Source organism: Lissotriton helveticus, chromosome 1_1 (genome assembly GCF_964261635.1).
Source record: "Lissotriton helveticus chromosome 1_1, aLisHel1.1, whole genome shotgun sequence".
NCBI lineage: Eukaryota > Metazoa > Chordata > Amphibia > Caudata > Salamandridae > Lissotriton > Lissotriton helveticus.
In genome coordinates, this window is record NC_136057.1 from 126,296,653 (window position 1) to 126,565,721 (window position 269,069).

At 46.6% G+C, this 269,069-nt stretch overlaps 1 protein-coding gene across 1 annotated transcript; it reads left to right on the forward strand.

Moving 5' to 3' along the window:
- Positions 1 to 10,841: 10,841 nt before the first annotated feature.
- LOC144759805 (uncharacterized) lies at positions 10,842 to 134,170 on the forward strand. Its single transcript, XM_078646502.1, is given in 6 exon segments — positions 10,842 to 10,951; positions 69,012 to 69,580; positions 69,671 to 71,065; positions 132,531 to 132,903; positions 133,324 to 133,874; positions 133,953 to 134,170. Coding segments are annotated over 5 exon segments (3,075 nt in total). The 5' UTR covers positions 10,842 to 10,951; positions 69,012 to 69,042.
- Positions 134,171 to 269,069: the final 134,899 nt, after the last annotated feature.

Below are 269,069 nucleotides of genomic sequence, written 5' to 3' on the forward strand. Positions count from 1 at the left end.
TTGATCAGGAAACAAAGGCTCCGGCTGTTGAGTTTGCCGAAGCCTCAAACGCGGAGGAACAGCAGCTTGTAGGATGTTGTTGTACTCTCGCTCCGATGACGCCCAGGCAACGTTAGCGTCACTGAAGGGTACGAAGCATGGGACTTTCATTGTCTCCCAGGCTCTCCTTGACCCACTGGTCGTATGGCAGTGGCTGAGGCACTCGTTTGCAGTGTGTCGCGTTTACCCAATTCTTTCTCCCTGCCACTTTCACCGCAGACCTGGCAGCCAACAACACTTGCTGGGGCGCTTTCCACCTCGGCTCCAGGTTCTTGGTCCTCTGGAAGTTGCGGATGCAGACCCAATCACCTGGCTGGATGGTGTGGCCAGGGCCCTCGGGTTTGGGTGGCAGAATGTCCTCTACCTGACGATGAATAAGACGCAGGTTAGTGGTCAATTCATGTAAATAATCAATCAACAATGGATATTCGATATAAGATTATTTCTCTGGGTTGGGCACTCCCCAAACATTAGCTGGTCGACCAAATACGATTTCATAAGGAGCTAGTCCGGTGCGGAATGTGCCGTGGCTCTAGTGGATAAATGGGCAAGAGGCAGGGCGTCCGGCCAAGGCAGTCCTGTGTCAGCCTGTATTTTAGCCAATTTCAATGTCCTATTGTGGCGCTCAACCAAACCTGCTGACTGGGGGTGATTGGCCGCATGGAACTTCTGTTTGATCCCCATCCCTACACACACTTTCTTCATTATTAGTGGCTTCCGTAGTTGCTCCAGATAATTCTGGGCATTCCGAATCTGGGAAAGAATTCCTTCAACAAGATCTTAGCAGTGCTGATTGCAGTGTTGTCCTTAAGGGGGTATGCCTCAATCCACTTACTAAAGGCACACACAACTACCAGGACATATCGGAGATTGTTGCATCTTTCTATCTGTATGTAATCTATTTGGAGCACTTCGAAGGGGTAAGATAGGGGTGCAAAATTCCGAGCAGGTGTTGGTGTGCCTTTTCCCGGGTTATGCATCAAACAAATCAGGCAATTCCTGACTAACCTCTCAGCATATTTTGGGATGTGTTTGTTTTGCCATACTGGAGCTAGCAATTTGCAAATACCTTTTGTACTAATGTGAGCTGGGCCATGAGTCATAGTGACCACTGGCAAAACATAGGCATCGGGTAACAACCATCGCTGTTGTTCAGACAGATACGTCTAACAGCCATTCTCATCTAATAGGCCTGTTTGCTCTTCCCAGAGAGCCTTTTCCTCTCTAGTTGCCTCCGCCTGTATTTCCTTTCCATTTTCAAGAGTGTCCTCATGCATCCCTCCCTCCGGTACCCAATTTGAGGGGCCAGCTACATACATACGGGTGGAGACATCTTTGGCTGTTTCCTTTGCAGTCTGGTCAGAAAATGCATTACCTCTTCCTATGTCATCTGTTACTTTCTTGTGGGCGCTACATTTAACCACAGCTATCTTCAAAGGAAGAGTTAATGCTCCTAACTGCCTGCTGACCAGATGACCATGTTGTATCTTAGTACAGTGAGAGGTTAAAAATCCCCTCTCAGCCCACAGTCGCCCAAAATTATGGGCCATTCCGAAAGCATACTGGCTGTCAGTGTAGATGTTGACTGCCATCCCCGCACTCAAGTCACACGCTCTTATCAGCGCCACTAACTCAGCGGCCTCTGCTGATTGGTAAGGTATCCTCTCACTCTCCACCACTGTCTGTAACGTGGTGATAGCATAGGCGGTAGTTGTGCTACCATCAAGAAGTTTGAAACAAGAACCATCCACATACAGGGTACCATCAGGATCGGTGAGGGGAGTGTCAGTCAAGTCCACACAGCCTTTAGTCTCTTCCTCCGTCCGGAGGACACAATCATGCAGATCAGAACTAGTGTCACCATCAACAAAGGGTAACAATGTGGCTGGATTCAGTGTAGTGCAGCGGCGGATGGTGATATGACTGGCGAAGAGAGCCAACTCATATCCGGAAAAACGTGCACTAGTAAGGTGTTGAGTTTTTGTTCTATTCAATAAAGTATCAACTGCATGAGGAACCATAACTGTAAGTGCAGTGTCAGGAACCAGACCAGCAGATTGGCAAATGGATATGGCAGCTGCGGCTGCTGCTCTCAAGCAACTGGGTAAGGGACAAGGGATCTAGAACTGCAGAAAAATATGCACAGGGGCGTTGTCTGTCACCGAAACGCTGTGTTAACTCTGACAATGCGCAACCATCACGCTCATGTACGAAAAGAGTGAAGGGCTTCTGATAAGTAGGGGTGTCTAGCACCGGGGCCGAACACAAGGCGGTTTTCAGTTCTGCAAATGCACGCTGGCACTCATTTGTCCAAGGAAGCGGGTGAGGAACATCTTTAAGTGTGAGGGCCAACAAAGGTTTAATGAGTAGAGAAAAATTGGGTATCCATTGGTGGCAGTAGGAGGTGATACCAATGAAAGCACGGACCTCTTCTGCGTTTTTGGTGGGGGTATTTTATTGATAGTCTGTATTCGTTCAGGGGTGAGGTGGCGGCCCTCCTTCGACAGGAGATGACCTAAGTAGGTAACCTCATGTTGACAATATTGCAGCTTGGAGAGGGAAACTTTGTGATTGAACTGTGCCAAATGCAGGAGCAATTTCATCGTAGCTTCCCTACATAACGCCTCGGTGTCTGCCACTATGAGCAAATCATCAACGTACTGGAGTAATGCGGTACCTTGAGGTAGGGACAGGGAATCAAGTTGGACCTTGAGGGCCTGACTATAAATGGAAGGGTTCTCTGTATATCCTTGTGGAGCTCTACAGACCCGGAAACTACGACCTGCCAATGAGAATCCGAAAATATCCCTATTTTGTGAATCAATGGGTATATTAAAGAAGGCATTCTTCAAATCAATGACAGAAAAGAAAAGAAACATGATGATGGGGGGACCATAGTGAGTAAGGCAGTGATATCTGAGACCACAGGAAACTGGGGAACTACTATTTTATTTACATCACGTAAATCAATGACAAAATGATAAACAGGGGGCTTGGAAGGGTCAGTGCATTTGAGGACAGGCTGTTACACACATTGCCTCTTGTCTCTTCAACCATGCCCTCATTAACAAGTTCAGAAATGATCTGGAGTAATGCCCTCTCCCCTTCCTTGGGTATTTTGTATTGGGGAAGTCGGGGAAGGCGAGCATTTTATTTTAGGGTAACAGAAAAGGGGGGTATGGACAAAAGGCAGACATCAGTATCACCTTGGGCCCAAAGGGTAGGAGGGACATCTTGAACTTCCTGGGGAAGGGGACCTGAGGAGGCTAAATATACTTGGCGTGTGGTAGGGGGACCCATAGTGATGTAAACACCATCAGGAGAACAGTATATGGTGACATGTAATCTTTTCTATAGATCTAAAACCAACAAGTTTTCGCCACATGTGGAAGTCAAAACCAAAGGGGAATCAACCGTGTAGGGTCCTATCATTAGTTCCAGTGGTTGTGAGACGGATCTAAACACTGGGGTACCAGACAACCCCACAGAAATGTTACTTGCGCCAGACAAGGGGGCCCCAGGGACTTTAGACCTAGGAATAGAACTTTTGGTTGCACCAGTGTCGACCAAGAATGGTTCCGTTGAACCCAGTGTTGTAACATGAACATACGGTCCCTTCTGGTCAACAGGAATAGGCACGGGTCCCTTTCCTTGTCCTTGGCAATCCTAGTGGGACAGAAACCCAGTCCCTTCTTCGTGCTCATAATCCTTAGTAAAATAATTGTGATCTTCATAATTGGCTGTATCAAATCTATTCTCGTGCATGAGGGGTCGCCTGTCCTGGGACTGCGTTATAAGTCCGCCTCGTCCTCGTCCTCTCTGGGGCCGTTGCCCTGTGAAGCCGTCAGCAGGAGCAGAGTGGTTCCGGACCAACAAGGGACACTCATCATGCCAATGACCGTCCTGGCGACAATAAGCACACTGATTGGGCCCCAGCGGTGGGCAAGGAGTCACGGGGGCAGGTTTCTGAATCATTCATTGAAACTTCGGGGCACCCCTGTTTTGAGTCTGCCTGTTGGAGTAATACCTTTGTTTTCAGATCTTTAGATCTGTTTTGTCTCGCTCTTCGTTCTCCCTATTCTCATAATACTGGGTCATTGTCAAAATGCCAGACGGGGTGGAATTGGGCCAGGCACTTTCTGACATTTTGAGCTTAGTCCCAAGTTCTGCTAACAAATTGGACACAAATGTATCCACAAACAGTCACTGTACCCCCTGTGAAGTCCTATCCTGTCCACTATAGTCGGTGAACGTGCTTTCAAATCGTGTGAAAAAGCCTGAGACACTTTCATCTTTCTTTTGCCTGCAAGCAGCTAATGTATCCCAATTAATATGGTGAGGTGTCAACATCGTTTTCATGGCGGTAAGTATCTGGGCCGGAAGGACCAAGATCATGGGATCAGGTTTCTCACTGCCAGTTCGAGTTCTGTCGGCCTCCTCAAGTTGTTGCCAAGTGTGGCCACATTCTGCCTGATCATTATGACGTATTCTAGACCATACTTCAGTCGGTACTACCTGTCCCATTAACATATCGATATCTGCTAAAGTCATCACGCAAGACTGGAGGGTCTGAGTCAATTCCTTGTAATAACCCGCTGGATTTTTACGTGGGTCAGGCAATTGGCTTTTAAGCTGGAGGACATCAGACCTTTTCCAAGGGACATGGACCCACATTTTCCTAAAACCCGCCGGTATGTCAGGCTGGTCACCCACGACAGCAACGCGGTCCCTCCAAACAGGCTGTACCTCCCTCATTGGAAAACCCTTATTCAGCATGAAACCAGATAAAGAGTCCCTATAGGCTACTAACGTGATCAAATCGCAGAATAGTGCGGGCCCCTGAATGTCCCCCTTCGCAACCTTATTGGGAAAGTCAGACAGACCTGGGGGTGGATCTGATTCTACAAAATCTTCCCAAATTTGGATCAGTATGTCACACATATCACAAAAAAGTGTCAATCTTTTGGAGGTGCGTCCACTGATCCATGGTCATCCATATATCCTGAGCGGTGTGCATAGTGCCATTTTCCATCCACATACGAGCCTGTTGACCCATAGCGAGTTGTTCCTGTGTATTACCTATCTGTCTGCCAAAGTACGTCGTCTGGGAGTGGGTGGTCTATGCGGAGTTACATAAGGGATATAATCACAGACCACTGACCAAGCATTTGCCAATAGCCCTGCATTGGGGGAAGGTGTCGCATGACTGTCAACAAGAAACGGATTTGTTGTGACAGGAGTTAAAGGCACATTGAGTTGGACAGGCACAGGATCAGTGGAAGGAGCATCAAGGGAAGGGAAAGGGTGGACCTGCAAAGGTACAGTGGCCTGAACAGTCAGGGCATTGAGAACGAGTGGCTGAGGTATCGGACAAACCAGGGCATGGGCAGGGGCAACAACTGGAGCGGCACGAGGGCCATTTGTGCGGGATCAAGGGCTGTATACATGGCGGGAGCATAAGGTGGAGGGGTGTCCAACATGGAGGACATGAGAGGGTCATCCTCCTTGCCCTGGGCCTTTTCGGAGACCTTCTTGGTAACGTAACATCTGTCTGCCTTCATTCGATGTAATCTATCAAGTATCACTATACCCTCTTCTATTTTCTGATCATCATGATTCTGGGCCTTCTGAATCACACTCATACTCATTGTTTTAGCTTCGCTCTTTTTGAGTTTGATTTCCTTCTGCTTGGACTCCTTACGCCAAACCCGAAAGGAATCAAACATCGCAGGTCTAACTTTTCTCTGAAACTATTTCTCCTCCAGATTGTCTAATACAGGAGTTTCAAAACTACCGTGCATTGGCCATAGCATTACCCTTTGTATACTTATGCCAGAGTGAGGAAAACACGATTGGGCCAATACCATGTTTAGCATAGACTTCCAAGGGAGGAATCGGACAAGATTCCTCCAATGCGGAGTCCTGTGCACAAACAACAACAACACCATTTCTGAAACGTACTAAATCCAGGCATCTCTAGACGCGTATCCTGGTTCCAAACATCAACGGGTACAATCGAACATTTCCACATATAACTGTACTTACCCCTTGGCTTCGGCATTTGCAAAAGTCGAACAATCCCCAAAACCAAATACAATTCACCAGAGAAGTGGGTCACTCCCACTCTTACCTGAGGGTTAATCGTCCCTCGCACGGCAAGTGTCACAAAGTTCTTGGTCTCCCAAAATTAGGAACCGGAACTGGGGCGTGATGTGATGTGATTTGGTATTTATAAAGCGTGTTACCACTCCGAGGAGCATCTTGGCGCTGTGACTTCCTAAGTCAAGCAGAAGATCATAACTAGACTGTCCGAGAGATGGAAGAGGATCATTTTAGGGTTTTACATACTGAGTCTGGCAGTGAGTAGATCCATGTTTTTAGCTGTTTCCTAAAACTTGATTCTGTGTTGGCTGCACGGAGATGATGAGGTATTTTGTTCCATGCTTTTGCGCCAATCACAGGTAGGGATTTGCCTCCCTTGGTCGTAAGCCTGAACTCGCGGATGATAAGCAAGTCAGTCGGGGCTGCAGTCGGATAGGCCATAGGAGGGAGGAATCACGCAATCGGAGACCTTGGGCCCACAAGGACAATTTTCAGTCGATGTAGTGGCGCGCCTCCCTTGAAATTCAATCACGGACCCCACACGAACACCAGGCTCGATGACGACCACCGAAGACACCCCACTTGGGCGCCAATTGTAGAACCGGCTTTTGGAGACCCCTCCCCACTGGAGGGTCAAAGCCAGCGGTGCAGGGGACACCTAGAATCTTCAGGTTCACGTTCCTTACTCATACATTACCAAAGAGACCAGGACAACTTAGCGGTGGAGGAAAGTATGTTACTTTATTAGCTTGAGCTAAGGACAGGGTCCTATAATGGTACAAAGATAATTCTACGGAGACTGCTGCTTCACGCCGCAGCGCACACACAATTATAGCACTAGCCACATCCTTTACACATCCAATCAGAATACAAGTTCCTTATCAGTCTCAGGTGGAGTAATCGTGGCCAGGGAGCATCTGTCTCCCACCAGATCCTGCTAGACAGATTACTTTCTATTGGCATTAGGGGCTTTGCCTTTGAATGGTTGAAGGACTTCCTCAAGGACAGAACTCAAACAGTTAATTTTGGACCCTTAAAATCTAATACCACAATGGTAACTAAAGGGGTTCCTCAGGGCTCTTGTCTCAGCCCGACCCTATTTAATGTGTACATCGCCCCCCTAGCGTCACTCCTCAGGAATATGGGTTTTAACCCAATTTCCTAGGCAGATGATACACAACTTCTTCTGTCTTTTGACAAAAATAACCCCAACATCCAAGATATATTTGCTAATGGAATGAAGGCGATCTCTTCCTGGATGAGCTGCAATTTTTTTCAGCTCAATACAGGCAAAACGGAAATCATGCTCTTCAAAGATGCCACGTATTGCTGGGTCCCCAGGTGGAGGCCTGAAGAACTCGGCGCAGTCCCTACGCCCAAGCCAGTAGTTAAAAACCTTGGTGTTCTCCTTAATAACAACTTGAACATGGATGAACACATAGGCGCCACTAAACGAACATGCTTTCATGCTCTTAGCCTGTTGCGCAAAGTTTTCAATTTTCTTCCCTCTTCCACACGAAAGACTCTTATCCATGCACTAGTACTTAGCCGCCTGGACTTAAGCAATGCTTTGCTGATTTCCGCAAAGGAATCTGCTCTCCAGAGCCTGCAGGTTGTGCAAAACACGGCGGCCCGTCTGGTTACGAGTTCCCCGTATCGTACCCCCTCGCTTCCTCTCCTACGTAAACTTCATTGGCTTCCCATTCGTAAAAGAATACACTTTAAAATCTGTTGTATAGTATTCAAATGCTTAAACCAACTGGGACCAGCCTATCTCGCCAATAAACTGTCCAAATATACCCCCTCACGTACTCTTCGTTCGGAAGGGAAAGGTCTTCTTGTTATTCCCCGCATTAAACAAACCAGAATGGGAGGCAGATCCTTTTTCTATCTTGCCCCCAAATTCTGGAACGATCTTCCCCTGGACATTCGCTCTTCCCCCAACTATTTGATTTTCAGGAAAAAACTAAAAACCTTCCTGTTCTAATTTGGGTCTACCTTCCTACTATCCACTACCTCCCTCTCCGTATCGTCCTAGTGCGGAGATACCCCATTTAGGGTGATTCAGGTGCTCTCTAAATGACATAAATAAAAAAATAAAAATTGCACAATGTACAAAGCCTCTGGCTTCCGTGCTCAGATGGCGTGGTCAAGGAGCACAGCAGCTGGTTGTGGGAGGCTGAATTACAGACAGTTCACAGGATGGGGGAGGGCTAAGCAAGTTCTAACAGGGACACAGAAAACAATCCTTCACCAGGTTGCCGAGAGCATGGCAACACAAAATGGAGTCTCAGCGGCCATTTTAAGCACAGTTCAACAGAGAGTGGGGTCAAAGAAATGAGGTCTGGGGTCAAAGGCATGAGGTCAGGGGTCACAGGAATGAGGTCAGGGGTCAGCACTCATAGATTTGCTACAGGATTAATCAGTCTTTTCTTTAAACTCAGCAGGAGGGGCTGACAGTCTCCTCCCTGAGCAGACATTCACAGACCCTCTCCTCCCCCTGGGGTCTGAGGTCTGTGAGGGTCTGAAAATGAGGATAAGTGCACAGACCCTCAGTGGCCCCTCCCCATGCAGGAGGCACAGACCCTCAGGGGCCCCTCCTTGCTGCAGGAGGCTGGGCTGGACAGACAGACCCTCAGGGGGCCCTCTCCCCCCTGCAGGAGGCACAGACCCTCAGGGGACCCCTCTCTCCCCTGCAGGAGTCACAGACCCTCAGGGGCCCCTCTCACCCCTGCAGAAGTGGCCCCTCTCCGCTGCAGGAGGCTGGGCTGGACAGACAGACCCTCAGGGGCCTTTTTTCCCCCTGCAGGAGACACAGACCCTCAGGGGACCCCTCTCTCTCCTGCAGGAGGCACAGACCCTCGGGGGCCCTACTCACCCCTGCAGAAGGCACAGACCCTCAGGGGCTCTTCTCTCCCCTGCAGGAGGCATAGACCCTCAGGGTCTCCTCTCTCCCCTGCAGGAGGCACAGACCCTCAGGGGCCCCTCTCCCTCCTGCAAGAGGCACTGACCCTCAGGGGCCCTCTCCCCCTGTAGAAGGCACAAACCCTCAGGGGCCCCTCCCCCCCTGCAGGAGGCACAGACCCTCAGGGGCCCCTCACCCTGCAGGAGGCACAGGCCCACAGGGGTCCCACCCCCCTGCAGGAGGCACAGACCCTCAGGGGCCCCTCTCCCCCCTGCAGGAGGCACAGACCCTCAGGAGCCCCTCTCCCTGCAGGAGGCACAGACCCTCAGGGGCCCCTACCCCTGCATGAGGCACAGACCCTCAGGGGCCCCTCTCCCCTACAGGAGGCACAGACCCTCAGGGGCCCCTCCCCCTGCAGGAGGCACAGACCTTCAGGGGCTCCACCCCCCTGCAGGAGGCACAGACTCTCAGGGGCCCCTCCCCCCTGCAGGAGGCTGAGACTTGACAGGACTCACTGCTGGTACAGGGCCCGATTCACAGAATGAACTTAAGACTCAATCCTAAACTTACTACTATTTTGGTATTCACAGAATGAACTTACTACTTTTGGTATTCACAGAAGTTAGGATTTTGTCTTAAGTTTGTCTTAAAACAGACTTAAGACAGACTTAAGACAGACTTAAGACAAAATCCCAACTTCTATGAATACCAAAAGTAGTAAATTCATTCTGCGAATACCAAAATAGTAGTAAGGTTAGGATTGAGTCTTAAATTCATTCTGTGAATCGGGCCCACTGACTCTGCCCCCGCTGACCCGGACACGATCACACTGACAGGAAGAGAGGAGCTCTCAGCTGGGCCTCTGCTGCAAGTGCTGACTCTGCCACAAATGACCCCACACTATCACACCCACAGACCTGAGGAGAGCTCATTTGTCGCTGCCGCTGCTGACCCGGAAGTGAAACTCTTGATGTGCGGACTCTGTCTTTATTACTCTCTGTTATATCCTAGCTATGTTGTAGTTTGTATCATCCATCTCTCCATCAACGGAACCCTGTAATGATGAGGTAACATGGATTATATTTTAGCTATGTTGTAGTTTGTATCTTCCATCTCTCCACCAGTGGAACCCTGTAAGGATGATGTAACATGGATTACGTTTTAGCTATGTTGTAGTTTGTATCATCCTTCTCTCCACCAGTGGAACCCTGTAAGGATGAAGAATATGGATTATATCTTTGCTATGTTGTAGTTTGTATCATCCATCTCTCCACCAGTGGAACCCGGTAAGGATGATGTCACATGGATTATATTTGAGCTATGTTGTAGTTTGTATCATCCTTCTCTCCACCAGTGGAACCCTGTAAGGATGAAGAATATGGATTATATCTTTGCTATGTTGTAGTTTGTATCATCCATCTCTCCACCAGTGGATCCCTGTAAGGATGATGTAACATGGATTACGTTTTAGCTAAGTTGCAGTTTGTATCATCCATCTCTCCTCCAGTGGAACCCTGTGAGGATGATGTCACATGGATTATAATTGAGCTATGTTGTAGTTTGTATCATCCATCTCTCCTCCAGTGGAACCCTGTAAGGATGATGTCACATGGATTATATTTTAGCTATGTTGTAGGTTGTATCATCCATCTCTCCACCAGCGGAACCCTGTAAGGATGATGTCACATGGAATGTTGTTCTATGAAAACCACAGTTGAAGAAGGTCTGAGCGCCTTGCTGACTGCTCCCTCTGGGGCTGTATTACTGATGTACTCTTGATCTACAATAAATTCTCTTGAAACATCTCAACAAGCCTGGAGTGATTACTACACTCTCACAGGCCAGGGAGAGGCAGCACGTGCTGACCCGGAAGTGAAACTGTTCAATTTCTTACAGCAGAGGAAGGTGAGGAGAGGAGGACCCGAGGGAGGGGGGAACAAAGGAGGGGGGCAGAGGGGGGAGAAGCAGAGGTGGAGGGTGGTAGAGGGGGGAGGAGGGGCCAGTGGGGGGGGGAGGGGGCAGAGGGGAGGGGCAGAGGAGGAGGAGTAGAGAGAAGAGGGGGCGAGGAGGGGGAGGGGGGACAGAGGAAGTGGGAGGAGGGGGCAGAGGGGGGAGGGGCAGAGGTGGAGGGATGAAGGAGGCAGAGGAGGGCAGATGAAGGTGAGGAGAGGAGGGCCCGAGGGAGGGAGGAACAGAGGAGGGGGGCAGATGAGGGGTGAGGAGGGGAGAAGGAGGGCAGACGAGAGGGGAGGAGGAGGGTAGATGAGGGGGGTAGATTAGGGAGGAGGAGGAGGGCTGAGGAGGGGGAGGAAGAGGGCAGAGGAGGGGGGAGGAGGGGCAAAGGAGGGGGGAGGAGGGGCCAGGGTAGAGGGGGCAGGAGGGACCCAGGGCAGAGTGGGGAGGAGGGACCCGGGGCAGAGGGGGGAGAGGGTAGGCTGGGGCAGATGAGGGAGGAGGGGCCAGTGCAGAAGAGGGGGGAGGAGCCGGAGTAGTGGGGGGAGGGGGAGGAGGGCCCTGGGCAGTAGAAAAGGGAGGAAGGGCTGGGGTAGAGGAGGAGTAACAGAGGAGGGAGGAGGGGGATCTGGGGCAGAAGAGGGGGGAGGGGCTGGGGTAGAGGACGGGGAGGAGGGGCTGAGGCAGAGGAAAAGGGGAAGTAGTAAGGATAAGACTTAGGAGGGGGGCGAGAGGCAGTAGATGGGGAGGCAAGGGGCAGAGGAGGGGGGAAGCGGGGGAGGAGGGGGGTGAGAGGCATATGATGGGGGGTGTGGGGCAGAGGAAGGGGAAGAGGGGGAGGAGGGGGTTGAGGGGTAGAGAAGGGAGGAGGAGGGTCTGTGGCAGAGGAGGGGGTGGGGGACTGGAGCAGAGGAAGGGGAGGAGGTGGCTGGAGCAGAGGAGGGGAGAGGAGGGGCTGAACAGAGGAGAGGGAGTGCCCGGTGTAGAGGAGGGGGGCCTGTGTAGAGGAGGAGGGAGGGGCCAGGGCAGAAGAGGGGGAGGGGCTGGGGCAGAAGAGGGGGGAAGTTAGAGGGTGAGACTTAGGAGGGGCCTACCAGAGGAGGGGGGCGAGGGGCAGCTGAGGGGGTTAAGGGGCAGAGCTGGGGGAAGAGGGGGAGGTGGGGGGTGAGGGGCAGAGGATGGGGGAGGGGGTGCTGGGGCAGAGAAGGAGGAGGGGGGCCAGAGCAGAGAGGGGAGGAGGGGCTGAACAGAGGAGGGTCTGGTGCAGAGAAGTAGAGGGGCTTTTGCAAAGGAGGGGGAGGGGCCGGGGCAGAAGAGGGGGAGGGGCCAGTGCAAAATATGGGTAGGAGGTGCCAGGGCAGAGGGAAGAGGAGGGGCCAGGGCAGAGGGAGGAGGAGGGTCCAGGGCAGAGGGGAAAGGAGGGCCCTGGGCAGAGGGGGGAGAAGGGGCCCTGGGCAGAGGGGGGAGGAGGGGTCTTGGGCAGAGGGGGGAGGAGGGGCCCAGGCAGAGGGGGAGGAGGGGCCCAGGGCAGAACGGGGAAGGAGGGCCCGGGGCAGAGGGGGAGGAGGGCCTGGGGCAGAGGGGGGAGGGGCCCAGGGCAAAGAGGGGAGGGGCCCAGGGCAGGGGAGGAGGAGGGGCCAGGGAGGAGGGCCCTGGGCAGAGAGGGGAGGAGGGGCCTGGGCAGAGGAGGGAGGAGGACCCGTGCAAAGGGGAAGAGGCCCTGGGCCGAGTATGAGGGAGAGGCCTGGGTAGAGGGGAGGGCCCAGGGCAGAGTAGGTGTGAGGGGGGCTTGGGCAGAGGGATGAGGAGGGCCCGGGGCAGAGGTGGGGGGAGGTGGGGCCAGAGGCAGAGGAAGGAGGAGGGGGAGGGCCTAGTTGGCATGATATAAAACTAAAAAACAAAAACCAGTGGGGGCAGAGAGTTCAGCAGCAAAGCAGGGGCAGCACCAGGGGGTCCTGCCTCCTGCAGTCCTTGTTTGCAGAAGTGGTAACACTGCATGGTGCAGCACATGAGCTCATACAGATGTGAAGTGCATATGACTTGGGGTCAGATGCAGGGGGCAGCACTAAATGCTCACACAGTCGTACGAACCCACAGCGGGGTAAGTTAGGCGTTGGATGTAGTATGCATGCACGAGCATCTCACACTCATCGTGCAATCTATGAAGTGTGAATGCAGTTCATGTAGTGCCCGCTCTCATAGTATCCCTCTCTGAAGGGGTATTTACTGAGGGGTTATCGGCCCTTGGAGTATCTTGGGGGTCAAAGGCTCTCTGTCCCCCTCCTGCTGCCCCTCCCTCCATTCATTTAGGGGTGTCTCACCCAAGGCTCACAGGCGGAGGCAGAACATGCATCAGGGGGGCCACAGTCTTATCCAGACCAGCCCTGTGAACCGTCGGGTCAACCAGCACTCTACAGTTTTACCACACCAGGCGAGGACTAGCCAGCTCATTACTCCAGGCACTTCCCTCCCGCCTTCAAAGTTTTATCTGCTCTGGACATAGCTCATCTCCTCCACTCGCCTCTATCTCCGCTGCTCCAGGATGTGGCTTGGATGATTCACCATGGTCCCAGTAGGTTCACCCACCTCTGTATGCGGAAGGCCTGCACTACCATGATAAGGTTGGGATCTGGCATGCTTCTCTTTCGGTTCCCCCGGGTGCTTCTCTTTCAGTTCCCCTGGGTGCTTCTCTTTCAGTTCCCCCGGGTGCTTGTCTTTCGGTTCCCCCGGCTGCTTCTCTTTCAGTTCCCCAGGGTGCTGCTCTTTCTATTCAGCAAGAGCCAGGATCATAGAAGACTTGTGGGTGGGAGACTGAGCCTTGCCACTGTCTGCAGATGTCTCATGCCATGGGTCAACTATCCTGCAGTCGTGGTGGGACGGACCCCAATCCCAGACTATGCTTCAGTCCTTCGGCTTTTTGCATTTGTCACCCCGAGTGGGACAGGAATGCTCAGACGTGAGTCCCGTGCTCTCCACACCACTGGAGTCAAGCTATCCTGGCTGAAGACGGCTGATAGCCAGAAACGGGTCCTCGGAAGCTTGTTTCCAGTCCAGGGAAGGCATGGCTTGGCAGTTCCGGCTGGACTGTTCCCATGAGGCACAGGGCCAGACTGATTTGCATATAGCCATGTCTGACCTGGGGTGGCAGAGTGGGCTAAAGAACGGTGATGGATCAAACCCAGATCTTTTGACTGGGTGTGAGTGTTTGATTGGTTCTGATGCTCCGTCCATCACCACCCCCTTTTGTACCGCTTTGGCCGCCATAAGTGTGGCAGGGTATGCTCAGACGTGAGTCCCTTGCTCACTTTGCCACTGGATTCAAGCAAGCCGGGCTGAAGACGGCTGGAATGCCAGAAACCGGTCCTCGGAAGCTTGTTTCTGGTCCAGGGAAGGCATGGCTTGGCAGTTTCTGGCTGGACTGTTCCCATGAGGCACAGGGTCAGACTGATTTGCATATAACCATGTTTGAACTGGGGTGGCAGAGTGGGCTAAAGAACGGTGATGGATCAAACCCAGATCTTTTGACTGGGTGTGAGTGTTTGATTGGTTCTGATGCTCCGTTCATCACCATCCCCTTTTGTACCGCTTTGGCTGCCATAAGTGTGGCAGGGTATGCTCAGACGTGAGTCCCTTGCTCACTTTGCCACTGGATTCAAGCAAGTTGGGCTGAAGACGGCTGGAATGCCAGAAACCGGTCCTCGGAAGCTTGTTTCTGGTCCAGGGAAGGCATGGCTTGGCAGTTCGGGCTGGACTGTTCCCATGGGGCACAGGGTCAGACTGATTTGCATATAGCCATGTCTGAACTGGGGTGGCAGAGTTGGCTAAAGAACGGTGATGGATCAAACCCAGATCTTTTGACTGGGTGTGAGTGTTTGATTGGTTCTGATGCTCCGTCCATCACCACCCCCTTTTGTACCTCATTAGCCAGGGTCAGTTGCTCTTTATGTGCAAAGCTGCATGTTTTCCCACAGACCAAGCTAAGGTGGCCTTTGTTATTTCATATCTCGGGGGTTACGCTGCTAATTGGACCATACCTTTGATAGAGAGAGATGACCCTCTGTTATGTGACTACCGTGCATTTAGAAGAGAACTTAGAAAGTTATTTCTCAGACACACATTCACGCACTCAGCTGACATGGAATTATTGAACCTAAAACAGGGGACCAAAGATTTAACCACTTATATTTCCACATTCCACAGGTTAGTGGCGGAGGCAGGGTGGCCCGAGGAAAAACGAAGTGCCTTATTCTATAAAGGGTTGAGAGATTACATAAAGGATGTCTTAGCACAGGTAGTAGATCCCCCTGAAACATGCTCTGCGCTAATCGAGTTGGTCGTCAAATTAGACCACAGAATAAGCAAGCGTAAAAGACAGAGGGGCAAATCAGAAAATAGTTGGATAACCTATTGTGAAAAGAAACCTGAGTCAGTAAAGGTAGCAGATGAGAAGAAACCTATGCAGATAGGAATCCTAAGGGGACCCTTGAGTAATGAAGAAATAGAGAGAAGAAGAGACAACAAGTTGTGCTGTATTGTGGAAAACAAGGCCATTTCCTTAGAGAATGTCCTGTAAAACCCTGACAAACCAGGAAGTCGGAAAACTAGAAAGTCCTATGAGACGAGGGCTTCGGGTAACTCTGGGTTGATTGTCTCATCTTTAGATCTACTAGCGAGTCAGGCATGTCACTTCTTTGTTTCCTCTCAATTGTCCTGGGAACAGCAGGCACTTGAAGTTAGAGTCATGATAGATTCGGGTGCCTCAGGCAATTTTATGGATGATCAATGGGCCAAAAAATATAATATCAACCGAGTGCCCAAAACAGTTTGGGAAGAAGTCACTACAATAGATGGTAGCACCTTAAAGTCAGGTCCCATCACTGATGCTACCAGTCCTCTGCAATTAACTATAAGGTAGAAGCATCTAGAAACCTTGGAATTTGATTTTATACAATCCGCTCAATTCCCGGTCATACTAGGATTACCCTGGTTATGGTTACACAACCCCCTTATTGATTGGAAAAAATGACACTTGAATTGAAGCCTAATTTCTGTAGGAATTTACTGAATGTAGTAGTGTTTTTGTGTTGCCTTACTTATAAAGAACCTAAATAAATATATTGATTTCAGATATGATATAAAAGTTCTGAATTGAAATACCACGTTTTCTGATGTTCTTTGGAGTTAGTGTACATATATATGACATGTGATAAAAAGACTCAATGAGATAAAATAATACCTCAAGGCGCAATTTTTCTATGAATATAATTTCTGTAGTAAGCATGTTTTTTGTTCATCAGATGGGATTATGGATCAAGTTATTCTTGCTACCTTGCTACCTCTGATGAAGGATCTTTGCCCCTTGTTTATCAAGATCTTCGGTCCATATTTGATGCGGAAGAAGCCACTAGCCTTCCCCCACATAAAATCTACGACGGTAGAATAGACTTACAGGCAGGGGCACGTATTCCTTGCAGCAGGGTGTATTCTCTGACCGAGAAAGAGAATGTCTACCTACGAGAATATTTGGGTAACATGTTAAAGATAGGGTGTATTCGCCCTTCTAGGTCCCCTGCTTCCTCTTCTCTTTTTTTTATACCGAAGAGAGAGGGAGGCCTTATATGTTGTATTGATTATAAGGTGCTTAATTCCATCACCAATTAGAATAGGTACCCTTTGCTATTGATTTCCTCCCTCCTTACTCGAGTAAAGAATGCACAGGTGTTCACCAAATAGGATCTTCGTGGGACATATCACCGTGTGCGCATCAAGGAGGGAGATAAATGGAAAACAACCTTTTGCACCAAATATGGGTTATACAAATATCTAGTAATTCCCTTTGGGCTATGTAATGCCCCTTAAGCTTTTCAGTTTTTTATAAACGAGGTTCTGAAGGACATGTTGGATGAATATGTCGTAGCTTACATCGATGATTTATTGATCTACTCCTCGTCCATGCAAGAACATGTGGTACATGTAAGAAACGTGCTTACACGCCTAAAAGACCATAAACTTTACTGCAAACTAGAGAAATGTCCGTTTCACACACAACAAGTCACCGTTCTAGGATTCATCATTTCCCCCCAGGGTCTCAGTATGGATCCTCAAAAGGTAGCAGCCATCAATCGTTGGCAGGCTCCAAAGAATGTAAAGGAAACACAGAGCTTTCTTGGGTTTACCAATTTCTACAGGAGTTTTATCTACAATTTCTCTGATCTCCCATCACTAAATTGTTGCGAAAGGGAAACACTTTTCTCTGGAAACCTGAGGCAGAAGAAACCTTTTGTAAACTCAAAGAAGCATTCGCACAAGCCCCCATATTAAGACATCCAAACCCCACTTATCCTTTTGTGGTAGAGGCTGAGGCTTCTCAAGTGGCAGTGAGGGGCGGGGGTCCTTTCTCAGACAGACCCTATCACAGGTGTTTTACATCCAGGGAATTCTTTTCACAAAAGCTAACCCCAGCCGAGATTAATTACATCATAAGGGACAAAGAATATTTAGCAATAAAAGGGATTTTTGAGGAGTGGAGGCAGTATCTATTAGGTGCCAATCATACGATCACAGTGTTAAGGGGCCATCGGAACCTGCAGCTCGTAAAATCTGCAAGAGCACTGTCCATGAGACAATTAAGATGGACCCAGTTTTTTAGTGAATATGATTTCAAAATTCAGTTTCAAGCAGGGAGAAAAGAACGGAAAGGCCGACTCCTTTTCTCGTTTAGGATATGGTCCAGTGGAAGTCTTGGAAGAATCACCCCCTATCATAGTCAGGGAAAAGATAATAGGAGCCGTGTGTTCTGAGGAAGACTTATTAACTAAAATAAAGGAAGCACAGCAATCCATCGACATGGGAGAAATAGTAGGCACCCGGGAGAGTACCAGGGTACATGTGTACATTTATGTGCCAGGAGGGGTAGTTCTCCCAACTCAGGAGTTACAAGTACAGGCCATGGAGTGGTGTCACACACTCGCAGGGCACCCACGCTACAAGAAGACACTTGAAACTATAAGGAGATATTTCTGGTAGCCTACTATGGGAAAAGACACCAAACACTATATACAAACATGCTATGTCTGCGCGCAGGGAAAGGCTTCTCATCAAAACCCTTTAGGGCTCTTGCAACCTTTACCCATACCCCCATGTCCCTGGCACACGGTATCTTTATATTTGATTGTTAAATTGCCACAAACATCGAAAGGCCATACTACTCTTTTGGTGGTAGTGGATATATTCACAAAGATAGCTCTTTTTGTCCCTTTGACAGGTCTCCCGACGTCACAGATATTGGCCTCAGTGTTTTTGCAACAAGTGGTTCGGTTACATGGACTTCCATCAGTTCTAGTTTCAGATAGGGGGGCTCAATTCATTTCCAAATTCTGGAAGGGTTTATATGCTTTGCTACAGATAGATGTAAGGTTGTCCTCCAGTCACCACCCCAGACCACACCCAGAGCAAGGAGAGCATGTAAATATATCCAAGAGCCCGGTAAGTACCCCGAGTTCAAACCAAAAAGAAGGTGGAATAGTAACCCACAGCACGTGTCTTAGAGCGGCGTCTAGCTAAACTCCTTTGATAATAGATGACAGCTTCCATTTACCAAGAATTTGAATTCGCTTGGGCGTATGGCAGTTGGACCATTCATTGTATTGCTCTGTCATCTTTCAAATAATACACATATCTTTGCCCTGACGAAGTCTGTTGGCATATAAGCCGGACAAAACACGTGTTGCCAAGATCTTTTGGCTTTTCATTTGCTGAAGAATTTTTCTATGGATTGTGGCAAGAATCTTCAAATTGGTTACCCTGTGGCTGGAAAGAACTGCAAATTGATTTAACATGAAGAAATCATGAAATTGGAACAATAAAAAGAAGAAAATAAACTTTTTTTTTTTTAAAACACATTTTTATTGATTTTGTGCAAACTTCATACATTCACGCTCCATATGTATCTCTATCATCATGATGTACAGTAATGCAGCGTCTTTAACATTCCCAACCAACAAAGCCCTATCTGCTATTTCCCACCTCCCTCACTACCCCCACCCCCCCATGTCAGTGTGCCTCTACTGCTCCTCCTGTGGCATGTCATAAACCTTCTGGAAGCAGCGGGTGACTTCCCCAAAACATTTCCAGTCGCGGTTCCACAGCTAAATGGGAGTCCAGGCGCTGTTCAGATCAGTGTATGTTACCCATTCCGTTCTTGATCGTATTTGACACATGCAATCCATCCTCGCTCGCTGCTGGCCATGCGGCCTAGCGCCCCGCCTCTTCAGCCAGTGCCGCCGCGCTCTCTACCCCCGTTGTCCCCTCCTGGCTCGCCAGCGCGCCGGCCTCACCATCCTCATAAACTTCTGAAAGAGACTGTAGATCCGTCATTAGCGCGCTCCATGCCCTGGCCGCATCTAGCGCTTTATCGTTAGCGGTGCGCCTAGCTAATTGTAATCTAAGAGACCCTTCACTAGTAGCCCATTGCAGGAAGCACCCCCGCCATCTCAGGAAGCTAGGCCCCCCCCTAGATTTCCAATGCAGTGTGAGTTCTCTCTTGGCCAGTATTAACCCCAGGTCGAAAAATTTGCTGGTAATCTTCGTGGTTGGAGTATGCGGTAACCAGAGTAAGAGGCAAGTCCCCATGTCTGTGTCGATCTGGCGTCCCGTAACTGCATTCAAGCAAGACAGAACTTCAGTCCAGTAAGTGCCAAGCCCCGCGCACGACCAGAACATGTGCCCAAAGTCAGCACCCACCGTAGCGCAGCGAGGACATACCGAATGCGCGCCTCCAAAGACCCGTTGGATTTTGGCCGGCGTCCAATACACCCTATGTAGAGTGAAGTACTGAACCAGTTGGAACCTAACATTGCACGTGCCCTTCCAGGCCCTACGTACAAGCTGAGGCCAGGTCGTCTCTGGTATCTGCCGACCGAGGTCACCCTCCCAGCGCTCCCGCAGCTTGTCTAGGGGAGGAGGTCCATCTAGCGCCAGTCTCCGGTATAGGCAGGTGATGGCCTTATAAGTGCCAGCTGCCATCACGACGTACTGGCAGCCCAGCGACATGGGAGGCTCTACCAGCCCCATCCTCCAGCGCTTCTGAATCCCAGTCACTAGAGCCGCATGGAGCAAGAAGTCACCCCTCGGGAGATCGAAGGCCTCTTGCAGGTCATGAAACGACAACAGGGCACCATCCCTATACAAATCCCCTATCATGTGGACCCCACGATCCTCCCAGGTGGCTAGTGCCGACCAGTCCCCACCATGTGGGAGGGCTGTACACATGCCCAAGGGGATCTCCGGCGCATATGGAATGTGACATCCTGCCTGCTTGTGGCTACGAAGCCAGCACTGGCGAAGGGTGCGCTCCTCCAGAGTCAACTGATCCAACCGAAGCCCTTGTTGGAGCACGATGAAGGACAGGACATGGCGCTGCATAATCTGACCCTGCGGGCCGTCCGGGCCTCTAAACTCCCGCGCCACAGCTTGCGTGAGCCACTGTAGCTGCGCTGCCAGATAATACCACTCAAAATCCGGTACCGCCAGGCCGCCTTCTTCCCGGGACCTAAGCAAGGTATTCAAAGCTACACGTCTCCTGCCAGAGCCCCAGATAAACCCTATCACCATTGACCGCAACGTCCGGAAAAAGGAGATCGGGATCCACACCGGCAGCGTGCGAAAAAAATAAAGCAGGCGCGGAAGGACCACCATCTTCAGCAGCGCTATCCGCGCGGCCACAGACAGCGGAAGAGTGCGCCAAAACCCCATACTGCCTCTGATGCCCCTCAGGGCTCTGCCCACATTCCCCTCATGTAGGAGCGAGTGGGTATGATAAATGTGGACTCCGAGGTATGGCAGGCAATCTGGTTCCCAGCGCAATCCCTCAAGCTCCACAGGCTGGACACAGCGGAGGGTCAAGGGAAATAGACAGGTCTTAGACCAGTTAACACGGAGCCCCGACAAGTCCCCGAACTCTTGGAGCAAGGCCCGTGCACCCTGCCCCAACGCTTCCACATCGGCCAAAAACAGCAGGAGGTCGTCGGCATACAAGCAAATATAATGCGAAACGCCGCGCAGTGAAACCCCCTCATAGTACCGACCTTGTCGGGCCCGTGCTGCTAGGGGTTCAATCACCAAGGCGAAGAGGAGCGGGGATAAAGAGCAACCCTGTCGGGTGCCTCTTTCCACCGAGCATGCCGCAGATATTGAGCGGCCCGTACGGACCCTAGCAGTAGTGGACTCATACAACAACCGCGTCCAGCGGACGAAACCATCCCCTAACCCGAACCGAAGAAGCACGCAGAACAAATATGGCCACTCCACACTATCGAACGCCTTTTGGCAATAGTCATTCCCAATAGGTGATTGGGGGAAGTTGTGGATCTCTCTTCGGTTCCGTGGCGCTTCCCCAGAAACTAAGGTGAGAACCTGACAGGGTGTTGCCGTAGTCCAGGCGGCTAGTAACGAGTGCTTGAGTGATAGTGCGTCTGGTGCTGATTGGGAGACATTTGATGATCTTTCAGAGCATGCAAAGAGTGAAGTAGCAAGTGGAGGAGACTGTGTTGATGTGGTTTCTTTTGGTGAGTTTGTCCAGGAGGATGTAGATGTTCCGGGCATGGTCTGTAGGAGTGGGAGAGGGTCCTAGTTCAGCAAACCACCAAGAGTCGATGTTCCCGAAGATCAGTTCTTCTGTTTTTTCTGTATTCAACATGAGCAGTTGTTTTGCATTCAGTTGGTGACGCTTGTTCAAACTAGCTTATGAAACTATAACTTACAGTTCATTGAGATATTAAGGGTTCATAGAACCCCGGGCAACACATATTTGGGGCTCCCTATTAGGAATACATTTGAATTTATGACCACTTTTAGGCTCAATTGAAGTCCCTATGATGCCAAAAAAAGATTGAATCGTGTTAAACCTTCCGAACCCGGGGCCAGCAAAAGCATCTAAAAGCCCAAGCTGGCTACAGTCCACCAGCCAAGTACTATCAAAAGAAGCTTGAGCAAACATTGATAAAGTTATTTCTTTTTGAGTTTGGGTCTAGATCTTTTACTTGCAAAAACATTTCATGTGGATATCCAGACAGCGTGTTATTCCTATTTCAGGGAAACCTGCTACGTGTAGCGGACTAGTGCATAATATTACAATAAAAAGACATATGCATATAACACTTGAAATTGTAGCTTAAGTTGCTAAAAATATGTTACTGTAAATATAGCTCTTTCACCATTGGCATTTCTGCTACAGCAAAGAAAAATAAAAGCACTCCTCTGAGTATTTTCACAGTCCCATCTAATAACTTTCTCTTTTTTTCTCATCCCGTGCCTTGTCCATCTCAACTTCTATATATGTGTGAAACTCTCCAGCTAGACAGTTACCTGTGACCCTCCTGAGTAAGAGAATGGGAGCGGCCAGGATACAGGAGATGCACTGAGACTGAAAGAGAAGAGTAGAGCGAGAGACATGAGGTGGAAGGGAGAGACCGAAATAATGTAGAAAGATATGTGAGGTGAAGAGGAAAAGAATATAGAAAAATGTGAGATAGCCGGATGGAAAGATGAAAAGTGGTAGATAGAGGAAGATGTGAAAGAGAGGTAGAGTTTAGAGTGAGGGAGGGATAAGGTAATGTAGAGAGGCAGAAGAGGACAGTTTTCCCAGGGGGAGGTGAAGAGAGAGAGGTAATGTAGATTAAAGGTGAATTAGAGCGAGGTAAAAGCAGCAAGAGGTGGACGATGCACGATAGAGTGTGCACAGTGAGAAGAGGTAGAGCATAACATTTCAGGTAACGAGAGTAAAGAGGGGTGAAGTGTAGAAAGAGGAATCTGCTGTAGAGCGAAACGAGGAATTTGAAAACATATATGAACTAGAGAAAGAGAGGTGATGTTAATATGGAGATATCGAGTTGTGGGAAAATTAAAGAGGAAGAGACAGGCAGAGTGATCGGTACAGATAAACTTTGAGAGAGATAGTTGAGATGGAGGGGGTGAGGTAAAATGGAAAAGGAGGTCCAAAGAATTATGTGTGTTTGAGTGAAGGAGTGAGTGAGGGAGAGAGAAAGAGAGTTAAATCTAAAATGTATTCAGTGAGTGAGGGGATGGATGGGGCAGAGAGAGTTGAAGCAGAGAGAAATGAGCTAGAAAGGAGAGGAGAATGGTGAGGCACAGAAAGGGATGAGAGAGAAGGGGAGAGAGATTAGGTAAAAGGACGTGAAGTGAGGATGGAGGTGAGGTATAGCTAGAGATGAGTTTGTCTGAGAAGTGAAATGGAAGGAGGAGGGATACAGGGATGTAATAGAGAAACCAAATAAGTGTGGTACAGAGATAGGGATGAGGTAGAGAGATTTGTGTAAGGGAGCGGGGATTAAGAGTGATAGATATAGATGTAGGTACAGAGACTAAAGAGAGGCAAGGGCATGAGAGAGCGGTCTACTAAGATGGAGCAGAGTGAGGTATATTGGATGAGAGGTGAGGTAGACGAGGCTGAGGTAAAGAGATAAGAGATAGACAGGGTGGAGGTACATGGAGAAGTAGAGATAGGTTAAGCGGCACGGTTTGGTGAAGTACGGAGAGAGTGATAAAACATACTCATTTCACTGTAATTGTCACCAGCTGACGGAGAATGTGATGGTTAAGACTAGGCAGACCACGCATGCACAAGAGAATGTGAGGCTTGAGGTTGGGCAGACCACGCATGCACAAGAGAATGTGAGGGGTAAGTCTGGGCGGACCATGCATGCACAAGAGAATGTGAGGGTTAAGTCTGGGCAGACCACGCATGCACAAGAGATTGTGAGGGTTGAGGCTGGGCAGATCAAGCATGCACAGTAGAATATGAGGGTTGAGACAGGGCAGACCACGCATGCACAAGAGAATGTGAGGGTCGAGGCTGAGCACACCAAGTGTGCACAAGAGGAGGTGAGGGTTGAGGCTGGGCAGACCACACATGCACAGTAAGGAGCAGAGATATATCATTTTTAGTGCAACTCAGTGCAGCAGTTAGGTGCAGCGCTGTGATGTGCGAGGGGGAGAAAGCAGCGCTGAGCCATATTTATGAAATACAGCACGCTGCTGCTCACTACCCCGGCACAAGTACACAGTCTACCTAGTGCCACGCAAAACCTTTACACCATAGGCCAGAGGTGTGTGTGCTGTCTAGCATAGGATTAGTACTGGAAACACACTTACAGTACTGTTGCTAGGAGTCATGGAATGTTATGTAATGATGTCAAGAATGTTATGTTTAGAGCTGAGGCAGTTTATTCCTGGTTGTTGAACTGAAGACATCCTTCCTGTGGATGTGAAGAACCGGGTTATTTAAGACCCAGCGGCATCAGGGGACATGCCCAAAGTCTCCAAGTTCACCTGTCTTCTAAACACAGAGACACGGAATCTTCTTGGTGACGTCAAAAGATCGAATTTATTGGCTGCAACCAGAAACAGAGGTCCACAAAGTACAATGGCTGTATATTCGTAGGAGACTGCTCAATTTTTACAAAGCAAGCCATCCTTTCTATGCCAAAAATCACATTCCAGACAAATACCTTACATTTACGAACTGTCCAATCATATGTGTCCAAATCAGAGGTATCGCATGACGGTAAAACACACTTTTCAGTTGCCCAGCCCACGATTAATCATTGGTCGAACCCAACATTCTTCATCAGGCAGGTCGATCGAAAACCCATCATAAAAACGGGCACCTCCTCATCGTAAAACGGGTCATAAAGAAAGAAGCAGAGACAGGTGTGAGCAAGATAAGACATAGTTGTGTGCAATAAAGGGTTTATGATGTCCTGTGCCTTTATCCTCAATCTCGATCGGCTACTGGGAAAGGAACTGGCCTAACAAGTTTGGCTTCAGGCAAGAGGATCGTTCGCTCGGGTCATTCAGAAGTCAGCTACAGTGTACGTGTTGCTAAAGACTCGTGTGGCCGAAGTCATCGGCCTATGTGAGGGCAACCACAAAATGGCTGCCGTATACAAAATGGAACCCGAGGGTTCAGAACGAATCCCTAAATACATAGTGAATCCATCGGTGTAATGTGACGAAAACACTCATGCTTGCCGTACTAACTGGTTACGGTTCGCTAATACCAAATCCGTAGCGAAATGATGACCATTATGAAACGGGTACAGGATTCACGGAACCTCAGACCCTCCTTTTGCCCTTACTTAGGCAATTACCTACACTCACGTTAATCTGAGTCCAGGTCTATATTCATTAGATCATCAAGATGTTGCTGAAGCATAATCCTATTGCTTAGTACCTCTTTTGGGACAGGGCTCCTTGCACACGTAGTAGCACAGAGGCCACATATAGCAGGAGCACAGTGCACACAAAGACAGAACAGAAACAGAATCGCTAAAGCCATCCCAATGACCATCAGAATCTTCCATCCCCAGGTGGATAACAGTTCCCAGAACCATCCCATTAACGACCAATCTCCTTTATCCACGTGTATAGAATCGGAGATCTTATGTAACTTGGAAATGGCCTGATATACTGTCGGAGCATTGTCTGGAATGAAAACACAGCAGCTCGATTGGATCACTTTACATACCCCACCTCGATCTGCAAGTACGACATCTAACGCAACTCTATTCCGGAGTGTCATAAGACGATCCGACTGGAGCTCAGAAGTCAAGTTACTAAGGGCACCGGCAGTTTCAACTACGGTGGACTCAACCACTCACGTTAGTTGCCGTATGTTCCTGCTGTTAGCCATCGGTCCCCAAAACGGCAGAAAACCCTTCACGAAATCTCCAAATTCTTGTCCTGCAGTATCTTCCTTACTGAAGACACCTCTAACAATTCTCGTCTTGTGGTAATCTGCCGCTGCTGTATAGGTGGGAGGCAACAGAAACGATACAAAACATGTGCCCGAGAAGTCAGGGGGCAACCATGTGTATGCCCTATCGTAACAGACCCTTAGCTGCTAGAAACGGTGGGGAAGTCTGGGACGCAAAAACATACGTCTCTGCGCAGATACTCTTCCTTAACTGAGCTCTCGGATTCTTGCCATTACCTTGTAGACAAAGATGACCCTGATGGGGTACGATCCAAATCGGAGAGGATCTTTTCGCTCGCTGGTTCTCACTCAGACTAACTCCATATCCAGTCACGTTCCATCCAATATACGCTAGTGTCTCTTCTCTCGGGATTGTCTCATAGGAGCTAAATCCTCTAATCATATCGACTATTCCCTTAACAAGAGCACTATTCTTTGAATTGTCCTTTATAGAACGTAGGGGGTAAACCTCACGAGCATAGATGAACATCGTTCTGTATGCCCACACAGAACCATTGTAGCTGAATGGCAGGACCAGGTAAGGAATACCTTTATCGGTAGTATGCGGCATAAGGCCACACACCCAACAGTTAGTCGTGTTCACTACCAGTTGGTGTTGGTGTAGGAGCTGAACAAAGGAGTTATTTACGAATTCCAATCTTCTAATGGATTCATGTTCAGGCAGAGGATGAAAAGAATGTGAAGAAACAGTAGAAGAAGGTATAGGTTGTGTGGTGGGTGCAAACGTCACTTGAAAAGAGAATACAATATATCCCATTAAAAACATCATTAAACTAAGTAACATAAAAAGACACAATATTAAAAAACATTGCCTGCTCATAATTTTACACATTTTGCTTTTAAAATTAGTTTCCTTAACATGTCTCTCCATCTTGAAAAACTCCATCCTCTAACCGTGCCGTTCGCGGCGGTTGGGTGTTCCGTGCTAAGGAATGCACCTGTCAGTCCAGGGAACGCCCTAGGACCAACCAGAACCGTCGACCTTGTGTCTTCGGCTTGCAGTCCAAAGACTTGACACCGCGACCCTACAGCTGAACCCGGATGGCGGTTCGAAAAACAAAAATCGGTCAAAACAGTTTCTCAGATGGGAGAGCCGAGTTTCAAAAATAGCGAAAGGAAAATTTGATCATTTTATTTGTCCCATGACTCTTGGTCGCAAATTATAACGGCCTTTTTCAGGCAATGTCTGGTCGCGAAACAGTAGTTCAGGCTCATTAGTGTCCAATCAAACTGACGGTGGCACAGCTTCTTGTAGAATATCGTCGCTTTCTCGCTCAGAACTTGTCCCAATTAAATGTGCATCGCTAAAAGGCAGAAAACGAGGTACAGTGTCAGTCTCCGAATCAGGAATGCCCTCCTGGACCCACGTCGTGCGGCAGAGGCAAAGGGACCCTCTTACAGTGTACGCCGTGGATCCAGTTCTTTTTCCCTTGTACTCGTACTGCAGATCGTGTTGATAGGAGCACCAAGTAGGGACCAATCCAGCGAGGCTGATGGTTCTTTGTCCGCTGGAAGTTCTTGACTAGCACCAACAAGCCAGGATCGATGACATGTCCTGGATCGTCAGAAGCCTGAGGCAATGTATCATGAACCTGTTGGTGTAAGACACACAATTTAGCCGTCAAATTATACAGATAATCAAGCAATACAGGGTGTTCAATCTCCCTAAATTTTGTCGGCCTCGGCACTCCCCATATGTTTGCCGGGCGACCAAAAATTATTTCATAGGGACTAAGTCCCACTCGAGAATGTACAGTCATTCTAGTTGACAAAAGTGCTAATGGCAATGCGTCAGGCCATTTAAGACCAGAGCTCGCCTGTATCTTGGCAAGTTTTAACTTAAGAGTGCCATTGTAACACTCTACTAGTCCAGCTGATGGTGGGTGATTTGCAGCGTGGAATTTCTGTCATATCCCTAGCCCCTCACACACTCTCTTCATCACTTGACCCACAAATTCACTCCCATTGTCACTCCAGACCATTCTCGGCAACCCATATCTAGGGAAGAACTCCTTAATAAGGGCTTTGGCTGTGGAGAAGGCAGTGTTATCTTTTAGGGGATATGCTTCTACCCATCTCGAGAAGGCACAAACAACCACAAGTACGTATTTCAGGTTGTTGCATCTCTCCATGTGAATGAAATCTAATTGCAAAACCTCAAACGGATATGTCGGGGATGCAAAATGACCAGCTGGAGTTGGGGTTCCCTTACCCGGATTGTACATCAGGCAAACCATACAATTCTTGACCACATTCTCTGCACACTTAGAAATTCCAGCATTCTGCCATACTGGAGCCAACAACATACAAATCCCTTTCACACTGATGTGAGCCATTCCATGAGCCATCGTAACCACTGCAAGCACGTACGCATCGGGTAACAACCATCGCTGATGCTCTGACAACTCAACCCAACAACCACTCGCATCCAATTTACCCGTACTTTCTCTCCATAAGCTCAATTCTCTCTCTGTAGCTTCAGCTTGGATAGACTTCACATTTTCTATCGTATCTTCACACATTCCAACATCACCAATCCATCTTGCAGGGCCAGCAACATACATTCGACTCATCACATCCCTTGCCACATCTTTTGCAACTTCATCGGCAAACGCATTACCGCGACCAACATCATCGGTACCCTTCTTGTGTGCACTGCATTTCACAATCGCAACTTGCAACGGCAAGGTAAGTGACTCAAGAAGTTCGTTCACCAACTGACCATTCTGAATCTTCGTCCCATGAGACGTGAGGAACCCACGTTCCTTCCACAAACGTCCAAAACTATGAGCCACACCAAACGCATACTGGCTGTCGGTGTATATGGTCACTTTCTTTCCTTTCGATAACGCACACGCTCTCGTAAGTGCAATCAACTCTGCTGCTTGAGCTGAATTATGCGGGATACGTTCAGCTTCAACAATCGTATGCAAAGTCGTAACAGCATATGCCGCAGTCGTATCACCATTCGGAAGCTTGAAGCATGAACCATCCACCCATAAGGTACCTTCACACTTTGCAAGAGGAGTGTCCTTAAGATCTACTCTCCCTTTCGTTTCCTCTTCTGTCCTGAGAAAACAATCATGCTGTTCGGAAACATCTGTTTCTACTGAAATCGGCAATAACGTAGCTGGATTCAACGTATTGCATCTCTTCATGTGCACATGACACGCTAAAAGTGTCAACTCGTAACCTGACAATCGAACACTAGTTAAGTGCTGTGTCTTGGTCCTGTTCAACAAGGTATCCACAGCATGTGGCACCATTACAATCAACATATTATTCATGACCAAACCAGCAGACTGTCGAATGGAAACAGCTGCTGCCGCTGCAGCTCTCAAGCAACTTGGTAATGCCCTAGCTACCGGATTCAAAGTCGATGAGAAATACGCGCATGGACGTTGCTTGTCCCCAAAAGATTGCGTCAACACTGACAACACACATCCCTCTCTCTCGTGGACGTACAGCGTAAAAGTCTTACTGTAGTTGGCGGTACCCAACACAGGAGCCGAACATAATGCATTGCGCAATTCGGAAAAACTCTTCTGACAATCATCAGACCACGGGAGGGGATTTGGTGTATCTTTGTACGTTAATGCCACCAGATGTTTGGCCAGCAAAGAAAAATTCGGTACCCATTGTCTGCAGTATGACGTGATACCCAAGAAAGCACGTACGTCTCTCTGTGTAATTGGCACACTCATTTTCGCAATCGCCAGAATTCGTTCTGGGGTCAATATTCTTCCCTCCTTCGATAAGAGATGACCTAAGTAGGTCACTTCTTGTCGACAATACTGTAACTTCGAAAGAGATACCTTGTGATGGAAGTCAGACAAATGGCGCAACAACAACAAAGTGGCTTCCTTACAAAGCTCCTCCGTATCGGCAGTGACTAACAAATCGTCAACGTACTGGAGAAGAGCAGCACCATCAGGTAAAGCAATCGTATCAAGCTGTGTTTTTAAGGCCTGACTATAGATGGAAGGACTCTCGCAGTAGCCTTGAGGAGCTCTCTTAAACCGGAAGCTTCGGCCTCCTAAAGAGAAGCCAAAGATGTCCCTACTCTCCTCGGCAATCGGGATGCTGAAGAAAGCATTCTTCAAATCAATCACCGAAAACCACGTGGCCGAAGCTGGAATCATGGTCAATAAGGCAGTGATATCTGGAACGACAGGAAACTGTGGCACAACTATCTTATTCACCTCGCGGAGGTCGTTCACGAACCTGTAAACAGGTGGCTGGGAAGAGTCAGTGCGTTTCAAGACAGGCAAAACAGGGCTGTTGCAAACGTTACCTCTTGTTTCCTCAATTACGTCTTTCTCAATTAGATCATGGATAATCGCTAACAACGCTCTTTCACCATCACTGGAGATCCTATATTGAGGAATGCGTGGCATTTTAACGTTTGCTTTCAGCGTCACAACATACGGCGGTATCTCCAAGAGACCCACATCATTAGGACCAGTAGCCCAAATAGTATCAGGAAGAGAAGATAATTCTGTCGGAAGTTGATCTCTCGATAAATACATAGGTGAGACCACTTTCTTACCCAATGTAAGTTGTACTCCCGAAGGAGAACAATACAATGTCGCATACAATCTTTTCTACAGATCCAATCCCAACAAGTTCTAACCACAACCTGTCGTCAGAATAAGGGGTGCTTCGAGTTCACGAGGTCCAACAGAAAGAGACAAAGGATTAGAAATCGGGTTTCTAACTGGGGCGCCAGAAAAACCTACTGAAACATTCGTTAAGCCAGACAAAGGTGCGCGAGGGAGTCTAGAGTGCATAATAGAACTCTTCGTAGCACCAGTATCCAACAGAAAAGGCTCTGACACACCTGATGTAATCACCTCAACATAGGGTCCACTCTGATCTACTGGAACTGAAACAACTCCCTATCTCTGTCCATGGCTGTCCTAGCAATCACTACCATCCATATTCTCACCTTCGACGTAGTAGTCATCAGCATAGTACTGAGTCGTTCTACCAGACGCGTTGTTCTGCTGATCGAAACAATTAATTGAATTCTGCTGAGGGAAGGAACGCGCGTTCTGGGGAAAACCTCCACGTCCCCTACCTCTAGAAGTTTGCGGAACACCTCGACCTCTTGCGCCAGAAACATCATTCATACAATACAGGGCAACTATGTTTAAAATGACCCTCTTCTTTGCAATATGCACATTGATTAGGGCCTACAAGAAAACGCGGTTGAGAAGGCTCAAACCGTGGCGAGTTTCGCTGAAACTGCTGAGGTTGCTGATAATCACGATTGTTATTACGAGGCGGGTACGCTTGCTGTAAAAGAACCTTCGTCTTCAACTCTTTAGTCTTCTTGTCTGCTCTATCTTTCTCATCCTTATCCCTATTTTCGTAATATTGTTCAGTAGCCAAAATCTGTGCTGACGAGGAAACGGCCCAAGAACTTTCTGAATCCTTTAACTTAGTACATAATTCAGGTAGTAAATTATGCACAAACTTATCCGTTGACCACCCTCGGTACTCATGTCTTGACCACTATGGTCAATAAACGTTTCTTCAAACCTAGTGAAGAAATCGAATACGGTTTCATCCTTCTTCTGCTTACACGCAGACAATTTGTCCCAATTTACTCTCATAGCAGGCATTAAGGTTTTCATGTAAGTAATGATCCAGGAAGTTCTGCAACTACAGGCTCAGGTTTTGCACCACCCACTTGTCGCGTATCCGCAGCTCTAATATTAGCCCATGTGTCACCTAACTCCTGTGCATGATCAGTATGATGCGGGACCACATTACCAAACAATATGTCTATATCCGCTAAATTCATGATGCATGAGTCTGCAGTCTGTGATAATTCCTTATAATACCCTGCAGGATTTTTACGGGGGTCAGGTAAAGTCTGCTTAAGGGCCTAAACTTCAGCTCGTTTCCACGGTACATGCACCCAAACACGTTGAAAATTAGCTGGTACGGCAGCAATGTTATTAGGGCATCGGCTGCGACAGCGTCCTTCCACACAGGAGGAACTTCTCTCATCGGGTACTGCTTCACTTTCCTCCTAACAGAAGGGTCAGGCTCAAACAACGACCGAGAGGGAGACTCATTCCTGAGCGAAAGCAGTGTCGCTACCGCTCTTTCAACATCAGGGCCCACAATCGTGCCTTTCGCAAACTCGGATAGTACATTGTACAACTCAGACGGAGTCATTTCCAGATCACTATCTTCCCATTCCTCACGAAGGGACGTGCACATCTTATCGAAGACATATCTCTGCTTCGGCGCTTCCCATTGACGGAAGACATTCATAACAGACTCTACATTGTATCTTAAAGGATGAGTGACCCATTTGTACGCTAAATGATCCAATACTTCCCTCTCTTGGGAATCAGGCAGTTGACTACGCAACTGTTTATGCTCTGAAATGGGGGTCGTACTAAATGACCCAAAGAAAGGAGACAAGAGAGTAGTGACAGTATCAGTCATCCTCTGTCGAACAGAAGGAGAAGTTGACAGGAGATAAAGCGGACTGAGAAAAAGTCAACGTAAGAGCAGTAGCAGAGGAGGCAGCAAGAACAGGTGAAAAAGTTGTAGGAATTAAAGGCGGAGCAGGTAGCAAAGTCGGCGGCCCTTGAGAAGGCTGCACCAGAGGAATAGGAGCCAACTGAAGAGGAGCTGGCAGCTGTGCAATAGCGTGAGGCAAAACAGCCGGTGGTGGTGCAACTAAAGGTTGCGGAGGTGCTGTAGCATTCTGAGCATAAGGGGGTGGCGAATTCAACAAATGCGACATCATCGCATCTTGCTGAAGAGGCGGAAAAACTGGATAGCATTTATCTATCGCCATCTTACGTTGCCTGTGCAACTGCTCACTCTCTTGTTCTTCTTCATTATCTTTAAACTTCATAGCAGCTTGCATTATCGACATACCCTTTTCTCTTTTATTCTTCTTCGCTAATTTAATTTCTTTCTGTTTGGCTTCCTTTCGCCATAGGCGGAAAGAGTCAAACATCGCCGGCCGGGCTTTCTTCTTAAAAAGTCTAACTTCTAGATTATCTAAAACTTCCGTGTCAAAACTACCATATTGGGGCCATTTAAGGACACCATCTTTCCTGGTGTAACGAATCCATACTTCATTATATGTGATGGGGCCCACGCCATGTTTCACATAGAGCTCATAGGTTGGAGTTCCAATCGGAGGAACCGGACACGAGTCCTCCAATCGGGAATCCCTATTACGACCACAACAAAACATGCTTCCAAGTCTGCTGAGACCAGGCATCTTCACTCTCTAGTCTAGCTTCAAACTTCAAGGGAGTATCGAATACAATAGTCTCGTGAATACACAAGTCCCTCGGCTTTGGAGCTTGCAAGTTCCAAATCAAAGATCGTCGAGAGTTCCAAATCAAAGATCCCAAGGGATACCCAAAAACAAAAATTAAGGACTGGGAGACGCTCCACTCATACTTAACTGAAGTATCGATGACGTCGCCAGAAGATCCGTCTATCGTCTCGCTCTACAAATCATCAAAGGCTCCAAGACAGGGCGACAGTCAGGGCAGCAGTCCTTTGTAGCCGTCGGAAAGCGGGAAACCTCGCAGCAAAGACTTTCGGACCACGGCGACATACATGGGTCGATGAAGTGGCAGGCCTTCCTCCAGAATTTCCACACGAAGCTCCTCACAATCTTCAGGCTTGGACCGGTATCGCTGAAGTCGCCCCACGTTGGGCGCCAAATGAAGAACCGGGTTATTTAAGACCCAGCGGCGTCAGGGGACACGCCCAAAGTCTCTGAGTTCACCTGTCTTCTAAACACAGACACACGGAATCTTCTTGGTGACGTCAAAAGATCGAATTTATTGGCTGCAACCAGAAACAGAGGTCCACGAAGTACAATGGCTGTATATTCGTAGGAGACTGCTCAATTTTTACAAAGCAAGCCATCCTTTTTATGCCAAAAATCACATTCCAGACAAATACCTTACATTTACGAACTGTCCAATCACATGTGTTCAAATCAGAGGTATCGCATGACGGTAAAACCCACTTTTCAGTTGCCCAGCCCACGATTAATCATTGGTCGAACCCAACATTCTTCATCAGGCAGGTCGATCGAAAACCCATCATAAAAACGGGCACCTCCTCATCGTAAAACGGGTCATAAAGAAAGAAGCAGAGACAGGTGTGAGCAAGATAAGACATAGTTGTGTGCAATAAAGGGTTTATGATGTCCTGTGCCTTGATCCTCAATCTCGATGGGCTACTGAGAAAGGAACTGGCCTAACAAGTTTGGCTTCAGGCAAGAGGGTCGTTCGCTCGGGTCATTCAGAAGTCAGCTACAGTGTACGTGTTGCTAAAGACTCGTGTGGCCGAAGTCATCGGCCTATGTGAGGGCAACCACAAAATGGCTGCCGTATACAAAATGGAACCCGAGGGTTCAGAACGAATCCCTAAATACATAGTGAATCCATCGGTGTAATGTGACGAAAACACTCATGCTTGCCGTACTAACTGGTTACGGTTCGCTATTACCAAATTCGTAGCGAAATGATGAACTTTATGAAACGGGTACAGGATTCACAGAACCTCAGATGAGATTCTTTCTCCTCAATAAATCTGCTTCAAGCCTTCACTGCTTCCTTGATTCTTACACTTGGCGACAGAGGATGGGATTGGATGGAAGAATCTCAATACTACACCTGGATTAATCGCTTTCTAATGAAGAAAGAACTTTGAAACTCGTTTTGAATACAAGCGTGTTAAAGGTACTATAATTTTTAATTAGCTGGGATTTTTCCCTGACATTTCTGGATGAAGCTCTCTTTCTAACAGCCTTGAGATAAACTATACAGACTGAAACGTGATCCGGACTTCTGACAACAATTTTTAAAAATGTATTTAAATGAATACTAACTGGAGTATGCAACGTTATCTACAAGGGATCCTGGCAAAGTTACTCTCTCTGGTAACTTTATGGCCCTGTAATCATCGCTTTGTATACGGGTGTTTTAAGGAAATTAATCTGTGACTTTTCATCGTGTCAGTTCATTATTTCACCGGAAAATAGAGCATGTAACGTGAACTGTAGCAGCAGCTCTATTAGGTGAAACTTGGCACTTTTAAAGGAAAAGGTCTTCAAATATCGTGAACTTATTAATCTCAATGTAGAAGTACGGAGAGTGCATTTTTCAAACTTACCGCGCTCGAGCGTTTTCCTCGCGGATAAGTCAGAGCACTCTCCACCTGTCGACTGAGATTCCATGACAGGCAGCGTCATCCACTACAACAGGACAAGCAACATCTTCAAACGTCACAAGGAAGCATTGGATTTTGGGATTACGCCGCGTTAAGCGTCATCACTTTTTGACGCTAACGTGGCGGTCATCTTAGGTGTGGGAATATTTTTTGTTTACGCTGATTCTTTGTGTCAACTATTTGACAGTTTATCAGGTAATACAAAGTAAGGTTTGTTGTTTTTGGGAAGCGTTTCTCCTGCGTGTCGCTACAGTGACATGCACACTGGACAGGCTCGTTTTTAATATAAAAGGTACGTTGGAAACAATTTGGTGACATTATCATCGCATGTCACAACAGTGATACGCACACTGGTGAAAAACATTTTCCACGTTTTTATTGCGTGTTACAGTGACACGCACACTTGAAAGAACAATTTTGGGGGCCTTTTCATCGCGTGTTACAACAATGACACGCACACTGGAGACTGCACATTTTTATTTGTGTATGACAGTAACACGTACGCTTTTTCTATATTCTATTCTTCAAGTGAAACTTAATTTAGCTATAGTGAGATGTTATTGAAGATATGCCTCTTGTAAGTCTTTATTTTCTGTACTTAGATTTATAACATACCTGCAGAAATCTCAATTATTGATTGCTCATGTATGTTTCTGCTTAGGTTAGGTGTATTTACATTTACCTAAAGAGGAGTGTGTACATTTGAATTTTGCGTTTTACTACCATTCCCAACAAGATGCAAAACGTAACGGCTCATCCATTTTTTCTGTCTTCTCCTGGAGATCCCCCATCAAATGGCAGAAATGGAGGAAGATTTTTGAAAGATATGCAAGAGTTTGCGGATCTTCATTAAGTGCAGAAAGGAAGACAGCGTTGTTGTTACATTGTTTGGGCTCTTGAAGGCAAGGAAGTTTTTGATCATCTTCCTGACCTTGATGGCCATAATTTAAATGAATATGAAATCTGGATAAGCATTACCTTCCAAAGGTTAGTACCATATTGGAGAGGTATCATTTTGGTCGGAGAACGCAATTAGAAGAAGAGAGTATTGAGAACTACATAACTTCCCTGAGAAAACTAGCATCGACATGTAAGTTTGGGATGTCCATAGATGAAAGGATAAGAGATCAATTTATGCTGGGGTGCAATATTGAACATGTTAGAGAGGAATTGTGGCATAAAGATGAACCCTCCCTAGATGATGTTATTACGATTGCAAAAAGAATAGAACACTCTATAAAATGCATAGAAGTCATTAAGAAGAATGGTGAAAACAAAGAGAAAAGTTCTGTACATACTATAAAAAATGTGCAAAAAGACAATACTAGTCCAAAAGAGGTTAATAGTGAGGTTCCATCTAACAAAAGTTATTCTAGTGGGAAGCCACAAGGCAATTTGACTTTTCACAAGTAAGGTGTTTTCGTTGTGGGAAAATGGGTCACTTTGCCAACAACAGGTTGTGTCCGGGTTGGAAGGCGACTTGTAATAAATGTAAAAGATAGGGGCATTTTTCAGTCGTTTGCAAAGGAAAAAACTACAAGGGAAAGGTTAATAAGATATTTTATGATTTTGATGAGACATGTGGAAATTCTGATGAGGTTGATTGTGGACAGATTTTGGTACAGGCCATACACAGTCATGCAGGTAGAAACTGCCCCACTGATGAAATTTTGGTTGATGGGAAACCCATACAGGTACTCTTCGACTCTGGTGAAAAAAATCACCATTGTTGCAAAAGATTTTTATCTTAAAGAATTGAGAAATATAACTAAGGTGTTTCACCCTGATATCCGACCATTTGCATATGGTGGGGTACCAATTAAACTTGTTGGTTACTTCTGGGGCCTTATTGACTATAAGGGTAGATTAACCAGTACAAAAATTTACATATCTCAGAAGGGCGATAGCATACTAAGTTGGTTTGATCAAAGGGATCTAGGGGTAATGTTAGATCCAAACTCATCTCCGCCTATTATATTGAAGGAACCTTTTATATCTAAGTCCAAAACCATCTCTGCTGGTGACCAAGACTCGAACAAAAATGTTGGGGACTTATTAAAGGAAAAATTACCAAAGGTTTTTTCTGAGAAATTGGGTTGTTTAAGAAATGATATACATCACATTTGTTTGAAGAATGATGCTAAACCTGTTTGCTGTAAGGTTCGCAATGTTCCTGTGGCCGTTGGAGAACAGGTCAAGGATGAATTTGAACATCTTGACCGTTCTGACTCGATCGGAAGCGGTCGCTCCCCACGCTCCCTCCTCTCACCCTGGTATCGTAGCGCTTTGTTTATCTCTGCTGACATTGTAGCGCTTTGTTTATCTCTGCTGACATTGTAGCGCTTTGTTTATCTCTGCTGACATTGTAGCGCTTGATTGCTCCTAGTACATTCGTATCGCATTTTCTGTGCCCTGCTCGCATTCATTTATTGTGGCTGCTTGTGGTTTGCCTCAGCGCTTTCAGTGCATGACCCATATCGCTCCTGTGCAACACGTGGCGCTTTCATGTAAACTCGCATTGCCTGGTAGCTGTAACTGTGCCTGATTGTACCGGAGCCCACATCTGCGCTATTTCCCTATCTGTGCCCCAGTCTCGTCCTGCTTTTGCTTCGGTTTGCGGCCATTTTGTTGTTGTTTTGTTCCTATCAGCCCGCCCCTCCACCCCGCTCCCGCCTCCCAGCTGACCCGCCCTCGCCCCTCCCCCCCTCTACCACCCACATATGACAGATACCTACGCGTGCAGCGGTCACGCGCAGCGGTCGCACCCCAGTCGCGCCGAAGGTGCGCCAAAGGTAAGCCCGTCTATGCCCGTCCGTGCCTGGACCACGCCCAGCGCCTGTCCCCCTGGCCCCCGCCGCACCCAACCCACTAGAGTTATGTTATGTTATGTTATGTTAAAATAAGTTTATATAGCGCACGGCTACTCTAAAAGAGTGTCCCGGCGCTTTCCACAGGCAGCTCAATGTAGAATAACATAACAAGGAAAAACAGATACAAGAAACAGAAAAGACACACCAGAAAGAAACTAGAGATTAAAAAGCCAAGTCTTCAGGCCCTTACTAAACTGAAGCAGATTGGGGGTGCTGCGTAGCGCCAGTGGAAGAGAATTCCGCAACTGGGGTGCCTTGCAGCTGAAGGAGCGGCCCCCAGTGCGGGCCTTCCTCACACGCGGAACCACGGCAGTAAAAAGAGATTCGGACCGTAGTGAGCGGGCTGGGCGATAGAAGGCCAACCTACGCCTTAGGTACCCGGCCCCTGAGCCAAACAATGCTTTGTGCATCAGCGTCAGGGATTTAAACATAATCCGCTTCCGGATGGGCAACCAGTGAAGCGTTTGCAGCAGCCCAGAAGCTCGTGCTCGCCTATGCAGGCCAAAGATGGCACGGGCAGCAGAGTTTTGTGCCACCTGCAGGCGCTGGACTAGGTAGTCAGGGAGGCCAAGAAAGAGGGCGTTGGCATAATCCAACCTGGATCCAATAAGCGCCTGCATGGTAATCCGCCTATGCTCCGCAGAAAGCAGTGGAAGGAACTTGCGGAGCATCTTCAAAATGCCGAAACAGGTGCCGGCCAAACCAAGGACATGAGCTCTCAGCGAAAGCTTGTTGTCCAGTTTATAGTCACATATGATGCTGCAACTCTCCTCGCCCTCAACCCCGGACGCACACCACAATGCTGCGAAGCCACCCCAGGACGTACCCACGGCCCATTCGCCTGCCTCTCCTGCAAGTTCAACTGCTTCAGGACCCTCACCAAATCCCCTTCCTCCGTACACAGCTCCGTTTCTAACCACCTGAAGTGCATCCTACTTAACACCCGCTCGGTCCACAGACACGCAACTGAACTCTGGGACCTACTCGACACTGCGTCACCGGACATCGCCTTCCTTGCAGAAACATGGATGAACACATCATCAGCACCCGACATCGCCATAGCCATACCGGATGATTACAAGATTATCCGAAAAGACCGCACCAATCAAACAGGAGGAGGCATCGCCATCATCCATAGGAACACCATCAAAATCACGACCAGCTCCGACGATAATCTTACAACCGCCGAACATCTCCACTTTCAGATCCACACCGACCCTAGGACCACACTTAGAGGCACCCTCATCTACAGGCCTCCAGGTACCCGCACTCAATTCAGCGATGACATCACAGACTTCGTCAGCCCACATGCCCTCGCCTCCGAGAACTACATTTTGTTAGGAGACCTCAACTACCACCTTGAAAACAAACACGACAGCAACACCTCCACCCTTCTGGACAACCTTGCCAATCTCGGACTCAAACAACTTGTGGACACCCCCACCCATATAGCCGGACACACGCTCGACCCTATCTTCACCTCCAGCAAGCACATTTCCTTCGATCGCACCACAGCTCTCCACTGGACGGACCACAGCTGTGTTCACTTCAGCTACAAAACCACCCTGACCCACAACCGCCCACAACCTATTCCTCTGAGAAACCGGAACAAAATCACCTCCGACCAACTCCTCACATCACTCAACCAAAACCCTCCCACCCTCTCATTGGACCCAAACCAAGCAGCCACCAATCTCAAGCAATGGATCACCAACAGTGCTGACGAATTTGCACCCCTGAAAAAGCACCAGATCAAATCAGCTAGCAAAAAGGCTCCCTGGTTCAATGATGACCTTAAAAAATCCAAGAAGCTATGCCGCACCCTGGAGAAAACATGGAGAAAAAACCCAACCACCGACAACATGGCCACCCTTAAGGCAGCCACCCGCAAACACCACCAACTGATTCGATCCGCCAAGAAATCAGCATTCAAGGATCGTCTCGACAACAACACTCACAACAGCAAGGAACTTTTCAACATCGTCAAAGAATTCACCAACCCCACCGCAGCATCTAACGACATCACTCCCTCCCAAGACCTCTGCGATGCGTTATCCTCCTTCTTCTACAACAAAATTGCCGACATCCACAACAGCTTCGAGAATACTCCCAGCGATCAACCCTCCCCACCCCCCTCAGATCCTACTCCGCCAACTAATAACCTTAGCGCCTGGAACCCAATCACTACTGAAGACACCATCCGCCTAATGAACTCAATCCACTCTGGCTCGCCAACCGATCCCTGCCCCCACCACATCTTCAACAAAGCTAACTCCATCATCGCACCCCATGTCTGTGATGTCATCAACTGTTCGTTCAACTCTGCCACCTTCCCAGAAAGCTGGAAACACGCCGAACTCAGCGCCCTCTTGAAGAAACCCACAGCAGACCCCTCTGAACTTAAAAACTACCGACCCATATCCCTCCTCCCATTCCCGGCCAAAGTCATTGAGAAAGCCGTCAACAGCCAGCTCGCCGCCTTCCTTGAATTCAACAACTCCCTCGATCCCTCTCAGTCCGGATTTCGAGCCAAACACAGCACCGAAACCGCCCTCATTGCAGCAACAGACGACATCCGAACACTACTGGATAACGGAGAAACAGCGGCCCTCATTCTACTCGACCTCTCGGCCGCTTTCGACACAGTCTGCCACAGCACCCTTATACAACGCCTCAGTAACATCGGCATATAAGGAAAAGCCTTGGACTGGATCACCTCGTTCCTAGCTGGGAGAACTCAGAGAGTCCGACTTCCCCCTTTCAACTCAGAGGCCACTGAAGTCATCTGTGGAGTACCACAAGGATCATCACTCAGTCCCACCCTCTTCAACGTTTACATGAGCCCACTCGCATCCATCGCGTGCCAACACAACCTCAACATCATCTCTTACGCCGACGACACCCAATTAATCCTTTCCCTCACCAAAGACCCTAATACCGCCAAAACCAATCTTCACGAAGGCATGAAAGAAGTAGCCGAATGGATGAAACATAGCCGCCTAAAACTCAACTCAGACAAAACGGAGGTGCTCATCCTAGGATCTTCCCCCTCTGCCTGGGACGACTCTTGGTGGCCTTCCACTCTGGGCACAGCACCCACACCCACAGACAATGCACGTAACCTTGGCTTCATCCTAGACTCCTCTCTCTCGATGTCCAGACAAGTCAACGCAGTCTCATCCTCCTACTTCAATGTACTTCGCATTCTCAAAAAGATCTTCCGCTGGATCCCCCTCGAGACAAGAAAGACTATCACCCACGCACTGGTCATGAGTCGTCTGGATTATGGTAACACACTATACGCCGGAATCACAGCAAAATTACAGAAAAAACTCCAACGCATCCAAAACGCATCAGCGAGACTCATATTGGACATCCCTCGCCAAGATCACATCACCGGACACCTAAAAGACCTCCACTGGCTTCCCGTCAACAAAAGAATTACATTCCATCTTCTCACCCACGCACACAAGGCCCTCTACAATCTAGGACCCGAATGCCTCAACACTCGTCTGTCCTTCTACAAACCCACCCGCCAACTAAGATCGTCCAATCAAGCCCTCGCCGCAGTCCCGCGCATCCGAAAATCCACCATGGGTGGCAGATCCTTCTCCTTCCTTGCTGCCAAGACCTGGAACTCACTCCCCACTCACCTCCGCCTTACTCAAAACCACATCTCCTTCAGAAAAGAACTTAAAACCTGGCTATTCGACAAATAATGAACCCCTTCCCCAAGCGCCTTGAGACCCTCTGGGTGAGTAGTGCGCTATATAAATGCCCGAACTTGAACTTGAACTTATCTTGTCAAAGATGGTATTATTGAAGAGGTTGAGGCGACTCAATCGCTTGCTCCGATTGTAGCCGCCAAGAAATCGGATGGGTCCCTCGGCCTATGTGTGGATCTTAGAGAATTGAATAAGAATGTGGTGGTTGATAGCTACCCTTTGCCTAAAATTGCTGACATGTCGATGTTATTGAAAGGGGCTACAATTTGTAGCATAATTGATTTAAAATCTGCTTACCACCAGATTAGATTAGATGAGGAGTCTGACAATTTGACGGCCTTCGTTACTCCATTTGGGACTCTCCGTTTGGAAAAAGACTCCCATTTGGGTTTGTTTCAACCCCTTCTGTTTTTCAAAGGGCTTTAGAGAAGGTGTTGAAGGGGCTGAACGAAGTCAGGATTTATCAAGATGATATCTTAATCTTTGGATGTGATGATAAGGAGCACGATGCACGACTTTTTGATGTTTTGAATGAATTGAGTGAATTTAGTTTGACAGTTAAAATTGAGAAATGTAAGTTTAAAAGAGGATCAATAGATTATTTGGATCACACCGTTTCAGAAGGAGGAATTTTACCAAAAGAAAGTTTGGTTGCTGCCATACTAAGGATGACTTCTCCCACCAACAAGGAAGAATTAATTAGTTTTTTAGGTATCGCTGAATATTATAGTAAATTTATAGACAGTTTTGCGTCTTTGTGTGTTAATATGAGAGCCTTACTGAGGAAAGGGTACGAGTTTGTCTGGGATAACAAATGCGAAGATGAATTTCGTCTTCTTAAAGAAAGGTTGAATTGTGCACCGAAATTGAGTAGTTTTGACCCAGAAAGAAAATCTATTATAATAACCGATGCCAGCCTTAAAGGGTTAGGGGCTGTACTTGTACAGAATATACATGGTAAAGAAGAGGTCATTTTATTTTTATTCAGGAGTTTAAGAGGTGCTGAGGTAAGGTATTCAGATGTAGAAAGAGAAGACCTTGCTGTATTTTGGTCCATAAGAAAGCTGAAGAATCGGTTGTGGGGAAGCGCATTTGAAATAAGGACTGATCACAAACCGCTGTGTGAAATCTTGAAAAATAAAGGAATTGAAGCAGTTGCAAGCAGAATCACTAGGTGGGTTGTAGGTTTGCAAGATTACAATTTTGAGGTGAAGTATTTGCCATGTGTTGAAAACAAAGTTGCAGATGCTTTGTCATGTCTCGTACCCAAAGATGAGTTTTCTCAAGAGGAGGATGTTGAAGATGATGAAGAGATGGTATGTGCCATAGAAGAGAATGTGATTGACAAAGATAAATGGATAAGGGCACTACAAGACGATTCTGACTTGATAGAGATTATGGGCCCGATGTAGGTAAATCTAATTTACCACTTCTAAAATACCGAATCATACCGATTCGGTATTTTAGAAGTGGTAAATTAGAGGGGGGGAGATGTAAGTATTTCAGAATCTGTAAATACCGAATATGTAGGATTCGGTATTTACCGATTCTGTAAATACCGAATTGGTATCCCCCATTGATTCCTATGGGCCTTGAAGCCCATAGGAATCAATGGGGAATACCGAATCGGTATTTACCTGTTCGGTAATTACCGATTCCTGCAAGGGTGCAGGGGGTGTCACTTTGACACCCTCTAGCACCCCAAATACAGGCATGTGTGCCATGTGACACACAGACATGCACACCTGGATTCGGTATTTTACCACCCAATATGATTGGGTGGTAAAATACCGATTCCTAAAGGCCTGTGGGACTCAGAAGAGTCCCACCTACATCTGGAATGTACCGAATCGGTAAAAATACCGATTCGGTATTTTACAGATTCTGTAAATTTACCGATTTGGTAAATTTACAGAATCTGTAAAATCTGGCCCCCTACATCTCAAGATGCCAAATACCGGTTGGAAACGGCAGAAATCGGCCGTTTCTGACCAGTATTTGCCACCTACATTGGGCCCTTTGAGTCTTATTAATACAGGTTTGAGAAATGTTGGCATGTTAAGGATCAAGTTTCAGAACATGACGGTTTACTTGTTAGAGGCACAAGATTAGTTCCACCAAGTTCAATTAGAGATTAACTTATTTCCCTGGCACCCATGTGTCATCTAGGAATTTCAAAAATGAAAGAGACATTGAGGATGCATTACTGGTGGCCAAACATGGATATGCAGGTTGAGCGGAGGGTAAGAGATTGCAGGGATTGCACTTTAAGTGAAGGAGTGGCAAAACCCAAGGTTCAGCCAATGATTATACGAGATCGTCCGGATGGAGCTTGGAAAGAATTAGGTTTAGACATTCTTGGGCCAATATTCTCGTCTGGAACTGAATGTTATGTTTTTGTATTAGTTGATTTTTTTCCAAGATGGCCGGTTATTGCCATCACTCGAGGTATAGAAACTAAGCATGTGGTAATGTTCTTAGAAAAATGATTTGCTAGAGAAGGAATTCCTAATATTCTTCCCACGGATAATGGGGTTCAATTAGTTTAAAAAAAAATGGAAGCATTTTTGGCTAGTCATGGTGTAAAACATAAGAGGTCTTCATTGTACCACCCAGAAACCAATGGCAAGGTTGAGAGGTTCAACCAGGTTCTCAAAGAGACAATAAGGATGGCTAAGTCTTCAGGTTTGGATTGGCATACTGAAATCTTAAAAAAAGTTAAGGTATACAGGTTCTCTCCACATGCCATCACCAATCGTACACCATTTGAACTTTTCAGGGGAAGGTGTGCAAATACCATTGTGGCACCACCTTGGGTCAATGAAATGCAACCTAATTTGTTTTCTGACAATGAGAATTGCAATTGGAAACTAGCTGAATCAGATAAAATTTAGTCCAGGAAAAGAGTTTATGACTTAAAAAAGAATGTTAAAAAAACTTCTGTTAAAGTAGGTGATTGGGTTCTCACAAAGAATCCATGTAAAAACAACAACATTTATCTACAACGTTTCTCAAACCTATTCAAGTCATCAAGATTTTCAATAATGCTATCAAGACTGCAGACCATCGCATTTGGAATTTGAATAGGGTGGTGGTGGTTAGGAATGCTTTGTTTCTACTCAACCTCAAAATACTCAAAAAATGGTATTGTTGTTCCACAAAATGTTTGAAAAGGTACTGTTGCTCCACAAAATATTCAGAAATCTTCAAGAGTCTCTCATGCACCTGCTTACTTAAAAGACTTTGTGAAATAGTTTTTTTGTGTATTTTATCTCCTTTTGTTCAACTTTATTTTGTAAAGAAGGGGGATGTGTGGCATCTTGGTTTCTGCTGCTAGGAGTCTTGGAATGTTATGTAATGATGTCAAGAATGTTATGTTTAAAGTTGAGGCAGTTTATTCCTGGTTGTTGAACTGAAGACATCCTTCCTGTGGGTGAGATTATTTCTCCTCAATAAATCCACTTCAAGACTTCACTGCTTCCTTTGATTCTTACAAGTACAAAATCCTATACATAGAGTAATCCTTCTACACTTCACAGGTTCTGTTTGTGCTTTGAAGTGCAGGGCAGGTTGTGTTTGTGCTGTAAAGTGCTGCACATGTTGTGTTTGAACTTCGAAGTGCAGTGCACATGCAATGCGTGGAGTGTTTGAAGAAGTGACAACGTTTCTCCGTGTTATCACCTACTTCAATGGCTTTTTAACATAAAATTACATACCCTCAGTACTCTCACAATGCGATATTTAAGCCTTGTACATTTTCCATATTTCCGCGTGTCGCTAATATATGAAGTATCGCTCTTGTGACTTCCCGAAGAAGCCCATGTTCTGGTGTGAACATGGGCTTCTATGGGAATTCTCTACGGCGTATTATCAAGGCCATTATCGCCGCTTTAGCGGCAGTTTTATGCTGCTAAAGGGGCAATTATGTTAATGCTGTGCTTGATAATATGCCCCCCTTTTCTTAACTGAAACCTGGTTGTCAGAGGAATCTACTCCAGATCTTCAGAAGCCATACCCGAAGATGACCAAAAGAGAACGAGCTCAGAGAATGGAGTTGTGATATCAGCAATTATTCACCAGTGGATCCACACATCTCTTTTACAAATTACTCAAAGTTCAAAGTTCAAAAAGTACATTATTCGGTTAAAAAGACAATAACCATAAAAGCAACAAATAAGATTCCATTTACAGTGAATAATAAAACAGTTTTTGTCTAAGGAGAAGGAGACACAATTTTTCCCTAAAAGGAAAATTAAAATTCATCCATACAGATCGATTTTCGTAGTTTAAAAACATGTTTAAAAAATTCTGATAGTGATGCAACAATGAAAACAGTGTCCATTCTTTGTAATTCAAAAAAACGCTGGGCAACATCTATTTAAATTAATCTCTTTGAGGATAGGGACAATAAATTTCCTTCGAGGCAAAGTGTAAAATTACAAAAAAAATAAAACATGAATATCAGATTGCAGGGACAATTCATCACATGGGCACATACACAATTCATTCGACCAAGAGTTCATTTCTGGGAAGGTCAGTAACCTAAAAACAATATTAAGTCTAAAACGTGTAAGGAGAAATCTATCATAATTAGACATGAAAGGCTTAGGTATGGCTGTAATTTATCTCCGGTTAATATCAGCTGATGTGAGCAAACCGTCTTTTTCTTTGTTTCCTCTAACAATCTTTTTTCCCTCAGGTGTTCCATACACAGTTTTTTCAGCAATTTTCTGGATATGTGTACCATTGTAGGTGGGTCCTCATAGTATTGTAGACAGTCAATTTCTGTCAAAAAAGTTTTAACATAATTTAACCACTTAAGACCATTAACATTTCCAAGTTTTAACACATCCTGGAGGATGGCACGATTTACTACACACTCATTTATAGTCCATACCCTATACCCTCAATAGATTATTTGGATCACACCGTTTCAGAAGGAGGAATTTTAACAAAAGAAAGTTTGGTTGCTGCCATACTAAAGATGACTTCTCCCACCAACAAGGAAGAATTAATTAGTTTTTTAGGTATCACTGAATATTATAGTAAATTTATAGACAGTTTTGCGTCTTTGTGTGTTAATATGAGAGCCTTACTGAGGAAATGGTACGAGTTTGTCTGGGATAACAAATGCGAAGATGAATTTCGTCTTCTTAAAGAAAGGTTGAATTGTGCACCGAAATTGAGTAGTTTTGACCCAGAAAGAAAATCTATTATAATAACCGATGCCAGCCTTAAAGGGTTAGGGGCTGTACTTGTACAGAATATACATGGTAAAGAAGAGGTAATTTTATTTTTATTCAGGAGTTTAAGAGGTGCTGAGGTAAGGTATTCAGATGTAGAAAGAGAAGACCTTGCTGTATTTTGGTCCATAAGAAAGCTGAAGAATCGGTTGTGGGGAAGCGCATTTGAAATAAGGACTGATCACAAACCGCTGTGTGAAATCTTGAAAAATAAAGGAATTGAAGCAGTTTCAAGCAGAATCACTAGGTGGGTTGTAGGTTTGCAAGATTACAATTTTGAGGTGAAGTATTTGCCATGTGTTGAAAACAAAGTTGCAGATGCTTTGTCATGTCTCGTACCCAAAGATGAGTTTTCTCAAGAGGAGGATGTTGAAGATGATGAAGAGATGGTATGTGCCATAGAAGAGAATGTGATTGACAAAGATAAATGGATAAGGGCACTACAAGACGATTCTGACTTGATAGAGATTATGGGCCCGATGTAGGTAAATCTAATTTACCACTTCTAAAATACCGAATCATACCGATTCGGTATTTTAGAAGTGGTAAATTAGAGGGGGGGAGATGTAAGTATTTCAGAATCTGTAAATACCGAATATGTAAGATTCGGTATTTAGCGATTCTGTAAATACCGAATCGGTATCCCCCATTGATTCCTATGGGCCTTGAAGCCCATAGGAATCAATGGGGAATACCGAATCGGTATTTACCTGTTCGGTAATTACCGATTCCTGCAAGGGTGCAGGGGGTGTCACTTTGACACCCTCTAGCACCCCAAATACAGGCATGTGTGCCATGTGACACACAGACATGCACACCTGGATTCGGTATTTTACCACCCAATAGGATTGGGTGGTAAAATACCGACTCCTACTAAAGGCCTGTGGGACTCAGAAGAGTCCCACCTACATCTGGAATGTACCGAATCGGTAAAAATACAGATTCGGTATTTTACAGATTCTGTAAATTTACCGATTTGGTAAATTTACAGAATCTGTAAAATCTGGCCCCCTACATCTCAAGATGCCAAATACCGGTTGGAAACGGCCGAAATCGGCCGTTTCTGACCAGTATTTGCCACCTACATTGGGCCCTTTGAGTCTTATTAATACAGGTTTGAGAAATGTTGGCATGTTAAGGATCAAGTTTCAGAACATGACGGTTTACTTGTTAGAGGCACAAGATTAGTTCCACCAAGTTCAATTAGAGATGAACTTATTTCCCTGGCACCCATGTGTCATCTAGGAATTTCAAAAATGAAAGAGACATTGAGGATGCATTACTGGTGGCCAAACATGGATATGCAGGTTGAGCGGAGGGTAAGAGATTGCAGGGATTGCACTTTAAGTGAAGGAGTGGCAAAACCCAAGGTTCAGCCAATGATTATACGAGATCGTCCGGATGGAGCTTGGAAAGAATTAGGTTTAGACATTCTTGGGCCAATATTCTCGTCTGGAACTGAATGTTATGTTTTTGTATTAGTTGATTTTTTTCCAAGATGGCCGGTTATTGCCATCACTCGAGGTATAGAAACTAAGCATGTGGTAATGTTCTTAGAAAAATGATTTGCTAGAGAAGGAATTCCTAATATTCTTCCCACGGATAATGGGGTTCAATTAGTTTAAAAAAAAATGGAAGCATTTTTGGCTAGTCATGGTGTAAAACATAAGAGGTCTTCATTGTACCACCCAGAAACCAATGGCAAGGTTGAGAGGTTCAACCAGGTTCTCAAAGAGACAATAAGGATGGCTAAGTCTTCAGGTTTGGATTGGCATACTGAAATCTTAAAAAAAGTTAAGGTATACAGGCTCTCTCCACATGCCATCACCAATCGTACACCATTTGAACTTTTCAGGGGAAGGTGTGCAAATACCATTGTGGCACCACCTTGGGTCAATGAAATGCAACCTAATTTGTTTTCTGACAATGAGAATTGCAATTGGAAACTAGCTGAATCAGATAAAATTTAGTCCAGGAAAAGAGTTTATGACTTAAAAAAGAATGTTAAAAAAACTTCTGTTAAAGTAGGTGATTGGGTTCTCACAAAGAATCCATGTAAAAACAACAACATTTATCTACAACGTTTCTCAAACCTATTCAAGTCATCAAGATTTTCAATAATGCTATCAAGACTGCAGACCATCGCATTTGGAATTTGAATAGGGTGGTGGTGGTTAGGAATGCTTTGTTTCTACTCAACCTCAAAATACTCAAAAAATGGTATTGTTGTTCCACAAAATGTTTGAAAAGGTACTGTTGCTCCACAAAATATTCAGAAATCTTCAAGAGTCTCTCATGCACCTGCTTACTTAAAAGACTTTGTGAAATAGTTTTTTTGTGTATTTTATCTCCTTTTGTTCAACTTTATTTTGTAAAGAAGGGGGATGTGTGGCATCTTGGTTTCTGCTGCTAGGAGTCTTGGAATGTTATGTAATGATGTCAAGAATGTTATGTTTAAAGTTGAGGCAGTTTATTCCTGGTTGTTGAACTGAAGACATCCTTCCTGTGGGTGAGATTATTTCTCCTCAATAAATCCACTTCAAGACTTCACTGCTTCCTTTGATTCTTACAAGTACAAAATCCTATACATAGAGTAATCCTTCTACACTTCACAGGTTCTGTTTGTGCTTTGAAGTGCAGGGCAGGTTGTGTTTGTGCTGTAAAGTGCTGCACATGTTGTGTTTGAACTTCGAAGTGCAGTGCACATGCAATGCGTGGAGTGTTTGAAGAAGTGACAACGTTTCTCCGTGTTATCACCTACTTCAATGGCTTTTTAACATAAAATTACATACCCTCAGTACTCTCACAATGCGATATTTAAGCCTTGTACATTTTCCATATTTCCGCGTGTCGCTAATATATGAAGTATCGCTCTTGTGACTTCCCGAAGAAGCCCATGTTCTGGTGTGAACATGGGCTTCTATGGGAATTCTCTACGGCGTATTATCAAGGCCATTATCGCCGCTTTAGCGGCAGTTTTATGCTGCTAAAGGGGCAATTATGTTAATGCTGTGCTTGATAATATGCCCCCCTTTTCTTAACTGAAACCTGGTTGTCAGAGGAATCTACTCCAGATCTTCAGAAGCCATACCCGAAGATGACCAAAAGAGAACGAGCTCAGAGAATGGAGGTGTGATATCAGCAATTATTCACCAGTGGATCCACACATCTCTTTTACAAATTACTCAAAGTTCAAAGTTCAAAAAGTACTTTATTCGGTTAAAAAGACAATAACCATAAAAGCAACAAATAAGATTCCATTTACAGTGAATAATAAAACAGTTTTTGTCTAAGGAGAAGGAGACACAATTTTTCCCTAAAAGGACAATTAAAATTCATCCATACAGATCGATTTTCGTAGTTTAAAAACATGTTTAAAAAATTCTGATAGTGATGCAACAATGAAAACAGTGTCCATTCTTTGTAATTCAAAAAACGCTGGGCAACATCTATTTAAATTAATCTCTTTGAGGATAGGGACAATAAATTTCCTTCGAGGCAAAGTGTAAAATTACAAAAAAAATAAAACATGAATATCAGATTGCAGGGACAATTCATCACATGGGCACATACACAATTCATTCGACCAAGAGTTCATTTCTGGGAAGGTCAGTAACCTAAAAACAATATTAAGTCTAAAACGTGTAAGGAGAAATCTATCATAATTAGACATGAAAGGCTTAGGTATGGCTGTAATTTATCTCCGGTTAATATCAGCTGATGTGAGCAAACCGTCTTTTTCTTTGTTTCCTCTAACAATCTTTTTTCCCTCAGGTGTTCCATACACAGTTTTTTCAGCAATTTTCTGGATATGTGTACCATTGTAGGTGGGTCCTCATAGTATTGTAGACAGTCAATTTCTGTCAAAAAAGTTTTAACATAATTTAACCACTTAAGACCATTAACATTTCCAAGTTTTAACACATCCTGGAGGATGGCACGATTTACTACACACTCATTTATAGTCCATACCCTGTGCCACAGGAGAATGGGCTGGGTTCTAATTATATCTGAGATATACGGCTGCCCCAGCTCTGCGTGACAGATAAGGGTCGCAATACTTTCGGGTATGGACAGAATATACTGCATAAACTTGTTTTCAACTAGTTGAATTGATTTTATGTTGGCATACCCCCAGAGTCCCGATCCATACAAAACCACTGATAAACATGTTGCATTATAAATAGTTAAAATTTCCCTTATCGGTTTCTTTCCCAGTTTTTTTATAAAACTCTTTAAGGCCATTGTTGTCTTCGAGAACAAGAGAGTTCTTGCCTTTACCGCACTTGTCCAGGATCCAGTCTCATGAAACAGGATGCCTAGGTACGGAAAGGTGGACTTATTTTCTAAGGAAGCGTTATTTATGAACATCGTTTTCATTTGCTTCTTTGTTCGTGTTCCGCAGTTCATGGAAAAGGTTTTGCTACAGTTGATTTTCAAATCCAAACTGAGCGTGAACTTTTTAAAGGATGTTATCAGGTTTTGCAGGGCCATGGGGCTACGAGCCATTAAAACAGCGTCGTCTGCATACAAGAGTGCAGGGATAGATCTTTTACCAACCATGGGCATATCCCTGCACTCTTGTAGGAGACGAGGCTCCAGGCCATTTATATAGATCAGGAATAAAAAAGGCACCAGGACGAACCCCTGGCGTACTCCACGCCCTATCCCAAATGATCTACTACATTCCCCCCCTTTTCCATAGCGGACAGTAGCAGTGGCCCCTGAATACAATTCCCTCAGGAAGCGAATGATCGGTTCTTCCACGCCCAGCCTTAGCAGCAGTTCCCATAATTTATTGTGAGACACACAGTCAAAAGCCGATGTGAGATCGACAAACGTGAAATATAAACGCTCCCTTTTTATCGTTATGTACTTCTGCTGAACAATAAATAAATTTAGGCCCTGCTCAATGGTTCCTATGCCCTTTTGGAATCCGAATTGTAGATCACTTATTACTCCATTATCCTCTGCCCAGTTTTGTAATTTAGTTAAAATAACTCTACCAAGGATCTTTATAGATGAGTCGAGTAGGGATATTGGCCTATAACATGCACAATTTTGCCTATCTCCCTTCTTGTAGATAGGAACAATGATCGATGTAAACCATGATGGACTCAGACCCCTCACTAATGCTGCGTTAAAAAGCTGTACCAGCATGGGGCCCCAGATGTCACTATTGGCTTTATACAGATCTGCTGGGATCCCATCTGGACCTGCCGCCTTTCTACCCTTTGTAGCTTTCAGACTCATTAAAACTTCGGGCAGAGTTACCACCAGTTTTTGTGCATCGTCCCCTTTCTCGTGCATTAGATTGAGTCCTATTTCGGGAGTTTCCTCTAGGCACATGTAGAGAGTGGAGAAATGTGCGACCCAGTCATCTTTATTAATCGCAATTTCCATGCGGGCTTTGGTATTATCATAAAGGAAGTGGGCATTTACCGCCCTCTAAAAAGCAGATGTATCTTTTGATTGTGAAGCTGCACATAGTTCTTCCCAAGCCACCCTCTTTATGGCATTCTTCCTGTTGATCAATGCCAAATTGTAGCGTTTCCGTAGGTCTCTTATTAAAGAGGGGTCCCGGGGCACCCGGTCAATGGCGTGTTTAAGCTCAGTGAGGGCCTTGGTGCATGCCTTATCAAACCATCTTCTACTATTCTTGGGCCCATTCCTTGACTCCACCCTCAGACTCTCTTTAATAGTGGATGGTATAAAATTAAAATGTTCTATTATGTGTTCACTCTTGGAGTCTTCATCTAGGCAAATTCTGAAGCTATCTGTATAGGTATTCACCAGCTTAGCTAGGAATTCCTCCGGAACCACCTTACTCCACTTGAGTGTGTACCCATTTTGCCTCCCCAGCGTCACGTCCGAGGCTGCCTGGATAGGGGGCTGGTCATTTTGCCATACCACAAATGGGATATCAATCTCAAGTATTTGTGGGAGATGATCACTCATTGGTGAGTCAAGAATCTTAAAGCTACTTATCCTATGGGCATAACTATTTGAGCAGATACTAAAATCAATAGTGGTCAATGCTCCCCTGCCAATAAAGGTCGGGGCAAATGGTGTTGGTCGATGGTCCATTTCATTTGCGTATCCCAAATCATAATTAAATAATGTCTCATTTAACAGATCCCCGATTAAAGTATGATCAAAATGTGTGAGGTTAGGGGGCGTGGCCAAGGCGGCGAGCATGGCGGACGCAGCTTGAGTGAGCTCCGTCCCGCCTATACACTATCCGCGCCATTTATCCTGCATATCCCCGGCCTGCGGACTCCCAGACCAGACGCTTGGCTGCCGGTGGCGGAGGGGCGGCTCCGGTGGTGATTTGGGCTCATTCCGTGCACATACTCCGACGCAGTGAACCGGACGAGGTGGGGCCTGCGCGACGCCCAGCAGCCGGGACCTCGAGTTTCGAGAGGCCCGGCCGGAAGTGAGGCGGCGGCGGGGTCGGTCGCGAGGCCTGTACCGGCTCCCCGGACCTACGGATCTCCGCTTGGGGCCGGAGGGCCCGAGAGATCCGCGGACATTGCGGAGTCACCCTGGAGCTGAGACACTGGCTGCGGTGAGGTGAGCCGGCGGGGGGAGGCGAGCGCCACAAAAGAGGGGGAAAGCACTCTTCGCCACAGGCCGAACCCACTCGGCAGCCGAGTCGGGCTGCGGGGGCCGGGGGTCCCCGGAGTGCTAGGGGGCTCTTGCCTTCGCCCCTGCTCCCGGGGACACCTCCTTACTAGCGGACTTACCCCCCTCTCTACCCTCCCCCCCCTGGTGGTGACCTACGCGACGGAGCTTGTGGAAGCCGGACAGTGGGCCTGCCCGGACTGGAGTGGGCTACTGCCGGGGGCCGAAGGCGAGCTGTGGCTGGATAGGGGTCGCCCTCTGACGGCCGGACTTCCCCCCCTGTTGGCCGGGGCTCTAGACGATCCTGTGGCGCAGGGCCTCCTTGGGGGTCTCCTATCCCTGGCCTTGCGAACTGAGATGGGGGCATACCTCAGTGGCTGATGCAGAGGGGAGGTGGTGCTCTGCAGGGAGAAGACTCCACGAACAGATTCGCCGACATCCTTGGACACGTGCCTACTTTTCCTCTCAGATCAAGACGCGACCGGGAGCGGCTCACGGGGGTCCCTGGCCGAGAGGGGGGCTACCAGTAGCCGGAGGATACTTGGACGCCGGGCCCGCTCCTCATCATGACGCGAGGCGGCAACAGTGGAGGTGCTACGAAGCAGGGCCCCATAGATAAGTTTACGGGACCGAGTGGTGGAGCAGGAGCGTCCGGGGGCCAGCCCGGCCCAGGCCCTGGCCCGGACAATGCGGCCCTGATGGCGGCGATCACGCAATCAAGGGACATGCTGGACGCAAAAATTGGGGCTGTTGGGGCCGATGTCACGCTACTTCGCCAGGACCTACGAAATGCAGTGGCCAGAATCACGGAAACTGAAACCAGAATCACGGAGGTGGAGGATGATGTGGTCGTTCTTAAGAAGAAGGTGGCCACTCTGGAGGGGCTACAGAAGAACATGGCACTCAGGGTCGAGGACGCGGAAGGACGGGCCAGACGAAATAACCTGCGATTCGTGGGTTTGCCGGAGGATTGCGAGAAAGGCAACATGGAGGCATTCCTGACAAAATGGCTGGAGGGGTGGCTCCCCCCGGACTCCCTCTCAAGATGCTTCATTATTGAACGGGCGCACCGTGCGCTTCTCCCGAAACCACCGTTGGGAGCTCGCCCCCGCCCGGTCATCGCCAAACTACTTAACTACCATGACCGCGACACTATCCTCCGTCAGGCGCGAGCTAAGGAACCCCTGATGTACGAGAACCACAGAGTCCTGATCTTCCCAGATTACACAAAACTGGTGCAGCAACAGCGACAATCCTTCACTGCAGCGAAGGCTCGGCTACGAGAACTTAAAATCCAATACGCCCTGCTCTATCCGGCCCGCCTGCGTGTAGTGTTTCAGTCCAAGACACAGTTCTTCAACACGCCGGAGGAGGTCTTTGAATGGACAGATGAGACAGTCAGAGTGAAGGTGCATACACCCCCGAGGCGCAACTCCGAGCCCTCCTCAGCGACGAGAACCTCGAGGACTCCCAGGAGATCGCGTAGCAGAAGCAACTGGAGGGCACGCTCTCAGAAGAACCGGCCTCCCACGGATGGCGTGTCGGGAGGCGACGATGCAGCGGAGGCCCCGGCTCCGGATCCATGATGATACTTAACGACTTAAAGCTCCCTAATGGATGCCACCACATGCTTTACTGCACGACAGCGGTGTGGGACGAGCTGTGGGTCGGGGGATGCCCATAAGTGGGCGGTCATCACCCCGAGAACTAAAGTAGTTAATCGGGTTACGGGTTAGTTGAAGTTGGGTGGGTGGTTGGTGGGGATCCATTGGCATAGACGGTTGGGGGTCTCCCGTTGGGGGCTGAAGACTGTCTCTACCGCGACAGATACTTCAATGTTACTGAGGTATAGGGTGGGGGGGAGGGCGGGTGGACAAAGTTGGGGACGTGGGGGGGATTGGGGAGTTGGTGGGGGTTCAGAGGATCAGGGGGCGGGGTGGGGGAGGGGGTTTGTGGGAGATGGGATGGTTGTTTTCGGCACAGTATATTTTCAAGGCTGGTTGCTAGCACTGGAGTTTGGATGGCCCCGAGGGCTCAGGTCTTTGATCTATACACCTATTGATGGCGGGTGGTACACAGGAGACTAGTCCCACACGGGCGTTGTTTCGAGTGGTGAGCTGGAACGTCCGTGGATGCTTGACAAAATAAAGAGGGGTGCAGTACTGCGGTTAGGGAAGAGAGAAAGGGCGGATGTGCTCTTCTTACAAGAAACTCACCTTCTGGGCAATAAAACACTTAGCTTACAACGATATGGCTATCACCAAGCGTTCCACGCAGGCGTTGTGAGGGGGTCACGGGGAGTGGCGATTCTGATACATCATCGACTAGCTTACACACATGAGACACAGTGGGTGGATGCTCAAGGAAGGTTTATATTTATTAAAGGAATGGTGGGAGATGAGCCGATGGTCTTTGGCAGTGTGTATGCCCCACCCCCGCTGCAAGAAGCACTCATTGAGAAGTTGTTTGATGTCTGGGCCGACATACCTAGTGTGATGTCTATAGTGGGCGGAGATTGGAACGATGTCATGGATGGACACAAGGATAGATATAGATCGGATGGGGGGACTATTTCACACGTTCCCACTAAATTGAATGGTATGGTGCGAGGGATGGGGTGGATTGATGCATGGCGGTATCATCATCCGCATAGCCGAGAATTTACCTACGTCTCAGCAGTGCACAAATCCTTCTCCAGACTTGATTGCTTGTTTGTTCCTAATGGCTGGATGGGGAGGGTTGCTTCTTCATCTATACTCCCGCGTGGCCTGTCGGATCACTCTCCAGTCGCAGTTGATGTATTTCTTGGTAAGACACGACAGCCATTTCGGTGGCGTTTGTCTACATGGCAGCTACAACAGGACGACTACAGGTCACACATGCGCGAAGCCATCTCTCTGTACTGGGACTGCAATGATCAGCCCGACAGGGACGCTATAACCCTCTGGGAAGCCTTGAAACCTGTGCTCCGGGGGGGTAGACATCGCTTGGTGCGCGGCGGCATGCCAGGCCCGCAGGGGAGAGATAGAGGAGACTGCGCGGCGGGTTCGAGACCTTGAGGGAGAGAGTACTGCCGAAGGGTCTGTGGATACCGTTGAGCGGTTGTTACTGATGCAGCAGACGTACAACTCCCTCCTAATGGATGAGGCACGCCAGCTGTGGCTGGCTACACGGAGTAGGATTTATCAGTGGGGGGACAAATCCAGCTCTATGCTATACAGACTCTGTCAGGGAACTTTTCATGCGCAGACCCTGCCGGGACTTCGCGATGAGGCGGGAGAGCCTATGACGGCCCCGGTGGAACTGGCGGCCAGTTTCGCCCGATACTATGAAGCCCAGTACGCCCCGCGAGAAACTATCCCTGAGGCAGACGTGGATAAATTCCTAGCTGATCTCCCGCCACGGGCCCTCTCAGATGAGGACCGTGACCTACTAGACCACCCACTGTCCTTGGAAGAATTGACCGCGGCACTCGGGGAACTGAATACTGGTAAGGCCCCGGGGCCTAATGGGTTCCCGTGTGAATTCCTTAAGGCATTTCATGTTCAACTGGGGGCGCGATATAGACAGGCGCTGGAGGAGGCCAGAGACTGTGGTCACCTGCCGGCTGACTGGCGCCACGCCGAGATTGTAGTCTTCTGTAAACCGGGAAGGCCCCCGGAACAGCATGCGTCGTACCGACCGATTTCGCTCCTGAATGTTGAAGCGAAAATACTGGCGAAAGCCCTGGCCAATCGCCTTCTCCCGTATATTACAGACCTGGTACACCCGGATCAGGCCGGCTTTATGCCCCATAGGGCGACAAGGCACAATATCCGGCGCACACAGATGGTGATAGAGGCGGCCAGAGCCGCGGGGATCCCGACAGCGCTTCTCCTGGCTGACATCGATAGAGCCTTCGACTCAGTCAGCTGGGTCTATCTTCGTGCGCTTCTGACCCATCTGAATTTTGGGCCTCGATTCCTCTCGTATCTGCACCTACTATACACGGACCTGACGGCCTCGGTGAGGATAGCGGGAGCCATCTCGGCCCCCTTCCCCATAGGCCTGGGCACCCGACAGGGTTGCCCCTTATCGCCATACTTATTCGCCCTGGCCATGGAGCCGCTGGCGGCATGGGTGAGAATTGACGCGCAGATGCGGGGACTTGAGTGGGTGCGGGGACCGTCTGATCGTATTGCACTGTATGCGGACGATGTCCTTTTCTTCCTCACAGACATTAATAGATCTGGACCCAGAGTTCTAGAAATAATGCGAGTATTTGGGGAGGTCTCTGGCCTGCACTTAAATACACGGAAATCCACGCTGTGGGTGCTGGGAGAGCACGGACGACTTGGGCCCTGGGCATCGACGCTACAGGAAGCAGCGGGAGGCATCAAATATCTTGGTGTATTCCTTACGGACGTTCCGGGAATAGCCTGGACCCGTAATGTGGTGCCGGTCTGGGATCACGTACGGTCCGACATGAAGGTCTGGTCCAGGATGCCCCTAAACATATATGGCCGCTCTGCCATTTTTAAGATGGTAGCTCTCCCGCGCCTTTTATACCAACTACAAAATCATCCATGCCCAATTGCGCCGCACTGGTTTAGGCAAGTGAACTCTGCACTGAGCCAGTTTCTCTGGGCTGGTGGGGCGGTCAGAGTGGCGCTCCGCACCTGTTTCCTTTCCACGTATTGCGGGGGCCTGGCGACTTCGGACATCCTATCATACTACCAGGCTTCCCATCTTCTCATACTAAATGACTGGTGGTATGGAGACCGGGGCGACCCGGCCTATGCCCTTGAAAGATACCTGATGGACCCGGACACGCCCCATACCATCCTTTATTCGGCAGGCAAACGGAAAAAACTCCCAATGGTTACTCAAGTGGTTTTCCGAGTATGGCGTGGAGCCCTACGCCGCATGGGTTGGTGGAATGTCTTAACAAAAGAAATGCCCCTGTGGCACAATGGACGTCTACCGGAGCTCGCGGCTCTTCAGGGGTTCTGGGGCTGGGACGACATAGGCATCTCGACGCTGGGCCATGTTATGCAAGGCACGACCCTTAAATCGTTCCAGGTTCTGCGGGATGAATACGATATGCCGCAGACCCAATTTTATAAATATTTACAGTTCCGCCATGCTCTGTCCCCCTCGTTAATAGGATTGGACAAGCTGCCCGAATTTAGTCCTGTTGAAGCCAAGGTATTTATGGGGGAACTGGGGGACAAGAAAATCTCCAATATATATCAAACTCTGGTCACGCACTGCTCTGCCCCACTAGATAAGTTACGCAAGGTGTGGGAGGAAGATATTGGTGCCTTAGACGAGGATGACTGGAGGGAGGCCTTAGAGGCGCCACGAGGGGCGGCTGTTGCGGTGGGATTGAGATTTATTCAGTTTAAATATTTGCATCGTGCATTCTACACCAGAGAACGGCTGTGGCGAGCTGGCCTGATTGCCTCCCCTGAGTGTCTGAGATGTGGTAGCACGGTTGGAACGTTCTTACATACAGTGTGGTCATGTGTGCGGCTGACGCGGTTCTGGTCGGGTGTGTGGGACTGCCTGTCCGAGGTGCTGGGCTGGGACCTCCCCCGCTCCCCGAAACTGGGCCTCCTTCACGTAATGGAACAGGTGGGAGGGAATATTTACAAACGCCATCTACTACTCCTGGGCCTTACAGTGGCCAAAAGAGATGTGGCTCGTGCCTGGAAAGACCCCAGGGCTCCTGTACTGGAGGTGTGGAAGAGAGGGTTGGACTTTACCATGGGGCTGGAACGTCCGGTCTTTGAAGCCAGGGGTTGCCCCCGAAAACACTTTAAAATATGGAAGCGTTGGGCTGAATATAGAGGGCTCTGGCTGGAACCGCCAGTGCAACGGGACTCCGATGTGGACCATTTACCGATTGACTCTGGGTGAAGGGGCCAATGCACTGATTGCGCCTCCAAGAACTAATGCTTTGAATCATACGAACACTGTGCCGGGGGGGGGGATCCGGGAGGGGAGGGCCAGGGTGGGAATAGGGGGAGGGGAGTTGGTGGGAATCCTTTCATTCGAAAATGTTGATTGCACTGCTACTGTTTATTGATTGTCTTCTTGCTCACTAGACCCCTGATACATAGGGGACGGTGACCTGATTGTATGCTATTTCAACGAAATTAAATTTGTTCTGAAAAAAAAAATGTGTGAGGTTAATGTCCTGCTCTAACATTGAGCCACAAATGCCTTTTTGGCCCTTTTTACAAAGTGGACAGTTAAAATCCCCCCCCCACACAAAATCATTACTTCCTTCTCCTTACTATCTATTTCACATTGTAAATCGTTACTTAACATTTTCATAATATCCTGGATCGCACTACTTGGGATATTATTATAAAAATTTATGATAATAACACTAGCTCCCCTCCTAGTATCTATCACCATTTTATGATAAAAACTACATTTGGAGTAGAAACGTACCCTCTCATATGTTAAACAATTTGAGAGGTACGTGATTAAACCACCCTTAGGTCTCCCATATGCTCCACCCACTGCCGGCGTAGAGTACGTTTTATAGCCGTTTAGATGTTTAGGATCAATGGTCCAAGTTTCTTGCAAGGCCAAGATGTCAAGACTATCTATAACAGTTTCCCAAGAGGGATTAGTAATTTTCTGTTTTAAGCCTGCCACGTTCCAAAACATCAGGCTACAGATTTCTTTATTCACAGCCACTGCTGCCTCATCCATGACGGCATGTCCCATTTCCTTCCCATGTTTTTCAGATGTAGTTTTACCTTGGGTTCTTGTGGACACAGAGATCTGATTACTCTTACTCTTAAGACCTACTCCCTTTTTGCATATATTAGTCTACCCCACCAAAATTTTTGTCAAATTTATGATTTAATTGTCATGTAGGGCCCTCTTATCACTTGAGCTTCTTACAGTCATATCAGGCATTTCCTGTAGTAAGCTACTATCAGATGGATTTGAGGGAATGAATAAAAAAGGGGAAGACTGGAGGGCCTCTTCACGCTCTGGGCGTCAGTCGACAGCCTCCATTTTGCTAAACCGATTGTAGCAGGGGATAAAGGGAGGAGTAAACTGTGGGCCCAACCATTCTCCACAGTGCTGACGGCCACCATGATAGGTTCTCCCAGCCCTTCGTTGTATTAGAGTCCATCCATCTTCTCCACCCCCTCCCCAGCTATTTTGGTTGGAATCCCTATACATTTCATGCCCCCTCCCTCCCCTGGTGTAGTTGGAGTCCCTAGTCCAGCTCCATCTGTTGTCTGGTTGCTCTACTAGCATATAGAAGTAGGACAGGGGTCTAGCCACAATCGTTGATCCATGGTTTCTAGATACCACCAAGCAGATATGATCCACTGTTCGAGGGTCTTCAAAGGTTACAACCACACAATCCCCCTGAGATCTTTTTATATTGTAACCCACCCAGGGAACCCTCTGAGCCATTAAGATGTTACTAGTTATTGCTGGTGGTAAAGGATGATTGGAGTTTAACCAATGGAGCACCTTATTTCTAAGTGCCCAAAAGGGTTCCGTAATTTGAGAAGCCAATTCTGGAACCCCAGTCAAGACCACCACGTAGGGGCATGCTTCTGGTGGTAAGTTGATGCTGCTACGTTTTTTGGTCTTGTCTTGTTGAGCTTTGTCGGGATTATGAGTGGGTACATTGGGGCCAACTGGTTTATTTGTGATTGCCTCGATTGCCAGAGTGGATTTGGCACTGGCTTTACTTGCTTCAGAGCAAGTGGGGTTTGGCAAGGGGGTTTTAGATACTGTTTTTTTCCCTTCCGCTAAACATTTATTAAGTGTCTAGGGTTTATTAGCCGGTAAAGTTGCATGGACTGCTCTTTTTACCTGGCTAGTGTACTGTGCTTTTATGTCCTTCTGCAGTTCATGGAGTTGGGTTTCTATCCCATGAAGCCTCTCTTCTAGGGGAATGAGTAGGGATTTAATTAATATCGCCAAGTACATATTAGAGGATCTTCCCTTTCTGCTCTTGTACCTGTGCTATTAGGTGTGGTACTATTGGAAAAGATGTCAGCTAATGTGTCATCTAGGATGGTGTCATCTAAAATGGTCATGGGCATGGTTTGAGGACCAACCTCTTCTTTCCCTGACTCATCCCCAAGAATTTCCCTCGCTGCCTCTTTACTACTATCATCACTAATATCCCCCGCATTGGCTGCTTTTACCTTCTTGGCAGTGGAGTTGTTTTTGTTAATCCGCCTATTTTTAGGGATTGCCCCCTCCCTTTTCCCTCTCTTTTGACTGTTGCTACTCTCAACCTGGGTATCTAATTGTACTGCAGTCATAATATTTCCCGAAGGTGCCAAAGCCTGAGGATCATAAGAGATCAAATCTTGAAGAGCAGGCTGGGTACAGGCGGTATTATGGACCTCCACGTGTGTCTGCAAGGAAATAGATTTACTTAAGGTGTTTTCAGGGCTACGTGCCGCGGCAATGTGGCCCATGGATGACCTCTTAGCAAACGCTAGATCTTGAGATACCCTTCTCTCCATGAGCACAATTCCTTGATCTATCAATGAATTAGTGCGTACTATGAAATCGTCAAGTGTTCCCGTCAACTTTGTCCCTCCTGCCGCAGCCTTACTTCTAGTTTCGCGTGTCATTTTTGTGAGCTGTGGATGTCAGGGTTCACAAAAAATAAGAACGCTATATTCTAATAAGGCTATTTTTGGAGCATGTAGAAAATAGGTGAGGTAGGCAGAGGCTATATTCAATCAAAATGATATGCTCCAAATATGTGCAATTAGCTGGTGCCGACTAAAAAAACCTCGATGGGATCCACAGTTCAAGGGTGACGATTATACTCTTAGACAATGTCAAGGACTCCCAAGGAAAAGGGTAAAAATACACTACGAAAAAGGAGGGTTGCTTACAGTTCCGTAGTCCTCAGACGAGTTAACAACCAGGGTCTCTGGCCCAGCCCAGTCTTCTCGGGCCTCTGAGGGCCTAAGAGGGCCCGCCATTTGCCCGGGCTTCGCCCCCGGCTCACTCCGCGCTCGCTCACGCGAGGCGGGGGTCAGGCTGAGTTTATAGTGCCTCCAGGCGCTTAGATGAAGTTTTCCGGTCTGCGCCGCCGCAGGGGGTGATGGGGTGACGAGTCCTCCGCTCGGCGACCGCGGCGATGACAAATGCGGTAGCGGGAGGACTCGTGAAGCACAGCAGCTGTCCACAAAGACGGGGTTAGCAGGGTAGCCTCAGGGCAATGTCCAACAAGGTTTTAGAGCGTAGCACGGTCTGCCGGGGTCAGGCTGAGTTTATAGCGCATCCAGGTGCTTAGATGATGTTTTCCGGTCCGCGCCGCCGCAGGGGGTGATGGGGTGACGAGTCCTCCGCTCGGCGACCGCAGCGATGACAAATGCGGTAGCGGGAGGACTCGTGAAGCACAGCAGCTGGCCACAAAGACGGGGTGAGCAGGGTAGCCTTAGGGCAATGTCCAACAAGGTTTTAGAGCGTAGCACCCTCTGCCCGGGTCAGACTGAGTTTATAGCGCATCCAGGCGCTTAGATGATGTTTTCCGGTCCGCGCCGCCGCAGGGGGTGATGGGGTGACGAGTCCTCCGCTCGGCGACCGCAGCGATGACAAATGCGGTAGCAGGAGGACTCGTGAAGCACAGCAGCTGGCCACAAAGACGGGGTGAGCAGGGTAGCCTCAGGGCAATGTCCAACAAGGTTTTAGAGCGTAGATCTGCTTCCCTTCCTCAATTTTGGAATTGATGACTTCAACTCGGACTCTAACGATAATGAATTTGCTGAGTTAATGACGTTGAATTTACACCAACACATTACATGATCTGTGTTTCCTGGTCGGTTTAGGGGTAAGCATCGCTGCCCTGCCTGTGGCTGGTCCCCTACCTTTGGACCCTCCCCCGTCCAACGGTTAGTCGAGGGTCGGGTGAACCATCTGTGTCTACTGTTGAACACGCGATCCTTAGGTAGGCATGCCCTTGACGTTTACGATCTTTTGGTCAGGGAGAAACCTCTTTGCCTTCTTCTGACCGAAACCTGGTTGGGGGAGTCGTCCAACCCGGACATCTTGGCGGCTATCCCTCCGGAGTACAACATCTTCCGACAGGATAGAGCCAAGGGAAGAGGTGGCGGAGTGGCGGTGGTGGTCAAGAAAAGCGTCCCGTGTTCTATCCTCCCTACGGAGACGATAGCAGGTTCTGAGTCCCTTGCCTTTGCCATCAGGCTGTCCCCCCATCAAGCCCTGAAGGGCCTGCTGGTTTATAGGCCCCCTGGGTCGGTGGGCTCTTTCTGTGAGGACCTCCAGGAGGTCCTATCCAGACTGGCCTTGTCTGCTCAGCATTGTCTACTGGCGGGTGATTTTAATTTCCATCTGGACACTGTGGGGGACACGAACTCAACTAAATTGTTTGATATTACCACTCCTTTGGGTCTCGCGCCTGCGCTGTCGGGCTCCACACATGTGCAGGGCATACATTAGATCAGGTGTTTTCCTCTGTTCCCCTGGTGGATATAGAACTGCTCCCGGTACTCTGGTCAGATCATAGACTGGCCAGATTTTTCATTCAAGGGAGCGATCTGCTTTCTGGCAGCGCTCCGATTCATGCTGGAGCTGCTTCGCGGGGGCTACATAGAGTTACACCCGATCTGCTAGAGCAGGCATTCGTTGACCATCCTTGCCCCATCGTGGGTGACTTGGACCTGGACACTGAGACTTTGCAAGCGTGGCTGTTAGAGAGGTTGGACGACCTGGCCCCTGCAAGAGCTTTTCGATCAGGGGGTGAGCGGCAGTCTGCGCCGTGGTTTACGGGGGCGTTGCGTATTGAACGCAGCTTGTGCAAGGTGGCGGAGAGGGCGTGGCGCTCTCAGTATGACGCGGAGGCCAGACTCACTTATAGGCTGGCGGTTAAAGCGTACCATCGTAACATTCTGTGCGCAAAAAAAGAGTATCTCGCCAGGAGGATCGAGGCGGCCGCCAACTCCTGCAAGGAGATTTTTACCGTGGTCAGGGAGTTCACAGCCCCCAGGTCTAATCTTCAGCAAGCAGTTTCATCTGAGACCTGGGTCAGCGACCTGGCTAGGTTTTTCACAGATAAAATCAGAACGATCCAGGCCTCCTTCTCCGCAGAGTCTGTGGATGGGGCTGTTGGCATCGTGGGGGGACGTGCTCCATCGGCTACGCCAGAGGTACTTCTGGCTGAGTTTCCGCCGGTCTCCCCAGATGCTTCCCTTGCACTTCTGGCCACGCTCAAGTCTGGGTCGCCAATCGATCCCTGCCCGGCCAAATTTTTGGCCAGGATGGCGCCATTGATGAACCCCTTTGTGAATCCTCTCCTGAATTCATCTTTGAGAGAGGGCCGTCTCCCTCTGTCCTGGAAAAGGGCGATGGTGATCCCCCTCCTCAAAAAACCGGGATTGGATCCCGGGGTTCCGGCTAATTACCGGCCAATCTCTCTTCTGCCGGCTCTTGCGAAGCTCACGGAGAAGTACGTGCATGGCGTGCTCTCGGGTTTCCTCGAGTCAAATGATCTCCTGCATCCCTCGCAATCCGGCTTTCGGCCTAATCTGAGCACGGAGACGGCACTCCTTGAGGTGTCAGAGATCATCCGCGAGACTCTGGACGCAGGGGGGAAGGCTGTGCTGGTCATGTTGGACTTGTCGGCGGCCTTCGACACCGTCCCCCACGAGGCTTTACTCACCAGATTCTATGACATCGGTCTGAGGGGGACAGTGCTCAAATGGTTTACATCGTTTTTGGAGGACCGTCGAAAAACGGTCTGGGCTTCCTCGAGCTCCGCTGAGATGCCGCCACTGGGAGTCGGGGTCCCACAGGGCTCTGTGTTGAGCCCGACCCTTTTTAACATCTTTATGACCCCTCTGGCGGCACTCGTGGAGACTTCGGGGGCCCAGATCGTGTCCTATGCGGACGACACGCAGCTTCTCTTCACCTGCAGGAAAGATCAGTCATTTGACGGGGAGAGCATCCAGGGATGTCTGAAGAGGGTCTTTGACTGGTTTCAGCAGAATGGTCTTAAGGCTAACTCTAGTAAATCTGAGGTTCTGCTATTTGGGTGTGCTTCGGAACCGGAATGGCGTGACTGGTGGCCGGTTGATATGTGCCCCCCCGCCCAGCCATCTGTGGCTGCCAAAAATCTGGGTGTCAAGGTCGATAATGACCTCACGTTCAGATCGCACATTCTTGGTCTGACGGGCACCTGTTTTGGCATCCTCAAGATGCTCCGGAAGTTCCTACCCCTGCTTACAGAGGAGCACAGGAAGATCATTGTCCAAGCTCTCATAGGATCTAGACTGGACTACGCGAATGCTCTTTATTTAGGCCTTCCGGAGTATCTGATCCAAAGGCTGCAAGTGGCGCAGAACTCTGCGGCTCGCGCCATATACGGCCTTCATAGGCGGGCAAGAACATCTGGGGTGCTATAGTCACTTCACTGGCTCCCTATCCGAAAGCGGATAATGTTTAAACCGCTTACGCTGGTGCATAAGGCACTTTCTGGCTCCGGCGCTAAGTATCTGCAGCGCAGACTGGCCTTCTACCGTCCGGCCCGCTCCCTGCGGTCGGAATCTTTGTTCATGGCCGTGGTGGCCCGTGTGAGGAAGGCTCGCATCGGGGGTCGTTCTTTCAGCTTTAAGGCCCCCCAGCTGTGGAACTCTTTGCCCCTCGCTTTACGCAGCATTCCTAGTTTGCTCCTGTTCAGGAAAAACCTGAAGACCTGGCTTTTTAATCTTTAGGCTGTTTCTTTTACTTCACTCTTTCTTCTCTGTTTGCTGACTGTTATGTTTTTTAACTGCTGAGTCGCCCTCTGAAAGCGCCGGGACACTCTTGTTGAGTAGCCGTGCGCTATATAAATAAAACCTTAACATAACATAACATAACATAACATGCTCAGGTCACATAAAACAAAATCCCTTAGATCTGATCTGGCTGTATAATTTGAAACGACCCAATATAATCGTCCTTCCTTGCATATGGTCCAATCATTATTAGATCAATTTTTGTATTCCAGTAGATTTTTCTAACTTCATCCACAAGCAGGAAATTAAAACCATATGCAAATGGTGAAAAACACCTCCCCCCTCTTACCATCAATTGAAGACATTCTCTCCGCACCAGACCAGTGCCCTGGTACAAGCCACGGTTAAAGGAGTTGAAACCTGCATTGCGTCAACACTAGTGGGAAAGGGATGATGAAGAGAGCAAAATCAAATTTAAAGTGGAACTTGCAGAATATAAAGGCAAAAACGCACATGCAAAGCCATTTTAATAGGCAAATGATAAAAATAGTTTTTTGATATCCTGAATGATTTGTCACCCCCAGATGAAATGAAAAATTCCCTGACTCCTATCGAGGCATTCTTTGACAATTTAAATAATTAACAAAAAAATCTTTAAAGATAGTATAAACAATTACAGCAGCAGTACATCTGAAGTTGAGTCTGAAAAGAACTCTAATCTTCTTATCCTTGTTTGAAGAAATAAACAAGCTTCATGAATTTATGATCAAGGTAAAATCCGGGTCATAAACTGACCCTTGCCCTCCAGCATTCATAGAATCTCTGACCTCATCAATCAATCAATCAGCATTTATAAGGTGCACTCCAAGGATATTTGGGCGCTGAAGGTGTTGCGTCTCCGTTGAAAAGCCAGGTCTTGAGCAGTCCCCTGCAGAGCGTTTTCGTCAATTCAGCTGCTCAAGCTGTCGCTCCAAGCGCGTTTCAAAATGCTGTAGAGCTCAAGTCACTGAAAAACCAGGGAGAAGTCCTGGATATAACCAAGAATTATAGGCCAATACCTCTGCTCCCTTAACCTGCAAAAACTATCTTCAAGAGGTTCCAGGCTTTATAACTATACCTACTCTCAGTTGTTAATTTGTGTGGGCAGAATGTCTGTCTCACCACTCCAGTTTCAAAATATGATTCAATTTAATGATTACTTGATGAGGTTGAATCAGCTAAAACTGAATACTGACAAGACTGAGATTGTAATTCTAAAGAATAAGACCAATCTTTGGAACCAACATTGCTCTCCAACAAAAATGAGATTGTTACCGGAGCCTAACCCACAGCTAAAAGCCTCTGAGTGATAATCAATAGCAATCTTAGCAAGACCCAGCTGCTGGAGCAGTAGGATCTAAATACATATTTGTGCTGAAACTGCTTCAGAAACTAACTCCACTCCTCCCACTTTAGACGAGAAAATCAATAGCGGTGGCCGCAGTCCTATCTAGATCGCATTATGCCAACCGAGTATATGTAAGAATACCCAATATCACCATTCATAGCCTACAAGTTATTCACAGCGACGCATCTTGTCTACTACATCATCTTCTGAGGTGGGCAAGCGCCACACCTATTTTGAAATAACAAACCCACTAAGACCCTCTGCCTCAGCCCTAAAGGGGTGAGGGGTCCAGCCCCTCACTTCATTGTAAACCAGGTGAAAATTTATATACCCGAACAAAACCAGAGATCGACTTTACTTTCTATTCCAAAATTACAGAAGATCAGATCAGTTGGAAGCAGCTTTGTGGAACAAGCTGCTTCCATTCGGATCTCTCTCCCAGCGAAATCCATTTTGAATCTAACTTCAAGTGTTGTCCCAGAAATCTGACAACCCACAAGCCTATTCATGCTAGATTCTTCCCTGGTCTGATTGATTGTCTCCTCTTTTATGTATTTCTGATTCAGTTACAAGAAACCCCAGTTTGAGCATGCTCTCTATATATGCAATGACATAACAATCAAGTAGATCCTGTAGAGGTTTGATATGTTGGTGTGTGCTTCAGTCACTGAACCGAATATTGCAAAAGAGAGGTGTACAGTGTGGAGAAGTGTGGCTCAATGGTTAGAGCGGCAGACCCTGATGCAGAAGTCTAGCCCGGGATCAGGGTTCAATTCCCCGCCTCGACGGGTCTTGGGCTCAAAAATTTCCACGGACCTGATAATTCTCACCTCGGTGCCTATTCCAATCATGGAGTCCCACTCTGCAACTCTGGGCAATAGCTTGCTTAATCTCCACAACGGCCCCCACAACGCTAAGGATGCCTGGCCTCCACCTTGGGGGTGCCCAGGAGTGGACACCTCACAGGGAAAGCCAGGATGGGTTCCACAGCGGTATTCGTGCAAGCGCCTTGAGACCCTTGCGGGTGAGTAGTGCGCTATACAAGTATCAATTTACAATTTACAATTTACAGTGCAAGTGAAAATGATAGCGCAGTCTTGTCTTCTAGGGTATTATAAACATTTCATTGCTGCAAGGCTGTTCTAGTATTCAGTTTTTTTCATAAAAGTGTGCAATTTGAGCAGACCAAGGAACAGACATAGTGTTGGAACCGCATTTCAAATCAGTGCCTTTCATAATATATGTGCTATGTTATGGATATTGTTAAATTTTAATGATTGCATATTTTTCTGGTGTTAAAAATTCGCAATTTCCTCTGATCACACTGGGGTTGGTGAGAGAAGAAGGAGTATTTTGACCTAGTAGTCCTGTGATAACGTGTTGTCTTTTCTCTTTTTCTTTCCTCTGCAGACACTTGAGACTTGAAAATCAGAGTACCAGAATGGGCAGAAGACGGGCTCCAGGAAAGAAAGTGGAAGTGCAGTGTTCACGTGAATCCGTAAGAGCCACAGTCCCATTTTTACCTCTCCATGACGTCTCAACTTCAAGATCCCAAAATGATGCTCAGAGGGACCAGGACCTGGAACCGCTTTTGGAGGACCTGCCCCACATTATCCTTTTATCCATGCTGGAGGAGTTGGAAGCCAAACTGGATAACTTGCTGAATACTGTGGAGGGCGTACCTTCTAGAGTTGCTGGGATGATTAAGAAAATCTGGATAGAAAAGGATCAAGGTTACCTAGATAATGGTGGATTGGGTTTGGAGGTTGTCTGTCCGGTGAGCATTAGAAATTGTGCTGTTAGCCGGTCTCCTGCGACACCTCAGCCTGATAGGCCAGGTGGACCAAGCTTATGTCTTCAGCCGGTGTTCTCTGATAGGCAGGCACCAAAGCAGGACTGTACGCTCTCTTCTCCAACCAATGTTCAAGTGCGTCCAGAGGAGCCAAATCTTTGTCTACAGCCAATGTTTCTACATCGATGTGACCCAGAGCAGGACCAGTTCGTGCAACCTGGGTTTCCAGGTGTACACGAGTGGAAGCGAGACCAGTGCATGCAACCTGGGTTTCCAGATGTACACGAGTCGCAGCAGGATGAGTGCATGCAACCTGGGTTTCCAGATGTACACGAGTCGCAGCAGGACGAATACATGTATCCTGGGTTTCCAGATGTACACGAGTCGCAGCATGACCAGTGCATGCAACCTGGGTTTCCAGATGTACACGAGTCGAAGTTAGACCGGTGCATGCAACCTGGGTTTCCAGATGTACATGAGTCGCAGCAGGATGAGTGCATGCAACCTGGGTTTCCAGATGTACACGAGTCGCAGCATGACCAGTGCATGCAACCTGAGTTTCCAGATGTACATGAGTCGAAGCAAGACCGGTGCATGCAACCTGGGTTTCCAGATGTACACAAGTCAAAGCGAGACCTGTGCATGCAAACTGGGTTTCCAGATGGAAATGGATTACAGCAGTATTGTACTGTATCCAGGTGCCCTCAGACAGATCCTCCAGGCAGATCACTGGAGGCAAAGCTGTGTCTTCACTCAGAATTTGTTGATGGGCAGGCACCAGAGCAAGACCATAGCATACAGTCAGCGTTCCCAAAAAAGAGGGAACCAGATGGGCACCTGAAGCAAGAACCATCCCCATTGTCTACTAATAGCTGGGACCAGCAACAGAACCTCTGCCCACACCCACTATTTCCTGATGGACACAAACCACAGCAAAACCACTATGTACAACCCGTGCTACCAAATGGGAATGGACAGGATGATCCCTTGGAGAAAGAATTGATGTGTTTTGATTTCCTAGATCCCCAGGAGAACCGCAGCCTACAACCTGTGTCACCTGATGGGATGTCATCAGACAAACACATAAAGTTTGTCCTGTTATCCTTTGATGAGTTGGGGTCACAACAAACCCAATGCCTACAGCAACACCTATGCTTGAAGCAGGAACTTCCTTATGCGCCGGATCCAAACGTGAACTACGAGCTAGAATCTATGCGCCCTGAAGCACAGGAACCAGAGCAGAAAGACAAGCTAGAACAGGCATGTGCAGATGCACCGGGTTCAGATCAGAACAACACGGTGGAACCACTGCACACTGCTGCACTGGATCGAGAGAGAGAATCGGTGCTTCCTGAAGCACAAAAAACAGATCAGAACAACACGGTGGAACCCCTACACCCAGAGGAGCAGGATTCAAATCAGAACTACAAGCTAGAACCAGCCTGTACTGAGGCACAGCGTTCAGATCAGAGTAACAAGCTACTGAACCCTGAATCACAGGATCAACATCAGAACTGCAAGCCCGAACTGCTCTGTCCTGAGGAGCGGGGTCAGCCTGTGCCCCCATCATGCCTGGAACTGGACACAATTACTGCAGATGAAGATGCCCCCTCAGACTCAATGGAGACAGGACCAACACAGTCACATTTATTGCCGTCCAAAGCCACCCCAGGTACGTGTTTCGCTCTACATGGACACGCGGAGTGTAACCTCTTGAGAATGCATATGGGCAGATTTTACAAAGTCTCCAAGGTGATCATTTGGGTTTGGGTGGAACCCCCTGAGCGATACTGACCCCCCGAGTACACTGGGTGCAGATGTGTCCCTGCACCCTTCTCTGGTTCCACACAGGACTGCATCCTTCCTGTGCAGAAACAGGCCTGGTTATGGGACTCTGCATGAGACAAGTAGGCCAGCAGCTCTCATTCTTCCTTGTCCGTCCCTATTCCAAGCTGAGGAACTGGAAATAGCGCTATTCATGGGAGGAATTACTGCCCAGAATCACACATAATAGTCGAATGCAAGTGATGTGGTGTTCATTGAGAATAGCCGACATGTGCAATCTAGAGAGGGAACTGTTTCCTGTTGCACAGTTACATTGGGTAAGATACAGTCGTCTCCAGTTCCTGATATAAAAATCCTAGTCTGTATTCTGCCTCGACAGCAGGGCCGACCAGGGATGTTGCGGCCACTGCGGGGTTCTCCAGGAGTGCACACCTCCTCATGGTAGACAGATACACAAAGTGATTTGTTATGTGTCACTTGTGAGTTCACCCTCCCAACCTCTAGCTCAGTAAAGAGTTAAGTGTTTTATGGGCAGACAAAAGTAGCCATGATCTCCCTACAGCAGCATCCTACCTTTAGCAAACTCTTTAATTATGAAAATGTCATTGCATCATCAAACGTAACATGCTGAGTTAGGGTTTGCACACCCGTAGTGCGAGTAACGGATTGTGGTTCTAACCATAACTTACAAATTTCAGGAGTTGTTCGGGTTTTAGTTTTAACCATATATACACTTTACCCTTGTTTTTAAGTGAATTTCAGATTTTTTTAAAGACCCATTAAGGTGTTTTAACAAAGCCATCTACAACGGCACTTTAACCAAAATTAGTGAAAATATATCACCTTCTAAGGATATTGCAAGTCAACAAGGTGTTCCATAACCATATAGAGGAACGAGGAAGGCAGAGTTACTTTATAAGGTTATGGAACTCTGAGGTGACCACAATAATCTTAATATATGCACCAGGTGGTTATTTATCACGTATAATACATGGTCACACCATCACCGTTCCCACAAACCTTGGTGCTTAGCTCCTACATATAATAATAATAATAATAATCTTTCTTTATTCGGTTGATCACAGGGAAAACCATAAAAGAAACAATCAACAAATTCAATGATATACATAAAAAAAAGACATTTCAAATGACATTTAAAATTTGATGACAACAAGAAGGATATGTTTTTAAAGGAGTGAAAAAAGGTTTGCTTTAAAAGTTATAAGTTTTTTCAGTGCATGTTGCTAAAGGTTCTTTCTGTGATTCATGATACATTTAAAAAAATTTAGGACTAGGTAGCAAATTTCTTCAGACTCTAGAGATTGCAGTCGATAGAAGGCCGGTCGGCACTGTCTGAGGCCCCACCGCCTGCATATCGGGAGAATCCAACGTTTTCTGTGAGGGTGATAAAACTTGCAAAACAAGAAAGCGTGGATATTCGATTGGATTGAGTTCCCGTCGCAGGGGCATGGGGGCATGTTTTTTTCCCAAACTTTATTTGTGGGAAAAGCTACCAGTCTATAAAAAAGATTCAATCTGAACCTAGTCAGTAACATCCTCTCGTAAGTTTTACTCTGTAGGGTAAGGTAGGGTTGGATACCAAAGGTTTGCTGGATTATATTTGCATGAATTACTGAAGGTTTAGCGGCGTCAGTTGACAGTCTTAATGTTTCCAAGTGTCGCAGGGCAAGTTCCGTAAGTTCCTTTTTTGGAAGGCAGACAATCGACTCTGGTTGGAGAAAGTAATTTTCAAGCCCAAGGTCAGTGAAAAAGTTTTTGATGTAGCGGAGCCACTTCAGTCTAGAAGAGTGGTCGAGTGACATTGTATCGGCCACTATCGACTGAGATAATGTGTTTACATCCGAAACCCAGATGTGCCTCCACAGGAGTAAAGGCTGGATTTTGATAAGATCCTGAAGATACGGTATTCCCAGTTCCATATGTGAGGCGTAGATTGATGTGCCTTTCGGGGTCGCTAGAAGAAATCTTATGAATTCATTTTCGATTTTCTGCAAGGGTTCAATATTTGTGTGACCCCAGACTCCTGCTCCATAAAGAGCAATGGCCTGGCACTTGGCTTTGTAAATTCTCAGCAATTCTGCTGGACGTCTCCTTCCCAGTTTTCGCGAAAAAGACTGCAAGGCCGCTGTCGAACGTTTAAAAAGGTGGCATCTGGTGTCCACTGCTGGTTTCCATGATAGCTTATCGTCTATCATCACCCCCAGATATGGATATTGTGTAGTAGTCTCAAGAGGTTGCTTGTCAAGGAAGATATTTTTTGTGCCTTTCTTCACCCCCCGTGATCATTACAAACGTTTTTTTTACGTTCACCTTGAGGTCCAGGGAGTTCATGAAGGAGGTGTATCTGTTGAGTGAGAGCTGAAGTTCGCGGGGAGTTCGGGCCAAGATGACAGCGTCATCCGCGTAGAGGAGTGCTGGGATCGATCTCTGTTTCAGTTTTGGGAGGTCCTGGGCCCCCCTCAACATCTCTTCTTCCAGGCCGTTGGTATAAAGCGAGAAGAGGAAGGGGGCCAGAACACAACCCTGCCTAACTCCTCGCTCCACGCCGAACGGCGCCGTCAACTCGCCATTTTTTCCAAAGCGAACTCTCGCCGAGGCTCCGGAATAGAGCTCTCTTAAAAGATCCAACAAAGCAGGGTCTATCTCCATTTTTCTTAAGACTGTCCATAATTTGGAGTGTGAGACGCAATCGAAAGCGGCAGACAAGTCCACATAGACCATGTATACCATGGATTTCTTGGCATGCATGTATTTGGCCATTATGAGACTTAGATTAAGTGCCTGCTCTACTGTTCCGAGACCTGCTCTGAAACCGAACTGCAGATCTGAGATAATTTCTTTTTCCTCACACCACAGTTGGAGTCTCTCCAGCATGACCCTTCCCACCACTTTGCCGAGGGAGTCCAGGAGAGAAATAGGTCGATAACATTTTACATCCTGGCGGTCCCCTTTCTTAAAAATGGGGACCATAATTGATCTGGTCCAGGAGTCTAGAATTCCTTCACTGGCTGCAGCAACACAGACTCTTGTTAAGATAGGTGCCCAAAGATCCTGATTGAATTTGAAAAGGTCGACAGGAACGCCATCGGGACCCGGGGCTTTTCCTGTCTTACTTCTTTCCAGGGCCACCAAGATTTCTGAAATACCAAAAGATATTGGAATAGGATATTGTACCTCATTGGAGAGGTTCGGTGATTGTTCTGTGGTTCCTTGATTTTTGAATATATTACCGAAATGGGCGATCCAAGTTCCCTCATCTATAGCTACCTCTATCTTGGGGGAGTTGTTCGCTGAGAGGTATGGGGATCTCACCGTTCTCCAGAAATCCTTGCTGCATTTTGATAAGGAACTCCTGTCAAGATCTTTCCACAGTTTCTCTTTCAATTTTTGGCATCTAAGAGTACGGTCTCTTCTATACTGTCTTCTTAGAAGCTGAATGAGACCGACGTCTCTTGGTTTTTTACGAAGAGCAGATTTTAGGTTGGTTAAGGCCTTTGTGCAGTTGTGATCGAACCAACCTTTTTTCGCTGGAAGCTTATTTGTAGTTTTTCCCGTAAGCAACTCCTTAGCTACTGCCAGGATTTCTCCAAAATTTGACAGGACCTCTGCATGGTTTAGTGTCGGGTCCAGGCAATTGATAATGTTCGGGTATGATTGGTTGACTATTTTTTTTGTAAGTTTTTGAGGGTCAATCTTTTCCCACTTTATGGTGTATCCATTTTGTTTTCCTAATTGCAATCGTTCTTGAGAGAGGGCTTTTGCTATGTTAGTGACCTTTGATTTACGCTCTGAACAATAGAGTTCTAGCTTTAGTGCGTAGTGATCGCTTAGTATGTTTGTCATTACTTGAAAACCTGCAACCTTTGTAGCGAGGCCTTGAGACAGCAGGATATAATCCACTGTTGTCTGGTGGCCTCTGCCCACATAGGTTGCATCGAATTGGGGTTCCCTCGCCTTTGGGGAATTAGCGATCATTAAATCAAACTCTGAGAGAATGTTATTCATAGTATTGCCGGAATTGTTGTGGGCAAAGTGAGCTAATGGAGGTTCTTGTTCATCCACGAGCCCACAACGTTTGGGGACTGCCATTGAGCATGGATGGAGGTTGAAATCCCCTCCCCAGAGTAAATGGATCGTTTTAGAATTGGTCTCCCTCTGTAGTAGGGATCGCAGTCTCTCCTGCATGTTTTCAACGAAAATTAAAAAGTCATGTTCCGTTAAGTTGTTATATGAATTTACGAGAACTATAGTATCTTCGTTTGCGAAGGAGAGAAATAATATCTGGCAATTAGAGTCAGTAAAGAATTTGGTCATTTTTAGGCGAGATAAGGTGTTAGCTATATAGATTGTAAGTCCTCCTTTGGGTCTACCCATTGCACTGCGGCTAGCTGGGGAAGAATAGGTTTTATACCCTAGCAAATGGAGCTCTGAGGTTGTCCAGGTCTCTTGAAGGCAGATAATTTTGCCTTGTTCGAGAAAGTTCACTGCTAAAGGGTCGTCGATCTTAGAGCGTAGACCCGCCACGTTCCAGAATAGGAAGGGTATTATCTGGTGATTATCTTTTGGGATTAAAGTTTGTTTGATCATCTCAGGATTGTTGGTTAGGAGAGGGGAGTGAGGGAGGTTAGGAATAGTGTGATCGATGTCCCTTGGTGGTCAATCTACCATTTCCAGGGGACTGAATCGATTTACTAGTGGGATGTTGTGCCAAGGGTCCCATCTGGGCGGTTCTCTACGAGTCACCCTCTGCTGGTATCCCCATTCTCCCCAGTTTGGACCCTGGTGGCGTGGGTTTACTACGTGCCATGGATTCTCCTGCTCTCGGAGACGAGGGGGGCCATATTGCCTATTCTCGTATGCTAGAGGTTGGCGCTGGGGTCGATCAGCCCAGGGATAAACAGGGTCCTCAAAGAAGTTACTGTTTGAGGGTTGGAAGATAGGGTAAAAAAAAGAGAGTGGTTTTATACTAATTCCTCCATTAACATTGGGTTGATCCCAGGAGATGATGTATTCAGCTACCCAGGGGTCCTCGAAAGTTATTATAATACAGTCCCCTGGAAACTGTTTTTTACCTTTCCCCACCCATGGGGTCCTGCGTAGGGAGGAGATCCTTCCATGGCAATTTGTTGGCATGGGCCGATTTGCCTGTAGCCAATGATGGACTTTATTTTTTAGGGACCATGGAGGTTCTGCCGTATTAGGCGCTACTTCAGGTACACCAATCATGACTGCAACGTAAGGGGCGGCCTCGGGGGGGAGCTCAGAGTGAGCTCTGATTTCTCCAGGCCCTCTTAAGGTGTTTCTTTGAGTTGGTTGGAAAGTAGAATTGTGTGCCGGGATCTTGGGAGGTGCGGTTTTTCTTGGTGCTGGTTGTGAGGAGAGATTAGTAGATGCCACATTATTAGCTTGTTTTGTTATAGTTGGAACTGTGGGGGTGGAAATTGAAGTAGTTAAAGGGAGCGTGATGGGGAGTGTTGGGGTAGGGGGTAATGTTATTTGCGTGGTTACCTGTGGTGCAATGGTTTGCGGAATTGTGGGTTTTGCAGTGAGAGTCACGGGGTTTGAAAGGGAGTTTAGAAAAGGGTTGGTGCCTCCTTTCTTTTGTTGAGAATGCCCCTGATTGTGTTGTGATGGGGAGGTAAGCTTCGAAATCTGGGATTCTATCTTTGCTAGTTTTTGTTCTACCGGTAGTAGAAGTTGTTTAAAAAGATCAGCTAGCTTACTTAGGAAAACAGAATTGTAATTTTCTTCCAGGCCCTTATCTACAGAGGGTTGAGTTGGTGAGACAAGTGATATGGGAGTGGCACCTTCCAATTGATCGCTATGTACTATTGCGGTGAGGAGTTGTTGCTGTAATGGTGGTGGTAGAATAAGTGGGGGGAGAGTTTTCAGTATGGCAGGGTTTGATAAGGTGGATTTATTTTTACTAATTGCTCCTTCCCTCCTTCCTCTTTCTTGAGTGTCCTCCGAAGGTAATATTTGAGTGGGAGATTGGGGGGGGAGCTCGGGAGTTTTTTCCAGGTCGGAGCCTAAAGGGGAGTCTGCGAGCTCGGATACAGATAAGTCTACGTTGTTAGGTAGGCTACGTCTCCCCTCGGTCGTAATCCCTGGTACTATTTTATTAATGGTCGACACAGGAGTTCTTGCTTGAGCTAGATTTCCCAGAGAGGATCTTTTTGCAAATTCTAGATCTAATGAGACTCTATTTTCCATGAGGGAAATACTTTGGTCGATGAAGGAATTAGCTTTAGTAATAAAATCGTCCATAGGGCCCAGTATATTTCCAACACTCCCTGGTGCTACGGTCTTCTTTCCTCTTGTGACTACCATCGTGTAAGGGTGGAAGTCAGTATACTGTTTCCCGGGTCGGTAGTAATTAATAAGATATGATAAAAGAATGAGAAATACAGTAAATACTTGCAAGGGAAGTGGCCCAGTCCAGTCCCTCCGGTCCTCGAACGGCCTCAAACGGCCCGCTCTTTGCCCGGTCTTCGCCCCGAGCTGCGACCCGCGCGCGTCCCGCGAGGCGCGTTCCGGGGGTCGGGCTAAGTGGAGTGGCCAATTGTGGGGGCGTGGCACTGGGATGGGGCGCGGCTCTCGCGGGAAGAGGACCAGCTGGAGATGGTGTATGCTGGTCCTCGCAGTCCCGGGGCCGGCGCCTCACCCTCCTCTGCGGCCACGAGGTGTCTTCAAAAGTCCCAGCCGGTCCAGCAGTAGAACGAGGGGATGATCAGCGACTCCAGTCGCGCTGACACAGCAAAACAGGGAAACAGAGCCGGGCAGTCAATTCACGAGTGGCACCCGCGAAGCGGGTGCCGCGAGAAGTTAAGGGCTTGGCTGGAGGCGTGGCACTGGGAGGGGGCGCGGCTCTCGCGGGAAGAGGACCAGCTGGAGATGGTGTATGCTGGTCCTCGCAGTCCCGGGGCCGGCGCCTCACCCTCCTCTGCGGCCACGAGGTGTCTTCAAAAGTCCCAGCCGGTCCAGCAGTAGAACGAGGGGATGATCAGCGACTCCAGTCGCGCTGACACAGCAAAACAGGGAAACAGAGCCGGGCAGTCAATTCACGAGTGGCACCCGCAAAGCGGGTGCCGCGAGAAGTTAAGGGCTTGGCTGGAGGCGTGGCACTGGGAGGGGGCGCGGCTCTCGCGGGAAGAGGACCAGCTGGAGATGGTGTATGCTGGTCCTCGCAGTCCCGGGGCCGGCGCCTCACCCTCCTCTGCGGCCACGAGGTGTCTTCAAAAGTCCCAGCCGGTCCAGCAGTAGAACGAGGGGATGATCAGCGACTCCAGTCGCGCTGACACAGCAAAACAGGGAAACAGAGCCGGGCAGTCAATTCACGAGTGGCACCCGCAAAGCGGGTGCCGCGAGAAGTTAAGGGCTTGGCTGGAGGCGTGGCACTGGGAGGGGGCGCGGCTCTCGCGGGAAGAGGACCAGCTGGAGATGGTGTATGCTGGTCCTCGCAGTCCCGGGGCCGGCGCCTCACCCTCCTCTGCGGCCACGAGGTGTCTTCAAAAGTCCCAGCCGGTCCAGCAGTAGAACGAGGGGATGATCAGCGACTCCAGTCGCGCTGACACAGCAAAACAGGGAAACAGAGCCGGGCAGTCAATTCACGAGTGGCACCCGCGAAGCGGGTGCCGCGAGAAGTTAAGGGCTTGGCTGGAGGCGTGGCACAGGGAGGGGGCGCGGCTCTCGCGGGAAGAGGACCAGCTGGAGATGGTGTATGCTGGTCCTCGCAGTCCCGGGGCCGGCGCCTCACCCTCCTCTGCGGCCACGAGGTGTCTTCAAAAGTCTCAGCCGGTCCAGCAGTAGAACGAGGGGATGATCAGCGACTCCAGTCGCGCTGACACAGCAAAACAGGGAAACAGAGCCGGGCAGTCAATTCACGAGTGGCTCCTACATATGCAGCAGCTAACATGTTTGCAAACATGAAGAATGAACATAAAACCTCTTGTGCAAAAGTAAACATAAAAAAACTGTTAGATATTTGTTGCAAAAAGATATTAGAAACAGTTCAATAAAAGTCCATTTAAAAAAGCTGCAGCAGCTCGGAACGTGTAGAAACATGCAGGAAGATTCCACCCTTCCTTTATCTAACGAAACTAATAAACATATTCTCTCTGCTTCTCATAGTAAGCTCGTAACATACAGCAGAAGTAATAAAAGCAAAGTTCTGTTTCTTGCTTTAAACAGCTGCTTTAATTATGCTTTGTGACTTGTCCTTCTTTTCACATCAGCTGCTGGCTCTGGCAGCAGGCATTGTGCCCTCAGGACTCAACTGTAATAACATATAAAAGCTGAGTACTGACATATTTTTTTCATAATCACTGACTTGGAGCGTCACAAATTCCTGATTATAAAGAAATTTGAGACTGCCATTTATTGGATTGGATGAGTGAGCTTTTTCGCCCATTCATTTCGGATACGTAAACCCAAAGTTGGGTCTGCGGACCTGAAGCTCTCTGATTGGCTAGCTACACCTCGAACCATTACATAATGAAGAGACTTGTTCCCTGCATCCTGTAAGAATACTAAAGAAGCCATAAAGAGCTGTGGTGCCATCCTGGGGTAGAGTGGAATGGAGTAGATTGGAGTCAAGTGGGGTAGATTGAATTTGGGTAGATTTGGGTGGAGTGGAGTAGATTGAGGTGGAGTAGGATGGATTGGGTGGAATGGAGTGGGATAGATTGGGAAAGAGTAGGGTGGAATGAGGTAGATTGAAATAGAGTGGGGAAGACTGGAGTGGAGTAGATTAGAGTGAAGTACATTGGGGTAGGTCGGATTGCGGTACATTGGACTGGAGTGTAGTGTAGTTCCTATATTCCCAATAGGCCCTGCGCATTGGAATAATATCTTCAGCAGTATAGACGTAGGACAGAGGTTAACTAGGTCTTCTACTGACTATATTAGACTTACGTTTTGTGTGCCAGCTAGCTCAGAGTTCACTAGAAACTTTCTCGAATAGGCAAGGAGGAGTTTAACCTCCCTGAATAGACAAGAAGGGATTTAGTTTCTGACAACCATAGAACATGACAACTTTGCTCTCCCTGATTAAGAGTATATCTCTAGAGTCGTGTGAGAACAAAAGACAACTATTTTACTCAGTCAATAGGTGCATACTTAGTTTCACCAGATTGTAGAGAAAAGAAGAGACGGGCGTTTTCAATAAAAGGTGTTATTTATTGATCAGTCTCTTTTCTCATACAAGAGAAATGAATCGCTACAATTGCAATACTTAGGGTTAAGTAAAATGCATATAGTAAAAGCAGGATTATGAAATAATACTGTAAAAGCATGGATATGGTTTCTTAGCCATATGATACTTTAAAATGGATAAAATAGATACATACATATATACATTTACTAATCGTACTCAACTGGTGCTTCTAACTACGCCTACCCTGGTGTACCTTACCTAAGCCTAATACGTGGGAGGGAGTAAGTAAGTAGCAGTTTAAGTTAAGTTTGTTTTGCCAAGAATCTGACTCAAGAATTCTCTGTAAGGGTTTAGTCAGTTCAGTACCTGGGATTTAGAAGGCTGGAGGGCTCGTATCTCTTTCTCAGGACTCGGTATCCCAGTCACCCGCAAAGGTGGGCTGGAAACGCCGGAGGCTGGATTTCTCGGCAAGAGAAAAGACAGCGTCTTTCTCAGCGCGTCAAAAGGGGGAGGGGCAGCGCCCGTGGGCTCTCGCATCAGCTGGGCTCTCCGGCAAGTAGTCGCTGCTCCAGGTTCATCACCACCGTGTGTTTGCTTAGGGCAACGTTGGTATATTTATACCTGAGAGGTGCTGGGTTTGACGTAAGGATGGACATAAGACGTCAATAAAGATGTCACTAAGAACTGGTCGTTCTTACAGTGCTTCTCAGGAGTTCTCGGACGAAATCAAAACATAGCAGGCGGGGATTTCCCAGGTTGCTCGAGGCTTGGATTTGTTTAAGAACTCGTGTGCTTTCTAGGGGGCTGGAGGAATAGTGCTTGCTTAATGTGACAGCATGCGCTATGACTAATTTATTAAACGGTTTCTGTGCCGTTGTAGGGATATTATTGATTTATAACCGGACAAGGGCAAAGAATAGGAATATCTATACAGGTACCTAGATAAACATACTACACCCACTCCACGCATTCATGTCCATAGTTACTAACCTAAGCAATAGTAAACATATCCAATAGTGCATGTGTATACCGAACCACCCCAAAATAAATGTTTTGCATTTGAAAATGGCATATGCGAAATACACGAAAAAATGAGTATAAGTACAGTATTTCAAGCATAGTAATCATTCAGTAAATAAGATGCATACATCAGCGGAATGATTTTGCGAAATTACACATGAAATGGCTCTTAATACAGAAAAAAAGTTCGAGACCACTTCATCACATATAAATACTGTTATTTGTAAATATGCTAGAGGCTGAGGTAATATTTTTATCTCTAGAGTTCCTAAAAATAGAAGCTCCGTTCTCTAAGAATAGTTCTACTTTAAGCAGAAGATGAGTGCCAAAAAAAAAGGTAAATATTTTGGAATCGGGAAAAAGTTTTCATTTTCAAGGGAAGAAAAAAGTTCCAAATAGTCCCAGTAGCTTTTGTTTTTCAAAGCTGAAGGCCAAATTCAGAGTTCAGGGAACGCTGTGTGCTCGTTTTGCTCAAAGTTATTCTTTTTGTTCGGGGGAAAACATAATTTCAGACAGACTTTCAAAAAAACTGTTTACCGCCTCAGGTGAAAGTTCGACCAAGTTAGAGAATGTCGCTACATGCAGTCGTGCGCATGATCGCTTTCAATGATGTTTCGATCAGCATTGCTTACAGAAGGTCGTTACTGGTTGATGCTGCTCTCATCTTGTACTTCACTACCCTTCAATCGTAGTGGTGAAGTCTCCACGAATGCCGTCATCAGGATAGGTAACCTCTGGGGACAACACGATGCATGAGCCTTTACTGGACCCAACAAAGTATCTGTATCCAATGGTACTTCTGATTGTAGTGAAAGACAGGTGTCCAACACGCATTCTTCGCCGCACAGCATACATCTTAACACAGGTAAGATACAATTCTGCCAGGTGGGTCTGAATGAAAGAAACCAGGTCATATTCAGATCTCTTAGCCGGGCTAATCCAAGGACTTTAGTTATGCGGTCCCGATAGCGTATAGCTAGGATCGTTTCTTCCATTGTTGCTGGAGTCTTGTCTGTGGCATGGCTTGCCATAACGAAGCAGGAGTGTCAAAAATAAAATGCCTGCAACAAGTCCCAACAGGAGTGGAAGGCTGCCAAAGACCGAATGGACAAAGTTAGGAAAAATTCCCAGGACTGCTTTAAAGGGTGTCAATAGTCCCGAAAAAATTGGCTTAAATACACTCGCGATACCATTCGAATCAGAAATGTTTAAGATTTCGTTCAGCATTTCTGCGAAGTGTAGGGGGCAATTTGTTGATAATAATGCATGTATCTCTGTCGTTGTCCTTGCAACTTGGAGATCATACGTTTCTTTCGATGACGTCAAGGGCACAGGCGTCTGTAGAAGCACAGACTTCATTCTGCTCAAAGTATCAATTCGAATAGAAGAGATATTCAAAGTGGGCCAAATTTTTCCCTCCCTGTCTGGAGTGTCGTTTGGATATAATACTTGCATACAACAAGTGACCATGGAACTCACGCTTACCAGATAAGCTTTTCCTGGCACCAAGCCACAACATCTGTGATCCACAATTAGAATGTAGCTCCCGTTAGAAAGCCGTCTAAAGAATGGTTCTATTCGAGCTGCAGGTGTGCCAAACTGGTGACATGAAAGGTTATTTGAAGTCCCCTCACAGGCCCCATGTAAATTTATACCCTGACACAGAAGTATACCACTTAGTGATTTTTCACAATTATTACCACTAAGAAATACACTCTGTCCTTTTTCACTATAACATGTGTGTGTGTAAGGTAATTTCCATGTTGACTTAATGTATCCTTTACCCAACCTTTCATACTGGCCTGCCTGTATATACTTTTGGCAGTATCGAAATCGGAAAGTTGTTATCGGAATAGTTATGATTCCGTGTATAATCCATTCAATGACAGGTCGTTCTGACATTGTCAATGGTAATCTCTCAAGTTTTTCAATGCTCAGAATTGTATATTCCGCTCCCTTTTGTGCCAAGCTGATTTGTGTATCAGTAAGGTTAAAGATAGTGAATAATGACGTTGTGTTGATTAAACGCCAAGGCACGTAGCCTGAACGCAGATTTTGTAATGTCCAGCCAAGCTGTACAATAGACCGCAATTGAGACTGACCATGTTGTAGCATTAGTAAGTCTTGTTCTATAATATCGATTGCAGATGATACAATACTGTCCAGTGAATATATTCTGGAAGACAGAGTCATTAACCCATTGTCCACAACAGAAAGTGATTTTTCCAAATTAACACGGTCAATTTCCCGTATTTTCTCTGCTGTCTCGTTGTAAGTTGCATATATAGAGGCCGCTATGAATCGTTTTTGACGCTGTTTGCGTGGTCCCATAATGAAATCACGCAAGTCAGCACCTTCTTTAAGTAAAGTCAAGTGTTGCTTAATTTCAGCCAGTGTGGATGTCTGTAGCCATTCGAGGCAGAGTTTTCCTACACTGTATGTTGTTACAATCCCTGGATGTTGTCTCTGGGAGTATCTAGGGTCTGGCCTGGTCAATTTGAACCCCTGTATTTTGTTCAGGAATCTATCTTGACAGTTATTTGTGTCTGTGGGCCAGATCAACCATTTTTTCCAATCAGGATGTGTTCTGTTTTGGTTTAAAATATGGGATACGTCTATCTCAACATCTGTAGTGCTATTACTTTCATGTGTTGGCTTTGGAATAGACGGTTTGTTTAAGTCTTTAATTTTGGCTAGGCCAAGACAGGTTGTCTGTTGAATTGTGTCATTCAAGAATATAATTTGTTCTGGGATCATGCAGGCTCTAAATAATGATTCTATACCTTGGACCTGCCAATCTTTTGTACCCCAGATGGTTTTCGTTTCAATATTATTGTTCCAGAAATCAAAACCGAATGTATTCATTTTTTCAAAAAAAATTTCTGAACAGATTAATTTTGTGTTCGTCAGCATAGTTTTCATTCCTGTCTTATTTAACAGTTTGAAATAAAATGTTTCTGCATCGCTTGTGTTAAACCCTGAGAAGTATGAACATTTTTCATAAAATGTTTTCGAACTGCCTTTTGGTGGAGTTGCACAATGTTCCCATTGATTATAATTAAAAACATTTCTAGGTTGAGCAGATTTATGCAAATAATGGTTAGCATAGTGGTTGTAACAGTAGATCTGGTCATAATTAGATGAACCCTGTAAATAATCATGTTCTGTAAATTTAGCTGACATAACTAGGTCTGACATCATATCATTAATACTTTCAAAGTCCCAATCATCAGAGAATGTGCTCGGTTTTACAAAGTCACTTAATGAAACCTTAAATTGATGAGGATACTTCAAGAGCTCGACCGGACCATATATGTCATAATCAGTTTTGTCCCATGCTACCCCACCGGGTATCGGATTGGCTGTGAAGTTTATTGAAGAAAGTTCTCTTTTCTCGATGTGTGAAGACTTGTGTGGCTTTAGGACCAAGTTGATTTTCTGACTTGCTGTGTCCATTGTAACATATTTTCCCTCAATGAAATGTCCCAAGCATAGTACCATGATGAGCCAAAGTATGAGGACAAATACACCTTGTGCCACCCAAAATTCAATCCATGGAGAAATCAGATAGGTTTCTTGTAGTTGATGAAAGAGTTTCTTTGCCTTGTCTTTAAAAGTCTTTGATGTTGTCGGCTGTTCCTCAGGTTCGCTCGGATCCTCAGAAAAGTCATCGAAGTTGATGAAGTAGCCTGATGCAGTTCTGTCAATTGTTTCAATTGCTTCTGGATTTCTTTTTGCTTTTGGAATTTTCTTTGATTCATTAGCATAGTCTGTGGCTACATCATTGTAGACTGGTGTTTCTTGATGCATTATTGCGATTTGGGTTTCAAGAGGCTTAAGTTCCATGGCTTTGTTGCATAGTCCTTGTTGATTCACTGTAGGTTTATCAAATGTGATTAGTCTCTCAGGTTGAACCTCTTGATTTGTAGCAAACTTTGGTGTTCTGCTACTTCTTGGGAGTCCACTTGGCCTACTACTTATTATTGGCCACATGATTGTGGTTTAACCAGGTCGATGGATACAACTCGGTTCTCCTTTTTACCAGCAAGGGGCGGTAGTACAACTGATCTTGTCCCGTTGACAGCTAAGACAGGTACTGTTTTTCTGTAAGAAGGCCCAAATTCCTTCTTCACCGCGATTTTCTCTCTGACCAGATCCCCGATCTTTGGAATCCAGACAGGCCTTGCTGGGACATGTGGTTTCTGTTCAGTGGCTGTTGGCTGTTGTTTCAACTTTATGTTGCTCAGGTCTTTTCTTTTTTCGTTTAAGTCCTGTAAAAAAGCCAAACGATCTTTGATATCAAAGCATTTTCCTTTCACCACTGAAGTTTGACTATCGAGGTCCTGGATTAGCATTCTAGTCCCGAACAATAGTGCGTACCGACTGAGACCTTTTAGAGAATTTCTTGGCAGATTAATAAGACTACGTTGGACACTTATTAAATGTTTGGCCCACCCAGCCCCCGAACCTAATACCTTTGCCGTTATAGATTGCTCTATGCCTCGGTTTTTTCTTTACAACATCCCGTTTCCCTCAGGAAGGAAGTGATAAGAGTCCCGCAATGCAATGCCCATGCTGGCCATGGCCCCCACATAAGCTCGAGAGCTCAAAAGCAGGACACTGGTCAGAATGTAGCATGCCAATTGCGTATATGCCGCTATAGACTCGCAAATCTTTTTATAACAGTTCAGACGTCAGCCGAAAGCTGGGGTCTACATTTTAAGTGAAGCTAGTCTCTATATGTTAATATGACGCATTATTCCTACTGGGTTTTGCATATAGATAGCATTGTCCTATCTAAGCGAAGGGCCATGGCAATACACCGGCCGGTTCGCCACTGCGATCTCTGTTGCAGTCTGGGCAGTTTATTGCAAATTTGTGATGTTGCAGGCTCATTCCTGGCCACTAGTATATTGATTGTAATTCTTCCAGAGATTCCTTAATCTTAAGGTGTCTAAGACCCTCACCCATATGTGCGTCTGCTATTAACAAGACTCTCCTGTTCGTGTTTGGAATTACCCTATCCCCCACTCCAGGGATTTGAGCAAAAGGAACGGAGTTTGCATCGATTATGTATGTATAATTGAGTGGATAGTTGATGGGTAGCGCTGCGCAGTCGCCTTTTGATGACGTTTTCACCGCCAGCATTGTTTCCCCGTCAATGAATTTTTCGGAACGCTTTTTTGTAGCTACGGAAGCCGGTTTTGTGGCTTCCGCTGTGGCTGTCTCAGCCAATGAATTCCCTGCAACGTGAACGCCATCACGCTGATGACTCAGTGAATGTATCACGAGAGTCTTTGGTAGTTCTTTTTGTAAAAGAACTACTTGTTCCCAAAGCGATTTTTGCTTGATTGTGGCACCTGTGTCATCTTTGTAACCGTTTTGAACCCATTTCTGCAAATCGTTATTGTATGATTTGACGCAGTAATGCGAATCGCACACTATTAGTGTCCGGAATTCACGATCGGCATTATCTAGCGCCATTTTTAACGCTATTATTTCAGTTTGTTGTTCTGAATTATTTTCCACTGAGTGTGATTTTGTTACCAGAGGTCTCAATTTACCTCCGCGCCACACGTTTTTTACAATCTCGCATGTGGCGTTATATGCTTGCTTTCCCCAAACTGAGGGTTGTGCATGTCCGTCTGTATATATTACACAGGCGTACTGTTTTATGGGCAAAATGTCGATTGGCAGAGGATATTCTCTTTCATATTCTACATTTTTTAATTTTTTCATGTTCGGGTCAAAATAGTATTTTACTTTGTCTGTAGCAAGAGAATTTTCCCATTGTATCCATTTTGGATTTAATGCCACGTTAGTTAAGTTACATGGGCTTGTTAATGCCTCAAAAGCTGATTCTGCTGTTAACACAGTAATCCGTCTGCCTTGGGCCTGGGCTCTTTCTTTTGCTATAGCTGTTTGAACCGCATGTACAATGTTTTCCTTTATACTGAATGTTTTTCAGCTTCTGTTTACAAATGTGATTTGTATGTTACCGTTTCTCCCTCATTAGAGGTTAGGTATGTGAACCCGCATCTTCCTGGGATGACTCGAATCACAAGGTTGCGTGTGTTATCGCGTGTTTGCAGTTTTGTTTTAGCTAACATGTCTGTTTGCAATGATCTCAAAATTTCTGTGTATTTTTGAGTCCAATTTATTGATTTAAAATCTGGTTTTATTAGTTCATAGAGAGATTTAACCCTCTCTGCGTAATTTAGAATGTAATGTAGCAGGGTTTCTGTACTCACACAGAACTGTGCACAGAGGAGTGGAACCTCGGCAAATTAGGGTGTCCCAAAACTTACCTTAGCAACCAACTCACCCCTTACCGAGCTAGCTACAGTGTCTCATTGGACATATCAAACTCCCAATGTTTAGACAAACCAGAACATGAACTTACAGTACCTCAGGGTACGTGGGACTCATGAACACTCTTTCGTTATATTATCATTACAAACCAGAACATGGAGTAAAGAAGACACATGTGCATTTGAAATGTTTATTTACTAATGCCGTCTTCTCAGGCGCAGTATCTTAGATAATACAAGTATACTTATTATCAGTATCAAAATTACCAGCATAGTTACTAAGACATAAAAAGCGAATGGTGACAGCATGTTAACATGCTGTAATGAATAAGAGTTAACAACACTTATATCTCACCCTCCCTAACACATATATTATATTATTAGCTAAGAAGGTCTCTTTGGGTTGTTTTAGGGCGGGCCCATACCTTAGTGTCCTAGCATGAAGGAATCACATCAGCATACACCAGCTCTCTCTGCATGTGCACCGCATCAAGTGTGTTAACAATTCTCGTGCAAAGCAATATCAATCCCGCCTCAAGCCCAAGTTGGCAAAGGCTGCACTTGTGTTATGACTATGAAGGCGTGGAGATCAGACCTCATAACAATTCCATATCGTGTTGCTCCTGAAACTTCAGCACTCTCCGTGCAGACATGGTTTAACAAACAAAACTGATATCAGAGCAATAACATATTATTCTCACATACACCACGGCAAACCACTAGGTTGAAAGCTAAGTCAACAATTAAGGGTCGTGTGCAGAAGTTGCAAGAAAGGAAAAATGGCGTTTAAATCTCAAATGTACCTATGCTAACTTAACACGATATAAGGATATATAGGAGCTATACAACACCCCCCCATGATCCGAGAACGGACTAAATAAGATAACAGAAGTGCCATCACATGAGAGCAGAATCCAATTATAAACGAGCATGAATAAAAATTCAATTATAAAAACTAATGCTAAAAAATAGCCCACAAGTATAATGTGGCTCAAGCCAATAGGCAAGAAAAAAAATGTCTTGACTAAAAGTCAATAAAATCAAGGAAATGCTATCAATCAGCATGTCAATTTGAGGCAGTGTCTATGATAAGACTGTATATGAAAAGTAAGCTGCAACAGCCTCCAGGAGGAAGTCACTGTCCTCATCCGAAAACAGTTCAGCCATCCAATTTAAAAGATGAAAGGAACATACGTGATCTTCCAGCACCGGATCCTCTATAACCATCAGAGGACAGCTCGGTGGGTTTTCAAGAAAACTTTGTTCCAAGAAATTTTGCGCTGCCGACAACACATCCCAGGGACCCATTAGTCCATGTGCCACCGCCAAGGCCATAATCCTTTCGTCAGAACAAACCAACTCGTGAGCAATGATAGGACTCATCAGTTGATCAAAATCGACGTCAGAAGATATTGGTCCGCAGAGACACAAATCAATGGCCCAAAGGAAATCACAGGTCAGGCAGCGAAATACAGGCTGGACACAGGTGAAATAGGAGAACCGAAAAGATAATCCAAACGCCGTGCTTAGAGTCGCCAACGGCAGTGTGCCATAATAATCAAGCATGCGGTTGCGAAACCGCGTCAGTAGCAGCTGTGCGTGGTCTTGCACAGGAAGGGCATCCATATTTAAAAAGGCAGAAAACCACCAATGCGCCAGCCGCTAATGCAAGTAAAAACGGGAACCCTCCAAATAAGGACGAAAAAATAGAATGGAAGAAGGCAGGGATGACTCCAAAAATCTTCTCAAAGGAAGTCACGAGACCACCGCTAACAACTTTAAAAAAATGCGCTAGGCCCGTTGTGGAGGATGCGTTAAAGATAGAACGGACCATGGCTCCGAAATGCAAAGGCAAATCAGTGTTTAAAAGAGCCTGAACCTCCGTACGGGTGTTAGCAATGTGAAGCACGAAAGTTTCACGGGCCGAGCTCAAGGCCACCTCTTTCTGGGACAATAGAGCTCTTATTCTAGCCATGCCGCTGAATTCTGCTCCCAAGGTCGGTATCTGTGGCCAAATGGAAGACTCCCTATGTTCACGTGTGGGAGGATAAAGAACATTTCTGCAGCAAATAACTCGCTCACTAACTGTTACTATGAAAGCTATACCTTTAATTAAACCACAACAGTTTTCATTATTGAGCATTAAATAACTACCATTCTCTAACAATTTAAACGTGGGGATGATAGCAGGAACTGGCGAGCCCTGTAAAACGCAAGCCATATTCGGTCGGTCCTTGTTACATGAACCGTGTAACTGTATGTGTCTGCAAATTAAAGAATGATCTGGCGTCTCAGTACACTCATCCCCTGTTAGATAAACTTCTTGTTCATCCTTGAAACATCTGTATGTGTATGGGAGTGACCAGACCTCATGAAGAAAACCGCTACCTAAGGGTTCAAAACGACCTATTGGCACATATTTCATACAATTTGAAAACTTATATAAAGCAAAAGGCAGTGTTATTAAACCGTGGATAAGCCACGTAGCAGTAGTGGCTTCTGCCACAGAAAAAGGTAAAGATTCCAACCTTTCAATATGGAGCATAGAAAAGGAAGCATCACGCATTGAAAGCAAGCGTTGTTTATCTGTCAAATTAAACGGTGAAAATAAAGAGGAAACGTTCATGTATCCCCAGGGAACTTTACCCATTTTCAGAGTCTGAAGTGTCCACGCAAACTGCATGATTGACCGTAATTGATTTTGACCATGGTATAATACTGACACTTCATCATGCACAATATCAACAACAGACGACACAATATTATCTAATGTGTAAATTCTAGAGGAAAGCACGTTAATGCTATTGTCAACAACTGCAAGCACTTTCTCAAGATTCGCCTGATCAATAGCCCTAAGGCGTGAAGCAGCCTCAATCTGTGAGAGTTTCCAAATTTCATTGTAAACCCCATATAACCACCGTTTCGACCTGCCACTAGCTGGGCCCTTAATGAAATCATTCAAATCCACGTCTGCATTCAGTTTGGAAAGGTGATACTTAACCGCAGGTAAAGTTGAATGTTTCAGCCAAGCTTGACACAACTTGCCCACAGAGTAAGAGGTGACAGTATGACTCAAATCAAACCGGGGATCAGATCTAACAGTCTTAAAACCGTCAGTTATATTTAAAAATCTTTTTTGGCAAGAATCAGCACTACGGTGCCAAAGCAGCCAACCCTTGGGATTCATACTGGAAATGTTAAAGGAGGAATTAAGAAGCAGAGCCTGTATATCTTTAATGGACAATCGAGTAAAATTACTCCAATCCTCATATTCCTCCAACTCCGGGAAAGACGGGGTGTTTAACCTTTTAGATGTAGCCAATCCAAAGCATGTGGTCTGGGAAATGGTTTCATTTAAAAACAACATATGATTCGGGATGAGACATGCACGGTGCAAAGCCTCAGTGCCTCGTACCTGCCAGGCCCTTGAACCCCAAACCGATTTAAGGTCTATTGTTTCCTTCCATAACTCATAGCCCCCAGTAACTAATTGACCTAGGAAGGCCTTCGAATACAACAATTTTGTATCGGTAAGTCTAACCTTGGACAGTGGCTGTTTGTGAAATTTAAAATAAAAGGACTCGGGATTGGACTGGTTAAAGTCAGTGAAATAAGTATACTTTTTAAGAAACGTTTCTGAACTCCCTTGTGTAGGAGCTGGGCAATGTTCCCACTGAGTAAAATTAACAGCATCCCTTCGGGAAGATGTTTTGTGTAAGAAGTGATTGCCATAATGTTGGTAACAGAACAATTCACCATAATTAGCAGATTCTAAATATAAATCCTCAGCATCAAAAGCAGCATAGTATTTCAAATCAGAAAACAAACTTTCCACAGCATTAACATCCCAATCATCAGAACGAATGTTTTGTTTCACCACATCCCCCATATTAACTCTTAGTACATTAGGAACATTAACGACTTCCGTTGGGCCATGAATCTGAAAACGAACTGCATCCCACGCGATTCCATCCAGAATAGGCCATGCCGTGATGTTAACCAAAGTCAAGTCTCTCTTTAATCTGTGTGTAGAATGTGAAGAGGAAAGTGGGGCCAATGTTCCATTTAAATGAGTAATGCAAGTTCTCTCCTCGACATAGTGTCCATTCATAATCCGAAAAAAATAAAACACAAAACCAATTGACATAAAAAGGTAAACCGAAAAAAGGACCAGCCAAATGTATATCCAAGGAGGAATCAAAAAATGTTTTTTAAACAGGCTAGCATATACCGCAATTTGAGAGGGTTTTTTCGAGGCAAGGGAAGCAGAGTCAAATGAAAATCTGGATTCCGTGGCTAAACGAGCTTGCAGGTCAGGCATGGACAAATCAGTGGGGTATGTATAGTCTGTCTCATCAAGGTTAGTTCCTGGTAAATTATTCAATAATGGACTGGAAACAGCAGGTAATTTGATGGCCACCTCAGGTTCATTATTAGAAGCAGTGGGCATAATTGAATTTCTCACAATGGAAGGACAGGAAACAGCTGGTGTCATGCTAAGAAGAATCGGCCACTCTGTGTATCTTGACATTGTCAATAGAAATAAACCTGTTTTCCTTACGACCTGGAAGTGGTGGTAAAATGACTGTTCTTGTGCCCTTCACTCCAAGCACTGGGACTGGAGCTCGATAGGAGGGACCAAACTCTTTCTTGTTGTCGATCTTCTCCCGAACCAGTTCTCCAACTTGGGGTAGCCAGCCAACTACCGGGATCTGCAACGCATCATCCGATGTGGAGGGCAAATGTTCCTTTGCAAGACTGTCTCTGGTCTTTTGTAGATTCTGTAAAACATTGCAATGTTCATCTGCGTCAAAGGAAGTGGCGCGAACCACAGAGTCTAGACCGTCAAGGTCAGGGACGTACATCTTGATGCCAAAGAGCATTTCGTATGGGGTCCGCCCACCCAGAGACCTTCTAGGGAGATTATTAAGAGCACGCTGCACGCCATAGAGGTGAGCCAGCCAGTTTCTGCCAGTGCCTATAACTCGGGCTGTCAAAGATTGCTTTAAATCACGGTTCATTCGTTCAACTACACTATTACCCTCAGGTCTGTAGGGTGACGAAAACTTGACTTGGACCCCCATCGAAGTCATGGCATCCTTATACGCCTTAGAGGCGAAAGCCGGACCCTGATCCGAATGGAAGGTACCACAGGCAAAAATCCCTATAAAGATACGCAAATCTCTAATGACAGTCCGTGAATCAGCGCTGCGATGTGGCCATACCCACACAAAGCGTGTGCATGAGTCAACTGCTACTAAGATGTACTTATACGCAGTATCAGATGAAAAAGGACCGCAGTGATCTAAATAAACACAGCCTAGTGGTTTATTAGAAATGTACAACTGAGTCTGTGGCGGACGCGTAGCAGTTGAAGGTTTAATCTGCTGGCATATGTCACAAAGAAGGACATAATCACGCGTCTGTTTGTACAGTCCCCGCCACCAGAAACGTTGTTGTAGTTGCGTTACAGTGGCTGAGACGCCCGCATGCGCAGACGCCACACCTTCATGAGCCGCTGTAATCAAGTCTGTTCTGCGATCCAAGTTGGGAATCAGCCGTTCCCCAACATCAGGAATTGTCACAAAAGGAACCTTTTCGGGACTTAAGTGGTATTTATACTTCGAAGGGAATCCCGCAGGATGTTTACTTCCCTTCTCAGAGGCAGCAATCGCTGCCAAGATGTCGCTATCAATCTTGGTTTTAGACCTAGTAACTGCTGCAACTAAGTATGTAGATACTGCTGATTTCGCTGCTTCATCAGCAAGCGAGTTGCCAACAGCGTGAACTCCTACGCGCTGATGACCGAGAGTATGAATCACATAAACGAGTGGCAACATAGCCTTAAGCTCTGCCACTCGAACCCAGATCATTTTATGTTTTATTGTGCTACCCTTGGAATCATGAAAATCATTTTGAATCCAAAAGAACAAGTTTTCATTGTAAGACTGGACACAGTAGTAAGAATCACTCACAATTAGAGTAGTAACACTTGGATCTGCGTACTCCAAAGCTAGTAAGAGAGCACGAAGCTCTGCCAATTGTGCGGTGCAATCGCCCAGGGGCAACGTGTGCACTTCCCTGGAAACGAATTCATCATTCAACATAGCACCGACTACAATGGCGCATGCGGAAACGTAGGCATGTTTAGAGCCATGCGCAACCTGCGCCGACCCATCAGTGTAAATGATGCAATGGAAGTCCTCCAAAGGTCGCATAGCCAGAGGAGCAGGATGAACGAATTCATACTGCAAGTACTCCTGCGACCGTAAGGAAGCGTCAAAAATAAACATGACATCCGTGGATGACAATGACGCTGCCCACTGAATCCACCGAGGGTGCAAAGCCTTGGAATTCGGTACACTGGCTTTCGTGACTGCCTCCAAGTGAGGACAGGGTGTTACCACTAGCATGCGTTTCCCCTGAGACAGTGCTCGTTCCTTTAGAATAGCCATCTGTACAGCAGTTAAAACCTTTTCTACTGTGGGAAACCGCATCTCAGCCGAAGTGTACAAGTGTGACTTGTAAGCAATAGGTACTGTGTCACCTTCATTAAAAGTGAGGTATGTGAAACCCACCGTCCCAGGAATTATTCTTATTACCAGGTTGGTGTGGTTATCACGAGTCAGTAAATATTTAGAAGCGAGCAGATCAGCCTGCAAGGATTGCAAAATGGCTGAATGCTCAGGCAGCCAGCATGATTTTGAGAAAGTTGGTTGTATCAAAGCATACAGAGGCTTGATACGCTGGGCATAATCCGGAATGTAAGTTCTGCCGAAATCCAAAAAGCCCAGTAAAGACTGTAATTTTTTAAGAGTTGTTGGAGCGCGCAATTGTGCGCACTTCTCTAAGAAGTGAGGAGCCAAACCTCTACCTTCATTGTTGAGCTCATAGCCCAAAAACAACACTGTGTGTTCTGCAATGTGCGATTTTGCAAAATTAAATTTGTAACCCATGTCTGCAAAGGTACAAATTATGGAATTCACTCGACACAGATGCATCCAAATTTCGTCGTCTGTGAGATAAATATCATCCACATAAGAACATGCATCCGGATCGATTCCCTCCAATAGTGTAACTATTCTGGAGGTGAAGACCCCAGGACTATTTTTGTAGCCCATTGGGAGTCGCCGGAAGCATTTTTGCACCCCAGCGGACGTAAAACTTGTCCATTGGGAGCTAAAGCCATCCAGTCTGTGGGCATAAAAACCATTGGAAATGTCAAGCGTTGTCTTGAAACGCTTACGCACTAGACTATCCACTAGGGCAGAGCCGTGAGTATTCTGTACTGCACAGTTACGGCAATGCGAGTTCAAATGCCGGTAATCCAATACCAAACGATATGATCCATCAGGTTTGGTCACAGTAAAAAGGGGATTATTCATTGGTGACACACACGTTTCAATAACTCCCTGATATTCCAATTGTTCAAGGATTTCTGCGACGGCCGCTTTAGCTTCACGCCGTATGGGATATTGAGGCTGAGGCTGCGGCTCAGACCGCAAAGGAATTTCGTGGCATGGGGACAATTTGTCCCAACCACATTGGTTGCGGTAGAGAGCCGGTGCAAGAGCCCGAGCCCACTCTTCTGCAAAATGCTGCGCATGCTCAGTCGAGACAGTGTGCGCGAAACTGGGAAGGATTACCTCCTCCTCTCGCGGCGCTGCGAGCACAAAAGGTGGGGGCCAGTCAGCCTCGGAAAGCAAAATGTCGTACGTAGACGAAAGGTTCTCTCAAAACACCCCTCTGACAGTACGCTGTATGTCACCTTCAATTAACAGGACAATTTCAAAAAGTCTTTCAGGGGGAGCTAATCTCGTATCAGCTGTTTCTATTACAACAAACACTTCAGTCGCTGTCACCCTCAGTAGTGGACGGAGCGCCTCTCTGACTATGGTAATCTCCGCCGCGCTGTCCAGCAAGGTCAGAGCCCACGTCAGATTCCGAAGCCGCGTTCTCACTATCTGTGGCATATCTATGCGCTGTTAAGGCCGCGACTTTCTTCTTCGCAAACTGCGGACGCTTAGGCGTAGAATCCTCCTGCTTCACTGCGCCGTCCGTCTGGCGGGACTGACCACGTCCTTGCTGGCCACCACGTCCACGTCCACCCCCTCCTCCACCACCGGTCTTCTGGGCCGATGTTTCCTGAAAGGAACGAGGAGAGCGTTGATCAGAACCCTGAAAACGATCAGGTGATTTAATCATCGCGCGATCGCGCAAATCATAAACTCTGTCTGCCGGCGCAGGAGCTTGTATAGCAGGAACAGAATCCTGACTTTGCCTAGTCCGCTTCCCCTGTGTCTGTTTTTTAGGCCAATTCTGTTTTTTGGACTTGGGCTGGACATCTGTCACTGCAGATTGTCCCTGAGGTTGTTTTTTATCCTTCACTGGAAAATATTTCAGACCTCTACTTGTGCGGCCAATTGTCTTATATGCGGCCACCACAATCTTTGCTAACTGGCGGGGTTTGTCGGCATCGGGCAGAGCAGCCAAAGCATTCGACACCTGAAAGTTAACTGCATCTCCTTTAACATTGGAGAGAATGAGATCACTTACAATCTCAAATGAACCACACAGGCGCATACCCAATTCAACCGCTGCCTCCGGACCGTGATCATTCTGAACACGTCTAATGATTTCAGGCAGGGCATTCATAGACGGTGTGCCGAAGCACCTCGTATAAACTGCCGCAAAAGTTTTTCCCCAGCTTTCACAGTCAACAAGTTCAGGAGTTATATCCTTCGGTAGAGTAATCGTTAACATTCGATGTTTATCAGCAGGAGTAGAATTCGGAAAAACCGCCTCCAGTTGATCAAACTTCTCTGCTAGCCAGAATGGGAAGTCATCGTTGTCAACTGGACGCGCACCAAAAACCGAATTAACCATCACTGGATTGAGACGCATTCCGCCTCGTTCCATGGGAGCGGCCGCACCCCCCTGGGGACCACCAGGAAGATGTCGACCGATGTATTGCACTAAAGCACGAATCACGGAAATGGAAACAACATGTAGCCTGCGAATTTCTGCTAGGGTACAAGCCCCGTGATTCGGGTGCGGGGTAAAGCCACCCAACGCAGGCCAATTTGTACCTGGAATTGAGAGTGGACCTAACCTCGCAGCGGACAAAGAGTGGGGGAGGGCGCCATCAAACCAAACTCGATGCTGCCAATGATCAATAGGTATTTCCAATGCCCTGTACGGCGTATATTCAGCCGGGACATCCGAGGCGGTGTAGGAGTGGAACAAACCAGAATTAGCGTCCACAGCCGGAAACGTAACCCAAGAGTAAAACAACTCGTAAGGAAACGCCGGATCTGCACATACCACGAAAATCACAGCCATCCCATCTACCGGGACCTGGTACGTCTGAAGATGATTGCGTACCGCTACGCGACTATGCTGCGCAATAGCCACCGCCGCCATGACAGTACTGGAAACAAGAAAACACAAAGAATACTTTGTAGCACAACTGGGTAGTAATTCAAAGAAACCGTTTAAGAAAGAATCAAGCTTGAATAAAGACCTATTTCAAAAAATAGGTAGGTTTCACCGACACCCCGTTTTCCGGAAACGGATGTGAAGGGGTTAAGGCATGAACGATAAACTACTCGAGTGTCATGATATAAGACCACCGAAACCGTTGGGCGCCATGTAGCAGGGTTTCTGTACTCACACAGAACTGTGCACAGAGGAGTGGAACCTCGGCAAATTAGGGTGTCCCAAAACTTACCTTAGCAACCAACTCACCCCTTACCGAGCTAGCTACAGTGTCTCATTGGACATATCAAACTCCCAATGTTTAGACAAACCAGAACATGAACTTACAGTACCTCAGGGTACGTGGGACTCATGAACACTCTTTCGTTATATTATCATTACAAACCAGAACATGGAGTAAAGAAGACACATGTGCATTTGAAATGTTTATTTACTAATGCCGTCTTCTCAGGCGCAGTATCTTAGATAATACAAGTATACTTATTATCAGTATCAAAATTACCAGCATAGTTACTAAGACATAAAAAGCGAATGGTGACAGCATGTTAACATGCTGTAATGAATAAGAGTTAACAACACTTATATCTCACCCTCCCTAACACATATATTATATTATTAGCTAAGAAGGTCTCTTTGGGTTGTTTTAGGGCGGGCCCATACCTTAGTGTCCTAGCATGAAGGAATCACATCAGCATACACCAGCTCTCTCTGCATGTGCACCGCATCAAGTGTGTTAACAATTCTAGTGCAAAGCAATATCAATCCCGCCTCAAGCCCAAGTTGGCAAAGGCTGCACTTGTGTTATGACTATGAAGGCGTGGAGATCAGACCTCATAACAATTCCATATCGTGTTGCTCCTGAAACTTCAGCACTCTCCGTGCAGACATGGTTTAACAAACAAAACTGATATCAGAGCAATAACATATTATTCTCACATACACCACGGCAAACCACTAGGTTGAAAGCTAAGTCAACAATTAAGGGTCGTGTGCAGAAGTTGCAAGAAAGGAAAAATGGCGTTTAAATCTCAAATGTACCTATGCTAACTTAACACGATATAAGGATATATAGGAGCTATACAACAGTAAGTTCTTCCGCAATTCAGGAAACCTAGAATTGATTGTAAGTTTTTCAGCGTTCTTGGTGCTTGGATTACAGCACATTTCTCTAAGAAATTGTCAGCCAGGCTTTTGCCTTCACTTGATAATTCATATCCTAAAAACAGGACAGTTAGATGGGCAATTCTTGACTTTTTGAAGTTGAATTTGTAACCCTCTGCTGCGAACCCAAGTATTATGGTGTTCACTCTTTTCAAGTGAGTATCCAAGTCATCATCTGTTAGATAGATGTCATCGACATAAGATAATGCCTCTTCATCATACATTTGTAGTAACTCTGTTACTCTTGCTGAGAATAATCCTGGGCTGTTCTTGAACCCCTGTGGCAAACGACAGAAATTTTCTGCGAGCCATTTATTGAGAAAGCGGTCAAATATCTGCTTTCAGGTGCTATATTTTGACAAAAGAATCCATTAGAGATGTCTAATGTTGTTTTGTATTTTTTGCGCACAATGTTATTCATTAGTGCTGCACTGTGTGAGTTTTGTACTGCAAAGGTTTTGCAACATGAGTTTAGATGTCTGTAGTCCAAAACTAGACGATATGAATCGTCTGGTTTGGAGACAGGAAACAAAGGATTGTTCATTTGTGAGGTGCAAGTTTCAATCACCCCCCTGGTATTCAAGTTGATCTAAGATCTCCCTGACCTGTTTTTTAGCTTCTTGCTTAATTGGGTACTGCCTCTGTGCAGTTGGTTGTGATTTTAACTGGATTTTGTGAGGAGGAGAGTCCTCATCCCATCCAACATGATTCTTATATAATGCAGGAGCCTGGGCTACTGCCCACTTTCTGCTAGTGTATATTTTTTATGAATTGGAATGTGATTTGAGAAGGCAGGCATAATCATTTCTTCGCCATGAGGGCACTCCCTGACAAACTCCGGTGGCCAGTCTTTTTCAGCTAAAAGGATGTCATAGCCTTTGAAGAGGTTATCCCAAAATAGACCCCTTATTTTCCTAGTCTTATCTCCCTCTATACGTAATGTTATTTCGTACATTTTATGAGGTTTGCTAACTCTGCTAACTCTGGTATCTGCAGTTTCCACCTGAATGTATTCATTCGTGTCCACTGTCTCCAGATGATTCATCAGGATCTTGCAAGCTATTGTGGAAAAGTAAATTCTGCCATGTTCTGTGTCCCTACGTGTCATCCATCATATGTTATGTGTGCATGATTAAATATGCATATGTATTCCCTATGTTCGATTCAAGACGCAATTATAGTTGTGTCCACCTCTAGTATGCCAGTTTCCAGTTCTCGTGAATACTACGAATATCAGGCCTATGTAAAGCTACGTTGCCACGTCTCTCAGTGTGCACGTTATTTCATTATAAAGTCCCCGTTTCTAGGCCTCAAAAGGGCCTGGACACCAGATTCAGCTCCTGTCTCCTGAAGCCTCGCTGAGGAGCGATACAGCCCCCACCTGTATCCTCGACCCTTCACTTACTTCCTGCCTCGCAGTGCCCGGTTCACCCTGGCTCTGCCTCTGAGTCTGCCAAGAGTATGTTATAGTTCCAGTTATCAGTTCAGTCCTCCTTCTCTGCATTCCTAAGCTACTGAATCGCATCGATAGTTTCCGTCATTGTCTAGCCTTCACGTCTCCACGTTAGAGAAATACTGCATTTAATGGTCATTTAATATTCTTCATCACGCACTACATGTAGAATAATGCATGGTCCAGTCTTAGAATCAAGTTAGCCTTTCCCCTCCTGACTTCTAGTTTATATCAACATGTTCTCTAAACATCAGATACTAGATACTGCTTAAGTACATGTCGCCCTGACTCTCCAGACTTCAGTCTCTGCTCCTAGCACAGAGTTCATAGCCCCCAGCTTCTCCTAGTGATACGTCATTGCCAGTTTGCGCGCACCACCAGGTTAGAGGTCCCGGCTCCTTAGGTAGCCCCCTCCATGTTTCCGCCCCATTCATGACATATTCTGTTACGTTTGCATCACATGTCTATGTATACGCCCTGTTACACCCACTTTCACCCTTATCTTTCGCGACTGCTACGCGTCACACCCTTTGCTCCCCCCACTGCTCCGCCTATCATATGTACTGTAATGCAACTGTTTTACTATATATGCTTGTGTATTGTTATTAAATGCGAGCGCGCTCATCCCAGATCCAGCCCCGGCAGCTGCTGGGCCCTGCCATCCTATTCCTATGCAGGTTGTCCTGTTCCTGTCCTTTATGCTGTAATAAACCTGCGAAACTCCTACTACCTCGAATCTTGACTCTTATTTATTGAGCTATCTGTTATTCATTTATACATTCAAAAATAGGGTATTATTTATTTATTTACCACATAATGGCGCCCGAACAGGGACTTGCCCTTTCCCCACGCGCCGGTGAAGCCACGCCGGCCCCCTGACCCTCTGCAGCCGTGACGGAACCATACCGTGCACGTGCAGATATTTCTGCTTCAAGTATCCCTCAGGCCCACGGAGGAGACGGAGGAGGCGGTCCAGCATCCAGACGAGGCGGTGGAGGAATGCGGCGAGTCCCGACCAGAGCCCAAGCCAAGAGTCCAAGGTCCGAGGTATCCGGAGGTCCACCCGTAACTTAAGTCCGAAGTTCGTTGTCCGTCGTCGAAGCAGTCCAGTCCAGTCCGAGGCCTTCCGTTCTTGCTGCCCGGTGAGTACCATTACTGGGGTAGTATCTAGACAGGGTCAATCTAATTGACTCTGGTCCGTGGGTTGGTGGTACCCAGACACACAAACGAAGTGTCCACTTCGGTGGATGCGGGTCCTGACGTGTCTCTTTATGAGACCGGTAAGTTTCGTACTGTTTCAGCAGTGCATCTAGTTTCTGTTCCAGTCAGTTCTGTTCTCGAGAAAATTCATATAAAGTCATATATTCTGTGTTCCGTATTCCAGGTAGTATTCTGTTCGAACTGTTATTTCTAAATGTTTTTCATGTATTTTAATATCGTGGTATGAATGGGGAATAAGTATCGTGTTCATTGTGTATTGTATTGTGTCTAGATTACAGTCCAGTCATGCCCTTGTTTTCAAAATTACGTCAGTTAAAAACTAGAAAGGGTTTGTTAGAGGAAGCAGTTCCAGTCCCGCCTAGGGACAGTCCAGGTCATTTTATGTATCAGAAGCATGGCATAAGTTCCATACTATATCTAGATTTATGGGTAGAGTATACAAAACAGTTAGAAGAAAAGTATAGATGGCCCGTATCGGGTACATGGGATGCCGAGTGCATCATGCGAGTAGAAGAGGCATTATGGAAAAAGAAAGCCAGACAATCACAGAAAGATGCCATCGAGCTATGGCGTAAAGAAGCTCATAAAAGAACCGAAAAAGAAATCAGAAAGTCAGAATTAAGTAGAGAATCCTCGGAACGAGCACAAGAAAAAGAACTAATCGAGATAGGTGAACAAGTCAAAGCCGAACAGTCAGACAGACAGAGAAATGCCCTCATTAAGGGTATGTATCCTCTTCTTGCCGAGGGCTTGCCAAAAGCGACCCCGGAGGCATCCAGTAATTTTCCGCCACCACTAGTTCCGATCAAGTTACGTCACAAACCAACCGCAGCTGATATTTTCATCTCGTCCTATTTGGACGACACAGTCCCAGAATATGCAAATCCTGTTCCCGCTCCACCAGTCCCTGTAAATCAGGCACTTCCCGTTCCTCCAGACACCGGGGCACCCTTTGCAGCACCTGCTACGGTCCCCCCGGTCCAGCCCGCCATACAAGTCCAGCCCGCATTCCAATTTCCCACCCTGCCAGGACGAAAAGCATCAGTTGATGATTCTAGTCTAGGGGCCGCAGGAGGAGGTCCTCCTCGAACCCCGCCGCCACATAAGCGTTTAACGGCAGCCGAATTACATATGCAAGCGTCACAACGTACGCCCAGACTGTCTGTTGCAGAAATAAGAAAATCCCTTGCCGAATGCTGCTATGACCCAGTCCCAGGCGAAGATGATATGGTTTTATATTCATTACGCGTAAGAAATGTGGCCGAGTATCTAGTCACCCTACCAGATATGAAGGAAGATCTAGACAGAATATATCGTTTCATCCGTACAGGGGAAGATCCAGAAAGTATTAGTGATGTCATGTCCCAAAGGAAAGCTGAGACCCAGCTCATGATATTAAAGTTTCTGATTAATTGTCTAATAAGAGAACAAGATTACCCGTCCAAAAATCAGGCCGAAATGAAAGCCCTGATGAAGTGGAGTAATAGTATAGCCGAGGGTAAGCACAAGACTATCGGTGCTATGGAGAGTATGTACAAGAAAATCCGTAAAGAAATAATAAAGTTACACGAACAACGTAAAGCAGCACAAGTAAACGAGAAAGAAAGTAACTCTGATACTGAAGAGTTAGACGACGAGAATTCCGCCAGAATAGCGTATGTAGGACAACCTAGATTTCCAGATCGCCATTTACGTCTAGAACCCAAGTCTACGTTCCATCATCCAGTACCAGACCAAGGTTCTCTAGAACAAGTATTTCAAGCTACCGATCACATTCTGAAATCACGAATCGGTTACAGTGAGTTAAGTACTATGCATGAACAAGAACTAGCCCGATCAGCAGTCCGATGGATTACTGATTCTACCACTTTTCCAGACGAAATAGTGGCACAAATGTTTCTGAAAATGCCCCCAGCCGAGCAACGACTGGTGGGTATGTATATGATTCAGCACCTCATTACTCTGTATGAGGGTCAACATTCTGATCCAGGTCCGTTACATGATATCCTGAACGAGTTACTCCAGTATAGATGGAGAGGTCTAGGTACCGATTTAATTAGTGTCATTCTAGAACAGCGCCACAAATATAGAACGTTTCTGAACCCGCATTTTGTTCATGTCTCACCCCCAGAAAGTAAACCATTTTACATAGACAGACAGAATCCGTTACGAGAAGTCCACCCAGTTAGAGGAACGGGTGGCGAAATGCAGCGAGTGTTTGTATACACTCCGATCACAAAGATGGAACTTCTGGAGATGAAGAAATTAATTCCCTGTCATGATAAAGATCCAGCAGGGTTCCATAGAGAATTAAAAGACATGCTCCGTATGGGAGAATACACGTATCCAGATATAATTAAAATGTTAAAGGTTCTGTTGCCCGCAGGGGTGTATGAAAAGCTCAAGGAAAAAGACTGGGAGGTGGGAGAGAAAAAGATCGATTGGGCAGTTCTAGAAGCTGAAGATAAGATACGAGTACCAGGTACCGGTCTTGGAGCGAAATGTAAAGAATTACCTGAATTATTGATTCAAGTTTTACCCAGATTATTAACAACTAAAAAGGAAGACTGGGATGCAATCTCAGCCTGTAAACAGAAACAAGACGAAGATATTAGTGATTTTTATTCTAGATTCGAGAAATGTTTTAGCATCAACAGTGGCCTCAAGACAAGTAGTGAGTCATACCCTCACCTTTTTGTTACTAAATTAGTCGAGAATTCAAGTTCACCAATTAAAAATCGAGTTCTGAAAGTCGAAAGTACCTGGCAAGCTAATACCCCGTCCCAGATGTTGCAGATGCTCCAATACCACCAGAATAGAATCAGAGAAGAGCAAGAACATGAAAGAAAACGTATGAAAGACACGAAAATGAAAGTACTAGTTGCACAATCTGTTCCTCAAGACAGTCAGAAGAGGGGTCCGAATCAAGCCAGTCATCCTGCAGCTCCCGTTAAAGGGAATTGCAATTATTGTAAACAGCCAGGTCATTTTATAAACGAGTGTGCAGTTCTGAAACACAACATAGCTACTGGTAAGACTAAAGAAAGACCACGTCCGCCTAGACAAGAACAAGTTTCACAGACTCCTCAGTTACAGAATGCACCACAGACAGTTACAGCACCGCAGCCTATCGCTGCAACACAGCATGTCACACAGCAGATGTACCAGTATGCACAGTCTGAGTATCCAGAGTACCAACAGTATTCATGAAACAGCCTAGAGAGGGAGGTAGGCTTGCCTCTCATCGAGATACCTGTAGATCAAGAAGGTCCCTATGTTCATAGTCAAGTATTAGGGAAAGACAGAAAGTTTTTGATTGATACAGGGGCAAGTAGGACCACAATTAGTCACGCCGAAGTTCCAGGGGCTCCGCTCTCAGGCTCAAGAAATGTTTCCCTTGGATTTTCAGGAAAGCCTATCGTAAATGAGATCTCAAAGCCAGTTTCTCTAGAAGTAGGTCCATTGTCCCGTACTACTGATCTGTTACTTACTAAGTCATGTCCAGAAAACCTATTAGGCATTAAAACACTGAAAGAGTTAGGTGCAGTTATATGCTGTTCCCCAGAGGGAATACGATTGTTCCTACGTGACTTTAAGGGTCACTATGTATTAAGAGATTTTGATTCAAGACTGTCTAATGTTCCACAGCACTTATGGGCGCAAGGTCCAACTGATGTAGGTTACATGCAAATCACACCCTATCGTGTGACTCTCAAGCCAGGTGTAGTGTTACCACGAATCAGACAGTACAGATTGCCACCCGAGGCTGTAGCAGCCTTATCCAAAATTATTGACGAGCTTATTGCTCAAGGAGTGGTTGTAGAAACTGACTCCAATGTATGTAATTCTCCGATCATTCCAGTCATGAAACGTACTGATCCAAATGCACCCCCAGTATATCGATTAGTGATTGACCTACGAGAGCTTAATAAGTGTATTATTCCTCAGTACCCAGTTGTCCCAGACATCTCTTCCCTATTAACAGCCATTGATTCCGAAGCCACGTTCTTTACTGTAATCGACCTCAAGAACGCGTTTTTTAGTGTTCCCATTCATCCAGACAGCCAGTTCCTTTTCGGATTTTGTTTAAATGGAAGGAGCTATATGTTCACACGAGCTCCTCAAGGTTTCACAGAAAGTCCTAGTATTTACAGTCAAGCACTTAAGAGACAACTAGACAACATTCACATGCCAACTGACACTGCCCTGCTCCAGTATGTCGATGATCTACTGATCACAGCCCGTTCTGAACGTGCTTGCGAGCAAGCATCCCTTACAGTCTTGTATTTCCTAGCCGAGATGGGGCACAAGGTGTCCCCTTCGAAGCTTCAATTCTGTGTCCAGCAAGTGGTCTACTTAGGACACTTACTGTCCAAGAGGGGTAGGCAGTTGACACCAGACCGTATCCAGTTAATAGCGAGTCTTCCTCAGCCCAAGACCCAGAAGGAGGTACGTGCTTTTATTGGCCTTACTTCTTATTGCAGACAATGGATTCCTCAGTATGCATTTCTAGCCAAACCACTGATACAGTTAACGACACAGGAGGCAGCCGTATCGACTGTTCTCCCTTGGACATCTGAACATACACTTAGTTTCAATGAGTTAAAGAAAGCTTTATGCCAAGCTCCAGTTCTAGCGACACCGAACTACAGTAAGCCTTTTACACTTTTCGTCACTGAACGCGAAGGTACAGCATTATCTGTTCTCACACAAGATCAAGCAGGACAATACAAGCCCTGTGCTTATTTTTCGAGCACATTAGATCCTGTAGCCCAGGCTCTGCCTGCATGCCTCAAGTCAGTTGCAGCCACAGCACTAGCTATCAGGCAAAGTGATTCCATAGTCTTAGGACATTTCCTGACAGTACAGGTTCCACACTCTGTGGAAGTTCTTTTGAACCGAACACAAACTCAGCACTTGACAATTGCACGTTTAACAGGTTATGAATTGACATTATTCCAGCCACACATAGAAATCAGACGCTGCAACATCCTTAATCCTGCTACACTGTTACCATCAGTTAATTCAAATCCAGCCACACATGATTGCGTGGAAGTAGTTAACATTACGACAAAGCCAAGACAAGATCTGACAGATACTCCGTTACCAGATCCCGACCTGACACTTTATGTGGATGGTTCATGCATGAGAACTAGTACAGGAGAACTAGTCGCCGCGTATGCAGTGACTACTGACACTGAAGTTATTGAGACACACCGTATTGACACCCTGTCCGCTCAAGCAGCAGAGCTAGTTGCTCTGACACAAGCCTGCATACACGCCAAGAACTTGAAAGTTAATGTCTACACGGATTCACGTTACGCATTTGGAGTCGTACACGACTTCTGAGTGCTCTGGCAGGAGAGAGGTTTCATGACTTCTCATGGAACCAAGATTCAGCATGGTCTCCTTATTCAAGCTCTGTTAGATGCCATACATTTACCGACATCTATCGCTATCATGAAGTGCAAAGCACATACGAAAGTTACTGACATTATTTCCCAAGGTAATGATCTAGCAGATCGCACAGCCAAGCTTACAGCACAGACTCTAGACATTCCAGTTAATCAGACACATACTCCAGATCCGACTACATGTATGACAGTTAAGGACCCTACTCAAGATGTCATAGACATACAGTTACATGCTACTCCCGAAGAAATTAAGAAATGGTCCGAACAAGGAGGGGTCCAGACAGATCAAGGATGGTTAACGAAGGGTAGAGCCACATGGTTTCTCCCCGACTCTATGGTTCAAGTCATTATTAATACCGCACATAGTCCAGCACATTTAGGAGAAAAAGCTATGTTAGACAGTATCCAGAATATTTGGTTCAACAAACATTTACGAGCTGCAGCCAAGCAGAAAGTCCTTACCTGTATGATATGTTGTCAGTTTAATCCAGGTAAAAGTGTCCCGGTGGAACAAGGTGGATTCCAGCCCCCTGACCACCCTTTTGAAGTCCTCCAGATGGATTATATTCAGATGGAGCGATGTCGAGGTTTCAAGTATGTCCTTGTAGTTGTATGCGCTTTGTCCAGGTGGACAGAAGCATATCCAGTCCCAGATTACACAGCCGCGACCACTGCCAAGCAGTTGGTTCGTGAGTTCTTCCCCCGTTATGGACTCCCTAGAGTCGTATATTCTGATAACGGTCAGCCATTCTCATCTGAACTCATGAAGCACGTTTCCCTGTTGTTAGGGTACCAGTGGAAGTTTCATTGTGTACGCCATCCTGAAGCAGCCGGTCTCGTAGAGAGACATAATCAGACTCTGAAAATCCGTATCGCCAAAGTATGCAAAGAAAAAGGTGTGGACTGGCTAGTAGCTCTGCCAGTCGCTTTATTTTATATGCGCATGGTCGCACATTCCAGATCAGGTCTGTCCCCGTATGAGGTCGTTTTCGGCCGCCCCCCTAACATGTGGGGTACTCCTAGACCCCGAAGTATTACCGATGTTTCAAGTAATATGCTGACAGATTACCTAGCTTCCTTGATGTCTGCCCTCAACTCATGTCGTTCACAGGTTGCCGCCGCATTTCCAGACAATACCGAGGTGGCACCGCATGAAATCGTTCCAGGATCCATGGTGTTGGTGAGGAATTTTGACAGATCAAGTCCGCTGGAGCCTCGCTGGAAGGAGCCCCGACAGGTCCTCCTCACCACCCGTACAGCCGTGAAGTTGGAAGGTCGCAAAGGCTGGGTGCACCTTTCTCATATAAAAAAGTTTTATGGACTGAAACCCGTCTTAAAGAACATTTCCCAGGATTTGAAGGATTGCCAAAGCACCATTTTTAAGGACTGTCCCGCAAAAGACAATGTTACTACACCCCCCCTGTTAGAGAAAACTCCGCAACAGGAGTATAAGTTAAAACTCCGGTCTAGTAAAATAAGTCAGTCAGTTTGATTGTCTAAGTCCTCCCCTAGGTGAAACGGTTAGACTGTTTCTGACATGTATAAAATAGACCCCCATAGTGAGAGAGTCAGTCAAAACTCAATTCGATGTATCGTTTTTCTAAGTTTCATATTATTTCTCAGCATTATGATTTCCTGCACCAGTTATGCATTTTACCTGTATCTTCCAGTTCCTCATGTAAATATGTCTTCTAATGCTACTGTAGAGCACATGTTTAGTGACCTACCTCCCCATGAACTCTCTTACCGCCTCGCTATGCGAAACAATTCCTTTATCCGCATGTTACATTACTCACACCAGACCAGCAATGCCACTAATTGTTGGGTGTGTGGTCGACTCCCCCCTTTCCAGACACCGAAGGGAGTTCTGCCACTTTTTCCTTATCCATTTTCACATAATGGTTCGTGTGGAGCATGGTCCACGTTAACGTCATCCTCAACAGATATGTCTTTTCTTAACAGTACATGTTTCCCAGACAAGCAAGGTCTCCCCCACAGAACAGGTTTAGATCTAGAAAATGAAGTGTATAATTTAGGTAACTATTCTTCGAATTTCATGGTCCTGAATGTTCAGTCTGATACTACCCCAGACTTACCTGCTATTTCAGTATTACCAGTCAAAGGCGAATTATGTGTCCGAAATTATGGTTCTGTACATGTAGGACATAGTGATTGTACTACTATTGTCAAGTATAGTGACAGTGGGAAATCTATTTTCAAAGTTTCACGTCATTCTTATTTTATTTGTGGTCAAACTGCATATGTTCGTCTGCCCCTCGATTGGGAGGGAACCTGTTACATTGCCTTCCTACTGCCACCTGTTTTCCTAGCCCCATCTGATTATCACAGAAACACACATCTAGTACACATTAGACATAGAAGGGAGTCCCCAATTGTCGATTATACTGAAACTGCTCTAGAACAGTATACAGATTTCAATAGAGGTTTCTTCTTCTTTATAGGACCTATCCAGAATAGTAAGCTAATCCGTAGGTTAACAAGAACCCTCGAAGCTGTAGTAAATGAGACTGCCTCTGCTCTAGGTAACTTAACCGAAGAGCAATCTGCTATGAGATTTGTCGTTTTACAGAATCGTCTCGTCCTTGACGTCATACTGGCCGATAGGGGCGGGGCCTGTAGAGTCATCGGATCTAGTTGCTGCATTTTCATTCCAAATAACGCACCGTCTGTTTATTCAGCTATAACCAGACTCCATAAAATTGCCCATCTGATACACCAAGATCCAGGCACCTGGACATGGTCCGGTTGGTTCTGGAATATAATTTCCGCATGGGGATGGAAAATATTGTCCTTCCTAGGTATTGCAGTAGCGATCATATTCAGCTGCTGTCTCTGTATACAATGTGGCCCTGCGATTTGCGGCATTTGTGCTACCTCTTGTATTCCTAATCCCAAACCCCGTTCTAAATCCCGTTCCAGGATAATTCGAGACGAGCAAATGATACTGTATGAAATGATAGATGGTATCATGAATATTGATGTTTCCTGATGGAAACGTAGTGACAAGGAGGGAATGTGGAAAAGTAAATTCTGCCATGTTCTGTGTCCCTACGTGTCATCCATCATATGTTATGTGTGCATGATTAAATATGCATATGTATTCCCTATGTTCGATTCAAGACGCAATTATAGTTGTGTCCACCTCTAGTATGCCAGTTTCCAGTTCTCGTGAATACTACGAATATCAGGCCTATGTAAAGCTACGTTGCCACGTCTCTCAGTGTGCACGTTATTTCATTATAAAGTCCCCGTTTCTAGGCCTCAAAAGGGCCTGGACACCAGATTCAGCTCCTGTCTCCTGAAGCCTCGCTGAGGAGCGATACAGCCCCCACCTGTATCCTCGACCCTTCACTTACTTCCTGCCTCGCAGTGCCCGGTTCACCCTGGCTCTGCCTCTGAGTCTGCCAAGAGTATGTTATAGTTCCAGTTATCAGTTCAGTCCTCCTTCTCTGCATTCCTAAGCTACTGAATCGCATCGATAGTTTCCGTCATTGTCTAGCCTTCACGTCTCCACGTTAGAGAAATACTGCATTTAATGGTCATTTAATATTCTTCATCACGCACTACATGTAGAATAATGCATGGTCCAGTCTTAGAATCAAGTTAGCCTTTCCCCTCCTGACTTCTAGTTTATATCAACATGTTCTCTAAACATCAGATACTAGATACTGCTTAAGTACATGTCGCCCTGACTCTCCAGACTTCAGTCTCTGCTCCTAGCACAGAGTTCATAGCCCCCAGCTTCTCCTAGTGATACGTCATTGCCAGTTTGCGCGCACCACCAGGTTAGAGGTCCCGGCTCCTTAGGTAGCCCCCTCCATGTTTCCGCCCCATTCATGACATATTCTGTTACGTTTGCATCACATGTCTATGTATACGCCCTGTTACACCCACTTTCACCCTTATCTTTCGCGACTGCTACGCGTCACACCCTTTGCTCCCCCCACTGCTCCGCCTATCATATGTACTGTAATGCAACTGTTTTACTATATATGCTTGTGTATTGTTATTAAATGCGAGCGCGCTCATCCCAGATCCAGCCCCGGCAGCTGCTGGGCCCTGCCATCCTATTCCTATGCAGGTTGTCCTGTTCCTGTCCTTTATGCTGTAATAAACCTGCGAAACTCCTACTACCTCGAATCTTGACTCTTATTTATTGAGCTATCTGTTATTCATTTATACATTCAAAAATAGGGTATTATTTATTTATTTACCACACTATGCTCACTTCTGCTGCGCTGTCTAGCATTGTCTGAGCCCACTCTCCGTTTTTCAGCTGTGTCCTCAGTATCTTCGGCATGTTTGATTACTTTAATACTGGCTACCTTCTTCTTTGGAAATTGTAACTTTTTACTTTGATGATCAGGTTCCTTGTCTTTGGACTTGACGTGCTCTTCCCTGTGTTCTGACCGTCCTCCTCTTTCCGATTTCTGCGAGGAAGTCTGAAAAGATCGAGAGGGACGTGTATCAATATCTTGATATCTATCAGGTTTCTTTAAATTATCCCTATTTCTAAGGTTGTATCTTTTCTCAGAGGGCTCCCTCTGGGGAGACTTGTGTCCTTGGTCCGGAGATCTTTCTCTCCGCCGAGGAGACCTTCCTCTGGACTGGAATCTTTTTTCTTTGGGAGTGGATTGTTTATTTCCATCCCAGCTCTTTTTTGGAGTGTTTAGATTATTTTTAATAAATACCTTTTCAGGATTTTCAGTTAGTTGGGGTTTCACTGGTTTCCCACCCAAACTATCTCTTCCTTGTTCTTCATAGGATTTTTCTATGATTCTGGCAAGTTCAAATGGTTGTTCTGCTATATCTGTTTCTTTCAACTTCTGGAGGAAAGTTATATCCTCAGTTGCAAATTGAACCAAGTCTCTATATGCCTGTGTTAATTCTTTTATTTTAACTAAGAGTTCTTCGCTTGACATTTTATTAATGTCAGGATGTGGTGTGTAGCTGGCTAGTACCGGTAATGTTGCTCCTGGTCTACCTAGTGGACCGAGCCTGGTGATGTGATTATTATGTTTTAGGGCGCCTTTAAACCAGAGCAGATGCTCTTGGTATTTTAATGGTATTTCCACCTCCTCGAAAGGAGTGTACTCATCCGGAGGTTCCTCTATTTTGTAATAGTGGAAGTCGTGTGTGACAGCGTTTGCTGCTGGAAAGTTTATCCATGAATAGAATACCTCTGTCTGCCGATATTCGTGTGCCTCAATTACGAATATGACTGTACCACCTCTTGGTGTTAGTCCATTTTCTATGAGTTTAAGAGTTATAGTTTTTCTTATGTTGACCGGGATGAGTATTGCATCCGGGTCAGTCTGCAGGAGACTTGTGTCATCCGCTAGGAGTTGAGCTGCTATTCTAGCTGCCTCCCTTTCTCCTTCGCTGTCTGACATTTTACTGACTGGAAGTTTTTTTTTGTTGCAGATCAGGTTTCAAGGAAACAAAGATTAGGTGCACAATATTTTGGAACACTGTATCCTTCAACGTTGAATAAACCAAAAACTATACATAGGAATCTCTTCCTACTAAGTTCCGGCGGATTTTAACCTTTTACCCACTCCAGACGTCTTTGGAGTAATTACGGGAAAAAAGGGTCTGTGTGAAAAAGCACGACTGAGTTACTCTAATGCCTTGCGTTAGATTTATCGCCTTACCAAACCGTTGGGCGCCATGTAGTGTAGTTCCTATATTCCCAATAGGCTCTGCGCATTGGAATAATAGCTTCAGCAGTATAGACGTAGGACAGAGGTTAACTAGGTCTTCTACTGACTATATTAGACTTAAGTTTTGTGTGCCAGCTAGCTCAGAGTTCACTAGAAACTTTCTCGAATAGGCAAGGAGGAGTTTAACCTCCCTGGATAGACAAGAAGGGATTTAGTTTCTGACAACCATAGAACATGACAACTTTGCTCTCCCTGATTAAGAGTATATCTCTAGAGTCGTGTGAAAACAAAAGACAACTATTTTACTCAGTCAATACGTGCATACTTAGTTTCACCAGATTGTAGAGAAAAGAAGAGACGGGCGTTTTCAATAAAAGGTGTTATTTATTGATCAGTCTCTTTTCTCATACAAGAGAAATGAATCGCTACAATTGCAATACTTAGGGTTAAGTAAAATGCATATAGTAAAAGCAGGATTATGAAATAATACTGTAAAAGCATGGATATGGTTTCTTAGCCTTATGACACTTTAAAATGGATAAAATAGATACATACATATATACATTGACTAATCGTACTCAACTGGTGCTTCTAACTACGCCTACCCTGGTGTACCTGACCTAAGCCTAATACGTGGGAGGGAGTAAGTAAGTAGCAGTTTAAGTTAAGTTTGTTTTGCCAAGAATCTGACTCAAGAATTCTCTGTAAGGGTTTAGTCAGTTCAGTACCTGGGATTTAGAAGGCTGGAGGGCTGGTATCTCTTTCTCAGGACTCGGTATCCCAGTCACCTGCAAAGGTGGGCTGGAAACGCCGGAGGCTGGATTTCTCGGCAAGAGAAAAGACAGCGTCTTTCTCAGCGCGTCAAAAGGGGAGGGGCAGCGTCCGTGGGCTCTCGCATCAGCTGGGCTCTCCGGCAAGTAGTCGCTGCTCCAGGTTCATCACCACCGTGTGTTTGCTTAGGGCAACGTTGGTATATTTATACCTGAGAGGTGCTGGGTTTGACGTAAGGATGGACATAAGACGTCAATAAAGATGTCACTAAGAACTGGTCGTTCTTACAGTGCTTCTCAGGAGTTCTCGGACGAAATCAAAACATAGCAGGCGGGGATTTCCCAGGTTGCTCGAGGCTTGGATTTGTTTAAGAACTCAGTGTGCTTTCTAGGGGGCTGGAGGAATAGTGCTTGCTTAATGTGACAGCATGCGCTATGACTAATTTATGAAACGGTTTCTGTGCCGTTGTAGGGATATTATTGATTTATAACCGGACAAGGGCAAAGAATAGGAATATCGATACAGGTACCTAGATAAACATACTACAGGAGTAGAATGGAGTGGAGTTATATAGAGTGGTGTAGGGTAGATTTGGCTGGGGTGGGGTAGAGTGTGATAGAATTGATTGGAGTAGATTTGAATGGGGTAGATTGGATGGGTTGGATTGGGATAGGTAAGTTTGGGGTGGAGTGGGGTAGGGTAGATTGGAGTAGGGTGTAGTCAATTAGATTCGACTGGAATGAGGTAGGTTTGGGTAGAGTGGGGTGGAATGGAATTGGATAGATTGGAGTGGAGTGTTGTGGGGTAGATGAGGGTAGAGTGGAATGGGGTAGATTGGGTGGATTGTAGTGGGGTGGATAGGATGGAGTGAGGTAGATTGGATGGAGTGGAGAGGGATAGATTGGGTGGACTGGGGTAGATCACAGTGGGGTGCAGTAGATTGTGGTAGATTTGAGTTGGGTAGATTGTGGTAGTTTGGAGTGGGTAGATTGTGGTATGAGTGTAGATGAGTTGGATAGATTGCAGTGGGGTAAATTGAAATGGAGTTGGGTAAATTGGATTGAAGTGGAGTGAGGTAGATTGGGGTGAAGTCAGTTAGATTGGAGTAGATTAGAGTTGGGGGAAATTGAAGTGGAGTGGGGTAGACTGGGTATATTGGAGCAGAGTGGGGTAAATCTGAGTGGAGTGCGGTAGATTGGGGTAGAGTGGGGAAGATTGGAGTGTGGTGGGGTTGACTGGGTTAGATTGAGTGTGGTAGGGTAGATTGGAGAGGGGTAGTTTGGAGTGGGATGGGGTAGATTGAGTTAGAGTAGGATGAATTAGAGTGGGATGGGTTGGGGTACATTGGAGTGGAGTGGGATATATTGCAGTGGAGTGGGGTAGATTGGAGTGGGTTAAGTGGTATTGAGTAGAGGAGCGTGCATTGGGTGTTGCTTGTTTCGTGGAGTGAGTGGCATAAATTGGAGTGGAGTGTAGTGGGATGGATTGGAGCACTTTGGAGTGGTGTGGGATAGATTGGAGTAGAGTGGGGTGGATTGGAGTGGGCTAAGTGGTGTGGAGTAGAGGAGCGTGGAGTGGAGTGTTGTTTCATGGAGTGAGTGGCATAGATTGGAGTGGAGTGGTGTCGAGTTGAGTGGTGTAGTGTGGAGTATACTTGGTGTGGTAGCGCACTGCCATTACAAACAACACATTTGCAATTGAAATGATCATTACATTTACACCGAAATATGGTTTTACTGCACATAAATGAAAATGTTTGCAAATGTCATCCCCTAGTGTATTAATGTGTTTCAATCATATTCAAATAATTTTCTCCACACTTCAGTAATACAATAAAAATGTGCTTCATTTGTACTAATTCTGGTATATTCTGAAACATCCGCACAGTTCTTTTTTTTAGGTCTTGCCACAGCAGCGCTTAACTTTGTGGGCTTACTGCCCACCCATTGCTTTTTATTTGTTTCTTCCAATCTCCTTTAAACAGCCTTGCTTCCAAATGTTCGTAGATTGTTCCCTCCCATGGAGCACCGTCCCGTTACTTGTATACTTGCAATGGTCCCATATTATCAACTGCTTTAGGTACTTTTTCTTTTTTCTTTGCCTAAGAGCACTTCATATGATCACTTTTTTCACTCGCTCCAAGCTTTTTTTTGTAAACGGCTGTAATTCTTGTTCATATCTCGTCACATTTGCTGTTCATTCACAGACCGAGATCAAATGTCAGATTTTTTATTTTTTTTTATTTTTTTTGTCCTCATATATGCCACCAGATTTTATATGCTCTAGATGGGTCTCGCTGTTGCCTCTTATACTGACATTTTCGAGTCCGCCCTGGAGACAGTATCATAGCAAACAGGGATGTCCCAGAGGTAGGTTGTTTTCCTTATCCAACTCCCCCTAGCCGATGATGGGAAGCTTTAAGCCAGGAGGAGGACAGGACCGACACAACCTCTGGCATAATCATCGGACCATTTACTTGTTTGACCAGACCTCAAGTTTAGACCAGACATTCTCGTTACTTCCAACCATGTCCATCTTACATACTTCCATTATATATTTTAAACATTCTGCAAATCTGGGGGGAGCTGTTGACTTCCACTCCTTGCAAATTTGTCTCCTAGCAATAACTACTACATAAAAAATAAACTGAGTATCCAAACTATTAATGTTATAGTCTTTCAGCAAACCGAAAAATACAAGTCTAGGTGAACATGTAATGGTTGTTGACAATACCTCACCTAAAAAACCTACTATCGCTCTCCAATAGTCCTGAATTACCGGACACTCCAAAAAGATATGGACATCATCTGCTGCATTATAGTTACATCGGGGACAGTAATAATTATTTTGCGTTATCTTGTGCAGTTTGGCCGGTGTCCAATATACTCTATAGACTGTAAATAAGTGGTTACGTCTTAAATTGGCTGGTTTGATTAGCCTCCGGGAAAGGGAAAAGGAATCTGACCATATTTTGCTACCTTCTTCGGAAAGTTCCGCTATACTGTTTTCCCATAAATTTATCACCTCAGAGTGTAGTTTGTTCTCTTCATCCTTGATTATCAACTTATACCAGAACGATACTTCTTTTATCCATTTCCCCCCTCTACAAATTTCATCAAGAATAGCTGGATCTTTTTCACACTGCAGATTCTGACTTGACCACCAAGCAGATAGTTGGTAATATTTAAACCTAGTCAGATGTCCATTTGTGAGTTGTGTTAAAGAGTTCCAATCCATTAGGCCTGAATCTACCCATAGATCTCCCCACTTTTGTAGTCCTGCTATTATCAGGGGTTGTGAGAGCTGATCTTGGAGACATAGGGGCGTTCCCAGGGAATCCCAAATTGGAGTGTATGTATGATAATAAGGAATATTAAAAACCTTCCGAATAAACCCCCAGTTTTTAAGTGCAGTCTGAAGTATCTTAAGGCGAATTTAAAAAAAAAAATTCTGGTCTCCAAACTTGAATAAGAAATAATCGTGGTCATAAGGTAGATCATATAGTAGAGCCTGAAACAAGCGGCCCTGTGATGATGCGTCTAACGTATTCGCAAGTAGCCTGAAGTTTTTAAAGTGAAAGGCATAACAATATGATAGTAAGTCTGGAAGGGCTAAACCTCCGATTTTTAAACCTCTTCTCAATTTTTTCCAGGCTATCCTAGATGACTTACAGGCCCATATAAATGATCCAATCTTACCATGGAGAATATTAATATCTTTCAAAGAAAATGATAAAGGGATACAATTAAATAGAAAAGTCAATTTGGGAAGGATAGTCATTTTGATGAGGTTAACTCGGCCATAGATATTTAGTGGCAGATTCCCCCATCTTGTTAAAGTTTTATTAATGTCTTTGACCACCATCTGCCAACTGAGTAATGGTATGTTCTTTAATTCTTGAGTTAAATAAATTCCCAAGTATCGCATTTTTTGTTTCACACCCTGTATAGGTATGTTGTTATTCCAGCCCATTATCTCTGTTTTCTCCTTATTAATCTGGTAGCCTGATAGTTTTCCGAATTCTTCTGATAGATAAAATTGCCTGGGTATTGCTACTGAATGTTTAGAAGTATACAAGAGGAGGTCATCTGCAACCAGGGCAGTTTTTAATGACATATTACCAAGCTTGAAAGGTTGAATTATATTGTCGTCTCTAATTCCACAGACAAAAGGCTCCATGTAGACATCAAACAAAAGAGGAGATAAAGGGCAACCCTGTCTAGTGCCTCGAGATACGTCAAACCAATCAGATAATATTCCATTTACCAAAACTTTTGCTTTTGGGTTATGATACAAAGATTTGACACCCTTAATGAAAGTTAGAGGGAACCCAAATGCCATCATTGTAGCCCATAAATACTTCCAGTTGACCTGATCAAAGGCCTTAGCCGCGTCTATCGCTACCACGGCCAACGGGAGGTCTTTATCGTTAGCATAATCTATAGCCCCTATCACTTGGAATGTTAATTCGTTTAGCTGTCTCCCTGGAATAAAACCTCTTTGATCAGGATGGATTATAGATTTTATAATCTTCGATAGTCTGGTAGCTAAGATTCCGGAGTAGATTTTCATATCTGTATTTAAAAGTGAAATTGGTCTGTACGACTCTATTCTCTTAGGGTCTTTATTAGGTTTTACTATGAGCGTTATAGTGGCTTCGGCCCAAGAAGGGGGAACAGAGTAGCCATGGATTAATAAGAGGTTAAAAAATGCGCTAAGTGTAGGTAATAGCTGATCTTTATAGTCCATGTAGATCTCAACGGGCAGCCCATCTGAGCCTGCAGCTTTTCCCCGTTTCATTTTCTTTAGTTGGTTTAATATTTCCCCTTCTGTTATCTCACTTTCCAGGTATGTTTTATCCAATTCTGAAATTTGAGGTAAATTTTTCAATAGCAACCAGGTTTCTATATCATCCCCATTGGGGTCTTTATCTTCCGTGTAGAGGCTTCTCATGAAGCACCTTGCTTCCTCTCTAATTTCGGCATCTGCCTCTATCAGGACTCCTGTCTGTCTTTGTAATAAGGCTTTAATACTGTTCCTCGTTCTCTCTTCTCTAGATTTCCAGGCTAGGAGGGCTCCACATTTTTCTCCATATTCAAAATTCTTTAATCTACTGGTGTCCCACTTTTCTTTAGGAATATTCTCGTCCCAGACTTTAAGCATGAGTTGTAGCTCAGTAAGTTCCTTCTCTATCAAATGAACCCTCTTGGAGTTGGTTAAGATTGCATTTTGTAACTCAAGATCTTTTCTTGTTATTGCCGCCAGGTCTTCCTTTCTTTTTATTTTCATACTCTTTCTTTTATAGATCATTAAAGAGCCTAAAACCCCTCTCAGAAAGGCCTTATAGGCCTCCCACACTACCTGGGGGTGGAGGTGCCTGAGTTTATTATAAAAAATTCTGCAGTTTTATCTTTAACTTCTCTTTTTACTTGGTCGTCTAATAAGAGTGATCTTTCCAGGGTCCATCTTATTTTTAAAGGACATAAATTCAAAACAATTACCATTTCCAGTACTGCATGATCTGACATCCCTACCGGTGTGAAGGAAAGGTAATTGATATCTTTGAGGAAATACTGATCAACTAAGAAGTGGTCAATCCTAGAATAGTTCTTATACTTCTTGCTATAGAAAGTAAACCCTGGTAAAGTTCTGTATTTTTTCCTCCATACATCTAGAAGACTGAAGTCCTTCATTATAGCATCTAAGGTGGCGAGTGATTTTGAGGGAGCATGATATTTAGCTTTAGAGGTTCTATCTAGCTTCTGGTCAAAGACCAGATTAAAATCGCCTCCCAAAATTACCGGGCCAGTTGACCCTAGTAATGCTGTCGCTAGCTTAGATAATGGGCCCGGGTTATCATCATTCGGACCGTAGTACACAGCCAGTGTATACGGGATGTTTTGAATATGTATTACTGCTATCAACCAGAGATCAAATGTCAGATGATGTTTCCCCTAAAAAGTCTGTTCCTTCTCTGACTTCAAAGTAAGAGAGCCAGTTCCTCACCGTCTCACTCATCGCTGCTTGCCTCTTCTTGCTTGTTATTTATAAAAGCAAATTACTTCATTTTCTTGCCTTCACCACCTCCCCTTCACATAATGGTGGCAGCCGTTTCAACTAAAGTGCTCATGGCTACTGCTGCGGAACAGAAACTTCACTGTCGACTGTAAAGTTGGCACCTAAGGTAATGGAAGGATAACTTGGGGTGGCGGGGACATTGGCTTGTACAGAGGGTTGTGACATTGAAGCATCTTCAGGCAGCTCTCAGCAGCAGCATCATGACACGACCCTGCCACATCTGTACAACGTCTCCGGGCCAAAAGCAGTATAGGATAATAGCTGTATATTCTGTAACCAGTCTGTTTGCTACGTACAATCCACTGTACTAAATGATATGAGGTATTCTTAGTACATGTATTTCTAAAATGTCACATGTTGTAATATTTAGGACACATACTATTGTAATGCAAGTTGATCTCTAGTAATGTTTAGGACATGTATTATTTGTAAAGTAGAAATGCTTTCCACTTAAAATTGAATATATATACTTGGTAGTTTGTTTTAAGGACTAATCAAACCAAATGTCAGAAGTACAATGCTATAGAATTGTGAAGCACTCTGATACCCAGTTGGGTCATGTTCGCACTATATAAAACACTGAATGAATAAATAAATAACACACCTGAGTGCGGGGAGACCCCCCCACACCTTGTGCCTGCTGTGAAGGAGGTGTGTGAGGGCTGTAAAATTACCTTCAAGCCCTGCAAGGCCAGTGCATTCGATGCTGCCTGCGTGGTGGCCATATTCAAGCAGAAAACTATCAGAACATCACAGGCATATACACCCAATACCGTGAAAGTCCGAAAGCCCGTAGGCTGATTTGGAAATCATTGGGCGCTTTGCTAATGGTATCTTGAGGAAAATAGTCAAGTCAAGTATGGCGCGATCAAACTACTTTTCAAAAATAACATGCTCACACTAGGGAAAGACTTCTCAGGCTCTGATTGTGACCTGGGATTTCCTGCAACAGAGAGCAACCGTATCTAGCTTCTTCTCGGACTAATAGTCCCCTTTCCCGGCATTCAGAAAAAAAATGTAATCTTAGCATTTTTAGGTGCAGCACCTAAGGAGCTTATTAACGGCACAGTAATAACTCTCCGTACCAAGCATTCTATTTTCATGAATCATATCCACCACATTTGATTGAAATTCAAAGGGTAGGCCTCAGTAACGTGTCAATCTTGGTAACCCGGCAAAATGCAGTAGGATATTTCTTTTTTGACTGATGGTGTGGGACACTGCTGGAAGTAATTTCCAAAGTCAGTGGGTCCGTAAAATGCAAGACCAGTTGGCTTTGCCAGTGTTTGTTTTTTGTTGTGTGCTAGAAAACAAATCTTACCCCTTCTTCTCTTTTATGGATATTGGCCAAGAAGGGTGTGGTACACGGACCTACTCCACCTCTCCTCTCACCCGCCGCTCCGTCTGCCTCTCAGGGTAGATCTCCTCTCTCAGATGGAGGAGCAGGTTCTACACTCCCACCTCCAGACATTACACCTTCATGCCTGGAGATTGAACGGGGCAACCTGATTTCCTTTTCTCTCCCTCACAATGTGGTGGATGTCATTCTTTCGGCCAGGCGTGACTCCACCAAATCCATCTATTCGTATAGATGGTCAAAATCTGTTGTTTGGTGTAGGGAGAAGGCTATTGACCCTTTGAGGGCTCATCTGTCCAATATTTTGCAGTTTGCTCTTTCTTTGGCGCGCAGCAAGGATTTGCTGTTGCCATAGTCAAAGGTTACCTTTCGGCGTTGTCGGCATTTCTCTATTTGCCGGATCAGCCGTCTCTTTTTAAATCTCCAGTGGTTTTGAGGTTTCTGAAGGGCCTCGCTAATAAGTTCCCTCCTTCTCCATTTATCGTGCCTCAATGGGACTTAAATCTTGTCTTAACATTCTTGATGGGTTCTCCCTTCGAACCCTTACACAAGTGTCCTGTGAGGCTTTTGTCTTTCAAGACGGTCTTCTTAGTTGCGATCACCTCGGCAAGGAGGGTGAGTGAGCTTCAAGCTCTTAATTCTAAGCCCCCATTCCAGACCATTCATGCTGATCGAATGGTTCTTAGGACCAGGGCGGCTTTTCTGCCTAAGGTGGTAACTCCCTTCCATCTAGGACAGTCCATTACCCTTCCTACCTTCTATCCTCCCCCTCACCCTTCCAAGGAGGAAGAGAGACTGCACCGTCTGGACCCTAAGAGGGTGGTGTCTTTTTATCTGGACAGAACAAAAGACTTTCGGATGGACGACCAGCTGTTTGTTGGTTTTGCTGGCTGTCGGAAGGGTAGAGCGGTCCACAAGCGCACACTTTCCAGGTGAATAATTCTGTGCATCAAGATCGGCTACTCTCTGGCGGGTAAGGACCCTCCTGAGGGTATAAGAGCTCACTCTACCAGGGCAAAGTCTGCTACTTCTGCATTGTCTAGAGGTGTACCTGTTGAGGACATTTGCAGAGCCGCGACTTGGGCCTCCCTCCACACTTTCGCGAAGCATTACTGCTTAGATTCTGAAGTGAGGAGGGACGGCCACTTCGCGCGCTCTGTCCTCTAAGATTTCTTGGTGTAGCAGGGTGGACACCCTCCTCCGGGAGTGGGGACTGCTGTGGGACTCTATTCACAAGGTGAGGAATCCACTGGCAGATGTATCTATCAGAAGAACACGTTACTTACCTTCGGTAACGCTTTTTCTGGTAGATACAGTATCTGCCTGTGGATTCCTCACTGACCCACCCGCCTCCCCGTTGTCCACTCTGCTATACCTGGGTTTATGCATTCTTATGTATATTTATGTTTATTTTTGTATATATATTGTTTTTTTTATACCTTTGCTACCCACTATGTGTGCAGTTCTGATTTGTATGTACTATGTACATTGTATATATGTATTTTTGCTGTCATTGGTCCGTCCGGGTGCCTCGAAGGCACGGAAAAAAGGGCGGAACTGATGTAATCACGCCGACGTAGGCCTAATAAGGAGTCGGTGGCATCAGACGAAGTCGCGCGCGATGCCGCGTTCCTATGACGTCGTCCACGCCGGTGTGCTAAGAAGAATTTTCCGAACGTTGCTGACGCAAGGGGGGTATTCACAAGGTGAGGAACCACAGGCAGATTCTGTACCTACCAGAAAAAGCGTTACCGAAGGTAAGTAACTTGTTCGTTTGGGTTTTTTGCTATGGCTGCTGCGATGCAAATTGCATGAAGTCTTTGGTTTTCTTCCAAAACTCTTCCCGTTGTTGTGCTGTTACAACACAGATCTAAATGGGCCAACGGACATGAAATGTTTATCGGACTCCCGTGACAATATGTACTAGCTCTCTGAGACGAAGTGCAGGCCATTTTTTGGTATATACACGTGATTTTATGGCATTTGGTTTTGGCTTAATCTCCGTAATGTGGGGGGTTGTATTTGGGTCACCTAAGGGGAGAGGAGCAGGCCCTGCTGCAGCGCGAGGGAATCCCGGCATGTGGGATTCCCCCCTGAGATCCTTATTGAAGCTGGAGCCAACCCGCATATGCTGCCGGCAGGTGCCCACCCCACAATCATATTTGCTGAAAGAGGGGGTGCCCACCCCGCATTGCCGCTGTTTCCACGTATTAGTACTTTTTAACAAAAACAAAGCGGGAGCCCACCCCGCCGGTTCTGGCCCCCGTGTGAGGCTGCCGTCGAGAACACAGTGGATCTACAAGAGTGGCCGCCGCGTCAACCCGGAAGCCAGGCAGAGCGGCCTGGTTGTGGGCGGGGTGCTCCGCAAGAAGCCGGCAGCAGTGCTACTGTGGAAAAAGGAGAAAGGAAGCGGTCGGGAGCCTACCCCGCGCTCCTTGGACCAAAAGAAGAGAGAGACCACCCGACCAGGTGAGGAGGGGGCCAGGGGTAGGAGAGAGACGAGGCAAGTTGTCGGTGCCTGCCCCCACCCACCGGGACCCAGAGAAATCTGCCAGTGCGCCACCAGTGAGTGAGGGGGGGCTGAATGCACCGCTGTGTTGGTGCCGCTCAATGCACATTGTAGGTGCTTGTGGCATTTTCTCAGCTGCGCGCTTAAGCGGGCAACTGCAACGTTTTGGGCCCTTCTCCAGGTTAATCTCCAACGAGAGGCCCGTGCTCTACCCCGTGTTGGCAAGATTTTGTTTCAGTTGCCCCGCGTGACAGTGGGCAACTGTAACATTTGGGGCAGAGTTTATTTTCAGAGTCCCAGGATGGGACTCTCATGTGCACAGTGCCCGTCCTCATTGTTTTGGGCGCCAGAGGCACAGTGAGTGCCAGGACTGCCGGTGCATTCTCACAGCTGCCCTGCGAAGCGCAGGCAGCTGCAACGTTTGGGTCCATTTCTTTTGTTAGACTCCCAGTGGGGGACAGAGGGAGCCAGTGCCCATCTTTTTGGATTTCACAGCTGCCCAGCAAGTAGAGGGCAGCTGCCATGTTTAGGCCAGCATTCCTTTGAAGGCATCTCTGAATGAGGTAGGAGTGAGATGCACTCCTCTGCCCAGCGCAATTGCTCACTGTGAATTACTGGTTGTTTCATTACTTGTGTTTTACTTACCTGATGGTTATGACCAGGGCCTGATTGGCCTAGTCCTGTATATAATCCCCTGTGAATATTGCCTTTTGCCAGTTGGCACAGTGTATATAATGTGATTATGTTTCGAATGTGTTTATGACAATACAAAGGCTATTTTTTATATAACCTTGTGTGGAGTTCCTTTTGTGGTGTGCCTAGGGTGTTGCTGCTGTGTGTGTGTGTGTGTTGCGCAAACGCTTTACACATTGCCTCTGGGATAAGCCTGACTGCTTGTGCCAAGCTACCAAGGGGGTGAGCAGGGTTTATCTTTGGCGTGTAACTCCCTTGCCCTGACTAGAGTGATGGTCTCTGCCTGGCTTTGGCGCAAGCTTTAGCCAACCAGAGATCCCATTTCTAACATTGGTGGTCAGGGATGAGGATAGGACTTGCGTTTGTGCAGTACCACAGCGACAACTGGTTGCACAACAACCCCTGCATTTAGATAATCACATGTTTGGGGATTATTGTTTCTGAGTTTTATTTGATTTCTTCTCCTAAAAGTGTCATTTTTGAATTACGGACTCCTGTTGCAGCTCTTGCACCTAGGTCTCCTGTGTTGCACGTGTCTCTGAGCGTCCTGCCAAAATGGAGTCTGCCTTTAATTTCTATGGTCTGTTTAGATACAGTATGTGGGGTTGGTGGAGTTCTGTGAGGAGAGAGACATAGCAGTGAGTGGGTCAGACACCACGTCAAAATTCGGGAAAACCTCATCCAATGGCAAAAGGATGGATGGGAACGTGAGCACAATAAGGAGATGAGGCCCTGACAGCAAGCCAAGAGGATGGTGGGTCTGAGGGGGGCCCTGTGGAGTCTGAAGGGGAGGAAGAAAATAACAGGACAGGGACGCTAGTAGATAGTGAGGACCCCATAGATAGGGAGTCTCTATCTGGGTCCAGTGTCGGGGCAGTGCCCCATCTCTTTCCCTATCCCCAGAGGTGTAGGTAGATAGGAGGAAGAAAGGGAGCATCAGCTGGCTTTGGAGAAGCTCAGGTTAGAGCATGCCAAGGAGATAGCGCAGCAGAGGGTGGAGGAGAAAATGCTAGAGACCGAAAGGGTCTTAGCGTAGGAGAAAATGGCACAGGCTGAGAGAGCTTTGCCAGGGAGAAATTATCTCTGGAGGGTAGATTATCCCCTGAGTGCAGTTGTGGTTTTCTGGATTCACCAGTGAGGGTGGGGTCCAGTGGTGGCAGAAATATGGAGTCCAGTGCAGGAAGTCCCATTCCCAGTTCCCAAAGTATGGAACCTTGTTCCCAAGAAGAGGAGTACAGGTTGAAGTTCAGTGGCAGTAAGAAACTGTCTCACCAGTCTTGGGGGGAGTTTGCAGATGAATGTTATGTTGCACTGGTTAATTGGGTGACGGTTAACCCGAAATATGATTTTGAGGGACTGATCAATATGGTTATCAAAGAGCACATGCTCAGTCGTTGTTTGCCGGGTTGTGCAACACCTGTTGGAGTGTGAGTCCTTTAATCCTCGGGAACTTGCACAGGAGGCAGACTTCTGGGAGAGTGCCTGAAGTTCTGCCAAGGCATTGGAGAGTGATTCCAAAAGTATTGGCTTGGGTATCTTCCCATCCTGTGTGGGGGAAGAGGTTCTGAGTAGCCCAGTTAGGTTGTGGAGGGAAGGCACAGCCCTATTCAGGTCCCAGGTGCAACTCCTCCCTCCCATCTGCATGCAGATCTCTCTATTCATTACTGGGCTGACTCACCCTGTCTCCTGGGGCCACCCACACCATCCAGCCCCTGTCACTCACAAGCCAGACATGCATTTCACCTCAGGCAGGCAGACACAAAGCAATGCCAACTTCTAAAAGTGGTATTTCTCCACCAGTCACCATAAATCTGTGCACACCATTGCTGAGTTTCCATAGTGCTGCTGATATGGGACTGATATCAGTGAACAACACTATGAATGCTCATCATGAAATTGTAAGTCAATTTCCTTCATTATTTCATGGGTCGGAAAAAGTCAAACAATGAAAGTAAGGTTACACATAAATGAGAATTTTCATCAAAGACACAGACGAGTTGTGTTTCACTTGCAAGAAGGTGTTGAAAAGGAACTTCATTTTTTACTTATACATGGCATCATTGAACGCTCCATTGGTCCGACATCATGGCTTCCTCCCATTGTAACAGTGCCTAAAAGAGACAGGGAAGGAGCTGTACGCATAAGTGTTGACATGCGTCAGGCCAACTAGACAACTGAGCGAGAGAAACCTCACAGTCCGCACATTGCTGATATAATGACTCAATTAAATGGCGCAAAGTTCTTCTCTCGACTCAACCTAAATAAAGGATCTTACCAATAGGAACTTGAAGAACAATCCAGATACGTTGCAACCTTTTCTACGCATATTGGTTTGTTTTGCTACAAGTGATTGAATTTTGGTATATCCTCTGCTGCAGAACTTTTCCAAGACGTCATTTGACTTATCATATAGCTTTAGTAAATGCATTTAACTATAGTGATATATTGGTATTGTGGGGCTGCAGAGAAAGAACATTACAAAGCTCTCATGCAAGTATGTCATTTGCTGAATGATGCAGCCTTAACTTTGAATGCTGACAAATGTGAATTCCACAAGAAAAACTTGACATTCTTCAGCCATGTCTTTGGTGATGGGGGTATGAAACCTGATCCAGCTAGAGTACAAGCATTGTCTACTGCAAATCCACCACAAGGCATTTCTATCTCACGATCATTTCTTGGAACAGTCAATTACTGTTCTAAATACATACAAGACTTTGCTATGGTCATTGCACCAGAACTAACCAAAAAGAATGTGTCTCTTCAATGGGCACGTGAGTGTGAGAAGGACGTCCAAAAAATCAAGCAAGCCATTAAGAACACCATTGAAATGCCCTACTTTGATACCAAACTCCATACAGAGGTTGCAGTTGATGCTAGCCCTGTAGGGTTAGGCGCAGTCTTTGCACAGCACAACGGACCGCCAAATGTCCGGAGACATATCGTGGTAAGAGCCTGTCACAAACTGAACGTGCTTACTCGCACCCTGAAAAAGAATGTTTGGCAGTGGTTCGGGCTTGTGAATAATTTCCATGTAAAGCCCTTCACATTAGTGGCTGATCACCAAGCATTATTGATGGTATTTGGCAATCCCACAGCAAAAATGCCTCCTAGAATTGAGCGTTGGGGTTTGAGGTGACAAGAATTACAACTAAACGATTCTTCATCGTCCAGGGAAAGATCAGAAACCGGCTGATTATACCCTGGTACCCCATCTAAGACAGTGGAGGATTACATCAAATTTATTGTGAAATCGCGGACACCAACTACCATGTCTTTAGAGCAAATTGTCACTGCCACAAGCCAAGGTAGTGGCATGTCAAGATTAAAAGTTGTGGAACCAGTATTCTAGACCTCTCACTAATGACAGCGAGTATATGAAGTTCAGAAATGTAAGAAATGAACTTTCAGTAACGCAGGAAGGCCTCATTTTGCAAGGTACACAATTTGTTATTCACCAAAGTCTCTGACAACAAGTAGTCGAATTTGCCCAAGAAGGAGATCGAAGAATAGTTGCCTCTGAGAGAGCTCTCCGTGATCGAGTCTGGTTTCTGTATCTTGACAAAAGGGTCAAAAAAGAATTGAAGACTTGTCACATATGCAACTATCTTTCATCTCAAGTTAGTCAGCAACCTTTGATTATGTCAGAATTGCCACATCATGCTTGGGGGAGAATTGCTATTGATTTTTTATGGCCCTCTGGATAATGGACATTATCTTCTAGTTATTGTTGATCAGTACTCCCATTTTTCATTGGTTGAAGACCTTTCATCCACTACATATGAGCAGAGTTATTCAAAAACTAGATGGCATCTTTGCGACATGACTTGTACCTGCAATCTTAAAATCTGACAACGACCCACCTTTTAATAGTCAAGAATTCAAAAGCGTTCTAAATCACCTCAATATAAAGCATCAAAACACTCCCCTTTGCCCCCAGGCCAATGGTCTGGTAGACGCCTCATGAGTACTCTAAAGAAAGCTGTTCAGCATTCTGCAATGGGAAAGCTCAACCTCGAAGATGTTTTGAACACTATTCTTTGAGGTTAGCATTTGACCCCTTCACTCAACCACAGAGGAAACCCCTGCAACTATCATGTTGGGAAGAGCCATGACAACCAAGCTTTCCCAATGGGAGGGGCTGGGTGTGACAGGGGACACATCTGCATTCATCTGCATGCTGATAGTATTCTTGGCTGGTAGAGAGGTGATTCACACTTACATTTGAATTTGTTGTGTCCTGCCCTCACTCAAAGGGCTGATTTACCCCCTAGTGATCGTCTGGAGCCAGGAATGGGCTGCAAGGGACTGTTGCACACTTCTGAGGGTTCATTTGAAGTCACCCGTTCATCAAAGACATGTTTGAGTATATGTAAGGGAGCTCTGATCCCATGTTTTTAGACGCTGCTTGGGACTTGTAGCCAGACACTGGTGGCTCTACAATCTGCTCATTGCCATGAGGACTGCTGTGCTGCCAGGAGCAACAACCATTTCGACTAACTGCCTTGTTGTGTTGACCTGCTGCAGCTGGGCTGCAAGAGGGACTACCAATTTGCAACCTAACTGTATGTTGCCTGGCACCTCCTTTTGTGCCCCGAAGTGCTCTCCAATGGCTTGTTTGCTTGCCCCCTGTTCTCTCGAGATCTCAGGGCCATCAAATACCTTGTTGCCTCTTTTCTCCAAGACTTCTGCTGGGTGAGCCCATTTTACAAGGACTAGCATGTCGCCATTGCTCCCTTCTGCACCAAGGTAAAACTTTGTGCATTACAGGACAGTGCACCATGGGACTACACTCCCCTGGCGCTCTGACCAGGGGAGTGCCTTTGTGCATTCGAGGGAGGTGTTCCACGTTTTACAAACCAGCATGTGGTGAGCGTATTTTCTCTAGCGTGAACAGCGTTGTTTCGCCTGGAGGCATTACCAGAGAAACAAACACGTCCTTGACCCAGGTGCTCACTGCAGCTGAATTGTATTGTGAACCTCACCCCCGGAGTCTGGCAAGATATCGCCACCATCAGATGCCCCCAAGAATAAACTAGTTTGGCCCCTCTGGTCGTGAGACTCGAGGAACAGCCCCCTGAAGACTTGTACTGCTCTAAGATGGTACAGTGCAGCGTCTAAGGCTGCAGAGCTACAGGAGCTGCACAAGGCCTTCAAGGCAGGACTTTCGATGACACGTTGTTCTGTAACATGTGGCGAGCCAGCATTTTGAGGCTCATTCCAGCCAGCCTCGCCCTCTGGTTTTAACGCGTATACTGCACGAAGCTCTCAACGTCGGGTCCCACTCCTGAGACATGACAACATTGTTAGCAAGTTACAGATGCCCTGAGGACAGTGACCCTGCACCCACAAAGGTACTGTGAGGCGGGTTGGGTCCAGAAGAGTGGTAAAGCCGCCCTGCTCCCCTTCACAAGTGGCTTGGTTTCCCTTGGGCAAAGAGACGCGATTCAAGCGGCTCCAGCAGGCTCCACACTCGCAAGAGCGTGAGGAGCATTTCTTGTTCAGCATTGTCTCTGCTCCAGAGATGACCTCAAGAATGGCGCAGGGCTGTCCATAGAGGAGAACTGCTGGAAGACTCAAGCTCAATTACTGTTTAGCGTTTAGTAGGTGCTCCTGCGCCGTACGTTTGGTTTCTAAATGCTAGCACTTCAACCACGTTCACTACAGTTACCATATGAAGTGTAATCGGAGTGCAGGTGCGCAGTGACCTATGTTTTCATAGTAGTTTAGAATTTATTTTTATATAATCCTTCATGGATTCTCTTTTGTGGTTTACTCACTGTGTTGCTGCGCGAGTGTGTTGCACAAATGCTCTGCACATTGCCTCTTTAAACTAGCCTGACTGCACCAGACTACCAGAGGGTGAGCGCAGATTATCTCGGGTGTGTGTCTGGCTTACCCTGACTAGAGTGGTGGATTCTGCCTGGCTTTGGTGCCTACCCTAGCCAACCAGAAAGCCCATGTCCAACAGTGGTTCTTGTGAATTGTTGGAGTTGGCCCTCTTGGCAGGGTCATCCCTAAACTTTTTGCCTTCCTCCAATACTCTCTCTAACCTGTTTTTGTTGGTTTAATGACTCTGGGCACTTTTCCACTGCTGACCAGTGCTAAAGTGCATATGCTCTCCCTGTGCAAAATGTATATGTGATTGATTTCCATAATTGGTTCATTGGATTTACTGTCAGTCCCCAGTAAAGTGCACCAGGAGTGCCGGGGCTTGTAAATGCCAATACTGCTAGTGGGCCTGCAGCACTGGTTGCGCCACCCACAGAAGTAGCCTTTTAAAATGTGTCTAGGGTCTGCCACTGCAGAACCTGCGTGCAGTCTGGTACTGTCATGCTGGCTGGGCAAGTGCACACACTTGCCAGCCCCCAAACCTTCCCTTAACTTCATATTAGTCTCCCCTATGGTAGACCCAAGGGCAGGGTGCATTGTAAGTGTAAGGTAGGACATGCTCTGGTGTGTGTGGCATGTCCTAATAGTGAATTACAGCCAAATTTGTTTTTCACTATTGTAAGGCTACCTGTTCTCTTAGGCCAGATGGACTGCTGGAATTATTACACTCTATAATCCCAGCAGGCTCAGGGAACATGGTAGAAAATAAAGTTTATTATGCCTGAACTCAGAATAATAAAATACTTCTTTTAGTAAAGTTTATTTTAATATCCTGTGTTTGCAAATGCTACTTTTAGAAAGTTAGCATTTGCTTGCCTAACCATTTCAGCCCGCCTCTGCTTGGATGTGTATCTGACTGTCTGGGTTATGTGAGTGACAGGGCTGGGGGATGACAGGTGGTGAATGCAAGGATTATACCTTAGTGGGAAGTGGGAGTGCCCCTTGACTCTGAATAGGGCTGTGCTCTGCCACCACAATGCTGGCTCCGCCCCCTGGGGAGCGACTGATGACTCAGCCGGCACCTGGCCCAGGAAGGGCGAAGCACCGTCATCAAGGTACTCCTGGCTGCCCCTGTCCACACAATGCTGGCTCCACCTCCTGTGGAGCGTCTGATGTGCCTGCCCCTCACACTGAAAGCAGAAACCAGAGTACACCCAACAAGTGCTCAGAGACTGAAAGAAGTTATGCAGAGGCCCCCCTGGCCCGTAAGAACAAAGAAAACTCTGTATAAAAGTAGGAGCCCTGCTCCTTGTCAATCAGAATCCTGGTTCCCACAAAGAACCTCTGCCCAACTAGAAGGAGAAGAAGACACTGGAAGGACTGGCCTGCTGCTTGCCTTGCTGAGGAAGGAGAGGAAAAGACTTGCTAAAAAGACTTTACAGACTTGTGCTAGAAACTTTCTCCAAGGGCTTGATTGAGCTTGCCCCCAGAACGGAACCCCAGGACCAGTGGGTTCCTTGTGTCTTCGCTCGTCTTCACTTTCGAGTAGTGTGTGCCTCCCGCCGGAGCTGAGTCTGCGCCCTCATCGCCCCCTCCAAGGGCTGTGGCAATCGGGAGCTCTCCTGCCCTTCACCCGTGAGAGCCTCGCTCTAATTAGAGTCGCTCTCTGCCCCCGGATCAGGCTGCCTGCTCCTCTGCCCCCGCCTGCCACTGGAGCGCGCTGAAGCGCTCATTCGCCCCTCCCGCCGGAATTCCTCGGTGGCCAGTGATCCCCACCGAGACAGCCGCCCATACGAGAGCGTACCTTGCTGTCCTGCTTCACCCCCTGAGACCCTTCACAGGCCGCGCCGCCCCCTTTGGGAGACCTCAGGACCGTCCGTACTGCCGGTCATGGGCCGTGCCTACCTGTGGGCACAAACACGCTGAAACAAAAGATCTGAAGTACAGCCAGAACCGAGTCGCACTGTCCATGGACGACTCGCCCCCAACAAAAAAACTGCAATCTGAAAGTACGGCGCTAGCACCACAGGCTCGGGGCCCGCAACGTTTTATTTCCCGTCATCAAGCTGAGCGCGTCGGATTGCCTGAGGAGGAAGCCTACGCTCCCACGAGAGTGCTTACTGGTGAGTGGGGGTCGAGCGCTTTACCTCCGTCCCCCAACTTGTGCCCCTAGCCCTCTGACAGGTGCCCAGGACGCTGAAATCCCCCCCGCAGTACAAGCCGCACAAGCTGGGTACGGCTCGTATCATTGTGTTGCATATGGTTGAAGCTGTACGTTGCGTACCCCGTCTCACGCGAGATGCGTGAGTGTTGGTAGGGTCCCGGTTTACGCTTCTCACGTGAGATGCGTGAGACTTAGTAGGGTGCCGTGAATTCTCACGTTTGAGGTGCCCGGAAGCGCTACAAAGTGCCCAGAAGGCCTAAGACTGGCCTGAAGTCCTAGAAACTGCCCCAGAAGTATTTTTAACGGACTGCCAACCTTGCCAAGAAAAAACTGCGGCATTATCCTTTCTGATCAAGCAATCAGAGACTAAAAGAACTATTCTAAAGTATAGTGGAACAAGGGGAACCATTGTTTTTGAACCAGAACTAAGAAGTGAAGCTTGCCTATTTACAACCTGTGGCCCAATGCCTAAAATCGTTATATTTGGTCTTGTGATAGGTCTTGTCTGCACATTAATATATATTTTTACATAAAGGAACGTATTTTTATATATTCACAGCCTGGTGTCCATTTGTGGGGGGATTGGTACATTTTACTGTGTGTGTTATTACAAATGCTCAACTCAGTTACGCCTGAAGAATAGCCTTGGCTGCTCACGCCACGCACCTAGAGGGTGAGCAAGGGTAATTCTAAGGGGTCATCCTTCGCCCTGACTTAGAGGAGAGGGTCCCAGCTTGTCACAAGTGAATACTTGCGCCAACCAGAGACCCCCAATTCTAACATGAATCACTTGATGTCCCAGCATGCTCCTGCTGCAGGACCAAGTCAACGCACTTTATGTAGGAGGACTAGCCACCATTTGTGTCTCAAAGGGAAGTGTGACTATTCTTCTTAGAACATACATTTTTCTCTGAATTGTAACTGTTCACTTACTGTTCACAAAGTATTCAATGCAGCTTTTTCAAGAAATATTTTCTTCATGTAATTTTCAATGTTTTTTCTATTTTGCAGAACAACAATCACATCTAGAAAGTATGAATGCGAAAGAAAGCCATAAAGGTTCCGGAGGCAAGATGAATTTTACTCAAAATATCTACTTAAGAAAACGGCACAGAATGCACATGAGGGAGAGACGCTTTGCTTGTAATGTGTGTGAGAAAGGATTTATCAATGAGACACTTCTTGTGAGGCACAAAAAAGGACACACCAGCGTCAGACCATATCAATGCGAAACATGTAAAAAGTGTTTCACTCAAAAGGCAACTTTTTTACAGCATCAAAAAACACACACTGGAGAGCGGCCGTATCACTGCACAGTGTGTTCCAAGCGGTTTGCTAATAAGAAAGGCCGTGTACGGCATCAACGCGTACACACAGGAGAGAGGCCTCATCAAAGCGTAAACACAGGAGAGAGGCCCCATCAAAGCATACACACAGGAGAGAGGCCTCATCAAAGCGTACACACAGGAGAGAGACCTCATCAAAGCATACACACAGGAGAGAGGCCTCATCAAAGCATACACACAGGAGAGAGGCCTCATCAAAGCGTACACACAGGAGAGAGGCCCCATCAAAGCATACACACAGGAGAGAGGCCTCATCAAAGCGTACACAAGGGAGAGAGGCCTCATCAAAGTATACACACAGGAGAGAGGCCCCATCAAAGCGTACACACAGGAGAGAGGCCTCATCAAAGCGTACACACAGGAGAGAGACCTCATCAAAGCGTACACACAGGAGAGAGGCCTCATCAAAGCGTACACAAGGGAGAGAGGCCTCATCAAAGTGTACACACAGAAGAGAGGCCTTATCACTGTACTGTCTGTGCCAAGAGCTTCACTCGAAAGAAAATCCTTCTTCAGCATCAACGCATACACACAGGAGAAAAGCCTTATTGCTGCACCATGTGTGAGAAGAGCTTCAATAAAAAGGCAAATCTACTAAGGCACCAACTAATACACACCGGAAAGAGACCTTATCACTGCAATGTGTGTTCAAAGCGTTTTTCTTGTAAGGCAACCCTTGTTCGGCATCAAAGTGTACACACAGGAGAGAGGCCTCATCACTGCACTGTGTGTTCCAAAACCTTTTCCCGGAAGGCACACCTTATACTGCATCAAACAACTCACACAGGAGATAGACCTTATCACTGCACTGTGTGTTCAAAGCGCTTTTCCCAGAACGGAGACCTTGTACGGCATCAAAGCGTACACACAGGAGAGAGACTTCATCTTTGCACTGTGTGTTCAAAGCGCTTTTCTCGTAAAGCAACACTTGTACAGCATCAAAGTGTACATACATGAGAGAAACCTTTTCACTGCACTGTGTGCGAGAAGAGCTTAAATCAAAAGTCAAGTCTCGCGACACCAAACACACTGGAGAGAAACCTTATCACTGCAAAGTGTTTTCCAAGCGCTATTCTCAGAAAGAAAGGCCATGTACGGCATCAAAGTGCACATACAGGAAAGAGGCCTTTTCACTGCACTGTGTGTGAGAAGAGCTTAACTCAAAAGGCACATCTTCAACAGCCCCAAATAATACACACTAAACTGAACCCTATCACTGCACAGTTTATCCCAGGAACTTCACTCAAAACGAAAGTTTCTACAACACCAATTAATAAAAATAAGATAGATCCATTTTCACTGTAACAATCTTTTGTCCTGCTTACCACAAAAGTAAGTTTTACTGGAATGTTGTAACTTAGCAAGGGCTTATAGTCAAAAATGCCTAATGGCCAGTGTTCCCTGTAGGGTACGTGCATTTAGTGTAATAACCCTGAGTGCGCAAACTCCGTTTCGAAGCGCATACACTTCACACATCACTGAGGCACCATTTGCAGCTCTTGCTTTTAAAAAGCAAGCAGCGTGGAAAAAAAGATCTCTTGCGTGAAGGAGCACAGAGAGCAGATCTTGGGCCTAGCAACATACCACTGTTGAAGAGGGGAGAACGTTGCAGCATGCCTCTTAAACTGCAGTGTATCGGATTTCCGAGGGTCACAAGTTGTGCAGCATGTTTCTTCTTCGCATGCTGTTTGCTGCACTAGTTTCGGAGAGAGGCTGCAGGGCTTTACAGGCAGCTGTGGCTCTCTGGGTGTGTTCGCGCCTCGCAGATGAATTTATTTTAAAAGGCCATGCACTAATTAGCATTGTTCGGTATTTAAGGGCATGAGGTACGGCATACTGATGTTTAAGTCGCAGCTAAAGGTGTGTTCAAAAGGCTCAGTGCATAATGGTTTGTCTGTACTAAACTTATTTAGAGAAGTCATTTCTGACCCTGCCGCAAGCATGCTAAGGCATATGTGCCCCCAGTGAGGCAGCATCATTAAGATGTGTCATTTCCCTGGCCTAGACCTTGGCTCTGTAATTGCAGCTCTGGTCACCTGTGAAGCGTGATTGCAAGCAGCCATACAAGAATGTAAGGAGATATGATCGGTAACCAATCACATCCTTGTGTTACTTCTTTATAAATCTGCTGAGTCTTTCTCACTGCTAGTTGATTCTATTGTACCAACCAAATATAGGATTAATTTACCACCTCTCTCACACCATTACATGAGGGCACAGCCGCAACACTCTCACACCGTCTTACAAAACACACACTAAACTATTACTTACACGTCACAACAACTTTTAGCTCACAGCTAGGGCTCTCAGCACAGCCCCCTATTCAGAGATGCCAAAGTCCCAACAAACCGAAGCCCGTAGCCCCTCTGCAGCGCACAGAGGTACTCGCCTCTCAGAACGGACTGGCTTTCGTCTTCAGCCCTGGTCCTGCTCGCTCTTTGTGGTGCGTGATTACCGTTGGAGCTGCAGAAAGAAACAATTGGCTCTTTTAACTTCCCATCATACCTTTTACTACATATGTTAAAGAGTTAGTAGTTGAATTGTGTTTATTGCAGATGTATGTAGACATCTTTTCCTAAATGAATCCTGCTGTATCTTGCATTGCAATGGGTTCAAGTCAGCATTCTGTGCATTTAAGATCCCCTCCTATAGGGCTCACATTTATTTTTTGGTCACTCTGTAAGCTCTACAGCGCTCAGGCTTCGGTAGTGAAGAGTGCTGCCGCAACCAACTGCAAAGCAGCTAACCCACTGAGCAGCCCCTTATCTATGAGTGCCGCCAGGTATAACTTGATTTACCTCTTGTAAGGAGTAAGTACTGTGTCCAGACTGATTTTTTACTTTCTTTTTTTCATCCCAGCCCTTTTTTGCTTACCTCATTTGAAGAATGCAAAATACAAAAAGACTTAGGGGAGGATGTACTAGCATCAGGAATACCGATTTCCTATTTGCCATTCTCTATGAGTCGCAATTTTGAAATCGGAATTCCTAATGTATGAAACTCTTTTGAGTTTCATTAGCGATTGCTAGCGAGTGACAAATAGACCTTCCTCATGCATATTAGTGAGGTAGGTCGCAATTTGAGACCCATTAGGAATCACAGCCATCACAGCGATGGCAGCCTGCTGAGGTAAGCAGACCACAATGTCTATGATTATTTTTTAATAAAGCAGTCTGTTTATTTTTTTTATGCAGCCCGTTTTCCTTAAAGGATAATGGGATGCATTTAAAAAGAAAAAAAATAAGCTTTTTCGTTTAATTTTTTAAGAGTAGACAGTGGGGTCCGAGGGACAGCCGTCTGCCCTTAAAAATATTTGTTTTCCATTCTTCAAAGGACCCCTACCTATTTGCAAATGGCTTACCACCTCCTGCAGGGAGTCAGTAAAACTTGACCTTAATTCGGTCGCAAAACTTTCATACAGCCGATTCAGATTCAGTAATTGGAAGAAATGCCGTAAACACGCCCCTTTTAAATACCAAATCGCAAACACCAATTGCAAGTAGGTAGCGTTTTACTGAATCACAATTTGTATTTGGTACATTTGTAAAAGCCTTTTTGCGGTTGGACGTTTCCGACTGCAAAAATGCTTTGTACAAGTGGCCCCTAATGATTTACTCCCCTAGCAGGAGAACTAGCCAATAGGGCACTAAACTAATGGTGCAGCGCCAGCTTTGCACGTGTGCAGCAACAGCGGTGGCATGAGCACCGGCACTTAGTTTTTAAAAAAAAACAAATTAATCACTGCAAGCATTCATTTATTTGTGCTCCTCATTTGCAGATATCTCTTTCAGTCTTAGGCTTGGAGATAATATTTTGTTTGAAGTCCATGTTCGTGTTTTCCCACCGGACGGCAAATCCTCCTGCTGTTCTTGGTCCATTCATCACACACTCCTGCTGGTGCGTGCTGACTCTTCATGCTTCCGTGCACTTTACCATTGGTGCAGCAGGTGCAGTGGCACGGGGCCCAGGGCTATGAGGGGCCCGTTGACCCTGTAAATTACTGTATATTAGCAGCCCAACAACAGTCAAATTGGTGATATCCTTTGCTTGCACCTGAGCTCATGGCATCCTGGTCTTTCCACAAACATGCATAAACCCGAGCTGGGGATCACTGCTAGCGCTGATGGAGGGCTGTACGCTTTGGAAGGAGAGTCGATCTCTCAGGACCATGCTCAGATAAAATGATCATTATTACGAGTCTCTGCACTGCCGACGCCTGAGCAGCAGGAACCCTTCATCTACCTCTTCTTGGTTCATGCGGGCTTCATTCTGCCTAAAATAAGGTTCCCGTATGTTTCATTTAACAACACAGTTTGCTTCCTTAATGCAGCGGCCAAGTTAGCTTTTAGTGGGATGAACAGCACATAGGATTATACCTGCAAGCGTTTTGGAAATACAAACAGACACATACACATCAACACTTTTAAGAATATCCACACCTTATGTCCATTATACTCCACTCCGCGGGTTGTATAGCATTCCGCATCATAGGGAGGGGACGCCTTCACAAAAGAAGGGTCGAGGACGTGTTGCATCTTAAAAGGCTTCAAGCCTGTGCTCTGCGTGCTGCAGATGTCCGCAGTGGATGCCTTAACCATCTGCGCTACCTTACATGCTTACTAAGACACAGGAAAAACTGTGTATGTATGTCAATTGTAACTGAGGATCAACAGACGTTTTGGTTTAGAGGATCGCCGAAACCTTTTTGTTTAGTAGCTACAAGCACTTTCTTTCTGTGGCACTTTGCATTTCATGTTCACTGTGCTGCAGGTCACCATTACCAACCCAACGAATACAAAATGCAATTGAGAATTGGTTGCAGGTTGCAGGTTGCAGGCTCCACTCATCCTCCACCGTTCCACAAGCAGGTAGTTTGGATCTTCCATTCATTTAAGGCAATTCCTGAAATATCAGAAATAGCTGTATAGTCCAGAAAAATGTTTCACACTCTCAGGGGATTCCTTTCTTTTCGTGTCCAACTCCTCTCTGCTGTTTTTTTTAAATTCTTTTTTATTAACATTTTAAAGATCACACATGCACATTTGACCACCTCGTAGTCCCACTTCATAACATAGTTCTTGTATGATACAGAAAGTAGTACAAAGCATTCAGTGGTAAGTGGCGCTCTTCAGTATACCTTTCTGCTGCTGACAGTCATTTGATAGACCTCTCCCCACACATCTGCCCCAGAGGACCTGTCGTCCGTACATTCTTCAACTGCATACATTCTTAGTCTTTTGCAGGGGTCTGGTGTTACCGCAGCCCCATTCCATAGCCCACCATGCTGCACCCTGCAATCCTCTTTTAGTATCCTGTGTCCAGCATCGCCCCTCTGCGTGCCCTTCCTCATCGGCATTTTGCAATTTTCCACTAAGTATGCCTTATAAAGGGCCCAGTAGTCCCTAGGGTAGTTCTGCACAGACTGAAGATCATTAGAAGTGTCCAACTACTCATTACAGTATGCCATGTCCAAGTGCCGATCCCCCAATTTTGGGGCAGGGCCCCTTGCTCAGAGCATCGCTACTCTGTGCTTAGCTAATAGTAGTCCAATAACTACTAGCTTCCTGACCGATTTTCCTAGGTCCTTATCGTATCACAATAAAGTTAGCATTGGTTCCATCTGTATAGTGAGGCTGTTCTAACCGTCAATGCCTGGAAAACTCCCTCCCAGAATTGAAATATCGCTGGACAGTACCAAGCAGCATGTATAAACCCTTCTTCCTGCTCACTGCATCGCAGGCAGTTTGCAGATTCCCGTAGGCCATATCGTACAATCTTTCCAGCGTATAATACACACGGTTTATGTACTAAAGTGTATCAACTGGTGTCCCCATTTACAGATCCTTCCTTAGTTCTAGCGCAGCAGGACTTCCCTACCATTTCTTCTATGGGCCGACCCAAGTCTCTCGGCTAGGCCGATCTTGCTTTAGTCACACGCTCGCAATTGCAGACGGCTCCAGCTGGGAACTGCGAAGCCCAGAAGGCAGTGGGCACACCGGAGGAAAGCTTGCCCCTCCCCCTAGCCACCGGGGGCTACATAGACCTCTCGCGTCTCCCGCTCTGCAGGAGACGCTCGCGACTGCAGAAGACTCCAGCTGGGAACTGCGAGGCCCAGAAGGCAGTGGGCGCACCGTAGGACTGCTTGCCCCTCCCCCTAGCCACCGGGGGCTACATAGACCTCTCGCGTCTCTCGCTCTGCGGGAGACGCTCGCGACTGCAGATGGCTCCAGCTGGGAACTGCGAGGCCCAGAAGGCAGTGGGCACACCGGAGGACAGCTTGCCCCTCCCCCTAGCCACCAGGGGCTACATAGACCTCTTGCGTCTCCCGCTCTGTAGGAGACGCTCGCGACTGCAGAAGACTCCAGCTGGGAACTGCGAGGCCCAGAAGGCAGTGGGCGCACTGTAGGACTGCTTGCCCCTCCCCCTAGCCACCGGGGGCTACATAGACCTCTCGCGTCTCTCGCTCTGCGGGAGACGCTCGCGACTGCAGAAGGCTCCAGCTGGGAACTGCGAGGCCCAGAAGGCAGTGGGCACGCCGGAGGACAGCTTGCCCCTCCCCCTAGCCACCAGGGGCTACATAGACCTCTCGCGTCTCCCGCTCCGCGGGAGACGCTCGTGACTGCAGAAGGCTCCAGCTGGGAACTGCGAGGCCCAGAAGGCAGTGGGCGCACCGTAGGACTGCTTGCCCCTCCCCCTAGCCACCGGGGGCTACATAGACCTCTCGCGTCTCTCGCTCTGCGGGAGACGCTCGCGACTGCAGATGGCTCCAGCTGGGAACTGCGAGGCCCAGAAGGCAGTGGGCACACCGGAGGACAGCTTGCCCCTCCCCCTAGCCACCAGGGGCTACATAGACCTCTTGCGTCTCCCGCTCTGTAGGAGACGCTCGCGACTGCAGAAGACTCCAGCTGGGAACTGCGAGGCCCAGAAGGCAGTGGGCGCACCGTAGGACTGCTTGCCCCTCCCCCTAGCCACCGGGGGCTACATAGACCTCTCGCGTCTCTCGCTCTGCGGGAGACGCTCGCAACTGCAGAAGGCTCCAGCTGGGAACTGCGAGGCCCAGAAGGCAGTGGGCACACCGGAGGACAGCTTGCCCCTCCCCCTAGCCACCAGGGGCTACATAGACCTCTCACGTCTCCTGCTCCGCGGGAGACGCTCGTGACTGCAGAAGGCTCCAGCTGGGAACTGCGAGGCCCAGAAGGCAGTGGGCGCACTGTAGGACTGCTTGCCCCTCCCCCTAGCCACCAGGGGCTACATAGACCTCTCGCGTCTCTCGCTCTGCGGGAGACGCTCGCGACTGCAGAAGGCTCCAGCTGGGAACTGCGAGGCCCAGAAGGCAGTGGGCACACCGGAGGACAGCTTGCCCCTCCCCCTAGCCACCGGGGGCTATATAGACCTCTCGCGGCTTCCGCTCGCGGGAAACGCTTGCGACTGCAGAAGGCTCCAGCTGGGAACTGCGAGGCCCAGAAAGCAGTGGGCACACCGGTGGACAGCTTGCCCCTCCCCCTAGCCATCAGAACGACATAAGTGTCTGGACCCTCCCGCTGCACGGGACGCGCGCGGGCGGGTGCCGGGCTAAGCCCGGGCAAAGGGCGGGCCGTCGGGGGCCAGAGGAGGCTGGGCTGGGCCACCCCCATTGTTATCGCCTCAAGAAGGTACAGTTGACATTGTACGAGTGCCTTAATAGCACGAGAACCTAAGTAATGGGGAAGAGAAAATGTATGGAGGGAGGGGGTGAGGGCCCAAGTGTACTGACAAAGAGGAAGAAGTCAAAAAAGTCTAAGAAAGTAACAACGCATGCAGGGGGGAACTGTGTTATGGACCGTATTGACGAGCTAATTGAGGAATGTGGAGCACTACTTACAACCAACCACCTCCCTAATCAGAAGCCAGAAAGTGGATGTAAGAGCCCCGTGCAAGTACTAAGGGGGGATTAAACAAGGCCCAGTAGTGGTCCCTGACATGTTCCTAGGGAGAAAACAAGGTGACAGAGTTCTAGATCAAGGGAATGCTGAGGGGGAAATGAGATCAGTAATTCTGGTATAGAACATAGAGCAATATGCCCCCTTGTGGTTGATCCAATTATTAATTTGTAAAAATAGCTTTTCAGCCCTAGCAAATACTGATAGCTGTAGTTCTACGATTGATGGTGAAGTGGCCCAACCCAGTACATGTGAGATTGTTGTTCCCCAAGGAGCTAGTGAATCAACACTGGGGGGACTTCTTGACTTTCTTGTTCCCACTAAGGAAGACAGCACTGCCCTGACCATTGTGGTCAAACAATTATGTAAACTGGTTGAGGGCATGCAGGTTAAGATCGAAAGCCTTACCGCTTCAGTAAATAAAACCATATTAGGCCGAGGTCCCTGTTCTACTTGCAGAGCAAATAAGAAAACAAATGGTATGCCTATAGATCAGGGCAATGTGGCAACTCAACGCATTGTGTCTCGTCCAAGCAGAGATAGTGTTTTGATCCAGGCTGGTGCTTTGTATAGCGAAGCGGCTAGGGCAATGAAAGGGTTGTCGCAAGTCCCTTACACTAATGTTGGCAAACAACCAATTGCAACATTAGGGGAAACACAGCTAAGGGAAAGAAGTGGTGACTCCAAACTGAGCGGTAGACATCGTGACCAAGCTAGCGTATCCAAACAAATTAACAATAAAATTCCTACAATGGACAGAGGTAAACAACAACACCATGCCGATATGAATGAAACACCGAAAGTTTATTTGGTGAATGTTCCAAAATTGGGCAGGGATCGAGAATCAAGTGAATCTCTAACTAATAAGGCTATTCATTGGATTAGGCACACCAGGGGTTGTCGATCAGTGATAAGAGATGATAATGTTAGGGCATAAAGGCTTTCTACCCAAGGGGGCAAAACCGACTGTATTGAACTAGTTTTTAAACAGGCAAATATGGCAGAGAATTTAATACTGTTGGAATTTAGAAGTTGCTCCCCAGATTATTCTGTCATACAAATGAGATCTTCTCCCCCCCAACATTGCCTGGCTGAAACAGGAAAGCGAGCACTCGAAAGTGAACAAGGCTGTTCGGGCTTAGAGTCTAATGATTGACTACCAGATAAAGGTGACCAATCAGGCCTCTCAGTCTCTATCGTAGCGGAAAGTCCGAGCCTGCATGTAGATCTTAATCCAGGCATTCTTTGCACACCAGTAACCTCGTGGATGTTGGAAGATCACGATAACCCCATGTCAAGTCGCGTCCTAGAAGGCCCAAATTTAAATATGAACCCTAACCTCCCTGATGGCCTTGAGAAATTTGGTTCAATCTTATCTTGGAACGTCGCAGGATTGAACACGAAGATTCAAACCCCGGAATGGGCCTCGTTTATTAATCTGTATAATATCTGTCTATTCCAAGAAACCTGGCTACTTGAAGCACAGTATTTCCCGTTTTTAAAAAAATGTTATCGTACCCGCGGAAAAGGGCGAAAGAGGGCGCCCTTCAGGGGGTTTAGGTATCTGGATTAGGCAGGACTTAGAAGTTAGTGGAAAGATGCTCCCCTCAAACCACAGGGATATAGAGATTGTTACCCTTAAGTATAGACAGGCTAAACCTGTAGATATCGACAATGTATATGCGAGGAGTACAGGGGGCAAAAAATCAGAGACTATTGCCGCCCTAGAAGAACTTATAGAAAGATACTCCACGCGATCATATATAATTGTAGCAGGCGATTTTAATACGACTTTTGAGCCATTGTAAAGTGCAACTGGAACCTCACAGATGAAGAAGATAAGCAGTGGGGAGTTCCTAAATTAGAATTGGAGCCTGTAAAGAGGTGGTCTGAGCTGACCATTCAGATTAATTAAATTTGCATGAATAAGGGGTTGAGTGCAACCAATGGCAGGACATCGCAGGATAAGCTGGGTGCTACTACTTTCAAGAGCGGCCTACAGGAAAGTAGAATTGACTACATTTTAGTGAGTCTTGGAATGTGGGAATACATAGAGGATATGATGGTTGTTGATCGGTTGGAGAGCGATCACAATCCTATATGTATGTTCCTGTCTTATTGGAAGGCCCATACGGCTGCCAGGGGATCGAATGAAGTGTCCCCCCTAAATATAGTTCTTGCGAATGATATGCGCCACATAAAATGGGCAAAATTGCTAGAATGTCAGGAGCATATAGATTTTATTTCAAGCAAGCTAGAGCAAGCAACAAGGGATTTGGGGGTACATGCCAGTAGTGGTGGTACAGACTTAGATTTAGAATCTGGTACTAGGACACACGAAACATTGTTTAGCCAATTAAAGGGTTTGTTTGTTAGACCATGCAAGGTGAATAAGGCACAAACTAACCGCTCTCCATGCTGGTATTCCAAAGAATGTAGGCAAGCACGTCATGATTTGGGTCAGGCTATAAAGTTTGGATCTAGTATCGCTGTACGCCTTGCAAGGGCAGCCTATAAAAGTGTAATATCCAAATCAAAGCGAGCCTGGGATGAGAAGAGGTGGCGAGAGCTCAAGGAAGCTAGCGCCCCAAAGAATTTCAAATGTTTTTGGAATATACGTAAGTGGGGTTGTGAGGGCCAACCTGAAAAGCCACAAAACTGGGTAGCCCAAGAAGAGTGGGTGGCTTATTTTAAGCCGGAATATGCAAAAAGTGTGGAACCAAGTACAAGTTTAGAGGTTATACGCACACCCTTTTTGGAAGATCCATTCAATATTGGGGATATAAATTGCGCCTTAGATTCTGTGGTACCTGGTAGGGCACCAGGTATAGACGGCGAACCAGCTGATACCTTTTTGCATGATAGAGAATCTTGGGGAGGTGTATATTATTGTTGGCAAATCTAATAGCAAAGGGAGCACCTATACCCGAATCGTGGAATGGTGCGGAAATTATACCAGTTTTTAAGAAGGGGGATAAGTCACTCCCCGGTGATTACCGCCCAATCAGTCTGATTGATACCATGCAAAAGATCTTTGGTGGACTGATTTTGAACAAAGTGCAGGAATGGGAGCACAAGCAGAATATTTGATCCCACCTCCAAGCAGGATTTAGAGCCTGTATTCGAACAGTCGACCAAATATTGCATTTTGCAATGCTTCCTTGTGCAATTATGTGGGGGTAGTTTATATGCTGCCTTCATTGATCTAAGGGCAGCCTTGATCTTATTCCACGCTCGATCCTGTGGCCTGTTCTACATAATATGGGTATGCCTCGTGCCCTTCTTTCGCTAATTATGAGACTCCATGAGCATAATTATGCGCAGATAAGATGGGGTTCTCCTGGAAGCGTTACCAGCCAGTTTCCAGTAGAAAGAGGGGTGCGACAAGGCTGTGTGCTAGCGCCAACCCTGTTTTCTCTATACATTAATGATGTGGCCAAACTACTGATTGAAGCTAATGTTGATGTTTCAACTCTAGCAGGTGCGAAAGTACCCATTTTAATGTTTGCTGACGATTGTCTAATTATTGCTAAGACCCCGAGTGGATTGCAAAAAGCTCTAGGTATTTTTGAAAATGTTTGCACCTACCGAGGTCTAGAAGTAAATGTTTTAAAATCCAAATTTATGTCTTTTAATCAACATAAATCCTATAAGGGTAATATATTCATGAATGAATTACCCCTTGAGCAAGTCAAGGCTTTTAACTATTTGGGTGTTAGTATTCAACATGATTTGCGATGGAACCAACAGGTTGAGTTGGCAACGCTTTAGCATCGCCAACTGGCTGGAGCCTTGAGTTTAGAGCATGCTAAGTCATTAACAAAACCAGTTGCCCCTGCTCTAAGTGTTTACGACGCAAAGGTGGTTAGCTCAGCCCTTTACGGCGTAGAGATCTGGGGCTTTGAGAATTTAGGTAAAATGACTGTATCTGAAAATAGGTTCCTACGCAATCTTATTAATTTACCCCAGAGTACCCCTATGTGTCCTCGTTTTTATGATTTAGGAATGAGACCAATTGAACTTATTGCTAACTTGCAACCAATATTGTACTAGAGGCGCTTATGGTCAACCCCTGAACTAAGAATATTTGCTGCAGGACTCATGGATATAATTGAAAGTGACACCTTTCACAAAATCAAGTGGTTATCGGGCATTGGTGGGATCCTGGTAGAGTTAGGAATGCAAGAGCGTTGGGAGGATCCACTCAACGCTAGGTTTCCACCGAAGAAGGTCTTAAAGGGTATGTACTGGGAGATGGTAGCTTCGAAAGCTTTTACGACTACTGCTCCACTCTCGCTCACAGGGATCTTCCTGGATTTCAAAGATGAGATTATTTTAGAAACATTTTGGGATGACATAACCAAACCACTGGAAAGAAAGCTCTATTTCCAGCTCAGAATTGGTAGTTTACCAATCAGAGCATTCACATCTAGGTGGTCAAATGGTGGAAAGGCATCTTGTCCCTGTTGTCCAGCCCCCTTTGTGTCATTCGGCCGCATGCTATTTGGGTGCCCTGCGTATTCTGCCCCACGCAGGGCATGGCTGCGCCCAATGTGTAAACTATTGGGTACCAGGAGTGGTATGGCAGCTACTAGAATTATTTGCACAAGTACTAACCCTCCTGTATATGTAGCAGTGGCAAAGTTCCTAGGGTGGTCTTGGACTATTAGGAGTAAAATGTTGAAGGGGTAATTTGATTAAGGTGTATGTTTCTTGAGTCCCAAGATTCACTATTACATGCACACTCGCTCAATAACTTCATTCAACTTCAAAATAAAGGTGTTCACATCTTATTCATGTCTTTTTCATTTATTTTCCATCATCTGTCGTTATTAGTTCATCACGACTTTCATCATTTCTTATATACAATTCGTTTCACAATCAGTCTGCCCGATGCATTTCGAGCTCACAGCTCTTCCTCAGGGGACTTACTATCTGCAAAAATACATCAAAATATAGGTAGGTACACGATACAATCTATCTTGGAGGTCAACATTATTTCAACAGTGTCATTTCTAGTCCCCAATTTCCCAACTTGCACATGATTTCTCACTGCTTATCACCTTATACCACTGATATTAATGCCTTTTACCGTGCGGACATTTTTTGTGCGTAACATGCAGTGTGTGCTCGATATCGTCTATATGTACTAACCTGGGCGGTTCTTAAGTTCACTCGAGCCCAAAAAAACTGTAAAAACAAATGGGAATACTCAGTCATCTATGCGCATTCGTTCGTATGCTTCCAACTAGTGCGTCAAATGTAGTTCGTGCGCTATCGTTAGTTTCTCAATCTTACCGTTCGGTTGTGCCCTGCGGCGTCTCTGTCTCCCTGCCTTGTTACTGGCGTGCGTCGCTCTATCTTAGTCAGTCTCTATGTCTTTCACGCTCCGATCACGTGACCCGTGAGATAGCGTAACCACAAACAACGGACTGTGGCCTCACTTTATACTATGTTCAATGTGTGTGTGTAGACGGCTAAAAGCTAAAAACAAACTTTGCTAATGCACTTCTAAAGGCTTAGTACATTTACAATCAATGATGTTCCTGCCACAATTCTGCACCACTGTTATCACGGTGCCCTCACCACTGTGAGTGTGTATGGGGTACCAGAGGGGACATAAACCTGTTTTTTTGTTGTAATCATCTCGCATAATTTTTCATATCATAGAGGGATATTTGTCACATCTTATAACATATCATTCGATACTCATAAATTCTTCGATATCAACCAAACATAGTTCACAGGTAGCTACTTAATTCCATGCGTTCATTTAACCCTTTTGGATGTAGAGTACACAAATAGTTCATCCAAAATGTTTCCCTTCTCAGTAACTGGGTGTTATTGTCTCTTCCCGGTTGGACCGTCACCATTTCCAAAATGCAAAACTTTAATTGTGATGGATTGTGTTTTGCTTCGTTGAAATGTACTGCCACTGTGGATTTTTGGTTTTTTAACCTTATATTGCTTTTGTGTTCCACTACTCTCGTTTTGATTTTTCTTTGTGTCTTCCCCACGTATGATAATCCACACGGACATCTTAACATGTATATGACATTGCAACTGTCACACGTTCCAGACACTTTCAATTTGATAGGTGTTCCTTTGGTGGGGTGATATATGACATTTCCTTTGATGATAGCTGAACAGTTCCCACAATTATGGCAAGGCAACGTTCCTTTATATTTGCCCTGATCCGCAGTTTTAGGTTTTTTGATGAGTTCCTTCAGATTTTTTGTTCTCTCATATGCAAATATGGGTACCTTGGAAAAAATTCCTTTGAATTCCTCTTCCTGTGTTAGTAATGGCCAATGTTTGATTATTGCTATTTTGACGGCGTAGCTTCGTGTCGAGAACTTTGAGACAAATACCATTCTTTGTTCATCTTTTTTTGGTTTAGGAGATAACAGTTCTCTCAATTCATGGCAGTGATATTGGAGAAGTGTGGCTCATTGGTTAGAGGAGGCAGACCTGGAAGCAGAGGTCAGCCCGGGACCAGGGTTCAATTCCCAGCTCGGCGGGGTCCTGAGTCCTAAAATGTCCATGGACTCGACAATTCTCGCTCCGGTGCCTACTCGATTCACGGGTTCACACTCTGCGACTCTGGGCAATAGCTTGCTTAATCTCCACAACGGCCCCTCGCGGCAGGATGCCTGACTTTCACCTTGCGGATACCCTGCCGGGGTTATCTCACGGGGGAATACCAGGACGGGTTCCCTAACCAAGCACTTAGAAACCGCTTGGTGATTTGCGCTATATAAATTCCTGTACATTTACATTTACATTTACATCGAGTCAGGGCTGATGGCGGGTGCTTTGCTCAGGGATATTTCTCCAATTCCCAACCTTTACTTTGTGAAAAAGATCTCCCATCTTTGTTATCCCTTGCGTTTGCAGGGCAGTTCTCATATTTGTTACCAGTACTAACGAGAGCCAGGTGCACCGCTCCAGTTTAACATGCGGGAATACGTTAGGAGTATCTGTGCATTCTCTTTTGAACCTAGGGTGATATTTATTTGGAGAATATGTTTATGAGTATTGTATCGTGTTCAAACCCAGGAGGAACAAAAATGTTAAACAGAAATATTGACTTAGTACGAGCATTTTTATCTAAGTGCTTTAGGTTAAGTCATTGTACATTAGGGCTAGTTAGGTGAATTATTTCTTGGTCCCAGCTTAATTCTTCTGATAACAGGATAGCAAGGCCTCCCTTTGCATGTCCTCGTCTGAAGACGAAGTAGTTTTTTTTGGGTCAAAATTATCGACTAACCAAGTTTCCTGTAGGCATACTATTTAAGATTGGATACCTAGCAACCAAGATATTTTATCAAATTTTAAACTGGTTATGTTCCACGAGACGGTAGTGGAGCTGTTGATAAAAAGGAAGTTTGTGGGGGGGCATGGCTTGGCCGAGCAGTGGAATGGCCGCATTGTAGAGCGGCTCCGCCGGCCGAGTCACTTAATGTGCTACACCATCCGTAAGAACACATGCAAATGAGGTCCACCAGCTGTGAACCGTCTCCGGACCTGCCCAGCAGTAATTAGTGACCCGACTGACGAGAGAAACGGCCGAACGAAGACTGCCTGACTTGCGCGTCGCTGTGGGGCCTGGACGTGCTGTGCTTGCTTGAGGCTGGGGACTGGATTCCTATGCTGCCCGTGTGGAGACGAGACGGCGCATCTGTGAGATGGCGCATCGGAGCATTGGAAGGTGGGGGCTGGTGGCGCTGCTGGAGAGAGACGCCGGAGACCAGGAGACTGGATCGGCTCCTAGTGAGACCCGCTAATTGAAGGCATATCGGAGGCAGCGCTGACTGGAGAGACCGCCGCTGGAGCCGTAAGATTGTGATCGAAGGTGCCCAGGCTGTCCAGGCTGAGTAGAGGTGAGCTGTCAGGATACGCGGGAGAGGGGGAAGAGCTCCGGGAGATAGTGGAGTTGTGCGGAGCCCCCACGGTGGCGCGGCGGTCTGTGGGAGAGAGACGAGGCAATTAAGGAGTGGGGCCGCCATTATGAGTTATTTTGGGCGCTGGCGGTGTGCGGCGCCCCCTTGGACCCAACGCGGTGGTCGAGGAGGAGTACAGCGGGGAGCACTGGAGGGCAATTTGCAACCTGGGAGGCACGGAGTTGTGAAGGCAGGACTAGGAAGCCTCCGCGCAGAGAGAAGTGGGTGACTCCAGCGGAAGGTGAGGGAGTGCATGAGCCATTCCTGTAACTTTGAGGCAATGAGAAGTGGCCAGAGAGGACAGTTACGCACTCGCCCTGCGGTTGTGACAGGGAGGCGGCAGTGCAGAACACCGTGTAGAGAAAGCAGCATAGTGGTAGAGAGCCGGATTGCGGGCTGCTCACCTGGAGAAGCACTCTAGGACGCGACAACTTCCCAGGCTACAACACCTCGCGGCGCACGGAAGTACACTGGAAATCTATATACAGATGCAGAGCTGCCATATTGGACTTCGCAGAAGTGACAAGTGGGCAGCCTACGGAGGCAGCGGAAACATCCAACAGAGGCATACGACAAGATACGGCCCTTGGGAGTCGTGACATGGAGTGAGCTGTGTCCTGCTGCAGATCCGGGTCAGTGCACATAGAAGAGTGCTTCGACTGGGTCATTATGTATAAGCTAGTTTTTTGGTGACGTAGATACATCACGGAGCTGAAACAGCAAGATGGGAAAGCCGGACACTAGACAACCAAAGATTTCATTTGCTAAAAGAAACGCTAAGGGAACGGATACGGATATTAGCCATCAAGACCAAGCGGGGGACACCGCGTTGCAGCAACCTCCGGATGAAGACATCCGTGAAATGTTTCGGGATCTCAAATCCAACCTCCAGGGCCTCGACACTAAGATGGACTCATTGGCGGACAGGATGGACAGGATCACACAAAGGATGGACAAGCAGAAGAGCCGTGTGAGCGTGTTAGAGACAAGGGTCACTGAAATGGAAGAGGGCCTAACAGAAATGGACAAGAAGATTCGAAGTATGGACGGAGTCTTGTATGCGATACAACAGAAGAATGAGGATTTGGAAGCCAGGTCTAGGCACAACAACGCACGAATTACAGGGATTGCGGAATCCACGGACATTCAAAATATGGAGCAATATATAGAGTTGATGATGAAGGACTTATGTGGACAAGATCTATCTTCTATGTTTCTTATAGAACGTGCACATCGCACGCTGGGACCACGACCAAGACAAGGAGCGCCGGCACGGCCCATCGTGGCGCGCGTGTTAAACTACAGGGATCGAGACACTATTTTGCGAAAGGCAAGGGAAAGAGGAGAAATACAATACCAAGGCAACAACATCGCGCTATACCCAGACTTCACATTGCAGGTTCAGGCGGCACGGAGGGAATTTGTACTGGCCAGGAAGATCTTCCAACAAATTGGTACTAAATACACTTTTAATTTACCCTGCAGAACTCAGAGTCCAGGGACCAGGAAAACCCACCTTTTTTACAGATGCAAAAGCAGCGCTACAGTATGCTAAGCAAATGACAAAAGACCACAAGCAACAGGAAGGGACTAGCTGCCTGCAGACTGTGAACAATATGAGCGATAACGACTGAGAGCGGACAACTGGAGCAGATCACGTAGATAAGTATTGAGTCCTGAACTCTGGGGCAAAGGTTAGGCAGTGGCGGGGTGTTGATAACGTAGGTAGAATTGGAAGATCGGCAGAATGGCTGGGACACTATTGTACAATATAGGTTCCCTGACGGTCGATAATCATTGTATATAATAGTGTACATATTAGGACCGTGGATGCATGTGCTACACCGGCAATGTTATGTTATGTTACTTTGGTTTATATAGCGCCAGCTCACCTACAGGTCTCGAGGCGCTTTAGACCAAAGAAACCACCCACATTCTTACCAGCAAGGGGGGATGAAGTAGTAAACATATCATCATATAGATCCAAAAGCCTCCCTAAACAAAATTGTTTTCAGCTGCTTTCTAAAGCGTAAAAGATTAGCCTCTTTACGAAGGGGATCTGGGAACTTATTCCACAACAGAAGAGTTAGTATAGAGAAAGATCTTCCGCCCCTTGTAGCCATTTTAAAACGAGGGCAGGCCAACAGCTGAGCATCGGACGATCTAAGAGATCGTTTCGGGTTGTAAGGCATCAAACGATCCTTTATATAGACAGGTGCCTGCCCATATATTGCCTTATGTGCTATGCACAGGCTTTTGAACTCTACCCTCTGTTTCACGGGGAGCCAGTGAAGCTTGAGCAATAGAGGGGACGCGTGAGATCTTCTAGGAAGCTTGAAGATTAAACGTGCAGCGTCGTTCAAGACAACCTGCAATCTGTTAATCAGGTTCTTTGGCAGGCCTAAATAAAGGACATAGTCCAATCTTGATATAATTGTGGCCGAAACCACAGTCCGAAGCATAGACTCGGATAGAAGAGGGACTAATCTGCGCAGTTGCCTGATTAGGCCAATGCAGGTTCCCACGACGGTTGAAATCTGGGCGGTCATTGACAGTTCTTGGTCAATTTTTATCCCAAGGCTTTTTACATTCGACACTGGTATTGGAGGGGGCCAAAACAGGTCACCCCAAGGTGATATGCCCGTCGACACCACCAAAACCTCCGTCTTCTCAGGGTTGATTTTCAGCAGGTTAGCAGTCATCCAGCTGACTGTATACCTAAGACCTGTTGCACATGTATCTGTGCCCCAGTTGAGTTCTCGATACTAAATAACAACTGGGTGTTTTCATCGTAGTTAAATACTCGACAACCCACGTGTACCAAGGACTCAATCAGAGATTGTAGGTAGAGGTTAAAAAGTAGTGGTGATAACGCAAAGCCCTGCGGGACCCCACATTCCACACTGCCTACCTCGGAGATACCATCTCCCAGCTGGATCCTCTGCTGCCTCCCTGTCAAAAAGGACTCTAGCCATTTATAGGCTATGCCCTTTATTCGAAAGCTAGCCAGTCTGTCTAAGAGCAGGTCATGGCTGACAGTATCAAATGCCGCTGATAGATCTAAAAGTATCAGGGCACTTGGTTTCCTACTGTCAGCCATGCCTCTGAGCTCGTCCAGCACCGAGAGCCTCACTACCTCGGTGCTGTGATGTGCCCGAAAGCCTGCCTGATGCCCCTGGAGAAGATTGTATGACTCCAGAAAGACGGACAGCGCCTGCAGCACATGTTGTTCCAGAATTTTGGACACAAATGGCAGCTGAGAAATCGGTCTAAAGTTTTTTAGGTTTCCTGGGTCCGCTCCTGGTTTCTTTATCAGTGGTCTGACCCGGGCCTCCTTAAGCTTCACTGGGAGATAGCCCGTCTGCATTGATCTATTTAGGAAGGAGACGATGTAATCTTCCAAGATAGGACGCGCCGCCCGGAAAACACTTGGGGGACAGGGGTCCGTCGGTGACCCTGATTTTGTGGAGTTCATCAAGTGCTCAAGCTTAGTAGAATCAAGCTCTGGAAAGGTCAAGATGGTACAGTCCTGAGGAAATTCGGCATTCTGCCGCGGGATAAACCCGCTTACTGTATTGCTCTTAATCTCAGAGAGAATAGTTTCTACTTTCTCTAAGAAGTATTGTTGGAAGGTATTACAATCAATCTTTGTGTCCGCATTTACCGGTTTCTTTGTCAATTCTGACAAAATATTAAAAGTTTCTTTCTGCACATTATGTGCCCGCTTTATGCGGATATCAAACTGTCATGAGTACAGGGGAGTATTGCCAGCACACTCATGCACCCCACTGGGATGATTCCCGTGTGTTCACTACTGTGGACCATTTGTTTACAGTTTTGGGGGAAGGTGGAGGGTACTGCACAACCTGTTTGGGGGGTTGGTGTGGGTTGGGGGGGAGTACGGGGGTAACGTTCGACAATTTCTTCCTGCATAGTCAACTGTCACTGCTAATGGAACACAAATGTATGATGCTTGCCCCCTGTTGGTTAGATATTGATATTACGGGTTTAATATGTCAGTGTTAAAATGCCTCTCCTGGAATGTGCGTGGTCTGAATGACTGTAGAAAGGTCAGGCTGGTCCACTCATACTTAGTAAGACACGAAAAAGACATATGCCTGCTGCAAGAGACCCATCTGACGACTACAGCAGCTACTGCGCTTAAACACACAAGATGGGGGAGGTGGTGGAAGCTGGGTATTCAAATTATTCAAGGGGGGTGGTGATACTGATTCGCAGAGGGCTACAGTGGCGGACACATCACAAATATATTGACAGAGAAGGGAGGTATATATTATTACAAGGCACACTGTATAACACCCCGGTAGTGATGATAAATACCTATGGGCCAAACACAGACGATCCCCTTTTCTTTAACGAGCTGGGACAAAAGATAAGGATTTTAGGCGACACGGCGATCCTATGGGGAGGTGACTTTAACCTGGTACTCTCACCGGGTGTGGACAGGCAGGGAGCACTGCGGGAACATCACCCGAAAGCAACTGAAGTTCTGTTGGGACTTATAGAAGAACACTGTTTAGTGGACGTCTGGAGAAGGTTACATCCGACAGATAGGGAAGGCACGTGCATGACGTATCATCGTAATGCCTGGTCTAGACTGGATTTCTGGCTTGCGTTAAGAGACATACAGGCATGGGTACTGGATGCTGTACACTGCCCCCGAACTCTCTCTGATCATACACCCACACTGATAACACTGCACATACCAACACCATATCACCAACCCTTTAGCTGGCGTTTCCCTTTCAAGAGCGCTCCTAGATCAGGTTTTTCGTGAGGTGCTAAGAGAGAAAATACACAAATACTTCACACTGAACGAGGGAACAGTAGATTCTCCGGGTACCCTGCTGGAGGCGTTTAAGGTGGTTATCAGAGGGAACTGTATGGCACTTAAAACAGGTGTACTTAGGGACATACGCAACACAATGCATAGGCTAGAGCGCGACATAGACGAAACTGAGAGATCAATCCGACAAGCCCCGTCTCCCGGCGCCCTAGCTCACCTGAGATCCAAACTAACAGAGGCAGAACGAGAAACCGCGTACATCTGTAAATATACACAAGTGAGACGATATGGTGAGGGAGAAAGGGCAGGCAAAACCTTGGCTTGTCTGCTAAGAGGCCCAAGAGGAGTTAACTATATCACTGAGCTGCAGACGGAGAGTGGTGAGGTAGTAAGAACGCCCAGCGACATATTGCACGTAATGACCACATTCTATAAACAACTGTACACTTCGCAGATGAATGCCGCCCACTCCACCATTGTAGAATACCTAGATACAGTGGCACTAGCATGGTTTAATAGGGGAGCCGGGGAATATATGGATTTTACCGATAACGGTTGAAGATGTGAGGCAGGTGATAAGTGGAATGCAAGCAGATAAATCCCCTGGGGCAGACGGATTGACAGCAGCCTTTTATAAGGAATACGCAGAGGTACTGGCCCGCATCTATTGCGGGTATATATGAAGGCAATGGAAACAGGTGTGCTGCCATCCACCCTTAGGGAAGCCACAATAATTACAGTATTGAAACCTGGCAAAGACCCCACTAGACCGGACTCCTACAGGCCACTATCATTGATTAATATAGATGCCAAAATATACGCCAAATTGCTTGCAAACAGACTACGGCCGATGCTGCCACAAATAGCGTTGCCAGATCAATCCGGTTTTATCCCAGGCCGGTAAACGGCGCACAACTTACGAACTATATTTGGTTTATTGCACTACCTGGCCCCCCATGTGAAGGCAGTGGCTGCTTTACTGGACGCAACCAAAGCGTTCGACTGACTCGAGTGGAAGTATCTTTTCACCCTGTTGCCCCGGTTAGGGTTCAGCCCTGCGTTTGTAAAGCAGATACAGGTAATTTACTGCAACCCGATGGCAGGCGTAAAGGTGAATGGGTGAATGTCGGGCTCGTTTGATATCACGAGAGGGACACGTCAGGGGTGCCCACTCTCGCCACTATTATTTGCAATCGCCACTGAGCCACTGGCTGCCAGACTCCGCCAACATCACACCCAACGAAGCATAGGGTTTACGTCTCAGGGCTTACTAATTTCTATGTACGCTGATGATACGACGATGTATCTCGTGAACCCAAGTGAAAACTTTGATGTAATTATGAGAGAACTGGTGCGATTTGGAGGCTTAATGGGAATACGGATAAACTGGGGAGAAGTTGGTAATGTTACCACACACTGACGGCACTAACCCCTGTGCGACGGAATTACCCATTCAATGGGCGGAAGGCACTACAAGGTATCTCGGCATATGGATAAGTAGGTCCATACAGGAGATATGGTTGGCTAACTATGGGAAGGTGATGGACTGGATCGAAAGAAGAGTCCGGTGTTAGAAGGGGCTCCCACTGTCATTAACGGGCCGCATAGCTATAATAAAAATGCTAATACTCCCCAAACTTCTATACCTCTTTGTAAACATACAGATGCCGCTAAATGTACACTTTTTTAAAAAGGCTGCATACCAATAACATCGAGCTAATCTGGGTGGGTAGACAACTCAGGGTATCGTGGAACTTGTTGACATTGCCATTTGCTCAGGGGGGTCTGGCGGCACCGGAATTTGAGCTTTATGCATTTAGAGCACAGGCACAATACCTCCATTTTTGGCAACGTCCTACCCCATACCAACCACATGTATCGATAGAACTTGACAGAGTTGCGCCTACCCCGCTAAACACGGCGGTATACCAGCCATACAAGAGGCCTCATGATGAAATGAACATGGTAGAAGTAATGAGATGGGCCTGGAGAAACATAGCTAAAAGGGCAGGTTATAGCAATCTGTACGCACCATCAATGCCGCTGGGAGGCAACCCACTATTGGCGCCGCTAACTAACCGAGCCACCACACTAAGAGCAAAGGCACATGACTTGACGAAGGGGGGGACCTATATCCAGACAATGCATTTCTTGAGCTACAACAGATGTGCAAACAACAGACACCATCGGCATCAGACATGCTGTTATATTATCAACTAAGGGCGGCAAGCAGAGCCAGATATGAAATCTTTCCGCAGGCGCCCCCCACTCTGGCAACACTAGAAGACGTACTATCAAATGCATCTCCTCACAAATTGATAACCCGTATATATAGTACCACCCAGAATTTGTGCCCTATCCCTACGAGTACATCTAAAGGGCAGTGGTAGGCCGACACGGACACCACTATAACCGAAAAACAGTGGCAATTTTGTTGCTCGCAACTAGAACATTTATCACCAAATTACAGGTTGCGACTTATACACTTCAAGTTTTTAAACAGGATATACAGGCCAACCGATACAGCTACACCGAATGGGTTTACAGGCTGCTACGAGATGCTGGAGATGTGGGGTGCAGGAGGCTACGTTCCTCCATCTAGCCTGGATGTGCGTGACGATTGCGAATTATTGGGAGGACGTTGGCAGGCACATTGGAGAGATAACTGAGACACAATTACACCTCACCCCATTGATTGCATTGTTGGGCTTTTTAGCAGAAACACCAAAAAGCTTGCGGTGTTGCTGTTGCTGGCAAAATGCAGGTGGCTATACACTGGAAGAAGCACGGGCTCCCCACGATAACGGGATGGCTACATGCAGCCATCTACTGCAGAGATCAGCTGACGAATTATGGGGAACTAACACCAGTAAGATCTAGACCGGTAGATATATGGGAGCTGTTTGCAAGGTGGTTGCAATCCAGGGGCGCAGACCTACAGAACGCTATTTAAAAACAAAGTACACAAATTGGGGGTCGACAGGGTGATCGCGGGGGGAATGGCCAAACTGACCCAGTTAACTGTGAGGGCAGAGGACTATACACTGACATATACAGGAAGTTTACAGTGCACGTATAGAGATTTATAGGTAGGCAGGTAGCATCAGTAGGAAATTTGAAATATCAGGAGGACAGGGTAAGGGAGGTTACTATGGGGTTGTTGAGATGATAAGTTAGTAACAGTGGAAGTGACTCAGAGAAACTATTAAATTGCATGTTATGTAGATCCTCAAATGTTAGGAGGGCTGAACCGCCGCTGAGCTTCAGGGATGTCAGCAAAACGGCTGTGTACAACGAGTTTGAAGACGCTTTAAAATGCTGCCGGCCCCAATGGTTGTAGGCGCCAAGCTGTGTTCACTGTACTACTGTGAAAATAAATATTTTGAACAAAAAAAAAAGGAAGCTTGGCAGTCTTTTCTTGTGTGTGTCCATTTAAATTGTTTGGTAACCACAACCATACATTGTCATTTTGACTGGTACATGTGTGATTTTCATCATCTTTGTTCCATATCCGTCTACCTCCAACCTCAATGTTTATTATTAGTTTATCCGGCAGTCCCAGGTTACACTGAACAGTATATGCATTCCTAAAACCACCGCTTCCATTTGATACAGACAAGAAACAAAATATTGGCGCATTGTGGACTGCCTGCAATGAAACGTTTGATGATTTCATTGATGCGCTGGAAGAAGTAGATAACAAAAGGATAATCCAATACCTCCAGAACCTTGCAGGTGAAGGAGTGAAGCAACTGATAAAGAATATATTACAAGCTAAAGAGGCTTCGTACCATCAAATCAAAGAGGGGCTCAATATAAAATTCAATCCAATGCCAATTTTTTTATTATGAGCAATATATTTTCAGCCACGAAAAACAGAACATTGGTGAAACAATCAACGAAATTGTAGAACGGCTTTATATGCTTATCAAACATTGCTGATTCAATGACTTCAACGACGAAGAAGCTATAAGACTAAGAGTCATAGATGGCTGCCTTTCTAATTCCTTAAGTCTACAAATGCTAGAGAAAATCTAAGTCTAGAGCGAGTCCTGATGGCTGCTAGTGCAGAGAAAGTTGCTGCCAAACAAGCTGCTGACATAGAGGCCGGAGGAGCTCCAAGTGAGTCAGTCATAAATAAAAAGAGTAAAGAAAAGCATAAGGTTGAGGAACACTAAGTGATGTCTCCAAAGAAGAAGAAATAGTTTTTCAGATGTGGATTTTCCTTTGCATATGCTGGTAAATGTCCCGCCATTGGTTAAGTATGCAAAGGTTGCAGGAAAGAGAAACATTTTGTGACAGTGTGCAAGTCAACGCAAAAACTAAGTGTGTCATGGCTTAAAGACAAAATGGCAGCCAGAATGTTCCAGATGTAACGTTCTATGCATGCCCACAAGGCCAAGTCACAACAACACCTGAGGCAAACAAACACTAAACAAAGTAGATCGTCGTCTAAATTTTCATCTAAAAGTTCTTCCATTGCAGTATCAAGTGAAAGTGAAGAAGATGGATGTGTGATGTCAGTGTTTACATCAGACAAACGTGCAGATGTAGGACTGGCCACATGCAGAGAAGAATATGAGTTGAAGAAAAGTCGACAAGTAAAACCACAAAAGTCATTCAAACATTGCCCTAAAATAACCCTAGAGGTGAAAGGTTGCTCGATACATTTTATAATTGATGGTGGTGTCTCAATAAACATTATGCCTGAGGAGAAATATTATGAAATGTCTGCCATACTGTTTCTCACTTCATCATAGATTAAAGTATATACAAGGTCTGCATCGATACCATTAAAAAGTCATGGGTCATATACAGCAACTACAAAACACAAGAAAACACAAGTACAAGCACCAATTTCATGTATTGCAAGGTATGTCATCAAGTGCCTGTTTACTCGGCATCAATACTGCTGCTGATATGGAACTGGTATCTGTAAATTGCAATATGAATCACATCATGAGATGGTGAATCAGTTTCCCTCATTATTTCACGGTTTAGACAAACTGAGAACAATGAAAGTACAATTGCATATAAATGAGGACGTTCGACCTGTTGCTCAGAGATATCGTCAAATTGCATTTTGTTTACAGGAAGCAGTTGAAATGGAGCTTAAGACCCTCCTAAAGCATGATATTATTGAGAGATGGGCCTATGCCGTGGGTTTTACTCTTGGTGGTAGTGCTCAAAATGGACAGTGGAGGTGCTGTGTACCATGCTAACAATGCGATTGAATGAGAACGACATCCAGAGCCACACATTAAACGAGAACGACATCCAGAGCCACACATTGAACGAGAACGACATCCGGAGCCACACATTGAACGAGAACGACATCCAGAGCCACACATTGAACGAGAACGACATCCAGAGCCACACTTTGGATGAGATCGACCTCTAGAGCCAAACATTGAACAAGAATGACATCCAGAGCCACACATTGAATGAGAACGACCTCCAGAGCCACACATTGAACGAGAACAACACCCAGAGCCACACACTGAACGAAAACGACATCCAGAGCCACACATTGAATGAGAACAACCTCCAGAGCCACACATTGGACGAGAACAACATCCAGAGCCACACATTGGACAAGAATAACCTCCAGAGCCACACATTGGATGAGAACGACCTCCAGAGCCACACATCGAACGAGAACAACATCTAGAACCACACATTGGACAAGAATGACCTCCAGAGCCACACATTGAACGAGAACGACCTCCAGAGCCACACATTGAACAAGAACGACATCCAGAGCCACACATTGGATGAGAACGACATCCAGAGCCACACATTGAACGAGAACGACCTCCAGAACCACACATTGAACGAGAAAAACATCCAGAGACACACACTGAACGAGAGTGACCTCCAGAGCCACACATTGGACGAGATCGACCTCCAAAGCCATACATTGAACAAGAACGACATCCAGAGCCACACATTGAACGAGAACGACATCAAGAGCCACACATTGAATGAGAACAACCTCCAGAGCCACACATTGAATGAGAATAACATCCAGCCCCACACATCGAATGAGAATGGCCTCCTGAGCCACACATTGGACGAGAACGACATCCAGAGCCACACGTTGAACGAGAATGACATCCAGAGCCACACATTGAACGAGAACGACCTCCGGAGCCACACATTGGACGAGAATGACATCTAGAGCCACACTTTGCCGATGTGATCACCCAGCTGAATGGTGTTAAAGTCTTTTCTCGCCTTGATCTGAACAAAGGGTATCATCAGTTGGAACAGGAAGAAAATTGCAGGTGCATTACTATCTTTTCTGCACATGTTTATTCAGATATAAACAATTACGTTTTGGAGTGTCATCAGCTGCTGAAGTGTTTGAAGATATCATTAGACGCATAATACAGCGTGTCACAAATGTCAATTACAGTGATGATATACTTGTTTTTGGGGCCACACGCAAAGAACATGATGAAGCTCTTACACAAGTGTGCCGTCTACATACTAACTAAGGGCCCGATTCACAGAACGAACTTAAGACAAAATCCTAAACTTACTACTTTTGGTATTCACAGAAGTTAGGATTTTGTCTTAAGTTTGTCTTAAGACAGACTTAAGACAGACTTAAGACAGACTTAAGTTAGGATTTTGACTTAAGTCTGTCTTAAGACAAACTTAAGACAAAATCCTAACTTCTGTGAATACCAAAAGTAGTAAGTTTAGGATTTTGTCTTAAGTTAGTTCTGTGAATCGGGCCCTAACTTACTAATGCGGGTCTCACTTTAAATGCAGAAAGTTGTGAGTTCAACAAAAGTAAACTAAAGTTCTTTGGCCATATTTTCTCAGATGGAGAATGACTCCAGGTCCAGCTAAAATGCAACTGTTGTGAGCTACGTACCCATATCAATTAGTAACTATGCTATGCTCTTTTTTTGGCATGGCAAGTTACTGCTCCAGATATATACGGTATTTTGCCTCAGTAAGTGCTCCACTGACAGACTGAACAAAATGAAATGCTTCATTTCAATGGTCACATGAATGCAAACAAAGTTTCAAGAAAATCAAACAAGCAATCGAGAACACCAATGAAGTGGCCCACTTTGATCCAAAGCTACATATTGTGGCTCATGCTAGCAGACATTTTTCACAGACTGAACGTGCCTATTCACAACCTGAAAAATAAAGCTTAGCTGTTGTTTGGGCGTGTGACCATTCCCATGTGTTCCTGCATGGAAAACATTTGACTCTTGTTAGTGACCATCAAGCTCTGCTTACGAACTTTGGCAATACTAAAGCCAAAATGCTTCCTCCTCTTTGAGAGGCGGGGTTTATGATTACAGGAATACAATTACACCATTGTGCACTGGCCGGCGAAAGACCAAAACCCTGCTGATTATTTTTTACGAGTGCTAGGTCAAAGTCATGGTACTACTTCCAATGTGGCTGAGGCCTATGTCAATTAATAGTAAAATCAGGCACACCTGCTGTAGTAGTGGGCCTCAGCAAGGCCTAACAGTGCTAGGGGCTCTCCCTTCTCTGCACAGAGTCCTTAGACCAATAGGAAGAAGTTGGCACAGAAACTGGAATAGAAAAGACAAAGTTTATTAAACCTCATGAGGTGGAACTACATTCACACAACACCCTTCGGTCGTGTATGAGGTAGCACACTGACTGGAAGGAGCTAGGCCCTTTTATACCCACACAGGGGCGCAAATGAAGGTGGTACAAGTACAAACTGCTGTTTTTAGGTACATACAAGGTCATACAGAAAATGCACAGTCGACAAGTGGGAGGAGCTAACAGTTAGCTAGTTGGAGTAAACACATCCTGACAGTTACATTCTAGGGACAGCTGCAAGCTCTTCTGAGCATGCGTGGAGTGGCAGAAGCTAAATATAATTTGTCTCTAGGCAGAATACATGAGCAGTTAACATGAAGGTAGGACAGCGCACATGGCAAACAAAATGGCTGACAGAAATACAAAATGGATTCCACAGAACGGACAAGATAGTCTCTAAATACAAGATGTCTTCTGCTAATGCTTAACCTAATCGCTGCTAAATTACAACAGACGACCCTTTCAGCATTAGCTCAAGACATTTGTTTATCTGGGGTAATCTAGATATGCATCCTGTACATTGATGTTCATCATCTCAGTAATTTCTTTGTTCAACATTTTCTGTGTTTTTATATCTGCTACATGTTTTCCAACAGGTATACAAGCAGTGATGCACATGGAGCAAAGCATAGGACCACATTGTATATAAGTACAGCATGTAAATAGTATTGCAATTATTATACATGGGATGGTCAGTAGCTTCCGACCCCAGGCAGTAAAGAGTGTCCATATCCAACTTGAAAATGTCCATGTACCAGTCTCTGTGTGGATTTCTGCAGCAATTTTATGCAGTTTTGAGATTGCATCATATACTGAAGGTGAGTGGTCTGGGATGAAGACGCAGCAACTGCTACCAATGATGCAACTTGCATCACCTCGATCAGCTAATATCACATCAAGCACCATCCTATTTTGGAGTGTTACAATTCTTGCAATTTGCAGTTCTGTAATGTTCCCAAGTGCCATGGCTGTCTGATTGGTGACAGCTTCCACAGTACGAGTCAATCGTCTGATCTTTCTGCGATTCAATGCAGCACCCACAAAGAAAAATAAGCCCAAGTTGAAATCAACATATTGTTGTAGAGCATTGTCAGTCTGGTCAACATAATCTATACTTATTGTCCTCCTATTTCTGCTTTTGGAAATATCATTTAACAACTTTAGGTCAAGGTGATATGACGCAGGTGCTAAAATCACAGGGGGTAATAAAAATGATATGTACCATACCCCGGACCACCCAACAGGTAATTGATAGTATCCTTTATTACAACATACAAAGTATGTGTTGTGCGACGATGTAAAACTACTGTTGTTAGCTCCTTCAATACTTAACCCCTTCCATGCTCATGACGAGCTGAGCTCGTCATGAGTTGCGCCGCTCGCATGCTCATGACGAGCTCAGCTCGTCATGTAACGCGGTAAAATGAAAAAAGCCGCACAGCGCGAAAATGACCGTAGCACGCATGCGGTTAATGTCAAAACACATTCACTCAGTCCTACTGGAATTCTCCCAACACTATTTATACACAGTTCTGCTTTAGCTCTGGTCACAGAAATTATAAAAGGTCCATTGTCTTTGATAGTCCTCATATTCGTGAAGACATATGGTCTGGTTGGTTCTCTTACCATTCCCATTTAGTCCCTTTAGCCTGAGGATAACCATCTTCATCTTGGTAGCATACTTTATTCAACAGAAAAAGGATTCCACCTACTGAGGGTTTTCCAGAAGTAAACAAAAGTGCATACCAAGCTTGACAAGAACCATTGTGAGAAAACGGTAGAGGAATAAAAGGCGTTCCTACTTTCTTTTGGTGTGCAGGTATCATCCCACACACCCAACAGTTGGTAGTATTCGTGACATTATGCGTATGATGCAACATCTGGATAAAAGTGTTGTTCAAGTAGGATTGTCGATGCTTCTGCTCATGGTAGGGAAGAGTATAAAAATGATGTTCCACTGGAGCTGTAGTAGTGGCAACGAAAAGCTGTCGAGCAGGAGACACTTTCTCAACAAACCAGGTGATTATCGCCATAACCACCAGGGCAGCAACAAACCCTACAGCACACATAATTCTTTTGTTATTAATTTCAGCAACAGTGATGATTGATCTTTCTAAAACTTGCTGAAAACAATCGTTGGAGCTCTTCTCCCTGGGCAGCCATTCATTTCTTCACCACGGGCCAAGACGGGTGTCACTACACTAATGCAGCCTAATACAATAAGGGGTCTTCCCTCTATAACCCAAAAAGCATCTGGGAACAACTATACATAACTACAAAGAGTGACGCTACGGGACCAATCGATTTCAATGGTTTTTCAGAACAGGTTTATAAATTACCCATCCTACCTGAAAAGTTTCTTTGAGAATGAATCTGTACACTTTTTTGTGTCATTTGCCACTCATCACCTCAACAAATCAATCATATCCACCGGATATGTATTTCTCTTTTTGGATAGTATTTTATTTTATTTTTACTTCACATACTTTTTATGAATTCTTTTCTGTAATATACACTACACTAATGCAGGGCTGATCCCCCCCCCTTGCCACTTTGGCTCTCCATTTCACTAACCCAGGGCGGTAGCTCAACCAGTCTCGTTCAACGCTGCAGATTCTTTCCTCGGTCTCAACTGGTATCGCGATACTTCAGGAATCGTGTGGTTCGGGAAGACTTCCTCAGATTCGTCAGGTGAGATGGCTGAGTTTTTCTCCGTGTTCAGGATATCCCGATGGTCGGTCAACGTAGCAGGTTCCACCAAGGTAGGCGACACACGTCGGCAGTGTGTGCCGTGGACCCAGTTCTTTCTATTTGTCACTCAAACTGCTGTCCTCGTTGCTAGGAGGACTTGCTCTGATCCTCGCCACCTCGGCTCCAAGCTGTTCGATCGGTCGAAGACCTTGACCATCACGTGGTCTCCAGGCCGGAGATCAGGAGCCTCACCTGCAGATCTGTCAGGAAGAGCTTATCGAACTTGTTGATGAATGGAAATTAAACTGTCGGTTAACTGTGCCAAATAATCATTCATCAGAACACTAGGCTATCATGTATGGGGCATGGCTTAGGAACTCCCCAAACATTCATCGGCCTTCCAAATACCACCTCGTAAGGTATGAGCGCAGATCGTGAGTGTGACACTGATCTTATGGACAGCAATGCCAGGGGTAACACATCTGGCCACTTTAAGGATGTGGAAGCCAGAATTTTTGCTAACTTTAGTTTCAGAGTAGCATTGTACCTCTCCACTAATCCTGTTGATTGTGGGTGGAAGACTGCATGGAACCTCTGGTTGATCCCTAATCCTTTCAGGACATGCTCAACAACTTGCCCAATAAAATGAGGTCCGTTGTCACTCCACAAAAGTTTACAAACACCAAATCTAGGAAAAAACTCTTTGAGAAGCACCTTTCTGTGGTAAGAGCTGTATTATCCTTTGTAGGGTATGCCTCTATCCATTTACTGAAGGCACATACCACCACTAGGACGTATTTAGATTATTGCAGCGTTCAAGTTGGATGTAATCCATCTGCAAAACTTCAAAAGGTGCAGTCGGTGTAGCAAACCCTCCTGTAGGAGTTTGTGTCCCTTTTCCAGGATTATACTGCCAACAGATCAAACAGGACTGTGCTACTCTCTTAGCTGTGCTGGCAATCTCAGGATGCTCCCAAACTTGTGTAAGAAATGTCGTTATTGCTAGAGCTCCAACATGTGCCAGCCCATGTGCCATTTGAACCATAGGTTGTAAATAGGCTGCAGGCAATTTCCATTTATCCATGTCTTTGTTGCACCAACCACCCTTATCGTCCAATATTCCTTCTTTGGACCATTGCTCAAGTTAATAGGCTAAAGTCATAATTCACCTAACTCAAATAACACTATGCACTTAATGCCTCAGTATCCACTATGGAGCACATGTGTGCACCATCACCAACAACTCTGCACCTCGACATCCCATACCTTCTATTCTTTGGCAAGATTATTCTAATGCAAGACCATACTACATTAAGGCTAAAGTAACATAGCACACTAAAGTCAGTACACAATGGTGGTGATCGAGGGTCATCACAGAGCATCAGACCACTAAAGTGGCTGATTCACTACAGGGTTATTGATTAAGTCAGGCCCCTTTGTTGGTGAAACAAGCCCTGCCGTGTGTAGGTAATAAACTATGTCCACAGGGGTCGGTTAGTGCCTTGGAACGGATTGAGTGGCCAGGTGCAGGGAAGGAGGTTATCAAAGGGGCTTGCCTGTGCATGGAGGATGAAAGGACAAACTGGTTTGGCGCGGGAAGTGACTCCGGGGCTTTGTCATGATGACAAGGTTTTACAACCCCAGTACATTTGTTCAGGCTTAGTCAGAGCACTGGGGGATGATAGCGAGGTCAGAGTGACACACAGGTGACCAGCAGAGTATGAAATGGCCGCAAAGTCTAAAATGGTTGCTGCTTACGCGCACGTAAAAGCCCTCGTTAATCAAGATGGCGCCGGCAATGTTCATGATTGTCGTTTTATTTTCTACACCTGTTTACAAAGGGTGGTCACTCCTTGACCACAAGGGAGATGTCTTCAGTCTTCTAGTCGAAATAGAATGTCGAAGGTCCAAGAGTTTCGTTTCAGTTTCTCCAGACAGAGCTCCTATCTTTATACTGATTTTGAGGGCTGGATTACCTGCTAGGTCCCTCCTATGGGAGGGCCTGAGAAGGGGGTGGTTACACCCCTTTCCCTTTGTCCAGTTTCACGCCAGTGCGGGGCTGGAGTGCCCCATCAACTGGTTTGAACCGGGCTATACATGGAGCACCTAGTGTGCCCCAGGCAGTGTCTGGAAAAGCATCTTTCCATTCAACCCACCCTGCCCCAATACACTACTGGCTGTCTAGGGAGGTGCTGGCACCTCCCTCGACAGGAAACCTATTGTCCAGGCCTCCCTTCCTGGAGTTTCGTCCAGCTGCAGGAGGTCAGACCCGTGTCTGTGGCAGCAGCATCAATTTTGTGATGCTGAGGCTCTGTTTAACTTTAACCGGGTAAACCAGTAACTACATGTCTTCTCCCTCTAGAAGGGTGAAATGCTACCCCCGCCGTATTACAAAGTGTTTGACACCTTACACGACATGTTTTGATAAAGCCAAACCAAAGTTAGCATTAACCGCGAGGATTATAATGCACTTAACTGATAACTGACCCGAAGTGACTAGTGGGTACAGTGCCCCCTGAGGGCCCCGGAGCATCGTCGGAGAGCATGCAGGAGCAGCGGTAAGTCACACGCTAGCTCCAATAGAATATGACACCATGGTTGCGCTTTCCACACTGGAGTGACTACGTGAATCTCTGCCTGCTGGTGAACTACTTGGTTCGCTACCCAGGGAATGAGGACGAAGGGGGGACACTTGTAATTCAGCGCCTTCGAGCAGTCTTGAGTGAAGACATCCGTGGTTTTGCTAGAGGGTTTGGTCTCCAACTGAAAAAGGACTCCAAGAGATGATTGAGTCTTGAGGCAAAGAGGTCAAGCTCGCAGGGACTCCAAATGGAATGGGTCATGTGAAAAAGCGAGGGGTGGATTTGCCAATCGCTGTAGTCCCTCAAGTGACAGAAATTCCTGTCTGCTATTGTATTATCCTGACCCAGAAAGTACTTGTTGTAATCACAACATGACAGGAAGCCAGACTGTTGATTTGACAAGTTTATTTCTATTAGCACATAGCATCAGCGTGCCTCATCCTTCAGCCAGGAGCCGCTCAACTGACAGGACGCGAGCACACGGTCAACTGCATTAGAATGTTGGAACAATCGACATTCTACAGAGGCGCGCGACGTGCAACCTCAATGACAGGAAGATCATACCCCCTTTCAACTACACGCAGGTAGAGCAAATGAATAGAGGAAAAACAGAGGAGGAGAGTAAAGAGAGAACAGGGGCAATGAAATAACAGTGAAAGCAAAACACCCCACCATGAATAATGAAGAATGAGGGCAAATCACCCCACCATGAAATCCTGCAAGTGTTGAGGAAGTCTCCTGATCCGTAAGGGTCTCTGACACAGTTATGTAGCTTGAGGACCATGAGAATCTGGATTCTCAACATTGAACCTTAGGCTATTACCAAAATTGTCACCACTGGGACCTGACACTCTCATCTCTGCACAGGTACGGGAACTGTTGAGCAAATGGTGATCCTGAGCTAACATGTAACCCGAACAGGAATATCTGTCGACAATGGCTTTGGGAGATTTGTCTCGTGAGCGATACTTGGCTACTCTCCATTGGAGAGTATCAAAGGGGCTTGCCTGTGCATGGAGGATGAAAGGACAAACTGGTTTGGCGCGGGAAGTGACTCCGGGGCTTTGTCATGATGACAAGGTTTTACAACCCCAGTACATTTGTTCAGGCTTAGTCAGAGCACTGGGGGATGATAGCGAGGTCAGAGTGACACACAGGTGACCAGCAGAGTATGAAATGGCCGCGAAGTCTAAAATGGTTGCTGCTTACGCGCACGTAAAAGCCCTCGTTAATCAAGATGGCGCCGGCAATGTTCATGATTGTCGTTTTATTTTCTACACCTGTTTACAAAGGGTGGTCACTCCTTGACCACAAGGGAGATGTCTTCAGTCTTCTAGTCGAAATAGAATGTCGAAGGTCCAAGAGTTTCGTTTCAGTTTCTCCAGACAGAGCTCCTATCTTTATACTGATTTTGAGGGCTGGATTACCTGCTAGGTCCCTCCTATGGGAGGACCTGAGAAGGGGGTGGTTACACCCCTTTCCCTTTGTCCAGTTTCACGCCAGTGCGGGGCTGGAGTGCCCCATCAACTGGTTTGAACCGGGCTATACATGGAGCACCTAGTGTGCCCCAGGCAGTGTCTGGAAAAGCATCTTTCCATTCAACCCACCCTGCCCCAATACACTACTGGCTGTCTAGGGAGGTGCTGGCACCTCCCTCGACAGGAAACCTATTGTCCAGGCCTCCCTTCCTGGAGTTTCGTCCAGCTGCAGGAGGTCAGACCCGTGTCTGTGGCAGCAGCATCAATTTTGTGATGCTGAGGCTCTGTTTAACTTTAACCGGGTAAACCAGTAACTACATGTCTTCTCCCTCTAGAAGGGTGAAATGCTACCCCCGCCGTATTACAAAGTGTTTGACACCTTACACGACATGTTTTGATAAAGCCAAACCAAAGTTAGCATTAACCGCGAGGATTATAATGCACTTAACTGATAACTGACCCGAAGTGACTAGTGGGTACAGTGCCCCCTGAGGGCCCCGGAGCATCGTCGGAGAGCATGCAGGAGCAGCGGTAAGTCACACGCTAGCTCCAATAGAATATGACACCATGGTTGCGCTTTCCACACTGGAGTGACTACGTGAATCTCTGCCTGCTGGTGAACTACTTGGTTCGCTACCCAGGGAATGAGGACGAAGGGGGGACACTTGTAATTCAGCGCCTTCGAGCAGTCTTGAGTGAAGACATCCGTGGTTTTGCTAGAGGGTTTGGTCTCCAACTGAAAAAGGACTCCAAGAGATGATTGAGTCTTGAGGCAAAGAGGTCAAGCTCGCAGGGACCCCAAATGGAATGGGTCATGTGAAAAAGCGAGGGGTGGATTTGCCAATCGCTGTAGTCCCTCAAGTGACAGAAATTCCTGTCTGCTATTGTATTGTCCTGACCCAGAAAGTACTTGTTGTAATCACAACATGACAGGAAGCCAGACTGTTGATTTGACAAGTTTATTTCTATTAGCACATAGCATCAGCGTGCCTCATCCTTCAGCCAGGAGCCGCTCAACTGACAGGACGCGAGCACACGGTCAACTGCATTAGAATGTTGGAACAATCGACATTCTACAGAGGCGCGCGACGTGCAACCTCAATGACAGGAAGATCATACCCCCTTTCAACTACACGCAGGTAGAGCAAATGAATAGAGGAAAAACAGAGGAGGAGAGTAAAGAGAGAACAGGGGCAATGAAATAACAGTGAAAGCAAAACACCCCACCATGAATAATGAAGAATGAGGGCAAATCACCCCACCATGAAATCCTGCAAGTGTTGAGGAAGTCTCCTGATCCGTAAGGGTCTCTGACACAGTTATGTAGCTTGAGGACCATGAGAATCTGGATTCTCAACATTGAACCTTAGGCTATTACCAAAATTGTCACCACTGGGACCTGACACTCTCATCTCTGCACAGGTACGGGAACTGTTGAGCAAATGGTGATCCTGAGCTAACATGTAACCCGAACAGGAATATCTGTCGACAATGGCTTTGGGAGATTTGTCTCGTGAGCGATACTTGGCTACTCTCCATTGGCCAACATAACATACAAAGGATGCACCTCCTGAACTTTGAAAGGACCACAAAACTTGCATAGGCCTTTGATCCAACGACCAGATCTGACTTTGACCCAGTCTCCAATAAGTAGGTTGACAGAAGGCTTGGTTTGAGAATGTACAAGCGAGGGTGCATACATAGAGGTACCCTTATCACTGCCACTCACATTCTTCCCTTCCAACAACTCACTAACCAATGAAGGTACTAGTTTGGAAGAAGGTTTTCTACCTCGCATGGCAATGAAGGGAACCACACTAGTGGTGGAATTGTCTGTGGTACGGTAAGCCCACACTAATTCATTTTACGTCTCATCAATGTCAAGATTATTGCTGTGAGCGAGACCAATAGCTTCTTTAATCATACGGATGGCTCTTTCCACAATACCGTTGGATTGAGAATTGTACAATGTGGTGAGGGAATGTTTAATACCACACTTACGTAGAAACTCACACATTTCCGTGGAAGTTAATTGTGTGCCATTGTCCGTAATAAGGACAGTGGGAAAACCTTCCTCTTTAAAAATGGTGCGCAGCAATTTAATGGTGACTCTAGTGGCAATCGTAGGGAGCAGATACACAATAAGCCTTATAGAGTGAAGATCCATTACAACCATACCAAATCTCTTGCTGGGGTGAACTCCTGGCATAGGTCCAATGAAGTCAAGGCAAATGCTATGCCAAACCACACCAGAATCATGGATGGAACTTCAGACAGACTGTGGCCCAACCTTAAGTCTCTTCTCACACTCTCTGCATTCACTGCATCGATCAACCCTATCAACCACCTCACTATCCATGCCCACCACCAGAATTTACTCCGCAAACATTTTTTTTAATGGTCTGCCCTAAGTGTCCTTCATGGGCTAAGTTGAATAATCTTTTGCAAATGCCAAACGGGGGGGAAATATTTTATCGCCACGCATGATAATATGATCAGCGACAGTGGATAGTTCGTCAATGACAGCATTAAAGGGTCTAACACTACTGGGTAATGTACTCTCCCTACGTCTACCTTCGAAAATGAGGTTGAGAACTCCCTTTAGGACCTCATCTTGGGACATGGCCTCCGCCCATTCTTCTTTACTGACTACACCACAACTCCACTGGACAACATCATCCACACTGGTGATAGCTCCTTCCCTTTCACTCTTTGAAACAAAACTTTTGTCCACTTCCTCCGAGTCTAAAGGCAGAGGCGACAGACAGTCAGCTTGAACATTCCGCAAACCAGAAATATACTAGATATTGAAATTGTATTCTTGCAACCTGGAGGCTAGGCGAGCTAGTCTTGCTGGCCCTTTCCCTGTTTCACCTGGTGATAGAATTTTAAGTAATGTTTTATGGTCGGTGCGAAGGAGAAACCTGCGCCCCCAAACATACGTTCTAAAATATTCGACACCCCATGTGGCCACTAGGGTTTCTGTCTCTATTACAGAGTAATGACGTTCAATAGTAGTCGAGGTCCGGGAGGTGAACACTACAGTTTTCTCTGAGGTATCATCATTCTGAGATAATACAGCACCGTTACCAGTGGCACTGGCTTGGTTGAGATCAAACCATCATCTGACCAAACCCTAATGGTACCTGTATATACACCTGTATAGATTTATTTCCTGCACTGTATATATTATCCTGTTCACTGAGCACTCATTCACAATAAGTCACAAAATTGTTTATCACGGTCTTGCTATGTTTGTATGAATTAATCTATGAATGAAGTAATTCAGTTTTATAAAGAAGCAAACATGTATTAATATGTACAATACAATACTTTTGAACATATAACCTCGGTTTTTCGTGTTTTGAGCAATTGATTTCTCACTAAAACACTATTCCTTGTATCAGAGAGCTGATTTGTTTTTACATGCATCTATGAGCATTTTTCAAATAACCTGTCTTACCCAACAGAACCAATTTTTTGTTAAACTGTTACATACCCAGGTTCTGAGGGACACCGGGTCACCCCTTCCTTTTTTTGTAAATTACTGGCTTCAACAGTGACAATGGTTTTTGCGTTAACATCGAAAGGAACCAGAATACCTGCATTACAGATTTCAAGCTTGATGTTATCAAAAGAATTTTGTTGATCAGTTCCCCAAATGAAATTGACACCCTTCCTCATAAGTACCTTAAAAGGTTCCGTTTTTCACGCAAAGTTCTTCACAAACTTAGAGTATTACTCAATTAATCCAATGAAGGAACACAGCAGATCTCTGATACTGGGAATGGGAGCCAATTTTATGGATGCAAGAAAATCTCTCTTGGGTTTGACACCCTCAGAAGAGATGGAGTGTTCTAGGTACTCCACCTCTGTGGCAAAGAAGGAATATTTTTCTCCATGTAGCATTAAACCAGATTCCAAAATTCTGGCAAGGGCATCTTTTAATTGTGGCTGCTCACGCTATCACCAAAGACCATGATATCATCTTGGAAGTAAATAATATTGTTTAGATCTTTAAACACTTTTGAGATCATCCTCTGAAAAACACTTGCAACCGAGGACAAGCCGAAAGGCATCCTAGTTAATTGAAAGATACCCTCCGTGGTGATGAAGGCTGTCAAATTTTTAGAGGAGTCGTGCAAACGTATTTGGTGATAAGTGTGACGAAGGTCTAGCATGGAGAAAAAATGTTGCTCCCTGTAACAATACCATTAACTCGTTGATATTGGGTAGAGGAAAAGTGTCTGGGATAATATTCTGGTTTAAACTCCTCAAATCAACACAGAAACGCAAATTTTCATCTGCCTTCTCTGTAATAACGACAGGAGAAACCCAAGCAGAACACTCAATGGGCTCAATGACACCACTGGATAACATTTCATCCAACATCTTCTTGACCTCGCCTCTCACCATGATGGGAACCTTCCTAAGCTTATGTTGAACAGGGATGGCACCATGTTTAAGTTTTATTTTGTGAACGTAACCTTCTAAATTACCGCGTTTGTCTCTGAAAACTCCTTTACATCCCTCCAAAATATCTTCAACTGAGAGGTCATCCACCACCATTTCTTGTTCAACAGTGTGAGGGTCAATCCTAATATGGAGGTCATACTGCTGATAGCAACCCAATATGGGGGCCCAGATTCAGCCACATAAACTTTTCCTTTGACAGACCTGTTTTTGAAGAAGATGTCCATCAAAATGTAACCCAATATGTCTATCTGCTCACCTTGATACACACCGGGATTTATATCTTTGGGTAATAAGTTCATGTGGGGCCATTCCTGTTGGTATATTCTCTTTGGTATGATGGTATGTAAGGATCCTGAATCAACCATTAGATCAATTTTCTTGTTTGCAATGACAAACTCTGCTTTGGGTCTACGTCTCCTCTTATCAGCTAAGCAGAAAGAATTGGTGAGGAAAACATCTTCATTGTCTACAATGTCATCTAGGGAAGGTTCCACACAAAGAATTCTGTCTGGTCTGAACGAACATTCACTAACATGTGTCTCCTCAGACAACATTGCTACCTTTCCCTTGTTGGCATCTCTGCACAATCTGGCAAAATGACCTTTACGGACACACTTTCTACATTCTTTACCAATGGCCCAGCAATTTTTAGAGACTGGTCTGTTATAAGTGCTCCCGCAAATGCCACAAGTCATATTACCAAACTTACTGGGATACAACCTGCTGCCAGAAATACTCCTCTCACCTTTAAATCTGGTAGAGGCAGCCACATCCCCTTCACCACCCTCTACAATGGATGTTTCACTTTCATTAGTAATGTTCAGTTTGGAATCTCTGCGATCCATCTCCTTCCTACAGAACTCTGATTCTTCAACTATTTTTGCTATGTCAATAGTATCTTTAAGATAGGGGTCTTTAGCAGCCCATAAGTGTTCCGGTGTCTTTCTGCTTCTACATTGCACAATGAGTTGATCCCGTATAATTTCTTCAGCCATGGGACCAAATTTACATTTAATTGAAAGTTCACTGAGTCTCGTAACAAAGTCATCAATGGATTCTCCAACTCTCTGAGGTTGAGTATAAAATTAATATCTCCTCATGACGACATTAGTCTCCTTTGCAAACCTAACCTCCAACCTTTTACGTGCTTCTTGAAAGACATCTTGAATGGGTTGACCACGTTCATTGGTGACAGCAGGCAGGTACTTGAAAATATGTTGACCTTCTTTACCCAAATTGATGAGTAAAATCGCTTTTTTCCTATTTGAGCTGAAATCTTGGGCATCCAATGCCTCCAAATAATTATCAAACATTTCAATCCATTCATGCCATTCTATGCTTGGACTACCTGGTTGATTGAGAAAATGTGGAGAAGAAGAAACTGCTGAAACATCTAACGCTGTGACATCCATATTGAATGAGCAGGATGTCAAAAAGAATGAATAAAAAAGAATCGGCTAAACATGTGATGACAAGATTAGAAAGAAAGCTGACAAATAAGAACAGGCAAACAAAGATAACCTGTCTCTTTAAGGAATCAAACTCTTCCTCCGTAGATGTGTATCAGCAAGCTTCACCGTAAGAACACACGCATTTCTTTCAGGCGACAGTGTATGCTTCTAAACTCCGTTAGCGAAATCAGCCAACAGTTCAGAACCTCAACTCAAGACTCACAAGGTACACTATGCAGTTATGTAGCGTGAGGTGAATGGTATACTTTAGAAAGTGCGCTTAATTAAACCTTCAATATTCGATGCGCAGTTGTTAGACGTGCGGCACTCTCCACACTCAATGCACGGCTGAGAAATTGAGATAGATTAGTACGCTGGAGTCACTTAACGCTCTTTCACACCCTTAAGCGCTTCGGTTACGCATGGTCCCAGTGCGCCGTCACTTCAAAGAAAATATTGTATCCAGGCAGACAAACACGAGAGCGACGCGTTGGGGGTTCACTTCAGGCGTCTTCTCAGCGTGCACCACTTGACGCTCTTTCACACCTCTCAGCACTTCGCTTACTCATGGTCCCAGTACGCCGTTACTTCAAAGAAGGTGGTCTCTCCAGGCAGACGTACACGAGAGCGACGCGTTGGGGTTTCACTTCAGGTGTCGTCTCACCCCGCAGTGTAGTCGTCTCACACAGAGTGCCCCACACCTTTCCACAAATTACATCTGATCAGCGCACAGCACGCGTAGATTCACCGCTGTATGCTATGTGCTCCACTGACTGAAGCTCGCCGCCATAAACATGTTGTAATCACAACACGACACGAAGCCAGACTGTTGCGACCCTTGACCCTGTTACCAGTTAGGTCGCCCCCCTAGCCACCGCGTGGTCCTCCCTGTGCTGTGAGCTGCTGCTACGCTCTGACTGCTGTTCCTTCGTTTTTTTCTCCGTGGTAACCCTGTGCTGTTTTGTCGTTTTTCCCCTTAGGTCCCCTTTGCCTTCTGTTTACTCTGTTTGGTTTTCCCTTCGCCCTCTGTATACTGTGTTTTGTTTCCCCCCTTTTTGCCTTCTGTATCCTGTATTGTGACCCCCTCGCTCCCCCTTTTGCCGCTGTGCCCCCCCACTTCCCGCCTCGCACTCTGATTCCCGCCGCTGCTCCCTGCGGCCCCGCCCCCCCGCCGCTTCCATTCGCCACCCCGCTCCCGCCTCCCAGCTGCTCCTCCCTCCCTGAGCCCCTCATATGGAGGCCGCCCGGCGAACGTGCAGCGTTCACGCTCAGCGGGCGCACCGATTGTGCGCCGAAGGCGCGCCAAAGGCAAGCCCGTCTGCGCCCATCCGCGCCTGGACCGTGCCCAGTGCCAGAACCCCTGTCCCCGCCGATGCCAGGCCACCCGACGGACCTACGACGCCGCCACCCTCAACGCACTCAATGCCGACCGGAACCCCGCCTGCTACCGAGCCACCCCGAAATGCACCCACGGACCCTTCACCTGCCAAGCCTGCTGATTCACATGCCTCCGGACCTGCACCGCACCAGCCAAGCCGAGCACCAGCAGCAACCACCTCAAGTGCATCCTGCTCAACACCCGCTCCGTCCACAGACACCCCGTGGAACTCTGGAACCTGCTCGACACAACATCACCAGACGTCGCCTTCCTCACGGAAACCTGGATGAACGCCTCCTCAGCACCCGACATCGCCATCACCATCGCCATCCCGGACGGATACAACATCACCCGGAGGGACCGCGTCAACCAGACTGGAGGAGGCATCGCCATTGTACACAAGAACACCATCCGCATCACGACCAACTCCGACGACACCCTCACCGCCGCCGAACACCTCCACTTCCAGATACACACTGACCCCAACACCACACTGAGAGGCACCCTAATCTACAGACCCCCGGGTCCACGCACACAATTCAGCGAAGACATCGCAGACTTCATCAGCCCGCACGCCCTTCCCTCCGCTGACTACATCCTCCTAGGGTACCTCAACTTCCACCTGGAGAACAATAAGGACAGCAACACCACCACCCTGCTGGACAACCTCGCCAGCCTCGGATTCAAGCAACTGGTGAACACCCCCACCCACTACGCCGGCCACACGCTGGACCCAATCTTCTCCTCCAGCAAATACATCTCTTTCAGCCACTCCACCAGACTTCATTGGACTGACCACAGCTGCGTCCACTTCAGCTTCAGAAGAACAACGACCCACCACCACCTGCAACAGGTTCCTCACAGGAGCTGGAACAAGATCACCGCCGACCAGCTCATCACCTCCCTCAGCCAGAACCCTCCCGCCAGCACAACGGACCCCAACTTAGCAGCCAGCAACCTCACACAGTGGATCACCATCTGCGCAGACAACCTCGCACCACTGAAGACCCCTCCCAGCAGACCCGGCAGCAAGAAAGCCTCTTGGTTCACCGACGAACTTAAGAACTCCAAGAAGAACTGCCGCACCCTGGAGAAAGCCTGGAGCAACGACCAGACCACAGACAACATGACTGCCCTCAAGCAATTTGCCTAGAGTAGACTTTACTGACTTTTTTTAAACCACACCCCACGCTCACTACTTACACACTTGGGCCCCTCACACTCACTCACACATCGGCCAGGAATAAAAGATCTCCACAAAAGAGTAGCACTTAGTGCTACCCGTCAGGCATTGCAGCGCCGGCCTGACGTAGGAGCAGGAAGCCGATGATGACACGAAACAATCGGTTGGTAATATGACAGTAGCCGTAGAACCGACCTGTTGTGTGAGGCTTCCCTAATTCCGATAAGGGGCAACTGGCCCTGTCTCCCGCATACAACCGCCCCTGGAGAGAGGTGGATCGATCACTCACACTCATACCCATCCCCTAGGGGAACTTTATGCATCAGTGTTGAATTGCCCTCAAGCACGCCACCCGCAAACACCACCAGCTGATCCGCACCACCAAGAAGACAGCATTCAAAGAACGACTGGACAACAATGCCCACAACAGCAAGGAACTCTTCAGCATCGTCAAAGAGCTCTCCAACCCCAGCGCCGGAGACAACGACATCACTCCCTTGCAAGACCTCTGCGACTCACTCACCTCGTTCTTTCACAGCAAGATCGCCGACATACACAACAGCTTCGGCGCACAGACCACGCACCCAACCTCTGAACCAACGCCCCCCACCACCACCCTCCGCGCCTGGACCCCGGTCAGCACCGAAGACACCACCCGCACGATGAACACCATCCACCCCGGATCACCAACCGACCCCTGCCCCCACCACGTCTTCAACAAGGCCGACTCCATCATCGCACCCCAACTCCGGGACATCATCAACACCTCCTTCAACACCGCCATCTTCCCGGAGAGCTGGAAGCACGCCGAGCTCAGTGCCCTCCTGAAGAAACCAACAGCGGACCCCACCGACCTCAAGAACTATCGCCCCATCTCGCTCCTCCCTTTTCCTGCCAAAGTCATCTAGAAGACCGTCAACAGGCAGCTTGCCGCCCTCCTCGAGACGAACCGATCCCTCGACCACTCGCAGTCCGGTTTCCAAGCCAACCACAGCACCGAGACCGCCCTCATCGCAGCCACTGACGACATCAGAACCCTACTCGACAACGGGGAAACAGCGGCCCTCATCCTCCTGGACCTCTCCGCAGCATTCAACACTGTGTCACCGCACCCTAGTGCAGCGCCTCAGCAACATCGGAATCCAAGAGAAAGCACTGGAGTGGATCATCTCGTTCCTCGCTGGAAGAACCCAGAGAGTCCGCCTCCCCCCGTTCAGATCCGAGGCCACCGAAGTCATCTGCGGCGTACCACAAGGATCATCACTCAGCCCCACCCTCTTCAACGTCTACATGAGCCCCCTCACAGCCATCGCACGCCAACACAACCTCAACATCATCTCCTACGCCGACAACACCCAGCTGATCCTCTCCCTCACCAACGACCCCGCCACCGCCAGAACCAGCCTACACGAAGGGATGAAAGACGTCGCCGAGTGGATGAAGAACAGCCGCCTGAAACTGACAAGATGGAAGTCCTCATCCTGGGATCATCATCCTCCGCCTGGGACGACTCCTGGTGGCCCCCTGCCCTGGGCACCACTCCCAAGCCAATGGACCACACACGTAACCTGGGCTTCATCCTGGACTCCTCCCTCTCGATGACCAGACAAGACAACGCCGTCTCATCATCGTGCTTCAACACCCTGTGCATGCTCCGAAAGATCTTCCGGTGGATCCCCACCGAAAGCAGGAAGACGGTCACCCAGGCACTCGTCACCAGCCGACTGGACTACGGAAACACCCTCTACCCCGGAACCACAGCCAAACTTCAGAAAAGACTCCAACGCATCCAGAACGCCTCCGCACGACTCGTCCTGGACATCCCCCGACACAGCCACATCTCGGGACACCAGGGAGACCTGCACTGGCTCCCCGTCAGCAAGAGGATCACGTTTAGACTCCTCACTCACGCACACAAGGCCCTCCATGACCTGGGCCCCAGGTACCTCAACAACCGCCTGACCTTCTACACTCCCACCCGCCAGCTACGATCGACCAGCCTCGCCCTCGCCGCCGTTCCACGCATCCGCAGAGCCACCACCGGAGGAAGATCCTTCTCCTACCTGGCAGCCAAGACATGGAACTCCCTCCCCATCCACCTCCGGCTAACCCAGGACCATCTCTCCTTTAGGAAGCAACTCAAGACCTGGCTCTTCGAGCAGTAGCGGACCCCTCTCCCCCAGCGCCTTGAGACCCCTCCGGGTGGTGAGTAGCGCGCTATAAAATTTTTATGATTGATTGATTGATTGATTTGACAAGTTTATTTCTATTAGCACATAGCATTAGCACGCCTCATCCTACAGCCAGCAGCCGCTCAACTGACAGGACGCGAGCACACGGTCAACTGCATTAGAATATTGGAACAATCGACATTCTACAGAGGCGAGCGACGCGCATCCTCAATGACAGGAAGATCATAACAGTACTCCGCTATCACCGTAAGCTGGTGAGACAGGCAATAATTCCAAAAGTCCTTGGTGATCTCTGCCTCCAGCTTGTTGATGTATTTCACAGCTGATATGTTTTCCATCCTGAGAAGGATGCAACAAGATACCTTCTTGAAAAAGAGGGTTCGGATCGCAAAGGATCCCATCAGGAGCTCTAAGCAATTGATATGTAGTGCCAATCCTTGAGAGACCATCTGCCTCCTGTTGTTACCTCCCTGCATAGCGCCCCCCAGCCCCACCTGCTGGCATCTGATTCTATCACTACTTCAGGGCGAGAGCCAAATATGGCTCAGTCATTCTAGGCATCCATATGGGTTAGCCACCACTTGAGCTCTTCCCTGGCCTCCTCCAAAAGGGGAACCTTATCTGAGTATGAAAGTCCCTTCTGAGGGTGCTGTATCTTTAGCCGCTGAAGGGCCTGGTAATGTAGCGGGCCCGGAAAAATTGCCTGTTTTGATGAGGCTAGAAGATCTATCAGGTGAGCGATAGCTCTCAAAGACATGACTTGCTTGTTCAATGCCACCTTCAACTCTTTCTTCAGATCTCCCAATTTGGATTTGGACAATTGAAGTTGGGCTGTCTGAGAATTGATCACAAAACCTAGAAACTCTATCGACTGACTCGAGCAAAGGATTGATTTGGACGTGTTGATCACAAAGCCTAGAATCTCCAAAAGCTGAATTGCCATCTATAGATGTTGGGCTGCTAGATAGGGAGTTGCTGCCATGATGAGTTTGTCATCTAGGTAAATTATCAGACGCACGCCCTGTTTCCGGAGGTGGGCAGTCACTGGCTTCATCAACTTGGTGAAACATCAAGGAGCTGAAGAAAGACTGAAAGGCAGAACCAAATACTCCAGCCACCTGTCCTGCCACCGGAACTGCAAGAAGCGTCGGTGAGGAGGAAAGATCGGCACAGTTAAATAGACAGACTATCCAATCCCCTTGTCTCAGAATGTCTGTCAATAAATGGATCCTCTCCATTTTAAAATGTCTGTATTGGACAAATAGGTTGAACTCCTTTAGATTTAAAACCAATCTGTGTCCACCTCTTCTTTTTTGCACCAGGAAGAAATTGCTGCAGAAACCCACAGGACTGCAGGTTTCTCCAGCAAGTCTGCAATTTTGTGCTCTATAAAGGCTCTCTTTGCTGGGAAAAAAACAACTGCTGTGGGATGAACTCTTGTGCTGGGGTCTGGAAAAACTCTATGTGAAAACCCTGGATGGTTTGTAAGACCCATGCATCCCGTATATGTGCTGACCCATTGTGTAGAAACAAACGGATACAACCCCCCCAAAGGGTAGGATTCTAGACTAAGCACGCTTACCTGAGGTAATTTAGGGCTGGAAGTTGCCCTGCTGGCCTCGTCTTTGATAGCGGCGATGTGAGAATCTTCTGGTCGGGTAGAGAGTACCGCCCCTAGTGGAATCAGTCCAGTCTCCTCTACCATGACCGTAATGGCCTCTGGGAAGGCCTTGATGGTATTGGTGACCTGGCGAGCGGCCCCTGCCTCGCCTGTCCAAAATGGCCAGCCTGGAAGACCCTTTTAATGTTCGTCTGGGCCTTGTCCAACAAGATGAAGGTACCCATGTATCTTGTTGCATCCTTTACAAATTGTTCCCCAAACAGCAGGCCTTCCACCAATGGCCCCGCCTCCGTGGAGGCCAACTCCATCAGGTTGGTATCCATCCGAGGAAACAATGATTTGTGCCGCTCAGCTCAGATGGCACAATTTGCATTGCCCACAAAAACAAATTGCTCTGTGTCCATCCCGCCAAAATATCGGGGTCCACTGGGACTCCGGTCTCCTTGGCCACTAACGCCATCTCCAGAATCTTGGCCAGGGGCCCTGTCACATCCAGCTGTTTGTCCTGGTAGACCCGCCAGGTGCAATCTATCCCAGCATGCCGGGGTCAATATCTGGCGTGTCAACCACCTTATTCGATATGTCGGGCGGAGACACTCGGACCGCAATCTACTACGTACCTCCTTATCAAAATGTTTGCGGAGATTTTGGTGGATATATTCCGAGACCTCTGGAGCCGGACCGCAGTTCGAGTACCACGGATGGACAATGTCAGGGGATTAAAATCGAAAGGACTCCCAGTTTGGAATGAGGCGGGATCAGGGGGGATTACATGCACTCTCTTGGCCTTCTTCTTCTTAGGAGGGGACATGTGGGCGGAAGAATCTGTGTCTGTACCTGCATCTGTATCTTGGGGTTAAGTGGGCGCGGATGGCGCTGATGCTAGCACAGAATATAGGCAATCCGTTATTGAGGTCTGGGGATGGAAGGCCGAGGCCTGTTATGTTAACGGTGGTCTTATAAAGCGCTCGGCTACTCGGGCAGAGTGTCCCGGCGCTATACAGACCTGCAGAGGCTGAGCCAAAAAAGCAGGCGAACTACTGTCCAAATAACCAGGTCTTAAGTCCCTTCCTAAAGGAGAGCAGAGTGTCTAGTTTCCTGAGGGAAAGAGGCAGTTTGCTCCATAGTTGAGATGCCAACAATCTGTATGAGCGTCCTCCAATACGCGCTCGCTTGGTTACAGGTACAAAAGCCAGCGCTTGAGAGGCGGATCGTAAAGATCTAGAGGGAAAATAGAACCGCACTCTTCACCTTAGATAGAATGCACCGGTGCCATGAAGAGATTTAAACGCCGTGATGAGAGTCTTGAAATAAATGCGTTTGCGCACCGGCAGCCAGTGCAGCGAATTCAGAAAAGCAGAGGTGTGAGCCCTTCGGCAAAGGCCTAAAATGGCCCTTGCCGCCGAATTCTGAACAGATTGAAGACCGGTAAGGAGATATTCCGGGTGGCCTAGATAGAGTATGTTGGCGTAGTCCAACCGTGAGCCGATCAGAGCCTGCACTGTAATCCTCCTGTGGGCATGAGACAGAAAGGGAAGAAATTTCCTAAGAGTTTTTAGAAGGCCAAAGCATTGACCGACTACACTAAGAATCTGGGGTTTAAGGGTCAGCCATCATCAATTTTCACGCCCAAGTTTTTCGCCATAGAAGTAGCCGACGATGGAGGTTACATATCGGCGGGCCACCAAGATTTCCAATTGGCGTCGGGGGAACAGCCAAAAGAAAGGACCGCTGATTTATCCAAGTTGCATCTTCAGGCGGTGGCAGAGCCTGAGGCACGCTTGAGGTCTCCTGGAAGGGGAGAATCTTTGACAGCGAGCTGTGCCAGAAAAAGCTGCTAATTGCGCCGACCGGCGATATTTTAAACAAAACATAATTTTTAATGTATTTTTTTATGCACTAACCCCCTTTTGTTGTGCAGGTGTTCGTTGTCCCCTTATTTTTGCCACGGCCTTCCCTCTTAGTCCCTCACCGGCCTCGGTGCCGAGAGAGTAAAGGGCGGCCGCCATCTTGGGAGGGGCAGTCCCACGAGCCTGGCCGGAGTTAGCGGTCCAGTGCTCGGGTGGGACGGGATACAAAAGGCAATGTGCTTCAGGGAGCGCAGCGGACGGGCGCAGCGGGCGCGACGGAGGTGCGCCGAAGGCGCGCCAAAGGAAAGCCCGTCTGTGCCCGTCCGTGACCGCACGGGACCCGGGGCCTGCCATGATGGCCGACTTTCCCTGGAATATTCATCCAGGTATTTGCTGTCTTTGCGTAAAAATTACCCGATTGACCCAACAACCGCCTCACATATCTTGGCCCTAGGCATTACCTGCCCCCCACCTATACTGGAGGCTGTTAACCCTTTGGCCCTACCCCCTAGTAGCTCTCTGAAATTAGGCACCTCTATAACTCTACTAAATACCAGGTCGGCAGTCGCGCATCAGCAGGAGATATTCAATCTCCTTGACAGCGACAGCCCTGATATATTGTGCCTAACCGAGACATGGTATCGCCCTGATTCCTAGCCCAGTGTTTTGGCGGCTCTTCCCCCTTCTTACTCCATCCTACGAGCTGACTGCTCTGACGGCAAAACAGGTGGTGGGGTTGCTCTAATCTTTCGTGACAGCCTTAGGTTTCAAATACTGACATCTCCTCCTTTACCTGTGGCGGATTGCTTGGTTGCACGGTCTGGTTCATCGAAATCCCCTGTAACCTGTGTGTTGGTTTACCGTCCTCCCCAAACCCCCTCTCAGTTTGTTCTTGCCTTCCAGGAGCTGCTGGCCCCTCTGGTGATTAACAATGCCACTGTACTTGTACTTGGTGATTTTAATTTTTGGCCCAGCGACCCTGCAGAAGACACTACTTCCAAGGACTTTACCTCATTACTATCGAGTCTAAATTTTATCCAGCATGTCCAAACTCCTACACATACCCGGGGACATATTTTAGATCAAATATGGACTCTTAACTTATCCACTACTAATTTGTCCATTGTTCCTTGTGTATGGTCTGATCATTATTTTCTGTCTTTTTTCTTGGACCTACAATCGCGAAATGCTTCTTGTCGCTCTAAAACACTATGGGCCAGAAGCTGGAGCCGTGTTGACGTCCCCGCGTTTTGTGATTCATTAATCGCCACCTGCCCTGATCTTACTGATACACCATCTCAATTTCAGCTGGCCACTTTGGACAGCTGGTTAATTCACCTTCGTGACGAAAAGGCCCCTTTAAAGAAGGTTACTATTAATCACCATCACCATGCTAATAAGTGGTTTACTCCTGCATTGAAGGTACTTAAATTAGCGGTCCGCCAGGCTGAACGGGCTTGGAGGTTAAAATTTAGCCCGATTAGCAAAGTTAATTATACCACCTCACTATCTAAATATAAAATAGCCATCCAAGAGGCTAAGAAAGCTTTTTTTTCACAACGTATACTGACAGCAGAGTGCCAGTCTCGTGAAATCTTTGCAACTGTTCATGAACTAGCAATGTCAGATAGGCCCTCACCTGTGAATATCCCCTCCCAGTCATTGTGCAACTCTCTGAATGATTTTTTTATTGACAAAGTTGCACAAATAAAAGCACATAATCCGCTCCCGTCAAAGTCATTCCTAGATTGTCCTTCACCACAAAATACCCAGTCCATTACTCACATACCTGAGTTAACTAGTGAGTCTTTGTCTCCACTTCTTAAGCGCATAAAATCTGGGTCTCCGTCAGATGTGTGTCCTGCTCACATTCTGGCTCAGGTGTTTTTGGCCTGTCCCACTCCTGCCCTCACAGTAATAAATGATATCTTCTCTAATGGCTTGGTTCCTACTGTGCTCAAATCTGCCACCATCATCCCCATTCTGAAGAAGCCTGGGGCTGATCCCTCTTCCCCAATCAATTACCGCCCCATATCCCTGCTACCTTACCTGGGAAAGGTGGCTGAGGCACATGTTTCCCAGGTGCTGAGCACTTTTATTGAGGACAGCAATTACCTAGCACCATGCCAAGCTGGCTTCCGACCACGACATTCAACCGAGAAGGTGGTGATCTCGGTTATGGATCAACTTAGGGAGGGACTTGATGCCAACACCCCCAAAATATTGGTCTTATTAGACCTATCCGCCGCCTTTGACACTGTGGACCATGACATCTTGTTATCACGTGTCAGGGCGGCAGGGATAGGGGGGTTGGCACTGGCCTGGGTCGAGTCTTTTCTGATGAATCGCACTCAGGCAGTTCATCTAGGCACCTTCTCAGCCCCTCAGCGCAATGTCAACTGTGGTGTTCCCCAGGGATCTGCCCTCTCTCCTTTATTATTTAATTTGTATATTTTTCCACTGGTGTTTGCTTTACAGAATATGGAGGTCACTGTATACAATTATGCAGATGACCTACAACTCATCTTTGATCTTTCCTCTCCCTCAGGAGTTGGCAGTTTCCAGTCCGTCATGCTATTCATCCGAGACTGGATGAACATCAATCAGTTAAAACTTAATCCGGAAAAAACAGAACTGGTGATGACGGGCGGTGCTGCCAACCCCTGGTCTCCTTCTTTTTGGCCCCCTTCACTTGGTCCCCCCCCTCTTCCTTCCTGTTCAGTTAAAACACTTGGGATTATGCTTAACAATCAATTAACACTCCATTCACATATTAATTCGGTGGTCTCCTCCTGTTTTTTTACACTCCGAGTGATTAGGAAGGTTGCTAGGTTTTTTTCTGCTTCTGCTTTAAAACTTATTTTAATGGCCATGGTCCTGTCAAAGATTGACTATGGCAATATTATTTATAATGGAGCCCCGGCCTATGCTGTGCAGCGGCTGCAGCTGATACAGAACCAGGCTGCTCGACTGGTTTTTGGACTATCAAGGTCCCACCATTCGACCCCACTACTCAAGAGCCTTCATTGGCTCCCTATAAAACAGCGAGCCAAGTTTAAATTAGGATGTTTAACTTTCCAAGCAAAAGCGGGTACTGCCCCTGCTTTTATCAATTCGGCAATCTCCTCCTATGTCCCTACTAGAGACCTTCGTTCTTCGAGCCTGGCCTTATTAACCACGCCTCGATTTAGAAAGAAGCGGGCTGGGGGGCAGAAGTTTGCTGTACTTGCGCCTTCCATTTGGAATGACCTCCCCCTACCGTTACGACTCTCCTCCTCCTATATGGAGTTTCGGAGGTCACTAAAAACATTATTATTTCAGCAGGCTTTTGGCACTTAGCTCTCTTTTTTCTTTGTTCTCTTTTAGGGACCTTACCAGCGCCATGAAACTGACTCAGTGTACGTGCGCTTTATAAGTGTTTTTAAATTCAAATTCAAATCTAAGCTGGTTCAGATGGAACCTCGAGAAAACGGCCTCGAGGCAGCTCATGATGATATCGCCGGTGAAGTCTGTGTTTTTATCGCAGGTGAATAAAAGCTGCGTATCGTCAGCGCAGGAAACAATCCGGGATCCATGCGATTCAACCAAATCAGCCAATGGAGACATGTAAATATTAAAAAGAATGGGGCTCAAAATGGATCCCTGTGGGACTCCCACCTCCAGCGGAGGAACTGAAGCAGAGAATGGAGGGGCCCAAATCGATTGTTGGCGGCCTGATAGAAACGACTCAAACCAACTGAATACCGTCCCTCTCAGACCAATCTCCTGGAGTCTTGCAAGAAGACGGCTGTGAGGGATGGTATCGAAAGCCGCCGAAAGATCGAGAAGGACCAACATCGCCTTCCCTCAATTGTCCAAAACCTCCTTTATAGACTCAGTGACCTCCAGTAACGCAGTCTCCGTGCTTAGGTTCGAGCGAAACCCGGATTGAGTGTGATGGAGAATATCTCGGGTTTCGAGGAAATTCGAGAGTAGAGTGGACATGTTTTTCCATAATTTTAGCGAAGGCAGGGAGTAACGAAATTGGTCTATAGTTAGAGTGGACGAGGGTGTCTAGAACAGGTTTTTTCAGTAGCGGAAGGATATGAGCCATTTTCCATATACTGGGAACAATGCCGGTTTCAAGAGAGGAGTTGAGGACAGGGTTAATGATAGGATTGATAATATGTGCCATCTTGGCCAAAAACTTCGCAGGGCAAGGATCCGATGGAGAGCCGGACTTTAATTTAGATAGCAGGTCCAGGGACGTTTGTGGGGAAAAGAAGAAAGCATATGGCTCTCAGGGAGAGAAAGAGGCGCGGGGAGATTTGAACCAGCATCGCTTATTGAGCCAATTGGCACGAAGGAGGCCTGAATACTTTTAATTTTATTAGCGAAGAAACTGGCCAATTGTTCGATCCAAAGTTCAGTGGGTGAAAATTTAGAAATTAGGGAAGCGGGGGGAGGTAAATTCCTTCACTATTGTAAAAATGTACTTGCTAATATTAGCTGCTGATTCAATTCTATTAGAGAAATTAGATTTTTTCTCTGTAACTATATCCTTATGGTAAGTTTTGATGAGTTCCTTATATACCTCTTTTGATGAGGCATCATAGTTTTCACGCCAAGCTCTTTCGTCTTTCTTACAAAGCCTTCTACTCTCATGAAGCGCAGGCGTGAACCAAAGTGCAGAAGCACGCGAATTTCTTTTGGACCGAATAGAGAGAGGTGCTATCTCATCAAGACGCTGCGTGAGCCATAACTGGAAAAGAACTAAGTCACTGGCCAGCTCACCTGTAAGCTGGCAAGGGTGCATGGCAAAAGATTGCTCCAGCAAGTCAGCAGAGACACGATGATAAGAGCGAGTGGCCGTAGACTGCAGGCCAGAGCCAGCACAGGCAGTTTTAGACACGCGCGAAATGTCAAAGTTCAATAGGTAGTGATCGGACCAAGTTAGAGGTAAAGGAGAATAAGGAGTGATGGGAATTGATGAAAAAATGTGGTCGAGGATATGGCCTTTATTGTAAGTAGCTGTGAAGATATAAGGAGACAGACCAAATGGACTAGTAACGTCCTGAAGTTTAATGGTGTCAGCTGTGTTTGCAATGTCCATGTGGACGTTGAAATCACCCAGAAGCAAGCAATGCTTACATTTCATAATAATTGGGGAAATAGCAGTATGAAGTTCCTCGTAAAAGGAGCCAGCAAGGCCAGGTGGTGTTGAGTGATGAGTTGAAAATGACAAACAAAAACCGAGTGACTCCACCCCAGGGATATCCTCAGTAGTGACAACTGAACAGGAGTAACCGCTGTCCACCACAATTGCGACTCCTCCTTCCTTACCCACCACTCGATCTTTCCTCCCTTGTGGCCTCACCTATGCATGAGGCCATGAAGGAGCTTTGGCCTTACCCATACCGTCCAATTATTTATGCGACGGGCCTGCAGTATAGGGGCCTGGAAACCGTGCCGTTTTGAGAATGTTTCCATCTGAGCAGTGATGGGTTTAAGGGCCGCTGCTAACGCCTGGTTCGCTGCTTGAGGGACTGCAGTCTCAATAGCTCCGTTCACGGATTGCTACACTGATGCGTCCAGGGCATCCACCAATCTGTCATCCAAAAGGGGACCCTGCTGCTCCTCATAGTATGAATAATATTAATCTTCAAAGGCGACCCAGTCATCCATAATGGAGTTTTTCATTGAGGAAGCGCACTTAAAATGCGAAGAAGGCAATTAATCAAATAAATTCCAAAGAATTAAACGGGGAGCCACCTACCGTGCACAACTTCACAGGCTCCTCAGCCCAGATGTAGTCAACTATTAATCCAGCCTGGAAGTTCGTAAGCGAGACCCAAACTTGCTATATCTGGAATACTTGGCCTGCACCTGGCCTGGGCCTTCCAATTTATTTCAGCCAAGGAGGGGTGTAAGTCCTGACAGAAAAAAAAGCACTGCCTGGACAACTCTGCGGTTTTGAGAAGCTATTTGAACTTCACATTTTAGGCATCGCGTAGCCCATACTGGCCTAAAAGTAGCCCAAATGGGTTACGCGACGACTGGCTCTCTCGTAGATGCAGGCCTGACAGGGGAGGGACACCATTGCTATATCAAATGGAGGTGCACCTCCTGAGGTAAATTTGGGCAGAAGAGTTGCGGCGAGCCGGAAGGTACACCGGAGCTGCCCCCGCTCATGCTGCAAGCCGACTACTTGACAGACAAGCAGAGGATCTCCGCAGGTACACAGGAGCGCACGCGGGTCCTCTTGCAAGAAACGCTCAGTCCTTTCACTAAAGATATACAGCATACAGTAATGCAATATTGTTGGCAACGCGCCTATATACTATGATAACACCAATAAGCAATAAAGTAGGAAACAAAGAAGGAGCACTTATTGAAGAGTGTCTTATACAGGGACAGTCTCTATGGTCGTTGGTGGTACTACTGAGCATTGTGGGAAATGTAGTGTTTTGTATTTGAAACGTTTTTTAATTGGCTGCTGTTAAAATTCAGTAAAAAAAGAGAAAGCATAATCCGAAGCCTCCGGTCCTGTAATAGAATTGGTCTATCGGTTCCCATGGTTGCTCCCCAAGGTTCATGGGCAGTGTAGTTTTGTGCAAGTTTTTTTTATTTTTTACCTTTGGACCTGCTAATTAATAAAAGTGAAGAAAGGACTGCGTAATTTTCGCCTCCGTGTCCTTCATAGAATTGAAACTTTCCTTCATGTTAACATGGACGTTTTTCAATCTGCTTGTGAGCCTCTTCTGGTCTCTGCTGCACCTGTGCCTTCCTCTTGATGGAGCAGGGTTTTGCAAAGAGAAAACCTGCTCAAATTGATACCCCCATAACTCTTACTAACAGTGTGCAGTGAAATATTCACATGCAAAACACATGAACACAAGGAAAACGCTTTGCACATTTGTGCACTAATGTGAACTAATTCATGAAAGAACTAGGCGCGTTTTGCATCTTGCTTTAAAATTAATAGTAAATAATGCTGCTTTTGCTCTAAGCTTATGCTAGGAAAATATTAATAAGGGTTAGTGCAAAGGTGGGTGGTAAACAGTGAAAAGTGTATTTTCAAGTAATTAGTGAATGTGTTTGTTTCATTCGCTATAGTGAGCTGAGCGGGCCTGCAATTTCTTTTGTTGTCCGGATAGATGAGGGGCTGGTAGGCGAGCAAGACTGACCTAAAAGACAGAAGTGCTGAACACTGCAAAGAAAAAATAAAAGTACAAGGTTGCACAGCTTAGAGATTATTGTTCGCCTGCAAAGGATGAGACTGCCCGTGGGACCCAAGACTTCTTCCGGGGACGTGGCTGAGAATGATATGTAAAAATGTTGAAATGTAACAAACACTACATTGAATAAACTGGTCAAATATTATGTAATGAGAATGTACAAATTGTGGATGCAGTCACAGTGGTGTGATACACCACCTCCCAAACTGACCAATAGAATGTTGAATCCTGTGAATTGTTTCAACTAATGTGGGTTGGACATGTAGGTTTTAGGGTATAACCCGGGTGCCTTTGGGAGTGTGGTTTTAGATGGCTGCGTAGTAGATCTCAGATCGGGTGCAGAGGAGAGAGGCTCGTTGCGCCGCTGTCTGACGGTTTGCAGAGAGGCCTGGCTGTTCCTGTCCCTGTCCCATTCCTGATTCTTGGAAACTTTGTTCCTTGACACTATTTCGGGGGACCCCACCATCTCCTTGGCCCAGGGGTGGTATTTCCCTGATCCGTTGGGGTTGTATTATTTCCTTTTTCATACTTTGCATAATCATTTACAAATGTATTTTTGTCTCTGTAACATATGTCTCTTCATCGATCCACTCCGACATATGTATATCGTTTCACATTATTTTGCTGAAACTTTTGTCTCTTCATCTATCCACTCCTTCATATGCATATCGTAAATTGATGATGAGTATGACACTGTGCATTTGCTGATTGTTTTCTCTCCCTCTTGTGAGAATTAATTGTTTGCATTCATAACCTGTATGAAATGAGCATTAATTATTCACAAACATTTGAGATAAACTTTATAAACTTGACCGAGAGTCTGTGATTATTTAGCCAGTTAGATAGTGATATTATTACCATCAACTACTCAACTAATTGCTCCATCGACCAAGAGGAGAGTGCTGATATAAACATTTTGTTATGTATTTAGAAATGATAAACATGAATCTGTTAATGAAACTATTTTCACGTCTTCAAAACTTAACCTCCAGTGCAATAGGGATTTATGAGCTGGGTGAATGTGCATGGGCCATTTTGTAAGAATTGTTAGTAGGTATCGATCCCTGATAAAGTGTAGCGCTGGATCACTCCCTATAACTGTGAATAAACGGCATCAAGTGGCACCTTCTCGGATCGGGGGGCCCTGGAGGCAGAGTTGGATTGGTAAGGCGGGCCTCGGGGAATGGCTATGGGGCTGGTATCCGTTTTTTTGGGAGATGTCTGTGTTGTTGGGACGCCGCTAGCGGCACAGTGGGGCCTTGATGGCCTCTCTGGAGGCCGATGGGCGTCCATGACTTCCCTCTTGTCAACAGGCAGTCTGAGGTGTCCCTCCCTGTCGCTCCTGGGCCGGTCCATTCATGGGTGGGGGCGGTCAATTCATGGGGGGCAGCGGTCCATTCATGTGGGGGTGGAGGACCGGTCTATTCATGTGGGGAGCGGGGGGGCTGGTCCATTCATGGGAAGGGTGGTCCATTCATGTGGGGGTGGTCCATTTATGAAGGGGTGGTCCATTCATGTGGGGGCGGGGGGGCGGTCCATTCATGGGAATGGTAGTCCATTCATGTGGGGGGGCCGGTCCATGCATGAGGGGGGCGCCGGAGCAGGAGCGGCCTCGCTGGTTTGTTTCATCAAGATGCAATTGAGGGTTCCTTGATCAGCCTGCCCGTCGATATTAATACCATATATTAATACCGATATCCAACCCTGCCTGGGGCCCAGAGGAAGGGCAGAGGTTCAGCTGCGCCTCAACAGGTCTGGGGGCCATGGGTGTCAGGGGCCCGAGGAGGTGCGGGGGGGGCGGTCTCTGCTCTCAGGTCGGTGCCGGTTACAGCTCTGCCCCCCTCCCCTGCCTGTGGAGGGCTTCACCCGGCCTCCCATTCTTGGTTTCAGTTTCGGTTTCATGACGCGCACGCGCGGGCCTCGAGGCGGTGAGGGGAGCACCAGATGTGACGCGTCTGAGGGGGACACTGCTCCCGCCGTTGCTTCCTGCAAGGGGCGGGGCCGGGAGCTGTGACGAAGGGGAGGCGGATTTTGGCAGGTTGATGACGGCTTTATAGATCTTTGTCTGCAGGTCGTTTAATAGATCAGCCTCCTTGCCACACCAAGTTACAAGGCCGTAAGACAAAGTGGGCAATATTTGTGCAGCCATAACCTTTAAAAGGTGATTGTAATTTGGACAGTCCAATTTTGATTTTAATAATCGATATGCAAAAATTAATGATTGCGCTTTAGCTTTTATTACTGCTTTATGCTCCTTGTATTTTAATCCTTGCGCTATTATGATTCCAAGGCATTTGTATGATCGTTGTTGTTCCACTGTTACCCCGTTCGCCGTCCATTTATACTTGATCTTTTTTGATTCCACTAGGCGAACAACTTTTGTTTTTGCTTTGTTTAATTCCAGCATTTCCCATTTCAAATAGGATGCTAATTTATTTATAGCTCTTTGTAGTCCAATTGGTGTTTTACTAAGGACTACTATGTCGTCCGCGTATTGTAGAAAATAAATTGGATTATTGGCCAATATCATGGTGACATTCAGCAGCTTCCAAAACTTTGCTGATATCTGAGAGAAAATGATTAAAAAGGCTAGGAGCTAACACGCAGCCTTGTTTGAGGCCTTGATGCGTTGTAATACTGGAGGTTGTGCTGCCTCCATTACCTAATTTCACTCTTGCCCATGTGTTGTTGTACAGGGCGGTTATGGCCCTTAATAGTTTGTCTGGCAGGCCCCAGGTGTTTAACTTTGCCCACAGGTGCTCTCTGCTCAGCCGATCGAACGCTGACTTTATATCAATAAAACAGGCATACAACCGGGATCCCTTGATTACTGCTTTTTCCATTAAGAGCGACAGACTGGCTAGGTTTGTTACGGTTCCCATCCCTTGCCTGAAACCTTTTTGAAACTTGGGAATTATGTTCTTGTCTTCTATCCAGTCTTGTAGCTGTGATAGGATACAGGAGGCGTAGAGCTTAGCCTCAACATCTATTAAGGATATCAACCTGTAATTTGCGGGGTTGCAATGGTCTTCTTGTTTAAATATCGGATGAATAATGTTCCCTTTCCAGGAGGCGTCATCTTGTGTATATATGTAATTGAATACGGGCATTAAGATCTCTGACCAGAAGTCAGGGTCGTTCTTGAAAAGCGCGTTGGGCAGCCCGTTCTGACCTGCTGCTCCTTCTGTCTTTAATTTTAATATTATGCCCCTCAATTGTTTTTTGGTGGTTAGGGGGACTATTTCAGAGGCCCCATTCACTCCTTCCCCATCCTCATTTTCTTTATGGCCCAGGCTCTTCTTTCTGTTTTCTTTCGTTTTTTTTCCTCCTCGTCTGGCTCCATCACCCGGAGACCTTTGGTGAGGCTGGGGTCTGTATTACAATACAAGGATTGCACGTGTAGAGCCCAAGTTTCCTCTCCGACCCCTGCTTCTTGTTGGATGCTTGCTCCTTTATTTAGATTGTTAATGATGCGGGGGCGTGGTTTCGGCGCCGACCGGGATGGCTGCGTGAGCGAGTTGCTCCGCGCCGAGTCCCGTTTTCCATCCTGATATCCTGGGCCCCGAGACCCCTGGCGGCGTACATTGAGCTCCGGAGGGGTCGCTGACCCAGAGTGGAGAGTTGGACCCCCGTCGGGACCCTGGGCGGCGCGAGTGGCCGGACCTGGCGGCCTGGCCGATCTGACTGGCGTGCGGAGGCAAGATGGCGGCGTCGCCGAAACGAGAGAGCTATTGCCGGACCATCGCAGAGCGGCGAGCGCGCTGGAGGCTTCTGGGAGGTCCCGGCAGAGAAGCGGCCCGGGAAGAGGGCCGGGAGAGCAGATCCGGAGCGGCGGGGGAGATCAGCGGTGGAGGTCCGGTAAAGACGTTGCCCCTCCCCCCCATGCTCCCCGATCCCTGGCTGGAGGACCGGGCCTTGAACTGCGCCAGTGACGGCGCTGCTGGCTTGTGAGGCCGGCCCATTGTCGGGACTGCCGCTGCTGGAGCTGGGCTGCCGGGATCTGCACGGTCAGAGCCCCGAGTGCCTCACTGAGGACCGCTACGCAGTGGAAGCGCACAGCGGGTTGGCGGCGTGCTGAGGGTGCTGCCGCCCACGGCTCTTGGGTGCCCCGGGGAGCGGCTGGACCGAGCAGCGGACGGTGGTTTGGACGCCGGCGGCGGGATCAGCCCGGTGGGGGTCCGTGGAGCACAGGACAGGAGAAGCAGCGACTGAAGGCCGGCGCGTGCTGGGACCTGCGTGGTGTAGTACTGCGAGGAGCAGTGGGCTCTGGTGGCCCGGACATACGGCCTGATTGACCTTCATCTGCTGGCCTTATAGGAGGGGTGCACTGGGCTCACCCCCCCTGAACATTGCAGACTCTGGAGGCGCTGCGAGTGTGCTGGGGGTGCTACGCAGAGCGCGCATATGGAACGGCGGTAGGCGGCCACGCGCAGACAGGGGCCTGCTAGTACTGCATGGACAAGTTGGATCTGGGGCATTGTGAGCTGCATATATCGCTTCCTACCATCAGGCGGCATCAGGTGGGGCCAGGGACAGACGGCCAAGGGGATTGCTACGGGCGGCTATCATCAGTGGAGGCCGCTCGAGTGGCGTGTTTCCAGCATTCCAGATGGCCGCGCTGGGAGCTGACCTCGCCGCACCACCCGTGCGGGGGGACGGGAATACCACGGCCAAAGATGGCGGTACCCCGGGCCCCGTGGAGACCTCGCAACAGGAACAGAGGCTGAACCTACGCCTTGATGCCATCTTGGACGCGATTACTGCTACGAAAGAAGAGCTGCACCAGGACATTGCGCAGGTGGCGACGGGGCTGGGCTTGCTGAGAGCGGACCACGCCAAGCTCTCTGATAGAGTGAAATCGAACGAACAACTGCTTCAGGAGCTGAAACCGGCGGTGGTCACGGTGGAACATAAACTAGAAGACGTTATTGGCCGACTGGCGGTCCTGGAGCGTAGAGCAGAGGACGCGGAAGGACGTAACCGGAGGAACAACGTGAGGGTGGTGATGCGGTATCCTATATGGAAGACTGGTTCAGAACGGTGGTGGCGCCGGAGGGTCTGTCCCCCTTCTTCTCTCTGGAGAGAGCACACAGGGTGCCGGCCAGGCCGCCCCTAGAGGGCCGACCGCCTCGACCGATGGTGGTCAAGTTGTTGCACTATAAAGACCGGGATTTGCTGATCCAACAGGCGAGGTCCCGAGGTCCCTTCCAGGTGGACAACAGCAAGGTCACGATTTTCCCGGACTACACGCAGGAAGTGCAGCGGAGCAGAGCTTCTTTCTTGTCAGTGAAGAAGGAGCTGAGAGAGGAGGGGATTCAATACTCCTTGCTTTTTCCTGCCAAGCTGCGGGTGATCGTTGATGATAGGACTCACTTTTTTCAAACGCCCGACGAGGCATGGTCCTGGCTGGAACTGTATCGTGCAGGGACGGATCGGACACACGGAACCAACAGGGACCGGCAACAACCAGTCAAGATCAGGAAATCCCAGCGCATCCGCTCCCGGAATAAGCGCCAACGGGCTGAGCGAGAAGCACAAATGCTGGCTGACAGGAAGAGTGCGTTGGCGGCCACGGCGACCATCACGGGTTCGCAGCAGGAGAACACTTCTAGAGGCTCGGCATCGGAAGAGGAGGGGGAGAAGACCGGGGAAGAGGACTCGGATGTGGGAGGAGCGCGGGGGCCGGTGGTCACCCCACAGACATCGGATGGCATGTTTAACGAGTGAGGGGCGAGGCTATGGAACAATTCCGGGATGCCTGACGGTATGGACACTCCAAACTTCTATTGGACTGCCAGGTACGGGGCTGCATAAGCAGTATGGGACTATGGGCGCGGGGTGATGGCTCTGCTGTCCTGGCTCGGGGCTCCATAGCCCTTTTCAGACCCTTAAGGTCTTCTGTGGTGACGACCACAGGTTAGGGTGATGTGTGGGGTGTTTAAGGTTTGGAACGGGGCTGAAGCTGGGTTATTAGGTCCTGTCCTGGGGAGGGGGTTATTGGGAGTTTGGGGGATTGTTTTGAAGGGGCTGTACAATTGCTGCAATGCGGGAGTCATTTATGGGCTAGCACAACTGAAAGGAACGATGCTTTATGGGGACGTTACCTAATTTGAAATATGTCACATGGAATGTCCGTGGTATTCGAACGATGGTGAAACGTCACAAAGTGCATGCTTACTTGGTGAGACGGGGAGTTCAGATTGCAATGCTGCAGGAGACCCACCTGACGCAGAAGGAGTGCGGAGCCTTACAGAAGAGGTGCCGGGGTCAGGTGTTTGGCACGACATACTCGGCATACGCCAGAGGGGTGCTGATATGGATACGGGCGGGCACGCCATTTCAAGTCGCGAGTCAGAGAATAAATCCTGAGGGTCGATATGTGGTAGTTGAGGGACGGCTGTATGGTAGAGAGGTGGTGCTGTGCAACATTTATGCCCCCAACTCTGATCAAGCTCATTTCTTTGAGGATTTATCGCGCTCACTGGCGTAATATTTGGCAGGCCCTATCTTACTGGTGGGGGATTTTAACTCCATCTCTGATGTGTTGTTAGATAGATCGCACCCACCTCTAGTAGACTCCCCAGTGCGCCGCTTAGCGACACACAGACGGGAATGGCAGGAACGGTGGGGCTTGGTGGATGTGTGGAGGGCGCAGCACCCCGAGACCAGGGATTATTCTTATTTCTCCGCGCTGCACGACCTACACGTTAGACTGGATTCGGTGCTGTGCAGCTGCTCATTGGCGAATGTGGTGACTCACTCGGAGTATCTGTCCCGGACCATTTCAGACCATAATCCCCTGTTGCTTTCCATGCAGTGGCAGCTGGTGAGATCGGCTGTTCCATCATGGCGACTTCGTCCAGATACGCTGGAAGATCCGGCGTTCTGCGACACGGTCCGCCAGGGCATAGATGACTATTTTACAGATAATGCAGGCTCAGCAGAGACTAGGTTGATTGAATGGGATGCAATGAAAGTAGTGGTGAGAGGGGTGTGTATGGGAAGGTTTCTGACTGAGAGAGGGACGGTGTTGAATGACCTTACGAAAGCGGAGGAGGCATTGAGAGAGCTGGAACAGCGCAGACCCGAGAGACCGGAGTTGCAGGAACGACTGCTGCAAGCTAAAGAGGTGGTGGCGACTGAGACGGAGAGACTGCGGTGTTATGACTATAAGTTGTATGCTGTCAGAGTGCATGAGGAGCGGGATAAGGTGGGCACACTCCTTGCCAAGCTGGCTGACCCGGAACCCAGAGGGTGCCCGATCATGAGCATAAGACGCGAGGATGGGGAAGTGATCTATTCGCAATCGGCGGTCTTGGGGCGCTTCCAGTCCTACTATAGGGGACTGTACGCGAGCCATCTCGAGGCAGAGGCTTCGGAAATAGGTGACTACCTAGAACAGATCCCCTTACCATTAATGGATGAAGAGGACGCGCAGGACCTGGGGGCCCCATCACCCTAGCACAGATAAGAGGGGCGATTAAACATATGGCACGGAACAAAACGCCAGGGGTAGATGGGTTGCCGATTGAGTTCTACGCTAAATTCGTGGATGTCTTGGCGCCCAAGCTGCTGATAGTGTACGCGGAGGCGAAACAGATGGGGCGGTTACCTGAATCTATGAGGGAGGCACTGGTGGTGCCGCTGCTGAAACCGGGTCGGGACGCGTTAGACGTATCCTCTTACCGGCCATTGTCTATGTTGACGGTGGATTATAAGATTTTGAGTCGTATCCTGGCTACCAGGCTCCTACCGCAGATGGCCACCTTAGTACATAGGGATCAAGCGGGATTCATCCCGAACAGGAGCACCTCGATGAATATCCGTCGATTGGTCAGGGTCATTGACGATGCCGCCACGGCGGAGCAGGACCCGGTGGTATTAGCGGTTGATATCGAAAAGGCGTTCGATAGCTTAGAATGGGATTACCTGGATGGAGTGCTGCTGAAGTTTGGAGTTGGGGAAGGGTTTCGATGTTGGACGAGAGTGCTTTATTCCTCAGCTAGGGCGCGGGTGCGGCTGGGGCCCATGGTCTCTCCGGCTTACCCGGTTTGTAGGGGCACGCGGCAGGGCTGCTCGCTGTCTCCTCTGCTCTTTGCCTTGGCAATGGAGCCGCTGGCGGCGCAGGCAAGATCGGGCACCATATATGACGGGATAGCGCAGGGACCTGAATCGCACTACATATCGCTATATGCCGATGATCTATTACTGTACCTGGCTGATCCTGGGAGGGCACTGGAAGGCGCGGTGGACATGCTGGGCAGGTTCGGGAGACTATCAGGACTCAGGGTGAATTGGACCAAGACCTGCGTATTTCCTTTGCGGAAGACAACGCTCTGCCCACAGCTCACGAGAACGGTGGTGTGGGAACCCTCCTGTTTTGTTTATTTAGGGGTGCGCATCTACCATGACGCAGCGGACCTTCTAGAGGGGAATGTGGAGCGCTGTGTTCGTGCGCTGAGGAGCTGTATGGATTTCTGGGCCACTCTTCCACTATCTGTGCTGGGTAGGGTAGCATTGTTGAAGATGGTGGCACTCCTGCGGCTACTCTATTATTTCCGAACGTTGCCAGTGTGGATCCCGCAGAGAATCTTTAGGGAGTTGAAGACGTTGGTGACCGGCTTCCTCTGGGTCCATGGGCGGCGAAGGGTGGCATTGACTACCTTGGCACGGCCCAAGAGCGAGGGGGGGATGGCCGTCCCCGATTTTGAGTTATATTATCTAGCAGCGCAACTCCAGGTTCTGACGCAGAACGTGGCCAGAGAATTCAGGGGTCCAGATAGCGTCCGAGGGATTGGCATCCAGAGACATGTCTTGTCATCTATCGTAATGCAACAGAAACTGGAGGGGAGAGATCTTACGATAGAGGAACGGACGCTTCGATTGTGTTGGAATAGGAACCTGAAAAGAGCGAAGAAGCACCGGCCGTATGCACCGCAGATACCGCTGGGTATGCTCACTGCATTACCGCACGGGGGCGATTGGTCCCAATTATTGGCGTGGGAAGACCTGGGTTTGCAGATGGTGGGAGACCTTTATATGGACGGGACGCTAGTCCCGTATGGGACTTTACAGGAACAATTCGGCCTACCGGGTGGAACCTTCTTGCTGCATGCAGCGGTGGTGGCGGCGATGCAGCGGCATTGGGGGGGAGGGCTGGCGGAGCCGGAGGTGACCGTGGCGTGCCAGTATGTGGTGATGGCCGCGGGCACCGTCAAGGCAGTGACTTGCCTCCACGCCAGAATGCTGACTGAGGGATTAGCACCTTTGGTGGCGTTGAAGTCGAGATGGGAGGTCAGCATAGGCAAGCAGATCCCGGACACCGTCTGGGGCCAAGTGTTGCATAGGACCTGGAAAGGGACGAGGAATGCGCGGTTTCAGCAAGTGCATTTTTTCATTGTCCATAGGGCGTATTTGACCCCGGAGAGGTTGCGACGACACTTCCAAGTGCTTGACGCCATGTGCCCGAGATGTTTGGAACCGGAGGTAGATCTGGACCACATGCTGTGGGGCTGCCCGAGGTTAGGGGAATACTGGCCGGAAGTGGGAGAACTCCTGAACGCTATCACGGACAGGGAGGTAGATTTGATATGGTTGCATGTCTGCTCCTCTGGTTCCCGCATACCAGGAAGACTAAAGTGACGAGCAAATTCATTGACTTGGGAATAATACTGGCACAGCGTGAAATCACTTGGCATTGGAAGTCTAGGGAGGGCCCGTCGGTGCGGAGATGGAGGAATGAGCTGTTGAAGTGGTCGGGCTGTGAGAGTGTGCTTAGGCTGCGTCAGGCGACTAGAACTGGAAACGAAAAAAGTTTGGAACTGGCGCGGTCCTGGGAGTTGGTAGTACAGGCATTACGGGACTATATCACAGACGGTGCGGAGGATGATCAGATATAGGAAGGGATTCCATGGAGATCACGTGTTAGACTGACTATCCTGGTAGAGGACATACTTCAGAGCAGGGAATGATTATTGGAACCCGCATTAGCAGCAGTTGGGGGGGGAGGTGGGGGGATAGGGAGTTCGTGGAGTGGGTGGTTTGACACCGCGGGGAAGTTTACCGGCCCCGGAAGGCCCAATAAGGTCGTAGAGTAGATTTGCTAGGAGCGACAGTGGGTGCAACTTGGGGCTTGGCGGTGTGGGGGGGGGATGGATGTGATGGGGTAAAAGCGGATACTATACGATATAACTGACCTAAGGCCTGGACAAGGCACTCGCTGAGGCGCCTCCGGAATACTTGTTCATTGAAGCGCCGCCCGGCCTCCGGGATGTGGGCTAAATGGCTGTGTATTGTATTTTCATCATATTCACTGTGGGGAGCCTTACGTGTACAGGTTGGTCTATTGACTGGTTTTATTTCGAATTCTGCAATAAAAATATATTTAAAAAAAAAAAATAAATAAATAGATTGTTAATGATGCCCCAGAAGTCCCTGCTGTTTAGCAATTTTCCAGCGCTCAATAGTTTGTTCCAGATAGTTTCCTTATATGTGGTCTTAGCAACCCTCAGTGACTTCCTGTCAACGCTCCTTGCTTCCTTTAATTTACGTTTGTTTGGAGTAAACCCCATTCTTTTTGCCTGAGCCAGTACTCTGACCTCCCTTGCGACCCATCTCTTTTGCGCTCTTAAGTCCAAGTTGAACCATGGCTCCTTCCTTGTGTTTATACTTCTTAGATTCCCAGGCACTGTTGGAAATTTATGAAGAAGGTTCAGGGTCAGATGCTCCCAGTTAGTTACACAATCTTCCTGACGACCTAAATTGGACACATAATCTTTTGCTGTGTCCTGGATATTTTTCAACCGCTCCACCCATGCCATTTTAACTTTTTTAGGTTGAACTTTTCAGCGTGTTGTGAGAGAGAGATCATTCTTTGTGCCATGGTGAGCGTGATATTCATTCTCGTTATTTGGGGGAAGTGATCGCTTTCTCTGCGTTGTTCAATTTGAAATATTTCGATACTGGGGAGTAACTCCTTGCTTATTATTGTGTAGTCTATTGTTGAATGAACCTTGCCACTCAAATATGTAACAGCTGCCGGCCTGTCACCCTTTGTTTTACCGTTCAAAATTGACAAACCCAGGTCTCCTAATATAGTTGTTATCTTTTGCCCTCCGCAGGTTGCTGTTGTCTTCTCTTCTACCTGATTTTTACCTATAAGGTCGCAGTTGAAGTCCCCTGAGATGAACAGTGGGCATGGCGCATAAGATGTTTGCATCACTTTTATCAAGGATATTAGGTTTGCATATTTTTCTTTCTGGGTCTTCCTCTCAGGGTTGATATAAATGTTAATCACTAAAAGTTGCCACTTTTGAGTCCCTGGTGGGGACCTGTCGGTAATTCTGATCACTTGAGCCCAATTAAACCCCATGTCCAGTTCTTCTGTTACCCAGTTGTATTTTTGGGCTACGTATGTAGATAATCCGCCTCGGGGATGCCCAAAAGGTGAGAATCTTTCGGCAAATATATGATGTTCTTTAAACCCTGCAATTGAAGTGGGCATCAATTTCCATGTCTGCTGGATCAGGATTAAAGGCCAGATGTAGGTAGGCGAATACCGGTCGGTAACGGCCCAAAATCGGTAAAATCGTCCGTTACCGACCGGTATTGAGAAAATGAGATGTAGGTGACAAAAATTTACCGAATCGGAAAATATAAATCGGTAAAATACCGAATCTGGATTTTCCGAATACATATTTACCGAATCGGTATTTACTGATACCTTATTTACCGAGTCCTTATTCACCGAATCGGTAAATAAGAAATCGGAAAAAATGCCCATCGAGATGTAGGAAAGGAAAAAAATACCGAATTCAATGAAAATCGGTATTTAAGAGTCGGTATTTACCATGGACTGAAAGCAGGTGGTAACCATGTGCAGGCTATAAAAAAGGGCCCAAAATGCAACATTGTTGCAAAAATGTCGGCACTCTATGTGATTGCGAGGAGGCGAAGGCTACAGGCTGCAGGTCTGAGGGTATGGATAAGGGAGGAGCAGGTGTACAGGCAGAGGATCACTCTGTTCCAATTGACTGAGCCTGAGATACCGCAGAGGTACAGGCTGCACCCCAGAACCATCATGGACTTAATAAGGGACCTCCACCCATACCTGGATCACCCAACACCCAGGGCCCACGCCATCCCACCCCATGTCCAAGTGCTATGTAGCTTACACCTGCTTGCCTCTGGGAGCTACCAGAGTGTGATAGCTGCAGTAGGTGGTGTATCCCAGAGCTGTCTGTCCCGTTTTTTCAGGAAGTTTCTGGATGCCATGACGCAGAGAATGGGACATTACATCCGGTTCCCTGACACACCTGCGGAACTTGCCAAAACAAAAACTGACTTTTATGGACTGGCACACTTCCCGCATGTGATAGGCTGCATAGATGGCACCCACATTCCCCTATGCCCACCTGCAGCCACCGAACACATCTACAGAAACCGTAAGTCAACACACTCCATCAATGTGCAGGTGATATGCAATGCAGGCAACATCATCACCGACATAGTGGCCAAATTTCCTGGGGGCACGCACGACTCCTACATTTTCCAGAACAGCGGAATATACACACGGCTACTTGCTGGAGATTTTGGAGATGGATATCTGCTAGGTAAATAAGTGTAACACACCCTGTAATGAATGGCAGATGAATGTGTAATGTGATTGTAACTCATGTACCTCTCATTCCCTCCCAGGTGATAGTGCATATGCCCTGCGTTCTTTTGTGCTCACACCGTACCTCAACCCAACTAACAGAGCCGAAAGGCGATACAATGTGGCACACAGGTCAACTTGCAACGTAGTGGAGCGAACATTTGGACTCCTCAAGAGCAGGTTCCGCTGCTTCCACAAGAGTGGAGGTGCTCGACAGTACAGGTGACACATCACGAGGACATTGATGATGACCAAGAACATGCAGACCCCCACGCAACAGGACCAGCAGCAATAGATGGTAGATTGAGACGGACAGAAATTACACGTCGCTATTTCTAGGTAATGTATGACACATAGACAGGTATAGTGTTTGACAAGTGTAGTTTAATATTCACTACATCATCATTGTCACATCAGAAAAGGCATCATACATCAAAGTCTATGTTCCTGGCTGCTCCTGCTCAGTTGCCGTCACTGTGTGCAGTTGTGTCAATCTGCAGCATAGGTCAGTGCTTACGTCCACGCACTACATTGCGCGATTGATGTGCCTGGCTTTCAGAATCTCTGCTGGGGCCTAACTCAGCATGGCTGCGCCTGCCGCTCCTGCGCACCTCCGGTACAGGTGTGCTGGAGCCACTCCTGCTGGTTGACCCCTCTGTCTCCTCCACACCCGTGTCACCAGCATTGCCTGTGTTTGTGTTGAGCATCTGCTCCATCGCAGAGGTCACTCTTCCAATGTCCCCTGTCAAGTCTGTGCAGCAGTGCACAATTGCATCCTGCATGGATATAGAGCGTCGGCACAGTAGTGACGTACTTGAAGCAAATCTGTTCATTGCCTTGGTTTGCTGGCGCATATACTGCCGATCCCTGCCACGCTGTAGATGATCCCTGTCTAACTTATCCGACAGTACACCCATGTATGTGGATATGTCTGTTATCCCCTTTGCTATTGCCTCCAAACTAGTTGCTATGTGGCCTATACCTTTGTCCATGTTGGTCATTTTATTGTTCATGCAGCGAACCTGCCTATGCATGGCTAACATTGCTTTGGCCTGCAGGCGCTGTACTTTGACCATTGTGCCCTCCAGGCCACAGAAGACGTTCTCCCCTTCCTGCCCCTCCCCACCCTCACGTGCCCTCCTGCCAAGAACACTGGTGCGCGCAGCGCCTGCTGCAATCGGTGGTCTAGCCCTGTCAGCCACAGGTGCAATTTTTTGGGGACATCATCCTCATCCTCCGATTCAGAGGTTTGCAGGATCCTCTGACGCCTACTTGCCCCTCCCGGCATGGACACCCTGGACATTGCAATGGGTGTGTTTGACAGGTCAGGAGATCCAAACAACAGAGAGGAAAGTGGGACAGGTGTTGTGGGTCGGTCTGGTGATGAGGCTTCCTGGGTGGTGTCGTTGCCTCCTTCTACCGCGCTGTGACCAGATTTTCTCTTCTCTTTCTCCCCTCTCTTAGTTGCTGGTGCCCTCTCCTCCCTTGGTGGTGCTGAACTGCATGAGGACTCTCCTGTGGAATTGAATTGACATAGGGTCAATGTTGTTGTTCATCTGTGTGTAGTTCTTAAATAAATAGTCTACACACCTTTGCCCAGTGCACATTGTGTGTTTGGTGATGTGTGTGGCATGCCTTGCAGAGTCATCTGGTGGATGCTTTGCATCTATGTATTCATGACTACGTCTACCATGATGCATTGCTGCCACCAAGTATGAGCTGTTATGCAGTGTGATGATTCTACACAGTGGGGTACGGGGTCAGGTTGATGGTTGTGGATAAGGGTACATGCCTCTTACCTTGCTTCTTTGTAGCTTTTGCTGTACTGTCCAGGTCTCCTATCCCATGGATGCATTCTGGCTCCATGGTGGTTTCCACTAGCTCCTCAATCGCTGTCAGCTTTGGTGCTTTGCTCCTGCCACCTCCAGTCACACCAGCATCCTTTTTCTGGGCTGCAATCTTTTTATATTGTCACGATGCGCAGGACATACCACCGCCGAAAATGATACAGTAATAGAAAGTAATGTGGAAGAGAATGTACAGATTGTAAGTACTCAAAATTTTGATCATGAAATTACAAAGTTTAAGGTCATTTCAAGTGAAAGGCCAAATTTTTCTTGTGTGTGTTGTCGACGAACTCATTATAAGAATCAGACTCGGTTAGTTGATTTATATGTTAAAAGTGAAATGGAAAATAATAATGAATGGAAGGATTTTGCAACTTATTTGTTGGTTGAGAATTGTTTTGATTTGGGTTCAGATCTGCGCATTTGTAAATATTGTTATAATACATTAAATGAAAACAGAATGCCTGCTAGAGCTGTACATAATAATCTTGAGTTGTTAAAGATTCCGTTTGAATTGATGGATTTAAATACCTATGAGTGTATTCTGATTCAATGTGTGCATCCTTTTCAGGCTATTGTTCGCATGGAGCCTAAGACAGGGAAATTGCCTCCTTCAGATTTACAGAGAGGATTAAAGGGAAGAGTTTTTTATTTGCCTTTAGATTTAAAGAAAAATATTGACACCATTGGCGTAGAAAAAGTGGAAGAGGAACCTCTAGTTATTCTAGTTAATGGCGTTCCTACAAAGAGTAAGAAAATCTGGCAAGAATTAGTGGATGTTAGGAAAGTCAAAAAGGCAACGTTGTATTTAGTAAAAAACAATCAGTACTACAAAAATGTATATGTAGAAGAAGAGGAAACAACTGTAGAAGAGGACAGTGATTCATCAGCTGGACAGATTGAAAAAGTGGATGTGTCTAGAAGTGAACAGATTTATGATCATTATAGTGTTCATCCTCTGCATTCCAAAGAAGTAATGGGGAATGCTATTGAGTTGTTCCAAATGAAAGAAGCCAAAGGAAGTCCCATAAGTGTATGGGAAGAAAGCTTGGAAGCTCGTTGTTTTCCTCAATTGTTTCCAACAGGTCAAGGTGGAAGATATGAGGACCGACCTGTTCAAATTCCTGCGTCGGAATACCGGAGTTTAAGATTATATGCAGAAGATCCAAGATTTCGTCAATGCATTCCATATTTGTTTCATCTTCTGTTTGAGAGTGACTTCTCTGGACTATCTTATGCTGTGAACCATATACTGAAATCTGGAGTACATCTTCTAAATGTTTCGGCAAGGGAATTTATGGATAAAGTCCAAGTGGAAGACAGTATTTTGGAATCTCACCTAATCAATCTTATGCCATGTCAGCGTGGTACGAATGAGTATTGGTACCGTCGTCATGGGGAATTGAAATGTATGCTAAGAAACTTAGGAACTCCTACATGGTTTGTCACTCTTAGCTGTGCTGAGTATGCCTGGATAGACTTACTTGAATTTCTTCGAGAGGCAAATGGAAACATAGAAAATATAGAATTCAAGACACCTGGAGAACTGTGCTCTTTGGATCCAGTTAATGTTTGTAGGTATTTTAATCATCGATTTGAAGCTATGGTGTCTTTCATCACAAACAAAAAAAATCCTCCACTTGGAGAGGTTTTGGATTTCTTTTGGAGAAAGGAGTATCAAGCAAGAGGTGCTCCTCACATACATATGCTGCTATGGATCAAAGATGCTCCCAAATTTGGAACAGATTCGGATGACACAGTGATGAGTTTCATTGAACAATATTCCACATGTGTTGTTCCGAAAAGTACAGAAGAAGACAATTTATGACATCAAGTCTTACGCTTTCAAACCCATCGTTGTGGAAAGTACTGTCGTCGAAAGTTCAAATCCAAGGAGAAGTTCTACACAAAATGTCGTTTTGGATTTCCACGACCAGTAATATCTACAGGAAGAGTGAACAATTTTATGTCTTCACTGCGACATACTGTGACAAGAAAATCACCGAAAAATACGTACAACTTGAAAAGAAATGAAGAGTCCAAATACATAAATGACTACAACCCATTCATTTTGTCCATGTGGAATGCTAACATGGATATTCAATATGTTGCTGACAACTCTATTGCTGTGGCTCGATATGTAACATCTTACATCACAAAATCAGAAAAGACGGAACTGAAGGAAATGTGGGAGGATATTTCGCATGAAAAGAGCCTAAGTAAGAAATTATACAGTTACAGTCTAAAGATGTTGTCGCATCGAGAAATTGGAGCATATGAATGTTCAGATCGGTTATCATCAGCAAGTCTGTATGCCAAATCGAGATCCATCATTTGGGTGAGTCTAGGTCTTGCTGCAACACGAAACCGAGTTTTGAAGTCTGCACAAGAAATTGAGTATTTGGCGGAGTTTCAACCAAACAGTACAGATATTTTGAAGACAAACATGTTGGATACATATTATCCAAATAGAAGTAGTCATCTTGAGAACGTTTGTCTCTATGAAGTACTGCAAAACTATACTTTTAAGAGGAATTTGACAGAAGATATCAATAAAGGAGTATATGCTGTAATTGGATGTGAAGGATGTCTGGTGAAACAAAGAAAAGGACATTTGATTAATCATCGTAAATTGAGTTGCGAATCTCCTGAGAAAAGGGAATTTTACTATTTAGCTCTTTTGCAACTCTTTAAGCCATGGCGTTCAGAAGAGGAACTACTTGGAGATTTTCTCAGTTTTGAAGATTCTTTCAATGCAACCAAGGAGACCATAACATGTCCTGTTTTTTCAAAGTATCTGCAAATGTTGAACTATGAAATACAGCAAGAAGCTACCATTGCAGCAGAGATTGGTAGAGACAGTTCTCAAGACAGTCAGAGTTCTGCTTCGTTGAGTCAGGATCCACTAGGAGGACTAATTATCCAAAATGAAGCTGCCACTGCCATGGAAGAGGTGGAAAGAGCCATGGAACAAGCTCAGGAGGATGTAGTTAATTTAGAAAATTTGGAAAATCAACTAAACGTGGAGCAGAAAAAAATATATGATGAAGTCACAGAACAGATTGAGCACGGTTTACGTCATGATAAAAAAGAGTGCTCATGTACGTCATTTGAACCTGTCTGACTGTATGTGAGTGGAGAAGCCGGAACTGGGAAAGTTTTCTGATTAAATCAATTGCAACTTATCTGCAGAAAAGAACAGCGTCATCACTGTCTTGTGTTGTTACTGCTACAACTGGGTTGGCAGCACATAACATTAAAGGGATTACTTTACATCGTTTATTGATGCTGCCAGTAGAGCATGATAATAAATTACAATACCACAAGCTATCTGGAGCAGCTTGTTGTGAAGTTGGTAAAGTCCTAAAGAAAATGAAACTTCTTATCATTGATGAGGTAAGCATGGTTTCAAATGTGATGCTTGCTTTTGTGCATTTAAGAATGCAACAAATTCTTAAAACAGAGTATGATGTGTTATTTGGAGGCAAACACATCATTGTCTTTGGAGATCTACTGCAGCTAACTCCAGTGAAAGGACAACCAGTGTTTAAGATGCTTACGCATGAAGATACAAGAAAGTGCCTAGGAAGCATTGGAAATGTGAATATCTGGTTATATTTTAAATATGCAGAACTGCTTCAAAACATGCGACAGGCAAAGGATGAAGATTATAAAAATATTCTACAAGATGTAAGAATTGGAAAAATTACTGAACATGGCAAAAAAGCTTTACAGTCACGATTAATTTCAAATTTGTTTCCGAAGGAAAATATTCTCCCAGAGATTATTTATCAGTAAATTGCTGAAAACAAAACTGTAATATGCTTGATGCCAACTCTTCGAGAATGTTCAGTCTTCAACAACAAAATGTTAGAGTTAGAACATCAAGAGATTGTGAAACTGCAAGCTATTGATAAAATAGAACATGAAGGAGTTACTATTGTTTTGTCAGAAAAGTTGAAATCAAAGTTGGATTCTTTACAGAACACAATTTCTAAAACTGCTGGTTTTGAAAAGACTCTATATGTATGTTTAAATTGTCGTATAATTTTACGACAGAATTTAAATGTGGAAAGAGGTTTAGTAAATGGAGCAATGGGTCATGTTGTTCATTTTGTGAATTACCGAAATAGAGATGGAATTGAATTTTTGAAAATTAAATTTGATGGAATTGAAGAAGTACAACAGTTTAGTCGTTATTCGGTTCGATTTTTGCTTGTGAAAGATTTATATGTCCGCCGAAAACAGTTTCCTGTTTCTTTGTCATATGCAGTAACTATTCATAAATCTCAAGGTTTAAGTGTAGATAGTGCTTTGATGAATATTGGAAGTTCTGTCTTCAAGGAGGGTATAGCATATGTTGCTTTATCTCGAGTCAGAACTTTATCTGGATTGTACTTGATTGATTTTGATGAGACAAAGATTAGTGCAGATCTAAATTGTGTAAAGGAATATAATAGGTTAAGAAGAGAGTATGCTCCAAATTTACCTCAATATCCTCTATTTGAAAAGCGTGTGCTAGGCCGAAAAAGAAGAAATGAGAAAAATTGTAGCAAGGCTGTATTTTCCAAATCAAGGAATTTTTACGTACTATTTGGCGATGTGGGAAAGTACATCAATGAAAAATGAGTTTCTCGGGTAAATGTTGATGATATATGGTTTTACATAAGTTTGTAATGATACTCAATTGATTTTCAAACAACGTTTGCCTTTTGCGTGGAACGCGACAACGACTGGGGGTTCTGAAGTCTCACCTCAAAGGCCGCCTGGACTCCACGCATTCCTGCCTCTTGCCTTGCTCTCCCCCGCCGCCGCACCTGCCATCGCGGCCGCCGAGAGGGGGGAGCATTCAGCAAATCCTGCCTACAACTCCCAGGGTCATCTGCTGGGAGTCGGGGACGCCGCCTGCAGCGTCAGTGGACCGCGCCCGGAGGCGCATAAAGACGCGACGCTCCTGCTGGGGAGCGGGGCGCGACAACGACTGGGGGTACTGAAGTCTCACCTCAAAGGCCGCCTGGACTCCACGCTTTCCTGCCTCTTGCCTAGCTCTCCCCGGCCGCTGCACCTGCCATCGCGGCCGCCGAGAGGGGGGAGCATTCAGCAAATCCTGCCTACAACTCCCAGGATCCTCTGCTGGGACTGGGGGGCGCCGCCTGCAGCGTCACTGGACCGTGCCCGGAGGCGCATAGAGACGCAACGCTCCTGCTGGGGAGCGGGGCGCGACAACGACTGGGGGTACTGAAGTCTCACCTCAAAGGCCGCCTGGACTCCACGCTTTCCTGTCTCTTGCCTTGCTCTCCCCCTCCGCCACACCTGCCATCGCGGCCGCCGAGAGGGGGGAGCATTCAGCAAATCCTGCCTACAACTCCCAGGGTCCTCTGCTGGGACTCGGGGACGTCGCCTGCAGCGTCACTGGACCGCGCCCGGAGGCGCATAAAGACGCGACGCTCCTGCTGGGGAGCGGGGCGCGACAACGACTGGGGGTACTGAAGTCTCACCTCAAAGGCCGCCTGGACTCCACGCTTTCCTGCCTCTTGCCTAGCTCTCCCCCGCCGCCGCACCTGCTATCGCGGCCGCCGAGAGGGGGGAGCATTCAGCAAATCCTGCCTACAACTCTCAGGGTCATCTGCTGGGAGTCGGGGACGCCGCCTGCAGCGTCAGTGGACCGCGCCCGGAGGCGCATAAAGACGCGACACTCCTGCTGGGGAGAGGGGCGCGACAACGACTGGGGGTACTGAAGTCTCACCTCAAAGGCCGCCTGGACTACACGCTTTCCTGCCTCTTGCCTTGCTCTCCCCCTCCGCCGCACCTGCCATTGCGGCCACCGAGAGGGGGGAGCATTCAGAAAATCCTGCCTACAACTCCCAGGGTCCTCTGCTGGGACTCGGGGACGCCGCCTGCAGCGTCACTGGACCGCGCCCGGAGGCGCATAAAGACGCAACGCTCCTGCTGGGGAGCGGGGCGCGACAATGACTGGGGGTACTGAAGTCTCACCTCAAAGGTCGCCTGGACTCCACGCTTTCCTGCCTCTTGCCTTGCTCTCCCCCGCCACCGCACCTGCCATCGCGGCTGCCGAGTGTGGTAAATAAATAATTAAATACCGGATCTATTTTTCAGGATACAATAATAATAGATAGCTCAATAAATAAGAGTCAAGATTCGAGGTAGCTGGAGTTTGCAGGTTTTAATACAGCATAAAGGACAGGAACAGGACAACCTGCACGGGAATAGGATGGCAGCTGCCGGGGGCAGAATCTGGACAAAAAGCATAACCTTTAATAATAGTGCACAATATTTATAGTTAAACAATTGCATTACATTCAGTGTAGTGGGCGTAGCAGTGGGCGGGGTTTGTAGCAGTCGCGAAAGATAAGGCAGAAAGTAGGTGTAACAAGAGGCGTATACATAGACATGTGATGTAAACGTAACAGAATATGTCATGAATGGGGCGGAAACATGGAGGGGGCTACCTAAGGAGCCGGGACCTCTGACCTAGTGGTGCGCGCAAGCTGGCAATGACGTGTTACTAGGGAGAAACTGGGGGCTATGACTTCTGCGCTAAAAGAGGAGACTAAAGTCTGGAGAGTCAGAGCGACATGTACCTAAACACTATCTAGTATCTGATGTTTAGAGAACATGTTGATAGAATCCAAAAGTTATCAGGGTAAAGGCTAACAGACTCTAAGACTGGTGCATGCATTATTCTACATGTAGTGCGTGTTGAGGAATATTAGATGACCATTAATACAGTATTTCTCTTACATGGAGACGTAAAGGCTAGACCATGACTGAAACTATTGATGCGATTCAGTAGCTTAGGAATGCAGAGAAGGAGGGCTGGACTGATAACTAGAATCATAACATACTCTTGGCAGACTGGCAGACTGGCAGGCAGAGCCAGGCCGAGCCGGGCACTGTGAGGCAGGAAGTAAGTGAAGGGTCAGGGATACAGGTGGGGGCTGTATCGCTCCTCAGCGAGGGTTCAGGAGACAGGAGCTGAATCTGAGTCCGGGCCCTTTTGAGGCCTAGAAACGGGGACTTTTACTGAATTAACGTGCACACTGTGAAACGTGGCAACATAGATTGACATAGGCCTAATACTCGTAGCTTTCGCGAGAACTGGAAACTTGGCATACTAGAGTTGGACACAACTGGAATTGCGTCTTTACTCGATCAAAAGGGAATACATATGCATATTAATCATGCACATATAACATAAGATGGGGAACACGTAGGGACACAGAACATGGCAAAATTTACTTTTCCACATTCCCTCCTTGACCCTACGCTTCCATCAGGAAACATCAATATTCATGATACCATCTATCATTTCATGTAGCATCATTTGCTCGTCTCGAATTGTCTTGGAACGGGACTTAGAACTAGGACTGGGAATACAGGATGTAGCACAAATGCCGCAAATCGCAGGGCCACATTGTAAACAGAGGCAGCAACTGAAAACGATCATTACTGCTATACCTAGGAATGACAATACTTTCCATCCCCAGACAGAAATTATACTCCAGAGCCAACCGGACCATGTCCAGGTGCCTGGATTCTGGTGTAACTGATGGGCAATTTTATGAAGTCTGGTTATAGCTGAATAAACAGACGGCGCGTTATTAGGAATGAAAATGCAGCAACTAGATCCGATGACTCTACATGCTCCACCTCTATCGGCCAGTATGACGTCAAGAACGAGACGATTTTGGAGCACAACAAATCACATAGCAGATTGCTCTTCGGTTAAGTTACCTAGAGCAGAAGTAGTCTCATTCACTACTGCTTCAAGGGTTCTGGTTAACCTACGGATTAACTTACTATTCTGGATGGGTCCTATAAAGAAGAAGAATCCTTTATTAAAATCTTGATATTGTTCTAGAGCAGTTTCAGTTTGATCGACAATCGGGGACTCGATCTCCCTTCTATGTCTAATGTGTACTAGATGTGTGTTTCTATGATAATCGGATGGGGCTAGAAAAACTGGTGGCAGTAGGAAGGCAATGTAACAGGTTCCATCCCAATCGAGGGGCAGACGAACATATGCGGTCTGACCACAAACAAAATAAGAATGACGTGAGGCTTTGAAAATAGATTTCCCACTGTCACTATACTTGACAATAGTAGTACAATCACTATGTCCTACATGTGCAGAACCATTCTTTCGGACACATAATTCGCCTTTGACTGGTAGTACTGAAATTGCAGGTAGATCTGGAGTAGTATCAGACTGAACATTCAGGACCATAAAATTCGAAGAATAATTACCTAAATTATAAACTTCATTTTCTAGATCTAACCCGGTTCTATGGGTGAGACCTTGCTTGTCTGGAAAACATGTACTGTTCAGAAGGGACATATCTGTTGAGGATGAAGTTAACGTGGACCATGCTCCACACGAACCATTATGAGAAAACGGATAAGGAAAAAGTGGCAGAACTCCCTTCGGTGTCTGGAAAGGGGGGAGTCGACCACACACCCAACAATTAGTGGCATTGCTGGTCTGGTGTGAATAATGCAGCATTCTGATAAATGTATTGTTTCGCATAGCAAGACGATAGGATAGCTCGTGAGGAGGCAGATCACTAAATGTGTGCTCTACTGTAGCATTAGAAAACTTATTTACATGAGAAATTGAAAAACATAAATGCAATGCATAACTTGTGCAGGTAACCATCGAACTCAAAAATAGAAGAAAACATAAAATAACGATACATCTGATAGAGTTTTGACTAACTCTCTCACTATGGGGGTCTATCTCATACATGTCAGAAACCTGTCTAACCGTTTCACCCGAGGGGGACTTAGACAATTAAACTGGCTGACTTATTTTACTAGACCGGAGCTTCTGTTTATACTCCTGCTGCGGAGTTTCCTCTAACAGGGGAGGCTTGGAATCAAAGTCTGTAGCGGGACAGTCCTTGAGAATAGGGCAGTTTTTAGAATTCTGGCAGTCCTTAAAAATGGAACAGTCCAATGTTTTTATGCGACATACATGGAATTTCTTGACGTGGGACAGGTGCACCCAGCCTTTGCGGCCTTCCAACTTCACGGCCGTGCGGGTGGTCAGAAGGACAAGTTGAGGCTGTTTCCAGCGGGGCTCCAGCGGACTTGAACGATCAAAATTCCGGACAAGCACTAGACTTCCTGGAACGATTTCGTGCGGTTTCACCTCGGTATTGTCTGGAAATGCGGCGGCAACCTGTGAACGACAAGAGTGTAGGGCAGACATCAAGGAAGCTAGGTAATCTGTCAGCATATTACTGGAAACATCTGTAATACTTCGGGGTCTAGGTGTACCCCACATGTTAGGGGGGCGGCCGAATACGACCTCATAAGGGGACAGACCTGATCTGGAATGTGCGACCATGCGCATATAAAATAGGGCGACTGGCAGAGCTACTAGCCAGTCTACACCTTTCTCTTTACAGACTTTGGCGATGCGGATTTTTAATGTCTGGTTATGTCTCTCTATGAGACCTGCTGCTTCAGGATGGCGTACACAATGAAACTTCCACTGGTACCCTAACAGAAGGGAAACATGCTTCATTAACTCTGATGAGAATGGCTGGCCGTTGTCTGAATACACGACCCTAGGGAGTCCATAACGAGGGAAAAATTCACGAACCAGCTGCTTGGCAGTGGTTGCGGCTGTGTAATCTGGAACTGGATATGCCTCTGTCCACCTGGACAAAGCGCATACAACTACAAGGACATACTTGAAACCTCGACATCGCTCCATCTGAATATAATCCATCTGGAGGACCTCAAAAGGGTGGTCAGGAGGCTGGAATCCCCCTTGTTCCACCGGGACACTTTTACCTGGATTGAACTGGCAACATATCATACAGGTACAGACTTTCTGCTTGGCGGCAGCTCGTAAATGCTTGTTGAACCAAAGGTTCTGGATATTGTCTAACATGGCTTTTTCTCCTAAATGTGCAGGACTATGTGCGGTATTAATAATGACTTGAACCATTGAGTCGGGGAGAAACCATGTGGCTTTTCCCTTCGTCAACCATCCCTGATCTGTCTGGACCCCTCCTTGTTCGGACCATTTCTTGATTTCATCGGGAGTAGCATGTGACTGGATATCTATGACATCTTGAGTTGGGTCCTTAACTGTCATACATGTAGTCGGATCTGGAGTGTGTGTCAGTGTCGTGTTAACTGGAATATCTGGAGTCTGAGCTGTGAGCTTGGCTGTTCGATCTGCTAGATCGTTACCTTGGGAAATGATGTCAGTGACTTTCGTATGTGCTTTGCACTTCATGATAGCGATAGCTGTCGGTAAATGTATTGCTTCTAACAGAGCTTGGATGAGGAGACCATGCTGAATCTTGGTTCCATGAGAAGTCATAAAACCTCTTTCTTGCCAGAGCACTCCAAAGTCGTGTACGACTCCGAATGCATAACGTGAATCTGTGTATATGTTAACTTTCAGGTTCTTGGCACGTATGCAGGCTTGAGTCAGAGCGACTAGCTCTGCTGCTTGAGCGGACAGAGTATCAATACGGTGTGTCTCTATAACTTCAGTTTCAGTAGTCACTGCATACGCGGCTACTAGTTCTCCTGTACTAGTTCTCATACATGAACCATCCACATAAAGTGTCAGGTCGGGATCTGGTAATGGAATATCTGTCAGGTCTTGTCTTGGCTTTGTCATAGTGTTAACAACTTCCACACAGTCATGTGTGGCAGGATTTGAAGTAACTGACGGTAACAGTGTAGCAGGATTTAAAACGTTGCAGCGTCTGATTTCTATGTGTGGCTGGAACAGTGTCAATTCATAACCTGTTAAACGTGCAATTGTCAAATGCTGGGTCTGTGTTCGGTTTAAAAGAACTTCCACGGAGTGTGGAACTTGTACTGTCAGGGAATGTCCTAACACTATGGAATCACTTTGTCTGATAGCTAGTGCTGTGGCTGCAACTGACTTGAGGCAAGCAGGCAGAGCCTGGGCTACTGGATCTAATGTGCTAGAAAAATAAGCACAAGGCTTGTATTGTCCTGCTTGATCTTGTGTGAGAACAGATAATGCTGTACCTTCGCGTTCTGTGACAAAAAGTGTAAAAGACTTACTGTAGTTCGGTGTAGCTAGAACAGGAGCTTGGCATAAGGCTTTCTTTAATTCATTAAAAGCAAGTGTATGTTCAGATGTCCAAGGGAGGACAGTCGATACGGCTGCCTCCTGTGTCGTTAACTGTATCAGTGGCTTGGCTAGAAATGCATACTGAGGAATCCATTGTCTGCAATAGGAAGTGAGGCCGATAAAAGCTCGTACCTCTTTCTGGGTCTTGGGTTGAGGAAGACTCGCTATTAACTGGATACGGTCAGGTGTCAACTGCCTACCCCTCTTGGACAGTAAGTGGCCTAAATAGATCACTTGCTGGACACCGAATTGAAGCTTCGAAGGGGACACCTTGTGCCCCATCTCGGCTAGGAAATACAGAACTGTAAGTGACGCACGCTCGCAGTCACATTCAGAACGGGCTGTGATCAGTAGATCATCGACATACTGGAGCAGGGCAGTGTCAGTTGGCATGTGAATATTGTCTAGTTGTCTTTTAAGTGCTTGACTGTAAATACTAGGACTTTCTGTGAAACCTTGAGGAGCTCGTGTGAATTTATAGCTCCTTCCATTTAAACAGAATCCGAAAAGGAACTGGCTGTCTGGATGAATGGGAACACTGAAAAATGCGTTCTTGAGGTCGATGACAGTAAAGAACGTGGCTTCAGAATCAATGGCTGTCAATAGGGAAGAAATATCTGGGACAACTGGGTACTGGGGAATGATACATTTATTAAGTTCTCGGAGATCAATCACTAATCGATATACTGGAGGTGCATTTGGATCAGTACGTTTCATGACTGGAATGAGAGGAGAATTACATACATTGGAGTCAGTTTCTACAACTACTCCTTGAGCAATGAGCTCGTCAATAATTTTGGACAAGGCTGCTACAGCCTCGGGTGGCAATCTGTACTGTCTGATTCGTGGTAACACTACACCTGGTTTGAGAGTCACACGATGTGGTGTGATTTGCATAAAACCAACATCAGTTGGACCTTGCGCCCATAGATGCTGCGGAACATTCAGTAATCTTGGATCAAAATCACGTAATACATAGTGACCCTTAAAGTCACGTAAAAACAAACGTATTCCTTCTGGGGAGCAGCAAATAACTGCACCTAATTCTTTCAATGTCTTAATACCTAACAAATTTTCTGGACATGACTTCGTAAGTAGTAAATCAGTAGTTCGGGACAATGGACCTACTTCTAGAGTAACTGGTTTGGAAATCTCGTTAACTATTGGCTTTCCTGAAAATCCAAGGGAAACATTTCTAGAGCCTGAGAGCAGAGCCCCTGGAACCTCGTCATGACTGATAGTAGTCCTACTTGCCCCTGTATCAATCAGAAACTTTCTGTCTTTCCCTAATACTTGACTGTGAACATAGGGACCCTCTTGGTCTACAGGTATCTCGATGAGAGGCAAGCCTACCTCCCTCTCTAGGCTGTTTCATGAATACTGCTGGTACTCTGGATACTCGGACTGGGCATACTGGTACATCTGCTGTGTAACATGCTGTGTTGCAGCTATAGGCTGCGGTGCTGTAACTGTCTGTTGTGCATTCTGTGGTAATTGAGAAGTCTGTGAAACCTGTTCTTGTCTAGGCGGACGTAGTCTTTCTTTAGTCTTACCGGTAGCTATGTTGTGTTTCAGAACTGCACACTCGTTTATAAAATGACCTGGCTGTTTACAATAATTGCAGGTCCCTTTAACAGGAACTGCAGGATGACTGGCTTGATTCGTACCCCTCTTCTGACTGTCTTGAGGAACAGATTGTGCAACTAATACTTTCATTTTCGTGTCTTTCATACGTTTCCTTTCGTGATCTTGCTCTTCTCTGATTCTATTCTGGTGATATTGAAGCATCTGTAACATTTGGGACGGAGTATTAGCTTGCCAGGTACTTTCGACTTTCAAAACTCGATTTTTAACTTGTGGGCTTGAATTCTCGACTAGTTTAGTAACAAAAAGATGAAGGTATGACTCACTACTCGTCTTCAAACCACTGTTGATGCTAAAACATTTCTCAAATCTAGAATAAAAATCACTAGTATCTTCGTCTGGTTTCTGTTTACAGGCTGAGATTGCATCCCAGTCTTCCTTTTTCGTGGCTAGTAATCTTGGCAAAACTTGTATTAACAGTTCGGATAATTCTTTACATTTATCTCCTTGACCGGTACCTGGTACACGTGTATTTTCTTCAGCTTCTAGAGCTGCCCAATCTATCTTTTTCTCTCCCACCTCCCATTCTTTTTCTTTGAGTCTTTCATATATGCCCGCAGGCAACAGGACTTTTAACATTTTAATTATATCTGGATACGTGTATTCTCCCATACGGAGCATGTCCTTTAATTCACGGTGGAACCCTGCTGGGTCTTTATCGTGACAGGGAATTAACTTTTTCATCTCTAAGAGTTCCATCTTTGTGATTGGGGTGTAAACAAATACTCGTTGCATTTCACCACCCGCTGTCCTAACTGGGTGTACTTCTCGTAACGGGTGCTGTCTGTCTATGTAAAAGGGTTTACTTTCTGGGGGTGAGACGTGAACAAAATGCGGGTTCAGAAACGTTCTATATTTGTGGCGCTGTTCTAGAATGATACTAATTAAGTCGGTACCTAGACCTTTCCATCTATACTGGAGTAACTCGTTCAGAACATCATGTAACGGACCTGGATCGGAATGCTGACCCTCATACAGTGCGATGAGGTGCTGGATCATATACATACCCACCAGTCGCTGCTCGGCTGGGGGCAGTTTCAGAAACATTTGTGCCACTATTTCGTCTGGAAAAGTGGTAGAATCAGTAGCCCATCGGACTAGTTCTTGTTCATGCATAGTACTAAGTTCACTATAACCGATTCGTGATTTCAGAATGTGATCGGTAGCTTGAAATACTTGCTCTAGAGAACCTTGTTCTGGTGCTGGAAGAGGAATAACTTTCTTGTAGTCTAGACGTGAATGTCGGTCGGAAAGTCTAGTTCTACCTACATACGCTATTCTGGAAGCGTTCTCGTCGTCTACCTCTTTGGTAGGTGAGTCGTCTTCTTTCTCGCTTACTTGTGCTGTTTTGCGTTTCTCGTGTAACCTTATTATTTCCTTACGAATTTTCTTGTACATACTCTCTATACAACTGAGCGTCCTGTGTCTTCCCTCGGCTATATTATCACTCCACCTTGTCAGGACTTTCATTTCGGTCGGATCTTTAGTCGGATAATCTTGTTCCCTTATTAAACAATTAATCAGAAACTTTAATAACATGAGCTGAATCTCAGCTTTCCTTAAAGACATGACTTCACCAATACTTTCTGAATCTGTTCCTGTACGAATGTACGAATGAAACGATATATTCTGTCTAGATCTTCTTTCATATTCGGTAGGGTGTCCAAATACTCGGTCACCCGTCTTATACGCAATGAATATATAACCATACTATCATCACCTGGGACTGGATCATAACGGCATTCGGTGAGAGCTCGTCTGATATCTGCAACGGACTGATGTTTGGGCGTACGCTGTAACGCACGTTCATGTAATTCGACTGACGTTACACGTTTGTGTGGCGGCGGGGTTCCCGGAGGACCTCCCCCCGCGGCCCCTAAACTGGAATCGTCGACTGATACTCTTCGTGATCAGTGTAGCGGGTACTTGTAATGTAGGCTGGACCGGGGGTACCGTAACAGGTGCTGTAACAGGTGCCCCGGTGACTGGAGGAGCAGGATTTACATTATTTACAGGAGCTGGCGGAACAGGATTTGCATATTCTGGGACTGTGTCGTCCAAATAGGACGAGAGAAAAATATCGGCTGCGGTCGGTTTGTGACGTAGCTTGGTCGGAACTAAGGGTGGCGGAAAATTACTGGTCTGTCTGACTGTTCGGTTTTAACTCGTTCACCTATTTCGATTAATTCCCTTTCTTGGGCTTTTTCTGGGGATTCTCTACTTAATTCTGACCTTCTGATTTCTTTTTCGGTTCTTTTATGAGATTCTTTGCGCCATAACTCGATGGCATCTTTCTGTGACTGTCTGGCTTTCTTTTTCCATAATACTTCTTCTACTCGCATGATGCACTCGGCATCCCATGTGCCTGATACAGGCCATCTATATTTCTCTTCTAATTCCTTAGTGTACTCGACCCATAAGTCTAGATATAATATGGCACTTATGCCATGCTTATGATACATAAAATGACCTGGACTGTCCCTAGGCGGGACAGGAACTGCTTCCTCGAGCAGACCTTTCCTAGTTCTTAACTGACGTAATTTGGAGAACAGAGGCATGACGTGAACTGGGATCCGGACACAATACAATACACAATGAACACAATAATGACTTGAGACTGATCACTCATACCACGACATTGAAAACACATTGAAATGACATTTAAAATAACAGTTCGAACAGAAACATTACCTGGAATACTTGAAAACAGAAACACATGAATTTCTCGAGAACAGAACTTACTAGAATAACTAGATGCACTGCTGAAACAGTACGAAACATACCGGTCTCATAAAGAGACACGTCAGGACCCGCATCCACCTAGGTGGACACTTCGTGTTGGATTTGCGTACCCAAACCCACGGACCAGAGACAAATTAATTGACCCTGTCTAGATACTACCCCAGCAACGGTACTCACCGGGCAGCAAGAACGGAAGGCCTCGGACTGGACTGGACTGCTACGACGACGGACTACGAACTTCGGACTTCAGTTACGGGTGGGCCTCCGGATACCTCGGACCTTGGACTCTCGGCTTGGGCTCTGGTCGGGACTCGCCGCGTTCCTCCACCGCCTCGTCTGGATGCTGGACCGCAACCTCCGTCTCCTCCGTGGGCCTGAGGGATACTTGAAGCAGAAATATCTGCACGTGCACGGTATGGTTCCGTCACGGCTGCAGAGGTTCAGGGGGCTTGCGTGGCTTCTCCGGCGCGTGGGGAAAGGGCAAGTCCCTATTCGGGCGCCATTATGTGGTAAATAAATAATTAAATACCGGATCTATTTTTCAGGATACAATAATAACAGATAGCTCAATAAATAAGAGTCAAGATTCGAGGTAGCTGGAGTTTGCAGGTTTTAATACAGCATAAAGGACAGGAACAGGACAACCTGCACGGGAATAGGATGGCAGCTGCCGGGGGCAGAATCTGGACAAAAAGCATAACCTTTAATAATAGTGCACAATATTTATAGTTAAACAATTGCATTACATTCAGTGTAGTGGGCGTAGCAGTGGGCGGGGTTTGTAGCAGTCGCGAAAGATAAGGCAGAAAGTAGGTGTAACAAGAGGCGTATACATAGACATGTGATGTAAACGTAACAGAATATGTCATGAATGGGGCGGAAACATGGAGGGGGCTACCTAAGGAGCCGGGACCTCTGACCTAGTGGTGCACGCAAGCTGGCAATGACGTGTTACTAGGGAGAAACTGGGGGCTATGACTTCTGCGCTAAAAGAGGAGACTAAAGTCTGGAGAGTCAGAGCGACATGTACCTAAACACTATCTAGTATCTGATGTTTAGAGAACATGTTGATAGAATCCAAAAGTTATCAGGGTAAAGGCTAACAGACTCTAAGACTGGTGCATGCATTATTCTACATGTAGTGCGTGTTGAGGAATATTAGATGACCATTAATACAGTATTTCTCTTACATGGAGACGTAAAGGCTAGACCATGACTGAAACTATTGATGCGATTCAGTAGCTTAGGAATGCAGAGAAGGAGGGCTGGACTGATAACTAGAATCATAACATACTCTTGGCAGACTGGCAGGCAGAGCCAGGCCGAGCCGGGCACTGTGAGGCAGGAAGTAAGTGAAGGGTCAGGGATACAGGTGGGGGCTGTATCGCTCCTCAGCGAGGGTTCAGGAGACAGGAGCTGAATCTGAGTCCGGGCCCTTTTGAGGCCTAGAAACGGGGACTTTTACTGAATTAACGTGCACACTGTGAAACGTGGCAACATAGATTGACATAGGCCTAATACTCGTAGCTTTCGCGAGAACTGGAAACTTGGCATACTAGAGTTGGACACAACTGGAATTGCGTCTTTACTCGATCAAAAGGGAATACATATGCATATTAATCATGCACATATAACATAAGATGGGGAACACGTAGGGACACAGAATATGGCAAAATTTACTTTTCCACACGAGAGGGGGGGAGCATTCAGCAAATCCTGCCTACAACTCCCAGGGTCCTCTGCTGGGACTAGGGGACGCCACCTGCAGCGTCACTGGACCGCGCCCGGAGGCGCATAAAGACGCGACGCTCCTGCTGGGGAGCGGGGCGCGACAACGACTGGGGGTACTGAAGTCTCACCTCAAAGGCCGCCTGGACTCCACGCTTTCCTGCCTCTTGCCTTGCTCTCCCCCGCCGCCGCACCTGCCATCGCGGCCGCCGAGAGGGGGGAGCATTCAGCAAATCCTGCCTACAACTCCCAGGTTCCTCCGCTGGGACTCGGGGACACAGCCTGCAGCGTCACTGGACCGCGCCCCGAGGCGCATAAAGATGCGACGCTCCACCCGCATCGCGGGACGTGCGCGGGCGACGCCGGGCGGAGCCCGAGCAGCCGGCGGGTCGTCTGTGGCCGTCCTGGGTTGACCAGGGACGGGACGGGCCACCCACCCCTGACTCTGCTGATTGTGACAGGTACTGTGAAATTGGACCGGTCGTCTGTTTGACGGGGCAACCGAACATACTGGCATTTAAGTGCAGAAGAGGAAGGAGGGGGTGAGGGGCAAATATAGTGCATTATAGGTCTGTGTAGTCACCCTTAAGAAGGAAACTAGGATTGCACACGGGGGGGGGGTGGGGAAAGAGCTAGTCAAATTTACATTTACTATGTCAAATCCCCCAAAAACACGCTCGGCTACGAGCAGAGCATATCTAGCTCAAACCCCTAAACAAACCATGGCTGAAATATATATTGCACCTCCCATTAAAGTAAAAAAAAGCACCGCAATCGATTTGATGCTGAGGAAGGTATCTGGGGAGATAGAGCGAATGGAAAGGAGTCTATCTGCCTCACCCATTCCTATAGTAGCTACCCCAACGCAATCTAGGGATCAAACATTAGCTGATAGTCCCAACATGACTGGAAATATACTCTCTGCAAGTAACCCATTAGAGGGTGTTCCCTGTGCCCAACACATACTACTCTCCGGGATAGAAAATTTAGGGCATAGTGGCCCAACCACCCACAGTAAACCCAAACAATGGGAGAAGAGTAAGGGACAACAGAGGAAAAACAAATCACTTACAGGAGTGGGTCGTCTTAAAAATAGACAAGAGGTTACCCTGGTAGACAATAGAGTGCATACAAGCGAAAAGCCACCAGGGTGGATTGAGGAGGTTCTAAGAGAATTTAAGAAACACATGGAAACATTTATTATTGCCCAGTTGAAACCAATTGTAAGCAGGGTGGATAAAATAGCTAACGAACTGACAAAACAAGGCAAGACAATAGACGTGATATGTAAGAAATCCCCTCTAGGTCCTAATCAACCTAATCAATCCACAAGTGCGGCTACTGATAATATAGTAACTAATAACAATTGTGTTAGTAACATCCAACACACGATCGCCCAGGTACACAATGCCCCGAAAGTACCCCAAGATCCTGGAAAAGGATTAAATCAAAACATGAGCACTAAAAATATCGATAAAGGCCCCCAGCAACCACTCACATAAAGGGACCAGGAAGACCACCACTCAAGCAATGGCCCTGCTAGCTCATCCTATACGGATTTTGACCCATTTCATAGCCCAGAAAGCCCCCCGCCCCCACATATAAACTTACCACCAGAAGCCAGCCCCTATGTAATAGTATTTGCAGGGGTACCAGAACTCAGAGTATCAGATAAAGAATCGCACTCCCAACTTCATTCAAAAATTGCGAAGTGGCTGGACATCCATAGGCCATTGAATAACGGGGAAAGAGGGGAGATTTTGCATGTAAGAAGAGCTAACTGGTTAGGAGGTAGGAAAAAAGATATAAGAGGCGATTGTATTGTGGCAAATTTCAGAGATGTCAGACTGGTGGAATACATATTGAGAAGCTCTAATAGAAATCACACCAGCACAATCTGTGCGCTCCCCTGGGATACTTTTACCCGAGGAGACGGAGCAGTAACAATTTTGATCACCCAATGTGGAATTCTGGAAGGTTACAATATACCCGAAAGGACAGAGCCATGAACCACCCCGACCAGCTCTTATCTCCCCGGGACTATCCTCAGTGGAGAAACAGATTTGCCCCCCTGCAGTCGCTCGATGACAGTGATTGACTACCCCCTATAGTTAACGAGCAAGTAAGCACTGTAATAGGGGAGCAAGTAAGTCCTTCAATAGAGGAAGGAATTGCTCACAGCACGAAAGGGTCAGCAATGAGGACAGAGGACCCCCCAAAGCAGAGGGAGGAGACTGACAGCGCCCTAAAGACCTGTAAAAAGTCGAGGGTAGACTAAATGACCACAGCAGAGAGGGAAAGATAGCAAATAGGGCAGGGCTAGCATTTTTGTCTTGGAATATAGCAGGCCTGAGGGGCAAATTTGAAAACAAGGAGTGGAGGGACTATATAAGGGGCTTCCACATTATAGCCTTACAGGAGACATGGGCACGAGACCCCGACTCCTGTCAACTGGAGGGCTATAAATGTTTCTTTAGGCCAGCTCAGGAAGTGAGATCTGGGAGGGCGAAAGGAGGGCTAGTTATATATGTGGACTTAGATTTAAAAGGCATTTGGTCACAACCCACATGGGTATCAGATACAACACAAGCAGTGGCATTCCTGGGACAAGGACAGAGATTCCTAATTCTAAATTTTTATAACTCAGGCCCAATTGAAGGAAACTTCCCTGTATTACAAGAGCTAGAGAGTAGATTAAATTATGAACTAGACCAAAGGCAGGGGGGCCCGAACCAATTGTCATGCTGATGGGCGACTTCAATGGTCACCTATGCCCAAAACTACTCCCTATCTCACCTGATTGGTCATCCTGCCCTGAAGAAAGTGGTCCACACTTTGAACATAACAGAGAAGGCACACTGCTTATGAAGTTACTTGGCAGCTTTGCCCTCGCCCACACAATGGACTTCTTGCCACTGAAAAAAGGGGACACTCTCGTACCAACATTCAAAGGAAGAGACTGCTCTTCTATCATAGACTTTATAGTAATATCTGCCCTAAAGAGCAGATTAAAGAGGTTGGAACGGAGTGGAGCCCCTTTAGCGATCACAATCCCCTAACTCTCGAAATAGCATATAACGATCTACCTGTAGAATATCTCAGGGAAGACATTGTAATTTGTCCAACTGATCAGGGGAGGCGCATAAGATGGGCAAAGATTAACCCACAAGAATTCTATAGCACCCTAGTGGAAAGAGGGAAAGAACACATAGAGATTTGCCTCAATCTTGCAATAGAGGGTAGAGATGTGGTCCTGGCATTTGAATCCTTAACTAGGGTAGTCGAGGGATTACTAAAAACTAAGCAGCCTTTAAAGGAACTGACAACCCCAAGATGGTTTGACTCTAACTGCTCACGTGCACTGAGAGAATTAAAACAGAGCCTTACGAAGTCCCCGAGAGATAAGAATGAAATTGCCCTCTGCAGACGTAATTACAAAATGCAGGTTAAGCAAAGAAAGAGCACACTCCAAAAGGAAGTTTGGGCAGACCTAAGAGAAGCAGGAGAAAACAGGGACTATACCCAATTCTGGAGAATTATAAATAGACTCTGTTATCAAGACTCCAGTTCCCCCGTAATTAGCACCAACATACTTCCCGAACAATGGATTAACCACTTCAAAAGCCTTTATAATCAACAGGATGAAGAAGTCAGGGATGGAGTGTGGGAGGGCCCTTGAGCAACCAAATTAGAATTCTCTTTATTGGAAGTCTCAAAGGCAATCCATGGCCTGACGCGTAATAAAGCACCAGGCCCGGATGGCACCCCCCCAGATCTTTTTTTAAGCAACACTGATTTGTGGGCACCGATTATGACCAGAGTACTAAACGCTGCCATTAAAACTGGACTCCCGCGTTCTTGGTCAACTGCACTGATTGTCCCTATATATAAGAAAGGCTGTAGGGATAATCCACAATGCTACAGACCGATCTCGCTAATTGACGTCTCAGCTAAACTATTAGGCAGAGTAATTTTAAATCGCCTTGCTGAGTGGACTGAAGAACATCATACCCTAGTAGATACTCAGTACGGGTTTAGAACAGGCAAGTCAACTAGTGACCAATGCCTGAATCTATATCTACTAGTTGCCAAATACACTATATCTGAGAAAGGAACAATGTACATGGGGTTCATGGACCTGGCAACTGCATTCGACAATGTAAATAGAATTAAACTCTGGGCACTTATGTTCAAATTGGGAATTGAATCCAGATCTCATAAATATCCTAAAGGAACTTCACTGGAACACCACTGCCAAAGTCCGCTATAGCGCGGGAGGGGTGAGTACCGATCCCTTCCCGTGCACTGGCGGGGTGAGGCAGGGGTGTATCCTGGCCCCTTTCCTATTCACCCTTTATATAAATGACCTGGAGAGCTCACTGACGATACTAGGGACTGATTGCCCAAGAGTAGGATCGCGTCACATACCGGTACTTTTGTATGCGGAGGACGCGGTCCTGCTCGCACGAACAGCAGTGAGCCTGCAGCAGCTAATTAGTGGCTTTGTCAGGTTCATGGAGAATCTAGATCTCTCGGTAAACCTGACTAAGTCATTTGTCATGGTGGCAGGGAAGAAACTGTCCAAGAGATTCGTGTTCAAAATAGGCCTTGGACATTGTAAATACATTTTCGTACCTGGGTCTCCTGTTTGACGAAAATATTAGGTTTGCCCCATTGATGGAGGAAAGGTGTAGGAAACTTGTATCAGCAAATGGTGCCATCTTAAACTTTGCACGTAGGTTGGGCCGTTGGTCTCCAGAACAAATAATGACGCTGTACAGAGCAGTTAGTACTACTAAAGCTACGTACGGGGCAGAGGTGTGGGGCTTTAGGGTTGTACACCAGAAACAAGCAGAGGAAGACACATTCCTAAGGAAATTGCTGAAGCTCCCACAGAGCACTCCGGCAACAATCACACACAAGGAATTGGGTACCCCGTACATTTCTGACCTCATTAAAGTGAGACCTGGCTTCGAATCTGGCTAAATCCAAATGCCGAACTCAGTAGGCAAATAATTAAATATTGCCTTCTGAGAGATAGGTGCCTACAAATCCCATGGCTTAAATATGTTAAAGAAACCCTGGAGTGTATAGACCATCAAGGATTATTCACTGACCCGTCAATGATCGACACATCTTGCAAACATCGCATCCACAAGCCGCTACTTGAAAAATATGATTGCAGCAGGAAACAATCTGACTCCACTAAAACATCTGTAGTTGCGCACTATCTTGTGAGCAACGAAATGGGCATGGAACCATATCTATTTTTAATGTATAGCCATCAAGAGAGGTTTTTAATGTGTCGTTTTAGGCTCAATTTGTTACCTAATATTTTAGCTTACCCGTCTGGTTTTACCTTAACAATTGAGCAGAAGGGTGCCTGCGGCTGCGACAATAGGTCTCCGCAGGACACCCTTCATTTTGTATTATTATGTTCTTTTTATAGAATTCCGCGCCGAAGATTTCTTGTGGATATTTTAAAGGAGTCAAATATCTATCATGCTAAAACTGCTTTATTATTTTTACAAAGAGAAACTGATATGTGTACTCTGTTTGCCATCGTGAGTTTTTTTTAAATTGTCGTCAAATTACGAAACACTAGGGGCTGATGTAGGATGAAATGAATTAAATGCTTTTCCATTTTTAACTAATACTAATAAGAATTTTAATATTTTAACATGGTAAAGCTGAGAGATACAATGTAATTTGTTGATTGTGGATTGTATTTGTATTGTATTGTATCATGTATTTTATGATGGTTTTTAACTATCGAAATAAAGTTAAACTGAAACTGAAACTGACTTAACAAATTCTTACCTAGTGTTTTTAGAACCGAAATTTTAGTGAAAGTAATTGGACAATGAAGATTGGAGCAGTTAATAAAAGTAAGTGTGTTGTTCAAAATTAGTTTGTGAGTGAAAGTGATCAAGATAATTAGTAAACTGGTAGTTGTCACAGAGGTAGTATAAGTGTATCACATAGTGAGTGATATCAGTATTATAGGAAATGTTTATCAAGAGTAAGTCAGAGGTGCAAATATAATTATTGTTAGATGATGAAATAGATGTTGGACTTTTCATTCCGAAAGTCGGGTAAATGGAAATGTAAAACTACTATTAAGTAATTTCCAAAAAGAGGACTTTCTGTATACCATTTGGCCATGTGGAAAGGTATGTAAATGAAGAATACGTATTTCGGGTAAATGTGGTTAATATATGTTCCTATGTCACTTTAGTTTGAGAGTATAATAATGAGATACTGTATCTTAGAAATTGCTGTTCGGAAGAAAACATTTAAGATATGTTTTTTCTAAGTTTTATGGGTTTTTTAAACACAACCCTTTTGATTGTGGTTTTTTTTTGCCCGCTGTGAAATGATGAATAGTATTGAACTCACTGTTTTTAGTGAAAATCAATATATTTGAGAACAGCAAAAATAAACCATATAACATGTTGTACAAGTTAATTTGCATTTTTTATTGTGAAATATATATTATAACTGATTTGTTTACTCTCTTCCACAGATATTACATTTATAAGGTAAGTACGACTAACAAAAAATACATTTTCATTACTTTTTTATTTCTGTTTCTCTCTATCTGATCCAGCGCCCCTACCAATATTTTGCATAAATAACTCTACCTACTACCACCAAACTTACTATACAATACTAGGCCCATATTAACAACAGAGCGACTGAATCATGAGGCGATTAGATCTATATATGTTGTTTAAACTATCTACAATAAACAAGACCAGCTTGTCATTTAGTAAGTTTATTTAAACATATTCATGAAAACGTCATAAAGAAAAGTTTATTCAGCATTTATAAAGAGAGCTTACTTCAAGAAATATTATTCATTAGCAGAAATAAGTGAAAATAAGCATTTCCAAACCCTAACTAATTCCCTGTCTCTACCCTCATTGTCTGAAAATAAAGTCTTTATTAAAGTCTCCTTTCCTTACGTGTGTTCATCCATCAGCAGAACACGACCCTCTGGAATCAAAAAGCGAAGGCAAATGTCTGCTCCTTGAGCCAATTCTTATACCCTAAAACTAAAGCTAAACTAACTATTTTCACATTCCAGCAGCTGAATTCTGGCTCTCCATTGGCTGAACCACCTCATGCCACAGTAAATTGTGACATCCTCCACCTCATGTCCGGGCTTTTTCACTAACCCATTGTTCATGCACAGAGTCCTGGTGACACTTCCTTAGGCTGCTACATTTTGTAGCAAAGATGTTCATGTAATACAAAAAAATGCCACGGCTCTTCCTCCCAACCTTGAGCCTGTCCGTTCTGAGCTTCCCTTGGCACAATAGCAAACCTTTCTCCACAGGGTCGCCTTTGGCAGTTCTTTTCAAAACTTTTCACAATAAAAGTTTATAGGCTTCTCATCTTTTTCAAAATAAGTTTTCTCTTGTGGCTTTACATCAGTAGACTTCTTTTTCAGAAAGTGTCAATTTTCTGCGCCACCTTTTCTTGCGTCACTTTTAAATTATATTATTTTTCTGCAGCCAACTCTAAGCATCATTTGGAAAACTATTATTTAAAGAAACATAAAACATCAATTAATTAAGGAATTGACATTTGTTCTGTTACCCACCCCCTTTGCTAAATGTTAACCCATTAATTATGTTACCTAGCAGAAGCACATTTAAACAGCATATACATTTGTCACAGAAAAGACAAAACAAAAGCACATTTAAAAGCACATGCTATTATTTTTGAGAGCAGCAGTTAGTGTATGACAAAGATAATAGACAATAATTATTGTATTATTTCTTTTGCATTCTGCACAAATAAGCATAATGTTAATCCCATGTGTTTATGTTGCACAGTTTATTCTAGGTTGATTTAATAACATGCAGAAAACATATTAGTTTTATTAAACATTATGGAAGTTTGGCTTCACAAGCCTGAACTAAATATTCTTCATTATACTGCTCCATCATATCCTTCCCTTACTGCCTCTCTCTTAACCTCACTGCTTTCATCCCTTCAGTTTCTCACTCCCTTTCTCTTATGTTCACTTCTCCTTCACTCAGTCCCCTTCTCTCACTATTTCATTTACTCCCTCTATTTCCTCACTCTTTTACTCTTCTTGTCTCATGCTCACTCGCCTTTATTCATCCTCTATCACCTCTGTTTCATCAAACTTACTGTCATTCTTTTACCCTACGTCACCCCTGTCCCGTTATTTTGCTTCCCTCACTTATCCTAATTCCCTATACTTCACTCCCCTTCTTCTTAGTCTTCTCACCCAGTCATGTTAAGTCAGTCCCTCTGTTTCACTCCCCTTCACCTCTCTTTCCTTCCTTCCTTTGCTCACTCACTAATTCCCCTTCTGTCACTCACCTGACTGCACTTCAAACACACCTTCACAAAACTCCCTGTGTCCTCTTACTTTCTCTGTACTCTTCCAACACTCCCTCTCTCTTAGACTCACTGTTGTCAACGCACCTGCACTAATTCCCCCTTCCCTTTCCCTCATTTCCCTTCTCTAACTCCTCTTTCCTTTTTCTCCTTCTTTGTCTCTTGTATTGTGAATAATGTATTATAACTGATTTGTTTTTTCGTTTCCACATATATTTCATTTATAAGGTAAGTACGACTGACCCCAAAAACTTTTTTATTTCTCTTTTTGTTTATCCTTCCATCGCTCCCTGTCTCATAGCGTGACTCTCTCCATCACCTCATTCTATCACTCCTTTTCCCTCACCTACACTACCTCATTTTCTGTTCTTTGATTCCTCACTGAGTCTCCTTCTATCACTCCTTCCTTCACTCCCTGTGTGTAGTCAATCACTCACTCCCATTGTCTCACGCTCACTCGACTTTATCCACCCTCTATCATTTGTCTTTCTTCAACTTCACTGTCCTTCTCTCACTCACCTCACCCTTGTTTCGTTAGGCTGCTTCCCTCAGTACCCTTTATTCCTATCCTTCACTCCCCTTCTCCTTTCTTGTTTCCCTCACTTACCTTTTCTCAGTTTATCTGATTTACTCCCCTTCACCTCTTTCCTTCTTTTGCTCCCTTACTCATTAACCTTCCCTCACTCACCTTACTCCACTTCACTTACTCCTTCTGTCACTCCCTTTGAACTCTGACATCCTCACTTCTCTTTCTTCACTGTCTCTTTGTTAGCCTTAATTCCTCTGTCCCTTCACTGTCTCACTGCCCTTCCCTTACACTCACTCTCTTTAACTCACCCACACTCTATCACTTGTCTTTCTTTTCTCTCTTACTCAGTCCTTTCTCTCACTCTTTCCTTCACTCCCTCTGTCCTCACTCCCCTTGTCTCACGCTCATTCGCCATCTCTCTTTTGACTGTGCTATGTCTTCCTTTGCTTGTTCCATGTTTTTCTGTGTGTGTGCCATCTTACCCTCTGCCTGCACAATATATGCATGTGCGTGTGTCATCTTACCCTCTGCTTAAACCATCTCACCCTCTACTTGTTCTATCTCACTCTCTGCCTGCACCATCTTACTCTCTACCTGTGGCATGTGTCCCTCTGCATGTGCCATCTATCTTTCTTGACTCTTAATCTCCTTCCTTCTCTCTTGTATTGTGAAATATACATTGTATGCATTATAATTATTTGTTTCTTGTGTTTTACAGATATATTTTTGAAAAAATCATTTCTTTAAGTTTTTTATATCTTAGAAGGTAAGTATAAGAAATAAAAAACTGTTTTCACATCAGTGTCTAAGTTTTCATTATTTATAAGGTAAGTATGAGAATCAAAAATAAGTTTGTTATCACTCTCTTATTGTGACAGAATAACTGCCTCATTCTTTCTCAGCCCCTTGCTCCCTCTCTCTCTACATGTCTCTCCCTTTCAGTTAATCTTCTTTGCTCTCTCTTTCTACCACTCCTCCTCTTTACCTCAGTCAGTTTCCCTCTTTCTTTATTTTGTTAGGTTTGATCTTATTCTCCTTCCTTCACTCTGTTATCCATTTCTTACCTGTTAGTAAACCTTGATTTATTGGCACTCCACTTCCTCCAGGGCACTTCGTTCTCTCTGTTTATCACACCTCTTCCCTTTTGTGTTCACTTTTGTTTACACTTCTTTGTTTTGAAAACAGTGCCATAGGCCCTTAAATATTCGTTAGTTACCACCGAATACTATACGGCCTCACGGCCCATAGGAATGAATGTCAATTACCGAATCAGTAAATACCGATTCGGTAAAATGACTGAATTACACAGATTCGGTAATTTCAAAAGAGAAATTACATACATCCCATTTACCTACTCTTAAATATTGAAGTGGTATGATTTGGGACGCGATGTAGGTAGGCATTTACCGGACGGTAACGGCTGAATTTGGCCGTTACCGACCGGTAAATGCCTTTTCCTATGTAGGAGGCATTTATTTACAGATTTGGTATTTTTACCGATTCTGTATTTACCGAATCGGTAAAATTACCGAATCGGTAAATACAGTCTCGGTAAAAATACCAAATCTGTAAATTCTAATGTAGGTAGCACTGTTGATAGTGCTGGAGGCGTCCAAGAATTCGTTATTTACCACTCAATACAATTGGGTGGTAAATAAGGAATTCCTGTGTACATGCACATCTGTGCATGTACACCTGTGCCATGTGGCACACATACATTCCCTAAGGGCTGCATCCACACTAGACTTGGGCGCAATGTTTTTTGTTTTCAGCACTTGAATTTGATAATAGATAAGTGGGTCTTACACTCTTTTTTATTGCAGGAATTTGTGTTTGCTCATGATATTGACTCTATAGAATGATCCAATACTTTACGTAGAGTATACAATAATCGGCTATTAAGGTCCTCCAAAAACGTGTGTCTGAGAAACAGAAACCACAACCGTAAATATACATTTTGAGCACCCCAATCATGCGTATGATGTCTATTGGTGTGTCAATGGTTTCAAGAATGGTAGTCTGTGTTTAACACTGGGTGTATCAAAGGTTATATTAGAGTGTGAAGAAGTGCATCGTATATGATATCATCAGTGATGTGATCAGTGATGTCAATTGAGTTGTCATCAGTGATGTCATCAGTGAAGTCATTTGAGATGTCATCAGTGATGTCATCAGTGATGTCACTGACCATGTCATGAATGATGTAATATGTGACATCATCAGCAGTGGATTGCGGGTGCGCAAAATATAGTTAGTACAACTAACTATATAGGAGCAATTTCAATGGTTTTTTAAATGCTAAGTCCTAACAATATATATGACCTGAAACCTATGGTTTTTTCAGTGAATTTGCACGGTTTTTTAAATGGTAATACCTAACTATATATGACCTGAAACCTATTGTTTTTTCAGTGAATTTGCAAGTTTTTTTAAATGCTAATTCCTAACTATATATGACCTGAAACCTATGGTTTTTTAAGTGAATTTGCAAGGTTTTTTAAATGCTAATACCTAACTATAAGACCTGAAACCTATGGTTTTTTCAGTGAATTTGCAAGGTTTTTTAATTGCTAATACCAAACAATGTAAGGCTTGAAACCTATGGTTTTTTCAGTGAATATATATATTTAATATAATATATATATTATTTATATTTTCAAGGTTTTTTTTAATATGATTACAGGGTCCGCGCATCGTGAGCGCTCTGAGCTCTTACCCCGACAAATTTTTTAAATTTCTAAAACATAATATCTACGTTTTTAACGTAGATTTTAAAGGTAGACAATATCTGCTTTAATGTAGAATTTTTTTTTTTTACTTTTAACAATAGTATATTACTTTTTGAAGTATTAACAAATCTCGCCAGGGTACGTCGCACGTGCACGCACCGTAAAAGCTACGAGCTCTTACCCCCCGAAAGTTTTATAAACTTTAAATCGTTATATCTACGTATTCATTGCACAATGTAAAGGTACACATTATCTGGGATAATAAAGAACATGTTAATTTAAACTTTTAAAGACCATATATAACTTTATTAAAGCAATTATAAATCTCGCGAGGGTGCGTACTAGTTAAGCGCATCGTAAGATGACGTAACCACTCCGTAAATAATACGTAACCGCACTGTAAGCTTACGTAAGTTTACGTAAACGCTCCGTAACCTTAAAGCAATTATAAATCTCGCGAGGGTGCGTACTACGTAAGCGCATCGTAAGATGACGTAACCGCTCCGTAAATAATACGTAAACGCGCCGTAAGCTTACATAAACGCTCCGTAAACACTCCGTAAGCTTACGTCCAACCATGTGACCTCATAACAAAAGATTTTATTGCTTTTGTAATACTTCCTACTCCAATTCTTGAAAGACCCCTCCCATCTTCATCATTCTTCTTTGGCTTTCGAGGAAGAAACACCTTTTTTCATTAGCACTTTGCTCCTGAAAAATCTATTGAAATGTCTGAACAGCAGGAACCTGAACATTCAGAACATGAGGAACCTGAGCATTCTGAACATGAGGATTCTTCAAGTTCATCTTCAGAAGAGTTTGTTCCTGAAACCCCTAAATCACCGAAAGAGTCCATAGTTTGGAATTTTCTTTAATTCCCAGATGGACAGAAAAAGGTAAATGCGCCTTTTGTCACATGCAAAATCTGTGACACAGTACTTTCCAGAGGGGATCCACAGAAGAAGTACAGCTTTGGAACTTATAGCATGGAACGCCATGTCAAGAATATACACCCAAATAATTGGTGTAAAGCTGTAATGAAAATATCATCAGAGGAGCAGGGCTCTGCTCCCAGCACTTCTTCTCAATCAACCGCACCACCAATGCAAGCATCAACGATTGTAATTATCCAACCAGAACTTAAGAATTTGATGATGCAATGCATTCGTTGCCAGAAACTAATAGCCTTTGGACAAGAGTCCATTCAAGTTATCCTGCAAAAAAACAGGAAGCACAGGTGCACCCCATAATTTTTTTCTTTATTTTTCATAGTTTGTTCGGGTTGAACAATTATCTGCCTTAAAACGTTTCTTTTTTTACGTCGTTTTTCAAACAAAACAAAACAAAAAAAAAACAGTTCATTTTAGAACTACCTCTACTGGTTAAAGAAAGAACTACATTTCTATGTTTGTATGTAAAAGTTTGTCATAGTGAATGTCAGGGGAGAGGGGTTGGCCTAACGGCTAGGGCGCTCGATCCCGGACCTGGGGATCTGGGTTCGAGTCTCGGTAACGACGCCAATAACCTCCTGTGATTCTGGGCAAATCACTTAATCTCCCCGTGCCTAAAAATGAATGTGTGTCCTCATGTAACGTAACTGGTGCTATGTAAAGCGCTCTGATACCTGATTCAGTTCGGGTCTAGTTCGTGCTATATAAAACTCTGCAAAAAAAAAAAAAAAATGTCAAAGTGCAAAACTATAAGGATGTGGTACAGCATAAACCTATAAGGTGTTTACCTATAGTATACTGTACTACTTCCAAAGCACTGAAATGTAACATATGTATATAAATATGTTACAACTCAATGGGCCAGATGTACGTAATCTCGATTTACCTACTCATAAATACCGAGGGCCCGATGTAGGTAATCTCAGATTACCACTTCTTAAATACCGAATCATACCGATTCGGTGTTTAAGAACTGGCAATGGGGATGTAGGTATTTTTACCGAATTAATTACCGATTTGGTAAAATTCAGTAATTACCGATTCGATAAATAGCGAATCTGTATTTGCCATTGATTCCTATGGGCCTTGAAGCCCATAGGAATCAATGGCAAATACCGATTCGGTAATTACAGAATCGGTAAATACCAAATCCTAACAGGGTGTCACTTTGACACCCTGCAGCACCCCTGATTTTGGCTTGTGTGCAATGTATGTATGTATGTATTTGAGCTTGTAAAGCGCACTGCTACCCGTCCGTAGGTTTCCTGGCGCTGTATAACTCTGGGGAACCCGTCCTGACTTTCCTTGTGGGATGGTCCCTGCTGGGAGTCCCCAAGGTGGAGCCAGGCATCCCCGGAGTTGATGGGGCCGTTGTGGAGATTAGGCAAGCTAATGCCCAGAGTTGCCGAGTGGAACCCCTGATTAAAGTAAGCACCGGAGCGAGAATTATCGAGTCCGCTGACCCAAGTCCACAACCCTGCCGCGTCGGGAATTGAACCCTGGTCCCGGGCCGATTTCTGCTCCCGGGTCTGCCGCCTCTAACCAGTGAGCCACACTACTCCACTAATGTGACACACATACGATGTCCCTATCATTCAAACTAGGCAAACTCACTTCACAAAAATCTGTAGTTTGTGGCACGGTATGTAGCCTCTCCGAAAAGTCTTCTAAATACAATAAGTCACCAAAGAACCTATTGGGGAAAAATGAATTGGATAAATACATCCAGTAATTCGTGTGAAAGTAAAGACTCAATACGCCACCAATCATCATGAGTTGTAAGGCATTCTAAAAATCATAAAGAACATAGGGGCAGATTATCAAGGGGGTTTATCTCCGCTTTTTTGGCTTTAAAAGCCAAGAAAGCGGAGATAAAATTATCTCCCTATTACCTAGCTGTCGCTAACACCAGTTATCGACAGCTAGTAGGAGATAGCGACCATCTTGGGCCCCACTTTGCATGTCAGTGATATTTATCACTAATGACATGCAAAGTGGGCGTGCCAAGATGTTAGCGACTGGAAACAGTCGGTAACATCGCTATCTCCTATTACCAACTTTTGGAGATATTCGCGCTAAGCGTGAATATCTCCAAAATCTAACACCTTCCCCAGAGCAGTTCTTAGCCATGTTATCCAATGGGAGGTGGATAACATGGCTAAGAGCTTTAGCTCGGTAATGCATGAATATCGCTGACTTTTCAGCGATATTCATGCATTGCGGCCGTTTTTTATCGCATTTGCGATAAACCTTGGTAATACCAAGGTTTATCTGCGATAAAAATCGCCGCAGCTCTGCGGTAAATTTTTGTCTCTAACCAAGCAATAGCGATAATTATCGCTATTGCCTGGTAATATGCCCCATAAAATCTGACCCCTGTGCCCTCGCAGGTGGTCGCTCCCTCCTCGCTGTCCTGCCGCTCGCCTGCCTGCCTGCTGTCTTTCCTGCTGCCTGGACGCTTTCCCGCCGCCGCTGACCCGTAGCTCCGCCTCCCCCCCTCTCCCATTGGTCCTCCCACCTCCCGCCTCCCGGCTGACCCTCCCTCCCGGCTCCTACTTAAGGGGTCCCTGCCGGGTCACTCACTGTGACCCCTGTGCCCTCGCAGGTGGTCGCTCCCTCCTCGCTGTCCTGCCGCTCGCCTGCCTGCCTGCTGTCTTTCCTGCTGCCTGGACGCTTTCCCGCCGCCGCTGACCCGTAGCTCCGCCTCCCCCCCCTCTCCCATTGGTCCTCCCACCTCCCGCCTCCCGGCTGACCCTCCCTCCCGGCTCCTACTTAAGGGGTCCCTGCCGGGTCACTCACTGTGACCACTGTGCCCTCGCAGGTGGTCGCTCCCTCCTCGCTGTCCTGCCGCTCGCCTGCCTGCCTGCTGTCTTTCCTGCTGCCTGGACGCTTTCCCGCCGCCGCTGACCCGTAGCTCCGCCTCCCCCCCTCTCCCATTGGTCCTCCCGCCTCCCGGCTGACCCTCCCTCCCGGCTCCTACTTATGACGCCCCCTCAGCGACCGCGCAGCGGACGCGCGCAGCGGGAGCACCGATTGAGCGCCGAAGGAGCGCCAAAGGTAAGCCCGTCTGCACCCATCCGCGCCTGGCCCGCGCCCAGTGCCAGGACCCCTGGCCCCCACCGTCGGAAGCCGACCCGACGGACCTACGACGCCACCGAACTCAACGCTCTCAACACCGGCCGAACCCCGGGCTGCTACCGAGCCACACCGAGACGCACCCACGGACCCTTCAGCTGCCACTCCTGCAAGTTCACCTGCAACCGGACCCACGCTACACCAGCACCCACCAGGCCGAACTCCAGCACCACCCACCTGAAGTGCATCCTGCTCAACACCCGCTCCGTCCACAGACACGCCGTCGAGCTCTGGAACCTGCTCGACACCACAGCCCCAGACGTCGCCTTCCTCACGGAAACCTGGATGAACGCCTCCTCAGCGCCCGACATCGCCATCGCCATCCCGGACGGCTACAAGATCATCCGGAGGGACCGCGTCAACCAGACAGGAGGAGGCATCGCCATCATCCACAGGAACACCATCCGCATCATGACCGACACCGACGATACCCTCGCACCCACCGAACACCTGCACTTCCAGATCCACGTCAACCCCAAGACCACCCTCAGAGGCACCCTCATCTACAGACCCCCGGGACCACGCACACAATTCAGCGAAGACATCGCCGACTTCATCAGCCCACACGCCCTCCCCTCCGCCGACTACATCCTCCTCGGGGACCTCAACTTCCACCTGGAGAACAACAACGACCGCAACACCATCACCCTGCTGGACAACCTCGCCAACCTCGGACTCAAGCAGCTGGTCAACACCCCCACCCACTACGCTGGACACACGCTCGACCCGGTCTTCTCTTCCACCAAGGACATCGCCTTCAGCCACGCCACGGGACTCCACAGGACGGACCACAGCTGCGTCCACTTCAGCTTCAGAAGGACCACGTTCCACCATCACCAGCAACAGGTCCCATCAGAAGCTGGAACAAGATCACTGCAGACCAGCTCGCTACCTCCCTGAGCAAGAACCCTCCCACCAGCACAACGAACCCCAGCCAAGCGGCCACCAACCTCACGAAATGGATCAGCGACTGCGCAGACGACCTCGCCCCTCTGAAGACCCTGCCCAGCAGACCCGGCAGCAAGAAAGCCCCATGGTTTAACGACGAACTCAAGAGCTCCAAGAAGAACTGCAGAGCACTCGAGAAAACCTGGCGCAGAAACCCAACACCAGACAACATGACTGCCCTCAAGCTCGCCACCCGAAAACACCACCAACTGATCCACACCACCAAGAAAACCGCATTCAAGGAACGACTGGACAACAACGCACACAACAGAAAGGAACTCTTCAACATCGTGAAAGAGCTCTCCAACCCCAACGCCGGAAACAACGACATCACCCCTTCACAAGACCTCTGCAACTCCCTCGCCTCCTACTTCCACAACAAGATCGCGGACATACACAACAGCTTCAGCACTCAACCGACGCACGCTACGACCGACCCACCGCCCCCCACAACCACCCTCCACGCCTGGACCCCGATCAGCACCAAAGACACCATCCACACGATGAACTCCATCCACTCCGGATCTCCGACAGACCCCTGCCCTCACCACGTCTTCAACAAGGCCGACGCTGTCATCGCACCCCACCTGCGGGACATCATCAACACCTCCTTCGACACCGCGACCTTCCCGGAGAGCTGGAAGCACGCCGAACTCAGCGCTCTACTCAAGAAACCATCAGCCGACCCCACCGACCTCAAGAACTACCGCCCCATCTCGCTGCTCCCGTTTCCGGCAAAAGTCATCGAGAAGACCGTCAACAAGCAACTGGCCGCCTTCCTCGAGACGAACGGTTCCCTCGACCTCTCGCAGTCTGGCTTCCGGGCCAACCACAGCACCGAGACCGCCCTAATCGCAGCTACCGATGACATCCGAACCCTGCTCGACAACGGAGAAACAGCGGCCCTCATCCTCCTGGACCTCTCCGCGGCCTTCGACACGGTCTGCCACCGTACCCTAGTACAGCGCCTCAGCAACGTCGGAATCCAGGAGAAGGCACTGGAGTGGATCATCTCCTTCCTCGCAGGAAGGACACAGAGAGTCCGCCTCCCCCGTTCAGATCAGAGGCCACCGAAGTCATCTGCGGCGTTCCTCAAGGCTCCTCGCTCAGCCCAACACTCTTCAACGTCTACATGAGCCCCCTCGCAGCCATCGCACGCCAGCACAACCTCAACATCATCACCTACGCCGACGACACCCAGCTGATCCTCTCCCTCACCAACGACCCCGCCACCGCCAGAGCCAACCTGCACGAAGGGATGACAGACGTAGCCAAATGGATGTCGAACAGCCGCCTGAAACTGAACTCGGACAAGACGGAAGTCCTCATCCTGGGATCATCACCCTCCGCCTGGGACGACTCCTGGTGGCCCCCCGCCCTAGGCAGTGCACCCAAACCCACAGACCAAGCACGCAACCTGGGCTTCATCCTGGACTCCTCCCTCTCCATGACCAGACAAATCAACGCTGTCTCCTCGTCGTGCTTCAACATCCTGCGCATGCTACGTAAGATCTTCCGATGGATCCCCACCGAGACCAGGAAGACGGTCACCCAGGCCCTCGTCACCAGCCGTCTGGACTACGGCAACTCCCTCTATGCCGGAACCACCGCCAAGCTCCAGAAGAAACTACAGCGGATCCAGAACACCTCAGCACGACTCATCCTGGACATCCCCCGCCGCTGCCACATCTCCGGACACCTGAGAGACCTGCACTGGCTCCCGGTCAACAAGAGAATCACCTTCCGGCTCCTCACCCACGCACACAAAGCCCTACACAACCAAGGCCCAGGATACCTCAACAGCCGCCTCAACTTCTACGCTCCCAAACGCCAGCTTCGATCGACCGGCCACGCCCTCGCCACCGTCCCCCGCATCCGAAGAGCCACCACAGGAGGAAGGTCCTTCTCCTACCTGGCCGCCAAGACTTGGAACTCCCTTCTGACCCATCTCCGCCTGACCCAGGACCACCTCGCCTTCAGGAAGCAGCTCAAGACCTGGCTGTTCGAGCAGTAGCGGACCCCCCCCCCCCCCCCCCGCCCCCCCCAGCGCCTTGAGACCCTCCGGGTGAGTAGTGCGCTATATAAATGCTTTGATTGATTGATTGATTGATTAGTGAAAGCCATAAGCTCTGAAAAGAGAAAAATAAAACAAAACAGGAAAGGAATCAGTTACTACATACGCATACACGGATTGCTAGGTCTATACACACATCCAATCATTTACCCATAGAATCACTCATACATACAGTCACTCATCAATACAACACTATCATCTGCACTCAAACACCTATACATGACACTCACACTCTGCCACTCATCCATGGAGTTACTCACACATCTAGTCAGTCATGCAAAGAATCAATCACACTTTCATTTCCTCAACTATACAGTTATACACACAAAACCTTACTTATTCAAACATATACTAACACATACTTACTTTGTTATACAATTACTGATACAAGTACACAATGATCCATACAGCCACTCGCACAATCAGTGGCTCTTATGTATAATCATTTATATATGCCAGCTACCCACATTCACACTCAGTCTCCCATACAAATACTCAGGTAACCAATCAATAACACATATAGCCACACATATAGCTACTGATCAACACATGCAGTTGCTTACACAACAACAGACATACTGATGCACACATTCAGACATCTTAGTCACTAACCCATGCATTCAGTAAGACACATTTAATCACTCACTCATACATTCAGTCATGTACCTACTAAATCTTTCATCCAGACACTTATACATCCACTCATTCTTCAATACGTAAAACATATTTAAACTTTACAGAAACACACACTCACTGGATGATGCCATCAGTGATGTCATCAGTGATGTCACTAACCATGTCATGAGTGATGTAATATGCAAAGCTCTTGTGCTGCTTCTTTTCCAAAACAAATAATCAATAGGTCTACTGACACCTTCACGATATTTTAGTCATATCGTTTTTAGTATTATGAACTAAATACTAGTGTCTGGGTACTAACAATCAAGGGAATTTATACACAGGAAGGCTGGAAGGCTTCTGTAACCTTTCTGCGTTGCTCGCTGTAGTACAGTTCTGTTGTCTGGCAAATATGCTAAGCTGATACTAACTTCTGTCACTCCTTGTCCAAATAATATTAAGAAATGACTTACCGCAGACGCGGTAACAATTTCTGTCTCTCGGACTTCAGCAAAATATATTCACGAACCCACTGGAAACAAATGGAGAAACGCCGCAAAAGAGAATGTGACCGTTCCTCACCAAAAGTCAGTTGAAGTGCTCATTTGAATTCGCGGTGATCCATGAGCCCAGCTGCGCGCTGGAAGGCTTGAAAAACTAGACCGGCAACCGGAATGGTTGCGAACGACAGTCATCTTGGAGTTCTTCTGTCCACGGATCAAAAGGTTTTTTAACCGGCAAAAAGATCTTGGTTTAGAAAAATACTTCTTGACTCTGTAATGTCGCTTCAGGAGAGGTTTAGCCATCCCAGCCCTGACAGTCCCATTGTGTTGCGCTGTTTCTAATACTGATTCCTTAGTTCTGCCTTCTGAATGTCTCGAATTTGCAGGAGTCTTTGATGAGGTGAAGGCAGTAGCACTTCCCCCACATCGAGCCTACGACTGTAGGATCAATTTGATTCCTGGTTCTGATCTGCCGGACAGCAGGGTATTTGCCTTAACGGAGCCAGAGACCGAGTATCTCTATGAGCACCTTCAGGATATGTTAAAAAAAGGCTTTATTCGTCATTCAACCTCCCCTGTATCCTCTCCTATTTTCTTCATTCCCAAGAGGGAAGGAGGATTGTGAGCGTGCCTGGACTATCGTGCCTTGAACAAAGTGACGGTAAAAAACAAATACCCTCTTCCACTCAACTCCAATCTCTTGGACCAGGTGCGCAAGGCTAAGATCTTTACTAAACTTGATCTACGAGGGGCATATAATTTGATTCGAGTCAGAGAAGGAGATGAGTGGAAGACGGTCTTTTGCACTAAATTCGGATTATATGAATAGTGCGTAATGCCCTTCATCTTATGCAATGCCCTTCAGGCTTTTCAGTTCTTCATAAATGAGATATTTAGGGAGTATCTAGACATATTTGTCATCGTCTATATAGACAACATTCTAATCTATTCCCAGACTGAACAAGAACACGTGGAGCATGTAACGACTGCAGGACAATCATCTGTTCGCTAAACTGGACAAGTGTCTCTTTCACTCTCAGAAAGTGGACTTCCTGGGTTTTGTTATCTCCCCTGATGGAATTCATATGGACCCTGCCAAAGTGTCTGCTATAACCAACTGGGCTAGCCCTAAGACAGTGAGAGAAGTGCAATCCTCTTTAGGATTCGCAAATTTCTACAGAAGATTTATCTATCACTCCTCTGAAATACTTGCTCCAATGACAAGGTTACCCAAAAAAGGGGTAGCGTTTGAGTGGTACAACGCAGCAGAGATGGCCTTCAGAGCCCTAAAGAACAGCTATACCTCTGCTCCCGTTATAAGACACACAGATGAGACTCAGCATTATTTGGTTGAGGCAGATGCCTCACAGTATGCAGTGGGGGCGGTATTATCTCAGACCCTGTTGCAAGCTGAACAAAATTACACTATTGGCGAACGGGAGGAACTCTTGGCCATAAAGATGGCATTCCAGGAATGGCGCTCTTACTTATTGGGATCTACTCATGCCATAACTATCTATTCCGACCATCGAAATCTCCAATTCTTTCGGTCAGCTAGAACCCTTACTCCCAGACAAATGAGATCGGTCTCCTTTTTTTGTGAATATGACTTCATTATTACCTTTCATCCAGGAACGAAACAAGGGAAAGCAGATGCTCTATCATGTTTGGGAGGAGACCATAAGTATATAGCAGAGAACCCTGCACCCATCATACCAGAGAACAAGATCATAGCCCTTGGTGAACGTCACGTTGTCAATTCTGACTCTTTTTTTTTAACAACTAGAGCAGGAGTTTGTTAAGCTGGATCGTGGGGAGTGGTTGGCAAATCCTCAGAACAAAATAGTGAAAGCCTTGTTTTATCACAAAAAATGCCTATTTCTCCCCTTAAAAGAAACACGAAACCTGAATATGAAGTGGTGCCACACTTTGCCAATGGCAGCACACCCGGGGGAAGAAATGACCTTGCAAACATGCCAGATATGGTTCTGGTGGAAAGGCATGATTCAGGATATTTCCAATTTTGTCAAAGCCTGTCCTACATGTGCCCGACCGAAACCCATGCACTGTGCACCAGCAGACCTTTTACAGCCTTTGCCCGTCCCTTATAGTTATTGGTCCTCCATCAGCATGGATTTCATCACAGACCTACCAGCTATTCGAGGGTTTACTGCTATACTGCTTGTAGGTGATATGTTGTCCAAAATGGCCCATTTCGTTCCTCTCAAGAAACTCCCTAAGACCAAAGAACTCACAGAGGTGTTCATGGAGGCTCTTTTTAACTATACAGAGAAAATGTACATTTTTTTATAATCAATTTTAGTGATTTTGCAAAAAGACCATAAAAGAACATAAACATAAACAGCATAGCACCTTCAGCAGTGTAATAACAGATGATAAAAGGCAAGTAAAACAATGTTATGGTGGTTTACATTGCCATGTCTCTGCCCTCCTGTGGTAAATAAATAAATAATTACCGGTACTATTTTTCTATGCATTAAATAAAAGGATAGCTCAATAAATAAGAGGCAGAATCCGAGGTGTCTGAGTCAAACGGGATTTAATCAGATGGCTCGAGCCTCAGGAAAAGGATGACATGGACTGGAATGGGATGGCAGCTGCCGGGGAAGGGGAGAGAGGGACAGCCAGCGTCACATTAACATCATATATTATATATAGTAAAACAGTACAATTGCATTGAATACAGTAGGCGTAACAAATGACAAACGAAAGATAAGAACATATGGGCGTGAAAAGAAGGCGTGCACAGGGCGTACACGTAGACATGTGATGTAGACGTCACAGAAGTGTCATAAGTGGGTGGAGACATGGAGGGGCTACCTGGGCAGCTGGAACCTTTAACCTAGTGGTGCGCGCAAAAGGGCCATGACGTGTAACTGGGGAGAGCTGGGGGCTCGACTCTTGCACTAGAAGAGGAGACTAAAGTCTAGGATGTCAAGACGACATGTACCTATAGCATATCTGATATCTCGTGTTTGGAGAACATGTTGATAGAATCTAAAAGTCATCAGGGTAAAGGCTACTTGTCACTAAGGCTGGTGCATGCATATATTTCTTAGTGTATTGCGTGTGCTATGAATCTTCTACGGACATTAATTCAGTAATTCTCTTGCATGGAGACAGAAAGGCTAGACTATAGATGAAGATGTTTATGCAGTTCGTTAGCTAGGAATGTGAAGCCGGGGAGCTGAACTGATAACTAGAGGCATAACATATTCTTGGCAGACAGGCAGGCAGGCCAGGCCGGGCACCGCGCTGCTTGGCAGAAAGTAAGTGAAGGGTCAGGGATGCGGGAGGGGCTGCATCGCTCCTCAGAGTGGTTCCAGGAGACTTGAGGCTGAATCTGGTGTCCGGGCCCTATGAGGCCTAGAAACGGGGACAACTCGATGAATTAACGTGCACAATGTAAGGACGTTGGCAACATAGGCCTAATACTTGTTGCTTTCAGGTGGACTGGATAACTGACATATTAACGTTGGACACAACTGTAATTGCGTCTTTATTCGGTCGAGGGAGTAAATATGCATATCGATCATGCACATATAACATATACTGGGGAACACGTAGGGACACATGACAGGGCAAAATTCACTTTTCCACATTCCCTCCTTGTCCCCTACGTTTCCTTCAGGAGACATCAATATTCATGATACCATCTATCTGTTCATATAGCATCATTTGCTCGTCTCTTATCTTCTGGGGACGGGACTTCGGACTTGGAATACAAGAGGTAGCGCACAAGCCGCAAATCGCTGGGCCACATTGTAAACAGAGACAACAACTGAATATGATCATTACTACTATTCCTAGAAAGGACAGTACTTTCCATCCCCAGGCAGATATTATATTCCAGAGCCAACCGGACCATGTCCAGGTGCCTGGATTCTGGTGTAACTGATGGGCTATTTTATGAAGTCTTGTTATAGCTGAATATACAGACGGTGCGTTATAAGGAATGAAAATGCAACAACTAGATCCGATGACTCTACAAGCTCCGCCCCTATCGGCCAGTATGACGTCAAGGACAAGGCGGTTCTGAAGCACGACAAATCTCATAGCAGATTGCTCTTCAGTTAAGTTACCTAGAGCGGAAGTAGTCTCATTCACTACTGCTTCAAGGGTTCTGGTTAACCTACGTATTAACTTACTATTCTGGACAGGTCCTATGAAGAAAAAGAAACCTTTATTGAAATCTGTGTACTGTTCTAATGCAGTTTCAGTCTGGTCGACAATTGGGGACTCGATCTCCCTTCTATGTCTGACGTGTACTAGATGTATATTTCTGTGATAATCAGATGGGGCTAGGAAAACTGGTGGCAGTAGGAAGGCAATGTAACATGTTCCATCCCAATCTAGGGGCAGACGTACATATGCGGTCTGACCACATACAAAATATGAATGACGTGAGGCTTTGAAAGTAGATTTCCCACTGTCACTATACTCGACCACAGTAGTACAATCACTGTGTCCTAGATGTACTGAACCATTTTTTCTGACACATAACTCGCCTTTCACTGGTAGAACTGTAATAGCAGGCAAATCTGGAGTAGTCTCGGACTGAACATTCAAAACCATGAAATTGGAGGAAAAATTACCTAGATCATATACTTCATTTTCTAGATCTAACCCTGTCCTATGGGAAAGACCTTCCTTGTCTGGAACACATGTTCTATTCAAAAGGGACTTATCGTTTGAGGATGATGTTAACGTAAACCATGCTCCACACGAACCATTGTGTGAAAACGGATAGGGAAAGAGTGGCAGAACTCCCTTCGGTGTCTGGAAAGGGGGGAGTCAACCACACACCCAACAATTAGTGGCATTGCTGGTCTGGTGTGAATAGTGTAACATACGGATAAAAGAATTGTTGCGCATTGCAAGTCGGTAGGATAACTCATGAGGGGGTAGATCACTAAAAGTGTGCTCTACTGTATCATTAGAGGAAAGATGTACATGTGTATCAAGAGGAGGAAAAAATACATGTAAAACATAACTTATGCATGTGATCGTAAGACTCAGAAATAACATAAACAATAGAGTAATAACACATCGGCTGCGTAGATTTTTACAATAACGTATTCTCTTGGAGATTCTATCTCTCTCACTATGTGGGTCTATCTTATACATGTCAGGAACCTGTCTAACCGCTTCACCCGAGAGGGACTTAAACAATTAAACTGTCTGACTTACTAGACCTTAGCTTTGATTTATACTCCTGCTGCGGAGTTTTCTCTAACAGGGGGAGTTTAGAGTCAGTATCGGGGCAGTCCTTGAAAAAAGTCTTTGGACGGAGTCCATGAAAACGTTTTACGTGGCTGGAATGTAGCCACCCTTTTCTTCCTTCGATCTTGACGGCGGTCTTCGTGGTCATCAGAACTAGTTTTGGCTCCTTCCAGCGGGGCTCCAGCGGGCTTGAACGATCGAAATTTCTGATCAAAACAAGATCGCCTGGAACGACCTCGTGCGGTTTCACCTGGGTGTTGTCTGGAAAGGCAGCCGCGACCTGTGAACGACAAGAGAGTAGTGCAGACATCAAGGAAGCTAGGTAATCTGTCAGCATATTACTGTCAACATCTGTAATTTTACGAGGCATAGGTGTACCCCACATGTTTGGGGGACGACCGAAAACGACTTCGAAAGGTGACAGACCTGAACGGGAGTGAGCGACCATTCTCATATAAAAAAGGGCGACTGGCAGAGCTACCAACCAATCTACGCCTTTCTCGGCACAGACTTTCGCAATTCGGATTTTCAGTGTTTGATTATGTCTTTCTACGAGGCCAGCTGCCTCGGGGTGTCGTACGCAATGGAACTTCCACTGGTACCCTAACAGAAGGGATACTTGTTTCATGAGTTCGGATGAGAATGGCTGGCCGTTATCTGAATACACGACCCTGGGTAAACCATAACGGGGAAAAAACTCACGAACCAACTGCCTGGCAGTGGTCGCGGCAGTGTAATCTGGGACTGGAAATGCTTCTGTCCATCTGGACAAAGCACATACAACTACGAGAACATACTTGAAACCTCGACATCGCTCCATCTGAATATAATCCATCTGGAGGACTTCAAAAGGGTGGTCAGGAGGATGGAATCCACCTTGTTCCACCGGAATACCTTTTCCTGGATTGAACTGACAACAGATCATGCAGGTACGCACTTTCTGCTTTGCTGCTGCTCGTAAATGCTTGTTAAACCATAGGTTCTGGATACTGTCTAACATGGCTTTTTCTCCTAAATGTGCTGGACTATGTGCTGTATTAATAATGACTTGAACCATAGAGTCGGGGAGAAACCATGTGGCTTTTCCCTTCGTCAACCATCTTTGATCTGTCTGGACCCCTTCTTGTTCAGACCATTTCTTGATTTCGTCTGGGGTAGCATGTGTCTGTATGTCTAGTACGTCTTGTGTAGGATCCTTAACTGTCATACAAGTTGTCGGGACTGGAACATCTGTCTTTGTCATGTTAACTGGAATGTCTGGGGTCTGAGCTGTAAGCTTGGCTGTTCGATCCGCTAGATCGTTACCTTGAGAAATGACGTCAGTGGCCTTCGTATGTGCTTTGCACTTCATAATGGCAATGGCTGTCGGTAAATGTATTGCATCTAACAGAGCTTGAATGAGGGGGCCATGCTGAATCTTGGCTCCATGAGAGGTCATGAAACCTCTTTCTTGCCAGAGTACTCCAAAGTCGTGTACGACTCCGAATGCATAACGTGAATCTGTATATATGTTTACTTTCTGGTTCTTGGCTAGTATACAGGCTTGGGTCAGAGCGATGAGCTCTGCTGCTTGAGCAGACAGCGTGTCAATACGATGTGTTTCTATAACTTCAGATTCAGTGGTGACTGCATATGCGGCTACTAACTCTCCTGTATTTGTTCTCATACATGAACCATCCACGTAAAGTGTCAGGTCTGGATCAGGTAATGCAATGTCCGTCAAGTCTTGTCTTGGCTTTGTCATGGTGTTAATAACTTCCACACAATCATGTGTGGCAGGATTTAAGGTAGTCGAGGGTAACAGTGTAGCAGGATTTAAAATGTTGCAGCGTCTGATTTCTATGTGTGGCTGAAACAGTGTCAGTTCATATCCTGTTAAACGTGCCATTGTCAAGTGCTGTGTCTGTGTTCGGTTTAAAAGAACTTCCACGGAGTGTGGAACTTGTACTGTCAGGGAATGTCCTAACACTATGGAATCACTTTGTCTGATAGCTAGAGCTGTGGCTGCAACTGACTTGAGGCACGCAGGCAGAGCCTGGGCTACTGGATCTAATGTGCTAGAAAAATAAGCACAAGGCTTGTGTTGTCCTGCTTGATCTTGTGTGAGAACAGACAATGCTGTACCATCACGTTCAGTAACAAAAAGTGTAAAAGGCTTACTGTAGTTTGGTGTCGCTAACACAGGAGCTTGGCATAAGGCTTTCTTTAATTCATTGAAAACAAGTGTATGTTCCTGGGTCCAAGGGAGGACAGTCGATGTGGCTGCCTCCTGTGTTGTCAACTGTATCAGTGGTTTGGCTAGATATGCATACTGAGGAATCCATTGTCTGCAGTAAGAAGTGAGGCCGATAAAAGCTCGTACCTCCTTCTGTGTCTTGGGCTGTGGAAGATGTGCTATTAACTGGATACGGTCAGGTGTCAACTGCCTACCCCTCTTGGACAGTAAGTGTCCAAGGTATACCACTTGCTGGACACAAAATTGCAGTTTGGAAGGGGACACCTTGTGCCCCATTTCTGCCAGGAAATACAGGACTGTCAGTGACGCACGTTCGCAGTCACGTTCTGTACGAGCTGTGATCAATAGATCATCGACATACTGGATCAGGGCAGTGTCAGTTGGCATGTGAATACTGTCTAGTTGTCGTTTCAGTGCTTGACTATAAATACTGGGACTCTCTGTGAAACCTTGAGGAGCACGTGTGAATTTATAGCTTCTTCCATTTAAACAGAAACCGAAAAGGAACTGGCTGTCTGGATGAATGGGGACACTAAAGAATGCGTTCTTGAGATCAATAACAGTAAAGAACTCTGCTTCGGAATCAATGGCAGTCAATAGGGAAGAGATATCTGGAACCACTGGGTACTGGGGTATGATACATTTATTAAGTTCTCGAAGGTCAATCACTAATCGATAAACAGGAGGTGCATTTGGGTCAGTACGTTTAAGAATCGGAATGATAGGAGAATTACATACATTGGAGTCAGTTTCTACAACTACTCCTTGAGCAATGAGCTCGTCAATAATTTTCGATAAGGCTGCTACAGCCTCAGGTGGCAATTTATACTGTCGGATTCGGGGTAATATAACACCTTGTTTCAGAGTGACTCGATATGGTGTAATGTGCATACAACCTACATCAGTTGGACCTTGCGCCCATAAATGCTGTGGTACATTCAGTAATCTCGGATCAAAATCACGTAACACATAATGTCCTTTAAAATCACGTAAAAACAATCTCACTCCTTCCGGAGAGCAGCATATGACTGCTCCTAATTCTTTCAGTGTCTTAATACCTAGTAAATTTTCAGGACATGATTTCGTAAGTAACAAGTCTGTAGTTCGGGACAATGGACCAACTTCTAGAGAAACTGGTTTCGATATTTCGTTAACAATAGGCTTTCCTGAAAATCCCAGGGAAACGTTTCTTGAGCCTGAGAGCGGAGCCCCTGGAACCTCGTCATGACTGATGGTAGTCCTACTTGCCCCTGTATCAATCAGAAACTTTCTGTCTTTCCCTAATACTTGACTGTGTACATAGGGACCCTCTTGATCTACAGGAACCTCAATGAGAGGCAAGCCAACCTCCCTCTCTAGGCTGTTTCATGAATACTGCTGATATTCTGGATAATCTGACTGTGCGTACTGGTACATCTGCTGTGTAACGTGTTGTGTGGCAGCTATAGGCTGCGGTACTGTAACTGTCTGTTGTGCGTTCTGCGGCGGCTGCGAATTCTGCGGAACATGTTCTTGTCTAGGAGGACGCGGTCTCTCTTTCGTCTTACCTGTAGCTATGTTGTGTTTCAGAACTGCACATTCGTTTATATAATGACCTGGCTGTTTACAGTAATTGCATGTCCCTTTAACAGGAGCTGCAGAATGACCAGTTTGATTCGTACCCCTCTTCTGACTATCTGCTGGAACAGACTGTGCAACTAATACTTTCATTTTCGTGTCTTTCATACGTCTCCTTTCGTGTTCTTGCTCTTCCCTAATTCTGTTCTGGTGGTACTGTAGCATCTGGAGCATTTGGGACGGGGTATTAGCTTGCCATGTACTCTCGACTTTCAGTACTCGATTTTTAACTTGTGGTAAAGAATTCTCAACTAGTTTGGTAACAAAAAGATGGGGATATGACTCACTACTTGTTTTCAGACCGCTATTTATAATGAAACATTTCTCAAATCTGGAATAAAAATCACTAGTGTCTTCGTCTTGTTTCTGTTTACAGGCTGAGATGGCATCCCAGTCTTCCTTTTTCGTGGCTAGTAATCTTGGCAAGACTTGTATTAACAACTCGGGCAATTCTTTGGCTTTAGCCCCAAGACCAGTACCTGGGACTCGTGTGTTATCTTCGTTCTCTAACGCGGTCCAATCAATCTTTTTCTCTCCCACCTCCCATTCTTTTTCTTTAAGTTTTTCATATATGCCCGCAGGCAACAGGACCTTTAACATTTTGATGATATTCGGATACGTGTATTCTCCCATACGGAGCATGTCCTTTAATTCTCGGTGGAACCCTGCTGGATCTTTATCGTGACAGGGGACCAACTTTTTCATTTCTAGTAGTTCTATTTTCGTTAAAGGGGTGTAAACAAATACTCGTTCGAGGTCACCCCCCGCTCCCTTAACAGGATGCACTTCTCGCAACGGATTCTGTCTGTCTATGTAGAATGGGGGTGAAACAGGAACAAAATACGGAGTCAGGAACGTTCTGTATTTGTGACGTTGTTCTAAAATGACACTAATTAAATCGGTACCTAGACCTTTCCATCTGTTTTGGAGTAACTCGTTTAATACATTATCTAAAGGACCTGGATTAAAATGCTGACTCTCGTACTGTGTAATAAGGTGCTGGATCATGTACATACCCACCAGTCGCTGCTCGGCTGGGGGCAGCTTCAGAAACATTTGAGCCACCATTTCGTCTGTAAATGTGGCGGAATCACTAGTCCATCGAACTGCTAATCGGGCTAGTTCTTGTTCATGCATGATACTAAGTTCACTGTAACCTATTCGTAGTTTCAGAACTTTATCGGTAGCCTGGAATATTTGTTCAAGAGAACACTGTTCTGGCATGGGAGGAGGAAAAGCTTTCTTGTAGTCTAGACGTGTGTGTCTATCAGAAAATCTTGTCTTACCTACATACGCTATTCTGCTTGGATTCTCGTTATCTGTCTCTTCGTCTGAAGATTCATTCTCTTTCTCTGCTACTCTACTTGCTTTCTCCCTCTCGTGTATGCCTATGATTTCTTTACGAATCTTTCTGTACATTGTTTCTGTACTATTCTGCGTCTTGTGTTTTCCATCTGCTATATTGTCACTCCATCTCGTCAGGACCTTCATCTCTTCTGGATTTTTATCAGGACGATCCTGTTCTCTTATTAAACAATTTATTAGAAATTGCAAAATCATGCCTTGAGTCTCGACTTTCCTATGTGCCATAGCTTCGTGAATACTTTCTGGTTTCTCCCCTGTACGGATAAAATGATATATTCTGTCTAAATGTTCTTTCATATCTGACATGGTAGTCAAAAAGTTTGCAACTCGTCGTAAACGTACGGAATGCAATATCATGTAATCTTCACCTGGCACTGGATCATATCTACAATCAGTAAGGTACTTCTTGAGTGCGTCGTACGTGGCCACTTTTGGCGTACGCTGTAATGCTGCGTCTCTCAGTGTCAGGCGCTTCGTTTGAGGCGGGGTGATAGGAGTACCTCCCCCTGCTCCTCCGGAACTAGAATCGTCAATTAATACTGAATGTGCGGCTGCTGGTAACGTGACTGGTAGAGTAGGAGTACGTAATGTGGGTTGGTCCAGGGGTACTGGCACATGGACAGGATTCCCGGGACCCACGGCTGGAGGAACAGTAATTATATTATTAACAGGGTGCTGAACCTGAACTGGCGGAGTGGGATTCGGATTTGCATATTCTGGGACAGTGTCATCTAAGTAGGAAGAAAGGAATATTTCAGCTGCGGTCGGTTTATGACGTAGCTTAGTCGGGACCAATGGTGGCGGTAAATTACAGGGTGCTTCCGGGGTCGCCTTCGGCAAACCCTCAGCGAGAAGAGGATACATACCTTTAATAAGGGCATTTCTCTGTCGGTCTGACTGTTCTGCTCTAACTCGTTCACCTTCTTCTAGTAATTCCCTTTCCCGGGCTTTTCCTGAGGATTCCCTACTTAGTTCGGCTTTTCTGAATTCTTTCTCAGTTCTCTTATGCGATTCTTTACGCCATAATTCTATGGCATCTTTCTGGGATTGTCTGGCTTTCTTTTTCCATAATGCTTCTTCTACTCTCATGATGCACTCGGCATCCCAAGTTCCTGAAACAGGCCATCTATATTTCTCTTCGAGATGTTTGGTGTAATCCACCCATAAATCTAGATACGGTATGGCATCTAAGCCATGCTTATGATACATGAAATGTCCAGGACTGTCCCTAGGAGGGACAGGAACTGATTCTTCGAGTAACCCTTTTCTGGTTTTGATCTGACGTAACTTAGAAAACAGAGGCATATTTGAACCGTACTTGAACTTGAACACAATACACAATGAACACAGTAATGAATAGCAAAACAATCACTCATACCACGACATCAAAAACACATTAATAACAGTTCAAAACAGACATTGAAAACATAATACTTGAACTTTCTCGAGAACAGACTTACTAGAAATACTGGATGCACTGCTAAAACAGTACAGAAACTGGATGCACTGCTAACACAGTACAGAACATACCGGTCTCCTAAAGAGACACGTCATACCGTATCCACCTAAGTGAACACGTCGGACCGGATCTGTGTACCCAAACCCGTAGGACCGGGCACAAATTAATGAACACCCGTCTAGATACCCCCAGCAACGGTACTCACCGGGAAGCAAACTGAAGGCCTCGGACTGGACTGGACTGCTACGACGTCTGGTTACTGCTACACACTACGCATGCGCTTCGGGCTTCGGGAACAGGTGGGCCTCTGGATACCTCGGACCTTGCTCTCTCGGCTTGGGCTCTGGTCGGGACGATCCGCCTTCCTCACCGCCTCGTCTGGATGCCGGACCGCAGTCTCCGTCTCCTCTGTGGGCCTGAGGGAGACTTGAAGCAGAAATATCTGCACGTGCACAATGGGGGTCCGTCACGGCTGTAGAAGGGTCAGGGGGCCTGCGTTACATCACCGGCGCGTGGGGAAGGGGCTCGTTCCTATTCGGGCGCCATTTATGTGGTAAATAAATAAATAATTACCGGTACTATTTTTCTATGCATTAAATAAAAGGATAGCTCAATAAATAAGAGGCAGAATCCGAGGTGTCTGAGTCAAACGGGATTTAATCAGATGGCTCGAGCCTCAGGAAAAGGATGACATGGACTGGAATGGGATGGCAGCTGCCGGGGAAGGGGAGAGAGGGACAGCCAGCGTCACATTAACATCATATATTATATATAGTAAAACAGTACAATTGCATTGAATACAGTAGGCGTAACAAATGACAAACGAAAGATAAGAACATATGGGCGTGAAAAGAAGGCGTGCACAGGGCGTACACGTAGACATGTGATGTAGACGTCACAGAAGTGTCATAAGTGGGTGGAGACATGGAGGGGCTACCTGGGCAGCTGGAACCTTTAACCTAGTGGTGCGCGCAAAAGGGCCATGACGTGTAACTGGGGAGAGCTGGGGGCTCGACTCTTGCACTAGAAGAGGAGACTAAAGTCTAGGATGTCAAGACGACATGTACCTATAGCATATCTGATATCTCGTGTTTGGAGAACATGTTGATAGAATCTAAAAGTCATCAGGGTAAAGGCTACTTGTCACTAAGGCTGGTGCATGCATATATTTCTTAGTGTATTGCGTGTGCTATGAATCTTCTACGGACATTAATTCAGTAATTCTCTTGCATGGAGACAGAAAGGCTAGACTATAGATGAAGATGTTTATGCAGTTCGTTAGCTAGGAATGTGAAGCCGGGGAGCTGAACTGATAACTAGAGGCATAACATATTCTTGGCAGACAGGCAGGCAGGCCAGGCCGGGCACCGCGCTGCTTGGCAGAAAGTAAGTGAAGGGTCAGGGATGCGGGAGGGGCTGCATCGCTCCTCAGAGTGGTTCCAGGAGACTTGAGGCTGAATCTGGTGTCCGGGCCCTATGAGGCCTAGAAACGGGGACAACTCGATGAATTAACGTGCACAATGTAAGGACGTTGGCAACATAGGCCTAATACTTGTTGCTTTCAGGTGGACTGGATAACTGACATATTAACGTTGGACACAACTGTAATTGCGTCTTTATTCGGTCAAGGGAGTAAATATGCATATCGATCATGCACATATAACATATACTGGGGAACACGTAGGGACACATGACAGGGCAAAATTCACTTTTCCACACTCCGACTGATACGCAAGGTTAGACCCAGAAGAGACGGGGAGTCTGATGATCCAACCATTCCCAGCCATTTGCCACCCACACCTGTTGAAGGCCAATGTTTGGCTGCGATGGTCATGCAGTGGAGCCTCGGGTGAAGACACCCCTCCTCTATCTCTCCTGACCGTCGAGTCTCCTTGGGACTCCTCGGCAGCTGCCGCCTCCTGCTCCGGGGAGCTCGGATCCTGATGGGAGTCCCTCTTCCTTGACGGGGGGCCTCCGGCGCGGTGGCGCTCGCCCTGGCCCTGAGGGGCTGGTGAGCCCTAGGATGGAGAGCCAGTGCTTTGTCATCCTACTGTCAGCGACGCAGGATGACACCTGACTGCCTCCAGGTAAGGACTTCGGCTGCGAGCTCACGCAGCGGTGGCCCTCTGTTTCCCTCCCTTCCCCATTGAGCCCGCGGCGGCAACAGGGCCAGAGCCCCCTCACCTTCCAGAGATTCCGCATTCTGGCGTCCTCACCTGGCTAACACTCACTATTCCCTCCGGAAAATTTCAACCCAACTCTGGATGCCCGAGGAGAACCGAGTACATCCCTTCTGCACCCTATAGGCTGTGGACCTTAACCCTTACACCCGCATACTACAGGCAGCAGTCACCAAGCAGAGCAGACTGGGGGGCGAACCCCTGACTTGGCCCTTGGAGCACCTGGTTTCCAGCAGCTGCATCTCGTGCCGGGTTTGCTGCTGTCACCAGACTGATATGGACCACCCTGACTGCTGGCAGTGGGGCGGCCCGGGGTGCCGAGTGGGGAAGGCCGGACGTTGAGTGGAATTGGTCCAATTCCCCCCCACCGCCCATCAGGCATGGTCACTGGAGGCTCAGCCCTGAAGAGAAACACACACACACAACAACAAAGGCAGCAAGCCCGGGCACAAGCTCTTCCAGGACCCTGTCTTTCCCCTGCCACCCAATCAGCCCTGCACTTCACGTATCGTAGAATCTAGTGAAACTTTGGGCTGAAGTGGCCGTATCCCAAGGACTAGCCTACCCCCTTCCTTATTGTGGCTCTGAGGCCTCGACGGTGGGGCCTCGCTCGCCGGACGTCGGGACCTACCTCAGCCCCACCACGCAGCCCGACCTGGGCGATACCGGGATACCCCCCCACCGCCCGAAAGACCAGCAAACACTCACGTGAACCCACAAGACGCCTTGACAAAACCAACCACTGGAATCACGGTAAAGAACGCCCAACTCTAAGTAGCCCCAACAATATCCATTGCCTGCTTTTCTTTTCTACCAACCATGGGGAAGGAACGCAGTCCGAAAACTCCTGCAACGCAGACCAAAATCGACCAATACACTGGCATTGATGCTGGGCCCCGGTCCGGGACCGCCGAGAGGCCTGCTCCGGCAGGATGCGACCTTAATACGACCCTGCAAGTCATTAGCGCCTCCCAGGTCTCGATTGACAATAAGATCGGCGAGGTCCGGGTGGTTATGGCCCTGCTCCGACAGGAACACTGCAATGCGATGGTCCGCATTGCTGAAACTGAATGCCGCATCTCCTCGGTTGAAGACGACGCCCAGAGACTGAAAGAACAGATGACCCAATTACAAACCCAAGCCAATGAACTACATAAACGGGCTGAGAACAGATCTAGATGCAACAATCTGCGCCTGGTGGGAATTCCAGAGGGCTAAGAACAAGGCCCGGTGGAGTCCTTTGTTGAGCAACAAATCACCTCATGGATGCACAAGATGCAATATCATCTTCGTTCGCATCTGCTCCCTCACACCAAGCCCCTCCCCCTGGGTGCCCTGCACCGGCCCATAAGTGCGAGGATCCTCAATTTCAGAGACAGAGACTCAATCTTATGACAGGCCTGCATTCAGAAAACCCTATCATACCAAAACCATACTATTATGATATTCCCAGACTACACAAGTGAGATCCAGACCCAAAGATGTTCGTACATGGAAGTCAAGCAAAAGTTGTGCACTCTTAATCTACAATATAGACTGCTCATCCCGGCTCAGCTACGCATTGTCTTTCAGGATAAAACATATTTTTTTGACACCCTGGATTCTGCTTGGACCTGGCTGACCAAAGAACGCTCTCTCAGACTCAGAGCCCTGACCCTGCCCTCCAAAGCCAGAGCCACCTCCACTACCACCCCTACTTCAAGAGGGAGGCATACCCATTCCTGCAACGGTTGAAGAACAAGCTGAGCCAGATCGGGCTCGCCGGCAACTGAGGCCCCGGACCCCAAACGCTGGGAGCTGTCCACCGGAGCCTGCCCTCCACCGCAGACTGGCTCTCGAGATCACTCACCCGTGAGAGACAACTCTCCTAAGACTTTGGGCGCCAAATCACTCAGAGACTCAGACATCTCCTGGAGCCCGGAATTTCTCGGCTGACATGTCCCGTGAGGAACCATGACCGTTGCCCTCCAGGCCAGGGCGCCCTCTTTATACAAGGACACAACACACCACACCAATCAGATAAATCTGCCAATATACGATCTTATACTGTAATGATGGGGGTCCTCCATGCTACCCTGAAACTAAACATTATAGTTTAGCGTGTTTCTTCTACAGTTATAGGACAGATGCTTCTGTTCTCGAAGTATAGGGTGGGGGGTGGCAGGGTTTGGACCGTTGGCTTGGGTACGCACCTAGTTAAGCAGGTGAAGGTTCACAGCACTTCAACCTTGCACCAACTCGACTTTACACTCCAACTACACACCAATAGGCGAGGCCTCCAGTCACCACTAGTAATCACCCAAGAATTGTTATGTTATGTTATGTTATTTATTTCTTCTATAGCGCACGGCTACTCCAGAGGAGCATCCCGGCGCTTTAGCGAAGGAAACTTATGCAGAGTAACAAACATAACAACTAAAAGCTGAAAGAAGAGAAGAAACCAAAAAAGAAAAAACCCTATACAGAAAAGAGCCAGGTCTTTAATTCCTTTCTGAAAACAAGAAGATTACTTGCCCTTCTTAAAGCCAAAGGTAGCTCATTCCAGCCTCGCGAGGCCAGGTAAGGAAAAGCCCGGCCTCCAGTTCTGGAGCGTTTAATGACCGGCACAGCCACTTTGGCTAATGAAGCAGAACGTAGAGCCCTGCTAGGCTGGTAAAAGGAAAAACGTTTTCCGATATACTTGGGGCCAATACCATGCAGGGCTTTAAAAACAAGAGTGAGGCTTTTAAAGAGGATCCTCTTAGAGATGGGCAACCAATGCAAAGCTCTTAAAAGCTCAGCAGCGTTGGCCCGTCTTGAAAGTCCAAAAATAGCTCGGGCCGCAGAATTCTGCACCACTTGCAGGCGGGTCAAAAGATATTTGGGTAGACCCAAATAGAGGGCGTTCGCATAGTCTAAACGCGACCCTATTAATGCCTACACGATGGTTCTTTTGTGGTGAAGTGACAGCAAAGGAAGAAATTTCCTAAGCATCCTAAGAATGCCAAAGCATTTCCCTGAGAGCCCGATGACATTGGGCCGAAAGGATAGGTCACAATCAATCAGAATTCCTAAATTCTTAGCCTTCACAGAGGCAGTGTCCGGGGGAAACAAGTCCTGTGGCCACCAGGCCTTCCAGTTGGAAACAGGAGTGCAGCCAAAGAAAAGCAACTCCTATTTGTCGGAGTTGCATTTAAGACCGTGACGGTGGAACCACTCGAAAACCGCCTCGAGACAGTCCCTAATCCGTACGCCATCGAAGACCCTGCCTCTGTCACATGTGAACAGAAGCTGGGTATCGTCAGCATAGGATATGATCTGGGCACCGAAAGATTCCGCAACCGCCGCCAGAGGGGCCAAAAAGATGTTAAACAGCATGAGGCTAAGAATGGAACCCTGAGGTAACCCTACCTCTAGCGGCGGCTTATCAGCGGAAAAAGGGGGCGGCCAGATCATTTGCCGGCGGCCGGTCAGAAAGGATTTAAACCAACTCAACACCGTCCCCCTTAGGCCGATTTCCCAGAGTCTTAACAGGAGGCCTTCATGGGGGACGGTGTCAAATGCCGCCGACAAATCAAGCATGACCAACATGGCCTTACCACCAGAGTCTAAAACCTCCCTGATGGCATCGGTGACCTCGAGAAGGGCAGTTTCCGTGCTGAAATTCGCACGGAAACCAGATTGAGACATATGAAAAAGGTCGTACTCTTCGATGAAATTGGAGACCGACCGACTCGGTTACTTTAGCCAGAGATCGGCCTGTAGTTGGCATGAATGAGAGGGTCAAGGTTTGGTTTTTTGATCAATGGTAGGATCAAGGCACGTTTCCATGGCTGAGGGACCACACCGGTGGACAGAGAGGAGTTAAGAAGTGGGTTCAGCAAGATGTTGACAGCTGGCACCACTATCCCCAGACACTTCGCCGGACAAGGGTCCAGCGGTGAGCCCGATTTCAAGCTGGACAGAAGGTCCAAAGAAATAGTAAGGGTGATAGGAGGAAATTCAGACATAGTAGGCCCATCGCTGATCGTCTCCTCCTGAGACGGGCGAGTCCTCCATCTTGGGCGGCTCTGGGTCAGCGTTGCAGCGTTTGGGCCCCTCCCCCCCAGACTAGTACTTCAGGCGCACTGTGGACCTCGCGCCTCATCACTCAGCACTCAGAACTCCCGAGGCTTCGCCGGGAGCAACGTCAACTTTTTAAAGCCCCTCACTGACCTTGGTCATCGCTCGCTGTGCCCCTCAGCTGCGCTCTGGACTACCGCGCACGGCAGCACCTTTTAGCAGCTTCTACCTTCTCCCTCCTGCACGCCACCCAGAGCGCCTCCCGCTGATCGTCTCCTCCTGAGACGGGCGAGTCCTCCATCTTGGGCGGCTCTGGGTCAGCGTTGCAGCGTTTGGGCCCCTCCCCCCTAGCCACTCTCCCCCATGTGTCCCTATATAATGGTTGGCCAGTCCCGGCGGTGCAGCGGACGAGCGCAACGGGCGCGACGAAGGCGCGCCGAAGTTGCGCCTAAGTTAAGCCCGTCTGCGCCCGTCCGCGACGGGCCGGGACCAGGGGCCACAGACCCTGCCCTTCCCCTGGTGTACACCTCTGCCCAATTACTATCCTTTTCTGCTTCTGCCCCCCTTCCCCCCTCTGCAGTCCAACACTTAATTTCGCACGGTATCTATGCCCCCTACTCTCTTTGTTCTCGCCCTGTCTCTCCAATTTCCTCTCCCTTTACCTCTCCTATGCCTTCTGTCACCGGCCCCATTTCCGGCTCCCCAGCTGTCTCTGCTATTCTCCTTAACACTCGCTCCGCCGTTAAAAACCAAACTGCCCTATTCAATCTTTTGGATACTGATTCCCCGGATCTCCTTTTTCTTACCGAAACCTGGTTTTCTTCCGATTCACTCCCGGACCTCCTTGCTATTCTCCCCAACACCCACTATGCCCTTCGTGCTGACCGCCCTGACGGAAAAACTGGAGGGGGTGTGGCGATGATCATTCGCTCTTCTATGAAATTCCAGCTTCTTCCGCACCCCCGCATATCCAGTGTTGACTTTCTGGTGGCTCGCTCTCTCAATCTCCCGGTACCTCTCACGGTGGTCCTTATGTACCGCCCCCCTCAAAGTATGCCATCATTTGTGTCTACCCTGCAGGATCTTTTGGCCACCTTGGCGGTAAATAATTCTTCGCTGCTCCTGCTCGGTGACTTCAACTTTTGGCCGGGTGATCCGAGGGAGGACTCCTCATCCAAAGATTTCTCTGCTACACTCCAGTGCCTTAATTTTTTACCTCACGTTTTGGCCCCTACCCACATTCACGGTCATATTTTGGACCAAATCTGGTCCCTCCGTTGTAATCTCTCGCCCACTTCCATCCTTCCCGTTGTTTGGTCGGATCACTCTATGATCTCCTTTTCCATCCGTTTGGGTCAAGCTGACAAAGCCCCCCTGCCTAAAAACGTCTTGGTTCGAAGCTGGAATAAGACCGATCTTAGTGATCTTTCTTCTCTATTGCTCTCTTCTGCTCCTACCCTGACTGACCTATCTTTGGAAAGTCAGGCGGATGCCATTAACACATGGCTTTCTTCTGCTTGTGACCAGGCCGCCCCACTAAAAAAGGTCAAATCAGCTCGCCCCCACTACGCTCAAAAGTGGTTTTCCAGTGACCTTAAATCCCTTAAACTAGAGCTTAGGCGCTCGGAGCGCCATTGGCGACGCAACTACTGCCCTACCCTTCGCCTCAAATACAAAGCCCTTCTCAATAACTACAAAAAAGCCATCTTAGCGGCCAAATCCAAATACTTTACTGAGAGAGTGGCTCTCTCGGCCAACAAATCCCGTGAGATTTTCTCACTAGTTCACAGTCTTGCCACCTCTGATCGCGCCAGTCTCTCCCCTGCCCCTTCTCAATCTCTCTGTCACTCTCTGAATGACTATTTCATCAATAAAATCATCACCATTAAGGCCAACATTCCCATTGTGTCTCAAACTGAACTTTCTGGTTATTCTCCTTTGTCTCCTTCTGTCCTGGATCACTTTGAACCTATTTCATCTGAGCTTTTCCTCGACCTGCTTGTCAAGGTCAAGTCCGGCTCCCCTGCGGACTGTGCTCCCGCACGGATCCTCAGAACTCTTTACATTACTTGTCCCGTCCCCCCCCTTACTTTTCTCAACACTTCTTTGGCTTCAGGTTGTGTCCCCTCTTCTTTTAAATCGGCTATAGTTTTTCCTATTTTGAAAAAAGCCGGCCTCGACCCCTCCCTTCCATCTAATTTCAGGCCGATTTCTCTTCTTCCCTACCTAGGGAAGATTCTCGAAAGCCACGTGACATCCTGCCTCTCCTCTTACATCGAGGTGAATCATCTCTTGGCCTCTCATCAGGCTGGCTTCCGTCCCGGTCACTCTACTGAGGGAGTGGTCCTCGCGGTCCTGGATGAACTTAAGGGGAAGGCTGACAGCAACCTCCCCCAGGCCTTGGTCCTTTTGGATCTGTCCGCTGCGTTTGACACGTTCGATCATGCCATCCTTCTCGACCGTGTCAGCGCAGCGGGCATCCAAGGCATTGCCTTTTCCTGGATCGCGTCCTTCCTTCAAGGCAGATCACAGGCAGTTCACCTCTCTGACTTTTCTGCTCCCCCCCTTCCGGTCACCTGTGGGGTCCTTCAAGGTTCTTCCCTCTCCCCACTTCTTTTCAACCTTTACATCCGTCCCCTCATCTCCTCTCTTCTCGAGCTGGGGGTCTCTGTGTATAACTACGCAGATGACCTCCAGCTCGTCTTTGACCTCTCATATCCAGCTGACTCTCTCCCTAAGTTTTGTTCCACTCTTGTTTTCATTTCCCAGTGGATGAGCTTCAATCACTTGAAGCTCAATCCCGATAAGACAGAGCTTGTCCTCACCGGTGGTTCGTCTAATCCCTGGTCCCCAGCTCATTGGCCCCTTTCTTTTGGCCCTCCTCCCTCCCCAGTTTCCTCTGTCCGGACTTTGGGCATCAAGATCAGCAATGATCTGTCCATGCACGCCCAAATTAGTTCCGTTGTGTCTTCTTGTTTTTCCTCCCTCCGTTTAATTCGCAAGATCTCCCGGTTCTTTTCTGTTGATGCTCTTAAAACCATTATCACGGCCCTCATCACATCCCGCCTGGATTATGGAAACGGCCTGTACGTAGGTATTCCTGCCTACAAAACTCGCCGTCTCCAGACCATCCAAAACCAGGCGGCCCGCCTTATCCTTCGTCTCCCCAAATCCTCCCACATCACCCCTGCTCTCAAAACCCTCCATTGGCTTCCGGTTCATTTCAGGTCTCATTTCAAACTAGCTTGCTTGGCCTTCCGGGTGCACGCTTGCTCTGCCCCGCTTTTCATCAACTCTCTAATCTCTTCTCACGTTCCCAGCCGTACCCTCCGCTCTTCTTCACTTTCTCTCCTTCACGTCCCCCGCTTCTGCAAATCCCGCACCGGGGGCACCCGTTTTTCTGTGTTGGCCCCCCAGATTTGGAACAATCTCCCTCTCTCCATTCGCTCTATCCCCATTTTTTCTCACTTTCGTAAAGCTCTTAAAACTTTTCTTTTTCTTCAGGCATTCCCCGGCTAAATTCCTTGGGTTCCTCTGTAGATACTGATGTGCCCCCCAGCGCCAGGAAGCCGCTTGGCCGCAGTGCGCTTTAGAAATCTCTTTTTCATTTCATTTCATTTCATTTCATCGCCATCCAAGAAAGGCAGGGACAAGCAACAGCTGACAGCTGATAAAGAGCCGTCAGGACGGAGGGAGTCCTGGATAGATTTAATTTTATCCACAAAGAACTCGGCCAATTGCTTAATCCAAGTTTCTGAGTGCGTGTGAGAGGGGGTATATAAGGAGGGAGAAGTAAAGTCCTTAACAATTAAAAAAAATCTCCCTACTCGCATTGTCGGCCTCATCTATTCTACGTTCCAGAAACTCCTTTTTCCCGACCCAGATTTGCCTTGGTATGATCTTGTCACCTCTCTATATCGCAATCTCTCAGCTGAATCGTAGCCTCGCCGCCAGGCCCTTTCCGCCTTCTTGCACCCCTGACGTAGGGCTTTTAGATGCGGGGTAAACCAGGGAGCGGAACTGCGTCTGTCAGTAGATTTAGTCTTCTTCTCCGGAGCTAATACCTCCAATCTGGCCGAAAACCAGTTTTGGAAGAGAGCAAGATCCTCCTCCACATTGCCAGAAAATTGGCAGGGGGAACTGAGAAGAGCTTCGGATATCATATCGGCCCTTCACAACGGCAGGACCCCAGGATTCCTTGGGCCCCCCACACTGACCATGACACAGACGGTAAATAGAAAGACCGCTAGAAGTGGCAAGCCCTATCGCTCATCCCACTAGACAGGGTGGCACTTTTTAAAATGTCCCCGATTCCTCTACATCATTCATAAGACCCCATTCCATAGTCCCCGGGCCTGGTTCAGGGGTTTAGACAGCTTGACCGTGCGGTTCCTCTGGAATGGTTCTCGTCCACGCATGGCCCTCTCTCGCTTCCTAATTCCACTCTTCTATGGAGGCATGGGTATGACAAACTTGTACCTATTTTACCTAGCAACCCGCAACTCCCTACGCCATACCAGCTGGGGGAATAGGCTGACCCAGCAAACACCCCTCTGGCAAGGCACATGGCTTTGAGAAGTGGGGAACCCAGAGGGTTTCCGGGGCTGGGATCTTATTGGTATTTCACAACTCAGCGACGTTTGGGTCGGTGCCCATATAAGTTCCTTCTCGGACCTTCAAGTCAGACACTCACTCCACCCGTCACAGTTTATTAGGTACTTACAACTCGGCCACGCCCTCAGCGTGCACATAGTAACAGGCACGTCGCTTCTAGAACACAGCCCCTTAGTAGCACAAATCACAGTGGGGGACTTTGGGAGGGGGTGGGGGTATCACACATTTATAGTTCCTTAACTAACAATGACCCCACCTCCCTCGACCCGCTGAAGACTAGTTGGGAGTCCTGGCTAGGTGCTCTGGAGGACGACGACTGGAGAGACACCTTGATGGCTCCCAAAACCATCACTGTCTCAGCCTGGCTCCGCTTGGTCCAGCTATACTACCTTCATACCTCCTATCTTACCCCTGACCGCCTACATAGGGCAGGCCTAATGCCACACCCATCCTGTGCACGCTGTGGGGCAGAACCCGCAGTTTTTTCCATATGGTATGGTCTTGCCCCCTCATAGCTTTCTATTGGGAGTCAATGGTAACGGAACTTACGGAGGTGCTGGGATGGGAGGGCCCTCACAACTCCTTGAACATACTACTGCGAGTGACAGATGGACTGGACGGCTCTAGAGCAGACAAATTATTCATAAGCACCGCCCTTGTGGTGACCAAACAAGGCATTGCAATGGCATGGAAGAATTCCGTCCCACCAAACATAGTCAAATGGCACAAAGGAGTAGACTGGTGCGCCACACAAGAACAACCACGGAATGAGGCCAGGGAATGCCCGGCCAAACATCGCAAAATTTGTGGGAAATGATGATGTGTTTCTGTGGCTTTATTGTCATACAGCATATGACTCTAATGTATTACAAAGGGTAAAGCAGTCCCCCTCAGGTCTGGGTGAGCTCAGACTGTGGTTGGGTGTTTATGATGGGCACGATTGAGAGTCCGGAGACTGAAGGCTCGACAGGTTTCTCACAGTGCTGCCAATGCATGGTGGAGCTTGTGAGATAAACAAGGGGCACACTCTTGTATTCCCACATGTGAAACTGGAGCGGTGCACCTGGCTCTCGTTAGTACTGGTAAAAAATATGAGAACTGCCCTGCAAACGCAAGGGGTAACAAAGATGGGAGATCTTTTTCACAAAGTAAAGGTTGGGAATTGTAGGAATATCCCTGAGCAAGGCACCCGCTATCAGCCCTGACTCGATATCATTGCCATAGAGGCCGGTAGGAATTGAGAGAACTATTAGGACAAGACTTGCAAGAGCCACCAGACATGTCACGTTCTGCCGTGATACAGAAGAAGCCCCTGACAAGTTAGTAAGAGTGCTCTATGCTGATGTGCAGGAAGCGCGCAGACCCAGTGCGATTGAAGCAAGATCGGACTCGCAGAGAGACTTGGGTAGGGCCCGTAGAAGAGAAGGTATGGCTGTAAATGGGAGACACCAGTTGATACACTTTAAGTACATAAACCGTGTGTATTATACGCTGGAAAGATTGTTCCGATATAGCCTACGGCAGTGGTTCACAAACATGTGACTCCTGAGGACCCCCATTGAGTCACCCCTGGAAGCCAGGACCCCCAAGCAATTTGTATGATTCAAATTTAATGAAAACAGTAACTTGAGAAAAATAAACACATGTGCACACTAAACAAATACTGGAATTACTAAGGATTTTAGTATTTTATATTGAAAGAATTGCAAACAGTGATATGTTTTAATAGGAAGGTTGGTGCTGCGTCTCCCCGACTGACTTTTAAATGGTTGGTTTTATTTCACAGTAAGAGGCTCCTGCCAGGGGCGGACTGGAAACCCAAAGCAGCCCTGGCAAATGTTTTCAGAGCAGTCCACATACGGCGCACAGCAGGTGCAGTGAGTGAGCCTGGCCACAACAAAGGGGACTTTGGGAGGCTCCACCCCCAAAAAATGTAGGGAACAATAGGGCATTCTAAAACACATTCATCATTATATATTGAATTGTCTTAGCTTTTAAAGAATCGTAAATGATGGCCTTACTGTGCACCAGGATACGACAATCTTTATTGGGGTTCTTCAATGATTCCCTCACTATCACCCTCCAACAGCGCCTCTCATCTCTCCTTAGCCCCTCTCTCACATGTATTTCATTTGTTTTATAGCACCTCTTATACCAGTGTGGGATGTCAGAGCACTTTACATGTCACACATATAGAGACAATGAATCCTATGTGTAAATCAATGTTTAGAAAATGTTACATAAGGCAAAGGAGACTACAAGGAGTAGGATTCACACGCCATCCATACTGGTAGGCATTTTGAAAGAGTGCTTGTTCTGGAGAACCAAAACCCTAGGATGCAGAACATAAATTGGTTAGCATGGACTTTAATAAAATAAAAAAATATTTCTACACGAATAAACCTTTTTAGCAGCATGAGGATAATGAAAGACTGGGAAAAACATAAGTTACTACCTTGTACCATGCAGTTTCCAAGCAGCTCCTTAACAGTTTATAGGTCACTGTGTTAGATTACGATAGTAACTTATGAACTGTGCAGTAACAAAAGAATATCAGTGAGAAAAGCAGTAACTCACTGAGCTATGCAAATAAAATAGTGTTTTAAACTGCATGGTAGACGTTCTTTGCAGTAGGCATATTAACCCTCTGTGCTACCTTAGATAACTCAAAGCTGCTACTGGACAAAACTCTAATCTCTCTCCAGCAGGTACATTAATCACTGGCGTTCTCTTGACACTTTTATTGTTGCCCAAAAACTGCTAATTATACAAGGAACTTTGCAGAGCTTCTAAAACTGCAGACTGTGGGCCCCCTGGGAATGTGTCACAGACCCCTGGGGGTCCGTGGACCCCAGTTTGGGAAACACTGGCCTATGGGAATCTACAAACTGCCTGCGATGCAATGAGCAGGAAGCAGGGGTTATACATGCTGCTTGGTACTGTCCAGCGATACTTCAATTCTAGGAGGGAGTTTCCCAGGTATTGACGGCTATAACAGCCTCGCTATACAGATGGAACCAATGCTCTCATCTTATTTCCTCCAATTTCTTCCTTTTTATCTTTGGTTAATTTCCCTGTATAATTTTCTATACTATACGCTCTATTCTTTTACAATTTTCTGCATTGATACCTTTGCTTTATTATTCTTCATTTTCTTTCTACTCACATTTGCTTAAAAATTACTTTTTATCTCACCATAAGTCATTAGAGTTTTTCAATCAAATAGCTTATTGTTTTATTCACAACTCAATTCTTTTATCCTCCTTTCATCTTAATATTGTATTACATGTATTAAAATAAGATAGTCTTCATCCTCATGAATTCATATATATTTACCTTAATGTGGAGTGGTGTGGCTCACTGGTTAGAGGCGGCAGACCCGAAAGCAGAAGTCGGCCCCGGACCAGGGTTCGATTCCCGACGTGGCAGGGTCGTGGACCAGGGTCAGCGGACTCGACAATTCTCGCCTCGGTGCCTACTCTAACCAGGGGTCCCACTCGGCAACTCTGGGCATTAGCTTGCCTAATCTCCACAACGGCCCCATCAACGCCGGGGATGCCTGGCTCCACCTTGGGGATTCCCAGTAGGGACCATCCCACAGGGAAAGCCAGGATGGGTTCCCCAGCGGTATACAGCGCCAGGACGCCGGCTGGCAACAGTGCGCTTTACAAGTATACACATTACATTACATTAATGCATTACTTCAAATGTAATTTATGTTATCATACTGCACATTTCTGTATTTTATTGCTTTTATTGTATTATATTTATTAAATGCTAATAAACCATTTCAACACAAAAAAAAAGAAAGCTACTCGCTATTGGACTACTATTAGCTAAGCGCAGAATAGCAATGCGCTGGGCAAGGGGCCCTACCCCAAAATTGGGGGATTGGCACTCGGACATGGCACACTGTAATGAGTAGTTAGACACTTTTAACGAGCTTCCGTCTGTGCAGAACTGCCCTAGGGACTACTGGTCCCTTAATAAGGCATACTTAGTGGATAAAAGCGAAAATGCCGATGAGGAAGGGCATGCAGAGGGGTGATGCTGAACACAGGATACTAAAAGAGGATAGCAGGCTGCAGCGTGGTGGGCTTTGGAATGGGGCTGTGGTAACACCAGACCCCTGCAAAGGACAAACGAATGTATGCAGTTGAAGAATGTACAGACGGCAGGTCCTGTGGGGCAGATGTGTGGGGAGAGGTCTATCGAATGACTGTCAGCAGCAGAAAGGTATACTGAAGAGCGCCACTTACCACTGAATGCTTTGTGCTACTTTCTGTATCATACAAGAACTATGTTGTAAAGTGGAACTAAGAGGTGGTCAAATATGCATGTGTGATCTTTAAAATGTTAATAAAAAAGAATTTTAAAAAAAACTGCAGCAAGGGAGTTGGGCAAGAAAAGAAAGGAAGCCCCAGAGAGTGTGAAAGATGTTTCTGGACTATACAGCCATTTCTGATATTTCAGGAATTGCCTTAAATAAATGAAAGCTCCAAACTACTCACGCGTGGAACGGTGGAGGATGAGTGGAGCCTGCAACTGGCAACCAATTCTCAATTGCATTTTGTTTTCGGTGGACTGGTAATGGTGAGCCGCAGCACAGTGAACATGAAATGAAAAGTCCTAAAGAAAGAAAGTGCTTGTAGCTACTAAACAAACAGGTTTAGGCGATCCTCTAAACCAAAAAGTTTGTTGATCCTCAGTTACAATTTACACACATATACCGTTGTTCCTGTGTAGTAGTAAGCATGTAATGTAGCGCAGATGGTTAACGCATCCACTGCGGACATCTGCAGCACGCAGAGCACAGGCTTGAAGCCTTTTAAGATGCAACACATCCTTGACCCTTCTTTTGTGAAGGCGTCCCCTCCCTATGATGGGGAATGCTATACAACACGCGGAGTGGAGTATAATGGACATAAGGTGTGGATATTTTTAAAAGTGTTGATGCGTATGTGTGTCTGTTTTGTATTTCCAAAACGCTTGCAGGTATAATCCTATGTGATGTTCATCCCACTAAAATCTAACTTTGCAGTTGCATTTAGGAAGCAAACTGTGTTGTTAAATGAAACATACGTGAAACTTATTTTAGGTAGAATGAAGTCCCGCATGAACCAAGAAGAGGTAGACGAAGGGTTCCTGCTGCTCAGGCGTCGGCACTGCAGTCACTCGTAATAATGATCATTTTATCTGAGCATGGTCCTGAGAGATCTACTCTCCTTCCAAAATGTACAGCCCCCCTCTCCATCAGTGCTAGCAGTGACGCCCAGCTTGGGTTTATGCATATTTGTGGAAAGACCAGGATGCCATGAACATTTTGGAAAGGCTAAATAATTTACATTTCTCACTCTATGGCAGTGCTAATATATTAAAAAGTTAAAATCTTCAAATAACATTTTGGAAAGGCTAAATAATT